The 243,793-nt window shown below is 41.6% G+C and overlaps 2 protein-coding genes across 5 annotated transcripts; one reads left to right on the forward strand and one right to left on the reverse strand.

The window, feature by feature from the left end:
* The first annotated feature begins 104,418 nt into the window (after window positions 1-104,418).
* Window positions 104,419-109,667, forward strand: nrsn1 (neurensin 1). 3 transcript variants are annotated; one of them, XM_052016638.1, is made up of 3 exons: window positions 104,419-104,557; window positions 107,210-107,419; window positions 108,975-109,667. In XM_052016638.1, the coding sequence occupies exons 2-3, from the start codon at window positions 107,231-107,233 to the stop codon at window positions 109,377-109,379; spliced, it is 594 nt and encodes a 197-aa protein (XP_051872598.1). In that variant the 5' UTR covers window positions 104,419-104,557; window positions 107,210-107,230; the 3' UTR covers window positions 109,380-109,667. The 3 variants fall into 3 exon arrangements, with proteins under 3 accessions (XP_051872598.1, XP_051872597.1, XP_051872599.1); XM_052016637.1 differs by having other exon boundaries at window positions 104,472-104,614; XM_052016639.1 differs by having other exon boundaries at window positions 104,472-104,594.
* A 1,043-nt stretch (window positions 109,668-110,710) lies between these two features.
* Window positions 110,711-242,470, reverse strand: LOC127570606 (doublecortin domain-containing protein 2-like). 2 transcript variants are annotated; one of them, XM_052016314.1, is made up of 10 exons: window positions 242,031-242,470; window positions 235,348-235,399; window positions 218,200-218,276; window positions 214,702-214,833; window positions 207,869-208,015; window positions 205,005-205,059; window positions 194,939-195,128; window positions 155,568-155,668; window positions 125,408-126,379; window positions 110,711-114,283 (listed from the first exon to the last, which is right to left on the reverse strand). In XM_052016314.1, exons 1-10 carry the CDS (start codon window positions 242,315-242,317, stop codon window positions 114,164-114,166), a joined length of 2,133 nt encoding a protein of 710 aa, XP_051872274.1. In that variant the 5' UTR covers window positions 242,318-242,470; the 3' UTR covers window positions 110,711-114,163. The 2 variants fall into 2 exon arrangements, with proteins under 2 accessions (XP_051872274.1, XP_051872275.1); XM_052016315.1 differs by lacking the exon at window positions 214,702-214,833.
* Window positions 242,471-243,793: the final 1,323 nt, after the last annotated feature.

Below are 243,793 nucleotides of genomic sequence, written 5' to 3' on the forward strand. Positions count from 1 at the left end.
GTTTCTGATTGTGTTTCTTTTTGCACTAATGTCTTGTTTTGTACAGTATTTTGTATTTCTTCACTGTCATAACAGGTCTACAGCGGATGCAATCTCACTGCCTCTCCACTTGGCTTTGGAGCACCTAGCCAACAGAAAAACACATGTCAGGCTGCTGTTTATCGATTACAGCTCAGTGTTCAACACCATCATCCCCTCAGTACTAATCAACAAGCTTCACAACCTGGGTCTCTGTACCTCCCTCTGCAACTGGATCCTCAACTTCCTTATCGGGATACTACAGTCAATGTGGATCGGTAGTAAAATCTCCTCCTCACTGACAATCAACACAGGTGCACCTCAAGGATGCGTGCTTAGCCCACTGTTCTACTCTCTCTACACTCATAAGTGTGTGGCTAGGCACAGCTCAAATGCCATCTATAAATTTGCCGATGACACCACTGTTGTTGGCAGAATCTCAGATGACGATGAGGAGGCGTACAGGAGTACTATTTATGTATTCTTGTAACTTATAGTAATTTTTATGTCTTTTATGTCTTACACTGTACTGCTGCCACAAAACAACAAATTTCATGACATATGTTAGTGATAATAAACCTGATTCTGACTCTGATCCTGATTCTGTCTTGTATAATTTATGCATAATTGCTATTCTGTGTGTTGTCTTTACTTACGTGCCTGTGATGCCTCTGCAAGCAAGTTTTTCATTGTACCTGCACCTCACCGTACTTGTGCACATGACAACCTTAACTTGACTTGAACTTGGTCTGACAATGTCTACATGGGGGCTTCTGGTCTCACCTGATAGGTGGTCTGTTTGTGTGGGGCCAGTGCACCCCAGAACATGAGTGGATCCTTTATCTACTCACTCTGATCCTTTCAAAAGCAGAGTTCCTCAATCTGACTGACTCAATCCAGTCTACTCCCACGATCCCTCGGATCGACACATAATCTTTAACTATGATTGACAATTCATTTCTTAGGCAGTGCTGGGGATGTTGGCCTGGAATAAAATACTGATGTTGGTTTGCTTGTCCTTCCAATGGATTTGGAGGATTTTGTAAACATAGCACATTGGTATCTCTCCAATGCTTTAGGATGTCTGATGCAGGTAATCCAAGTTTCAGAAATATGAAGGGAGTTAGGGATCACTGCTGCCTGGTAGACCAGGAATTTTGTGGCCAGGTTTTGATCTTCAAACATCCTTTGCCTTAATTGACCAAAAGCTATACTGGAGCACTGAAGTCAAGGCTGAATTTTATCATCAACGTCTCTCTTCCCTGAGCAGTGACTACTGGGAAGTGGTCCGCATTTTTCCAAGCAAGACACAAACACTGGAGGAACTCAGCAGGTCAGACAGCGTCTATGGAAGGAAATGGAGAGTCGACATTTCGGGTCGGGACCTTTCATCTGGACTGAAAGATAGAGGGTATACTGTATAGCCAGTATAAAAAAGTGAAGGGAAGCGGTGGAGCAAGAGCTGGCGGGCGATAGGTTTATCCAGGTGAGGAGGGGTGATAGGCAGATGGAGGAGCGGAGAGTGGGAATGGCATCAGAAGTTGGGAGGCGAAAGGTGAAAGTTGCAAAAGGCTGAGGAAGGTGGAGCATGGAATAAAGGTGAGAGGAGAAGAGGGGAGGGGAACTGTTTGGAAGAGTGTGTGGCTGATGGGCAGGTGGTGAGGGTCGGGGAGGGGAAAGAGACATGGTGATGGGGGCCAGGTGGATCAGGAGGAGAGAGAAAAGAGAAAAGGGGCAGAGAGAGGTCAGTTACCGGAAGTTGGAGAATTCAGTGTTGATGGCACCAGGTTGTAGACTACCCAGGAGGAATATGAGGTGCTGTTCTTCTAATTTGTGTTTGGCCTCAACTTGGCAGTGGAGGAGGCTAAGGACAGACATGTTGGTGTTGGAATGGGAAGAAAATTAAAATGGCTGGCAATCGTGAGATCCAGACAGCGACAGCGGACTCATTTGGCCATATTATGTGGCCACGTGTGTTCACATTTTTCCAAGTCTTGCTCTGAATTGTTATTGTTAGTTTGAAGTGTTGTACAGCAGGGGCAGGTTGGCAGAGGGCCTTTGTTTTTGGATGTTGAAAGTAAGGCCCATCTTCTCAGATGCTTCAGTGAGCAAATTGTCAATGACTAGACCCATAACCAAGATCCAATTGTTCATTTCCCCCATAACCCGAGGATCCCTCCCACATATGTCCAACACTGTCTTGCTCTGTTTCGGCAGAAAATGCTTGCTGTATTTCAGATGCAAATCCTGGCCAATGACCACTGACATGCTGCAGCATTGATGCACATATTTACAGTTTCCTTCTCAATCAATAATGTGACCTTAAATGTTCTATCCTTATCACTCTCCTAAGGTGTGCTATGGATATGGATAACCATTCCAATTTCCACCTCCTCATTGTCTAACTCTATTATGGAAACAGTTTCCCAGTAAAATTGCTCCATAAACTTGCCCCATTCTACACACCTCCTCAAATGTTAGCTCCACTTAATAGTTTTGCCTGAATTCTCATCTGTAAGTCCACACACATCACACCATCCACAATGCCTCAGCTAAAAATGTCCAGAAGTTACACCTCTTTAACAATAATTTCAGCCTGACCGTACATTCTCCAATCATTCTCTCTGATTCCTGATGACACATGCTAAACTCTGGAAAATCTCCTACACAGTTGGATTGAAGCACCCCCCCCCCCCCTCAGGGTTCATGTGATGTCCTTCCACCATACCTCATCCTACCACATTAGTGGCTGATGAATTCACCAAGGTCTCTCATGTCCCTGGTCCCACCAACAGCAGCAATATCACCTTCTTCTGTGTCTTCCCATGTGACCTTGGCAATATTGTTCATCTTAAAGATTATTTTCTCTCAAATCTCCAGAGTTCATAGCCTGCATCACTCCCTGCCATTGCCACTGCTCTGCTTAATATCTCTCTATTTCTCTCACACTGGATCAACATCCTGCTAATCTCTCAAGCAGCAAAACCTCAAACCATAATGTTAATGTAGTGTCTGTGGCTTTCTTTTCATTGCTGCAAGCATTGGTGATTGGACAAGGAGAGACTTATGAATAGAACATCCTTTATTGATGGCAGTACCTCTCAACTAACCAGCATTATCTGATAGAACAATGCATTGAGGTCAAACCACATGACACCAACCAGCTATTAAAGGGTCCCTACTCATATATCTACTACAACATCACCATAAATCACAGGCCATGTGGCCATTTATCCATTTTCCATTCATTCCATCCAGGGTAGGGCTGAGTTCCCAGATTATTATCGAAACATCCGAGGGAGATGGTGGAAGCAGTTAGTTTTGACTCTTCAACTGTAAATTAGGCTGTTTTCTTTTCTGAAAATAATAATTTGGTACTTGATGACATGACATGGAAGACTTTAAAGTACTTGTTCCTATAGCTCGCCCTCAAGCATTGTGGCTGGATGTCTCCTGGACTAAAAGGTAGCGATTGGCTAAATGTGATTGTCAACAATACCTACAGGATGAAAGATGAATTAGATGGTCCTAACCTATTCTTCTCCTTTAGATTGGAGTTCTGACAGCTTAGCCAAGAGCTTCCTGGAAGGCTTAAGGCTTAAGATAAAGGAATCAAGGGATATGGGGATCTTGCAGGAAAGTGGTGCTGAAGTAAAAGATCAGCCATGTTCTTGTTGAAAAGAGAAGGCAAGAGTGCCTTGCGCCTGCTCCTATTTCTTATTTCCTTGTATCACAACATGTGAAGGCATGCAAGGATAAGTCAGTGCAACACTATGCAATATTTAAGTGAGAGAAGGCTTGGGCGGGATAGAGTCATAGAGTTGCACATCATAAAAACAGGGCCTTCGGCCCATCACATCTATGCTGACCATGCCCATCTATACTAATCCCATTTGCCTGCATTAATTCCATATCTCTCTATGCCTTCCACCCCTTCCCTCCACTTTTTTTTGCCCTTTTTTTTCCTTTTCTCAACCCAAGGCATTGATTGTTCATTTCCCCCCATGGATGCTGCCTGGCCCGCTGGGTTCCTCCAGCGCCTTTTGTGTGTTGTTCCGGATTCCAACGTCCGCTGTCTCCTGTGTGCCACCTACTGAATGATCGAGCAGGAGTGTGGCTTAAGCCCCTTAATCATGTTCTGTCATTAGATGGCAGGCACAGTAGTGTAGCGGTTAGCGTAACGCTTTACAGCGCCAGAGAACCGGGTTCAATTCCGGCTACTGTCTGCACGTGGAGTTTGTACGTTCTCCCTGTGTCTGCGTGGGTTTCCTCCGGGTGCTCTGGTTTCCTCTCACTTTCCAAAGACGTACGGGTTAGGAAGTTGTGGGCGTGCTATGTTGGCGCCAGAAGTGTGGCGACACTTGCGGGTTGCCCCCAGAACACTCTACACAAAAGATGTATTTCACTTGTGTGTTTCAATGTACATGTGACTAATAAAGATATCTTATCTTATCTTTTCCAAAGATACTGTAGTTTATTCAGTGATTACAGAATCATATTAGTACAATATTACAGTACTTCATAATTCACACTATTTGCAGTTTCAAATTATAACATGGTCATCACTATCCAGAGTGCACTCAAGCCCAGGTGGTGCCCACCAGTCCCAGAAATCGCCCATTTTACCCGAGGATACCACATGTTCCTTCCCCAGGGACACATGGCCACAGACGTAACACTGGAAGAGGGGCAGGCAGTCGGCTCAGACAGGACCCTCGACTGCCCACTACCTAGACCCACGAATGGACACCTTAGCCAGGCCCAGAAGCAAACCGACCAGGAGATCCCCTGACAGGCCCACACCCCCACCACACCAGGTGACTAAAGATCAGGAACATGGGGATGAAGTGTAGCCAAAGCTTCAGGAGAAGCCCCTTCAGATACTCAAATAGAGACTGCAACCTCTCACACTCCATATATACATGATACACTGTCTCATCTTGGCTGCAGAAATGACAGGTGGCTGGGGAGTCCATAAATCGACTTAAGAATCTATTACACAGTACTGCTCTGTGCAACACTTTCCACCCCAGGTCCCCAATGTAAAGGGGGAGGACTCCTGCATAAAGAGACCTCCACTGGAGACCTCCCTGCCTCTACCTTTTTATACTGTCTGTCTCCCCTCTGTCTTTCAGTCCAGATAAAGAAGCTCTACCCAAAATGTTGACTGCCCATTTCTCTCCAAAGAAGCTCCCTGGCCCACTGAGTTCCTCCAGCATTTTGTGTGTTGCTCACTCTGTGTCTTGCTCATTCAAGTCCCTGTGCAGATGCCTCTTAAATGTTGTTAATGTTCCTGCCTTCAACACCTAATCTGGTAGCTCATTCCAGACACCAAACTACTCTGAAAAATTTACCCCTCAGATCCTCTTTAAACCTCCTCTTTGTTACCTTAAACCTGTGTCCTCTAGTTTTAGACACCCCTGCCATAGGGAAAAAAAACACTTGCTCTCTACCGGATTTACGCCACTGATAATTTTATATGCCTCTGTCATGTCATCTCTCAGTCTCCGTTGCTCCAGGGAAAACAGACACAGCCTATCCAGTCTTTCCTTTATAACTCAAGCTCTCCAATCCAGGCAACATCCTCATGAATCTTTTCTTCACCCTCTCTAGCTTAATCGCATCTTTCCTGTAGTGCAGTGACCAGGACTGCAGACAGCTGAAACATGATGTTCCAACTCTTGTACTCAGTGCCTCGACCAATGAAGGTAAACGTGCTATATGGTTTCCTGGCAACCCTATCTATCTGTGATGCCAGGAACTATGTACTTCTACCCCAAGGTTTCTCTGTTCAACAACACTCCCCGGGGGCCTGACAATTCATTGTGTATGTCCTGCTCTGGTTTAACTTCTTAAAATGCATCACTTTACACTTGTCTGAATTAAATTCTATCTGCCATTCCTTTGCCCACTTTCCCAGTTGATCTCGATCCTGTTGCAACTTCTTTGCTGTCCAGTACCCCACTCAGGAAATCCCCGAACCAATGGGACAATGTCTTGTGCGAGGACTACAGCACACATGCAATTTAAGATACTGTGAGGCTCAGTGGTGTAGATTTAAGTGTGTTCTTTCACTTAAATAAAACCTCCCGAGGAAGTACATTTTGCCCAACTGCTCTAAGATGCTCTCATATACTCTTTGTGAGCCTTCTTCCAGTTTAATTACTTCTTCACACCCTACCCCCAACATTCCCCTTTTCCCTTGGGTTTTTATCATCCAGGCTGGTTGCTTCAGCCACTCCATGTGGCAAACAGTTCCATCTTTTCACTAAACTGAGTACAGTGCGAAAAAGCAAAATTAACAACCTTAAGCTTTGGTTTGCATGTTTGCAAACACATGCCAATACCATGCATGATTGCATCAGTTGTCCTTAATGTCGCCTTAACAGCAAAGACACATTGAATTCTCGGCCCTACAGTTGCTCCCTGATCCCAAAGAGATATCTCAAATACTTTTTTCATGAGGAAATTAAACTCCAGAGTTTAATTAATTTCTTGTCCATGTAGAGCTTACTCTCAGTTCTTCCACTCACTACTCTTTTAATTGTACTTTATTGCTCAATAATCTTATAGTTGCCAGGATTAATCCAGATGGAAAGGTTTCAAGAGTGCTTTTATTGTTAATGGGAAAGTAACTTGCCAATTACACGTACTCTGCAGCCTTCGTGAGACCTTAATCAAATAAAATCCGAACCACACGCAGCATTTTGAGGGCTCTTCGGGAAGGTTGTGTGCAGTTTACTAATTCAGCTATTCACACTTTGATTGCACAGCTTCTGATCATCTGTTCAAGTGCAGCTGCTCCATAGAAACACAAATAAGAACTTTATTATTCACCAGCTGTCCCGTCTCACACTTGTTTTGTGTTGGGCTAGAATTCAGGTCAGGCACAGCTTTTGAGACAGAGAAACAACAACAAAAATGAGAAATGGGGAGGTTTTTGTTTTGCTGTTGAGCAGCAGTCTGATTGGAACTTAATGTAGAAAGCAAATTCCAAACACAGAATACTGACTAGCCAGAACTCACAGTAGGGAACGGGGCACAGAGCCTGATGTTTGAACATTCGCTTGTCAGAAACTTGTAGAACTGGGGCAAAAGACAAAGCCAAGTCAACGTAAGTAATGTGAACAGAAGAAAGTAGAACTGAAATAATGAAGGTCCATTGGTTGAAATAAATTGGAAACTGGAGTCAGACAGAGCAGGTGACTTTGGGGAAATTGGGTTCAATGGAGTGCCCCTCCTATTCCATGACACCCACTGAGAGATCCCTGCTGTAATCACCAAGGCATTCCTTGTGTGTTTCTTTGTGGGATCCGGACTGGCCTTGATCACCAGAGATGAATTTTCCATTGCATTTTCCCAAATTTGCAGCCTATCCCTATTGCCTTGCAATGGTGGTGGTGGAATTGCACAGGAAACTGCGGTCAACCCATTTGGCGAGTGTCTCCTCTTAATAATCTGACACGGAAATTCCAAGGTTTTATTGTTAAAGGTTGCCCGATATATGTCCAAATCATATTGAGTTGGGCTAAGATCTAAGGAATTTCTGTGGTCAAGGAGGAGAAAGAACTGGCCATGTGTATCTGTTCTTTATCCCTCTGTCAGGACCAAAGCTGGAATGCTAAAGGTACGGTGGACATTTCTCTTTAATCTGAGGTCTCCACATAATCTTACTGCTTTAAAAAATGTGTCGCATCAAATGAAAACAATTCAAGCTAGTTCAGACCTCATCATTTCATGCTCATTTTGTTTTTCAGCAAGGGTCGTAATGGAAAACACTGGTCATCCCTGATTCCCCTTAAGACAATATCACCATCACATTTACATCACAGCGTCTGTTCTTCTAATGACTGAAAGTAGCTCACACAGTCTCCCCTAGTGCTCCAGTATGTTTATCCCATAAGTAGCTGATTCATTCACATCAAGATACTATCGGGGGCACAGTGGCACAATAGTTGTTACCTCACAGGGCCACAGAAAATATGGGCAGGAGGAATGGGACTGATTGGATTGGCACATACCCAATGGGCCAAGTGGCTTAGTTTTTCTGATAGTAAGATAAACACCTTTCTGTATTTTAGAGGCTGTGAGTTATGATTGCTGTCTCTTGTTTCTAGACTTGTTTATTCTTTTCAGATGATAGCTTCCAAATGCCTTCATAATATGCGATTCATCTGTGTCAGTCTGTGTTAGAAAGTTATTTCAAGGTTCATATGAGGCCTGAATACATGCTCCTACAGCCATGAGGAAGTGTTGTTCTGTTGGAGATGCTGACAGGGTAATACGGGTCCTCCACAGGTTACAACAGGGTTCCATTCCTATAAACTGTTCGCAAACTGGACAGTTCGCAAGTCAGGAATGTGGCCACGAATCAGGTTCCCACACAGCAGAAGATGCCTGCGGTCCCACAGCAGCCAGAAAATCCATCCTGCTGGTCTCCTGAATGTTTGTTCTTGTTCATATGCACGGGCTGTACATAAGGTGGGTGTTCGTAAGCTGGGGAGGACCTGTAGAAAGACTGGTGGAGGCTGCAAGTGTAGAGTATAACAGAGGCAGGGACCAGTTGGGTGGATCTGTATCTTCTTGCATCATAATTTCCATGTAATGCCCAAGAAAGAATTTCCACAGGCTTGTGATTTAGCCAGAAATCAGTGTGGAGCGGGCTTGCTGAAAACTAGAGGGGTCATCAATTAGGCCAAAGTTTTCAAGCTGTATAATAATCTAAGCACCGAAAGAGCCCTGGGGAGTGTTGTAAAGCAGAGGGACCTAGGAGTACAAGTACATAGTTCCCTGAATGCGACATCACAGGTAGACAGGGCGGTGAAGAAGGCATTTGGCACATTGGTCTTCATCAGTCAAGGCTTGTAGAAGTTGAGACATCTGTTGCAGTTATACAAGATGTTGGTGAGGTCACACCTGGAGTATTGTGTACAGTTTTAGTTATCCTGTATTTTGAAAGATGTCATTAATCTGGAAAGTGTGCAAAGAAAATCTACGAGAACATTGCCAGGGCTCAAGGGCCTGAGTTATAGGGAGAGGTTGGGCAGGCTAGGACCTTATCCCTTGGAGCATAAGAGACAGAGGGGCGACCTTACAGAGGTGTATAAAATCATGAGGGGCATAGATAGGGTGAATGAATTCAATCTTTTTCCCAGGAAAGGGGAAGCAAAAAGTAGAGGGCATAGGTTTAAGGTGAGAGGGAGAAGATTTAAAAGGGACCTGAGAGGCAACTTCTTCACACAGAGGGTGGTGTATATATGGAACAAGCTGCCAGAGGAATTGGTTGAGGCAGGTACAATAACAATGTTTAAAAGACATTTGGACAAGTACATCGATAGACAAGGTTTAGAGAGATATGGGGCAAATACGGGCAAATAGGACTGGCTTCGGTGGGCACCTTGGTTGGCATAGATAATTTGGGCCAAAGGGCATTTCCATGCCATTAATGACTGTGACTCCATGACTCTAGTTTGCAGAACTTTAAATTTACCGTATTCGAGAGGATTTTGAATAATAGGAGAGATTCATATTTTTCAGAACATAAGCACAGTTATGAGGACAAGAGAAATAGTCTGGGAACAAGAGCAATTGAAGTAGTTACCATGAGGACAAGAAGTCATACTGGAGTGATTGAGAAAGATGGGTGTAAATTAGTTTTGACCTGTTTTCAGGCAAGTAACCATCAGAACCAATCGTGGTTTATCAGCAATACAAGAGCCTGGGCAGCACAATGCCATGACCTGTGTTTGTACTTGCCTCCACAAGTCTCCATAAATCCACAAAGGTGCAACATAAAAGGAGATTTCACCATAGCAGGTGGAGCCATCAGAGGGTAACTTACCTCAGCTTGATGCAAAGAAGCAAGTCACTCACAAATACGTGCTAAGAAAACTCCAAGAGACCATTCAAACCATTGTAAAGTGTACTAGAACTAGGCTACCTGCAACTGATAGAAACACAAGAGACTGTAGATGCTGGAATCTGGAGCAGCAGATACTCCTGTGTGTTGCTCCAGATTCCAGCATCTGCAGTCTCTTGTGTCTCCATTTTGCTACTCCACTTTTTGTGTGTTGCCCCCAACTAATCCCCACAAAGCAGGCAGCACCTACTATAATGATTTCAGCCACATCAGCCTTTCTGGCCTTGGACCAAGAAAGGATTAAGGGAAAATTATCCAGTGCTCCTTCCTCTTTCTGATAATCATGGAATTGTTCTTGCCGCTTTCTTGCTGTGGAAGAGACAGTGCTCATTGGTGAGGCAGGCTGCGGTCAAAAAGCCTGATGGTTCTACGTCAGCTCACACAGAATGAAGGACCAATTGTGTGAGTTGTATGGCTGGAAGCAAAGGAAGGATGGATGTGAATGCCAATCTGCTTTTGAGAGGATGAGGGAAAAGAAAAAAATTGGATAAAATGTGGGAAATGAAAATAATGATTCACAAAACCCAAATGAAAAGGAGAAAGAGCAGTAGTATTTTTCATGATATCACTAGCTATTTTACAGCCCTTGAAATAATTTGAAGTGTGCATGTTATTGTTATGCAGGAAACACAGTGACAATGTAAACACATCGCTCCCAGAAACAGAAATGAGATGATGACCAGATCATTTTTTTGTAGTGTCGCTTGAAGCCTAAACATTGGCCCAGGCTCTCTTACTCTTATTCATATAGTGCAATGGAATTGTCTATGTGGTGCTTGGAGGATGGGCAGGGCTCTCTGAATTAAGGGAGCACGGCTTAGTTGTCAGTCTTGATCCAAGGGAAGCACTCTCACCTCCGAGCCAGAGTTGGCCACATTATCTGTACCAGGTAGTTTAACACTGAGATTGCTGCGCCATTTTTTAGATGAGAGATTTAACTGAGGTCTCACCGTCCTCCCTCAAGAGATCCAGCCAGTTCTGGTCAGTTAACCAGCAGTAGTGGTCAGTTGTTAAAAAATGCAGGGTTAACTGTTCTTCATCAGCTATCAATAGGGTAAGTATGCACAGCACCTGCTCTTCCCGTTGGTGTGGTAAAATTGACATCATAATGCCCAGGTATGTGCAGGATAGTGAGGCTTCTATCTGCTTCATCCCCCTTTATCCCAGCCAAATAAAGGGAACAAAAATTGCTCCTCTGTCTGACCCGCTAGTTAAGTACTACTTGCCGGATTTTGGAGTAGGCAAATTAACTGATGTTCTTTCTACAAAACGACAATAAATAGACCTTAAAAATGTAAGACTGGCTGTAAAATGTTTGGGGACATCCTGGGGTGCTATATAAATGTAAGTACTAATAATATATGGGCTGGGATACTCAGCATCTTAAATTTCATGGTTAGGGCAGCACAGTGGTGCAGCTAGAAGAGCCACTGCCTCACAGCATCAGAGACCTGAGTTCAATCCCGACCTCTGTGTGGAGATACCCCCTGTGACCCCATGGGTGTTCTCCGGTGCTCAGGTTTCCTCCCACACCTCAATTACGTGTACGCCTGAGGGTTAACTGGCCACTGTAAATTGTCCCCAGGGTGCTGGTGAGTGGTAGAATCTGGGGGGAGTTGATGGGAATGTGGGGAGAATAAAATGGCGTTAGTGTAAATGGGTGGTCAATGGTCAACATGGACTCGGTGGGCCGAAGGGCCTTTTTCCATGCTTTATGTTACTATGAACTGCATGCGAGGAATTATGTTCTAAAGTAGCAAAAACCTTCTAAATATCTCAGTAATAGAACAACTAATTCCCAACTAAAATGAAAACAGATTAGGCATTGAATAATGCTATCTTGCTCCTTAATTCTGACCAGAAAGCATAGTCACACAACTTTACCTATTGCAAGAGTTTTTAATTATTTCTCTTGCATTCACTCCTGTATTTATTTCCAGTGTTCCTGTTGGAGGCTACAGCCTTTGGCTTTCTTATCGACGATCTTGCAAGAAAGGAACAAGCCATTGGCTCTATTGTGCCCAAGGGTCAGTTTTGACAGAGCTATCTAATTAGGCACTCTCTCCTACTCTTTCCCCATATTATGGGTTTCCAAATGTATATGAAGGATTAGAACCAAAAGAGAAGAGGGCCGTCAGTCCCCAGCAGTGCAGGGATATGAGTTCCGGGAGCAGGTGCATTCAAAGGCTTCCTGCACAAAGCTCATTTACTCCATCATGTTCTGTGAGGACCAAATATTATTTCTTTCATCAGCCTTAAGTGCCGTTGCCAGTTTTGGGTGGGTGGGGATGGGAGGGGGAGCTCTGTAATTACAAAGGCTGGCTCAATCTGTTCACCGCTGCTGCAGCAGCTGGTAGGGTTACCAGCCTCACCCACTGCCCTCTTTTGTTAGCTGCCAGCAACATGAAACAAAAGTGGCATTCCCTTATCAATACATTGCCCCATATATAATCCTCTCAAAGCTGATTGGCGTGAAGTAGCAATTGTTCTGAGCTTCTTATTTTTATGTTACGGAGGGCATCTGCTTGCACTTAGCTGTTACAGTGGTGACAAAGGAAACCCTGCAGGAAATAGACACGTTTTCATCCAACTCAAACATGACACATCCGGTGGTTTGTCCGCACAGTGCAGGAGCATCTGTTTTCACTGCTGCCCAAATATTTGACTGTGTGAGATGAATGTCACTGATTAACCCTCTGTTTAACTGCTGAGGAGATTCTTTGATTTCCCCTGGAGCAGGCATGATGATAAGGTTTTATCAACCAATCAAAATATTTGGCATTTAAACCTGCGGTAATTGCTTCTTTTCCCCCAATAATTCTGCTTATGTTGGATACGATCAGTTGTCATTAAAGACACACCTGCTCTCACATTTGTGCCAAGTTGAGGGTTACTTTCAGACTTCCTGGATTTATAAGTGTAGAGAAATAAACCAAAGTATCTGGTAAACTGTGCTTCATATAAAAAAGAATTTGCATTTATACAATGCTGTTCACAAACTCAGAGTATGCCAAAGGCCTTTTCAGCAATGAAGTGAGCTTGAGGCATAGTCTCCTCTTGTAACGTAGAAAACACAATAGACAATTTGGATACAGTGCGCTTCAACAAATGTGATAATGACCAAACAATTGGGTTTGCTGATATTGATTGAGAAGAAAATATTGACTGGCACAACTCGGGGATAACTTCCCTCCACTTTGATGAACTATTTTTATATCCCTCTGAGTAAGCAGGCAGAACTCTGGCTAACTTCTTGACTGAAAGGATTTCTGACTTGCGTGTACATGCATGTGCAAGTGAATATGTGTCCTTCAGTCCTACACTGGAATTATTTGGTGCTCACATCTACATAATGGGACTGGAACCTCTTGATCTAAATGCAAGAGATCCACTGAGCAAGCCCAAAGTTACAGCTAATCTCTGGCCGTGAATTAGGAGTGCTGTGTTCAGTGATAATCTTGAGATCTAATGTATCAGGAAATTATTGTCAGGGAGATAGGAATATTTAACACATTAAGAACAGATCAATTCCTCCAGGGTGCACTGCAGCAAGTTGCTAAGGCTTCCTCCCAAGCTAGTGACTCCACCATCTAAATGCCAAGGAGAGCAGGAACATACGAACACCACCATCTTCAATATTACTCAGTAGAGGGTAAAATCCTGGAGAATCCTTCCTTATGAAGTCATGGAAGCAAATATGATCTGGAGCAGTTCAAGGAGAAGGCCCACCTGCTCTAGTTGTAAACCTAGAGATGGGCCCGCTCCAGAAATGGCTGCTGTAAATCACGCTGAGGAAATTGATCCAGATACATTAAGCATGCAATAATTTGTCTGTTGGTACAATGTAGGATGCGAAACCTTCAGCTAACATTGGATTCAGAGTTCATTTACATTTAGGATCTGTGAAAAATGGATTTAAAAGCAAAGGTACAGTATATGAGAATAAGTGTAGAAAAAGTGTTAAAATGAAAATGGTATAAGGATTAATTCCACCCTATTATGTTGGGATAAGACCATGAAAACAGACCATTTAATCCAGTCAGATCCCATTGGGGCTTATCCTACAAGTGAAGATTATTTCTGCTTCCATGCATCTATACTATTCTTCGGGTTATAGAGTCTCTGGAACTATACAGCATGGAAGCAGTTTCAATATGATTCAGTAAGATACTTGGATTCCTTTATTTCCCTTTTCTCCAATTATACATCAAACTAATTCTTGTGTTGACATAGTGTCTGGTCGAACCAATGTATTCTCATCATTGAAGAAAAAACGTTTGACACTATCTATTTCCTGGTCTTTATTCAGGGGCTTACTTTCCACAAAGGGAAAAGTGAGCTCCAAAATTAGGCAAAGGGGTCAGGGGTGATAAACCAGCAACAGGTAGAGGTGATTTCCATAGGGTTCAGGAGAGTGTGATTTGCAGGGAGGAGTATCATCAGTAAGGAGGTTGTTTGATTGGCAGAGGGTAAGAGTGCAATCAGAGGAGGAGACAAGTGTGATCAGTGCAGTGGAAGGGAGCATCAGTGACAGGGAAGAGTCCATCAGTGGTGACGAAGGTTGCCATCAGCAGAGAAAATGAGCGAGAACAATGGAAAAGACTGCACTCAGTGAAGAGAGTGTAATCAATGGAGGGGAAGAGCGCATCAGCAGAGGGCAAGAGTGTGATCAGTGGAAGGGAAGAGTGCAAGAAGAGAGGGAAGGATATATTTAGTGGAGGGGGAATGTATTCAGTGGGGAATAGAGAGGAAAATCATAGTCATGAAGTTATACAGCACAGAAACAGGCCCTTCGGCCCAACTCCTCCATGCCAACCAGGGTGCCTTCCTGAGCTGGTCCCATTTGCCTGTATTTGGCCCATATCCCTCTAAACCCTTCCTATCCATGATCCTGTCCAGGGACAATCGAGGGAGCAGAAGGTGTAATCAGGTAAGGGAAATGAAGTTACTTGGAGAAGGATTGATTGTGATTGGGTGAGAGGTGATGCAGTCATTAGAGGGGGGGGGGGGGGGGGTGTCTTTGGAAGGGAGTGTCCAGGCAAGTAGACAGTGAGTGCATTCAACAAAAGTGGAGAATTTAGTTTATGGAGGGGGAGCATGCATTTTTCAGAGGTAATTAATACATTCCACTGTGCAGCTTCACAAAGATCCTGCACCACATGCTCTAGTAGACTCTCTCCCTGGAAGTTTCTCCCTGAGCTATATCCTGTGACCGGCCCACCCAGGGTGGCTCTCTGACACCAGAGATTGGGCATTCAGTCTATCATCACCCAGAGCAGGTAGAGATAAACCTGTATCGAACTTTGATTCAACAACATCATAGTCAAGTCAAGTTTATTGAGTCCACTACTCTCTGCAGTTTCTTATGTTCCTGTGCATTTGAATTGCTGTACCAGACCATGATGCAATCAGTCAAGAATCTTTCAACAGTACATCTGTAGAAGTTTATTGGAGCGTTCGGTGAGAAGCTGAACCTCCTTAACCTCCTAAGAAAGTAAAGACGCTGGTGTGCCTTCCTTGAGATAACATCAAGTACATGTAGGCACAGGTGCAATGTAAAACTTACTTGCAGCAGCATCACAGGCACATAACATCATATAAGCACCATTCACAAGAAAAACATAAATTAAACATAAATTTAAAACAATTTTTACAAGAAAGAAAACAATTAAAACAAAAAAAAACAAGTCCATTTTAGTGCAAAGTGATCAAAGTGGTCATAGTGTTGTTAAACTGTAGTGATTAGGGTTGTGCAGGTTGGTTCAAGAACTGAATGGCTGAAGGGAAGTAGCTGTTCTTGCACCTGGTGGTGTGGGACTTCAGGCTTCTGTACCTTCTGCTTGATGGTAGCTGTCAGAAGATGGCATGGCCTGGATGGTGGGGATCTTTGATGATAGATGTTGCCTCCTTGAGGCAGTGCCTCCTGTAGATACTACCAATGATGAGGAGGGTTGTGCCTGTGATGTATTGGACTGAGTCCACTACTCTCTGCAGCTTCTTATGTTCCTGTGCATTTGAATTGCTGTACCAGACCATGATGCAATCAGTCAGGAATCTTTCCACAGTACATCTGTAGAAGTTTATTGGAGTGTTCGGTGACAAGCTGAACCTCCTTAACCGCCTAAAAAAGTAAAGATGCTGGTGTGCCTTCCTTGTGATAACATCTATGTGCTGGGCCCAGGACAGGTTATCCGATATGTCAACGCCCAGGAATTTAAAGCTGCTGTGGAGTACTGTGCAGAGTTCAGGTCACCATGGTTTCAATAAGATGTAGATGACCATTGACATGGACTCATTGGTCTGAATGGCTGCTTCTGTGCTGCATATCTTATGTAATCCCCCATAACTCTTTATTGCAAGAACATACCAGGTGCATCTCTGCATTACAAGGCCAGGCTGTTAAACCAATACTTTTTCATCATCATGTCCTAAGGTAGCCACAATGGGGAGCAGATCCTGGCTACTCAGTGCACTCAGTATAAATCGCTCTTATTATTGTGATCAGCACACATTAAATAAATAATAAAACTAGGAACATGCAAAGAAAAGATGTATTTATCTGTATGGGCATTTCCCCTTAAGATATTGAATTTGCTGTGAAAAGAAGGATTTTGTATTTATGCAGCAACTTTCACATCCTAAAGTCATCTCAAAACAAGTTAGTGCCAAAAAATGTATCTTTGAACTGTTGTTGTTTTGGACTGGAGGGATGTCTGCAGTGGACTTGGACAGACTTGTTTCCCATATGCAACAGTGAGTAAATATCTGGTTAACTTGTTTTTTATATAATATTACTTGAGGCTTGGTCACCAATGAAAGCTCTCATCTCCTTTGAAAAGTTTCATGCAATCATTTCATTCACTGAGAAAAGCATACAGGGTCTCGGTTTAACATCTCATCCAAAGGATGGAACCCTGACAGTGTAACACTCTATTAATACTGTCAGCCAATGTTATATGCTCAAGTCTCTAGAGTGAATTTGGATGAGTTAAGCTTTGCTCAATAGATTTTCTTTCCGTAAAGCATAGTTCACTACAGTTGTGATGATGTTGCTCTTAGTAAATCCTATATGAATTATCATTGTAATGTAAAAAGAAAGATGACTGATTGCCAGACCTACTCTTGCCACTAGATGTTGCTGGTTTACCTTTTCTAACTCACAATGATATTGAATCTTTTTGAATTGCAGTTTCAGAGGTTAGTGGGTACTAGAACAATTTTATGTTTCTATCCATTGACAGCTCGAAGAGTTATCTGAACGCTGGGTAAGATTAGAGAAGTTTCCGCCTCTCATTTTATTAAGACCTACTTTCCATATTGAAAACACACAAACCAATTTTCTTAGTAAACTTAGGCCTCTGAGATTTCTCAGAGTTCTCTTTGCTCCTTATATTTTCTCTGTGTGCACCAAAGACTGGAAGTGAGTGACTCTCACCCAGAAAAGAAAGCCCAGATAAAGTGGAGCCAGGTAAGAAGTCTGCAGCCTGTGAATTGAATCACATGCAGGAGCTACCTTGGCTTTGACAGGAGTTCCTGTGCAAAGAGTCTGTTGTGAGCCCCAGGTTTTCTGGACAGAGATACCCAATGCTAACGATTTGATCTGGCATTGATGGCACACAGTGAGATCACAGAAAGATACTTTGTGACCAATGAGAGACAACTGCTTAATGTAAGTTCATAATCATAGCAAAATATCTTGCTCCACTGCTTGAAGAACATGACTTCCAACAGCTCATCCAAGCTTGTGCTCAGGCAACAATTTGATCAGACAGTTATTCCATCATTTAAATGAGTGCTTATGACATGTCATTCATAACCAGTCCCTTGTTGGCTATTTAGATAATAGAACACTTTGCTTACTAGTTAAAAAGACTTCATGTGACAAACATAGGGCTCTCTGTGTTGGCTTCAATGAGATGTGAAATGTTTATAAGTATCAGAAAAGGATCAATAAAGTCATATAAATGCAGGATAAGGCTTAAAGAAAACATTGGCACTCTGAACAAAAGCAAAAATGCAGATTCTCACCTGAAAAGAGAAAACTGGGACATGAATCCAGTTGACAATCTTACACTCAAATGCTTTTTTTGAATAATTGTCAGGATTTCCAAAAACAAAAAAAAATGAATAAATGAAACAGATTCATTCTCTGTTGCCACAAAGAACTTGACTTGTCAATATAATATTTCATTTGACCTAATCTGTTACAATCCAAAGGTTCCATGTACTGCAGCCACTGAGTGACAGGAGGTGGTGAGCCTGGAAGGATGTGTGGATCCACAGTAAGCTCCAGCCCTCCCATGTAAACTGAGCAATTCTGTGTTCAGGGATTCGGGCATGCTGCCCTATCCTGAAGGACATATTGTGGCCAGCAGGGTACCGATAATGTGGTCATGCCATCTTCTGGCAGCTACCATCGGGCAGGAGGTACAGATGTCCCACAGAAGTTCTACAGTCTGAAGTCCCACACCACCAGGTTCAAGAACAGCTACTTCCCTTCAACCATTCGGTTCTTGAGCCAACCTGCACAACCCTAATCACTACCTCAGTATAACAACACTTTGACCGCTTTGCACTGCAATGGAGTTTGTTTTATTTTACTCCAATTGTGTTCTTTCTTGTAAAAATTGTGTTTGATTTATGTCTAATTTATGTTTTTTCTTGTAAATGTTGTGTATCTGATGCTATGTGCCCATGATGCTGCTGCAGGTAAGTTTTTCATTACACCTGTGCATACATGTTCTTGTGCATATGACAGTAAACTCAACTTTGACTTTGACTTTGGTTACAGTCCCAGCTGGCCAGCTGCCTTGGGGCCTGGTGAAATTTGATGTGCACAATCAACTGGCTGTCAATCCAGAAATAACACATCTTTAAAATTCTCATCTTTCTATTTGACTTACTCAGTGATCTCATCCATCCTTCCCAGTCTCTGCAACTTCCTCCAATCCTACATCCCTCCAGGATCCCTACTCTCTGCATTCTTTGCCCTTTGCATGAATCCAGTTTCCTTTTCTATTTCTGCTGTGCCTTCAGCTGCTTCCCTTCCTAAACCTCGATGCCTCTGTTTCCCACCTCAAAGACAAATCTACCATTTTGATTAAGCATTTGGTCCCCTCACCTAACATCTTCTTACCCTCTTGTAAAATGCCTTGGAATATTTGCAAATTGTTGTTGGTTGACGAGCAGAAGTAATTCTGAAAGCCACATAAGAAACAGATTCCACTAAAATAAAGATTTGTACAAATGTGGTTTTGAACGCTAATTTCCCATTTTATTAATTATACTGACCCACATAAATTGAGAAAAGTAACGCATCATGGTAATGAACTTGCCAGTTGAATGTATTCAGGACTGTGAATTAAATATTATATTTTATCCACATCTGCAATACTAGATCAAGTAATTATAAAATAGCAAATGTTTTTATTCAATTTAATGTTGTCACCTGACTTTTTTGAGCATGAGATAGAAATTGCTCAGCCCAGTCAATCTGAATACATCCTTATCAACAATAAGGAATCATTCCTATCCAAGCATCCATCCAATTCCTTTGGTAGATGTCCCTGACGTTCCTTTGGATATCATACTTAACTGAAGTGTTAACCCATTTAATGTGATAGGTTATTGTCTGAATTTGTGAATGGACAAGGCCAACATTTCAACTGTTCGTTATGCTCACAATAATTGCTTGAGTTTTGACATTAAATGTTCCATTCTTAGGAGGACATGAAAGGCCAAAACAATGAATTAAGAGTCCTGATGATTAACTATTAATAAATATGTGGCCTCAGGACAATCCAAGATTTTTTTAATGCAGTTTAGAGCTCAAAAGGGGGCAATTAAGAAATGGACTATAATTCATGTAAAGACCCTATAGTCTCAATTTTCAAATAATAGGAATGAAGTTGAGCTGCTCTGGTAACAACTTGCATTTATGTACTACTTCAACATAGTGAAACGTTCCAAGTTATTTTGTAAGATTGTTAATGGAGGCAATGCAACACTTTGTACCCAAAGAAGCATTAGGAAAAAGTGACCAAGTGCACGATTAAAAAAACTAAGTGTTAGGAAGCATCGTAAAGAAGGAGAAAAAGAGATGATCAGCATTTCTGGACCATGAGCCAATGGTGGTTAGCAAGGGTGATGGTGAAATAGTCATTAGGATAAGGAAAGCGGTAATTAGGTTGAGCTGAAGTTTCTGGAAGATGGAAAGCCAGCCTGGAAAACACTGGAATAGTCAGGCAGTGGAGACAGCAAATGTAGGAGCAGATCTGCAGTGTGACAGCACTAATGACTAACCTGGCATGAATATCTAATTGGAATCCAACTAATCTGGATAAACTACAGGCAAACCCATGGGTTACAGGGGGAATCTGACCTATAGCTAACACTTAACTGGGTATTGTAAAATCTGGGAAAATGGCTGCAGTTAGACTTTAATGGACATGAGAGAAATATGTGGACTGTCTCTGGAAATTTGAAGGAAGTGGCTCTCCATAGATTCAGACTGTGTAAGCCACCTCCAATCAGGATCAAAACATGGGAAAGGCAGCAACTGATAGTTGCCACAGCACCTAATTGGTTCCAAAATGGGTGTTTGTGTCAGTTCATCAGCTCTTCTAATTTCAGTTGTAAGTTTGGGACGAGTGCTCCATTTAATACTTGCATGTTGGTTATAAATACCTTGATTTGCTGGCTCATAATTTGCACTCTTAAAGTTAGAAGTTTGTGGGTTCAAATCCTACTCCAGAGGCCTGAGTTTCAAATCTAGGATGTCAATCCAATGCAGTACCGAGGGAGTGCTGCCTGTTACAGATACTGTCTTTTAGATTTAACATTCAACTGAGTCCCTACATGCCTTATTTAATGATCATAACTGATCACTCAGCAGCCTTTGAAGAAGAATATTGGAAAGTCTGCCTGGTGTGTTTCTGGAACCATGCTGCAAGTGATTCGGCTGTGAATTTCCTGTGTTATTATGGTAACTCTCCTTCAACAAAAGACTTCATTGGTGTATTGGGCCACCCTGAGGTTATGTAAGGCACTGTAGAGATACAAGTATTTTTGGTACTTTGTCATCTTCTAGTAACTTCAAACTGTTCAGTGCCATGAGTATTACATTAAGAAGGGGACTTGCTCAGTGCTATAACAGTATTTCTAAACTGAAAGCACGATGTTGATTTTTATATCAGCTCAGCATCATGGAGGATAGTAACACTTTTTCTTCAGATCCTGTATTTGTAACACACAGCTTTACCATGCACTGTTGACAGTTCTTGCCACTTACAGTTTTATTGAAATATTTATTAATTCATTATTCTCATAGTTTAGCAGCTTTTTCAATAAACACATCTCGGTTTGTAGCATCACCATTAGTGACTGTACATTTGGTGTAACCAAAATATTGCAGTTTTGCTAACCGTTGGACAGGATTGAGTCTGATGTAGATGGCAGGTTCCGTCACCTGAGGACTAATTGGGACAGAGGCCTCCAGTAAAAGAGATTCCACAGCTGTGGAGCAGTAGGAGTGGTCATGACGTTATCACAGGATGAGAGCCGGCAGCAGGGCAGACTAAGCATGACCTGATTCATGAAGTGTCCTAATTTATAGCAGGCATTTTAAACAAATCAAGGTTTTCATTTGGAGGTTATTCATCCAAATCAACATGGACAGGCTTCCTTGCACCAATCTGCCTCTCTGGGCCCAAGGCTTAAAGGTGCTTTCATTCATTTTTTTTAGTCTTTGCCAATAAGGATGGAACAATGTCAGATATACATCTAGCTGTCTGTTTCAGTTTGTAATAATCTAAGTGATGTGCTAAAAAAAATTACAGGAGTTAGTGTTAATGCAAAAACAGGAGGCAAAATGTGGAAGATCACCAGATACAAGGGGATGTCCTATTTTAACATGGTCGCCTAAATATTTTTCACTTCAGATTTCTTGCCTCCAAAATACCGGAGTAGGTCAGATGCGCTCCATCCTCAACCACACCCCCACCCCCCCATCCCACTACCTCCACCCCACCTCCAGTTATAATTACTTAGTGAATAATTAAAAGGCCAATGCAGAAGTGGAGTTTGGAAGATTTGGGAACACAGAAATGGAAAAAAAATACAAAATGGAGTCTGAAATGGCAAGGAATGTGCCCTAGTTCAGTGCGGGCTCACTTACGACTTTAGCAGTGGGATCAAAGGATATTACTGTGAGATAGGAAGGTTTGGAGACACAGGATGAAGCAAAGTAGACGCAAATCAGGTTTGCGGAGAGTTGGTGAGCAGACTGGGTGAAGGTTCTAAAAAGCACAAGGGAACTTGGGGCAGGCTTTTGTGAAGCACTAAAAGACAGTAATCTTGCACTTAATTTTTTGGAAAATACTTTGTACTTTATAAGCCAGAAATGATGTCACCACCAATGAGCAATTGCATTGTTAGCAGTTCTCCATTCCTGTGGTCCACCTTGAGTTTAACGTTCGTATCACATTAATACCTCAAAATAATTTGAAGTACCAGTCCTGCAGCTGGTACAAGGTACTCAGCTGTTCCTCACTGCTTTTTTTAATGAGTTTAGTTTCACTCAGCTTTTTTTTGTAAACCCTGAAAAGCTTACTTTGATTTGGCAGTCAACAGTAAAGGAAAAGCAATTGTCATTTAAAGCAGGTCACAAACTTCCTCTGGATATCAGATTGGCATTTTGTTATCATCAGGCATCTGCGCTCCTCATCTACTGACGATCTGTGGCATATGTGAGCAGGCTAAGCAACAGCATGGCTCTTCAATCAATCAGTTAGAAGAATCCTTGTTGATACATGCATTGAGATCAAACAAGGAAATATAAATCAAAAATATTGAATTCATCATAAAATCATATCTAGAAGTTGCAATAAAATGAGAGAAATGAAGTTACAATGAAGGGAAAAGCAAAAGAGAAAAGATAAATTAATGTAATTTTTTTAAAAGCTCCAACAATAAATGAACTTTGAAAGAGTGGATTTCCACATCAGTGAAGTTGTCAGATATACTGTGAAAATTTCACTTACACATGAATCCACCAACTCTAACTGGATGGGCATAATTAGAGTGTAATTATTCACAGGTAACTCATAGACATATCCTTAAATATATTTCAAGGTCACATTTTGCAATGGTGAGTGGCACGTTATGGAAGAATGGGGCAAATTGGACAGCAGTTTTAGGGTTTCTCATTTTTTTCTGCAAATATGTGGACACCAGAATTTTCTACCCTATCTACTCCATAATAATGCCGATAACCTCATCAATATTCTCATTACAGAATCTTGATCTGATTCCTGCCGAAAATTTCAATTACAATCTTGTTTTCAAAGTCTTATAGGAACATAGCACTAGCTCAATTAACCCAATGCTTCGATTTTAATTAATGAAACCATGGCTAGCAATGAAGAGGATGAGAAATGAACTGTTTCTTATTTATGGTTTCCTATATGATAATCAGAATGCTACTTTTTCTAAAGCATCTATATTATCACAAAATGAGGGAATTTTAGGTTGTCTAGGATACTACAAGCACTCAACTGTCACTTCAGGAAAGCATTGTGTTGATTGATGTTGCTATTCATATCCTGATTCTGCATTTAAATATATTACTTATGTCAACGTAGTGAATGAATATACAAGCGCTATCTGTGGCAAAAGATTTCTAAAGATGAGTAGGAGGTATAAACCTTGTAACAGCAACAACAATTTGCATTTATATAAGCTCATTAATGCAATAAAACATTCTAAGGGAATTACAAAATTTAATCCGAAGTCACATAATGAGTTATAAGAAACAGGAGTCAAAATCTTGGTTAAAGAGTTCAGCATTGAGGAACACGTTAAAGGAGGAGATGTAGAGGGGTGTAATCGTTTAGGGAGGGAATTCCAGAGCACGGGTCCCAGGCAGAAGAAGTCACAATCACCAATGATGGAAGTTGAAAGTGTGTGAGCAATCAAATTTGACGGAGATTTCAGAGAGTTGTAAGGCTGCAGGAGCATGCAGACGGAGCAAAGAGTGAAGCCATCCTGGAATTTGTAAACAACAACAAGAATTAGTTATATTAGTTAAATTTAAGCGATATGCAGGTATGATGCATGTTATTGTCCAAAAAGGTTATTCAGTAAATAAGCTGTGTACGACAATAACCCACAATAAGTAAATGAAAGGAGTCATTAGGTAATGCTGTGGGGTATTGACTGAGGAAAAAATGTTTCCCAAGACATTAGGAGAAAACCATTATCTTCAAACAAGAAGGTCGCACCACACTTAACACGACATTTGTGCTAACGTTGCATTTCCTCATTACTGCATTGAAGCATCAGTGTCTATTATATGTTCAAGTCCAGAGTGTGACTTTCACTCACATAATTGGATGTACTACCAACTGAGCCAAGTTGATATTGTATGCATGTAAGTATATCCACATGGATGTGCACCCATTTGCACAGCACTGGAATGCTGTGTCCTGACCCAAAACATTGACCGCCTGCTTTTCTCCACGGATGCTGCCTGGCCTGCTGAGTTCCTCCAGCATCATCGTGTTTTTCATCTAGACTCCAGCATCTGCAGTTCTTTGTTTCTCTAATGTTAACATTCCTGTTTAACTCTTCTAAAATGTGGCAACCAGTTTGTAGGCTCATAATTATTAATATCTTCTTCATTGGTCGATTAGTCAACTGGATTCTGTGCAGTAATAGAATATTCTGGTTAAAAAAAAACAGCAAAGGCATTAATCTAGCAGAAACACACTAAATCGAACTCTTCATGTATTTTTTTTCTTTTCTGCGTTTGTCCCTTTCAATTATTCAGTGACCCTTTCACTTTATGTTGTAGGTCTTTCATAGTTTCTCTTTCAACTTTGTTCTTTTTTCCTTTCCTATTTTCTTGACTGTTTCCCTTTATTTCCATCTCTGAACAATTAGCAATGGTGATCTCTGTCCTGCAAAATGGAGACCAGTGACAATGGTGGAGTAGGTTAGCAGCAGGTGGCTGAGGAAAACATCAAGGAACCGGGATGGTGAGCAGTCAGAGGGTGATCCTCAGGACAGAGATCTGGGAACCATAAGTCAACAAAATATGACCATAATTGGTGAATCAAAACAACAAGTTTTGATTGTCTATGTTCTAAGTCAACCAGCAGTAGAATTCAGAGAGATAAATGAACCAACTCAGAATAAAGTAATTATTGATGGAAAGAGTTCAGGGCTTTCAGACAGAGGTCTGTGATGGGGTTTTGCCAGAGACAGATAAAAAAAGAGGAAGATCAGAAAGCCTTTGATGCTAAAAAAATACAGTTTAATCTTTAAGCACTTTGTCACATGAAGGGCTTTCAAAATTTGCATTCTTCAACAAAAAGCTGCTGAACCTAGGTCAATTAAAAATGTTTGTTAGGCATGGGTATCGAAGAAGACAGAGCCATAGCTAAATGCTGTTGAGATACAGATCGGGCATAGTCTAACCAAACGTCAGAGCAGGGTCAAGGAGGTGACCCTGCTCTGAGGGTCACCTGAAGGGTCACAAGGAGGTGACCCTGAAGGAGGGTCAACAGAGTGACAACACATTCCAGTAAACTTCTGAAAGGTGAGCCTTGAGCAACGTGAGAGAGCAGTTGGGAAGGATGGCACACAGGGAGGTCTTAAGGATTAATGTTATGATGATTTGGCAGGATGCAAAAGGTAGACGGATTTGGGGCAAGAATTCTGCAGAGCACAGGCTAAATAGCTGCAGGCTTAGACATCAGTAGTTTGGAGGTAGCGCAGAATGGAAGTGTATAATGCCACACCATAGGAAGAGATACAGGGAGGTAGGAGATCTCAGGGACGGTTGTGAGCAATGCTTTAGAAAATAAAGACTTGTCACAGAGCAATACAGCACAGATACAGGGCCTTCAGACCAACAAGTGCACAGTGCCCACCCTGTCCCAATTTCCTGCATTTGGCCCATATCCTGCCATGCCGCACTCCTCCATGTACCTATCCAAGTACTTCTTAATTGATACTGTTGTACCTGCCTCAACCACTTCCCCTGGAAGCTCATTCCATATACTCACACTCTCTGTGTGAAAAAATTGCCCCTCAGGTCCCTTTTAAATCTTTCCCCTCTCGCCCTAAACCTATGCCCCCTAGTTTTGGACTCCCCCACCCTGGGGAAAAGACAGTTACCATCCACCTTATCTACGCCCCTCATAATTTTAAACACTTCTATAAGGTTGCTCCTCATTCTCCTACATTCCAAGGAATAAAGACCTAGCCTAGTCAATCTCTCCCTTTAACTCAGGTCTTCAAGTCCTGGCAACATCCTCGTAAAATCTTCTCTGCACTTTTTCCAGTCTAACCACGTCTCTTCTATAATAGGGTGACCAAAACCATACACAGTATTCCAAATGTGGCCTCTCCAACAACTTATACAACTGCAACATAATGTCCCAACTCCTATACTCAGTGCCCTGACTGATGAAGGCCAGCATGCTAAATGCCTTTCTCACCACCCTGTCTATCTCTGACAAAGCTTTCAACGAACAACATACTTTTATTAATAAAGAATTTTCCACATCCCAACACTGGCATTTTACACACATTGAAGTATTTTATTCAAGTGTACTAACTGCTTAATGCATGAAATATGACAGATATTATGCAAACTCACACAAACGGTAAAGTGATAATTGTCTGCTAATGATTTTTTGTGATGCTGATTGAAGGATAAACATTGGCCAGACACCAGCGATAACTCATCTGCTCTTTGTCAAAATAGCGCTATGTGATCTATCATATCCGCCCGAGAGAGCAAGTCAGAAACTCGGTTTAACATCTTGACAAAAAGATAACACCACTATTGCCACCCATCTCTCCCCATTTTACGGCTGTCATCCAAGCAACCACAGGAGTGCAACTCATGTCCTTTCACTTCTTCTCTTCCCACCATCCAGGATCCAGCCTTTCCAGGGGCTCCCCTGCACTTCGTCCATTCACATGCACTGCTTTCAGTGTTCACAGTGTGGTTGTTTCTATACTGGGGAAAGCAAATGCTCATTAGGTGATCGCTTTGTGGTGCACCTGTGTTCAGTTCGTTTAAGCAACCCTGATCTTCCTGTCGCCTGCCACTTTAATTCTCCATTCCACTCCCACTCTAACTTACCTTTCAATGGCTTCCTGCACTGTTATAATGAGGCCCAAAGCAAGCTTCAGGAACATCACCTCATCTTCTGTCTGGCCACATTGCAGCCCTCCAAACTCAATATTAAATTTTCCAGCTCCCTCTCCCCTGCACTCTGGAGGCAATTTACAATAGCCATTAGCCTACAGCCCACACATCTTTGGGAGGTGGGAAGAAACTGGAGCATCCGGGGGAAACCCATGTGACTATAGGCAGACATGCAAACTCCATACAAGCTGCACTGGAATTCAGGATTGTACTCAGGCTGTTGGAACCATGAGACAGCAGCACTACTTGATGCACCATTGTGGCATCCATGTGATCAGCTATTTCTGCTGTAAATCATCCATCTGTGATATTGGTTCAGATGCTTTTCTCTGTCCATTAATACAGCCTGACCATAATCTATATCTGTCCCCTTAATGTTAATGAAAAAGACCCTTAGCAAAACATAACACTGACCAAGAAGCATTATCACCCTTTAACCCATTTGACCTTGTCTCACCCTATCACAGATATTCCCTCTGTCCTATCCACCCCTCCCCCAACCATCTCTGCAACTTAAAATGACCTTTCTTATCTTGTTTCCCCCCCCCAGTTCTGGCAAAGAGTCTCTGACCTGAAACGTTAGCTCTATTTCTCTCTCCACAGATGCTGCCTGACCTGTTGAGTGTTTCCAGCGTTTTCTGTTTTCTTTTGTTTCAGAAGGATACACAGCAACGTACTGGATTAAATGCTGGAGATGTGTCCAAGATTGATGAACAAGGCTTTTGTTAACTCTAACTCCCTTTTTTGGTTTGTAAAGGGTCATAAGAAGCATTTGCAGTAAGCGCCCAACAGCAATGGAATAATTTGCATTTAAAGAGAGCTTTTAATGCAGACTTAATTTACAATTATCAGTGTTCCACTGCATTAATTTTGCTTACCCCTCACTGACACACAGTTGGAATTTATATCAGAGGTGTTGCCAATTCCGCCCTTTAAGACTGCACTTCCCACTGGTGTTTATTTGAATGTGAATAAGGAAAGCCAAAAGCAATAACGAGCAGTAAACTTTTTAGCCTCTTGGTACCACAGTTTCAACTTCTGTTTTACATATTTAAAATAGAAAGACAAAAATGTTCATGTTGTAAATGTGTAAACTTCAATCAACACTCATCACCACACATGGACTACCTTGCCGTCTCTCTGTTGATTTTCTCCCAAGCTTCCCACCTACTCTGTTGCAGTCTGTTACTTTTGTTTGGAAAATATCTCTATGGGCACTGTGTCTCCTGTGTGTCTGTTCCTCATGTGTGAGCCTCAGCAACAATCACTGGAGATTATTTGATTGTGTGGATCATATTCAAGTCCAATCCTTCGCAGAAATCCATACAGCACATAGACAAGGCACAGACAAGTGGCATTGGCCATGTAGCTGTGATGATACTTTAGCCCCTGAGTCAGAAGCCTCATCCATGTCCCACTTTGGCATAGTATTGAGAGAGCCCTGCAATGTTGGAAGTGCTGTCCTTCAGATGTGATGTTAAATCATAGCTATGCCTGTGCTCTCACTTTTAATGTAAAATATCCCATTACATTAACTGAAAGACAAATGTGTTGAGTGAATAGGCCATTATAAAGGAATCCTTTGGGTAAGTAGAAGATAGTTGCTATTTGACAGGATAAAGCAGCTATTTGAGAATAACGTAGCCAAATTAAATTAGAATTCAGGAAATCCATTTAAACTTGTTATTTTTGTTTATGCTTCCCGTAATTTCCCTGATTTGCACCTTCTTCAGTTTCTCTCTGTTAGTGGTGCAGTTTCTAACTACTTCTTTAGCTGTTTCTTTTCCCTCATTGCTTCTACTAACTTAGTTTTAACTTCCTGCTCTGAAGCATTGCCCTGCTCCATAATCAGCCTACACTGTGAAATGTAGTACTTCCAGAGGTGAAAGTAAAATGGTTCAATCTGGTGCAGTACATCAGCAAAAAACCGGCTGACAATATGTATAGATACAACCGTACCACTAAGAAATTTACATGACTGTACCAGTAAAAAAAAGTTTTCATCCCTGAATACTTTGAATAGGTCTGGCCAAGTCTCTGTTCAAGTGAAAATTTATTCCATCACTTTTGTATTTCAACTACTATAATATAAAGGCTAGTATTCCATTAGTTGTCTTCATTACCTCTTACCTCAGGATACTTAATGATTCTCCAAAATTCCGAGTTTTATATCCCTACCCAATAACACTTGCGAGTTCTTTCACCATTCAGACTGCAGCAATGCAAGAAGGTTGCTCACTACCACTTTCCCAGACATGGGCAACAAGCACCCACATTTGGGAAGACTCAGGCTAGTTGCATTGACCATCCTACATCCAATGAATGAATAAAAAGAAGCAGAGACACATACTTATTTAATTTACATATACAGAGTAATACATCTACCTGATTGCATGTCTTATAGCATACTTAGCTGACACTCGCAGTAACATATCCTCTCAATGCACACAGTAATGTATCTACTCCCCGTGTCTGCGTGGGTTTCCTCCGGGTGCTCCAGTTTCCTCCCACATTCCAAAAAAAGACATACAGGTTAGGAAGTTGTGGGCATGCTATGTTGGCACTGGAAGCATGGCGACACTTGCAGGCTGCCCCCAGAAATACGCAAAAGATGCATTTCACTGTGTGTTTTGATGTACATGTGACTAATAAAGGTACCTTATCTTACTTGATACTCTCACAAGGTAACACGAGGTGTAACTCAACCATTTGATGCCAGCAATTATCCAACCTCAGGTAATTTATACGTTCAAGGACAGTGTTGAAAAGCATTCCACCTGTAATATGAAAGAAAGCAAAGCAGCACAGTACAAACAAAAATAAACTGAAAACATCTCAGTTCAGCCACTTCCTTCTTTCTGCTTATCTCAGAGGGAATTTTGTCTTGTGAAAATTATGTCACTGAGAAGTTAATTGAATCTCCCAAATCCATTTAATTTCAGGAATCTTTCACCCTGATCTGCCTGGATGGAGTTTGAACCCAGCTCGCTGGAGTGGAAGGGAAGTCTTCTAACCCACTGCCAATCTTCAGAAATCTTTGATTTTTATTTTAATTCACTTTTTTTTGGGATGTGGGGTTGCTGGCAAAGGCAGCAGTTAATGCCATTGATTGTTTCTGTGAACTCTGTGGCCATCATTGATTTCAGTTTTGTTTATAAAAGTGTAAATACTCCTTAGATTCTTCAACCACTTCACAAGCTCTCCACTGACCAATAATTAGGTTGTGACCTAACTTGTGAAATTCTTTCAGTTTAATTAGGTTTTTTTATTTTATTATATTAGTGAAGCCTCCTCTTCATTCTGTGCTTTAGGTTAGTGTCACCAGGGCAAACCCTTTTGTGGTTGATTTAAATCGGCAGTGAAAATCCTTCTTCTCTGCATACTCTGCCTTTAAATAGCAAAGCAAATGACACTGTAGCGGCTGCTACTGCGATGTGAAAGCAAGACACTAGTTGATGGGCTGCAGAACAAGAACTGACTTATTTTCCCACCTTGCGCGGGCCTCTTAAGAGGAACGGTTCCCGCCCACTGAAAACAGAAAATGACATACGCGCTACATCATCAAACTCTTCCCGAGCGCGGGTTCTCGCCGCCGCTTGGGGAAGACGAAGGCCCAGTGCCACCTTGGGCCTCGCCGCTCCGACGCCGCGCGACCCGACCGCCGAGCCGGTTCACTTGCCCGGACAGTGAGTCGCTACAACACCATCAGATAAGAGAATAGCACAAAAGAAACCCTGGAATTTTCACAAAGCAAAATAATCACTTTCATTTCCTCCTACTTAAGAAGAACCAACGTTTGTGGCTGTATTTCCCGAGAATGTAGGGTCTTCATTCAACAGTGGAGCACACAACTGAAATCATGGGTTTGCCATCCACCTCCCCACAGTTTTCCCAGCACGCACAGGCAGTGTGGCAAGTCTCTTGTCACAGGCATGCACTTCAGAAACCTCCTCCAAGGGACTTTTAGCAACTTCTCAAATATAAATAAACCAGGCACTTCCAAACTGGACAGCTGGTACCCTGGGCTGCCAACCTGGATTGACATCTTCCTCCAGATTTCACAACATTTTCTCTTACTTTCTACTTGCCTGCCCTCACACTTGTCTCATCAGTCACTTAAACTACTCATACAACATTCTCACATCAATAGGACAGCAAGCAGATTGCTCAGGAGCTGACTGAATGATACTTGACAGCCTGTCAAGTAGATTTCCTTCTAATCTCACTTTTTTTTTATTACCAACAAGGAAGTGTTAACAGGGACTGAAATTAAAACATTTTTAATTTTTCTCCAGCACTTCACACAGGAGTGGAAACAGACTGCTTTGGAGATGGAAAGAATTTGAAGTTGGATGCTCAGGTCCCAGACAAATCAGATGCCAAGGCCATCAACAGCCTAGTTCAGTCTGAGACAAGAGTCAGGTAAATGGATGGAGTCATAGGGTGGGGACTGGAGTCTTTTGAACAGAAGACATAGGAGCAGCAGTAAACCTCTGAAACCTATTTCATCATTCAGATCTAATCTGGTCCTGGGCTCAACTCCACTTCCCTGTCAAATCTCCATAACCTCATATTCCCCAACAGTACAAAAATCTATTTTCTCAGTTTTAAGTATACTTAATAACTCAACATCCACAACTGTCAGGGTGGAGAACTCTAAAGATGCACAATGGTCTGAGAGAAGAAATTCCACCCCAATCAGTCTCAAGCAGCCAATCCCTCACCATGAACATGCAAACCCCTGGTAACAGCAATACATTTGGTCCATTCACCTCATACTATATTGTACAAGCAGCAAAACAGACCATGGCAGTGCAGGGCTGATATGGGTGGTGGTGAGTAGTGTTATGTATTATCACATTAATGTTGTTTGCTCAAATTATCTAGAGAAGCAGGCTCATTGGTTACAAACTCTCACTATAAACTAAAGACAGCTCAATGAAGTGTTAAGCTTGAATGCAGGAAAAAATCCTCCCCAAATCATGATTAATAGGCCTTGGTGGGATTCCAGCATGCTCAACAGTTTTCACTGGTTCTATAATTCATTGAAGTATATGTCATAAAAGGAGCTCATTAATGTTGTAATGACAGGTTAAAATGCCTCAGCTAACCATAACATCCAATGGTCCATTGATTTTATAAAGCAGTCTTGACTCTAGTGACAGTGCTGAAAGTAAATGATGTGGAGCTGTTGCCATGAGAAATGCCAAGAACCACCTTAACAGCTGATTTCCCTCATCACTCGTCCTATGCCGGTGTCTGTCGCAGCAAAATAAACACTGGTGCTGAAAGACCAGACAAGAGTAATAACATTGTCAGCAGAATAGACTGTCAGGAAAGGTAAAAGAATCTCCAGCTTTCCCATCATCTTCCATACATATAACTTCTGCCATCTGGAAGGACAAGGGCACAAGGACCACCATCAACTGAAGCTGCATCAAGGTCATACACATTCTGTCTTTGGAGATGTATCACGGTTTCTTTTTATTGCTGGGTAAAAGTCCTGGAACAGCACCCCCCACCCCAATAACTCTGCACCTTCACCGTACAAACCATGGTGATTCAAGAAATAGGCAATAAAGTCAGGTCTTGCAATGAAGTCCATGTCCTGAAAATGATTGGAAAAATGTGGAGATTAACTTCCAGATCCTCAGGAGCATAACACAGGCATTACAGGTTGGAGTGGATTTTCTCCTACAATCAAGCTTAGTAAACCTTTCTTCATTGAACTACTGTTAGTTTATAACAGCGACATAAACTTTGAGCCTGTTTCTCAGTTTCTTACTGATTCTCAACAGTATCATTCAAGCACACATTATGATGTTATACAAACCATCCTATTTTTTCTGGATGTTCAATGGCCTCACTAGTTTAGGACTAGTTAATTTTGGTGGAAAATCCTCAATATAAGTAGAACCTTGGTTTGAGAATTTTGGAATGATTGACTTGCATTTGCACGATCTTAGGACATTTCTTAGAACTTCACATCCCATGAAATAGTTTGAAGTACGATCAGTATAACATACGTAACACATTAGCCAACTTGCACATAGTAAGGTCCAACAATTACTTACATAGTACTGACCAGTTTTATGGTGGCTAATTGTTTGGTAAGTATTGGGGGAACTCCCTGCTTTTCTTTGAAATAATACCTTTAGATCTTTTAGTCTCACATGAGCGAACAAAGGAGGCTTTGGTGCAATATCCCATCAGAAGGTTTGCTCCTCCAACTATCCCTCAAGACTAAACTAGTGTATCCGCTGGGACTTTGCCCTCATGTCTCTGGAGTAAGACTTGAACCCACGATATATTGACCCAGAGGCAGGAGTGTTCTTACTGCACAGTCTCAACTAGAGTGGTTCTGGACTACATACTACAAACATGTTGAATCTGTGGCAAAAAGGACTTACAAGAATGTTACTGGAATCAAAAGAATGCAACAGTTAGGAATTACCTATCAGGCATGGGGTATTTTCTCTGCAAAACAAGGACTAAGAGGACCCTTGATAGAGGTCTTCAAAATTATGAAGGGGCTTCAAGGCAGTGAATGAGGATAAATTGTTTTCTCTTGTGGGCAAATCCAAAACAAGAGAACATGTAAGGTGACTGTCAGTGGATCATATGAAGAAGTTAGAGGCAATTTCTTTAGGCAGGGACTGGTGAGATTATGGCATTTATATTTCTGGAACAGATGCCATTGATTCATTTTGCAGGAGGCTTGATGCACATCTGAGGGAAAAGGAGAGATTGGAAGTGGTAATTAGACCAAGAGAAGATTCATGTGGAATACAGCAGCTGGGGCAAATGACCTGGTTTTGTGCTCCACATCCCATATAAAAAAAACTAACCATGTGGGATAATTCCAGGTACAATCTCACACAGAGATATCCCTGAAGGTTCAGATTTGCAATAAATGCACCATATAAACAAGGCCACAAGCTTAGGACTTGAATCACTATCCCAATAACTGAAAATTACAATTTTTTCACTTGCATCAAATAATCATTGAAGATGCGTTTGCATTCACTGAATAAATCAGCAGGATAAACGTCATGCTCCCTTTACCAGTGTGATCCTAAAGAAGATTGATTTTGTCTTCTGAAACCATCGCAAGATACTTTTATGTGATTGTCAGCAGCATAAGGTGATTGGCAAATCAGTAAGCAACACACACTTTGAATTTCTAGAGCAATTTTTTTGAATTCATATTTAATCAGCCGAGACCTCAAGAGAAGTAGTGATGTTTTTTGCTAAAACCAGTAACACTTGCCATACAAGAATAGTGTCACTTAGCTGGTGGATAAGAGGCCTGTAACCATGGTTACAGCTATAAAAAGGTCACCTTCAGGAAATTCTTTGTGAAGAATAATATAGAGGATAATGAGACTTCCTGTAGGGATTGATAAAGTGCAGGCCTCATTAGAGAACATTGTAATTATCTATGTGTTTTATAAAGTCTGTTTACTATAATTTATTGTAATATGTGCTTGCAACAGCACTGAGTGATCTTTGGTTTGGAGGCAGAAAGCCAGTTGGTAAAAAAAACGGACTTTATGAGTTTAATTATCTGGAAAATCTAGGAAGCAGACTGCTTCCTCAATTATTCTATGAAAGAGAGATTTGCTCTTGCCTTGTCTGGTAACCGCGGGTTAAGTGCAGTTCTGAGGTCCCTGAATTCCTAATTAGTCACAAGACACGAGACTTAAGGTTCTTTATTTCAGAGTGTTATCAGGAGAGGTTTCTCATGTACCTTACTAGGTACATGTAGAAGCAGAATTTCCAGACAGAAGGACACAGTGCACATTTATCTCAATAAATTAGTCATGATTTCTTTCTCTTTTTTTTCACCTCAGGCTTTTCTTTCCAGAATGTGAAAGGAACGTATGCTGGAAATATAAATGAATAAGGCTTCCCTTCTCTTAGCACCTCCATACCACCACCCCCATTCCATCAAGCTCCTCACCCCTACCCCCAATCGTACATTCCCTCCCATTCTACCCACCTGTGCATCTGCTTTTGCTGGTGATTTTTTTTTTACTTCTGCTCTTTTACAACATTATGAATTATTATTGTTTTAAACAATGCTTCATATTGTAAAATGAGTGGTTAAGAGTCACAGCTGCAAACAAGTGCCTCTGAGAAAGAGACAATTTACTGCAGATGCTGAGTTGACTGATAGAAAGTCTTGTTTTTAAATAGACTCAGTTGACCAGCAGTATTTTTGTGTCTTCAGATTGGCCCAAGGCACCATGCAGCCAATGATAGATTTTTTGAAATGCAATCACTTTTAATACAGGCAATGTGACTGTGACAGGTCGGAGCAGCCAGCACAGTGGCACACCTAGTTGAGCCGCTGCCTCACAGCTCCAGCATAACAAGTTCAATCCTGACCTTGGGCTCTGTCTGTGTGGAGTTTGCACATTATTTCTGAGACCACGTGAGTTTCCTCCTGGTGCTCAGGTTTTGTCCCACATCTCAAGTTAGCCGTTGTATATTGTCCCCGATGTGTAGGCAAGCGGTGGAATCTGGGGAGAGTTAAATGGAATATGGGAAGAATAAATATGGGATTAATGCAGGATTAGTGTAAATGAGTAGTTAGCGGACTGGGCTGAAGGGCCAGTTTCTGAGCCCTATGACTTTATGACTCTAACATGTGTGGAGCAATTTCCCACAAACAGTATTTCTGATTTTAGCCAAATAATCTGGATATAGGAATGATCTTTGAAATATTGGCCAGGACATCTGATCTTCTTCTCTTCTCCACCCACCTAAAGGGACATATGGTAGCTTGAATTAACTGCATCAGAATATCAGCTAGGATTTTATACTTCAGTCTCTGATTGGGAAACAAACTCACAACTTTGTGATTCAGAACGAGATTGCTGCCATCAATCCCAAATCAAGCCGGGCTGCTCATTCACTATTCTCTTGTCTTTGACTATCCCTCATTGTGAAATTATTTTGATACACTGTTGTAGTTCACTATCACAATGTGTTTATATAACCCATTTTCTATACTGCTGTTCCCACTCATTTTAACATGCCACATCAAGTACTTATTTTCTGTCTGTCACTACCTCACCATTCAAGGTCATTAAATGAACTAGGCTACTGGTTTAAGGAAGGGAACCCAGCGCATTTACTTGGACTCCATATTCACCATTCTAACTAAATTGTTGTGCCATAATTAGTGAGGAAGAAGAGAGAACATGAGGGCAGGAGGCACTGGCACAGACATAGACAAGCTTAGGTGTTGTATATAGAAAATATTTTAGGAATGAATGATTATCTGAACCAGACAAGCACTCCACATGAAGAGAAGTCAAGTCATACTTACCTTAAGCCCATCCTGTGTGAAGTCGATTGGCCTATGATACAAAGATGTTTGACTATTAGTTAGAAACATAGAAAAACTACAGCACAATTCAGGCCCTTTGGCCCACAAAGCTGTGCTGAACATGTCCCGACCCTAGAAATTACTAGGCTTACCCATAACCCTCCATTTTATTCAGCTCCATGTACCTATCTAACAGTCTCTTGAAAGACCCTATCGTATCAGCCTCCACCACCATTTCCGGCAGCCCATTCCATGCACTCACCACTCTCTGAGTAAAAAACTTACCCCTGACATCTCCTCTATACCTACTACCCAGCATCTTAAACCTATGTCCTCTTGTGGCCACCATTTCAGCCCTGGGGAAAAACCTCTGACTATCTACCCGATCAATACCTCTTATCATCTTATACACCTCTATCAGGTCCCCCCTCATCCTCCGTCTCTCCAAGGAGAAAAGGCCGAGTTCCTTCAGCCTGCTTTCATAAGGCATGCTCCGCATTCCAGGCAGCATCCTTGTAAATCTCCTCTGCACCCTCTCTATGGCTTCCACATCTTTCCTGTAGTGAGGTGACCAGAACTGAGCACAATACTCCAAGTGGGGTCTGACCAGGGTCCTATATAGCTGCAACAATACCCCTCTGCTCCTAAATTCAATTCTCCAATTGATGAAGGACAATACACCATATGCCTTCTTAACCACGGAGTCAACCTGTGCAGCCGCTTTGAGCGTCCTATGGACTCGGACCCCAAGATCCCTCTGATCTTCCACACTGCCAAGAGTCCTACCATTAATACTATATTCCGCCAACATATTTGACCTACCAAAATGAACCACTTCACACTTATCTGGGTTGAACTGCATCTGCCACTTCTCAGCCCAACTTTGCATCCTATCTATGTCCCTATAACTTTCCACAATTTTCAACAACGTATATAGAGAAGGATTAGCAGGAATCTGAGGAAACTATGTTGGGTGGTGTTGGACCCTACAACCCTTTCAAAAAGAAGCTTGCATCGATTTCTGATATTTTGAAGGATTTTCAGTAAAAAAGATAACAAAAATATGCTTGTGCATGTTTTAAAAGGTAGAAAGATTTCAGAAAATGTAAAGTATGTTTGATTCTTTATTCTTTGAGATGGATAGATGGAATTTTTTCTGACACTACTTTATATAAAAATGTTATCCTTTCCACTGGCAGTTATTCTTAGCTCACCATGTAACAACTTATTACATTTTGAGTTTCTAAATTCTATCAGTTTCTAAGGAAATTATGAGTTGACGTATTAACTCCTTGGGCTCTTAACCATAGCCGCAATCGATTCTCTTTTAAACTACCATGGCATTCCAAGCCACATAAGTACTTACAATGCTGCAAGAAATCCAACAGCTTTAAGAATTTAAGAACTTATCCACAGACATCAGCAGACACAAAATGCTCTAAGCCTTCTGTGAGATAAATCAATCTCGACAAGGTAAGAATGTGTAGCATGTCATCATTATGAAGCTGATTATGTTTCACCTGCTGTTAAAACAAAGTCAAAAGATCTCGGTGCCATGTAACTTTTATCTAATTGTCACTGGGTTGCTGCAAGCTACCCATCTCCATCAGTCAGCAATGTTATAGTTCCACTGAATACCAATGCCTTCTCTTCTATAGTTGTCAACCATCAGACATACAGAGAACTCCTTCCATTCCACTCCTTCTCCTAAATATTTATATTCTCTTCTCCTGTAAAAAAATAAAGTAAGTGGGTGCAAAAGCATATCACTGATGGCGTGCATGTGGTAAAGGTGGCAAATTCATGTAAGATGTGGTTGAAAGGAATGGGGTGACGGAGTGGGCTTGGGAAGGCAGCATGGAAGTGTGGAATAATCGGCACAGCTCAATATACACAAATGTGCAGACGTACTCTCCTGACTTGGTCATTAAATATTTCCTACACTGAATCTAAACAAATTCCATAACACCCCTGCTGCTAACTTCCTCCACTACCTCCAACTTGGTTGTCAGTCTCCGCAGACACTCCTTCCTTCTGTTTATAGGAAGGATTATCTCTCTCCCATTGCTCACATCCCCCAGCAAAACACTGAGGGAGATATCAATGCAAAGATGCACAGCACATGCTCATCCCGACTCCATTCCTGCACCTTTTTTACTGCCTTTCTCCTGAAACACATATGTGCCAGGCATGATTACCCAGCTTGTGCTGGTTTTGCATACAGAGTACATTTAGATTCCAGTGTCAGGCTGAAATTAGAATGTGTAGCGGTTGCTACCGCGGAATAAAACAAGACTCACTCGGAGGATTGCCAAACAGAACTGGTTTATTTTCCCGCTTTGCGCGGGCCCTTTAAGGGAGAAAACTCCCGCCCAAAAAACCGGCAATGACGTAAGTCCTACGTCATCAGGACTTTCCCGCTCGCGGGTTCTCCCCGTCGCTCGGAAAGACGAGGCCCGCCGCCACCTTGGGCCTCGTCGCTCTGACACCGCACGACCTGACTGCCGAGCCAGTTCGCCCGACTAGACGGTGAGTCGCCACACAACCCCCCCCAGAACCGGCGAGACAGTCCCCAAGGTCCGTGGGCTGTGCCAGCTGCCGCTTACGGGGGCGGCCTCTGCGTCGCGGTGTGGCAACCTCGACAGGCTGTTGCAGATCCAAATGGGCCGGTTTGAGGCGGTCCGCCGTGAAAACCTGTTCCCTGCCTCCAATGTCCAAAATAAAAGTGGATCCGTTATTCCGTATGACTTGGAACGGTCCCTCATATGGTCGTTGCAATGGCGCCCGAGGTGTGCCCCTGCGAACGAAAACAAACTTACAGTCCCATAGTTCCTTGGGCTGGCAGGATGGGGCTTGACCGTGCCGTGAGGTGGGAATCGGGGCCAAGGCGCCAAGCTTCTCGCGCAGTCTTTGTAGGACTGCTGGGGGTTGTTCCCCTTGGTCCCGAAGGGCAGGTATGAAATCCCCGGGGACAACTAGTGGCGCCCCGTATACAAGCTCAGCTGACGAAGTGCGGAGGTCTTCTTTGGGGGCAGTGCGTATGCCGAGCAGGACCCAAGGCAGCTCGTCAACCCAGTTAGGACCCTTCAGGCGGGCCATCAAGGCCGATTTTAGATGGCGGTGAAAACGTTCCACCAACCCGTTTGATTGAGGATGGTAGGCCATGGTGGTGTGCAGCTGCGTCCCTAGCAGGTTCGCTAATGCAGCCCAGAGACTGGAAGTGAATTGGGTGCCTCTGTCTGAAGTGATGTGAGCCGGAACACCAAAACGTGAGACCCAAGTTGTGAGCAGCGCTCGGGCGCAGGAATCAGTTGTGATGTCAGTCAGGGGGGTTGCCTCAGGCCACCTCGTGAACCGGTCCACGATGGTAAGGAGGTACCGGGCTCCTCTTGAAACCGACAGAGGGCCCACGAGGTCGACATGTATGTGGTCCAACCTCCTACGGGTAGGCTCGAACTGCTGTGGTGGGACCTTGGTGTGTCGCTGGACTTTTGACGTCTGGCAGTGCGGACAAGTCCTGGCCCACTCACTGACCTGTTTGCACAGGCCATGCCAGACAAACTTGCTGGCGACCAGTCGGACAGTAGATCTGATGGACGGGTGCGCCAACCCATGTACCGAGTCAAAAACGCGTCTCCGCCAGGCTGCAGGGACTATAGGGCGGGGCTGACCAGTCGCAACGTCGCAAAGTAGGGTCCGCTGACCTGGACCAACCAAGAAATCTCGGAGCTGTAGACCCGAGACTGCAGTTCTGTAGCTGGGCAGTGCGTCGTCGGCTTGCTGTGCGTCAGCCAGGGCCGTGTAGTCGACACCCAAGGATAGGTTGTGGATGGTTGGTCTGGAAAGTGCATCAGCAACAACATTATCCTTTCCGGAGACATGTTGGATGTCAGTTGTAAACTCAGAAATGTAGGATAATTGTCTCTGCTGACGAGCTGACCAGGGATCGGAGACTTTGGAGAAGGCAAAGGACAGAGGCTTATGATCGGTGAAAGCGGTGAAAGGCCTGCCTTCTAGAAAGTATCGGAAATGCCGGACCGCCAGATACAGCGCTAGAAGTTCCCGATCAAAAGCGCTGTACTTCAGTTCGGGCGGTCTAAGGTGTTTGCTGAAAAAGGCCAAGGGTTGCCAGCGGCCTTCGAGTAGCTGTTCCAGTACCCCACCCACCGCGGTGTTGGACGCGTCTACCATGAGGGCAGTCGGGACGTCAGTCCTGGGGTGTACCAGCATCGTGGCGTCTGCCAGGGCGTCTTTGGCCTTAATGAAAGCAGCCGCAGCCTCGTCAGTCCAGGTGATGTCCTTGCCCTTACCAGCCAGCAGTGAGAACAGAGGGCGCATGATACGGGCTGCTGCAGGGATGAAACGATGGTAAAAGTTGACCATCCCAAGGAATTCCTGTAGGCCTTTGACTGTGTCGGGGCGGGCAAAATGGCGGATAGCATCCACCTTGGCGGGTAGGGGTGTTGCCCCGTCGCTGGTGATTTTGTGGCCGAGGAAATCGATAGAGTCAAGTCCGAATTGGCACTTGGACGGGTTCATCGTGAGGCCGAAATTGCGGAGGCGGGAATACAGCTGGCGGAGGTGGGAAAGGTGTTCCTGGCGGTTACGGCTGGCGATCAGTATGTCGTCCAAGTAAATGAACACGAAGTCCAGGTCTCGGCCTACTGCGTCCATCAGCCGCTGGAAGGTCTGCGCGGCGTTCTTAAGGCCGAACGGCATCCGAAGGAATTCGAACAGGCCGAATGGGGTGATAATCACAGTTTTGGGGACGTCATCCGGATGGACCGGGATTTGGTAGTATCCCCTAACGAGGTCCACTTTGGAAAAGATGCGGGCCCCGTGTAAGTTCGCTGCGAAGTCCTGGATGTGAGGATGGGATAGCGGTCCGGGGTGGTGGCGTCATTCAGCCTGCCGTAGTCGCCGCAGGGCCTCCACCCTCCGGTGGCTTTGGGGACCATGTGCAGGGGGGAGGCCCAGGGGCTGTTTGACCTGTGAACAATCCCCAGCTCCTCCATGTGACGGAACTCTTCCTTTGCCAGGCGGAGCTTGTCTGGAGGTAATCGTCGTGCTCGGGCATGAAGGGGTGGCCCTGTGGTAATGATGTGGTGTCGTACCCCGTGTGTGGGCCTAGAATTTGTAAACGAAGGTGCCAAAATCAATGGGAATTCGGCTAGGAGCTTGGCGAAATCGTCGCCAGAAGGGGAAATGGAGTCCAGGCGCGGGGCTGGTGGGCTGATTTCTCCCAGGGGATAGGTCCGGAGAGTGCTAGAGTGGACTAACCGCTTCCTTCGCAGGTCGACTAACAGGTTGTGGGCCCGAAGGAAATCGGCTCCTAGGAGTGGTCGGGCGACGGTGGCAAGGGTAAAGGTCCAGGTAAAACGGCTGCCGCCAAAGTGTAATTGAAGCGTACGGGTGCCGAAAGACCGTATCGTTGTACCGTTGGCGGCATTGAGTAGAGGACCTGGTGGCCTGTCACGAGTGTCGCGGCCTGTCAGGGGCAAAATACTGACCTCCGCTCCAGTATCAACGAGGAAACGCCGTCCAGATTTCTTGTCCTGAACAAAGAGGAGGCTCTGTCGGCGGCCAGCCGCCGTAGCCATCAGCGGCGGCTGGCCCTGGCGTTTCCCTGAAACTTGCAGGGTGGGTGGCATCGACGGGCCTCCGCACCCCACCTCTGATGGTAGGAGCACAGCTGGTCACCCATGTCGTCGTCTGCGTTCCTGGGGCGTGGCTGCTCGGTTGCTGGGGCCGGGTGAGGCGGGCGTTGGGCTCGCGGCCTGGTGACTTGGCCGATGGACGAACCGCTCTCGCGTTTGGCCTTCCACAGGACATCTGCCCGGGCGGCCACCTCACGGGGGTTGCTGAAGTCGGCGTCAGCTAACAACAAGTGGATGTCATCGGGGAGCTGTTCGAGGAAGGCCTGTTCGAACATCAGGCATGGCTTGTGTCCCTCGGCCAATGCCAGCATTTCATTCATTAGGGCGGATGGGGATCTGTCCCCCAGGCCATCCAGATGAAGCAGGCGGGCGGCACACTTACGACGGGAGAGGCCGAAGGTCTGGATCAAAAGGTCTTTGAAAGCCAGGTACTTATCTTCCTCCGGAGGCGACTGGATGAAGTCTCCAACCTGGGCGGCTGTCTCCTGGTCCAGAGAGCTAACCACATGGTAGTACTTCGTGGAGTCGGAGGTGATCTGCCGAAGGTGGAATTGCGCTTCGGCCTGGTCAAACCAGACGCTGGGCCGAAGTGTCCAAAAGGTGGGCAGCTTGAGGGCCACTGCGCTGGCTGCTGCGCTGTCGTCCATTTCGCGGGTCCAAAAGCCGTTTGGACCGTCGGGGTCACCAATGTAGCGGTTGCTACCGCGGAATAAAACAAGACTCACTCGGAGGATTGCCAAACAGAACTGGTTTATTTTCCCGCCTTGCGCGGGCCCTTTAAGGGAGAAAACTCCCACCCAAAAAACCGGCAATGACGTAAGTCCTACGTCATCAGGACTTTCCCGCGCACGGGTTCTCCCCGTCGCTCGGAAAGACGAGGCCCGCCGCCATCTTGGGCCTCGTCGCTCCGACACCGCGCGACCCGACTGCCGAGCCGGTTCGCCCGACTAGACGGTGAGTCGCCACAAATGATCTAAATTGTGAAACAACAGGTGTACTTCCATCAGTAGCGAGTCTAACCTTTCCTTGACATTTAGTGCCATTACCATAATTAAATCATGAGGATATGAGAAATAGAAGGAGGTCATACAGGCCCCAAATACAACCAGTCCTCTAAATCCATTGGGAGGGTAGGTGAGCCCATGTCAGATCCTTATTCAGGCCAACATCCTTTGCATGGATGGGAAAAGGAATGTTTGAAAGGGCAGGTGGATGGGTTTCTTCAGAGTTAATGTGCTCCTTCCACTATTTTTGAACAGCCCCTGTGCCCTCCCAGTCAAGAGACTCAGGGTTTTCAGTACCTTCCTGGATGTTCCTTTTCCATTTTAAGTGGATTCTAATTATGCTCAATTGGCTCTGATGTGTGGGTCCCATAGTCAGTACGCCAGACCTCTGAAACACCAGGTCCTTTATTCTGAGCTCCATTAATAGCAAGAGATTTCCAAGACAGAGGAAACGCTTCACGAATATTCCCAAATTATTCCTGAAAATATATAACATCCTCCTCAACTCATGAAAATCTCTGGCCCATTACCACTTGAAATGGAGAAGGAACATCCAGAAAGGTACTGAACACTTTGAGTCTCTTGAATGGGAGGGCACAGATGTCACGCAAAAATGGTGGAAGGAGCATACCATCTCCAAAACAACCCACCCACCTGCCCTCTCAAACATTCCTTGCCCCATCTATGACAATTTCTGTGGATACCACAAAAGACTTTTCAATCACCTCAGAACCCAAGGAACTGGAGCAGAAGCCAATTATCCTTGACCCCACAGGTCTGCTTAAAAAGATGATTGCCCATACTTTAGTCACTTTCGTCACTTCCCCTGGATTTCTTCCATTTTATTTGGAATTGCTTTGAATTTTTCAATATTTTGTAAAGCACCACATCTATATAGATTATTGGTGTTGTTCATTATGCCATGCTTTAGGTGAAGTGTGGGTGCTGAAGATGTTCATTGCATCAAGAAAAACAAGATATAGACCAAATTGTTTGACTGTCAATGAATTCAAGGAAGAGGTAAGATGTTAGTTTCAAGAGCATCCATTTTAATGACTGAAAATAAGTTGCAGACATCAAGTGCATTATACAGCTGAACTGGAGTTACACATAAATGCAATTAATACAAAATTAGGACATGGAGTAAACATTGCAACTTTAAAAGTAGATAAATATGGGTTCTTTGAATATTGATAGCACCTCACACAATGGAATAAAACGTCTTCCATAGTAATGAATTGCTCCTGATTTTCTGGAGCTGGTTTTGCAGATTACAGATTGAGAGGAATACTTGAATCAATTTATTCTATTATCAGGCCAAGCTAAAGCCACCAGTTCAATGATGAAATAGCTAGAGGTATGCACTTCCTATAGTTTTGTGTTCTGTGGACAGGTGCACTGCTTGTTTCCAGTATTCCATGGAAAGATGACACTCAAATAATGTGGGTTCTTTCTAATCCTTTCTATTTAGTAGCAGAGCTAATGTTTGTCTTTTGAAAGCTAGATGCCACCAACCAACTGAAATTTTCAGCTCCACTCTCATCTGCTCAGGAGTAATGACCCCATTTCCTGCCTCTTGCTTCATTATTTAGTACTGATCACTCTAATTTCAATCTGAGGCTGGAATCTAAATGTACTCTGCATACAAAACCAGCAACACCACGCTGATACTCTGATCAATATGCATAAAACCACACAAAAACCAACAATGAATGACAACTATCTTTGAAATTAAGATCCAAATTGTACCTTGGCAAGAATGCAAACTGAGACCAGGTATAGAACATTTGCTACTCATGGTCAAGGTTCTCTGGTTACCTGCCAGTCTCATCCAGACTACTTGGCATTTTGTCAACCGGAAACAGCAAAAACTTTTTCATTTACTCTGAAGTGATATTACTGTTGATTTTGGTTGGAATCAGGAACCCCAAGTACCTGACTAATTTTGGCAATGTTATTAGTGGATGCTGCACAGAATCAGCCTAGATCCTGTTTCTGATTTATTTATACAATATCTGACCCACAAGGAAGTTCCAAATAAGATATAGTCCTGCTCCCACCATTAGGTGGTGGCTAAATCATAACTACAGAGGAACTGAGTACCAGTACCCTTTGCCAACCAATTCTATAGGATAGGATATCTTTATTAGTCACATGTACATTGAAACACAGTGAAATGCATCTTTTGCGTAGAGCGTTCTGGGGGCAGCCTGCAAGTGTCGCCACAATTCCGGTGCCAACATAGCATGCCCACAACTTCCAAACCCGTACATATTTGGAATGTGGGAGGAAACCAGAGCACCCAGAGGAAACCCATGCAGACACGGGGAGAACATACACACTCCTTACAGACAGTAGCCGGAATTCAACCTGGGCATCATACTCTCAGAAGAAGTCAACCTATTGGAGATCATACAAGGGACAAGATGGTAACAGGGATGGGGAACCTTATTTTGGTGGAGAGTCTAGAGAAGCTGGGAATGTTCTCCTTACATCAGAGGAGGTTATCAAGAGATTTGATAGAAGTTTCCAGACTCATAATGGGTTTTGATAGCATAAGCAAGGAAAAGCTAAAATAAAAACAGAAAATGCAGGAGGGACTCAGCAGATCAGTCAGTTGACCTGAACCGTTAGCCCTGATTCCTGTCTGACCTGCTAGGTACCTTCATTATTTTCTGTTTTCATTGAATTATGAATCTGTTTCCAATTAATTCTATCCACTAGGTAATAGCAGTCACTCATAGGTCAACTTTTTAGTCTGTTTGGAGGAGAAGAACACATGAATATGGATTTAACATTGTCAAAGACTGTACCCAACTTGCATAGTGCTTTTCACGTATTGGAGTCAGTAGGAAGCTACAGACAGATACTTGGCCGTGGGTGAAATAAATCTGCCACAAAGAAGCCACGACTGGAGGTAGCTCAAGTGGTCAGAAGCAGGAGCACTATACTGCACCCTTGGATTCCCTGCAGGAAGTGCTTTAATAACCTAACCAGATCAGGAAAGGTGATTACACCAGAACATTCACCCAATTTGCTTCACTCTTCACTCTGTCTTGACAAACACAATCACTTGCATCAGTCTTGAAACCTAATTTTAAGCAGAGTCTTCCCTATTTTTCTAAGCACTTCCTCATGTCCCTTTCTATGCACCCACCAGTACACAGTTTATGCCCTCCCTGAATGCATAGACTCCAGTCATCAAGTGAAGACCTTACAATCATTGGAGAAAAGAGTGCAAAATACAAAGGACAGAATTGGACTTTTGCATACCACACAACTAACTAAAACAGAGGACAAAGCACAGGAGATCAGTGGCATCTTGACATCCCTGGCCATTGAAGATGGAGATGGGGACCAAGTTACCTGATGGCTTGATTAAATATAATTCAAGTGCAGTAAGGTGGAGCAAGAAACAAACTGCTAGAAGAACTCAGCAGATCAAGCTGCATCTATGGATTTTTATGCTCCAGATTCCAGCACCTTGTGTCTCTTCTGTCTCTACTCAGTAATGTGGACATGATTTCAGCAGTGGGTAAAATTTATTGTCTCCATAATGATGTGCAATTTCTACCATGCCAGGACAAATTAATTAACTACCCTCTCTCAAGATCTCTCCCAAGTCAATGAACATAACAGATGATATCACTTCAAAAGTAGTTACTGGTGGCTGTAGAAAGTGTGGAGAGTCCATGTCAGAGAAAAAAAAACCCAGAAGTACTGCTTAGATTCACTCTAGGTGTGGAGGTGGTGTCAATTAAGAGGATAATCAGCAAGGAGCATCAGCAAACATGCAATGGGCAGGCAAACTTTCTGGGTACCTTCTGAGTCTGCTTCCAGCACAAGTAAACTGATGCTGCTTGCTATGTCTTCCTGCCTGGATAGAATGGCCAGCTGTACAGAATATCAAACATTCCAATCATGTGAGTACATGAAGTTATCATTCATGACCTGAATAGTCTGGATACCAGGATATCTTGTGCCTTGAACTGGATGACGAACAATTTAATCCTAACCCCTTACAGTGACCCAATGCTCAGGACCAACTTGTTCTGCAGCAAACTGTTGGAGGGAAGAGCAGCTGACCCAAGACGGTTAAAGCATGGCACAAGAGAATATGGAAATTACTCCTCAACACCCCATCCCACTAGGTAGCCAATGTACGATCTCGTTTCTCATGTCCTCATGACTGAGTCTGTTGTACACAGACTCTCTTTGGTGGAGCACTCTTGCGTCCCAAAACCTAGAGGCCGTCAATCAAGAGGATTCCTGGAGTCAGAGTGGGGAATGAAACATCCTATCTCTACCCCTGCTGAAGCCACATAAGTTACATCACATAGGACCAGTGGGAAAAGGAAGAGTGAGTCTCTGCAGTTCACCAAGGGTTTGCCTTAGATATAAGAGAAAATATCAGGCTGTGACATTTCTACTCTTTCATAAGATCCCACTTTCTTTGCCTTGTCCCACATTCCTGTCTTGTCCTCATTCTTAGTTCCCGGATCATAAGTTTGATGATGAATGGAAAAGCATTAATCAAAGGAAAACCAAAGAAAAACGTGCAATGGGCAGTTCCCTGTTTAAAGGACTGTCTCATATAACTGTCACTGGCAGGGTGTATTACAGGAAGACTGGATCCCACAACTGACATGGATTCATTGGTTGTAATGAGCACAGACTTGTTTTAATAAGGTCGCCCCTGTCATGTGAGTAGCTGATGCTGCATTGGCATCATTAACAGCGCTTCTCATTTGCTCCTCATTGCCCACCTCAGATTTGCCGGCATATTTACTCTATTCATCCTTACATGATAAATCCAGCCCTTTTCACTTCCTTTTCATCTTCTAGGGTTTCTCAATATGTCCAGCTAAACTGAGTTCAAATATGGAAAAATATTACACTGGAGATGCTTAGTCTCCTTAAGAAAATGTTACCACCAGCCCATCTCCTGAGAGTGTACAGGTTACCTGCAATTGCTCCAGCCCTCCACCCCAACTCACCAACCTCCCACACCCCCATACCAACACTGGCAAGCCCCAACCCATCCTCCTTCAATATCCAAAAAGCCCTCGTGTCCCAGGTCATGTCCAAAGACCAAGACTCTGTCAATGTTCCACATTTAGTGCATTAACCGAACACACAACCATGATTTCTTAATTGCAGCTATAACCATAAGGTAAGACTTTGGAGAATATGAGCTTAATCGAGCAGAGAAGCTTAAGCAGAAATTTAATAATAGTGTTCAAAACTACAAAGGACTTTGATAGCAAATAGGTAGAAACTGCTTTCATTGCCAAAGGGGGCAGTAAGTAATGGACACAGAATTAAGATAATTGTAAAAGTTTCAGAGGGGAGATGAGGAAAACACTTTTTTTGCACAGTGAACATACTGCCTGAAGGAGTGGTGGCAGCAGATTCAATTGTAATGCTCAGTAGGCAATTTGATACATTCTTCAAAAGGAAAGGTTTGTAGAAAGAACAGGGGAATGGTGGTTAATTAGATTTCAGAAGTATGCTTCTCTGCTGGTAACCGCTCATGTGCAGAAATGTTGACTGTAATAAAATCTTTAATTTACAAATGTCAGGCTAATAAGATATCACATTTAATGACCACTTCCTCAAATGAAAGGTTACTTCTTATAATATTGATGTAAAAAGGCAAGTCTGCAAGCTTTAAATCCAGCTCTTCATTCACACATCTATCAAGCAGCCCGAACAGTTAAAACTTAAGAGTGCAGGAGGAGACTAATGAACTGGCTATCCAAACAATGATCTAATCAGAATCCCATCATGTGGAATGTTCAGACCAAATGATGGAGATGAGTTTATAATGTACAAGCAATTTGTGAATAGCCTATCTAAATGTAACCACTGAGACTAGGCTCACCAGTAACTCCACCTTTCATGGCTTTTAAGATTATTCTGCATCGCCTTCCCTGTGTATTAGAGACAAAATATAAATTATATCCAGGTAATTATAGGCCAGTGGACTTCACGTCAGTGGTAGGGAAGCTGTTGGAGAGGATACTGAGGGATAGGATTTAGGCACATTTGGAAAGGCATGCCCTGCTTAGGGACAGTCAACATGGCTTTGTGTGGGGTAGGTCATGCCTTACAAACTTGATTGAATTTTTTGAGGAGGTGACAAAGGTGCTTGATGAGGTAAGGCAGTGGACGTTGTCTACATAGACTTTAGTAAGACATTTCATTAGGTCCTTCATGGTAGGTTGATTCAGAATATAAATATGTGTGGCATCCAGGGTAAATTGCAAGTTTGGATTCGGAACTGGCTTGCCCATAGAAGTAGGGGTGGAAGGCTGTTATTCTGGCTGGAGGTCTGTGACCAGTGGTGTTCTAAAGGATCGGTGCTGGGACCACTGCTGTTTGTGGTATACAGTATATCAATGATTTGGATGAAAATGTAGATTTGTGGAAAAGCAAGTTTGTGGATGACACCAAGATTGGTGAAGTTGTGGACAGTGTAAAGGACTATCAAAGAATACAGTATGATAGAGATCAGTTACAGATATGGCCAGAGAAGTGGCAGATGGAGTTTAATCTGGGCAAGTGTAAGGTGTTGCACTTTGGGAGGTCAAATGAAAGGAGAAAGTATACAGCTAATGGTAGGCCCCTTAATAGCACTGAAGTACAGAGGGATCTTGGGATCCAAGCCCATAGTTCACTGAAAGGGGCTATGCAAGTGGATAAGGTGGTAAAGAAGGCTTATGACATGCTTGCCTTCATTGGTAGGGGTGTTGAGCATAGAGTAAGGAAGTCATGCTGCAGCTATATAAAACTTTAGTCAGACCACACTTGGAGTATTGTGTGTAGTTTTGGTCACCCCATTATAGGAAGGATGTGGAGACTGTGAAGAGGGTGCAGAAGAGATTTACCAGGAGGCTACCTGGATTAGAGGGTATGAACTATAAGAAGAGGTTGGGCAAACTTGGATTGTTCTCCCTTGAGTGTCAGAGGCTGAGGGGAGATCTGATAAAGGTTTTTAAAATTATGAGAGGCATTGACAGGGTAGACAGTCAGAATATTTTCCCCAGGGTAGAAATGTCAAACACCAGAGGACATGCTATTAAGATTAGGGGGGGGGAGGTTTAAAGGCGACGTGAAGGGCAAGGATTTTTATGCAGAGGGTGGTGGGTGCCTGGAATGGGTTACCAGGGGTAGTCATGGAAGCAAGCAGTTTGGTGGAGGTTAAGAGGCTTTCAGATAGAAACATGAGTATGAAGGGAATGGAGGGATATGGATGATACACAGGAGGAGAACATTTAGTAGAAATTGGCATCAAGATTGGCACAACATCATGGACCGAACGGCCTGTCCAGTGCTGCACTGTTCAATGTTCTATGTTCTGTGTAAACTAGGATTGTTTTCTCTGGAGCAGCGGAGGCTGGGGGGAGACCTGATTGAAGTTTTTAAGATTATGAGAGGCACAGAGAGAGTAAACAGCCAGTATCATTTTCCAAGGGTTGAAATGTCTAATACCAGAGGGCATGCATTTAAGGTGAGAGGATGTAAGTTCGAAGGAGATGTGTGGGGCAGGTTTTTTTTACACAGAGAGTGGTGTGTGCCTGGAATGTGCTCCCAGGGGTGGTAGTGGAGGCAAATATGATAGAGGTGTTTAAGAAGCTCTTAGATAGGCACAGGAATGTGCACGGAATGGAGGGATATGGACTTGTGTAGGCAGAAGGAACTAGTGTAGTTAGGTGTTTAATTACTAGTTTAATTAGTTTGGCACATCATCATGGGCTGAAGGATCTGTTCCTGTGGTGTACTATTCTATGTTCTATGTGACATTACACATTGGCTTTTACACCAGGCAAGGTGTAGAAAGCAGAGACATAGGAAACCAGTCACATATAGCAGGTTTCATTCAACATCGTGCAAATGAAAATGCCTATTTTTTCCAAAATAAAATGCAATAAAACTTTTTCATGAACCTCCAGGATTATGACTAGTTATTTCCAGGCTTAAGTCAACCTCTTACCCTGATATAATTTAAGGAATAGGATTAGGAGGACGCCATAAATTACTCAAGCCTGCTCTGCCATTCAATAATGGATCTAATCTTTGGCCTGAACTCCATTTCCCTACCCAATCCCCAGAACTTTTTATTCCCCTTTTGTACAAGAAAGCTATCCATCTCACCATTAAGTATACTTGTACAGACCAAATCCAACTGGATTTGACCTAGCACCTGGTCTTGCCCTCTGAGGTCCCTCAACTACCTGCACTTGCCTGGGCCAATGCAGGGGCTGAACGATCTGACTCCTCACCTACAGTTGGGCAATAAGGCACAATAAGACTTCTACAGCCAAAGACAGGTGACCAATCAGTGAGGATCCGCCCCAGGTGCTCTGAAACCGTCAAGAGAAGGCAAGACTTGAGGCAGAGTCTTGCCTCACGTGTAAGCTAAGCGAGATTTGTTTACAGTTTTTAAATGTTTCTCCTAGATGTTACTGTAAATAATTTTTTAAATAGCTAAAAAAAGAATTTTAAATAAAAAATAATAAAATTGATTAAAACACAAGAAGAAATAACAAAACATTAAGAAAGAGTAAAATAAGTAAAGAAAAAATTCATTTAATGTACCTCCTTGATGCCAGGTCAGAAATGAATGGGAACTCTGACGTTGTTCACGCCATGTCCAGCTGGCACAGGATCATAGAGGTTGATTCCTCCTGAAGCTCAGCAACAGAGTAACAGACGTACCAACATCTGTCACTCAGCATGTCCCAGACTTACAGTAGGTTCGGAAGGTTCTTAGCTACAAATGGCTAAATGCCAGTATTTCCTTCCAGATCTGCCGGCCACAGCAGGTGTGATCTGGCCCGATGATCCAGCATCCACAACCACTGGAGTAGAAAATTCAAAGATTCACAGCCTTTTGAGGGAAGAAATTAGTGGTTGATGCTTAATCCAGGGTGAAAGTAACTTAGGTTTCTTAGTGGTATGGTGACTTTGCTAAAAATGCCATTTGAACCAACTTATCCTTATTGTCTCAGCACTTTCTTGGCAGTATGCCATGCCAGAGCATTACAAGCTAACGTTCACCTCTGCCTTTATCCTGAGACTCTGCCCCTTAGTTCTGGACTTCAGCCCCAGGAGAAACATCCTCTTAGTATCAAGTCCATAAAGAATCCGCTCTTGAGATCAACTTCCTATTTACAAACAGGTAGAGAATTGACAATGGAACAATCAGGCGCTGGGATACAAACACCAAGTGGGCTGTCTGCTCAGTGAAAGTTGTTCGGCAAACCATCCCTTGCAAAATCCCCTTTTCTGTGACATTGTGGAGTACAGTTGAAGTTTTGAACTACACAAACCCACAGCAAGGTTACTATGGGACAGTGGTATAGGGAACAAAGTGGTGGAAGAAAGGTGAAAACTCGTAATTCTGCAGAAGATGGTAAATTCCAGGTTGAAAATAGTGGGCAGAATTTCATCCTGCTGCGCTTTCGTGATTGTGTTGCTTAGTTCAACACCATGTGGAAGAAAAGCATCAAAATGAAAATGGGACTTTTGGCCTAAGCCTATCTATTCCCCTAAGTGAAAGTGAAAACATATTTTTTGTGATGTAAGGTCAGCTCAGACTGCAGGGACCAAATACATTTGCATTAGTTTATACAGATGGGTTAGGGCTGTTTTTGCCTACGCATACACTGAGTGTTTACTTCAGAGACAGCTACATATGTCAACATAGAGAGAGCTCTCTGCACTCTTGTTATGGTGAAGCAGAATGATCAGTTTTTAAACTCTGAAATTTGCATATGCCATTTATTCCAGTTTTACGAGGCTATAGTTTTTCCTTCTTCTCTGCCCAGGGTATAAATTGATAGCCATGCTTCTCAATCATAATATGGCCACAATGACTAGTAAACCAGCTGAAACCTATTCTGTGTTGGATCTGAATCCACCACCAGATTTGTGCGGCCAACTTTTTCAAGTTTCCAGGATAAGTGTTTAACCAGGTATATTCCTGACTCTACAGTTACCAATTAAAGCAAAGATTCAAATAATTTTGTTTAAAAGAGTCAACATCTCCACTTCCTTCCAAGGATGTAATGATCAGCAACTCCTACAATATCTCCCTCCTCCAAATGGACTTATCTAGCATGAGGGCTGACACTGCCACTACCTGTTTGTGCAGGTGCATTTGACAACAGTTTGTGTAGGGCTGAGAAGTTGTCACCATCCTCAGGCCTTCAACCTGTGCCCAAAGGAGGGTGATAAAGAAGTTCATTTAGCCAATTAATTGTCAAGTGACAGATTTACTTTGGCACTTATTAAAGTGGGAGATCTCAGTTGTCCTACATTTGCCATTCTCATGCACTCCCAGTTCATGACAATTATCACACTAACCCAACTATGTGTCTTAATGCAAAGCCCCCTGCTACAACATGCACATTTTCTCACTTGCTGCGCTGGGCATTAAGAAATGTGCAGATAATAAAAATACAGTGAGGAGGAAAGCTTCCAACTCCAGGAAGGTGTATACGGTCTGATCAGTTGAGCAATAAAGCAGCAGATGGAATTTAGTCCAGAGAAAGAGTGAGGTTACGCATTTTAGGACATGCAACTACAGAAGGGATTATACAACAAATAGGAGACTATCAAACAGTGTGGAGGGCCTTGCGGTGATGAATTCCATTCATAGCTCCTCAACAAATGAAACATTCCATGCCTACATGCAGAAAGATCTAGACAATATTCTAACGCGGGCTGATACTTGGCAGATAACATTCATACCACAGAAGTGCCAGGCTATGACCATTTCCAACAAAGGTAGCCTCACCACCTGGAATGACTTTCAATGGCATTAACATTGTCGAGTGCCCAAAACATCCATCAGGCAGACCTTACCTTCCCTCCATTAGACACACATGACCTGTTATCCATTGGGAAGTCTCGCCATTCCCACCATCACCACTATTTTTATTCCATCCGTCAGGCAGATATGCCATTCCATTGATAAGTCAGACATTCTAGTGTTGACTTTCATACAAACCACCTCAGCAAATGAAGCATACAGTATGTCCTCAGATACTTAAAGGTAGATGGACAGATCAATAAAGTGATTAATTAAACATTTGTGATGTTTTCCTTCATTACTTGAGGTAAAGAACATAAGAGCAGGGAAGTTATCCTAGAACTATAAACACTTCTGGTCACCACAACACAGCAAAGATGTGATTGTACAGGAGAAGGTGCAAAAGAGATTCATCGGGATGTTGCCAGGACTGGAAGATGTTCACTTTGAGAAGGCTTGGAGAACAGCGATTATTTTCTTTGGAAAGGGTAGATTTAATAGATGTGTGTAAAATTATGAGAGGCCCAGACAGTGCAAATAAGAAGGGCTCATTAGAGATTTCCCTTAGCAGCTTTAAGGCAAAAAATTAAAGTAGAGGAGGAAAAACTTTTACACCCAGTAAGTGATAGAACTCATTATGTGAAGGGATGGTGGAGGCAGAAACTCTCATCACATCTAAAAAGCATTTGGATGAGCATTTGAACAGCTGCAACCTGCAGGTATGGACCTGGTGGTGTAAAGTGGAATTAACTCCCTATCAGACCAGCACAGGCACAATGGGCTGGACGGCTTTCTCCTGTACCGGAAACTTTTCCACAAGTCTATGATTTGTGGAATGCCTCAGTGAGGGATTGTGATTTTTTTCTCCAATCTATAACCAGTCCGATGCCATGAATCCCTGACAACACCATGCTGGGTGGAGACACAGAGACTGCAGGTGCTGGAATCTGGAGCAACAAATAACCAGCGGGTCGAGCAGCATCTGTGGGGGGACAGGAATTGTCAACATTTTAGGTCAAAACCCTGCATCAGGACTGAGAGTGGAGAGGGGAGATAGACAGTATAAAATAGAGAAGGGGAGTCATGAGACAGGGACCAGAGGTGACTGGTGGACCGAGGGAGCTGAGTGAAGGATGATGGGCAGATGAAGTCAGATAAGGAAGGGGGAGGGGTGGAAATGGGAGACAGAGGCAGATGGATGGATGATAGATGGAGGCAGACAACATAAAGAGGAAGATGGAGCCAGGAGAGGGGAGGGTGAAGGTGAAGACATTTGCTGGAGGGTGATAACAAGGAACACAAAGCGTGAATCTGATAAGGAAGGTGAGAATGAGACCAATTAGGGGAGAGGTGACCATGCTGGGTAGGTTGGATTCAAGAGAAGGAAGGGCTGTGTGCTCATCTACTGCAAACCCTGCTTCTTGATTCTAAATGTTTCCCTCCTCATCACAAGAACAGTTTATCAGTGGTGACAAGGTACTGCTAAAGCAAGCCAACTATTCACCACTGCCTGATGGGGCAGGCACGGTAGTGTAGCGGTTAGTGTAACACTATTACAGCGCCAGCGACTCAGGTTCAATTCCGGCCACCGTCTGTAAGGGGTTTATGTGTTCTCCCCATGACTGCGTGGGTTTCCTCTGGGTGCTCTGGTTTCCTCCCACATTCCAAAGACGTACAGGTTAGGAAGCTGTGGGTATGCTATGTTGGCGCCGGAAGCGTGGCAACATTTGCGGACTGCCCCCAGAGCATTCTACACAAAAGATACATTTCACTGTGTGTTTCAATGTACATATGACTAATATAGATATCTTATCTTATCACTGCGTAGTGACTAGAGGGCACATGGCTTTTTCATTTTTTAGCTATTCTCTCAAGATATTTTGTTAGGTTGGGTATTATCATTCAAGCACATTAGAGATTGAAATAAGTCTTGTTTGAGTCTGTCTAATTATCCAGCTGACTAATTTTAAGTTTGTCTAAGATGAACAATAGTTTAACATTGCTGCTGTAAGTCAGAAGTGCAAAGTAGCTTTCTGTTGCAGCACACTGAGCTTCCTCCTCTTGAAATACATATTTAGCACAATTCACAGGGAATGTTTCTTCCTGTTAATGCACAGATGGAGCTTAAACTCTGAGGACAGATGCTACAAAATTCCAAGGTATGTTGCTTAACATTTTTAACAACCTTTTCAAAGGCTTGTTAGTCCATTATCCAATGCACATATTCCAACAGAGCTCCCTTCTTTCAATTAGTTTGCACTACCTTTTGCAATACTCTCCATCTTTCTACTTTCTCAACCATAGGGATGTATTAACGTCCACAGGTCCTCTGTGCATCACCATCCATCTTAAAACAATGGGAATTTCAGGTAAGCGGCAGTCTCACTACAATGCAAACATTGAGACGGGCGCATTATTTTACGCATAGAGTAGGAGCCACAAACTATCAAAACTGTCAGCGAGAGTTGCCAGGAGCCAAATTCCTGGTTGGTTGAAGGCCCATTCAACAGAATAATGGCTGATCCTCTATCTCAGTACTTTTTTCCTGCTTTGTCCCCGTACCTCTTGACACCTTCTATGTCTTTTTAAAAAAAGCATTCAGCAACTTGGCCTCTACAACCCTCTGCAGTAATGAACTCTGAGCAAAGAAATTCCTTGTCATCTCATTCCTAACACTCTTTCCCTGTAACCTGAGACCTTCATTCTAGACAGCCCCCAGTCAAGAGAAATGTCCAACAAACAAAATTAAAATTAATTTCCAAGGCGCAGGCAACAAGGGAAGCACTTATTGGAGCAACGGAACTGGATTTGGGAAGGTGTGTACTGTTTAAATTCTTATCGAGACTAATACTGTTTAAATGCTCTAATCGAGGCACAATTTCCACACATTAATTGCTGGTAATGGAAAATATGAAGAATACAGTTGTGAAGAATGACTTATTACACAACCAAATTGCCTAGAGATTGATCGGTGCCTTTTTGGTTAGATTAGCGTGGTGGATGATGATAGGCCAACAAAAGATTTGTCCGTGGACTCAGCACTGGGAAATTCAATGATGCACAAGGCCAAAGGGATCATGAACAAACTTTGCACACTCAAAGCAGCTGTGTAAAGGCCTGTTCTAGTGATCAGTTGGTAGGGGTCTGGATATGGGGTGAGGATCAGGGATTGCAAAGGAAATCAGGGTTGATCAATCAGGGTTGAGTTCAGCTACCAGGCATTAGCAGTGAGGTGCTGTGATGTGTATAGAGACATAAGAAAAATAAACAGTAGACATAGTTGGCATCAACTAACTGGCCTGATTGGAGAAGGGGTAATAAAGCAGTGGGAGAGGTTGAGGTATGGAGAGTGAGAGAGGGATAGAGAGTGTAAGACAAAGTGTGTATGCCAGTAAAAGAAAGAGAGAGAAAACATTAATTTGTTAACCCTGTTGTCAGACCTTGCCTTCGAAGAGGGGGATATGATGCTGAGTTTCAAGGTGTTACAAAAACTGCTGATGTATAGCAAGGTATAAATGTGCCTGCATGTTGTGCCCAAGGGCCTCTGGTAGCACTTCAATGAATATAGTCAAGCTGTGCTGCAACTAAGTGCAGCTTCACTGATACACTTCATGCAAACCAGCTGCAAGCACAAAAATCAATTAGCTTAAATCCCCAGGCCTTTATTTGAAGAACTTTTTGTTCCAGGAAGGATTTTATCTTGCAATTTTATAAATTCATATTCTTGATTTCCCTCATGCCGTCTTTCTGTTATACCAGGGCTGGGCAATTGGCTCCCCTACCTCTACAACCCAGTGTTTGGACATGGACAACAATGGACTTAAGGTGGACCATTGTCTTTAGTGAGGCTCTTGTCAACTGCTCATCATTTGCCAGTTGAGAATAGAAGATCATTATGTTGGTATTCTCAGGCAGAATTCAATCAATTATGAAACAAATCACTGTGCCACTATGACACACCTTTCTCATAACTGCAATATTGTTCCCCTTTAATTCTCTCCTGAGTCATTAACTCTGGAAATTTGCCAAAGTGAATTGTAAGGTCACCAGATAGCTTATGATAAATCTCCTTAAATACCCATGACCTCATCAGCTCTACCATCTTCTTGTTAGATCCTTTAAGACGCAGCCTTGTTGAAAATTCCCGGACACTGTTCCAGATTGAAAACCCCTGACATCTATGCTCTGCTTCCCTTCACCAGCCTGTGTTCCTGTGTTCCTTAGCCTAACACACTAACATAACATTGGTTTTACCCCCTGTATCATAAGCTGATTTCATAAGGATTGACCAAGTGTTGTGAAACAAGTTTGATTTGGTCAAATGATTTATTTACAAAGGCAAACGCAGGGAAAAGGTAACAGGGTGACACACACACACACACACACGCGCGCACCAGTGATAGCGAGTGTGGGAAAATCGCAACAAGGGTAAAATATACACACACACACGCGCGCGCGCACGCGCACGCGCACGCACAACGAACTGGGTACAAACAATCAAGGAAAAGCAATACGCTACTCTCCACACCTTGACTCAGAGCAGGCACAGCTCCACGCCATCGGGATTACTAACTTAAAATGCTTCTAACCCTGTCGAAGTGCACAACTTACCAGCGGTCTCTCCAGCGTCGTTTCACGATCCCTCCCGGCAAACAAAGAGACCCGACCCAGCACATGGGGCATTCTTTATAGTGCTAGAGGGCTGGGAGGTGGTCCAGCCCAGGTAGTTCAAAAGGGCCAATGGCCCAGTGCCAGCAAGGACTAATCGATCACCGGAGGCCAATGGCCCAAGGCCAGGTACAAAGGTGCTTAAAGGAGCCAATGGTCAGGTGTGCACTGATGGGGGGGGGGGGGGGGGGGGGGGGGGAGGGTGGAACCAGGCCTTGATTGACAGTGGTGTGTCTTTTGACCAGGTACTGGGCAGTGCTGTCACGTGACAGCCCCGGCCCTCCACAATACACCAAGGCATTGTGAGAAATTCCTCTGCACAGAACTATCCTGGCAGGAATAAAAATAAATGGGTACAATCTACTTGCCATTACAGAGACATAGTTGCAAAGTGACCGAGATAGGGAAAAACTTCCTAGAAGTAATAGAGAATAAGTTTAGAGTGAATGCGAAGCTGAAAGAAATTAGCATTAGTACAACAATAGTACTGGAAAACTTAAAGGGATTAAAAGTTGATAAATCCCCAGGATGTGAAATTCTACTTCCTAAGGCTTTGAACAAGGTGGCAATGGAAAGAACAGATGCACTAGTTGACATTTTGCATAAAGCCATGCATTATAGAACAGTTTCCATAGATTGGAACAAATGTGAACCCATAATTTAAGATAAGGAGAGAGAAAATGGAGATCCATAGACCAGCTAGTTAGCCTGAAATCAGTAATAGAGCAAGTGCTTGGATCTACTATTAAGGAAGACACTACAGGGCACTTAGAAAATAATAATATGATTAGCTCGAGACAATGGCAATTTATAAGATGGAAATTTTCTTGACAAATCTGTGTGTTTTCAGAGGCTGTAACTGGCAAAGTAGATAATGGCAAAGCAGTAGATTTGTTGCACTGGAACTTCAATAAGGAGTTGTGCAAGAGGTTATTAAACAAAATTAGAGCACATGGGATTGGGGTCAGAAATTAATGCAGAATGACAGTGGATAGAGAACAACAGGTAGGAATAAGTGTGCCGTTTTCAGGTTGTGAAGCGAAAAATTGGAGTATCGTGGGTACTAGTACAGGGGCCCCAGCTGTTTAATTGGTAATTGGTTTATTATTATCACATGTATCGAGATACAATGAAAAGCTTTTGTTTGCATGCCATCCAGACAGAGCATTCCATACATAAGTACATTGAGGTAGAACATAAGGAAAAGAATAACAGAATACAGAATATAGTTTCACAGTTACAGAGAAAGTGCAGTGCAAGTTGACAAATAAGGTGAAAGCGCCATGACGAGGTAGATTGAGAGATCAAAGGTTCATTTTTACCATATAAGAGGTCTGTTCAAGACTCTTAGAAGAGAGGAGTAGAAGCTGTTCTCCAGCCTATATCAATGATCTGGATGACAGGATATATTTCAGTTTGCTGACAGTACAAAGTTAGTGGCAAAATGTGTTGTGCAGATGATGCTGAGAGGCTTCAGGAGGGTATAGACAGGCTAAGTGAATGGTCAAGGATATGGCAGACTGAACATAATGTAGAAAAATGGTGTCATCTACTTTGTAGTAAAAGTAGAAAAACAGTTTATTTTTTAAATGATGAGAGACTGAAAAGTACTTGGAACTGGGTGTCCTTACAAAGGAATCACTCTAAAGTTAACAGGTGATTGGAAAGATAAACAATATGTTAGTCTTTATTGCATGACAATATGAGTACAAAAATAAAGACATCTTATAGCAGTTATATAGGGCCCTGGTGTGATGTCACCTGGAATACTGTATACAGATCTGGTCTCTCTGCCCAGACAATATACAGTAGGTATGTCTGTGATGAAGGGAATGCAGTGAAATTTCTCCAGATTCCAAAAGCTCTAGAGTTCAGAAGATTAACAGGTGATCTCATTGAAAGAAACAAAATTCTTACAGGGCTTGACAGGACTGGTGCAAGGATGATGATTCTTTTCTCTGTATGCCAAATACCAGGAGTCACAGGTTCAAAATTAGGGAAATTTCATCACCAAGAACATAGTGAGTGTTTGGAAATCTCTACCCAAGAGGGTTAAGGATGCTCAGTCACTGAGTATAATCAAGATTGAGGTTGATAGATGTTTGGATATTCAGAAAATCAAGGCATATAGGGTTAATGCTGAAAAGTAGCACTGAGGGTAAAGATTAGTCACTATCTTATTGAATGGTGAACCAGGAATGAGAGCATGAATGGCCTATTTCTGCTTCTGTTTCTTATATTCTGATGCCCTTCCTCAAAAGAAGTTCCACGTGACCTGAGAGAGTAGACAGGAGGAATTTGGTTTATCATTGGATCAGCATGGACAAGTTGGGCTGAAGGACCTGTTTCCATGCTATATGACTCTCTGACTCTATTTCTTCAGAAATTCAACTTTTTAGACAATGCAGCATTTCCTCAGTACTACAAGGAAGAGTCACCTAGATTTTGTGCTTGGAACTAGAACCCACAACTTCTGGCATAACAATTTTTGAAGGGAATGAGATCATTATTTTGAAAAGTAGATGAGTTCCTAAATATTCATCACAAATATATTTCATTGCATTGCAAAAATATATAGATTAGATTTAATGGTGTATAATAATTGTGAGACAGTTCTCAATGGGGGTAACATCTGCTTTCCCAAGGAAAAGTATGGAAACTAAAATCATCACAGTTACATTTTATTAGTTTAGGTTTCTTTTCCTATTCATCCCTGGGAGAGAAAGTACCGGTGCCTTTTAATTCTTAGCAGTTCCATCTAAACTATTTAAATCCAATTTATGTAAAAAAAATGCAATGTCTCAAATGAAGATGTTAATAAGTGACATTTTGCTTGTGTGGAAACTGCTGCAAATACCACTTGATTACACTGCTCTTGAATTATTCAGTGTTTTTAATAACCCTCGCAGCTTATCATTCCTATAGCCTGCCATTTCCATCCTTTTTTAATTAACTATCAATGCCATATTGATATGTCTGACAGCTTCATCATGATTATTATGCTAATATTTTAGCAAATTTTATTATTTGAATTATGAGAGCTACAAATGTTGGTTGATGATGAGGTGACAATGGTCCAGAAGAAATCAACCCAAGCTCCTATTGTTTGCAGTTGAGTCGAGTAATGCATTGCTCAGATTGCCAGTTCATTTCTACAGTTATTGCATTCTGTCATACAAAACACACGCTGTTAATGATTTCAGAGCCACTGTCTGTTAACAAGGCATTGCATTTTGCTAATGATCAAACTCACCAAGAAGGGCTTTATTGACACTGTCAGAACTACTTGCTGTCTCAGCGGTAATACCAAACAGCTGTACAGAATGCATAATCTTTGATGTGCATCTGTTTCTGCATATTAAGCAGAACACACCAAATAAATGAAGGGATATAGGAGGCTGTAGTAGCAACCTTTCTGCTATTTGCATCTTGTTTATTTGTTTGGATATTCGTCAACGAGGGAGGGAGAGAGGAGTGCTAATAGTGTAATCGTGATTCAATACACAGGCATACATTTTGCACTGTGTCAGGGTTTCCCTTGGTCACAGATAAAAGCTGCCAGTCTGATAAAGAATGTCCAGTTCGTCACTCTTCGTAGAGTTGGCTTTAGGCAGTCTTGCTGCCTACTCTGCAAGGAGACCCTCAGTACACAGGCCAACTTGATACACACATTAAATGCAGTATTGAATGCAGCATTCATCTCAGATTTACTCAACAAGGTGGCCATCCATTGAAAGAGCAGACCCAATGGATAAAGTAAATTTGGCAGCTGGGATGTCAACTCTACAGGGGCAGGTTACATCACAGTCACCCCACCCACCCTGCTCAAACAGTCATGTTTACCCAGTTTCAAATACATTTAGAGCTAATAAATGAAAGATTTCCAAGAAAATGAAAAAGAAATGCAGTTACTTTTTTTTCTCCTTTGTCGCTCACAGTAGAGCCCAGAAATTAATTTTCAATTCATGGAGACTAGATTGGCAACACTGGTTCCAATGCTGGAAACCTTGGGAATGCCAAGTGAGAGAGACACCTCAGATTGGTGGGTTATAGAGTCGTAGTCATACAGCATGGAAACAGGCCATTCGGCACACCACGTCCACGAAGACCAGTGGGGACCCTTCTGTATTAATCCCATCTTCTAACACTTGGCCCATAGCCCTCTATGACCAGGCAACTCAAGTGTTCATGTAGACACTCCTGGCAGACAGAAGCTCAATTGGTTTCATTCTCCCTGCAACAAGTGTCCACTACTCAGTCTGGCCAAGTTGCATTTATACCAACAATGCAAGCTTATAATTGGGCACATGCCCAGATACACAGGTCCTGCATTTAAATAAATTGTGCGTGTACAGTACAAACTGAGTAGAACACATAGTCAAGGAACTGGTACAATTAGAGAAGAATCTCCTTATGTAAATTGGATATCACCAATACACACACATCTTTTACATCTACCCACTGTGTGCTTAACAGTTAGTATGGGTGACTGTTAATAATCCACTTAATTTCCCCTTGTCACTTGCTTTCATTATCACCTTCACCTCTCCTTGGTATGTTTTGCCCTAGAGCATGTATCTTAACACATTCTTTTGGCAACTATGAATCTGTCAGGCAAGTAGGCCAATTATGACTGACAACTCTTCAAAATAATCTTGCAAGTATCCTTATCTAGATTTCATTTGTGTTTATGAGACTGCTTTTGACTGCAATGATAGTTTACAGTGAGTTCATTTTTCAAAGAATCAATGATATGATCATTTACAATCTTGCAAAACATCAAATTAAATGTGGTAAACAGGTGAAATACTGGCTTGATAAAACAATATTAAAGAATGAACTTGCATTTACATAGACCTGCTCCCTTCATTGGAGCATCCCAGAGCCCATCACAGTCAATGAGGTTCTTTTGAAATGCAGTCACAGTTGCAGTTTAGGTAAGTGAGGCAATCAACTTGCATCCAGCAAAAGTTAACAATAACAGAGTGGGTATGTAATTGGACTAGTAGTCCAAAGGCACAGACTAATCATGCAGAGATATAAATTCAAATCCCACCACAGTAGTTGGAGAATTTGTCTTTTTATTATTAAATAAACCAGACTGCAAGGTTAGTGTCAACATAATGACCATGAAACTTCCAGAATGAGATAAAAATTATTTTATTCACAAATGTCTTTTAGACTGATACAGCAGAGAAACAGGCCCTTTGATCCACCATGCCAATGCCAACCATCCGGTACCCATACCAATCCAATCTACCAGCTCTTGGTCCATAGCCTACTATGCTTTGGCAATTCAAATGATTGTCCAGATGCTTCTTAAATGTTGTGAGTGTCCCTGACACCACCACCTTCTCAGGCAGTGCGTTCCAGAGTTCAAGCACACTATGGGTGAAAAAATTCTTCCTAAGATCCCCTCTAAACTTCTTACTCCTCACATTAAACTTACCGACCACCGCCCCCCCTCCACCCCCCAGTGTAAGGCGCTTCTGCCACACAATGGGTTTCTTACTATCTGCCCTATCTATGCCTCTCATAATTGCGTATACCTCCAGGAGGTCTCCCTTCAGCTCCCTCTACTCCAAGAACAAACACGGGCTATCCAGTCCCTTCTAATTACTGAAACATTGCATCCCAGGCAACATCTTGGTGAATCTTCTACGCACACTCTCCAGACTGGGAGTTGCCTTTCTAGTTCACTCCTACAGAGGCCATTCAGCCCATCATGTCTATGCTGGTGTGGACATCCAAGTCATTGGACTCATCATTAAACTTAAGTAGATTATATGATAAATTCATTCAGTCTCTATGCAGGTCTTAGAGCTCTTGATAAATGGCAATGAGCTCCATGGAGTGATGTTCTATCCTGCAAGTGTACTTTGATTGCACTGAATTAATATGGCTGCTCCTGAATTTAAAAATCTTACTCTTTCCTTCAAAATTAGGATGTTTGTTCATTTCTCTTTGCAAACAATACATGGTGCAGGATAAGGTGGGCTTTAACATTTCCCTGCTGATTATTTGTGGCTCGTGGACTCACTGGCAACTAATTTCCTGGCTGAACCATTAGTGCGGGCTTGTAACATTAAACAGTAAATTTTGGATGGCACCTGCTGTTTAGGTACAGACCAGGTATTATAAAATGCATTTAATGTGACAGTGTTGCAGCAAAGATCCTCCATAGAATCTTGGGACTTAGCTGGTGACCTACCTCAAATGAATTCCACTGTATGAATGATTGACTGAACTCCCTCCAACAGATTTACTCTCTTTCAAAAGCTGAAAGCGAAAGTTAGTGACTTCAGCTTTCAGATGGATAACGTGCCAACTCCAACATTTTCAAGTTGAGGAAATCAACATATTTTAACATGTAGTAATTAGGATTTGCAGAAAAGTCTAATTTGAAGAGATGAGAGCTCACGTTGAAACATCATTTTCAAAAGGAAATTTGATAGACACTCAAGGGAGGAAAAAATGCAAGCATAGACCTGATGGGCCAAATACACTTCGTCTCTGCTGTATTAAGTCTTGCCATTAAGTTCAGAGAAAATTAAATACAATTTTGGGCAATCAGTGCTGTCTGACTTTCTAGTGAGAATGTGGGTAGTGTGGAGTGGGTGATCCAACACAAAGGGATGGATGTGATCACCTTTTCCCATTCCAAAAAATACTGATCTTCCAACCTTTACATCAATTTCACAGCTCTTAAGTGATTAAGCAGTGTAATAGAATGGCATTATTAATTTCCTGCTTGAATATTTGCTCATTGAAATGTGTACAATACAAATAAGCACTGTGTAACAGAATGGGGTGAGTCAGTTCTTTCGTTTACAGTTTAATGCGTCTAATGGTGTTTTCTCCTTGTTTTAAAGGGGAAATATTCCAACACCTTCAATAATCTCATGATGTTATCATGAGCCAGATGAGAATAACCCCAGGTTGCTGTGGAAGGTGAGAGAGGAGATTGAGGAACATCTGACGATGATCTTTGTGTCGTCCATGGAGACGGGAGAGGTTCCGGAAGATTGGAGGGTTGCGGATGTTGTTCCCTTATTCAAGAAGGGGAGTAAGGATAGCCCAGGAAATTATAGACTGGTGAGTCTTACCTCAGTGGTTGGTAAGCTGATGGAGAAGATCCTGAGGGGCAGGATTTATGAACATTTGGAGAGGTATAATATGATTAAGAATAGTCAGCATGGCTTTGTTAAGGGCAGGTCCTGCCTTACGAGCCTGACTGAATTTTTTGAGGATGTGACTAAGCACATCGATGAAGGGAGAGCAGTAGATGTAGTGTATATGGATTTCAGCAAAGCGTTTGATAAGGTACCCCATGCAAGGCTTATGGAGAAGGTGAGGAGACATGGGATCCAAGGGAACATTGTGGTGTGGATCCAGAACTGGCTAGCCCACGGAAGGCAAAGAGTGGTTGTTGAGGGGTCGTATTCTGAGTGGAGGTCAGTGACCAGTGGTGTACCTCAGGGATCTGTACTGGGACCCTTACTATTTGTGATTTTTATAAATGGCCTGGATGAGGAAGTGGAGGGGTGGGTTAGTAAGTTTGCCGATGACACGAAGGTTGGGGGTGTTGTGGATAGTTTGGAGGGCTGTCAGAGGTTACAGAGGGATGTAGATAGGATGGAGAGTTGGGCTGAGAAGTGGCAGATGCAGTTCAACCCAGATAAGTGTGAAGTGGTTCATTTTGGTAGGTCAAATATGTTGGCGGAATATAGTCTTAATGATAGAACTCTTGGCAGTGTGGAGGATCAGAGGGATCTTGGGGTCCGAGTCCATAGGACGCTCAAAGTGGCACCGCAGGTTGACTCTGTGGTTAAGAAGGCATATGGTGTATTGTCCTTCATCAATCGGGGAATTGAATTTAGGAGCCGTGAGGTATTGTTGCAGCTATATAGGTCCCTTGTCAGACCCCACTTGGAGTATTGTGCTCAGTTCTGGTCGCCTCACTACAGGAAAGATGTGGAAGCCATAGAGAGGGTGCAGAGGAGATTTACAAGGATGCTGCCTGGGATGCGGAGCATGCCTTATGAAAGCAGGTTGAGGGAACTCGGCCTTTTCTCCTTGGAGAGATGGAGGATGAGGGGGGACCTGATAGAGGTGTATAAGATGATAAGAGGTATTGATAGGGTAGATAGTCAGAGGCTTTTCCCCAGGGCTGAAATGGTGGCCACAAGAGGACATAGGTTTAAGATGCTGGGGAGTAGGTATAGAGGAGATGTCAGGGGTAAGTTTTTTACTCAGAGAGTGGTGAGTGCATGGAATGGGCTGCCGGAAATGGTGGTGGAGGCTGATACGATAGGGTCTTTCAAGAGACTGTTAGATCGGTATGTGGAGCTGAGTAAAATAGAGGGCTATGGGTAAGCCTAGTAATTTCTAGGGTAGGGACATGTTCAGCACAGATTTGTGGGCCAAAGGGCCTGAATTGTGCTGTAATTGTTCTATGTTCTATGTTCCAATGTATTTTTACTGATCAATGAAGGAATTTTGAAGTATAATCATAATTGTGAAATGGGGCAGCCAAATAGTGCCACAGAATGCCCCACAAGCAGCAATGCAATGTAGGACCAGATCACTTTGATTAGTAACATGAAATCCTTCATGTCCTCCTGAGCGAGAGGATGGAGCTTTGAGCTAGGGCCTGTTTAATTTTCTATAGAGCAACTATTTAGTTTGTATTCAGTCATCTAGTGATTAGCCTTCCAAAATCACAAATAAGGCCTGGGTTTTATGAAATAAAAACAGAAAATGCCAGAAGAACTCAGCCAGTCAAAAAGCATCTGTGGAAAGAAAAACCAACCAATGTTTCATATCAGGTCAGAACTCGGGTAAGAGTGGTGGGGAGAGCTGGGGGGAGGAGTGCAGTGTTAGACAAAAGACTATAAGGAGGTAGGTTAAGACAGGTCAGGTAATAAGGAGCATGAGCACCGATCATTAGCAAAGCATATTAAAGAAACAGGGTGAGAAAGGGACATAAACATGATGATGGGAAACAATGAGAGAGCAGTTTACCAGAAGTTGGAAATTTTATTGTTTGTTGCAGAAGGTTTCAAAGTGCCCAGGGGGAAGATGAGACGTTCTGGATGAGATTGGGCCTCACTGTGGCAGTGGAGGAGGTGGCAGACAGGTCAGAATGGGAGTGGGATTGAGAATTAAAGCGACATGCAACAGGAAGCTCAGGATCACCCCTTCAGTTCGAGTGTAAGTGGTCTGCAAAGCAATTACCCAATCTGTGTTTGGTTTCTGCAGTTAAAGGAGGCCACAATGCGGACACTGACTGTGACAGACGAGATTGGAAGAAGTGCGAGTGAATCGCTGCTTCACCCGGAATGATGGTTTGGATCCCTGGATGGTGGGAAGGGAAGAGGTGAATGGACGGGTGTTACATCTCCTCCGGTTGCATGGCAAGATGGACGACAACTGGTGGGTGGGGATGGAAGAGCAGACCAGGGAGTCATGAAGTGAGCGGGTCCCTGCGAACTACAGGGGAGGAGAGGGGAAGATGTGACTGCTGGTGGGATCATATTGGAGCTGGCGCAAATTGCAAAGGATGCAGATTGGGTGATCACTTTGTGGAGCACCAGCGCTCAGTCTGAGAAGGGTGAGCCTAAGCTTCATGTTGCATGCCATTTTAATCCTCAATCCCACTCCTACTCTGACTCATCCACTGCCAAAGTGAGGCACAATGTAAACTAGAGGAGCAACATCTGATCTTCTCTATGGACACTGCAACCTTCTGGATAAACAGTGAACTTTCCAACTTTAGATAAACTGCTCTCTCATCATTTTCCATTATGTCCTTTTCTCATTTCATTTCTATAAAATAGCTCCATAACAGTGAGCACTCATGCTCCTTATCACCTTGATCTGTCTTAACCAATCTCCATATGACCTTTTGTCACACACTTCACTCCTCCCCCAGCTCTGCATTGAAAACTGTAACCCCTCCATTCTTCACTCAGTTCTGAGGAAGGGTTGCGACAAACAGTTTGCTGGAGGAACTCAGCGGGTCAAGCATCATCTGGTGGGGGGGGGGGGAATGAATTGTCGACATTTCAGGTCGAAACCCTGCATCAGAATCTTCAATTCATTTCCTCCCACAGATGCTGCTCGACCGGCTGAGTTCCTCCAGCAGGTTGTTTGTTGCTCCAGATTCCAGCATCTGCAGTCTCTTGTGTCTCTGAGGTAGGGTTGCTGGTCCAGAACATTGACTGGTTTCTCTTTCCACAGATGCTGCTTAACTGGCTGAGCTCTCAAAGCATTTTCTATTTTTGCTTCAGATTCCAGCATTTGCAGTTCTGTTTTCCTTTTGGGTTTTTTGGGTTGATTGAAAAATAGTAACCACGGGCATGTGTACTGAAAAATATTAGTTGCAGAGGAGTTAGTGCAAGGCAAAGCAAGTAAGTTCTTCTAACTAGTGACAAGGTTGTGTCTCCACACCTTCACACAATTATACCATGATTTGATTGCAATGTTTTATATGGAGTGAAGTTGAATAACAAAATGGTGAAGTCTCAAATGTGGGAGATAGAGGATGGAAAAGTAGTTCAGATTTAACAAGTTAATACAGAAAATGCTGAATGTTTGGAACAGGAGAGATGAGGAGTTAATTGCATGAGCAAATTCAAGAAAAACTTCAGTAAGTATTTGGGGGAATTAATTGGCAGAGACTTTGAGAGATATAGTTTATCATAATATATCTCTCAGTGACCAGAAATTATTCCACATGACAACAGATAGTAAAAACTTCTACTCAGAAAGAACTTGCATTTCTAATGGCTCCTTCAACAGCTTTCACATCCCAAAGCACATCACAGGTACTTTTGAAGTGTGATTGTAATGCAAGCATTTGCACTCAGTAACTCCTACCAACTGCTGTGGGACAGATAACCAGGCAACTCAAGATGAAATGTTTACTGTTTAATATAATAATTAGTTTATGCATTCTCCTTTCGATGAGAGCATTTTTTGTGCTCTCATTTGCCTGGTCTTCCCACTGTTAGGGCACCAATGCATAAGCTGTAATTCTCTTTCCATTAACTAACAGGTAAGCAGGAATTATTTACATCTTCAATTATATTTATTTCATTTTAATTTATAATGATCATGCTTAGTTCTCTTCCTCTGACTTTCCACATCCACCCAACTGGTACCTTTATAATTTTAATATCTCACTCCTTTTATCCCTCATAATTCAGTGACCGCACAAGAATACAAGAAAATCAGAGCAGGAGCCCGAGGCCTCGATTCCTCTTCTGTGTTAGTTCCCCATAGCCCTCAATTCCCTGATCTTTCAAAAATTTATCTGCATCTTCTTTAAATATCTCAAATGATCTAGCCTCCCCAAACTTCTGAGGCAGAGAGTTCTCGAGGTTCATCACTCTTTGCGAGAAGAAATTCCCGCACTCAGTTTTACATGACCACCCTCTTACCTTGTACCTATGTCTCCTCATTCAAGGCTCTCCCACTAATGGAAACATCTCAACATCTACCCTATCATACTGCCTTAGGACCTTATTTGTTTCAATAAGACCATCCCTATTCTCTAAACTCCAAAGACTGCAGATCCAACTTCTTTAACCCCTCTTGATAGGATAATCCTCTCATCATACGAATTAGCCTGGTGAATCTCTTTTGGACTGTTTCTGTTGCCACTATTTCCTTTCTTAAATAAGGGGACTAAAACTGCACAGTATTCCATGTGTGGCTTCACCAACATGCAATTGTAACAAAAGATTCCTATTTCTAAACTCTCAATGACTGCCAATATGCCATTTTCTTTCTTAACTACTTGCTGCACCTGCCTGCTAACACTTTGTGATTCATGCACAAGAACACGTGGATTCCTCTGTGCATCACTCATTTGTAATTTTCTCTCCATTCAGATAATAGGGCCCCTTTTGATTCCTCTTCCTGATGTGCATGACCTCACTTTTTCCCACATTAAGCTCGATTTGCCAATTTCTCACTCACTCACTCAACCTCCCTATATCCCACTACAGAATCATGATATCCTCATCACAACATCCACCTAGCGGTGTTAGCGACAAACCTGAATACCATACATTCTGCCCCATCCTTCAGTATTTAATATTAATAGCAAATAATTGAGGTCCAACAACTGATCCCTAGGGCACTCCACTAGTTATATCCTTCCAGCCTACGAAAGATTCATTTATTCCATCAATCTTCGGTGCAATAACCAGTATTCAATCCGTGCAAACTCACTTACCCCAATACCGTGAGCTCTTACCTTCTGCTCCAGCCTCTAATGTGGCATCTAGTCAAATGCCTTTTGGACATCCAAATACACCACATCTTCAGATTGCCTTGTATTAATTCTGTTTGTTACATCCTCGAAGAGCTTTAGCAAGTTTGTTATGATTTGCCTTTCATTAAACCACATTGACTTGGTTTGGTTATATTAAGCTTTTCAAAATGATTAGTTATTTCTTCTTTGGTTATTGACTCTAGCATCTTGCTAACAATAGAAATTAAACTAACTGGCCTATAGTTTCCCACTTTTTGTCTCCATCCCTTCCTGAAAAAGGGAATCACATTTTCTGTCTTCCAATTTACTGGTACCCCTGCAGAACTCAGTGAGTTTTGAAAAACTTCAACCCTACTATTTCTGCAGCTATTTCTTTTAAAAGCTTTGGGGGCAGGCCATCGGGAACTGATGAATTGGCTTCCCTTTTTCACAGTTACTGTTTCCGGTACCTTGTCCCTCATGATTGGGATTGCTACAAGTTTGTGTAGCAATCCCAATCATGGATTGGTCCACTCCTTCCTTCATTTACACAGGGTCTCTGCGTGCTCCAGATGTATGGCCGCAAAGTTTTCAATACCTTCTTTGTCCACTTGGAGTGGCCATTGGCCAAACATACGCCAGAGCTCATCGGGATATTGCACTTCTTCAAGGAGGCTTTGAGCACATCTTTGAATCCTTTTCTCTGTCTTCCTTGTAATATCTTCCCACAAATAGAGGCCCTGTTTCAGCCATCTGGTATCGGTCTGCCCAATGTAGTTAACTAAGAGTAACTTGAGCTTCAGTGCTAGGCATGTTGGCCTGGAGGAGGACATTGACATTGGTTTACTTGTTCTTCCAATGAAATTGGAGGATTTTGCAGAGACGGCATTGGTGATATCTTTCTAATGCCTTGAGGTGCCTGATATAGGTAGTCTAAGTCTCAGAAGCATATAGGGGGCAATCCTGTACCATGACTGAAGTCTTGATCTTCCAAAGCCCATTTCCTCAATTGACCAAAGGCTTTGCTGGCACATTGAAGGTAGTGGTGGTGAATTTCTTCATTGATGTCTGCTTATGGCAAAAGGTGCTCTTGAGATATGGGAAGGGGTCCACATTTTCCTTTATTGCTGCAGGGAAGTGCAGTGCAGCAAGGACAGGTTGGTAGAGGACCTTGGTCATGCAGATATGAATGCAAGGCCTATGCTCTTGTCTGCTTTAGTAAAGAGTCGATGCTGGCTTGGAGCTTGGCCTCCAAGCATGCACAAATGCAGGTGCTGTATGCATACTGAGATTTAGGTGATATCATTGTGGTCTTTCACCTGGATAATGATATAATCTAACATATGCCAGTGTCTGGACTGGGGTGTCACCATGATGCCCTGTGCTTGTCTTTCTGATAAAACAGGATGCTCATTATGTTAAGCCCCTGTTCCAAAAATTGGAACTCACTTCTCTACCCCTCCCTTATCGATCATTCCTTACCAGCAGTGGGATTCAAAGGCTTGGTCACAGTATGGTTTAGTATTTGCTCTAAGAACTGTACTATAAATATAACTGTCTTCAAACAGCTGTTCCATTTGACGAAAAAAAAGACAAAAGGGTAGGGAAATTTAGCTGTCAAAATTTGCAGCACAGAACACTTAAACATTTCAGCATTATTATGCAGTGTAATTTAAACCTAAAGCAATTACTGCATTAAATGATATTAAGTCAGATCGGCAGAGAGAGAATGATTTTTGGATTGATGCTATTTAGCATTACAAAAAAGGATAAACAAAGCCAGAGACACACTTACTTATATGGGAAACATAAAACATATTTTCAGAAGATCCGACCTAAGAAATGCTCTTGTCCTGCAAATATAATCAGTCAATATTCAATTTAAAGAACCTAACTTTCTGCCTGACTTACTTCATAATTGACTTTCCTGATCATGTTTCTTTTCAGTATTTCCATATTTTTGCTTGGTAACTGCATTGGTGACTGTTACTATGGAAACAGAGGAGATGTTGCTTACTGCGTGTGTGTGGCTCGGTGTGAGACTTGCTCAGTCCAACGGATGTAATTGTTTCCAAGCCCAATCTAAGAGGGCCAGCACAACAAAAAGTAGATGCCAGTGTTCTAACAATTACAGGAAGAGCCTGGTGAGAGACACAGTTAGTTCTGCAGTGCAGGTCTTCACTACAATGACCAGGATGTTGTCTGGACCCAGAGCCTTTGTTCTATCTGGTGTGCTAAGCTATTTCTTGAAATCACATGCAGTGAATGGATTGAGCGAAGACTGGTCACAATTCAATCGCCCTCTTGCGTTCCCTTTTGTGCCTCCACTGCTCACTTCACAGTCTCTTGAACTTTGAATTTAAAATGAATGTTCTTTGTAATAGTGTGCAATTCAGTAAAGGTTTGTTGTTTAGCCTTGAATGCCAAGTATAAATAACCTCAGAAATCCCGACATTCCATTTATGCATGGAAACCACAGAAAAGAACCAATACATGTATTGATTTATTATACACACTTCACAGTTTCCATAACAAAGTGTGCAATCTGTCAACCCTGGTGACAGATAGGCATAAAGTATCCCAGATATATGGGCCACTTCACTGCTTCAAAATCCTTTGCCCTCTGCAGAGATAGGTGGCAACAGATGTCACAGGTACCTGGTTCCCCACTTGGTAACGTGGGATAACATGACTGGTCACAAGAGCCCCTGGGTCCCAGATGCATCTCTTGGATTGGGCCCTAGGCTATTACACATGGGCAGAACTCTTCTTGCAGGTACATATTGTTATATTCAATGTAATAACCAATGATTGTCTCCATCATTGTATCATCATTAGCTTCATCATATCTGACATTAGGCAAATAGGAGGACCACATCATTTCCTATGAACCTCTCAATGGAAGGTAGCCTACTTTGTTCCAGCCATCCATCAGGAAATAGGTCCTCAGTCAAACTCAAGGAAAGTGGTTCATCTTTGTCAAAGCAAAACAGAACATTTCTCTGTTGGGCTTTCTTGGTGTCCACAAACCAGGAAGTCAAGCTCTGAAGAACTTCACAGTTTTTGGGAGGGTAAGGGGGAGCCATCTGACCACCTGACCGCAGAATGAGACCAGTGCAGTGTGCACTTCACTGGTGGAAAGGACTGCTGAACTCTGAGAGTGCAGAAGTCTCAGTCAGACCTTGCCAAACATCCAGTCCATTTACTCCAACCTACGTAGGAAGAAGAATTTGTGAGTTGCTTTCATCACTTTGACTTGGTCAGTGCAATCCAGCAAAAGGTAATTTGTCACATATCTAATTTATATGTTTTTCTGGTTTTCCTTCTGTAGTGCTGCCCTTACAGCCAGAGTACATATCAGCCACTTTCTCCCAGTGCTAGGGAAAGTAAATGCTGTTATTTTCATTGATAACCATGTGGCTTGGTCACAGCACCGTTAACACTGAAGAACCGCAAGCTGCAGTCCTTGCTCCTGTCCATGATGTAATGCTGTTGAATTATCTGGTACCAGATATGCATTGTACCAAACACCCAAGACAGAACATTAACAATATACTGCAAAGAAGCAGTGTGAACATGCTGAAGAATGACAGCAGCCACATCTGCTGCATGCTCAGTGTATGCAGGTAAAAAAAACATGGCAATTTTTGTATGGGCTTTTTCTTAACATTGTTGGCAGAAAATTGGTTCTGTAATGCTTCTGTACTTCCAGCTAAAGAGTTGGAGTGGGGGATGAGTGATGGGGGAGGGGGAAGTTCTACTCAGTGGGCTAAGAGGATATAATTATCTCAGCTTTTGCTTGTGTAATATCCCAGTCCAGCCTTTCAAGCAGAGAGGGGAGTGCAGATATTACTGGTATAATCAATCTTTCTGCTGGACTTGTCATCACCACCTTATGCTGCAGTTAATGTGGAAGCAACTGCAAATGATGATAGTAACGTCCTCTGAATGACATTCCTCCCATGGCTCTGGCTGATGCCTCCATCTGCTGATGGGATCATCCCAACTTCTCCACTCGGGTCATCAGCTAATAGCCTGCATCATATGCTGATCTGTTCTTTCCTGGATCAGGTTCCTGGAAAAGAACTTTTACAGGTATGCCAGGTCCCTACTAATCAGTTCTAAGAAGACATTCAAAAGTGACTGAAGATTAATCATGGTAATCTTTTTCAAAAAGCAACTTTGATTTATTTTGTATAAGGAAACACAAGGACAACTAAATATATTTAAATTAATTTAATTCAATCAAAAATGTTAATGTAGGTTGCACCTGCCCTTTTCCCCGGCAGCTGTTCATTCATATGATTGGGCTTGCTGGATGTGCATCATATAACCTAGTGCAAGATCCTGCAGAAACTTGTGTTCCCCCACTGGGCTCTATGAGAATCACAATAGGGAAACCACCATTTCCCAGCTGTGTGGAAATTTGGGACTTCATACACTGAGACGGAGTCCCAAACATTTGCACAGTCGCAGAGATAAACTACTGGCATTTCAGTGGGAGATTCAGGGCCAATATTTTCAGTTAGTACTACGTAGCTTCAGCTGATAGGAATGCCTGTTAGGGTAGTGCTGTTGTTATCAAACGGAACCAAGAGCCTAAGATCTGGGATAGTAATCCATAGGACAACCACAGCACTGAGACTTAGTCTCGAACTGCCAAGCCATTGGGCCGGATCACATTGGACCAGCTCTGTCATGGCATCCTGCTTCCCCTGTACTTACACTTGCCTTTTACAACTCTGGGGCTCCCAATGCATCATCAGTATTACTGCAGGGCCAAGTTCACAAGGTAGATCAGGCTCCGAGCAGTGACTGGGCTACAGGTAACAGAAAATGAGAACACATATGCAGACTGCTATCATGTCCAGCCAAATGTGCCAAGTGAATGATCCACCTTGGTTTCCTCCATCGTGGGCGCAAGTCTTCATTCAATTTGATTGACTCCATGTGATATCAAAAGAAACTGTGACCACTTGGTAAATCAAGGCTATGGGACCAGACAACATCCTAATTGTAATACTGAGGAATTAGCAGGCCCTGTAGCTAAGCTATTCCAATACATTCATTGCATTGGCACATATCCAGTCATGTGGAAAATTGCCCACATGTGTTCTTTTCATAAAAGCAGCATAAATCCAAGCTGGCTAATTACCATCAAATCTGTTTATCTTTGATCATCCACAAAATGATGGGAAGGTACTTACTCATGAATAACCTACTCACATATGCTCAGTTTGGGTCAGCAGCTCTGCTTCCACCACTCTCTCAAGCAGTGCATTCTAGATGATCACCCCTCTCTTGGTTAAAATATCCCCCTCAGATCCCCTCTAAATCTTTTATCCCTTATCTTAAATGTATGTCCTCTAGTTTTATTCACCCCTGATAAGGGGAAATTTTTCTTGCAAACCGATCTATTCCCCCTCATAAATTTATATACCTCAGTCATGTCCCCCCTTAACCTCCTCTGCTCCAGGGAAAGCAGACACAGCCTCTCCAGTCTCTCCTCATAACTAAAACACTCCATCCCAGGCAACATCCTAGTGAATCTCCTCTGCACTGTCTCCAGTGCACTCACACCTTTCCTGTAGTGTGGTGACCAGAACTGCATGCAGTACTCCAGCTGTGGTCTGAACAAGGGTTTATAAAGTTGGAGCATAATCTCTATGCTCTTGTATTCAGTGCTATGACTAATGAAAGCCAGTATCCCTTGTGCCTTCTTAACCTCATTATTTACCTGCACCGCCACTTTCAAGGATCTTTGGGCTTTCACACCAAGGTCCCTCTGTTCCTCAGTACTCCCTAGCACCTTACCATTCATGATGTATATCCTTGCCTCATCAGTACTCCCTAAATGCATCACCTCACATTTATCAGGGTTAAACTCCATCTGCCATTTCTCTGCCCATTTCATCATCACATTGATATCACCCTGTAGCTTAAGACCACCCTCCACACTGTCAACAACTCCACCAACCCTCGTGTTATCTGTGAGCATCATGCCTCCCAAATCTAAGCATTAACCATCTACCATCGACAGTCAATGGTATTACCACTACCTCTGCTCTCATCCTCCCCTCTCCTGGGCAGAACAAGGATAGTGTTCCCCTGGTCTTCACCTTCCACCCCACTAACATTCACATTCAATAAACCATCCTTTACAATTTCCACCACCTCCAACAACATTCCATCATCAAACACACCTTCCCCTCTTCTTCTCTTTCAGTATTTCAGAAAGACCATTCCCTTTGCCAATCTCTGGTCCATTCTTCCAACTCCGATGCAACCAGTCAGAATGCTCTCCACTGTACATCTGTAGAAATTCACAAGAGTCTTTGGTGACTTACTAAATCTCCTCAAACTCCCAAGGAAGTAGAGCCGATGGCATGCCTTCTCCGTGACTGCATCAATGTGTTGGGCCCAAGATAGATCCTCTGAGATGTTGGCGCCCAGGAACTTGAAGCTGCACACCCTTTCCACCACTGACCCCTCAATGAATACTGGTATGTATTCTCCTGACTTTCCTTTCTTGAATTCTGCATTCAGTTCCTTGGTCTTGCTGACATTGAGTGCGAGGTTGTTGTTGCTACACCACTCAATTGGCCGATCTATCTCACTCTTGTACGCCTCCTCGTCACCATCTGAGATTCTGCCAACATCAGTGGTGTCATCAGCAAATTTATAAATGGCGTTTTATCTGTGCCTAGCCACACAGTCATGAGCATAGAGAGAGTAGAGAAGTGGGCTAAGCACACATGCCTGTGTTGATTGTCAGCGAGGAGATGTTACTACCAATCCACACTTACTGTGATCTCCCAATAAGGAAGTCAAAGATCTGGTTGCAGAGGGAGGTACAGAAGCCCAGATTTTGAAGCTTGGTTATTAGTACTGAGGGAATGATGGTGTTGAACGCTGAGAAGTAATCAATAAACAGTAGTCTGACGTCTGTCTTGCGGTTGTCTACGTGCTCCAAAGTGGAATGGAGAGCCAGTGAGATTGCGTCCACTGTAGACCTGTTGTGGTGGTAGGCAAATTGCAGCGGGTCCAGGTCCTTGCTCAGGCAGGAGTTAATACTAGCCATGACCAACCTCGCAAAACACTTCATCACAGTAGATGTGAGTGCTATCGGGCGATAGTCATTGAGGCAGCTCACCCTGCTCTTCTTGGGCACCAGTACGATTGATGCCCTTTTGAAGCAGGTGGGAACCTCTAACTGAAGCAGTGAGAGGTTGATGCCCTTGAACACTCCAGCCAGTTGGTTGGCACAGATTTTCAGTACCAGGTACACTGTTAGGGCCTAACGCCTTGCGAGTGTTCAACTCCTTGACGGATGTTTTGACATTGGCCTCCGAGACAGAGATCACAGGGTCACCAGATGCTGTGGTATGGAGGTGTAATGTGCAGGATCGAAAGGGGCTGCAGAGGGTTGTAGACACAGCCAGATCCATCACGGACACAACCCTCCCCACCATCAAGGACATCTTCAAGAGGCGGTGCCTCAAGAAAGCAGCATCCATCATTAAGGACCCTCACCACCCGGGACATGCCCTCTTCATGTTACTACCATCGGGGAGGAGGTACAGGTGCCTGAAGACTCACACTCAACATTTCAGGAACAGCTTCTTCCCCTCCGCCATCAGATTTCTGAATGGTCCATGAACCCATGAACACTACCTTGTTATTCCTCTTTTGCACTATTTATTTATTTTAGTAACTTAATGTAATTTTATGTCTTTATGGCTTGCACTGTACTGCTGCCACAAAACAACAAATTTCACGACATATGTCAGTAATAATAAATCTGATTCTGATTCTGATTCTGATTCTGATTCTTACAGCTTTTCCCCATGTGGGAGATGAAAATGTATCCGTTCACCTCTTCCCTCCCACCATCCAGGATCCAAACAGTGCTTCCAAGTGAAGCAGTGATTCACTTGCATTTCTTCCAATCCGATGTACTGTATTTGAATTTCAACAATGTGGTCTCCTCTACATTTGAGAAATTAAATGCAGATTGGGTGATCACTTTGCACAGTGCCTGCATTCAGTCCACAAGAGTGACCTTGAGCTCCCAGTGAAGTGACCCTGAGCTTCTTGTTGCTTGCCTCTTTAATTCTCTCTCCTGCTTCCGGTCTGACAATGCATCCATTATACTGTTACTCTGCGGTATCATATAGCTCACAAAATGAGCCTTCTGATGACTAACCAATGTTAATCCTTCAGCATAATGGAAATTAATTTTTCAACCTGTGCTGAGAAAGATTGTGTCTATAAGAACCAAATGAATTCCACCCAACTGTGAATGATATGAGATCTGTCACAGCACTTTAGTGAGACTCCTTTGGCATCTGCCTTCATAGTCCTAAATTTATTCCAGCTTCAAAAGGAAATGTCATTCAGGAATTAGCAGTGAATACCCATTTGCTGATTGCTCCTTAGAAGGTATTTGAAGCAAATGATATTTTGAAACTTGATCACTGTGTGGGCAGGAAATTATTCATCGCCAGCCCAAATTCCAGAGAAATTCTGCCTAATGTACCTAATGGACACAATGTTAAGCACTCAACAAATTCTAATCAATTCTTTTCCACAGAGAGAGAGCCTGGTACATTATGTGTATTTTACAATGGCCTACTTTCACAGTGACAGTATTACCCAATCACATAGCAAGCACTGTGACATATAAGCATAACATTCTTCCTAAAATAGCATGATTTCAGAACATTCTCTTCAACACCTTCCCTTTTTCATGCATTGCCTTATTATTTCAAGCAGATTATTGCACAGTATTATCCAGTATGTTATAAAGCTGGGGTCAGCAAGGATTTAAATATACACCTTTCCCAGTTACCACCAAAGGTCCCCATCATTGTTAATTTACACTAAGTGTCCAGAAGTACTCACCATGACATCAGTCACTGTCACCAGTGCAAACCGAGCTCATTGCAAATTGGTTTTCTTTTCCAATAATGTCAATAGACATGGTGTAAAATATGCCATTAATTCACTATTAGCTCAGTTTATGGTTTAGATGTGAAACAGTTTCATGTTCATATATATTAGAAAAATGAGCAGGTTATTGACTGGCATCAGTCAAATTAAAAGTGTCTTGTTGGTGCCCTTAAAGTGCCAGGTTTACTGTTAATCTTCCTGTGAATCACTTTGAGTTAGTCTGCTCTCTGTATGGGAGGAGGTATGTGACGATGAACAGTGCAGTACCATAAAGTGACTTCACAGCTAGTTTCACGAAGTGACCAATTTTCATTGCTTACATCAGGCATGGCGTAAAACCAATTCACGATCAGCCCTTTTTGGACACTTATATTGACCAATTTACCCTTTATCTATTCAAATTCATTCTGCTGCACTTCCTAACCCAAAGGAAAACTAAGATAAGATATCTTTATTAGTCACATGTACATCAAAACACACAGTGAAATACATCTTTTTGTATAGAGTGTTCTGGGGGCAGCCCGCAAGTGTCGCCACGCTTCCGGCGCCAACATAGCATGCCCACAACTTCCTAACCCGTACGTCTTTGGAATGTGGGAGGAAACCGGAGCACCCGGAGGAAACCCACGCAGACATGGGGAGAACGCACAATCTCCTTACAGTGTGTCATATAGATTACTCATGGTAGACCATCATGAGCTGCATCTTCTGCTGACTAATGAGAGGACCAAACTAGTCAGATGCCTACCTCAGAGCCCAATGTTTCTTCGAAATAGCTCCTGGGTGCAATTTTCCACTGGAGTGATGGCTTCCAGCTGACCAATAAGGCCCAGTATGGTACGGGACCACTGCAAGTGTTTAGTGGCAGCCCAGCTCCCAGACTTCTTTGGCAGCCTAAGATACCCTCTCCCCAGGGTCACTGGCTATTAAAGCAGTTGATGAGATTGATAGTTTGTGAATGTCTGTGACATTCATTAATATTCAGAAACAAATTAAGAATTAAAAGTACCATTTAAAAAAAACTAAAATTAGTAAAATTATTTTTCAAAATTGAACCGCTAAGCATATTAGATCACAATTAAAAATAAGTGCATTTAAAACAACTAAATTAAATTCTATGTAAAGGGAATCCAACAGTGAATGTTAGTGCTCAGCCCAAGTGGTCAGATGCGAAGGAGGTAGGACTTGCACTTATGAATCCAGAAACTAAGTTGTGAAAATCTGGCAGAAGATGAAAGTTTTCTGTATAAATGCATAGGTAGCCAAATGTAATTAGTATACATGCCAGGATTTTCCTTTCCTTTGCTTCCCAGTCCCTGTTTTCTCAGCCAACTCACACAGGCAGAAAATCACAACCTGGTGAGTGCAGGAGAAACAAATTCCGGCCACAAAGATAGAGAAACCAGGCGTCTTAAAAGAAACCAAAAAGCAAAAATAATTGCAACTGCTGGAAGTCTGAAATAAAAATTAATACTGGAAATACTCAGTAGGCCAGGCAGCATCTGTGGAGAGAGAAACAGAGTTAATGTTTCAGGTTAATGACACCCTTCATCAGAAGCTATTGTGCATATTGTGCGTAGCGGAGCTAATGAATTCTGATAGGTTGTTTTAACACAAGGTTCATGAAAACCAGGCTCAATCTGTCATCAGACATAGTTCTGTACAAACATGCTCAAGATGCAGAATGGTCTGCTCCTTTTCATATGCTCCCAGCAGGAGATATTTTCTATTCATTTTTATGATCTCTGTTTGTTTGGGTACATACTTCATCCATTTGTTAATTGGCCCTCCTGCAATTAATCCCATGTTCTTGACATTCATTTGTATTTAATAAGGTCAATGAATGGAATTCAGTACTAATTAATTCACCTTTTTAAGTAGCACCAGTTCTAAAACATGACAAGCAGAGACACGATTCTACATGTCCGCAACTAGGACTGCAGAGCTACACTACTATATTTAAAAAAAATAAATATTGAGGCTCAAAGCCTATCCTTAGGCTTAGAACCAGATTGTTCCAATTAACATCTCTAAATTATGCTAAAATATGATATACAAACAGCTGCAAAGTTCTCTTCAGGTCAAATAATTAAATATGCCCTAAATGAGTGTCAAATGGTAACATGCTGTGGAAGTCCTAGCAGAAATAGCCTTCGGATAGTGAGTCACTGGGGCCTTTCTCTGTCATTTCTCATCCAGTCTGTTCCTGCAATATGTTGCAGAGTTAGACAATTATGCCTTGTTTGCAGCATTGCAATTGTCTAACCAAGTAACAGATAAGCTTTGCATTAACTTTCATTTAGCAAACATATCACATTGAAAATTAATTTCCTATTAAGGGAATGTTTTTCCATAAAGATCCCAAGACAAAACCAGTTGCAGTTGAATGATTAAAATGCCCAGACCCTACTCTGAAACAAGTAATTGCAATCATCTCTCTCTAGTCACCCAACACCCTTCATTATGTGGTCCTATACATTTGTTGGCAATAACTTTCTCCTTTTTATTTCATATGACTGTGCTAAGTCATGGCAGAAAAGGTGAAATTTAAAGTTAGATCCTAGGGTTTGATAGCCAGTTCATGATACTGGGGCATGCTAAGTACATTGCTTCATTCTCTCAAAGGATACATATTCTGAACAGTCAATTTGCAATCCGCCACACTGACTTAGTTAAATCCAACTCAACCCAGCCGAAGGATCCCAATGTAGATGGAGCATTGGTCTGTTGCCTGTCACTCAGAAAAATGGCACAAAGCTAGCCTTTTGAATTTCTCCATCTCCTGCAAACAGAGATGGGGAGGGAGAGGGAGAGGGAGAGGGAGAGGGGGAGGGGGAGGGGGAGGGGGAGGGGGAGGGGGAGGGGGAGAGGGAGAGGGATCTGATTATCGTCCAATTGATATCTCATATTCAATAACATCATCATTATTTTGGAAGAGAAATAAAATCCTCTTAAATTTGTCAGTGAGACATCTACTTTTAATGGCATGGAAGTGTTAGCAATAAGAATTAATAAATACATTGTCAATGCCTTTATGTCATCAATGAGAAGCCTGAGAATTCAATTAGTTTCCTTAAGATACTGAGCCCGTTAAACCTTGGATCTTTACTTTTAATGAGTATCACAGTTTAGGAAAGGGAATTAATCCATGACAGATTATATCCTGAGGAGTTTAATTGGTATCTAACAACCCAATATATACTCAATCACATCTTTCTGTAATATTCACCAATGGAAATATTGGAACATTGCATTTGGCAACCTATTACCCCTCTCAATTAATGTAAGAGGAAACATGATTTAGATCAGCTAAAGAGTAGAGAGACCATTGAGTACTCTGACTCCAACTTAATGAAGCACTTACCTTACTCTGGCATACAGCTGCCTTCCAGAAGTTATTTCAAATACAGGACAGATGCAGTTATCAATAGCATCTTCTGAAAGTATTAGACCAGCGGACCTGTAAAGTGAAATTTGCCTTCTATTGTTCAACAACAGGCTGAGTATTACAAACATATGATTTTGTTGTCAGTTTCTTTCTCCATTGATTTTGGATACTTTGGGATCCTTACTTTGTAATCCTGGTGAATTTTGTCTTTAGTCATTCTGTAAAAAATATTTAACTTAATCAAATGAGCATTAATTTATTGCTGCCAATGGGGATTAGACAGTCACAAGCAAGACCATTAACCAATGCCAGAGAGAGGTCAACTGCTTCATCGGAGGAGAAGGAACCATGGACACTGCCCAGATCTCTTCATTCAGCTGGAACCAAAAATCAAGGCAAGTCCATGGAATTGTTGACACCCTCACAGGGTTCTTGCCAAAATGCAGCACCTGCCTTTACAAAGGGTGCTCAGGCACATGACTGGATGAAAAACAATGCTTGAGGAGAGTAGAGATTAAAGAACAAACTGAGTCAAGCCTTACCCTACCACATACAGAGTGCAGCATTTGTATTATTATCTTGTTAACCTGTTTTTTAATAAGGTTGTGTAAACGCTGTCCTTTTGCCACCTCGTTCCACCGTCTCTCTTCCCATCGTTAAGAACCAAGGCCAAATGTTCTCTCCTAAACCTACTTACCCTCCTCTTTACATCCCTCATAGCCGCAGTGCAGAACAATTCACCTAGGGACTACATTCTTCCTTCCCCATCAGCCTAAATGACATCCCAATAACTCATCTAGTTAACCTTGCCATCGCCAAACACTTCACTGACATCAAGTGAAGAGGGGCATGGCTGGTGGATCTACCTTCTCACCCTCAAGCCCCTTCCTCATCAAAGACCCCACAAAGCAAGTGGATACACATAAATGGATTCTGGACAGTCATCCAACACTGTTGAATGACCTTGGTGTAGATGGGAATATTGTGATAACCCATCGAACAAATATGTGTTGCTCAGATGATGCCTCATTTCATTGACATCTACCCATTGTATAAGTGGGAGGACAGGCTGACAGAACTGAACCCTGTATCCACTGCCAAATTGGCATGTCCTGGCTGAGTCCAATGCATACCCTAATAATAATAATTAAGATCTTATTTAAAACATGCCTTATTCTGCTTTTGTAGTGTTTGTTTGGCTCAATGTAAATTTGTTTCATTTCACCACTATGAAAAACCTTAGGATGTTTCCTGCATATTATAGGCACTATGTATATACAATATATCTTGTTGATACAGACAGGTGCCTATCTAAGTAGACTACTTCAAGTTTCAGCTGCCACGATAGATTCACGGACTGAGCTGTAGTGTCTGCTATTAGAGCTGAATAGAACAAGCTGTGCTTTGTTTTTTTAATCAAAGGTCACATCAATCTTTGTTGTGTACCCTGTAGTTCTCATATCATCCACTAAGAATTTAAACCAGATTTGTCAAGAGATCTTCTACTGTGCTTGACAGCTATTTAACAACTGAGTGACTTTGTTGTATAATGCATTCATGCTCTGATCTCCTCATCACTATCAGGATAATTACTTTCTTCACAGTGCAAAGCAAACACCAATAATTAAGCTGAAAGTGGTCATTGTGTCGTTCTTAAGGAGAAGCTGTAGTAACATAATAGTAAGCCTGCACAATTAGGTAACTGGGTTGCCAGAATGTTACTGAGTCTCACAGGCTAGGGGGGGGTTACAGTTTCAATACCTGGTCTGTGTGAGTCCACTGTGGAAGTCAGTCCATGTTGTAATAAAGTAGACAACTGCAGGACCAAGGAGCGTACAATTAGTGTTTTATTATTTAACGTTAGCGGGAGTGAGGGATACAGAGAAAGAGTAAACAGTGTACCCCGAGCTCTGTACTGATCCCCACTCAAAGATTTACATGTTTGTGTCCCTCCTCTTATACTTAATCTAAAGATACCTACATGCAGAGTTGTACATCTTGGGCAGTTGCTTACAGCAAACTTTAGGAAAACAAGATATGCCTTAAGCACTTCTTTGTTTCACCCAAGCACCTGCACATCTTGCAGTCATAAATATAGTCACACCATGGTTGAAGCAATAACAGCTGCACACCATTAACCCTTACATTTCCAGTTACCTTTTACTGATCTCTTTTATGATAGTGAGCAGGCTGTGACAATTGCCTTCAATTTCCCAGTCTAGTGAGGAGAAAAATCAGTCATGCACCTGAACACTAGTCAGATATACAAGTGAAGTGGTGTGCATGTGCAGACAGGGAGAATATTTCTGCTAGAATGAACAGCATCTTAATAATTCTTAAATAATTATTCTTAAATAATTATTGCTCTCTGCTATAGGTAGTTAATAGAGATAGTAAAAACATAGGTTAACTGCTCCCAGATAATGGGCAATAATATATAATCTCTATTTATTCACTTTTTTGGATCTAGGCTTTGCTGGAAAGGCCAGAATTTATTGTCCATCCCTAAATGCCCTTGCCCCTCAGCGAATATCCCCACTGAAGCAGTTGAGTATGGATGAGCCTAGGATACAGCCCGAAGGAACTGCAATGACAACCACAACTATCTTCCTTTGTGGTCTACCAACCATGGAGTATTTTCCCTTTGCAGTTCCATTGATTTCCATTTACAAGGGCTCCTTGAAGCCATGCACATCAACTGCTGCCTGAATGTCAAGGGCAGTCACTCTCACTTCATTTGTGGAATTCAATTCTTTAGTCCAAGTTTGGATGAAGGCTCTGATGAGGTCTGGAATAGAGTGGTCTGAGCAGAACCTAAAGTGGGCATTGGTGAGCAGGGTATTGATGAGTGAGTGCCACTCAATAGTACTGTCCATCACACCTTATCAGTTAGCTGATGATTGACTGGTAATTAGCTTGACTGGTTTTGTCCTGCCTTTTTGTGAACAGGACATACCTAGGCAATTTTCCACATTGTTGGGGAGATGCCAGTGTTGTAACTGCATTGCAACAGTTTGGCTGAGGTGCAGTCAGTCCCAGATTACAGATTTTCAGTACTATACCAGGGATGTAATCAGGTTTCACACCTTTTGATGTATCGAGTCCTCTCAGTCAGACCTTGATATCAGATGAAGTGAATCAAATTGGCTGGAGACTGGCTTCTGTGATGGTGGGGATTTCAGGAGGAAGCCAAGAGGCTGAACATGGTTCCAAATGTTTCAGCCTTGTCTCTAGCATGCGGATGGGTGCTGCACCCTGCCATCATTGAGGATGACGGTATCCTCGGAGCCTCCTCCTCCTCCTCTTAGTTATTTCATAGCCAGCCACTGTTTGTGACTAAATGTGACAGGAGTGCAGAGCTTTGATCTGATCCTTTGGTTGTGAGAATGCATATTGCTTTCTGTTTTTGCTGTTTAGCATGCAAGTAGTCCTGTACTGCAGCCACACTGAGTTGGCACCTTTATTTTTTTTAATCTATCAATCAGTCTTTCCTATGCTGCTTTCCAATCCTTGACTGCAGCTTATTGTAATTTTCAGAATGAAGAGAAGTCCAATATTTCATATACTAAGACATATTGCAATGGAGACATAGCTGTAATAAATCTACCGCAGTATTTGATATAAATAAAGATTTAAATTGTCTGAGGCAAAAGGATAAATTAAACTTTTGTAATGGCTTCACAAAGCCATAAAGATATAACACAGTGGATTATTTGTAAGGTAGCTTCCAAGCTATTTTCATGTTGAGGAATGAAATGTCTGTGGCGCTGTTCCTTTGTTGAAAGCAAGTACAAGACTATTCCCGTCCAATCTGATCGTGGTGGGAGGAGACGGGCTGATGTAGAGAAAGCAGAAAGTTCATGTTTAAAGACTCACCACTTCCCTTTCAAAAAAAAAGACCATGACATACAAGTAACTTGTCAATTTACACGTTTCATGAAAACACCTGTAAGTTTACTCAAGTAACTGGTTTCAGGTCTTTTTTATTTCCTACAGATTTTGGCATTGAATCAGCTTTTGATTCTGGGTTTGAACTTGAAGAAGGTTCTTTGCTCACTTCTGAAGTATGCACTGAATGTAACTCAGACACAACTTCATGACTCACTATCCAAACTTGCTTCAACTCCAGCAGAGTTCATTCAGTCTACAAGAACACTTTGGATGCTGTCACCAGTTGTACCTAAATGTCTCTTGGTTCCACAAACTTCTACCATGGTTCCTACCTGTGAACTGTATGAGCTCAACCTTATAGTTGGGCTAAGGACCCAAATGGGTTCATTTCGTTTGATGCTATTTTTTTTCTGATTAATGTCAGAGTGATGTATTTGATTTGTGTACCCGCTAGAAACCATATTTGGTTGAACAAGTTTCAGGCTCCTTCTCAATCCCTTCATCAGGATCGTGTCGATGTGTAACCTATGGTAGTGTGTTCTATGCCTCAGGAAGAAACTGGAGAAGTGATGATTCATGGTGAGTTTTGAATATTTCCAAGACGTGTTTCCTGAGAGCTTTAACTACTCTGAAAGCCTCCCACCTTTTTGAAGCTGGACAATATGAAAGAACAAGAGTATGGTTAACACCAGTCAGTTCTATAAAGTTTGCTGAATGGTTTGCCAGAACTCCTTCACTTCACTGTGCAGTCATACTTCTATGGAAGGTTTGCATTCTTTAGGCACTTGATTCCACTAGACAGGGTATCACTGAAATGGGACCTAACATCATCAGGAGTGGCCATGACCTGTTATTAGGGTAAAGCTGTTAATAGCCTAGTAAAAACTGGTGGAATTTCTTGTTTCCAAACATTATTTGCTTCCTTCTCAATTTATGCAAATTGTACATAGTTTTCTTTTAAGAATACCCAGAGCAATGAGTTTCTCTTGTCCATCATCATTCAAGTGGCTTTTCAATGCATCTGCAATATAATGCATCATGTGCCAAGTTCAACTCATGCATCATAACAAACAAGAAGAGCTCTCTTACTAATTTTTTTCTTGCATTCACCATATGCACTTACTTGCTCCCTACACCACATCCATTTCACACCCTCGTTCAACAAATGGTACAGTCATCTGAGCATAGGCACAAGATCAGGAAGGATTGGCCAATATCACAATACAAGTAAATGTAGCTGCCTCAAAGCTCCTGTGACCCGGATTCATTTCCAACTCTGGTTGCTGTCAGCATGCACTTTCTCCCTGCGATCAGGTGGGGTTCCCTTGGATGCTCTGGTTTCCTTCTACATCCCAAAGGCATACTGGTTGTTAGGCTAATTGGCTCATATAGGTGGCTGTTGGGAGGATCAGAGGAGTTGTTAATGGGCATGTGTGAGAGAATATGTTACAGGGAAATAAGTGGGGGGATGGAATTGCTCCGAAAGCAGGCATTGACTCAATCGGCCAAATGACTACCTCCTATGTTGTTATGAAACAAGAAAATAAACTCTCCTGTATATTCAGGATCACAAGATGAAATCACACAATATTACAGAAAGAACAGAGGGTCCATGGTTAGAGACACTACAAATGTACTCTGATTATGATTTAGGTGGCTCAGCTGGTAGATCTGCCGCCTCACAGCTCCAGGGACCTAAGTTCAATACTGACCTCATGTGCTGCCTATGTGGTGTTTGTGTGTTCTACTTGTCACCGTATGTGTTTCATCTGGGTGCTCTGGTTTCCTTCCACGTTCCAAAGACATGAGGGTTGATAAGTTAATAGGCAACTGTAAATTGCCCCGAATGTGTAGGTGAGTGGCAGAAGCTGGAGGCAGTTATTGGGACTATGGGAAGAATTAACTGGAGTCAGTGTAGGATTGATGTACAAGGGCACTTGATCATCAGTGTGGACCCAATAGTTTGTTTCCACGTTGGATGACTCTATGAGAAGCTACTCATAGTTACGGTATACTTGCATCTATATTTGATTAATTCAGTCAGGTGACTGGCTGTGGTTCTGGACGTCGCACTTTAATAGAAAAAGCAATTAGAATCATATTACATTTTATATTACTCCGCCTGGTTATGCGATCATCATGACTAAATTAAATAGAGAGTTGCATAAAAAACAAATAACAGTGTGATTTTGTGGACTCATTTTACATTAAAGGAGCAACCTACCACATCTCTTTCAAATATATCAGGTTATATCAAATTTGTGGTGGATTATAAAATAAAAATCATATTGCTGGCAATAAAATCACAACTGCAGCTCTAGAAAGCTGCAATGCAAAATTTCTAAAAGTGTTCATCTGTTAGCAATAAGTTCTGTTTGAGTTGTGCTGTCTGTCTAAGGCATATTGTTTAACATTTATTCTGGCTACATCATAATTCCAAATTAAATGATTCCCAAAAGTATTTTTCAATGCAGGCCTTCCTACTCTAAACAGATTTTTTCCCCCTGTTTTCTCTTATGTTATAAATGGGTAGTTTTGAGCTGCAATTCTAACCTATCACACTTAGGGGAAACTAGTGACCAAGCCTTACAGCTGTACAGCACAAAACAAGCCCTTTGGGCTCACTTGTCCATGACAGCCAAGTTGCCTAACTGAGCTAGTCCCATTTGCCTGCATTTGGCCCATATCCCTCTAAACCTTTCCTATCCATGTACCTGTCCCAATGTCTTTTAAATGCCATAATTGTACCTGCCTCTACAACTTCCTCTGGCAGCTCATTCCATATACACAGCACACTCCATATGAACTAGTTGCCCCTCAGGTCCCTTTTAAATCTTTCCCCTCATTTTAAAACTATGGCCACTAGTTTTGGACTCCCCTACCCTGGGCATAAGCCTATGGCTATTCACTTTATCTATGCCTCTCTATAAGGTCATCCCTCAGCCCCTTACACTGCAGGGAAAAAAAGTCTTAGCCTCTCCAGCCTCTCCTTATAACTCAAATGCTCCAGTTCTGGTAACATCCTTGTAAATCTTTTTAGCACCCTTTCTATTGTCCAATTCTCGCTGCAAAGACAATGGAAAGTAAAATCAGAGAGAGTCCAAATCAGGTATTCAATTTCCATTGAGTAGGTTAAATTAAATTTACACCATAATCTCATAATGTCACTCAGTCACTATTTACATTTTTGTTGCTCCTGGTCTCACTACAGATCTGAACCCCCACTAAGGAATGATAATTTAAGATAATTGGCAAAAGAACTAAAGATGAGATGAAGAGATTTTCTTTACCAAGTTGTTATGATCTGGAATGCATTGCCTAAAAAGGCAATAACTTTCAAAAGAAAATTGAATAAATACTTGAAGAGGAAAAAAAGAGTGCAGGAGAGTGGGACTAATTGTTTATATCTTTCAAAGAGTTGTCACAGACGTGAAGAGCAGAATGACCTCGTCAGAGCAGTATCATTTTATGACACTGTAAATGTTTTATAGAGGCTTTGCATAATCTCAGAAAATTAAATACATTTAATGAAATATTTTTGAAATTTAACCCCTGCTGTAATGTAGAAAACAGGATTGCAATAGCCTTGATATTCTGTCACTTTATCAATAAAATGAGTTTACTCCCCAATAACCTGAGATTTGGGATTTTGCTATTTCATGTTCAAGAGGTTCATTAAAGGGCCTTGAAATTCCAAAGGAATTCCTGTCTCCTGTTGAACTTCAACAAGTGTTTCTGTTTGAGGGCAACATCCTATCAGGAGTTAGCTTTAAATATATAATGACAGCCACTCCCCAGGCCCAACACAGCCCAGTACAGCTGTACTTGAGTTTCTTCGGACTGGGGAGTCAGGCAGAAACCCTAACCTAAACCTGCAGGGACAGATTAAGGAAAGACAGACCTCAGTCACAGAAGTGAAAAAAAATGCTGGAAATGTATCAACAATTCAGAGGGAAACATAGGCTAGTCATCCTGAGAGCTGTTGTGGTCAAAAGAAAGGTTTTTCAGGGAATCCCCAAAACAAGGACAAATAAATACCAGGGAAAGATCAAGACTATAAAAACATTAAAAATTATTTTATAATACTTTGCAAGTAGTAATAACCTATAGTGCACTCTGTGTATATGCAGTCCAGAGGAGCCCACTCCTCATTACAAATATTCCCACCCAAAGTACTAGCACATCTTCCTCTTTCAGATGCTGATGGACATGCTGAGAGGTGCCAACACTTTCAGCATTCATTTCTGATTTCCGGTATTCGGTTTCAGCCTCAGGGGCTGAAGTTAATAAACCTATCAGCCTTTGCATTCTGGATTTGTGACATGATCAGAATTCCACAGTGAATCATTGCCGCGTAACTTCCTTCTGGCTGATGTATTATCTGTTTCTAAGGCAACCAGCAAATGTGATCCTTATATGACAACCAATAAGAAAGTAACATATCAATATTCTGAAAGGCTTTTCTCTGTGGTTTATTGATTGAGAAACATGACTGGCCTTGTTTCCAAGGAAACTACAGTAATTACTCAAAAGTCAGCTAATTAATACATTTATGCTTTTCTATAATCCAATGGCATCAGTAATATTTTAAGCTGGCAGCATTTAACTATACCTGTTTGCAAGAAGCAACCTGAGACATATAAAATTTGCATTGGTAATACTTTAGGTTAGGACTTTGTTTAATACTGTTTTGGAAACAAAAGATTATTTAGTAATATATTTTGATTTTAAAATCTATTATTCCTATAACAATACAAACTCCACTGATTAATATGCCTGACATGGGTGAAACCCCTCCCCCACCCCTCATCATTGACATCAATGACTGGGCTTTGCATCAATTTTCTGTTCATATAACCATATTCGCAACCAGCAAAGCTACAAAAGCACAACTTCCAGTCCTGATTATTGCATATTCAGTGACTAATCAGATTTGAATCAAAACAGATCAGTGCTAGGTAATTTAACAATGAAACTAGAATTCTCCATGAGATAATAAATGACTCCACTGCACAAAGCAGCTAAGCCACTGCCTGCAGAAATGGTTCAGCACTGGGCATTTGCCAAGTATCCCTTCAGCTGGAAAGATAATTTGAAAATAACCAGTAACCAGAAAAATAGCACTACTGCACATCCAAGAGCCAAAAAAATACAACTGGAAGCTCTCAGCCTAGGCACAACATGCCTCACCCCACTCTACCTTATCTGCCTCACCCCACCTCTACCTTATCTGCCCCTACACCCCTTCCAAGGAACTACCTGTGGCTGCTATCAGCGCCCCAGACTGGCATCGTGTCAAAGTGCCAAAACCAGTGAGCCATTCAAGTTGGATTGAGATGAGGTCAGTACCTGACTGCAAATTCTTCATTGCCGCAATTGTGGAACAATTCTCACAGAGAAAAAACTACCCACAAAGAATTTTGTCCCATTGCCTTAATCTGCTGGAATAAAGAAGAAATTTATTTCATGACCTGCCCCCTACCAACACTAACTCTCCTAATCCACTATCAAAATCCACTGTTCTTTACTTTTGATTTGAGGCTGGAAATCCTAACTTGGGTGGAATCTCCTTGGAACATCTGCCCTTGCAGAAATCCTGTTGAGACTTTGCCATCTATTGATGCTGCTCACTGTTCTGTGGTTGAAAGCTTACACTTTGTAGCACATTTCTATCATCTCACAGTGCTCCAAAGCAGTTTGTAATCAATGATGTATGTAGGAAATACTGCAGCCAATTCCCACAAAATAAGCTCCCACAAGCAATAGTACGATATGTTATAGCAATGTTGCCCGAGGACAACTCATCCATGCCAACCAAGCTCTCCATCAAAACTAATCCTATTTGCCCATATCCCTCTGAACCTTTCCTGTCCATGCACTTATCCAAGTGTCTTTTAAATGGCATTAGGTTCACATTCTATCTGATGGATGGCACTTCTAACTATGTAGCGCTACCTCAGTACTATGCACGTTTCAGTCAAGATTTTTGTGATTCATTCTCCAGAACGGGACTTGAAACCACAACCTTTTGAAGTTAAGAGTTTAGTGTGCTATAACTCATCATGTCTGAAACTATAAGAAACAGTAATGGATGTATACAGTACAGAGGACTTGGAGCTTTGACTTTCCTCCTGTGGTACACTGATCAGTAGACCCCACACAAAATTCCCCTATGTCCAAGGCTGACATAGTCATTAATCTAATTGAAAGAAATGGGCTCACAGCTGCAGTGAGACAGCACACAGAGGAATTTTGCATGTGTGTGTTAATCCGCACACTGCCAGTGGAAATTAAACTATAAAATGGATTCATTGTCATTGGAATTACTTGACTCTGCAGTGATCTTGTTCCAATAATTTGCATTAGCCCAGTAGTTATCAGTTGTATGGATAGACTATTCTAATTGGAGAAAAACAGCAGAAGTTGAACCTGGTGCAGGAGTGAAAGCCTAACATTAACATTTAATATTAAATCAACTAATTTACACAAAATGATCAATATGAATATTTAAAATTATGCCCTTGAATGCATGCAGTTGTATTTTCAGTGTTGAAAATTCATCTCTCCTTTTCTCCACACCAAGTTCTTAGAATGGCAGTAAGTTTCAAAAGGTTAAACATACTGCTGCACATGCATTGGGTTACACCTCAGAAAACATGGAAGGTTGAAATCACTCAACCATTCTTTCAGATCCTTGTGAGAATCGAGAGGAATGGCTTGTGAAAGAGCCATGACTGGCGATAATACAGTCCAGGGAGACACAAGAGATTCTGCAGATGCTGGAATCTGGAGCAACACACACAAAAAGTGCTGGAGGAACTCAGAAGGTGCTGATGAAGGGTCTCAACCTGAAACTTCGACTGCTTATTTCCCTCCATAGATGCTGCCTGACCTGTTGAGTTCCTCCAGCACTTTTTGTGAATGATACAGTCCACACCTTTCCTAAAAAATATTTGCACTCTAGAGACAAGTTAAGTTCCAAGGTCTAATTACATGTGATTAATACATTTGTCATGCTGACAATTAGAATAACTTTCAGAGCCGCGAAGATAAACATGTAACTCGTATGCCTCTTCTATAAAGCATCAATTTTTGATCATTTAATGCATTGCTACCTTAGCACCATGTGCTGACTCAAAATTGATTCAAACGAGATTTATTAAGCTCTGCAGTTTGTCACCTGATGGTTTTGGCCTGAATTTATTAGAAAGGAGGTTTCACTGCTACATTGCTCAGGGATATTTCATCTGTAATATTCCCTTGCTTTAATGTTTCATTTTACTTCTTTTTTCTGGTAGCTCCCCTCCTCCCACCATCCATCAAAACGTCCACATTTTCCATTCAGCTATTTTGGATGCATGTCCTTCTAAAGTCATGTGATTGAAATTTTATCTATTGTCTAAACCCAATTCTAAAGAAATAGAATTTATTATTTCTGACTAGCTGTCCTACATCACTGCAGCTCTCTGTTCTGCAAGGAGATGTATTTTCCACACGCTGTACTCTATTGCTCTTGTCCATTGATTCCTAACTAGTTAAATCCTGACATTCCCCACCTACACCAAGATATTCATCAGTTATATTACACACTGCAGAGTGCAGGTATGCCAACACTTGATACGTATAAAAGTCCAACTAGCCTTTTTAAATGGTGGAGCCTCTGCCTGGCAAAAACTCCTTATCTGGGGAGTTTTCACTTCTCTGGTCCATAAGACTGGAGGCAAAAATGCCCAGTGAGATAAGAATTACAATCCTTCAAGGGGGCAGAAATGGGACCTAATAAGTCTGAGGGGAAGGTGGTTTGGGCTGGTGGCGAGGCGGGGCATTAGACAGGATATTGATTTTTTTTGCCATAGGGAGGCAGAATGTCCTCTGTTCTACCACATAGGAAAACATACATTGCTTGAAATGTGCACAGGAAAATTCATTTTGAATATCCATCACTGATTTAGTATGTATGCACCAAGGCCTAATTGAAGTAGATATTATTGTGCAAAATGTTTGTCAAGTTGTATAGCCTAAATAGAGGTACAGTTATTGACTTATTACTTGCAACAAGACTTCAGTATGAACTCCTGAAGAAATGGTCATGGCTAAGGAAAGGCAGGGGATCTGAGGGATCATGAAAGGCAAAGGCACCTCATGTATTTTGGGTACTGTTGCTCAAGGGTACATTTGTATTCTATCCATTTCTCAGAATCAACTAAATCTTTGAAATACTATGGTTATTCACTCATGGATTTATTAATTATTGGTTATGCACACACTTAGGACAACACTTGCAACCACAGATAAAGCAATGGTGATTGGGACTCTGGTGATTTACAATTCTGATCTCAGTGTTCAAGTTGATCAAACCCTTTGAATCCCAGTTCTCAACACATTTTGTACATACTCCTTATTTCTTTTAATACAATCAACAGTTTGCTCTTTGCATGAGCAAAGAGGAAACTTACAAATGATGAATTAAGAACAACTGAAACTTCATCAGTAATTCAATCACTCTTTTCAATGAACTCATGAGTTACCTCCTAACTTATCTCATATTCCTTCCCTGTTACATGGAACTGCTGTTCCACTTAGAAGAACTCTTAACCACAGGGTATTTTTGATTCTGTACCTTGCAGCAATGTTGGGATTTTCTCAATGTACAGATAGCTGTAAACTTTACTCCATGTTTTTGCTTGCTACATAATCTGGTTTCAATTAAACTATTAAAACTCAGTAACAATTAATAATTAAGGCTTGGTATCCTTAGTCAATTGCTGACTCCCCAGAGCCTTTCCAACATCCAGAAGACACGGCAGTTGTGCTGCAGTACCTTCTACTTGCTATTCTGAGTGCATCCTCAAGAACATTTAAAAACTCCAACACCACCAAAGCAGCCCAGTTGGCTGGCATCTCACCTGCAACTCTAACTGTTCACTCTCTCCACCACCAGTGCACCACGGTTGCGGTGTGTACCACCTACAACATACAGTGCAGCAACACACCAAGGATTCTTTGAATCTATTCCCCGAGCTATAATCTCCACAACCTAGAAGGAAGACACAGCAGGATCATGGAAACCATAAGGTTTTCTTTGGGTAACATATCATCTTGATTTGGAAGTATATTGTCATTTCTTCATCTTCACCATATAAAAACTCCTCTTACAGTATCTGACCCCACAAAGTCACCAGGGATAAAACAAAGCAGCTCACCGCCACCTTCTCAAGTGCCACTAAGGGAAGATATTAAATGCTGGCCTTGCCAATGGGACTCACATCCTGTGTGTATTAAAGCAAAGCGTTTGAGTGTCAACTTGTACTGTTGAGCACCGAATGGTAGAGATTGGGGATAGATGTGTAATGAAGTGAGCAGTGGATGAGGTTAATGGTGCAGTTCAAATGAGGTGGCATTTGAAAATGAACTCATTGTCCTTGACAAATCATTCTGGGTAATTAAACTTCTTTGAGAAGAGCATCCACATTTCCATTTCTTCCACCAAGACTTCCAGTCCAATATCTATGAATTTTTGGCTAATGATCAAAGTACAGTTTTCAATTTACTCCCGCCAATATTTGCAACTACACTGCACTTGCCCTTTAAGAGATGTAAGCTTCCTTTAAAAGGCATTGGTCACATGCAACCACGGGAAACCACTGATGCGTGCGGCTAATGAACAACACAGACCTTTTGTCCATTCACGAGCTAGGCCAACAGTTACATCACAACTGTTATTACCCCTGAACAGTGCAGCCACAATGCTAAGGATCTGGAGTCATACACAGACAGGCTGGGTAAGGAAGGCAGATTTCCTTCCTTGAAGGACGTTGTCATGAAACTTTATAAAAATCCAATAGTCGTATGATCACAATTAATGATAATGCCCTTTTAAAATCCCAGATTTTATTTAATTGCTTGAATTTAATTTCCCCAGCTGGCATGATGAAATTCAAAATCATCTGTTCAGACCTCTAAATGTTAACCCAGTAACTTAACCATCATACTGCTCTACCCTGGAGCCAGCTGGAAGTAGCAACCATGTACAGCAGCAGGCAAAACAATTACATCATGCTCCCTGCAGCACTTTGAGTGGGTGCAGGTTTATGGTGTACTACATTCCTCCCATCCATGGGATAGCCAATTTCCCCCCTTAATGGCAACTACACCTCCCTCACCCACTGCCAGATTCACTGTGTGCAGTCAAGAAAGATCCTTGCCAGACAGTAGTGCAGAAATATTACTGAGGCAATCAACCTTGTAGGAATCATAAACACTGCAGCCACTGTTGATATCAAGGAATCGTTTCATTTCTGTAAAGATGCTTGATTGATTTAGAATAGGCAGCATAATAGTCAGGACCTTGAGCTCACTTAGTTATTATAGAACAAAAGGAGATCGTTCAGCCCATCAGATCCATATTGGCTCCCACCAACAGAGTACTATCAATCCGTTCCCCTGCCCTTTCCCCACTGGTCCTGCTACTTGTCAGAATGGAGCCAAAACACCCGTCTAATGAAACCTTAAGTGAAAAATGGCCACAGTAGAAAAGCTTCCAAAGGGGTGCAGACAACACTGTACCTACTGGTGGCTGGAAGTGTTGTAGATGTCTGAATACCAGGTGCAACTGAGAGCATAATGCCATTTAACCAAATGCCTAAAGCAAAACATACTGGGGTTATTGAGGAAAATCGTAGATTGAGATCTAACGCCAATGCTCTCAGGAAACACGTGGTGAATTCCTTCTTGATATGCAAAGCTCCCCTCCCCCAATCTCAAGGGGGACCACCTGCTATAGCAGGGAGCTCCAATTAAGCTGCTGGGTCACAGTGATGGCCTGCAACTTCTGTTAAACAAAGGAAATATCAGGAGTCAAAACACAGAGAAGAGTGAAAGATGCAAAGAGCTGACACTTCTGCAGCTCTGTTCACAACCTCAAGGATCCCAAAAGACTGTACAGACAATGAGATACTTTTTAAATGTAGTTACATATGTGACACAAGAAATTGTATTTAGGGCAATAGGGCTGACTTAATGATAACCAGGAAGCCCAGTTACAGACATATTGCCTTAATTTTCAGAACATTCTCTTATTTATTTCAGTGCTCTCTTTCTAGTGCTGTCAATTCTTTACCAAAACCTCCTGTTGATGGTTGGTGTAGACTCAGTGGGCTGAAGTACCAGGTTCTGTGCTGTATGTCTCTATGATTCTAATTTTCAACCATCATAACTTCTGCAATGGGCTTCAAATGGGATGAGTTATATTGGGGAAACAAGGTCAAGAAACATGTTCAAAACACAAATATACCACAGACAAAACCAATTGATCCTCAAAGAGCAGAGATGTGACTCAACAACTTTGAATGAAATGAAACTTTCAGTGAAATCCATCTGCTGTAGCGTGTACCCAGCTTTACCAGATTAAAAACTATTTTGTGCACACCTCCCATGTTCACAAGTTTAAAGATGACAATAATGTCTGTATACCTAGTTAAAGCGGCCAAGCAAAAGACAAAGTTGTTTATATAATAGATCATAAACCATTGGTTTACTCTCAGTTGTTCATCCTGCATTGAACCGTAACACCAAAAGCAAACCAACGAGATACAACATTTAACATGAGTGCCTAAAATGTTGGTTTGCTGAGAATATACATTCAGCACTAACAGGCAGGCAGTGATCTGAAAGTTGATAGCCATTTATGTCTCCCACCATCTGCATAATTTTCCATTCAAGCTTAATGACCTCAGATATTACATCTGCACAAAATGTGCAAGGTTAATTAAGCATATCTCCTCTGTAAAAATGAAGATTTTGAACCTACAATGTGAAAACTTGCATTTATATAGCACCTCTAACACAATGGAACACTTTATCATACAAGCAAATTCAAAGACAGATATTAAGACAAAATTGGAGATATTAGGGAAGGCTTAGAGGTGCCTCTTCAAAGAGGCAAAGAAAAAGTAGAGGTACCTTTGATCCCAGGGAGAACGTTCCACAGCTTAAAGTCTAGACGGCAGTATACATACCGCCAATGGAGGGCCAGAGGAAGGGATGTGACAGAGTTGAGGGAGTGCAGAGTTCTCAGTAGGCTGAAGGGATGCAGAAGATTACACAGGAGAAATGAGACCTTGCAGAGGCCTGAATACTTGGATGATAACCGTGATAAAGATGGATCAGGACCTAGTGAAGGACAGTAAAAAGAGGGTGGAAAAGCTAGTTCTAATCATTTGGGGGCGGCTTTAGAAGCCTGAGGGATTTTACAGCTTGTTTTTCTCCTGTTGCTTTTATTTTAGAGACAGGGGTTAGTAAACTGTATTTTTTAATCCAAACACATTCAAATTCCAAATTTTGGTGACTATCAGTAATCGGTGTTATGCTGCTTCAGCCAGTGTTGCAGAGCTTCTTTTACCTGTCAGGGCACTGAACAGCTTTCTGAATCCTCACAGCTCTTTGTAAACGTTCTCCAAGCAAGTTAAAGCCATCCATGACACCACTTACATTAGTGCTTTGGCACTGAGTTTAAATAGGATGAAGAAGCAAATGGATCTACAAGGTACAGATCCATAAATCATTCAAAATAGTGACACAGGTTAATAAGATCATAAAAACTGCAAACAAACCACTTAACTCGTATCTAAAGGAATACCATTGGAAAGCAGAAAAATTAAGTGAAAAATATGAAATCTTAGTTATACAACCATTAAATTACAGAAAGCTGCTCATGTCTCAGATTATAAAAAGAATATAGTAGCTTGGAGAAGGTGTAAAAAAGATTTATTTCGATGATCCCAGATCTGAGGAGTTATAAATAGCAGGAACGATTGAAACATACGGAAAGACAGAAAACAGGAACATGGTCATTCTCTCCCCACACCCCTTGATGTCTTTTGTGCCAGAAGTTTATTTATCATCCTCTTCAAAATACTCAGCATCCTGGCCTATAGCTGTCCATGAGAGCAAATTCCACAGGTCCACCACCCTCTTGAATTAAGTCTTTTTTTCCTTCATCTCGGTCCTCAATCTTTTGCTCTGTAACCTGAGACTTTATCCCTTCATTCTAAATCTCCTAATGTGGAAGCATGCCCTCTGCAACCAATCTGTCAGAATTATGTAAGTTTCAATTAGATACGTTCTCATTCTCCTAAACTCCAGTGAATACAGACCTTGTTAATTTAAGCTGACTGCATTCGGCAATCCTGCTGTCCCTGGGTATCAGTCTGGTGAACATTCATTGCATTCCCTCTTTAGCCAATAGATCAAAACAACATAAAATATTCCAAGTGTGGTCCTACCAAGGCCCTGAATGGGCAAAATTCATTTTAATTGATTTCAATGCAAGACTATTCATTTTGGTATGAGAAAAAGAAAAGTTCTGAGACCATTGAGAGTTGGTCAGAGTGTTCTCATACGAGAATGTTAGTATGCAGGTATAGCAAGCGATTGCAAAGAAATGAAGTATTGGCCTTTACTGCAAGCAAGATGAAGGACAAGAGTAAAGAAGTCTTGCTGCTACTATGCAGAACTTTAGTGAGACCACGCCTTGAATGTTGTGAACTGGTTTGGATATACTTGCTTTGGAGGGAATGCAGAGAAGGTTAACTGAATTCCTGGGAGGGGGAAGTTGTTTTGAAACAAAAGATTAAACAGAATGGGCCTATTTTCTATGGCGCCAAGAACGAGAGATGATCTCACTGAAACATGTAAGATCTTGAGAGAACTTGGATGCTTTGAAGATGTCTCTTCCAATGGAAGAGTCCAGAACTAAGGGATATGAGGTCAGTCAATTAAGCATGAGATGAGGGGTAATTTCTTCTCTCAGTGGGTTGTGAATCTTCAGAATCCTCTATCTTACAGAAGTATTAATGCTGAGTCCATGTCTATTCATGACTAAGATAATAGATTTTTGGACTACAGGGGAATCAAGGATTATGGGGACTGACTGGAACAGTGGAGCTGAGATAGTATCAGATTGGCTAGGGTATTATTGAACGGCAGAGCAGGCTTATGAGGTAGTATGACCTATTCCTGCTTCAGTCTTCTATATTTTGTTCTTATTTTATGGAACATCAACCTTCAGAAATTGGAGAGAGATTTCATACGGTTTTAACCTCTTGCTGATTTTGCTTCACAAATGTTCACCTTTCCCAAAGGAGTGAATGAATTAGGCAAAGACCATACGTGGCATTGGATGAAACAGATGACAACTAACATACATTAGTGTAGAAAAATAAGATAAACAAGATTAATAAATCTGCTTTCCACATGTAATCTAGTGACCTTCATTGTAGTTTAGTCGTGTTTTTAAGTTCTTTATTGTAGATGAATGTAGTGAACCTTATCCATTTTTCTCACTGTTGTTAATGAATACAAACTCAATGAGTGTTCATATTCCCTGTTTCAGTGTCCATTATCCACTTATCCGCTTAAAAATTTTTATCCTCTCTTAGCTTTCATTGGGTTTCCATCTTCACAAAGCTCATCAGTAGATGTGTGTATTCTTTCATTTAATTCACTGTCATTAACATAAAAAAACAAATCACACCATTTCTATGACTCACAATGGAACCTGTACTTCAAACTACAATAACAAATTGAAATTATTGCTTAATTCTCATTTATGAAATTTCAACATGGTAACCAGTCACCATTGAAGACATAGCTGACATGAAATCACGATAAGTATTAAGTACATCTTCCTGTGTATTTTTCTAAAGCAATTAAAACAATTACGTTGACCTCTCAGTTCCTGCTCTGATACACTAAAATATCTCAGCAAGCCTTTTTTTTTTGGATTTTGTAATCAAAGCAGCTAATTTACATTTTGCAAGGTCTGACAAACAATTAAGGACCAGATAAGCTGTTTTAATGACATAGGGACAACAGGCTTTAAAATATGTAGAAAGCTGGTTTAAATTGGACATAGTGGTGGGTGGAGGAGGGAGAAGGATTAGTACAATCTATGATGAAGAAACTCATATACTACAAACCAATAATAAAATCAGTAACCACAATAGAAGTCTGATTGAGGAAGGGTTTTCAGAAAAAAGGATAAAAATCATGCTGGTACAGTATGTTCTAGATTAATTTCTTATGGTTAAAATGCATTGTGAAACAGAGGAGACATATCACTGTCCAGCATCTGCTGAACTCAACCTGGGTATTGTTCAATACTAACATTAGATTCTCGGGAAGTCACTGATAATACTATATGCTAGCATTAATGCTCTTTATGATGCACTAATTTATCAGAGGTGTTAATTCAATTATTTTAAACAGCTTGATACATCTGATAAAATGGCTAAGGAATTAGTAGAAATATTAAGGAACCCCACAATGATATTGCAGGTCTAACTTCCAGGCTAAGATAACTAAGAAATAACCCTTGAAAACAAACATGAATTATTTTAAATGAAACTTCAGGAAATCTAGTATGCGTTAGGATTGCTTTCTCATGTTAAGTCTCAAGGCTCTGAATACTAGTATCACTGTAAAATATTATTTATACAATACCTTTATCATAGCAAAATATCCCAAGCTGCTTCAGAGGAGCATAAAAAGGCAAATATTGATGCACAAGGAGATGTTACAAGGCTCCATTTGTCACAAAGGTATGGTAGTGTAGCGGTTAGCACTAAGCTTTACAGCGCCAGTGACCTGGGTTCAATTCCCGCCGCTGTCTGTAAGGAGTTTGTACGTTTTCCCCGTGTCTGCATGGTTTTCCTCCGGGTGCTCTGGTTTCCTCCCACATTCCAAAGACCTATGTGTTAGGAAGTTGTGGGCATGCTATGTTGGTGCCGGAAGCATGGCGACACTTGCGGGCTGCCCCAGAACACTCTATGCAAAAGATGCACTTCACTGTGTGTTTCGATGTACATGTGACTAATAAAGATATCTGATCTGATATGATCTGATCTGATCTTTAAGAAGTTTCCTAAAGGAGATGAAGTTTGAGAGGCTCAGACACTCTGTGAATTCTTGAGATTTGGGCCGGGGCAGCTGAAAGTGCAACTACCAGTGATGAAGCAGGAATATGGATGAGTTAGAGGAGCACAAACATTTTGGTGCATTTGTAAATTAGTAAATTGGTTTATTATTGTCACATGTAGCAAGGTACAGTAAGAAAGTTTGTTTTGCATGCCACCCATACAGATCATTTCATCACATCAGTGCACTGAGGTAGTGCAAGGGAAAAGCAATAACAGAATGCAAAACATAGTGTTATAGTTATAGAGAAACTGCAGTGCAGGCAGACAATAAGTTGCAAGGCCATAATGAGGTAGATTGTGAGGTCAAGACTCCATCTTATTGTGCTAGGGGACCATTCAATAGTCTTATAATGATGGGATAGAAGCTGTCCTTGAGCCTGGTGGTACGTGTTTTCAGGCTTTTGTATCTTCTGCTCGATAGAAAAGGGGAGAAGGGAGAACGTCTTGGGTGGGTGGGGTCTTTGATGTAAGGCAGGTTACAGAAAATAATGAGGCCTTGAAGGGATGAAAATGGAGAGAATCTCAACACTGGTGAACCAGGAGCCATTGTCAATCAGCATCGGGGTGATGGGTAATTGAGACTTGGTGCAAGCTGTGTAGAAACAACAAATTATTTGGTGATCTTATTTATTGAAATGAAAAGCTCTCCAGGCAACATAATAAAGTCTAAAGATAAAGGCAAGGGCGAAGGTTTCAATAGAGGATAATCTGAGACAAGGTTAGAGTCCGCTAAAGTTGGTAGAGTGGCAATTTATAGTGGAGACAAAAGAGAAACATATAGTGGAACCTGGAGAAACAACCAATCTGCTGGAAGAACTCAGTGGATCCAGCAGCGTCTGTGGGAGTAAAGGAATTGTCGACGTTTGGGGTCGAAGCCCTGCAGCAGGACTTAGAGTGGCCCATGTAGGATGATGAGGTTGGAAGCAATCCAATTCATCTTCAAATGGTGGCCAGAGAGACGGGTGGAGAACAGGTTAATTACAGAGGTTTTAATCTTTACAGTCAGTGGGAAAATTCTGTTTATCCAGTACTGGGCGTGGGTCGGCTAGACAATTATCCATTGTCGAAATAAATCTGCCCAGAAACATTCACCTCCTGACCCCCCCAATCTAAAGGAGAATGCAAAGCTTTTCTTCCACAGAAACTCCAACTAACTTAAACAATCCTTCTTTGGTCTGCAAAGTTTTATTTGCCAAACAGCTAGCCACTGTTTGCCGAGGCTGGGCTAGTGCGAGGCTGCGCACCTCCCCGCTCGCCGCCCACCGCCCACCGATTCCCAACTCAGTCCCCGGGCAGAGCGGCGCAGGCGCGCAGTGGCTCGGCATACCGGCGCTGGGACACTCGCAGCCATGGCACGGCACTGACAGCCAGGCAGCAGCAGCCGCCAGCGCAGGAGGAAGACCAACGGCTCCGGAGGCACCCCCCTCGCCACGGAAACCTCCAGGCAAGGCGCAGTTAAGAGGGGAGGGGAGGAGGTGCAGGTAAAAATGCAACGTTAAAGGTAGGCTACGGTGTCTGGCCGGGACAGGGGACAGGCTGCTCCCTCTCCCCGGGACAGCAGCCTGGGGTTGGGGGTCAAATGTACCCCCAGCACCCCGCCCACAGTCAGCCCCAGCCCGGGCAATTTGTAGTTGTTGCTTTTACAAGTCCCCCATCTTCAAAAATATATAAATATATTTTTAAAAAACATAATGTTTCTGTTTTGGTGACATAGGTTATTTGAGCCGTAAACTGTGCATCTTATTACTTTTTTAAAAAATAGTCTGCAGATCCTTTTGCCCCCAAGCAACTGGAAACAGGCTGAAAGTTAAGAGGTCTTGTTGTTAGTGCCCAGTCGATAGACTGCTGTGGCTGGATTGAGTTTGAGTGCCATGCTTGCAGGTAGGTCGCTGGCTGAGTTTCCAGCTTGGGCCGTGGTGCTGGAGGTACCGACGGAGATTTCAGCACCATGGCGAGCACCTTGGGGGTGGGACCTGGGAGACAAGGCATGTGGCCAGAGCAGGATGCTATGCCGTCTCTGCACTTTCACAGACGGAGGGCAGAAGTAGCTGTGATGGAAAGGTATATTCATTTTCAGGAGCTAATCATGTCCTGCTGTTCACTAGTGGGCTTCAGCAACCAATCACTTAAACACAGGCTGGCGTGGACGCTTAGAGATTAATTCGAAGTTTGAATTCGTTGATTAAATAAGGCGCTTTGAAGGGCTTATCTCAGCTTGTCAAATATTTATACTTAACTTACAATGTAAAAATTAATCAAGATTAAAAGTTAGTCAAGATCCAAGTGAACCCATAGGTAACTTGACCTTTAGTGTAGGATATCTTAGATGTGGTCATGGTGGAGATATATTGGTAAAATTTCTATAGGCATGCTACTGTAATGAGAGTAAGAACAGTATATACTGTGGCTTGTTTAAGTATCCATCTCCTGTGTAAGACTGGCCATATCTCACAACTTTCTAAGCAATTAGCTATGATGAACGAAGGTGATAGGGGTGAGAGGGATACAAGACTGTTCAAGGTCACAGGGGTCAAGGGTGAAAGTCTAACCATCTGTAGAATAAGTGGTGCATTTTGAAAGGGAAGCCAAGGATTTTGAATTCGATGTGTTGAGGTGAAAAGGAAAGAATGCTGATTGGCTAAGACACAGGTGATAGGATGCAATGGGGCTGTTGGTGTGTTACATTTCATGAAGAGTGGAACTAAAGAGAATAGCAAGGAAAATTGGGTGATTAAGCTTGCACATGATAAGTAAGGATCTGTCCCTGTAAAACATGAGAACGAATTACTATAGAGGTGGGAAAAGGTGATCCTGATGGTGCAGTCTGATGCTCAACTCAGATTCAAAAAGGACAACCTGAAAGGTTCAGCCTGAAAGGAGAGTCAAGGAGTAGGTTGGAAAGAGGTTAGTTTGCAGAGTTTTCAAGAAAAAGTCAAACAGACTCCAATCTAGTTCACATTAGATAATAATGGTTGCAGAGGGGTGGAGCTGCTATCATTGGCATGAGTGGATGTTGATTCTACACATACATATTTTGTCACTGATCTAGAGGCATCCAGCAATATCGCACCAGATATTAATTTAACCTATTAATTTAAAATGAATTGAAATGTTAAGGATAATGAACACCTTGTCTTGAAGGTGCTGAGTGCTAGGATGAAGGTGGTCCTCAAAGCTGATAATGGGAATTCAATGTGTGTTGCATGAACTCACTGCTCACAATTTGCTGTAGCAGTTTGGAAACCTGTACCATTAATGTAAAAGAGAACCTCTTTGTGAGCACCATTTGTTCTTATTTATACTTGGTAAGTGAACAGGTCAGATCCCAAATGTCCAAATTAGTTGCAGCTTACCATCTGGCCGTACATTGACTTCTGTAGATTTATCATTTGGCTCATGCACAATCACAATCACTTGCCATTCATGCCAAGATTTCATACACAACAAATTGTTCCAACCAGAGGGAATTAAATGTCACATTAAATATACTGTATGTGAAATATGTCTTTTGTTTAAAAAAGTCATTATAATCAAGCAACAGTTAGGGAACTTAGGTTTCATAACATCATCTGGTATTGTACAAAATTAAAACTGTATTGCATATTCTGAATTAGTTCATGATTATTTTTCATTTAATACTGTGTATTGTTCTTCCTCTTTATTGCCATGAAGTAATAACAGGAAAACCTCTGTAAATAATCTTATGATATATGACCTGTTTCCCCAAGAAGCGACAGATTGTCTGGCTTATTGTTGCTAAGTTAAGTAACATGGTCATTTCCTGCAGATACAAATTGAACAGTTGAGAGTTGGAGTTAAAATAATTAATTATTCACAAATCAATATTATTATTGATGGTAAATTACAGTGAATCAAAGTACTCAATGCAGAATGAAAATACTTTATTCGAAGAATGTTTATGGCTATCATGCATATTTGAGGAAGAACTGACTAACACATGCTTTTTCATAAACAAGAGCAGTGAATTGCTTTTATGTTTTGATATAATTGTGGAACCTTACCATCTAACCATATTGGATGGACTACTGAAAGTAACTTATTTGTTGACCAAACATAACGTTTTCACGATTTTCAGTTTGGAATGCAGCTGTGAAAGATGAGTCTATGTGCTGAGATATGCCAGCTGCAGAACTCTAACTACAGCGCAGATGCATTACACCAACGTTATGGAGTTCGATCATATCTGCACCAGTTCTATGAAGACTGCACAGCATCCATCTGGGAGCATGAGGACAATTTTCAGATTAAGAGGTCCCCAAGTAGATGGAGCTCCATCTTCTGGAAGGTATGCATGATATTGTTCTTAATAACATCACTCAATTTTTAAATTCATTGGTCAGGAACTGGTGGAAGACAATAGTGAGATCATGATGTCTGCATAAGAAAAGCACTTGATTAAATGCATAAAGAAGCAGAAATTTGTGAAGAGATATGCCCATGAGTTCTACTTCTCCTCAAATTACAAATTTCCTGGGTTACTTTTGGCAAAATAAATGTAATCAGCCTTCTATGAGTCTTCTTGCTCCATAGCATGAAGTTGTTGTGCTCATCATGAGATGAATTAGTCTTAACTGCAGTCATGTAGGGCATATAATTGGTAATAAGGACCTTGTTAGTGATATGATTTCTAGTGCCACTCAATGGTTGAGGCCCAGAAAGGCAACAATAAAACTGTGGTGTTTCACTCCCACAGATAGTAAATTGAGGTTTTTCTTCTGCATTCATTTTCTCTCTCTTCCTCCTAATCTAACTCATTCTTTTGTCCACTTCTCTCCCATTTCCTTCTCAATTGCTTGTTGCACCATATTCTTTAAAGTTAATTGGTTAAGGAAATAAACCACTGGACTTGATGGCCCAGGGTCTGAGAACCTGCTTTGACTTCACCGTGTCATTATCAATTCAGTTGTCTGTGATGCAATATCATCAGAATGAAGAGCTTATGCAAAAAAAAATCCAATTCATAGTGCTCATCATAAGAGGTGCTGCTTCAAGAATTTCTGGGCCAATAGGGATATTTATGTATTTTATATTTTTAACAGATGTGCATTTCCTATCAATATGTGCAGCCAGTTGTCATGCTTTTGTAAAACCTGATGTAATTATATTTCTTAACAGTGGTTGTACTTCATTTCACATTTCCAAGCTTTTCAGTCTGCACTGCAGTGAGAATCATCTCCTCCAACCCACCTTATTTCTCTGCTTTGCAAATGGCAACTTTATGCTATCTAACAATCACTAATGGTATAAAATCACAAAATGGAATAAAACTGACAAGTCTATGATGTTAATGTGGAGATTTATAACTGCATAAATGAAATCATCCCTGTCAGATAATGACCTAAAGCTCAGGTATCTAGATATGTTTTACTACTCATGAAAATGGCAGTGTAAGTTGGAACTTTTGTAGTATCTTCAGGCCATAAATCTTCTGATCATTGCACCACAATTCACATTAGACTTTGTGCAATTATGTTAAAACACAAGGATTTCAAATGTGTTGCTTTCTTGAGCTGGGAAGATAATTTATTTCTAAAGTTGCCAATGGATTAAAGCATCACAGCATTTACATTTGAACATTACCCAATAAAGATGTAAATTATCGCAATCTCATGAATATAGAAGAGACCTTGTACCGAAAAATAGGTCAGTATGCCTTTTTAAGTCAAATTCAAAATGTTAATTGGCATGCACTTCATTGAGCATGCTGTAATTTTGAGCTGGTGATTGTAGAATTGGCAGTATTTTTGGATTTTATAACTGCAAAATGGCTTGATGTATTGAGGTTTTAAAATCATGAATTATAAATCCATGCTGTAAATTGCTTTATTATGATTTCATAGGTTGGACTAACGGCTGGGATAACCATGCTTCTCATAGGATTAGTAGTAATTGCAACTGGCTATTTGGTGTCACCTAAAATTGAAGCATTTGGAGAGGAAGAGGAGGATTTTCTGGTGGTGGATGGGCATGCTGTCCAGTTCAACATGGCACTGGATATTTGTAAGCTGGCAGGTGCTATCCTCTTTTGCATTGGAGGCATGATAATGGCTGTCTGCCTCTTGATGTCTGCCTTTGCCACAAGTTACTCCAAAGAGGAAAAATATCTTCAGCAGAAGTTTAAAGAACGCATAGCAGAAGCCAAGACTTCAACCAAACCCATCACTAAAGCACTTGCTCCAGGTGAACGTAAAATCCCCATCACCTTATCCAAAGTACACAACGTGCAGCCTACATCAGAGACCTAAAGTGTAAATATCAGACATTGCATAAATTGTAAATTAGCTATATCAGAATAGGTCTTTTTAAATGTTTTACCATATTTTTATAGCAGTTTAGAGACAGCTCATGTATCCAATTACTAAATTTCAGATTCATGTCTTTATTCAGTAAGTTAATCATGTGAGATCTCTAATGTGAGATTCAGACTTGTTTCAATCTTATGACACAATTTCTTGGAAGCTGTAATTTGCAGATGATTTTGTTTCCAAAGTGCAATTGCTTTTATGTGTATTTCAAATGAATTAAAGTATTTGAATGATAACTGAACCAAAGTTTTATTTTTTACCTTTTTTGTCTTCTATTTCTCACATGGTTTTTATTTCCTCAGAACACCTCAATATATTGCACTTGTTTCCAGAGTTAACTGGAAATGCAGTATTAAATCAGTGACATGTAAATACAGTTCCTTTATTTCCCTGTAGGATAACATGGGTGAGTAGCACAAGCACTAACTTGTTGCTAAGCTGTTGGTCTCACTTTAACACAACAAGAGCAGCTGGGTAAGAACTGATACAACTGAGAAACTACTCATAAGTTGTGACTAACCTATATTGTTAAAATGGAATAAAGAGAGCTGCACTCCCCAATGACTGTACTATGCTTTGCTTGCACAAATACTTGGCGCTGATACTGTCTCTAAAGTGAAAATAATGCCCCACTTGCTGAAATCCCTCACTTTGATGCGTATGAATTTGAAAAGAAAAATTATTACAAAGTGCGACACAACATAAACCTCATGCTTAAACAACAACATTAAAACATGTGAAGATTATTAATTCTTATATACTAAATAAGAATTACCAGTTTTTTGGTTTATATATTGTATCATATCAGGGAAGAAATATAAAGCTTATGTGGTATGTGTGTGTCTATTGCCATTGAACAGAATAGTTTAATTTCTACAGAGCTACCCAAAAATAGGGGAGTTACTTTTCATACATTTTGTTTCTTCTGTGAAATTCTTTCTTAAATTCCAAATCATGAGTGTTATTTAATGTGTGTACAGTGAACACAATTGCAAGGAAAAGCAGTAAAACAGCCCGATACTATATTTTATCTGCAGTGTTGAGCCTCTTATATTTTAAACCCATCATGGCCATTAGGCTTTTACCTAGAGCAGTGTGAAGCCACCTTGCTCTCTCTAAGCAATCCTGTATAGCATGTTGCTCTTTCATGGTCTTCCTCCAGCAAATAATTGACCTTCACCAGACAAATCAAAAATGGTACTGAGTCACTTTATTTTCAGTGCAGAAATGAAATATAAAAAATAGAGCACATTATGGTTCACCTTGCCAAAGAAATATTGATTGCATTTATGTGTCAATATGAAAGTATGCATTTTATACTGATACTAACTTCTAGGAAACACCAGTATCAATAAAGGATGCTTTATTTACACAGTCTGAAAGGTAATAATGAACACGCCATTTATATATATATACATTAACATCCACGATATGTGCAAAAGCTTAGGAACAGTTTTCCCTCACATTAAGCAAACTATCGTGAGTTCTGCAGTTTTAACAGTGACTGCAGTTAAAACATTAACTAGCTACAAAGAAAACACTACAAGATATGGCATCAATGATAGTGTGTTAATTACTCGGGCCAATGATCCATTACACCTACTGACAGAAACATGAGAAAACAGCAGGAATCTAAAGGATAATAAGTTAGGTTGTAATCTGTCAAGCAACATTTTACATTTTTATCAATTGGGAACCTCACCCTCTGTCATGATGGGTAATACACCATGGTGATTGGAGAACTGAAATAAATACAATAGTGGTTTAAGATGCAAATTCCATCATTGGCTGGCAATGACTGCACATGCAATGCTTGATAAAGTGTAAGTGTGGAGTGTCTCAAATACATTCTAAAGTTCCTTTGGGTGTGTTTGGCTGTGTACACAACACTTAAGAATGTAATCCCTCTGTGATCTGGATCTGAACCCAGACTAATTGAGGACGTGATCCATTGCGGTCTTAATCCAGCTTCCAGTACATACACTACAAAATTCCCATAATGTGAAACTACGAGGGCAGTGCCATTTAAAAATCACGATTATACCTGGGTAAGGGAATAGTTCCAATCTTGGGATTAATTAGGTATTTTATTGGGTTGACATTGTCACACAAAGTGAAATGAGGAATAAATTCACAATGTTATTTTATATTGAGATATTTTGAAAACAGAACTTGTCCTCAAGATTTTAATTTTAGGGGGAGTGGGGTGGAAGAGGGTAGTGGATGCAGACCTTCCCAGCATTTAGATGGTTATTCTACTGGTGTTTGAGAACTGTGGTCTTAAAATTAATTGAAAGCAATGCTTACCAGAATGTAAAATTGGCAGCCAATTCCAAATTACCCAAGGCAGACTTCACCCTTTTGGACTTCTGCAATATTTTGCTTTCACTTCAGATCTGCTCATACAGTTTTCCTGAACTATCTTTTCTCTTTATTATCCCAATTTACCTGACTATTTCCTTGGGTCACTCACTTTCATAGATTTTTTGCAGGTTCCATCATTGACTTTTTCCTTTGGCTCAGTGATTTTGCTTAGATATCTTAAAATCTGCTGCCTTTCTCTTCATCAGTTTTTTTTTTAAATAGTGCATCCTAGTTCACAAAACATGCAGTGTAAAATAAATTCTCCCCATCTCCCACATACTTAACTAGGTATTAATGGACACAAGTTCATTGACTTTGAATGAAAACCCACAATTGGCACAGAGCCTCAGAAAGTGATGACTCTGACACTTACTATGCCTAATTGTCGTTCCCCGGCGCTGCCTCCTAAAACTAACTTCACTGCACAGTGAACTAAAGAGCAGCTGAGTGATTCTGCCCTGTTATAACTTTCTATATATTTCAGCCTCCCTGTCCCTCCACTTCTATCAATTCTAATTACGCCAAATTGCTTAAGTGGCTAGAATGGTTCTGGGATCTAAGCAAATTGTCATACGGAAGGAAGAAAGAAGGCTGCAAGGATCTAAGAATCATTTTATATCGTGGTTTGCTGTGAGACTACTAATTACTTCAACATATTTAGCAATGGCATCAAAAGTACCTGTCACCGTCTGCCTATCTTTAAGTGCCATAGAATACAGCATGGAATGTAAGGTACAGCAGTCATATGGGTAATCCAGTTAATTTTAAAAATGCATGTATTCAGTGCTGGTAACTATAAAGCTTCTGGAATGTCATAATAAAACACCTGCAGCTTCACTTAGGTCCTTTGGAGATGGAAATCTGCCACTCTTGCCTGGTCTGGCTTGTATTTTACTGCTGTGTCTCACCACAATGCCCCCTGAACTAACCAAGCAAGCCACTCAGCTGTATCAATATGCTGTAGCAGTCACAAGCGGTAGCTCAGAAAGGTGACTCCTCACCTTCTCATGAGAAATTGAATACAAGCACTAAGAGACGTAAATGCCTGCAATGGCCACAACCCATAAGTGAATGTAAAAACATGACTTAATCATATTCACCTTATCCAGTTGGAAGTTTATCTGAGCAAATAATTTATTCCATTAATCATTTACTTTTATGCCCTAGATATTAAGACCGATTTTTAGAAACCCATGCTGGGCATTGGAATATTTTAACATTGTGATTTCCTTTCTATCAGCCTTGCAGGTGGAACCCCACAGAATGCAAGTTCACCCATGCTGAGGATTATATGTAGCAACATCATCAGCACTTGCATTGAAATGCCAACTCTACAATCAGTATGAAATTGTTAAAAATCATTAGCTAATTATTCCATTGGCATTGTCAGCTCACGATCTCACAAGCACACTCATAAGTGGTGAAGCTTCATTTTTTAAACAGGGCAATCAAAATGGTTGATCTATAACTTTTGCCACAGTGTTTGGTACTTTTCATCTCATCTGCATGTGTGTGGCATGTGGCCATGGCATATCACCTGTAGCTGATTGAACTAAACAACCTAACTAACATCACACTGGGCAGCAGGCTTTAAATGTGGATTCTATAAGTCATAATAAATTAGAAAATGTACGACAAAACAAAAATTCATACTTGTTGACTTATTTTGTATATATAAGTCAAATAGAAATCACTTACCAATCCTGGTGATATCTGTACATATATTGTTGCTCTAGCTGTTCAGGAAGCTAAGTACAAACCTCCCAGAGATTTAGCTTGGTTGGAATGTATGAGCTGGAATATTCGTTCACTTTAATTTGCTCCTCCTGCTTAGTAATAGACTTTATGTTAAATCTTGCACGAGCCTCTAAAATATACTTGAAAATAGGCTATTCTTCCTGCTAACTTTTGTTATTACTATTTCATTTTTAATAGGAACTGCCAATATAAACCAATCGTGTGGTAACTAGTCCTCCAACCAGGAGAGGCACAGCAGTGCCCCCATTGGCAAGGAGGGTACAACTACAGTATGAGCAATCGGAATAGGTAGTTTTCAAAGGAAACATGGACATTAGAGTTTATAATGGAACCATAAACATAAGGCCAAATATAGTTCTCTACAATTAATACAAAATTATATTTGTGTCCCCTGGTCATAAAATTCCCTGCCCTTTAAAATGTTTTGTACATAATTATAAACTTGCCAAACACAGAACAGCAGCAACACATTGAAACAATTTTGTCCATATCAATTCACAGTTCCAGCCAGGGGAGACATCATAATAATGACATAAAAGGTAGAAACAAAATGAAACGTAAGGTATTGTGTTATGTTTGCCAACTTGTAATGGGCTGTAGGTTCACAGAGCCAAGACAGCATGTCCTGTGGCTGACTGAATGATTTCTTTTCCATCTGTTTCCAGGGGATTGGGCATGCTTTCTGCAGGACTTGCTAATATTTCTTCTAGAATATTATCATCCTGTGTAAAGCAAAAACAAAATGGAGAATGTAAATATCAGTACTAATAGCCATACTTTTATTTGCAGTGGCAGTTCCATATGAAATGCAATAAGGATGGGACAATAATGTTTAGTTTTGAAAAAGAGCATCATAAGGCAAGCATAATGCTAAAATACATATTACCACACAAATAATAGCCTCCTTCAAAGTTGTATAAAAGGTCTGTGTATAACTGGAGATACTCCAAGCAGTTTAAATAGGGTGTGTTTCAACACACACTCACATTTACTCAGAACTTTCAAAACTGTAGTTGGATCAGTTTAGTAACAACAAAAATCGTGTACCGCTGTGGAAATGTCGGGTATGTGTTTAGGCAGAAGACAAAAGGAAATTCCTAAGTTTACACAAATAATTGAATAAACAACACTGTGGGGACTGGTGGTGCCACAGTGGCAATATTAACAAGTTAATAAACCAGCAGCCTGGACTATCAATACGGATGTAAAAGGTCAAATCCCACCATGGAATTTAAATTCAGGTTAGTAATCTAGAATTTAAAGAGAAAGAGAATTAAAGAGAAAGGTATTGGTAATGATGACCACAAAACTGCAAAGTTTTCATAAAAGCCCATTCGGATTACAGCAGAGGAAATATGGCATACTGATCCCACCTGGCCTATATGTGACTCTAGATTTACAAAAATGCTGTCTTTGCATTCTGAAATGGCCCAGCAAACCACTCGGTTGCATTAAAATGCCACTTAAAGAAAGCAATAAGATGGGATGGACCACCCACATTGAACTAGGCACCAAACTTAGACACTGCTAAGTTACTTAATAACCTTGGAAAGTCCTCACAAACTTATGAGGTCTGTTGTCTGAAGTCAGAGAGCCGTTCCACAGAGTGGTATCATAGCCATATTGTTGTACTCTCATAATCGTACCTTGGAGACAAGTGCCAGACTCCCCCAACACAACCCCAAAGTATCTTCTGTCCCATCACAGGACAGATGCACTAGAATGGTAGCACCGTGGTATACAGGCTGGAAGGAGTAGCCCTGGGAATCCTCAACATTGACTTCGGACCCCATGAAGTCTCATGGCATTAAGCCAAATGTGGACAAGGAGATCTCCTCCTGATTGTCACCTTTAGTCCTCCTTCATCTGATGAATCAGTGCTCCTCCATGTTGCACCACACTTAGAAGAAGCACTGAAAGTAGCAAGGACACAGAAGGTACTTGGCAGGGACTTCAAAGTCCATTGCCCAGAATGGCTTGGTAGCATTGTGCTGGCTGAGTCCTGAAGGACACAGCTGCCAGCCTGGGTCTGTGGTAAGTAATGAACAATCACGAGGGGTAAACCAACTTGACCTTATCTTCATCAATTTACCTGTAACATCTGCCTATAAAAGCACCGCTGGAAATGACCTCCACACAGTCCACATGAAAACAGTCCCATCTGCACACTGAGAACACTGCTAGGTTGTCCTGCACCATGATCTTGATAATGGGGTAGACTTGGAACAGATCTGACAGCTCAAAGCTGGACATCTACAAGGTGCAGCAGCAACACTATCTGTATCCTTATGGCCAGCGAAGTCCCTCATGTTGTTACAAACAGACTAGAGGATCAACCCTCTTTCAATGAGGAGTGCAGAAGGGCATGCCAGGAGCAGCATCAGGCTTAGCTAAGCATGAGATGCCAATCTGGGATTGTTGCCATATGGGACAATATGTATGAAAAACATCATACAAAGCTAAATGATTCCACAACCAACAGCTCAGACTAAAGCTTTGCAGTCCTGTCACATGTAGGCATGAATGATGGGGGATAATTAAAGAGTTAAAGTGAAGGGAGACTCCCAAGAACATCACCATGCTCAATAGACCAGTATGAGAGTGCAAAAGATAAGGTCGCATCACTCAATAGATGTTCAACCAGAACTACGGAGTGGGTGATCCACTTTGACTTCCTTTTGAGATCCCTGCAAACAGGAACCATTCTTCAACCAATTCCATTCACTTAATGTAGTATCAACAAATGGTGAAATCACTTTATGAAGCAAAAGCTATGGGTAATGAAAATATCCATCCCGTAGTACTGCAGACATGTGCTCCAAAACTAACTGTGACTAAGCCAAACTGTTCTCGTACATTTATAGTACTGGCATCCATGCAACAACATGAAAAATTTTCCCAGGTGTGTCCTATCACATAAAGCAGGACAAATCCAATATGGCTAATTGCCCCCCCAAACAACCCACAGTCAATCATCAACAAAGTGATATAGGGTGTTCGCGACAGTGCTGTGAAGTGGTGCTTACTCATTTATAACTTGCTTACTATTGTCCAGTCTAGATTTCATCATGACCACTTGACTCCAGTGTGGCATCAAAGACACCTGCTAAAACTGAGGTCAATGAGTGTCAAGAGTAAAACAATCCGATATTTAGAATCTTATCTCACACAGGGAACATGGTTGTGGTGTTGGACATCACTCATTCCAGCCCCAGGACATCATTGCTCAATTTCCTTAGGGCAGTTTCCAAGGCACAACTATCCTGAGCTGCTTTATTAATGACCTTCCTTCCATCATAGATGGGAAAATTCACTGATAACTGATGTCATTCTCACTTCTTCAGTAAATGAAGCAGTCCATGGCTGCATGCCTTAGATTCCTGACACCCCTTTGAGCCTCTGCTAAAATTAGGATCTAATTTTGAATGAATGCATTAATATCTGTGTGTTCATTTTCCACAACATTATTTGGTCTCCACCAAATATTCTGTCTCAACAAAATCAAAAAGAAGTGAAAATAAAGCAAATATTGAAATGAAAAAGAGCCACAATTTCTCTAATCATAAGATATAACATACCATTGTCCATTGCACCATCAAACCTATTTCACCAACAATTATATACAATTCAACCTGAAATCCACAGAGTTTGCAGAGAGAGGCAACCAACTACTCACAGGTAAACCTCTGAGAAGGTAAATCTATTAAATTTAATCACACTTGACTACAGGATATGAATCCAATATTTCAAACCACATCATTCAATTGTGAGCAGCTATCTTCCATGGATGACTCATCAATGAGGCTTAACAGTACATTATGCCCCACAGAAAGTGCGTTTACTTGTTCTTTGTCATCCTCAATTTTGTTCTCATGTAAATGTTTAACCATCTTATTAAAAAGAGGTGATCAATGTGGATTAACAGCATTGGATTAAAAAATATACAATTTTAGATTTTCATTACTCTTGAGAGGTTTATTTCTTCTAACCTTTAGTTTTACTTGAGGTTTTGTTTTAACTAACGCCTCCAATCATAAATCATTGCATATTTATATAGAACTCAACCTTTCTCTTCCTTTTTATCTGGCCAGTGCTTTAAAAGAGTTTACCTGCCTTTTTCAGAGCCAGTATAATGTTGATGAATAATCACTCTCTTTTACCTAATATTGTCACTATTTACCTAACTCTCAAATTCTATTTACTTCCCCAACTCACTGATTCTCTCTTGCTCTAGCTTCCTTTTTCTCCCTTTGCATGGATCACACACACCTTCTCATTGTACATCTCCATATCTTTTTCTCTAACAGATCTATTCTTTCTTTTCCTCCCTTTCCATAAAGGCAGTTCCCTTCCCAATAAATCCACATGCCCTCACTGTGACTGCTTACAGCAACAACTGTTGAGCTCTGCCCCGAAGAGCTGTTTTTTTCTCTCTAGTTGCTAAGCATTCTCCTTACCCATACATGGGAGTATGCAACTAATTGAACCACTAGATCAACGTAATCCTTTATAAGGGAGGGAAATTGCATTATAACAATTGCTGTTCAATTATATTGTTGAGGTTGGCAGCTATTTCACCCCTTCCTTTATTACCTATTGGGATTTTCCGCCAGATATAAAGGGTTACACTCTATGCCTTTCTCCTCCCCAGACTGTTCTTCTTTACTCTTTGTTATTTCATAAAAAAGTGATGCCAAAGAACCAGTGACACCATATTTTACTCCCATCCCAGCTCCCTTTCAGCTAATTACTGTATCATACATCTGATGTAACTTACAACTGTGATAGCACCATGGAGAGAAACAATGGCTAATGGGAGGGATAACTCTTGGCAACTCGTACACTAGCTATGATTTTAATCTCATCCACCAGCCAGGAATAGGATAGGAGTTACTGAGATGTCCTCAAACTGTTTTACAAGTTGCGAACTAGAAGGCACAATTTAAAATGAAAATCAAAAATAAGCTGCAGATACTAGAAATCTGATATAAAATCAGAAAGTGCTGGAAACACTTAGCAGGTGGAGCAGCATCTGTGGAAAGAGAAACAGTTAACATTTAAGGTCTGAGATTTTTCATCAGAACTCAGTTATAAGGTCATCACTAAAGAAGAAAGGGATGGGTTAGGCTGTTTATTTTATACCAAGGGTCATTAGCAGGTCCAACCAAAAAGTGGCTAAAGAAGAATTGCCATAGCTTTCAGTAGATAAATAGGGAAATAGTTGGACCCATCCAGTCAATGAACAGCAAGCTCATCATTGGCTGGATGCAGAAACCAGTCAAAGGAGCAATAGCTGAAGTTAGTACTCTACTTGCATTGCAAACAATAGATAAATATTTAAAACATTAACATAATTGGGCAGGATCTGGCAGAGGCTCTGGGAGTTGATTGGCTCCTTCTCTGTTGTAAAATTCAATGAAGGCTATATTAGATAGCCCTGCAAAGTGGACCCAGATACTCATGGGATAGCATTTGTTTTGTGTAAAAGCCCTGAAGTCAGGAAAATGTCCTACAGCACCTCTCAGACCAGCTCCCCATTGAAGCCTGGATCTTGAATTGATTGCAGAATGTAAAATTTCTTGCAGAAATGAGAAAACAGCCACAAATAATAAAAACAGCAACTAAGCAAACTGTAAATAACAGATGATCCATTTAAACAGCTTTGGTGGAGTGGGCTCTCCAAGCTCAATATGTTTGACCATGCAAGATTAACAGAGATCAATGGCTAGAGCACTGAGCTTCAGAATGGGAGTACTGGAATTAAATCAGCATTACCAACTGGTTGATATTATTACCTGTCTCCTCTGCCAGTTTCCAGGAGATGTTCATTGTGTGCACAAAGCACCCCTTGCCAAAATTACAGCCAATCTAAGTTGTCCCACAACTTGCACCAAAGGTGCTACTTTGACATCCTAAGGCCATTTGTACTGCCCTCAAAAATGGGTGCTAATGATTCCAACATTTCTTTCCAAGAATCTATTTGAAATAATTTTCTGATCACGGTGTTCATTTCAAAATGCAATACTTCTTGAAACCTTGGAAAATGAATGAAACAAGTCTCGACTCAGAGCAGAGGAGACACCAGAGATTGCAGTTAGTGGAATCTGGAGCAACAAACTGGCCATCTTTACACTGGCCATCTCACCTCTCCATTATCAGGTCCTGATGCAGGTTTCAACCCAAAACATCGACAATTCCTTTCCTCCCATAGATGTTGTTCGACCCACTGAGTTCCTTCAGCAGACTGTTTGTTGCTCTTGGCTCAGAGCATTTAAACTATTCACTTCACATCCAATTTGTTCATCCAACGACATACAAAAGAAATTTACCCCATATCCGTTTTCTTTTGGCCTTCACTCTATGGCATTCATATGGTGCCTTTCACATCCCCCCAAAATATGGCCTCAGGTGCACTAAAGCCAAGTCACTGATGTAAGATAGGAAATGCATAGCCATTTACACACAGCTTCCACAAACAGTGACATGATCATGACCTGTTTTAATGATGTTGATTATGGGATAAGAATTGGTCCCTGTTCTTCTTCAAATCTGCCCTCACAGGTGGGTCTTTTACATCAACCTAAGAAGGCAGATAGGGCTTTGGTTTATTCAGCCAAAAAACAATACCTCTGACAGTGCAGTAATCCTTTAATAATGCACTAGAAAGGCCACCTTAACTAGTCTACACCAAAGATTGCACCATACAGAAGTCCAGCATAAGAAAGATCATGGAGCAGGACATTTCTGTGCGTTTTCCAATGCCTGAAACAATGGTTAATTCCCATGCGACACTCTGAACAATTCGCCATTCTGCTAGGTCCATCCATGGTAACAGATACGGCCCAGAATCCATTTATATTGCTGAATCATTCAAGGACTTTTTGTTTTGATAGAGCACCCAAAGTTACCCCACCAATTTAAGTTTGTTATCTTATTAGTTCTGTTAGTTTGATTTTGAAACAATTTTGAATAAACCACCCCATCTTGTATTTGTCACGACTGCTGCTTTAATTATTAACAGATCTTGATAGGCTTGGAAATGACATGAAGTTTAATATAACTGAATATACATTTACATTATAATGGGACTTATTTTAGATAAACTGGTACTGTAATTATTCTAATGCTACCAGTAACCAAGTCTATCAAGATCTGTTCATCATTATACAGATTGATTGCATTGGCCACTTTTACAATTCTACAAGAAGTTCTGTCCTCCATTTTGAAATCTACATTATTTTTATTCCAGTCAAAGGAGTTCCAAAAGAATTAATGCAGCTTAGGCAAACATCAAGCAGAAATTGAGGCAGAAGAAAGCCAACTTTAAACAAAGCAAAACTACTCCAAAGCAACAAACAACTAAAACAACACAGAAACAAGTAACACATGGGGCATGATACCTAATCTCAGGGAAAAGAAAGGCACTTGAAACTGGAACAGAGAAATCAATGAAATAGCTCACTTGATTGATTGGATTTTGTATTTAAATACACAAAATCTCCCAGTTCTTTTACAGTTCAGCAACCTCTTTCACTTAAAAAAAATGAGGTGGTTAACGTAATTAAGGCAAGGAAAACACTAACCAATTAAAAATTAATTGAACTGATTATTTTTGTTGATGCTCTTTCATTTCCATGTCCATTTTCTGTGTGTTACCAAACACAGAATAGTCCTTGGTAATTTCAGACAGATCAGTAATTGCAGACTTTGACTTATTAAACTGTATCGGGTTACAGCAGAGAACAGCAGGGAAGGTGGGGGTTGGGAAAGAGTCGGGAAACATGGGGGAAAGCTGTGAATTAAATATTGATTCAACTATCAAATTTGTTGGTCTCAACTGGTTTACAACAAGGTGGAATCTTTATCGCTACAGATCATTCTGTAAGGTATTTGTTGAATTTTGCTATTCCTAATTTTAACATTTAAATGTAAGTGTTAAATGCTCTCATTTTTGTTTTAGCCCTTTTACCACAATTATTCTGATTAAAAACTACTTAAAGCTTTCTGTCTTATCACCATGGTTGAAAGTTTACATTTCATCCTGATACTTATAATGCTATCCATCAGAAAGATCTTTAGAGAAGTGTCAACTATAACCAAGGATGCACAATCCATAATGTATAACTCTCAGGCGAATTAATGCATTAATTGTGAATCGCTAAAGGCCATCTTGTGGTGTCCTGTCAATTTAGATATGTGCACTTTACTTTTGGGATATTTTCTTTTGGGCTGTCAAGATGTTCACACAAGATCTTGTGCTGACCTAACCTGAGTACCTATCTGAATCTTTTCCTGCCTATATTCTGAATGACAATCACAGGTATAAAGGGTATTACTGCACTTTAACAATATCATTATAAGGCATACTTTACTCCCAACTTATTCAAAATTAACATGTCTTCCAAATGCATAAGTGAGATTTAATTGTATTAAGCTTCTAAGACTATACCTGAACACAATGAAGCAAGAGGGAGTTACTGTAATGATTATAATGGAAGTATTTAGGCTTGAGTCAGTAAAGTGCAATACAAAGTTAAAACTAATTGCAGAATAATGAGTCCAATGCCATCACTGGGTCTGCAGAGATAGCAACCAGAATAGGTCATTCAGCCCTGTAAGCATTTAATTAGATTGCAAGAGATCTGCACGGTAGCGTAGTGGTTAGCGTGACGCTATTACAGCGCCAGCGATCGGGGTTCGATTCCTGTCGCTGTCTGTAAGGGGTTTGTACGTTCTCCCGTGTCTGCGTGGGTTTCCTCCGGGTGCTCCGGTTTCCTCCCACATTCCAAAGACGTACGGGTAGGTTAATTTGGGTCTAAAATGGGCGGCGTGGACTCATTGGGCCGGAAGGGCCTGTTACCACGCTGTAAGTAAAATTTTTAAAAATTTTTTTTAGAAAATTTTTTAAAAATTTAAATTTAAAATTCAATTCTATTTGTCCATTAAGCAAGTTCTTCCCCTACCCAATAGGTTTCCTGTTAATGCAATGGATTTATTCAAGATGAAAACAGAGTGACCACAAGACAAAGGAGCAGAAGTAGACCATTCGGCCCACTGAGTCCGCTCTGCCACTCACCATGAGCTAAATGATTCTCCCGTCTAGCTCCAATTCCCGGCCTTTCCCCTATATCCCTTGATACCCTGACTAATTAGATAGCTATCAATCTCTGCCTTAAACACCCCCAATGATCAGGCCTCCACAGCTGTACATGGCAACGAATTCCATAAATCCACGACCCTCTGGCTATAGAAATTTCTCCACATCTCTGTTCTAAATGGGTACACTCTAATTCTAAGACTGTGTCCTCTTGTCCTGGACTCACCCACCCTGGGAAACAACTTAGCCACATCTACTCTGTCCAGTCCTTTCAACATTCGAAATGTTTCTATGAGGTCCCCTCTCATTCTTCTGTACTCCAATGAGTACAGTCCAACAACCGACAAACGCTCCTTGTATGTCAGCCCTTTCATTCCAGGAATCATCTTCGTAAATCTTCTCTGAACCCTCTCCAACATCAGTACATCCTTTCTAAGAGGCCCAAGACTGCACACAGTACTCCAAATGAGGTCTCATCAGTGCCCCATAGAGCCTCATCAACACATCCTTATTTTTATACGCTACTCCTCTTGAAATGAATGCCACAACATAGCATTCGCTTTCTTTACCGCCGACCCAACCTGGAGGTTAACCTTTAGGGTATCCTGCATGAGGACCCCTAAGTCCCTTTGCACTTCCAAATTTTGAATTTTCTCCCCATCTAGATAATAATCTGCTCACTTATTTCTTCTTCCAAAGTGTACAACCGCACATTTTTCAATATTGTATTTCATCTGCCATCTTTTGCCCTTTCTCCTAAACTGTCCAAGTCACTCTGCAACATTTCTGTTTCTTCAACACTTCCTGCTCCTCCACCTATCTTGATGTCATTTGCAAACTTAGCCACAAAACCATTTATTCCATAAACTAAATCATCGATATATAGTGTAAAAAGAAGCAGTCCCAACACTGACCCCTGCAGAACACCACTAGTAAACTGCAGCCAACCAGAACAGGATCCCTTTATTCCCACCCTTTGCTTTCTGCCTATCAGCCAATGCTCTACCCATTCTAATACCTTTCCTGTAATTCCATGGGCACTCATCTTATTAAGCAGCCCCTTCTGCAGCACCTTATCGAAGGTCTTCTGAAAATCCAAATTCATAACATCCAATGTTTCTCCCTTGTCCATCCTAGTTGAGATTACCTCAAAAAATTCCAATAGGTTGTCAGGCAGGATCTTCCCTTAAGGAAACCATACTGACTTGGACTTTTCTTGTCATGCACCTCAAGGTATTCCATAACCTCATCCTTGAGGATCGACTCCAATAACTTTCCAACCACCAATGTCAGACTAATAGGCCTGTATTTCCCTTTCGCTCCCTCCCTCCTTTCTTAAACAGAGTGCCAAACCAGAGTGCCCTCAAGTAAACATACTGCTAAGTAAAGCAATTCCTTGTTTCTAATAGTTGTTTACCAACTTTTGATGATTCCTAGATTCTCCCACCAGACATCAGGCTATTACTTTTAAGAGCTGCGATGTACAAGGAGGATGTTTTGCCCAGAGTGCCTGCCCAAGCTAATTGATAGAGATGAAAAATTAATCCCCATATTCCTGAAAACATCTGGGGTACAGCTGATCTCTCATTGTAAGAGCATTTGTGTGACGAGCTTGCCCAGCAACCAGGAATACAGGGACAGCCCTTTCCATGCACAGTGGCTGAAAGAGGGTGCAGTGAAATCCTGAGAGTCCTGCTTTCTGGCATTGACCATTAGATTCTTCAGTATAGACTGCACACCGATTACTTATCCAAAGACTGAAAATTCTTGCAATGACAGAGCACTTAGTATTTTGAGATGATATGGGTGGAGTCAATCACAGCCAGCACCACTGAGAATCCCACTTGCTGACAATCCCCCAACGTACAAGCTGCCTAGTGCCCTCTGCCCTAGAAGAAGAGATGAATTCATCCCTCCTTGAGAGCCTTTGTCACTCAGGTTAATAGAGTTACATTGCTGACATACCTAGCATCAGCTTGAAAAGACCCCAGAGCAAAGAATTTGAGGGTCACTGTCACCTCCACAGCCATTAACTAAACAGGCCTTAACCAACTGTGCAAATAAAATGCTCACCCCCATTAAGAGTACACCCTGAGGACCTCAGAGAATTTTACCTCATCTTACAGGGCAATCACTTCAATTCTCTCCAAACAGTTCTCGATCACCAACAAACCAAAAAGTCATTGGGAATTCCTTTAAGTAGCAAAATTAGGTTCTGGTTCTTCCTGCAATTAAGTGTTAAATCCTTCCCATATAATCTACACATGGCATTAGCTGAAACATTGGGGCCCAATTTGGCAGTGCGGACATCAAATCAGTATTGCATAAAACCTAATATCACCCACTCTCTCTGCATACCACTTTATCTGCATAAGTGACACATGCATTATCCCATTATCTAATTTGCCAGAAGGCACAAATCAAGTGATAAATGTTTGTGTGAATCCCACAGCCAGGAGAAGGCAAATTGGTACTCATAATGTGGATTAAGACAGTGCTTGGAGACCAATCTTACGGCCTATGCATTTGTAAAGTAAGTTTCTAATGAAATGCGAGTATTCAAATCACATCTATTGACCAAGAGTATAAAACCAATTCATGTTTGCACACACTTCAAGTTCTGAAAGTAAAGCAATTTCTATATCTTTAAAACACTATTGTCAAATGTCATCTCTGTGCTTCTCAGATGTTTTACATGAAGTGGAAACTCCTGTGAGAACACGAAACAGAAATATTAAAAGTCCATTACCTTGTTGAGTTCTAATGCAGATACTATTTCACTCTCTCTCTCTTTTAGTGGAGCCTCTTGTTCTGCAGAACTCTCTTCCAATTCCTGATCCAAATCTTTTTCCTGGAATTCATCTTCACAATTCTCCTCTGCCTGATCTGCACCTTCCTCTTCTGCGAGGTCAGCAATTTCTTCTTCCACCTGAGGTTCAGCTTCACTTTCATCAATTATCTTTTCTTCATTAGGAAGGTCTTCTGGAGGAAAATAATCATTTTTAGGACCCTCTTCTGTTTGATCAACATCTTCCTCCTCTCGCTCTACAAGATCAGTAACTTCTTCTTCCACTTGAAGCTCAGCTTCACTTTCCTCTACGGCCTGCTCCTCATTTGGAAGAAATTTATCTTGAGGTTTCTCTTCTGACTGATTAGCAATTTCCTCCTCTTGTTCTGCAAGGTCAACAACTTCTTCTTCCACCTGAAGCTCGGCTTCACTTTCATCAATTATTTTCTCTTCTTCACGGGAAAGGTCCTGTGGAGGAAAATATTTATCTTTAGGACCCTCTTCCAGCTGATCAGCATCTTCCTCCTCTTGCCCTGCAAGGTCATCAATTTCTTCTTCCACCTGAGGTTCAGCTTCACTTTCCTCTATGGTCTCCTCTTTCTGAGGAAGATCATCCGGATGAAAATATTTATCTTTAGAATTCTCTTCTGGTTGAATAGCATCTTCCACCTCTTGTTCTACAATGTTGGCAATTTCTTCTTCCACTTGAGGGATGGATTCACTTGCAATGCCATTCTTTTCTTCTTCAGGTGGATTCACAATCAAATTAGGATATTCTTCTATTTGGCTAGGCATAGGGGTCTCTTCTTTGTAAAACACATCATTACAAATTTCTTCTTCCACATTCTGGAACTCACCATCTCCCTCATCATAACTGCCTTCTTTAAATTGCTCTTGTAAGTTCTCCTCCTCTTCTACAATCTCTGCAGGCCTCTGAGGAAAGGAAAAGACCATGAAAACAATGAACAATCATCATTTCAGCCTCACTGATAGCGAGAGGGTCAGATTAACTTCTATTCAACAAATAAATACATCTTATTACAAAGGGGCCAATAGATACAAAATATGACTGTAAAAAGGTAGAAGCATATGGATAAATGTATGTAGTGTTCTGCTATTGGCCATTTTAATGGAGGTACCTGGCCGATGAGCAGTTAGTTAAAATCTCTGTTAGCAGTCGAGCAGTGGAATAGAATACAAATTTGGGAGGTTTTCATCCCTTGATATCATCAACAGCAGCACTGGTTCTTGATTGGGACAGAGATTGCACCACAAGGTAAATAAATTAGCAGACAATGTATATCATGTTAAATCTGAGGATCTAAACATCTGAGGGAACTAGTGAGACATTTCCCAGAATCTTCTTCCTCTTCATTCTCCCTGGACTTTCTTTCTGTTTTATTTATCAAGCGATTACATTGCATTCAGAATAAGAGGTAGGGGTTGGGGGTAATTGGATGTCCAATATAGGAATCACTAAAATAAGTAGTTAAAAAGGCCGATGGAAATTTTATTTCTATCCCAAAGTGACTGAAGAACAAAGGAACAGAACTTAAGTTATGGTTACACACCATCTGGAGGATTGCATTCATCTCTTTATACTGTATCTCTGGAAGGAAGGATGCATTAGCCCTTAGAGCAATACAGCACAAATTCACCAAGATGAAATTAAAGTTAAAAGAGTTCAAACAAAGCACAGGTGGTTTAAATAAGCTTGCATTTGCTTTAATGTAGTAGATAAGGAGGTGATCTAAATGAGATAATTTGATAAATAGTGAGAAGCAATGGATCTGGTGCAGAGTTCAAAATGAGGGGACATGATCTTAAAAACAGCTTAAGGAATATCTTAGGAAGCAACAAATGTGGAACAGCAGTGGAAATCTACCCCAGAAACTGTTGGGAGATCTATTGAAGATTATAAACTTGAGATTGATAAGTTTTTGTTAGGGTATTAAGGATTATGAAACCATGTGAGTGAGTAGACTTATGATGCACTGCAGTTGTGACCTCACCAAATGGCAAACCAAAGGGCTGAATGTTCATTTTCAACTTTGCTCCTGTGATGACCCAGCCATAAAGAATATGAGGGCAGACATGATAGCGAGGTCTTTCATTATGCGACATCTTCATAAGTTTGTATAGAACAATAAATTCTAGACTTAAGTGCCTGGCAATGTTATTTATTAGTAATAGAAATGAATCTCAGAAATATTCAAAGTACACATACACTTGAGACAGTGAGGAAAATCCCACTATTCATCTGAGAAAACTAGAACATTGATAAGGATGGCCCATGTACCAACCAGATGTAAAATCTCCACTGAAATTAGGGTCTGGGAAATACTATTAGGTGTGGATTTTACTCAAAAGGTTTGATAAGATTGTATCCATAATACAGATCATACCGACAGTTGTAGATCACATCTCATTCAAACGTAAATTTCCACAGCACACGTAAAGGTATGTAGAGGTTTCATTTGGTGCCATTTGGAAAGTTAAAAAAACCTCTCCAAGACCAGAAACAACTAGTGCTGGAATACCTACAACCTCAGGATTGGGATTATAAATCAGGTTTATATAAAGGACAAAGGCAGCCTCCACAAGGGCCGAAACCATGGGCTGTACTGTCAGAATGTCTGCAGCTCTAAATTAATTTTACATATCAAGCTTTAAAACAAAAAGGACAATATTAGGTTTTGGTCTACAACCTGTGTGGCAATTAAGCAATCCTTTTTATAAGAGCACAAAAAAAATAGGAGCAGGAATAAGCCATTTGATCCCATGAGCCTGCCCTGCAATTCAAAATGACTGAACTTGTCCAAATGACAGCATCTCCAACAGTTTAGCATTCTGCATAGTACTGCACTGGGCTCTAAGTCTGGAATTCTGTGCACCAATCTCCAGGGAAGGACTTTGAATCCATAAACTTCTGACTCTGAACCAAGAAAGCTACCATCGGAAATGACTCCCACAATTTCCACATTAAGTTAGATTATCCTATTGCGTGAAGTGGCACTATTGTGTCCCGAGGGTGCCTGAGGGCACGTACCACCAGACTTAAGGACAGCTTCTACCCCACTGTGATAAGGCTATTGAATTTATACAATGAGATGGATTATGACCTCACGATCTACCTTGTTGTGACCTTGCACCTTACTGCACTGCACTTTCTCTGTAGCTGTGACACTTTGTACTGTTACTGTTTTTACCTGTACTACATCAATGCACTTTGTACTAACTCAATGTAACTGCACTGTGTAATGAATTGACCTGTACGATTGGTTTGTAAGACAAGCTTTTCACTGTACCTTGGTACAAGTGACAATAATAAACCAATACCAATACCCACAAAGGCAGGCACAAATTACATTTTTAACTTCAAAGCTAACCAGGCTAACTCTTTAAATATTTTGAATGAATGTTGAATCTCTTGAAAATCTGAATTTTGGAGGAGGGGAAGGACAGCATTAGTAAAAGTGGATAGCCTGAAATAACATTTTTTAACTATGTTTTGAACAAGTAGTTACACCCATAATATTGTGATATCTGCATAAATAGGAATAGGAATGCCCTTGCTTAATCAAACCACTTTCAATGGCTTTGTGGGTTGCAACTCAGTGTCCAGATCACAGCACCCCACATAGTTGAGTAATGAAAGATAATGTGACTTCACAACAGAAAACCAGAGGCAGACAAAGCGGGAGCTGGAGATGGAAGTCACAAATTGCCCTCTTGTTCTCATGAGAAGGAACAGAAAGTTCTTGCAATTCAACCAAACTCGTGAAATTCATTTAGCCAGAGTGTGAAATAAAAAAAATCTACTCAAAGCTGCTGTATTAATTATCAAAGAAAATAAGTTCTGTAAAGCAAGGAATCAATGAGAATCAAAGTTTTTTTTGCAGACTTTGAGTAGACAAGAAAAAGAATGTAAATTAAAGGTTTTTAAGGAAAAAGTAGTTTGACTGTGATTTTTCTTTGTATTGAGTCATCAGAATTGGAGATTACAGTTAAACAATGGCACACTGTCCCAACCAACACACACGTAGGATACATCAAAGTAGAGGTCTTCTCAGTATAAAATTAAAATATGATCTAAATCTGGCCTAGCTGAGTACTAAAATTTTAATCTCTTATCTGGCCCAACCCAACCCACAGGCATTCTGTCACACCCAGACACTGATACCGAGTCAGACTTCTCGACAATGCCAAAGAAGGGTGCTCCAAGTCTGGGCGAAGCCCATCACACATACCCCATGGGTGGATGTCACTGCTTGTGGCAAATGTGAAGCAAGCTCCCTGGGAAGTGATTCCTGATCCCGGTCAACATTCTGTTTCCAATCTCTACAGGCCTCTGACCTAAATATCATCCCCCATTCCTGGGTCAAGTCCTTCGTCCACTCTAACAATGGAGCTACCTGCTAACACTAAGTCACAACCCAACTCAATCTGCCTGACCTTACCACATTTTGGCAATAATATGGAGCCAACCCAATCTGTCCCTAACACAGTCAGGTCCATTAGCTAAGGTCTACATCAGACTATATTCCAAGACTGAGCTAATGCAGTTCATAACTAAAATTAGATAAGTAATATCCTGAGTATGGTTAGAAAAATATAGACAGGAGATTTTTAGAATATAAGAAAATATCCAGGAATTTCTTCTATGCAGGCTAGAGGACCATTAGATGAACTATCTCCTAACACCTCATTAGTTTTGTCTCCATACTGTTGGATAGTAAGACTCTAATTGTGAATGCTATGAAACTAATAGATCCAGACAGCAAAGTAATCATCAAGAAGAATCAATTTTCCCAGGTAATACATGTCTTGACTCATCCAGAGGGAGGAATTCATCATCCAACAATGTGTCTATTAATTGATTTGGGAACCCCAATATATTTGTCTTGGTCTACATATAGCAACAGATACAATCAAATCCATTAAGTGGTGATGTGTACTCTTGAAATTACAGTGAATGTGAAGATGTTCCCTGGCCAACTTTATTGGGCCATATCAAACACACCAGAGTCTTAGCAACAACCTGTATTTGTTTCACCTCCTAGAAAGAATAAACTGATTTACAATGACAATGTAAGTCTTCCCAAATTCCATGTAGTATTGTCAGGGCTTGTACTCATCTTTTTTTTAACCCATCATGGGGCCCTTGCACTGAGATCATTACAAGAATCAAATTAAATGTCCATCAGTCAAGAGTACAGGTATCTGGCAGAGAACTCAGAGAGAACTCTGGCCCAGACAGAAGGGGATGAGAAGTGATTGCTGTGTCATCCACAGGTCTCCAAAGATAATAATGAGATGACATGTCAGCTCAGCAAGATATAATCAAACATATCTGCATCTAACCAGGCAGAAAGGGAAATAAGTTGAGACAGATTCGAAAAAAAATGAAGGGACAGAAATGAATTGAATAGAAAAAAAGGAAAGGAGTAAGAGAATATAAGAAAAAAAAGAGGGAATGAAAGGATAGAAATTAAAAGAGGAAATAGAAAGGAGGGAAGGTGACCAATGAGTTCACAGCTGGTAGCCATTGTGCAACTTAGGGCCAGTGGCAACTGCAACAGCTGCAGAGGTAAGAGAGTGGGCTCCTTGCTTCATTGACGGTGACACGAAGGATTTGCTGAAAGAGATGTAAGGCTCAGCACACCAGACGATCCAGAAAGTACCAACAGTCAAAATGAGGAGATGGTGGAGGCAACCAGAGAGTTTCAGCAAGGCCCTTATACCACACTTTTGGTCAAGTGACAACTCGCATTTACCGACAAGTGCACTGCAATACTGATACATTAATGGTGACACAAGAGACTGCAGGTGCTGGAAGCTGGAGCAGCAAAGCTGTAGGAACTCAGCGGGCCAGGCAGCACCTGTGGAGGGAAATGGGCATCAATGTTTGGGGTCAAGAGCCTTCATCTGTACATTAACCCCTAACAACAATAACTCACTTCCTACACAAACTCCCTGCTTATTCAGCCAGGACAAGCATATCATACACACACAATACACTGCACTCTTATAGGCAATATTGTATGTAACAGCAGCCTGGAGGAGACCCGGCAATGGCCACAGACTTATTCGTCTGGAGGAGAGGGTGCTCAGAGTTATGGGTTAGACTGCCACGGGGTTCTGCTATCGTGTTCCAGTTGCTCCTCATCCCACAATTGGTTCTGCAGTTGGTTCAAACATGCCCTGCTTACCTGCCCTCCCCATTTCCTCACCACGCTCTCTGTCCCATTGACTAACTAAATCTTAGCCTTGGTTGGACTTGGCCAGAGGCTTTCGACCCCTCCTCCATCAGCCTCTGCAAGGAAGCCATTGCCTTTGGCCCCTCCACATCTGCTCTAGGTCATGCTGAAGCACCAGTGGGAAGACTAATTAAGGCACTCATGTATTAAGTTACAAAGAGGTGGCTTCATCTCTACAAAGTTCATAACACTCACACATTTCTGGTGCTCCAAAGCTCCATGTACCCAATTCTAAGAAGCTCAGCTCCAACATACTCCCCGGCCAACCTGCCAGTAATTGATGACCACTTTAAGTAATGCAGGTGCAGAACTTTCCCCTTCTGTTCAGGCCTGCTTTCCTGTGTGTGCTAATTGCACTGATGCGAATCAATTTCACAGGGAAGGCATCAATTGTGTTTTACAGGAGGACCGACGTCACAGCAGCAGGCTCTGCGTTCTTCACAAGTGCATCAGAAAGTCACAGTGCACACAGTTCACACTGTGAGGACCTGACTGCACTTAGTGATCAATGTTATACCGCAGTTCAATCACATCATGCATAAAAACACCACACCAATGAATTTCAAAGCCTCTACATTTAGTTATGGTTGACTACTCTACAAGAAGACAAAATTTGTCTCCAATAATTTAGTAGACTATGGGTAAAACGACAGGTCAGTGAAGTGTATTCAACAAAGAATTTAACATGATAAACAATCAACTTATACCTTTCAATGAAAGTGCTAATAGTCAAACTAAATAGCTGAGGATGTCAAATCCTAAAATTAGTCCAGGTCCTGCTAACTGGTAGATATACAAGGAGCAACATAAAAAAAAATGACAAAACCAAATCACAGCGATGAAAACAAAACATGAAGGAAAACACGATGATGCTGGAGGAACTCAGCACGCCAGGCAGCATCTGTGGAGAAAAGCAGGCAATCAACGTTTCGGGTCAGGACCTTTCTTCAGGACTGAAGATAGGAAAAGGGGAAGCCCAATATATAGGAGGGAACAGCAGAGCAGTGATAGGTGGACAAAAGAGGAGAGGTGGGGTGGGCGCAGGGTGGTGGTAGGTAGATGCAGGTAAGAGATAGTGATAGGCAGGTGTGAGGGGAGGAGGGGAGAGCAGATCCACGGGGGGATGGGTAAAAGGTAAGAATAGAGAGGAAAAAAGGCTAGGAAAGGGAAGAAGAGAAGCAGCATGTTGGCGGGGGTTGGGGGGTGGATTGTGGGGAAGGGGCGTGGGGATTACTAAAAGTGGGAGTAGGACAAAACATGTGGAAAAATACTTCCATAACTACTTAGGTAAAATAGAGTTGGCACGAACAATGCATGCTCCTTGAACACTGTTGGCAATAATACTATTAATGAAAATAAGCAAATTTTGAATTTCTGGCATAATTACTTTATTGTATTATTATTGGTTTATTATTGGCATGTAGCGGTTGCTACCACGGAATAAAACAAGACTCTAATTGGAGGATTGCCAAACAGAACTGGTTTATTTTCCCGCCTTGTGCGGGCCCTTTAAGGGAGAATGTTACCGCCCAAAACAACCGGCAATGACGTAAGTCCTACGTCATCAGGACTTTCCCGCGCGCAGGTTCTCCCCGTCGCTCGAAAAGACGAGGCCCGCCGCCATCTTGGGCCTCGTCGCTCTGACGCCGCGCGACCCGACTGCCGAGCCGGTTTGCCCAACTAGACGGTGAGTCGCCACACAACCCCCCCCAGAACCGGCGAGACAGTCCCCAAGGTCCGTGGGCTGTGCCAGCTGCCGCTTAGGGGGGCAGCCTCTGCGTCGCGGCATGGCAACCTCGACAGGCTGTTGCAGATCCAAATGGGCCGGTTTGAGGCGGTCCGCCGTGAAAACCTGTTCCCTGCCTCCAATGTCCAAAATAAAAGTGGATCCGTTATTCCGTATGACTCGGAACGGTCCCTCATATGGTTGTTGCAATGGCGCCCGAGGTGTGCCCCTGCGAACGAAAACAAACTTACAGTCCCGTAGTTCCTTGGGCTGGCAGGATGGGGCTTGACCGTGCCATGAGGTGGGAATCGGGGCCAAGGCGCCAAGCTTCTCGCGCAGTCTTTGTAGGACTGCTGGGGGTTGTTCCCCTTGGTCCCGAAGGGCAGGTATGAAATCCCCGGGGACAACTAGTGGTGCCCCGTATACAAGCTCAGCTGACGAAGTGCAGAGGTCTTCTTTGGGGGCAGTGCGTATGCCGAGCAGGACCCAAGGCAGCTCGTCAACCCAGTTAGGACCCTTCAGGCGGGCCGTCAAGGCTGATTTCAGATGGCGGTGAAAACGTTCCACCAACCCGTTTGATTGAGGATGGTAGGCCGTGGTGGTGTGCAGCTGCATCCCTAGCAGGTTCGCTAATGCAGCCCAGAGACTGGAAGTGAATTGGGTGCCTCTGTCTGAAGTGATGTGGGCCGGAACGCCAAAACGTGAGACCCAAGTTGTGAGCAGCGCTCGGGCGCAGGAATCAGTTGTGATGTCAGTCAGGGGAGTTGCCTCAGGCCACCTCGTGAACCGGTCCACGATGGTAAGGAGGTACCGGGCTCCTCTTGAAACCGGCAGAGGGCCCACAAGGTCGACGTGTATGTGGTCCAACCTCCTACGGGTAGGCTCGAACTGCTGTGGTGGGACCTTGGTGTGTCACTGGATTTTTGACGTCTGGCAGTGCGGACGAGTCCTGGCCCACTCACTGACCTGTTTGCGCAGGCCATGCCAGACAAACTTGCTGGCGACCAGTCGGACAGTAGATCTGATGGACGGGTGCGCCAACCCATGTACCGAGTCAAAAACGCGTCTCCGCCAGGCTGCAGGGACTATAAGGTGGGGCTGACCAGTCGCAACGTCGCAAAGTAGGGTCCGCTGACCTGGACCAACCAAGAAATCTCGGAGCTGCAGACCCGAGACTGCGGTTCTGTAGCTGGGCAGTTCGTCGTCGGCTTGCTGTGCGTCAGCTAGGGCCGTGTTGTCGACACCCAAGGATAGGTTGTGGATGGTTGGTCTGGAAAGTGCATCAGCAACGACATTATCCTTTCCGGAGACATGTCGGATGTCAGTTGTGAACTCGGAAATGTAGGATAAGTGTCTCTGCTGACGAGCTGACCAGGGATCGGAGACTTTGGAGAAGGCAAAGGACAGAGGCTTATGATCGGTGAAAGCGGTGAAAGGCCTGCCTTCTAGAAAGTATCGGAAATGCCGGACCGCCAGATACAGCGCTAGAAGTTCCCGATCAAAAGCGCTGTACTTCAGTTCGGGCGGTCTAAGGTGCTTGCTGAAAAATGCCAAGGGTTGCCAGCGGCCTTCGAGTAGCTGTTCCAGTACCCCACCCACCGCGGTGTTGGACGCGTCTACCGTGAGGGCAGTCGGGACGTCAGTCCTGGGGTGTACCAGCATCGTGGCGTCTGCCAGGGCGTCTTTGGCCTTAACGAAAGCAGCCGCAGCCTCGTCAGTCCAGGTGATGTCCTTGCCCTTACCAGCCAGCAGCGAGAACAGAGGGCGCATGATACGGGCTGCTGCAGGGATGAAACAATGGTAAAAGTTGACCATCCCAAGGAATTCCTGTAGGCCTTTGACTGTGTCGGGGCGGGCAAAATGGCGGATAGCATCCACCTTGGCGGGTAGGGGTGTTGCCCCGTCGCTGGTGATTTTGTGGCCGAGAAAATCGATAGAGTCAAGTCCGAATTGGCACTTGGACGGGTTGATCGTGAGGCCGAAATCGCGGAGGCGGGAATACAGCTGGCGGAGGTGGGAAAGGTGTTCCTGGCGGTTATGGCTGGCGATCAGTATGTCGTCCAAGTAAATGAACACGAAGTCCAGGTCTCGGCCTACCACATCCATCAGCCGCTGGAAGGTCTGCGCGGCGTTCTTAAGGCCGAACGGCATCTGAAGGAATTCGAACAGGCCGAATGGGGTGATAATCGCAGTTTTGGGGATATCATCCGGATGGACCGGGATTTGGTGGTATCCCCGAATGAGGTCCACTTTGGAAAAGATGCGGGCCCCGTGTAAGTTCGCTGCGAAGTCCTGGATGTGAGGGATGGGATAGCGGTCCGGGGTGGTGGCGTCATTCAGCCTGCGGTAGTCGCCGCAGGGCCTCCACCCTCCGGTGGCTTTGGGGACCATGTGCAGGGGGGAGGCCCAGGGGCTGTCTGACCTGCAAACAATCCCCAGCTCCTCCATGTGACGGAACTCTTCCTTTGCCAGGCGGAGCTTGTCTGGAGGTAATCGTCGTGCTCGGGCATGAAGGGGTGGCCCTGTGGTAATGATGTGGTGTCGTACCCCGTGTGTGGGCCTAGAATTTGTAAATGAAGGTGCCAAAATCGATGGGAATTCAGCTAGGAGCTTGGCGAAATCGTCACCAGAAAGGGAAATGGAGTCCAGGCGCGGGGCTGGTGGGCTGATTTCTCCCAGGGGATAGGTCCGGAGAGTGCTAGAGTGGACTAACCACCTCCTTCGCAGGTCGACTAACAGGTTGTGGGCCCGAAGGAAATCGGCTCCTAGGAGTGGTCGGGCGACGGTGGCAAGGGTAAAGGTCCAGGTAAAATGGCTGCCGCCAAAGTGTAATTGAAGCGTACGGGTGCCGAAAGACCGTATCGTTGTACCGTTGGCGGCATTGAGTAGAGGACCTGGTGGCCTGTCACGAGTGTCGCGGCCTGTCGGGGGCAAAATACTGACCTCCGCTCCAGTATCAACGAGGAAACGCCGTCCAGATTTCTTGTCCTGAACGAAGAGGAGGCTCTGTCGGCGGCCAGCCGCCGTAGCCATCAGCGGCGGCTGGCCCTGGCGTTTCCCTGAAACTTGCAGGGTGGGCGGCATCGACGGGCCTCCGCACCCCACCTCTGATGGTAGAAGCACAGCCGGTCACCCGTGTCGTCGTCTGCGTTCCTGGGGCGTGGCTGCTCGGTTGCTGGGGCCGGGCGAGGCGGGCGTTGGGCTCGCGGCCTGGTGATTTGACTGACGGACGAACCGCTCTCGCGTTTGGCCCTCCACAGGACATCTGCCCAGGCAGCCACCCCACGGGGGTTGCTGAAGTCGGCGTCAGCTAACAACAAGTGGATGTCATCGGGGAGCTGTTCGAGGAAGGCCTGTTCGAACATCAGGCATGGCTTGTGTCCCTCGGCCAATGCCAGCATCTCATTCATTAGGGCGGATGGGGATCTGTCCCCCAGGCCATCCAGATGAAGCAGGCGGGCAGTGCGCTCACGACGGGAGAGGCCGAAGGTCCAGATCAAAAGGTCTTTGAAAGCCGGGTACTTATCTTCCTCCGGAGGCGACTGGATGAAGTCTCCAACCTGGGCGGCTGTCTCCTGGTCCAGAGAGCTAACCACATGGTAGTACTTCGTGGAGTCGGAGGTGATCTGCCGAAGGTGGAATTGCGCTTCGGCCTGGTCAAACCAGACGCTGGGCCGAAGTGTCCAAAAGGTGGGCAGCTTGAGGGCCACTGCGTTGGCTGCTGCGCTGTCGTCCATTTTACGGGTCCAAAAGCCATTTGGACCGTCGGGGTCACCAATGTAGCGGTTGCTACCGTGGAATAAAACAAGACTCTACTCAGAGGATTGCCAAACAGAACTGGTTTATTTTCCCGCCTTGCGCGGGCCCTTTAAGGGAGAATGTTCCCGCCCAAAACAACCGGCAATGACGTAAGTCCTACGTCATCAGGACTTTCCCGCGCGCGGGTTCTCCCCGTCGCTCGGAAAGACGAGGCCCGCCGCCATCTTGGGCCTCGTCGCTCCGACGCCACGCGACCCGACTGCCGAGCCGGTTCGCCCGACTAGACGGTGAGTCGCCACAGGCAATTACTTTCTGTCGATACTAACAACAGAGAACAAGGATAACCTGTTGAACATTCCAAAGAAATTAATTCTGAATTAATGCCGGGGTCTCATGGAAATTAATGTGAGCAAAACAATACAAATAAACAAAAAAATTGTTTTAAATTATGATAAATTTCCATATCCAGGTTGTTACTATTTCCAGCTTGTAAAGGAACCAGGTAAAAATCTTGCAGAGCCCTAACGAAAATCTTCCAAATTTGTCTTGATTTGGGAAGTGGACTATTAGATCAGATCCCCACCAATCTACCCTTGTAGATACAGACGTCCATAACAATAGTGACATAAGTGACCGGCACATTGGGAGACATCATGTTGTGGGACACTATTGTCATGCTAAATGGGATAGATTAGAAGCAGATCTCAGAGCTCAAGACTGGGTACTAATGAGGTGCTGAGCAACACCAGTGTTGCATTCCACTGTTATCTATAGTCTACAAGCGCTTTCCATATTTCCTAGTGACATATAAGGAAACCATTTCAGCCCTTCATGTCTTTGCCGGCTAACAGAGCAAACTCATTCCCCACCCATTTTTCCTATGGCCTATCCTCCCACCATATCCACCAGCTCACCCCATATTCTACAACTAACCCCCACCAGCAGTAATTTACAATGGCTAATTAAGTTCCAACTTGTAAGTCTTTGCGATATTGGAAAAAAGCAGAGCACCTGGGGAAAACCATGTGGTCACAGGGAGAACTTTAGGAAAGACACATCGATCATGAAGACCGTGCAGTGTAGATTTACCTCATAGTGATACCATAAGACAAAGGAGCAGAAGTCGGCCATTACGCCCATCAAGTCGATATTTGGGATCCAAGAGTTTTTTTATTACAACTAGAGATTATGCTTGCATTTCCTGAAAGTTAGAAGCTTAAAGCGTGAATTGATCAAGGTTTTCACACTATTTAGGAGAAGTTACAGGGAAAAGATTGTTTGCTAGGATGTCTTGCACTGGGGTCTTTGACCAAAATATAGAGCCAGGCAGTTCAGGTAAAGAAACACTTCTGCAAGCAAAAGCAGGTAAATGTCCACTGCAAGAGACAATCACTGTTGGTCAATAATTAATTTTAAATCAGAGATTAATAGATTTGCAGAAATATGGATTGAATTTGTGTATATTGAGTTAGGTCACAGATCAGCCATGACCTTATTGAATGTTGGAGGAGATTCAAAGAGTTAAATTGTCTATTCTTCTCCCTAAGTTACTGTATTTCTAATCCTAAATCCAATTTCAAAGATAAATGATGCTAGTTCAGCATGCCTGTAATTTAGACTTTGATTCATATTTTTAATTTTTTACTTATTAAGACATGCATGGAATGAAAACCAATATAAATGAAGCCCAAAAAGGAGGAAATGTAAATTAGTTCATCTGCAACATTGCCTGCAGCAAACTTCCAGTCTAATATTATAATATTGAGGAAAAAATATAAAATATTGTATGTTATGTATAGAGACTAAAGATGGTAAAACTGAAAAGGGTAATTGTAGAAAATCAAATTTGTTTAAATTCTTTCTTGAAAAAAATATAATGCTATTGAGATCTTTGATATCAGGAGGCTGTCAAACATATCACAAGAAACAGATTTTTAATCAAAATTATACACAATTCTTTGTTATTTAATTTGAACTTTCTTCACCTTCCCTGATCTAAAGCATTATTCAACCCTTTTAGGAGCTGTTCTCCATAATAACAATACCTTAAGGATGATACCAGAGCTTTTTGGAAGAAAATGTAGCTGAATCCTACAAATGTTAGATTATTCTCTTAGTAGGTTTCTGTTTACTGAGGTCTGTTTGGAACCCAGCCTTGCCTGTCATTTTAAATATACCTGCAAGAGTCATTGGAACCCTATGTGAATCTTTTTTAAATTTTAAATTTTATTTACAGCATGGTAACAGGCCCTTCCGGCCCAACAAGTCCGCGCCGCCCATTTTAAACCCCCAAATTAACCTACCCATACGTCTTTAGAATGTGGGAGGAAACCGGAGCACCTGGAGGAAACCCATGCAGACATGGGAGAACGTACAAACTCCTTACAGACAGCGACAGGAATCGAACCCCGATCGCTGGCGCTGTAATAGCGTCGCGCTAACCGCTACGTTACCATGCCACCCCTAACTTGCTACTGCTGACACTCCTGCTAACATTTTGCAGATGGCACCCACCATGAAACAGGCAAGCATGAAGCAAAATACACAATGCAGTGCAGCATAAGAATGCACATTTTTATAGCCAACTTTGGTATTGGCTTTCACAAAGTTAAATACAAATGTACTCCATTCAATTAAAACAGCCTACCCTTCCACAGAAACCTACAAATTTCAAATATATCTAAGGTTGTAGCATTTGCTTTCCTTACCATTCTAGACATAATTTTCTTCCAGTCCAAGATATGCTTCTACCTGTTTATGTCTTTCTCTTCTCCTGCAATCATGCATTCACTTGATCAGAATTTGTTCCTTCCATTCTATTTGATTCCTTACATGTTAATGAGCCCCTCTCTCAATCACCTTCTTTTAAAGCTGGAGGGTACAATTCCTTGTAAATATTCCTCACATCTCTTGCCTTTGCCAGTAATCAGCCTCCTGGTGCCTCTCCGTATCACTTCAAGAACTTGTTGATTCTTGTTGCCTTGATGACCAGAATAAATAAACTGGACAAAGTGCAATCTAATCGAAGCCCTTCATAGGTATAGGAAAATGGCCTCCAACATGTACTTTGCTGATTTGGCAATACTGTTCAGTATTCTTTTAGCCTTGTTAATTCCAGCTTTTTAAGTGATTGGATGTGAGCACGTTGATCCAATTTAAACTCTCCGCCTCTTCTGTCACTAGATCAATACTATTCATTACTCATTAATAAATAAGTTTTCATTATTTTTCTTTCAATATCTTTCCTTTACCCAACCTTCCTCACAGACCCCCAACACCCAACCACCCTCCTTGCACATCACCCAACCTTTCCCACAGACACCCACTGCTGAACTGCCCCAGCTACTGACTATTTTTGCCATACCTCCAGGCAACCATTAACCCAACCTTCCCCCTCAGATACCAATCACCTAATCCCCACAAATCACCCAACTCAACCCCCACCCACAGCTGCCAATCGGAAGCCACCAACTTACCACTTACCAGCATCCCACCTTTGCCTTAACATTCCCACACTTGATTTATGATTCTCCCTACAAACCATTCACCCATCTCTGCACAACCCATCAACAACCATCTCTCCTGCAACTCTCTGGACTCAGAACTGAATGCAATGGTTTTCCTTTGTGCACTGACACAGTGTATAAAGGAAAGGCCTTCCCATGTGGAAGGATGATGCAGTGGCACCTGACACCCTATTCCCATAACCAAAACAGCCACCAGTGTGCCTTGCAGCAGTTAACAAGCTATTACAAGGTACCAATGAACTCCCAGGCAAAAGTCCTTTCTTGACATTATTTCCTCAGGGTCTAAAGCACCCAGAGATAAGGACTGCAAGATTTATATGGAGTTGTCACTTATGTGTAATTCTATTTATGTACAATTTACATTGGTGTAATCCCTGGAAGTGCAGGAAAACAATGGAGGAATTTCAGGTGCAGGAAAATGCGTGTACTATTTGGAAGCAGGACTGAGAGATAACTACCCTCAAATCTATGACTTCCTTCCATATCTCTTTGGCTCAACTGAAAAGGGCAAAGTTTGGTTTAAGTGGATTTTATTTCATTGAATGGAGACTGACTTAAAGTTTACTTATATCAGTCACTGAATGACTTTAACACGTAAAGGACAGAGATGCTGTTGATAACACAAAGAGATTGGCAATAGTAATGTGTTTTTACATGAAGGAATGTGTTCAGGCTGAGAAGAAACCATGATCACTTGTGGCCATAAAACACAGCATCCCTAAACTGCAGTGGAAGCATTCCAAAATGCTCCACCTTGCACATAAGCACACTATTAATATTCTCCCAGCAACCTCAATAGCTCTAGATGTTGAGGGCCAATACTCTTGCCAGATGTTTTGCATTTGAACCCCAGTGTTACATTTTGCTCAAATTCACTTGCTTCAGTTCCACAAATGTAATCATTTTGCAGTCAAGTCACTGAACATAATCTGATATATTCAAATAAACACTGTGACTGATGAGTAATGAGCCAGTGAGGACAACTGTACACATATGCTGCCTGAAAGCTACATACATTGTTGAGGAATCAAACTGGGTCTTAGCATACAATAACAAAGGAATCTCTTGAACTACAGAGAAAGACATGCATTTTCATAGCATATTTTATAATCTCAGGGCATTAGAGAATTTCACAGTCACTGGAGTGCTTTAAACTGTAGTCACAGTTCCAAAGGAGAAAAACAAACTTATTCACCATTAAGTGGATGGTGCATATATGGAACGAATTGCCAGAGGAAGTGGTTGAGGCAGGTACAATAACAATATTTAAAAGACACATGGACAGGTACATTGATAGGAAAGGTTTAGAGAGATATGGGCCAAATGCAAGCAAATGGAACTAGCTTAGATGGGTATCTTCGTTGGCATGGACAAGTTGGGCCGAAGGGCCTGTTTCCACCTTTACTACTCTATGACTCTATTAATAATTCTATTACTTGATCATCCAACTTCTGTTTCAGACCTAAAGTTAACTGATGTCATTAACTTGTTCCCTTTCAATTATCAGTACCCTCTTTCTATTTCAAAATGAGCTTCTTCATATATCACCTCTGCCCCACATCCAACTGCCCTGTATATGTTGTCTCATAACTTCATGCCTGCCTTTCTCAAAATTTAAGTTTGACTCTCTCCAGTCGAACTTCCACTCTAGTTACAGATGACATCTTGGTAGCTGAGATTTTTCCTCCCTTTTCCAGTTCTTAAGAATTATCTCCACCTAGATGCCCCCAGTGACTGACTTTTTCCTGCGAGTCAGTAGGTTATGAGTTCAAATCCCAGCCCAGAGAATATAGGATAGCAGTTGGTGATTAAAACCTGGGGGCACAATCTTTAAGATAAAAATGCTAATCTCAGCCTCTCTCAGTTTGAGGTAAAAGTTCTCATAGAATTATTTGAAAAGGACCAGGAGAGTTCATCCTGTTTCTTCAGATTTCTTCAAAATTTGGCATCTTGGCCAATACTTATGCTCATTATCACATCTTCTTTGCAATTGGTTCATATATGGATGACTTCTTTGCGAGTGTGCTTTCAGTAACATATATTCACTGGATCCTATATTCCAATAGGTTTGTGTTTTGCAATTGCTTGCATTTTTGTTTGGACTGCTTTGGTATTTGTCAGAACTGACATTTTTATTATGTTGCAAAATTGATTAATTAAGAACACGGGGGCAGGAGTAGGCCACCTGGCCCCTCAAGCCTGCTCTGCTGTTCAATATGATCATGGCTGATCAATGCTGGCCTCAACTCTTCTGTGCCAGTTCCCCATTACGCTCAATTCCTCAATCTGTCAAATATTTATCTCTCACCACCTTAAATGCATCTAATGATCTGGCCTCCACCACCCTAAGGGGCAGAGAATTCCAGAGATTCACTGTCCTCTGAGGGAAGAAATTTCTATGCACTTCAGTTTTAAATGACCAGCCCCTTATTTTGTACCAGATAATTCCTCCCTGTTGGTATTGGTATTGATGTGTCCCTCACTCTTTGAGGGAATGTTTAAAAAAGGAAAGTTATTCAAGGAGAGGTAAATTCAGGTGAATCATCTTTGCACAAACAGCAATTTCTCTGAAGGCAAATCTTCTGAATGTGATGGATAAAGGTGGAGAAAAAGAGGAGACTTTCAAAGTAAAATCAACATTTCTTTTTTACATTCTTCATCTTTATGAGTAATTAAAAATCAGCCAAATGAAACAAAGAGGTTAATAAGCATGAAAGGCATGATTCAATATTTAAAATAATGAAACAGTGATTTTTCAGTAGATCGAGTAAACATGATAATGAGGTAATGAGCCACACACAGAAAAACTGGATTTTTAGCTTTGCTTTTAAACTCTGGTGGGGTGCATCTTGATTCTTTGTGTAATGTTAATGTGGTGCATATGATTGTAAATGTTACCTTAAGGACCATACTATAACTGTTGACATTATTTACCAACCACTGCTATTCATTAAGAGTTGACAACCTTCAACAAAGGACATTTTGTTGCTGATTCCATCCTTATTACTTGTTCTGGCAAGCATAGTTCTGAAATAGAATTGCATATATCTTCAAACTTGTGATTGTTAAATCCATGGATTTCATTGTTCAAATTGACTAAATGACCTTGGAGCTTAGACGTGAAGAAAGAAAAAACTGCAAGTGCCAAAATATGAGGACATAATTAGTCCATTTATTCCCCTGACAGATGTTTGACAAGGTGGCCAAACCACCCTGGCCCCATCTGTCTTCTGAGAGAACAGTAAGGAGAGTGAAGGTTAGATAACCTAAAGGTTATATTCATCATCTTCCATGAAGACTTGCCACAGGGAACATTTTTCCCCCAGAGGCTGTATCTATAGATATCGATTCCAGCAGAAATGGATAACTGTGGTGGAATGTGGTTACAAAGTAAATATAAATGAACAAAGAAAGAAAATACCAGTTGCAAATATTCCATCTAAAGCCTGTTACCGGGTGCACAATTAGAATGTAATTATCTCCAGATAAGACCATAAGATATAGGAGCAGAATTAGGCCATTTGACCCATCAAGTCTGCTCTGCCATTCAATCATGGCTGATTTATTTTTCCCTCCCAACCCCATTCTCCTGCCTTCTCCCCGTAATCTTTGACACCCTTACTAATCAAGAGCCTATCAACCTCAGCTTTAAATATACCCGATGACTTGGCCTCCACAGCCGGTTATGGCAATGAATTCCACAGATTCACCACGCTCTGGCTAAAGAAATTCCTCCTCATTTCTGTTCTGAAGGGACATCCTTTTATTCTAAGGCTGTGCCCTCTGGTCCTAGACTCTCCCACTACTGGAAATATCCTCTCCACGTCCACTCTATCCAGGCCTTTCAATATTCAGTAGGTTTCAATGAGATCACCCCTCATCCTTCTAAACTCCAGCGAAAACAGGCTCAGAGCCATCAAACACTCCTCACATGTTAACCCTTTCATCCCTGGGATCATTCTCGTAAACATCCTCTGGACCATCTCCAAAGCCAGCACATCCTTCCATAGATATGGGGCCCAAAACTGCTCACAATACTCCAAATGTGGTCTGACTAACATCTTATAAAGCCTCAGTATTACATCCTTGGTTTTATATTCTAGTCCTCTCAATGTGAATGCTAACATTGCATTTGCCTTCCTTACTACCAACTCAACCTGCAAGTTAACCTTTAGGGAATCCTGCACTGGGACATCCAAGTCCCTTTGCACCTCTGATTTCTGAATTCTCTCCTCATTTAGAAAATAGTCTGTGCCTTTATTCCTTCTACCAAAGTGTATGACCACACACTTCCCTACACTGCATTCCATCTGCCACTTCTTTGCCTATTCTCCCAACCTGTCCAAGCTTCCTCAACACTGCTTGCCCTTCCACCTATCTTTGTGTCATCCACAAACTTGGCCACAAAGCCATCAATTCCATCATCTAGATCATAAAACATGAAAAGTAGCAGACCCAATACCGACCCCTGGGGAACACCACTAGTCACCAGCAGCCAACCAGAAAAGGCCCCCTTTATACCCACTCTTTGCCCTCTGCCAGTTAGCCAATCTTCTATCCATGCTAGTACCTTTCCTGTAATTGCATGGGCTCCTGTCTTGTTTAGCAGCTTCACGTGCAGCACCTTGTCAAAGGCCTTCTGAAAATCCAAGGAAACAACATCCACTGACTCTCCTTTGTCTATCCTGGTGGTTACTTCCTCAAAGAATTCCAAAAGATTTGTCAGGCAATATCTCACCTTAAGGAAACCATGCCATCTTCAGTCTATTTTATCATGTGCTTCCAAGTACCCCAAAACCTCATCCTTAATAATGGACCTTAAAATCTTACCAACCACTGAAGTCAGACTAACTGACCTATAATTTCCTGTCTTTTTAGCTCCCTCCCTTCTTAAAGAGTGGAGGGACATTAGCGATTTTCCAGTCCTCTGGTACCATTCCTGACTCTAGTGATTCTTGAAAGATCACTACTAATGCCTCCACAATCTCTTTGGCTACCTCTTTCAGAACCCTGGGGTACAGTCCGTCCAGTCCAGGTGACTTATCCATCTTCAAACCTTTCAGCTTCCCAAGCACCTTCTCCTTAGTAATAGCGACTACATTCACTTCTGCCCTTCGACTCTCTCGAATTTCTAGCATGTTGCTGGTGTCTTCCACAGTGAAGACTGACACAAAATGCTTAATCAGTCTGTCCATCATTTCTTTGTTCCCCATTACTACTTCTCCAGCATCATTTTCCAGCGATCCAATGCCCACTGTTGCCTCTCTTTTACTCTTTATATATCTGAAAAATTTTTTGGTATCCTCTTTTATATTATTAGCTAGCTTACTATCATACTTCATCTTCTTTCATTGCTTTTTCAGTTGCTTTCTGTGAGTTTTTTTAAAAGCTTCCCAATCCTCTGGCTTCCTGCTAGTTCTTGCAATATTGTATGCACTTTTGCTTTTATGCTGTCCTTGACTTCCCTTGTCAGCCACGGTTACCTCATCCTCCCTTTAGAATGCTACTTCTAAGATAGTGACAGTATAGTATCCAACACAGGTATTATAAAGAAATTGTGTTAACAAAAGGTGCTGCCCACTTTCCAAAGTTGTGACTATACAGAGAGAGAGAGCAAATGGAAGCAATCTGTTCAATTTTTGACATTATTGCTGAAGAGATTTACATTGGTCATTCAAAGTCCAGCATAAAGAACTTTCCAACAGAGAGAGCTGAAAAACAATCAGGAGCTATAACCCTCTCTGACTATTCCCACTTGGAAAGGCCATTAAAATTAACGCCAGCACTTCCTCTACACAGGTACTAGGGATCAGCTGCCAGAGTTAAACAGATGAGAACCTCACTGCAGGTTTTAAATGCTATTTGATACATAATAAATCTTTATTCACCTCCACTAACAAGTTTCTTTGAAAAAAAACAATGCAGACAGTTGTGAAATGCATTGTAATGTTTCAGGTCCATGCCTGCCCCTCCAATATTGTTTCTACCTTCTCCATTACACCAGAACACTCCTAACCAATGTCGCAAACATTTTTTTGGGCCATTACCACAATGTCAAATCCCACCTTGCCCTCTTCAACTGCTCACAGCTTTCAATGTGGTTAAATGCACTTTCTTCCTCCATTGCCTTGCCTCAAATCTCTAGTTGCCTATAATTGGCCTAATTTGTATTTACTCAAATGTTATCAAAGCATCTGTATTAAGAGTTTCTCCTCCCTCTCATACATCATCACCTCTTGCACCATCCCACCACCAAACCATTCCATCCCCACTGCCCACCCCAAACTCACCCTCATATTTTATCTTTATGTCTTGGTGTCACCACAAGGAAATGCATGGTCAGTTTCCCTTTGTTTGCTGACAATCACCCTACTTTGCCACTCCACTACCCCTTTCAAAACTCACCTCCTCTTTGTTGTTGAGATTCCTGGTAACGCCCAGTGTTGCGTTAATTTTCTCCAGCAAAACTTAGGAACAGCATAGCCACTGCCACAGATTTCATGCTTCTCAAGTCCCACCACCATTTTCACTGTCTCCGGTTGGACCAGACTTGTCCAAACCCTGGTGTCCTGAGTTCTCAGTTCCACAGACTGGCTATTTTCACTTCCATAACTCTGCCCACTTATGCCCAATTTTATCCCATCTGTTGATGAAACATTCATTTGTGCCTTTTCTATCTCCACCTTCAATTACTCCAATACTAGGTCTTGTATTCTACCATCCCTGAACATCAGTTCATTCAAAACCCTTCTATCTATATCCCATCCCAAACCAAATTCAGCGCATAAGCCTATACTAGCCCAATCTCTCAAAATCTTAAAATATTACACTTTTCAGCAACTTAAATCTGTTTCCTCAACCTCACCATCTCTAACATCCTATAGCCTAATAAACCTCTGCATTCATCTGTCCACTTTCATTCCACCATTGACAGTCTGACTTTAAATTTAGAACTATGTTGTTTGAATATTGTTTTTGTGAAATGCTTTTGAATGTGTTGCTACTGCATACATAAATTCAATATAGAACATAGAATATTACAGCACAGTACAGGCACTTCGGCCCACAATGTTATGCCAACATTTTATCCTGCTCTAATATCTATCTAACCCTTCCCTCCCAAATGTTAACCCTTTCCTCCCATTTCTCTATCATTCATGTGGCTATCTAAGAGTCTCTTAAATGTCCCTAATGTACCTGCCCCCACAACCTCTGCCGGCAGTGTGTTCCACACACCCACCACTCTCTGTGTAAAAAACTTACCTCTGACATCCCTCTTATACCTTCTTCCAATCACCTTAAAATTATGCCCCCTCGTGTTAGCCATTTTCACCCTTATAAATTGTTATAATATAAATTGTTAAAGATAGTTTTCATAAATAAATGCAATTTAATCACCATTTTCATTTGTCCTTAAATTCCGTAGTTAACATATGCACAATTAAATATTGCTTAAATATCACTTTTGATGATGTTACCATATATCAATAATTTCCTAAACCCAGGTACAGTATTTTTTAAAAATACGTCTGAATTAATTAAAATCCACTAAATTTAACAGTGAGAATCCCATTGTATTTCATGCACCGGTATCCAAGTTTGATGCTTTAATAAAACTTACTGCTATACCTGAATTGTAAAGTACCTGGCATGATAATAAAACACAGTGAAGGAGTATATATTTTCCCTCCCTCCCGAAGCAGGTGGTCCATGTTTGGGTATTGCTGCCCTTCAGCAGTTTATTTTCATGATTCTATTTAAACTAGTGGCTTTGGGTCATTACAAACTTCTTTTGCATAACTCAGAATTCCACTAAAGCCATGACATACAACTCCCCAAGGGTCCCTAATGTTTGTTGTATAGATCCAGCCCTAGATGGATGGCCAAAATAACAAACAAAGCAATACAACTTAATCTCAAGTTCTGAGAGATCAATTGAAGGTGGGATCAATCAGAGCAATGTCAAGAATTCTCAAGGTCCAGGAGAGGGAATTCCAAGGAGATTCAAAGGACAGATTTAGACAGAGGGGATATAAAACAAAAAGAGAGATTTATATTTAGGAGCAGTGAAGAATATTGAAAGAGGGGCTACATCAAGAAATGTAGCATGTTGAGAGATGGACGATATAGAGAGTAGGACATAATACAGAAAAATATGAGAGTAAAACAAAAAAAGAGAACCAAAATGAAAATTCACGAAGTTTGTGAAAGAGACAATAGTTGAGGAAGAAAATACAAGAATCCAAATGATGAAATGAAGAATGAAATGAAGATGATGAAGGACAAGCTAAAAGAGTTGTTTATGTGTTCATCACCTTCCACAATTGGATGTGTGAGGACTGTTGGTTGTGGAGTCACATGCCTTTGCATACTGCGTGCTGCTTCCAGTCTTTAGCATACATGCTGATGGTCCAATCAACTCTCAATAGCCAAAATTTGAGCTCTTCGATCTATCCTGTCCATCACAGTGGTAGTGCCATGCAACTGGATAGACAGTGCCAATAAGGGATATCTCCTACTAATATTGACATGGACAGATGCATCTACAACAAGTAAATGGACCAAGATGAGGCTTAGGAATGCCTTTTCCTCACACTTTCTTCATGATGGTTCTCTCACCACTTGTCTTGGACCTAGTCTGGCACTCCATTATCCTGGTCCACTAGCACTAGGCTAGCTCAATCAATGGTGGTGCCCCTCTTAATGATGATCATTGAAGCCCTTTACTCAGCATACATTTTGTGCCTTTCCTACCTTCAATGTTTCTTTCAAGTACGGTTCAACCTTGAAAGGGTACTGATTCTACAACTGAAGAAAGGTAATAATTGGTTAGAGGTTTTCTTGACTACATCAGACCTTAAGTCTTCATGGTATCCAGAGCCAAAGTGGATGACTCCCAAGGTCACTCCCTCCTGACCTTAGAACGATGAACAGTCACCTCTGGTAGGAAAGAACATACCCAGTGAAGAAAATGGAGGGGTTTAGGATGTTGCCTGGCAGACATGATTCTGTGAGCATGTTTTAGTCAATGTTGCTTGACCAGTTTGTGGGACAGCTCCCCCAACTTTGGCAGAGGTACCCAATGTTTATGAGGAGGACAGTGCAAGGTTGATTGCACAGGATATGTCTTTGTATGCCAGAATCCACAGTTTTCATTGATGTTAAGTGTTCCATCTAGTTTTCTTCTTATGCATTAAAGAATTAGTTCGACACAACCAGGTTGTTTGCTAGGCCGTTTCAAATGGTAGTTAAAAGTCAACCACATTGCTATGGGTCATAAGCAATGTATCTGCCAAATAGGGGAATATTGATAGATATCATTTCCTAAAAGATTTTAGTGAACCAGATGAGTTTTACACTCATTGGTAATTTTGTGGCCACTGTTTCTGATATTTTTTACCTCATATTATTCAATTAACTGAATTTATTTAACAAAATTCCTCAGCTGCTGTGGCAGGTTTGGATTCATGTCTCCAGATCACTACTCTGCTAACAAAAACACTTTATTACTATTCCCAGAAACAGCGAAATTCTTAAGTCAGGTGTGTTTGGTTGGATGACTGATAACAATTTTCAGATTTTCGATTCTCATCCAATCTGTCCACCTCTGGGATTAACATTATTAATCCTTGGCAGCCAGCTTTCCCAGGCCTCCACAGCCTACTGGTCCAAGCATAAAGACAACCTCGGGGAAAGTTATGTGTACTTTCCAGCACTACATCCAAGTTACCTCTGTCAATGGACCATCATTTCTGCTGCTCCACAGACTTAAAACAGGATTAGCGACTGCATTCCCCACCACCACCCCAATCATTATCACCATCCAACAAGAAGCCAATGTGGTCAATAGATTGCCTTCCAGACAAGCATCCTATGGGGAAGAAAAGGCTACATTGTAAAGCTATAACTCCATAGCCCCCAGACCTCTGAATTTCCCACATTGAACTCCTCCATTAAAAGCAGCTCCTGTTGAAATCAAAGCCAAAGACACTTACAACTAATTTATCACATTTAATCTGTTTATGGATAGCTACTGCTATGTGCATAAGGTGATTTATTATAGTTTTGTTTGTAATTACTCATATTTATATTGGATTCTAAAATGCTTTTATTGAATGAGTAATTAATATCCAACCATTTTCTTTTTCAAAAAATGTTCACACTAAGAGATTAAGGAATGGATTTGCATAACTGGCTACTGACCATCGGGACTGCCAGCAATCTAACTTACTCCTGTAAATCTAACCCTAATTACTTTTCAGCAGCGAGTATTTGCTATTGATTTTGGCCTTCCTTCACGTAACCTGACCACTGTCCCACTGAGAGTCCAGTGCATCTCTGAAATACAAATTCTGGTAAGCCCATTGCCATCTTTCCCTCTCTCTCTACACCCTGTGAGCAAAATTCAGTTTAGCAGTAATAATAGACAAAAAGTCCATTACTGTTCCTCCTCACAGATTTACTCATTCCATTATTGACCTTAAACACAAAGCTTACATAATTTTTTTTTATTATTTCTTTATTTGTCATTGTACTGTTGCAACAACAACACAACGAGATTACGATGGCACTCCCTTGCCTAATAAAAACCAAAACAGTAAATTGATAAAAGCAATTATAACTATAAAGTAAAACAAACATACTTACACAAATATAAAGTATAAAAAAAATGAAAAGGCAGTGTGCAAATGAACCATGATAATAATAATAATGATAATCAGCAGCATATCAACATCAATATATTAAATAACACCATGATGAGTCCAGCCGGTAAAGGGGGGATGACATAGTATGTGTATGTGTGTATGTATGGGAGGTGTCAGTCCATGTTCAACAATTTAACAGCTTTGGGAAAAAAGCTGTGTTTCAGTCTTGTAGTGTGTGCCACGGTTGTGCTAAGATAAAATTTTGCAAACAGAAATAACGACACTTGTTTGCTTTACTTCCGCAATCACTTCTCCCCTTTCACAAATTATGTGACTAAAAAGTGGTATTTGTATCCCATTATTATGTTCTAGATTTTATAAAATAAGGGAACTTAGGGAACAGAATAATGATTAATTTTGCATGAATCCCACATTGTTGAGGAAGCTGCAGTGATTAAGCCAGCTAAAGTAATTATATCAATTACACTCATTGTTTTCATTGTACAGACATATATAATGCTACCATTAATTACTAAATGAGTTAGTTAAGAAAATAAATAAAACTTATCTGAACTATCTGGCAAAAATGTTTGTTGGTCTTCTCAAAGTGAAGCAGCATATGGACACCTGTGAAACAAATATACATCTTGCTTCACAGTTCAGTATGTGTAAGAAGAATAGACTGATTTATGGCACATTCATTTCTGGAAATGGGCCAAAATTCAAACCAAGGCTTCACCTTCAATAACCAGCATGAAAAATCATACACAGAGTGATCTTGCACTCAGCTCAAGCCCAATCTGAATGCAGGAATAAATGATGCAATGATAAAAATTGAAGTACTGGGCATTTATTTGGAACTACTCATAGCTTGTAGTTTTTCCCCAAAAAAAATCATCCTTGTGCTAAAAATGGTTTGGCAGAGCATTAAGACTTAATTATGTTTATTTTTGTCCTTAGGACAAAGCTGAGATCATCATTCTGTGGGGGTGAGTTTAAATGTTTTAATGGAATCAAATTTCACTGTAAAATGCTGACACAGTCTTTTTATATATGTGAAATAGAACTGGAAGAGTATTCCTACAGCATCAGTATCTGCTATTTAAGTCTCATGTTGGGAGCTAATGGATTAATAGGAACCAGGATTTTGCTCTTGTTGCTCAAGTTGTTTCATTATCTCATCTCAAAGGTCAGTTGTAGCATTAGTACTTAGCCTGTGTACAGAACAGCTGAAACCAGTTATATGGGATCAGACAGCACAAGATAATCTAATGCAATGACATCTCCAAGACCATCAATCCTATCTTGACAGGGGATTGCAGAGTGTGTCACTTCAATGAGTGACCCAGCCACTCTTGGAATTTGATTCCACCCAGCATTCCTCATGCTATAAACAAATCTTTGGTACGCTCCATTAAATCCACAGTAGTTCATATCATCGTTAACAAAACCAGTTGATCAAAAATGCAACTTTAAATTTTGTGCAACTGGAAATGCAGAAATAAAGCTTTGCTGTATCCTTTGAAGCTCTCGAGGCAGCTATATCTCGTGTCAGTAAGGATATAATTAATGTTTTTAAGACGGTTGGTTTTCCTTTGTTTCTTTTTACATCCAACTGGGATTGTGAAGGCAGTTTTCCAATGTGAACTCGTGCCCACTGGGAACCAGAATTATACTGCCAGAACTTATTTCACTTAGTATGTTTAACAGCCATTGGAGAGCAAGAGATTTTAAGTCCATCTGTCTTGGCTTGATTTAAAGCCAGATCCCGGAGGTAGGTGAATAGTACTCTAACAGCGTGTTACCCACTGCCCCGGAGACTTGTTTTTGTTTAATGTCAACTTGATATAACTGTTCACTTTGAGATGCCTATTTCCAGCTATGTAAGTGAAAAATAAAAACACGAGCCAAGTTGCTCTCAAACCACTTTTCTAGAAAATGCTTCAACTTAGCAGTACTTTTACTGATGTGAGCAGAACCAGTAAAATGACTGCAAGGACATTGGTTGATACTACAACAGTTATTCAGCATGCAGTGCCAATATTTACATCAACCAGTTTATATTTGGCTTTGCAAGAGTTAGAAGATGAAGTCTATGATACTGAAGAGAAAGCACTTGCCAAAACCAGTCATGAAACAAAATCATTAATTATTTATCTTCCAGCTGTTCCCAAAACTATGAATAACATCTTTACCATGCAACCAACCTGGTTTTGCTTTTTCCATCTTTCATGTGGTGTCTTTTCTCCACTTCAGTAGTTTAAGCTTAAAAAGCAAAACTGGTGCTTTATTGGTGAAAAAATATTAACATTTTATGCAAAGAAAACTGGGTTAAAATTCATCTTCGATCAGCTGCCAGTTATATGTAGCACCTAATATTCTGTACAATTGATGGCAAAGGAATTGAATATTGGCATTCCATATCACAGGCAGATGATACTATGAATATAGCAGATGGCCTCCCACGGGAGATAGTAGGTGCTGAAAGTATCAGCAAATTCAAGACTGCATTGGGTAAGTAGCCAGTACAAAATTTGATAAACCAGTTCTATGAGGCATTACGCTTTTGATATTTCCTAAAGAGTGCATCTGGCCAGGTAAGATGACAATGTACTTTGCCTCCCCTGTGTTCCTGTGTATCAATGAAGAAAACAAGGGATTTTACATTTAAAAAGTTTGTGTAGATATAATAAACATGAACTATATTTCTGCTGCTACATTTGAATGACTTTTATAGAGAGAGAATACTATCACTTTTGCTTCTTTCCCCCTTGGGTTAAACCTATGTCGAATAAGTAAGGCTCTATTTTTCAACTGGGAATGCTACAACCCAATTATTGCTTAAAAGGCAGTAAAAGTCACAGAGCCCCAATAATATGAACAAAGCAGCTGAAACCAAATGAAATACAAGTAATAAGATTTCTTATTCCTTAGTATTCAACCACAGAGCTGCACCATATTACTCAATGGTTTAGGTGTTTACCCCTCCTGACTGTCCAACTATTTAAAACATCTGTTCATCTGGCCAAGCAACTCCAATGTTTTAATGCTGGCAGAAGTGAAATAAAGAAGCTTGTTAAACAAAGTATTTTATATATGTACAATGTTTTATTGCTGTGTTTCCATAAATAACCACTTCCTAAGTACTACTTGGAAAAGAAGCAATTGTTTCCGGATAAGGTATACCTTCAACAAAACTTCACAGAACTCTGAGTTCACAACAGCATTGCTAAGAGCAGTTTGATTAATCTTAAATTACAGATCAAGAATATTAATGGAAGCTCAATGAAAATTAGGAAATTAATTCAGCTTAAGAACCCTGCTTCACAATGCTTTCATTTCCTCTGCATGCAAAAGCAGCAGCACAATTCCTTGGAGGCTATCAGTCATCTTGTACCTAAAGATCTTCCATTAGCTCTAGAATGTAAAAGTGGATGCACAGTTTTTTCTTCTGTGGAGGAGTAACGCCCCCAAATGTGAAGCAGAGATCCTGCTTTCTTGAAGGTAAGATTCTCACAAGCTTTTACTAAGTGGTAAGAACATGAAAATGTGGAGTAGCTTTAATTTTCCCTCAATACTGTTCTGAAGCAAAATAAGGAAGATCAATGGAGAGTAGTTATAAGCAGTTATGAGCTTCAAAATAAAGAAAGCACATTTGTGATGGTCACACTGCCCAGCACTAATAGTGAATGAAATCACACACTCAAATTGAAGATATTATTTTGAATTGTGAGGCAGTGGTTAACCTGGTTTGAGGATGGTCACTGCACTCTCATTTCATTCAGAAGATTGTGAGTTTAAGCTCTATTCAAAGGATTTGAGTTCAATAACTAATTTGATGGTCCAGGTGAGTGTTTTATCTTTGTAGGTGCTATGTTTCAAATGAGATGTTAAACCAGGAGTTCTTTTGCCCTCTCGGTAGATACGAAAAGGAACTTTCCTCTGGTATGATGATCAATAATTATCCCACACCTACAGTGCTTGAAAGAGAATCTCCTATTGTGAATGGGACCTCACCCTGTACAAGTAGGCCACAAGGTTTCCGACATTACAACTGACACTGGACTTCAAAATATACCTAACTGAATATGTGCCTGGAGACATCCTAAGGTTGTGAAAGGTGTGAATAAATGTAAGATTTTATTTTTTATTTCAGTAGTATATCACATAATTAATCTTTTTAAATTATCTCTATGTGCTAACCTGGTCAATAGGCAGTTCCACTTGTGTTTGGTTATCTTCTTGAACTTCCATTGCACCCATGGTCTCTCTCCTTTCTTCATAAGCTTTAAACACGCAGCTTTCTGGAGAAAAGGGTGATAATGTTATTAAAATAGTGTTGAAGAGGAGACAATGATACAACAGTGGCTACCAGTGGTGTAGAGCAAGAACTGCATCTCATCTCCAGCAACCTCAATAAATCCCAGCAAATACTTCACATCAATTAGCCATCACCAGTTTGTTGATATTTGAAACCATTTACAGTAAAGAGAATGATTTAAGGTACTTTAATTGTGGACAAAACCATAAATTTGTAGCTGTCTGACTTAGGCATTTGCTTTGCAGACACTCTTGACTATTGCCCTGTATTACCAGGAGACTTTATATGGTGGTGCTGTGATGAGGAGGAGGGGGTAGCACTTAACTGGAAAGTATACATTCAGGCTTGTCCAGCAATCACAACATCAACCAGCAATCACCATTTGGAATAACTCCCGGACTCAAATAATGAAAATCATAGACTGTTTATGATTGTTTAACAAGCTGGTCCAACAAATGAAACAGTGATCTCTTAAAATGAGTGAAACAAAATGGTGGGACTGAGAATTACTGCTCATTGACCAAGCTAAGTGAGTTTCTGGTCCATTCACCTCCAAGCACCGAGAATTTTTCTTGAGAAATTTTGACACAATTCAATCTTTAAGCAAATAACTACAAATTAAGTGCAGGATGTCTCAATTTTTATATGCACTGTTGGCTCTTCAACCTGTTGCCCCAGAAGCCTGGAAAATGTACAGCATTAAACCTCATCATCAAAAGCTTTTGTTTGGTTAGGAAGAAAGGAACTCCCTTTAATGCTACTGCTGGCAGAAAGGCTGGTCACTGATACATCAAGGACACGTCCACTGTGAGCTCACTCAGCCACAGATGTTGCTGCATTGGGAATGGAAACCTCCCAGACAGAATGAATGGCGGTCGATAAAGTAACTTTTTAAGTAGGAATGGGTAGGTGTGTCGTTTAGAATTTGGAAAATGCGGCAACTAAAACAGAGAAAAATCCTGAACTTTATGCAAGTTGTGCGATTCTCCTTCCTGATCATCTATGCAACTGATATTAAGGCAGAACGGGCCCCTGACATTCGCAGTGACATCCAACTGTGTGCAACTTGCACCACTTCCCGCTCTTTTGTCCACACAAGAATGGCCTGCAAATCTCTAACATACAAGCAAACATCCATTATGCCTCTGAAGCCTGTGTTGGCGTTACTGAAAGGGGCCCTGGCTGAGCAGATCCCAGACCATAAACTACAGCACTGGTAATCAGTCGTATGTGGATGCCCTATAGGTAATGTACTTACTTGTACTTCTTCCTCAGGATCCCACTCTCAAAGTGACCCCCTTTACTCTGACCCATCAACTTCCAATCTGCACAAAAACGCCCTTGACCACCTATTTGCAAAGCAACCACCTTCCGCACCCACACTGACTCTCCATGATTCCTCATCCACTCCCCCATCAATTTCCCAGTTTGAATCACCTTCCGATCTCCTGTAACCTGTTGACCTGAATTTTCTTTCAATCCCTGGCTTGGTCCTAGAACTTACTTGCCAGTCTGACCTCTCTTAATTTTTACCCACTATTTCCACAACTTTTCCTACCACCAGTCCCCAGTCTCACTCATTCCCCAAAATCCTTGACCTCCACTCCCCAACACCTGGGCCACACTCTCCCATCCATGTCTGGCCCACATCCATGTCTTGGACTGACCCAATTTCCTTTGTGCATTCCACAATGGGCATGCATACAAAGGGAAGGCCTTTCTATTGTGTACCATTTCTTCACCCTCATACTCTGCTGCATTCTGCAACCGTGAGTCACCATGCACCCACAAACTAATCAAGTGCCATTCCTTTCTGAAGCATTAGTTTTAATGCACACAGTTCTTGCTGTGAATCAAAGCACAATTCTAACTGAACTACAATAAAGGTGCAAAGATCTCATAACTGCACCAAATTAAGCTCCCTTTCAATTTAACTGAAAATATACCATTGTAGCGGTTGCTACTGCGGAATAAAACAAGACTCTACTCGGAGGATTGCCAAACAGAACTGGTTTATTTTCCCGCCTTGTGCGGGCCCTTTAAGGGAGAATGTTCCCGCCCAAAACAACCAGTAATGACGTAAGTCCTACGTCATCAGGACTTGCCCGCGCGCGGGTTCTCCCCGTCGCTCGGAAAGACGAGGCCCGCCGCCATCTTGGGCCTCGTCGCTCCGACGCCGCGCGACCCGACTGCCGAGCCGGTTCGCCCAACTAGACGGTGAGTCACCACACAACCCCCCCCAGAACCGGCGATACAGTCCCCAAGGTCCGTGGGCTGTGCCAGCTGCCGCTTAGGGGGGCGGCCTCTGCATCGCAGCGTGGCAACCTCGACAGGCTGTTGCAGATCCAAATGGGCCGGTTTGAGGCGGTCCGCCGTGAAAACCTGTTCCCTGTCTCCAATGTCCAAAATAAAAGTGGATCCGTTATTCCGTATGACTTGGAACGGTCCCTCATATGGTTGTTGCAATGGCGCCCAAGGTGTGCCCCTGCGAACGAAAACAAACTTACAGTCCCATAGTTCCTTGGGCTGGCAGGATGGGGCTTGACCGTGCCGTGAGGTGGGAGTCGGGGCCAAGTCGCCAAGCTTCTCGCGCAGTCTTTGTAGGACTGCTGGGGGTTGTTCCCCTTGATCCCGAAGGGCAGGTATGAAATCCCCGGGGACAACTAGTGGCGCCCCGTATACAAGCTCAGCTGACGAAGTGCGGAGGTCTTCTTTGGGGGCAGTGCGTATGCCGAGCAGGACCCAAGGCAGCTCGTCAACCCAGTTAGGACCCTTCAGGCGGGCCATCAAGGCCGATTTCAGATGGCGGTGAAAACGTTCCACCAACCCGTTTGATTGAGGATGGTAGGCCATGGTGGTGTGCAGCTGCGTCCCTAGCAGGTTCGCTAATGCAGCCCAGAGACCGGAAGTGAATTGGGTGCCTCTGTCTGAAGTGATGTGGGCCGGAATGCCAAAATGTGAGACCCAAGTTGTGAGCAGCGCCCGGGCGCAGGAATCAGTGGTGATGTCAGTCAGGGAGCTGTTCGAGGAAGGCCTGTTCGAAAATCAGGCATGGCTTGTGTCCCTCGGCCAATGCCAGCATCTCATTCATTAGGGCGGATGGGGATCTGTCCCCCAGGCCATCCAGATGAAGCAGGCGTGCAGCGCGCTCACGACGGGAGAGGCCAAAGGTCCGAATCAAAAGGTCTTTGAAAGCTGGGTACTTATCTTCCTCCGGATGCGACTGGATGAAGTCTCCAACCTGGGCGGCTGTCTCCTGGTCCAGAGAGCTAACCACATGGTAGTACTTCGTGGAGTCGGAGGTGATCTGCCGAAGGTGGAATTGCGCTTCGGCCTGGTCAAACCAGACGCTGGGCCGAAGTGTCCAAAAGGTGGGCAGCTTGAGGGCCACTGCGTTGGCTGCTGCGCTGTCGTTCATTTCGCGGGTCCAAAAGCCGTTTGGACCGTCGGGGTCACCAATGTAGCGGTTGCTACCGCGGAATAAAACAAGACTCTACTCGGAGGATTGCCAAACAGAATTGGTTTATTTTCCCGCCTTGTGCGGGCCCTTTAAGGGAGAATGTTCCCACCCAAAACAACCGGTAATGACGTAAGTCCTACGTCATCAGGACTTTCCCGCGTGCGGGTTCTCCCCGTCGCTCGGAAAGACGAGGCCCGCCGCCATCTTGAGCCTCGTCGCTCCGACGCCGCACGACCCGACTGCCGAGCCAGTTCGCCCGACTAAATGGTGAGTCGCCACACCATGGCCATTTTCCCAAAATGAGGTGGTGTTGGAGACCGGTGGTCAGGTAAGTGTCTGATTGGAGGAAATGAAGGTCAGTGGAGGGGGATGTTGCTAGAGGAGATTGGGGCCTTATCAACAGCCATGGAGGAAGGAACAAAAGCTGGCATAGACAGGGTAGCCAGTCAGAATCTTTTTCCCAGGGTGGAAATGTCAAGTATTAGAGGACATGCATTTATGGTGAGAGGAGAAAAGTTTAAAGGAGATATGCAAGGCAAGTTTTTTTTTAAACATAGAGTGGTAGGTGCCTAGAACGGGTTGCCCGGGGGGCAGTGGTGGAAGCGGGTATAATAGTGGCATTTAAGAGGCTGTTAGGCACATGAATATGCGGGGAATGGAGGGATGTGGATCAAGTGTAGGCGGAAGAGATTTAGATTAATTTGGCATCATGTTTGGCACAGACATCATGGGCTGAAGGGCCTATACCTTTGCTGTACTCTTCAATGGTCTATGTCTTATGTTCTAAAAGCCTCAGAGAAAATGGAGAGTCAAGCATTTCACAGTGGGATGGGGGGAAAGAGAGAAACAAAAAAATCAGTGTTGAAATAGGTTAGAAATGTTAGGTTTAGAAGTGTAGCCGAGTTGCCATTGTGGGACTGCTCTAAAAGTATGGTTTTCCCAGGAGTGGTCAATGTTTGCTACTCTGGAGTCAACCTGCTCTAGTTTCCCAGGAGTATTGCCTGAGGAACAGCGGCTGCATCGGAACTTCAATCCCAACACATCCAGAAACCCGGCTGAATAGATGCAGTCTCGCCAAATAACCTAGAAGCAGCCTTACTCACATTCCACTTAGTCCAAAGTTTATTTTCAGTCACTGAGAGCTGAAATAAACAACACTGCATGTTTCCGACTCTGGGTTCCTTTATTAAATTTGCTCTGATGTAAAATGATCCTGTCCTACCATACCAGATATGCAAAACGCACATAGATTTTCCTAAATAAATCCTAGCTTTCATGCATTGATTTCACCACAGTCAACTTTACACATCGGTATTAAATCCAGCAAACATCTCTACAAACTATGAACAAAATTATTGATTTTCACACCTAAGAGGTTAAGTGCTAATGTTTTTCTGAAGTCTGGTACTGATCTGATGAAAGTTAGCATCTTCAAGAGCAGCATGCAAATAGCCAATGCATTTTCTTTTTTATGAGTCATTGAGACTATATTTACTAAACTAAATTTACTAAACTTTGTTATTAGAGCCACAGAGAAGTGCATGCACCACCTGGCCAAGGGATCTTAAATCAATCAGAAGCACAATGTTAGCTCCAGGACTGCAGGAGTAATATGTACAACTTTCAGAAGAACCTCATGGTGTAGTTCAGACTAATGCTGAATTACTAAGCAGATTGCTGAAGATGGGGAAATTTCAAGGACAAAGTGAAACAGCTTCCATTTGGCAGTGGATGAACTGCACAAATGTGAACAGTTACTGAGCCAGAAAGAAAATATTTGTAAATAGATAGAAACTAACATTTGGGTTGAAGCTGACATCTTTGTTATCTGTATATGTCAAGTACTCACTGAATAAACTCACTAAATGATCAAGGGGAAGTGTGTAAACAGTACTAAAATACAGCAGAGCTTAAATATTCCTAAGGCACTAAGAGCAGATGGAATGCATCCAATGGCACTTAAAATCAGGGGAGATTATCAAGGGTGCTGCAGAGATTTTTCAGTTTGTATCGCAGAAGGTGATTCTGTAGAAACAGCGATGGCTCAGTCTTGCCCCAGAGGCTTGTGGATTCAAGTTCCATGCCAGAGAGTTGAGCAGAAAGATCGAGTTGACTTCACAGATACCAAGGAAATGCAAATAGTGCACCGTGTTTGTGTGCTCAAAGTCACTAGAGTCAGCCACGAGTCCCTTCTGACAACACAGCACTATTGCTCTCACGCTCTTCACATTTTGCCAGGACTCATACACACCTACACTTATTCATCCATGGCAACCATCACAGCACCCATCCATCACCTCCCCCCCCCCCACTCACAAACACACCACATAAGCATACTCTTCCATTTCTTTTCCAAGGAGAATCGCTGCCCACCATGAGCTTTGATGTCCTGCATCTGGTCATCATTGGAGGATTAGAAACTGTTCCAGGTGGTGCCTTGCACATATCCAGCCCTTAGACATTTCTTCTCCCACTCGTCCCAAAATAATCCTGCTTTTAATCACTCATGTGTCCCACCTTACCTCCCCTCCTCTTCTCACTGTGATTTCGCCTTTGTGCCTTAATCTTTGAGTCATAAGAAATCCCACCAGTAGAGGCCCTCCACATCCTCCCACCCCTTCCATCTGAGGAAGCTGACTCCAACATGACAGAGGAAGCAGGCACATGTATTTGGAAATGTAGAGGGGGAAGCAGAACCATTGAAGAGGGACTAACTTCATGTGAGTGAGGTACCTGGTAATATTCGACTGCAGCCCAGATGACATAAGGGCAGGTCAAATGCAAACTCCCCAGAGATCAATGTCACGCATCACTTATTCTTCAGAGGATTCGGATGAAGGTTTATGGGATGCCTATAAAATGGTGCTGCTGTAGCTGGAGATGCAGGACTCATTGTCTGACCTTTAGAAAGCCTACAAGAGGTGTCAAGGAGCACAAGGGAAGATTGTTCCAACTTTTCACTGGGCTCTGTGTGGAGCCTATAGTCCTTACTTACCAGTAGGCACATGGTGTACAGTTCTGTCTTGGAGGGAGCAGACACAGCATGGGGCAGGGTGTGATGGTAAAGGTCTTATCTGCTACTGCAGGGCAGGTGGAGGCAATCCACCTCCTCTGAGCTACAGATCAGATACAGCAGCAGACAAGTACTGGCCTCAGACAGCTGGCTGCTCACCTCGAGCTGATGGCCATTGGCCAAAGCAGGCAACAGTCAGCCCTGAGCAGAGGAGACCTGACCTCTAGCAGACTGTTACCAACCCCAAGCATATGCCTGCTGGCCAGGAGAATAGACTCATATTATTATACAGCAGGGAAACAGGCCCTTTGGCCCAACTCCATACCGACCAAGTTACCAAGCTGAGCAAGTCCCATATGCCTGTGTTTGGCCCATATCCCTCTAAACCATTCCTAAGCATGGACCTACCTAAAAGTCTTTTAAATGTTGTAATTGTTCTTGCCTCTACCACTTCCTCTGGCAGCTCATTCCACAAACCCACCACCCTCTGTGTGAAACAGTTGCCCCTTAGATCCCCTTTAAATCCTTCCCCTCTCACCTTAGATCTATGTTTCTAGTTTTAAACACTGCTACACTGGGAAAAAGACTATGACTTATCTATGCCCCTCATGATTTTGTACATCTCTACAAGGTCACCTCTCAGTGACATTCCAAGGTGCATCACAGTCAATAAAGTACTTCTAAACTGCAGTCACTAATGCAGGAAGAGAGGCAGAAAGCAAAGTCCCACAAACAGCAGTGGGATACATCACCAGATAGTCTGTTTTAGTGTTGTTGTCTTACAGATAAATATAGATCAGGACCACAAGGAGGATTGCTCTGCCCTTTCTCAAAGGATGCCCTGAGACCTTTTACATCCAACAGCTGGAGCCTTGGCTTAATGTCTCATCTGAAAGGTGACACCTTTGGCAGTGAAGCACTCTGTGGTTATTACACTGGAGTGCCAGGGCAGATTACATGACTCAGGAGTGCAAGCACACAGCTACTTACAGTAGAGTAAGTGCAGCACCTGGTAATGAAGTGTCCGGTTCCACACACTGTGGATACAATTTGCAAATTGAATTATAACATCATTGTCATGCAAGTTAGAAAAGCGATCAAGTAGGAAAAGCACAGCCTGACATGGAGTAAGGTGTCGCAGAGTCCTAAGAATTAATTGATACATTAATGGAATTTGAATGAAACAAGAACTTGACCACATTGCTTTCTTTTCTCCCTCTCCTCTGTTCTCATTTATCTCCTTCAGCTGTAATTAACAACCTTTCACTTCTTTCTCAGCTAGCTCCGCTCAGGTCATTCAATCTCTCTTGGTCTCCACCCTATCACGGACATTCCCTTTGTTCTCTCCACCCTTCCTTTACAACTTAAAATGTGTTAAGTTTCTAACTTTTCCAAGTTCTGATGAATGGTCATTGAACTGAAAAACTATTGGTTTATTATCATCATGTGTACCAGTATACAGTGAAAAACTTTGTTTGCATGCCAGCCACGCAGATCTTGCCATAAATAAGTACACTGAGGCAGTAAAAAGAAAACAGAATGCAGAATATGGTGTTGCAGTTACAGAGAAAGTGCAGTGCATTAAAAAAGTGCAAGGGCCATGACAAGGTAAATTGGGAGATCAAGGATTCATCTTTAGCATAATTCTGTTTCATTCTCCACAGAAGCTGCCTGACCTGTTGAGAATCTCCATAATTTTCTCTTTTTATTTTACATGTGAAATATTCTATACAAGTTTATGCTTATGATTATAAAAATAAAAATAAATGTACTTGAGAGCCACAGTGACGTTAGTGACAATACAGCTGGAGCTGTGCTACCAAACAGGAACAATTCCACAGAATCACACTAAAGTCTCATACTAATTTAACTATCTACAGACTGGTGGATTTTTTGGTTTGTTAAACCACTGATAACATCCTCATTGGGATATGCAAAATCAAGTCCACTTAGCCACACAAGTTGATTCAAAGAACAAAATGTTGTGTTCAGGCCCAGTTCATGGTAGGAGGGCATGAGGCAGAGGGGGAATGGAAAAGTGATCCAGGCTTTTACAGGCATAAACGAACCGAAGAGTGCAAGCGCAAAAGAAAATGGAGGCTTTCCACAGGCTCAGAAGAAAAGAAGTGAGCCACAGTACAAAGTAGAGAAAGTTGTAAGGTAAAATTGTGTAAAACTGCAATTATTTCATTGCCTGTGGTGTGAAAGATTTTACACGCTGTAAACTAAGTGCTGTCTGTCTTTCCTATTATTGGTATACCCAAGATAATGCATTAATATTCACAGATCAATGAGGTGCAGGAGACTTAATTAAAATTTCATTTCAGGAGCCACATTTGGCACAACTCTTTATTGACTATCAGGTAACTGCAGAGAAGTAATGAGTGGTCAGTAATGATTCTAACCTCCATCAGCAGCCCCTATTCCACCACCCTCAAAAATGTGAATGTGGTCTGATTATTCAAGGGTTTTCCAAATACTTCACCATAGCTTTATTTACTCAGCTTCAACATTACAGTGAAACTGGTCCTACAGTTGTACTGAGGCAGAAGTTTTATTCTCCTCTCTGCTCCTTGATTCAGTGGGGTGGGATTGGTTAAACTCTGTTTGAAAAAGGCAGCATTTAACATGGCATCTTGCTGGTGAACTCGCGGAGTTCAAAGATGGAGCATAAACTTGCTGAGATTCCCTGACAGTGATGTTTGGGAGATACAAGTGACTGCAGGTGCTGGAATCTGGAGCAACACACAGTCTGATGGAGGAACTCAGCAGGTTGAGCAGCATCTGTGGGGTGGAAAGGAACTGTCGACATTTCAGGTCGAAACCCTGCATCAGGGTTGTTTGGGAATCTGCTCATGCCTCCTGGCCCTGCCTAGACCTGAAGCTGGATGAGCATGCCTATTCATTTCAATGGCCATCTTACAGCTGTTAGGTAATCCAGCCGAGCACATCTGATAAATCTCACTGACAACAAAACTGGTGATCTGCAGGCAAAAAGGTCAACATGGTCATGGTGGGCTGAAGGGCCTGTTTCTTTACAGTAAGAGGCTCTATATACTCCTTCAATGAATCAGTGAAATTTTCTTGCTCTAGTAGATTGGTGATCTTTCATTGCTGCAAACAAAACAATATAATGGCTGATATGTCAGTCGAGACTGTGGTATTATTGGATCCACTGGATACCTGGCAGGAACCCAAGGTTAGCAATGAATAAGGACTTTTATCTTCTGATGAACTTGGCCAACATTAATATCTTGGTTATTTTGGAATACAATAATCACAGACATAAATGTTCTGTAATTACCCTTCCGTTGTTTTCTCTAATTTGTCATCGTCTTTCTCTCTTTACCGGCTACTCACCAAATATATTGTAGGCTTCCAATTATGCTGCTCTACAACTGGGCCAGAGATTGTTCTTTCTGCAGAACCTTGCCCAGAAACAACTAGCCTCTGCCAGATGCTGATGCTGTTATCAATTTTAGGTAGATTACGTGAGCCTACACCTTGCCATTTATAAACATGAAATCCTTTATTCTGGCTGTTTGCATTAAATGCCACATACAAAATTATTTACATTATGACTTGAAAAGATGCCTGTTTTCAAAAGTCCATGAGCTTTGTCAAGTGCTTTCTGCATCAGTTGATTTTCAACATATTTTCTAAGAAGAATACTACTTATATATAAATAGTAAATGAGGGTCTTCTGCATTTTAAGAGTGGAACTTCGAAGTCACGAAGTGAAAATTTTATTCAATAAGCAAAATGTTCCTTTTAAGACCAACTTCAATTGCAAAATCTTAATCATTATAACATCATGTTCATTTTCAAAGTGGAACAAAATTGAACTCTGGTGGAGAAGAAAAATCATCTAATAACGCTCTGTTGTTAATATTTGATGAAAGCCGATCACATATATTAGCTGGCATGACAAGTGCTATGGATATCTCAACAGTAACAATAAACACCCAACACGTGACGTAACACACTTTTCTAGCAAAAAGAACTACAGTTAAATTAAAACATTTTTTATGTCCTTTAGTCTACTAAATTTCAGAGGACTAGAAAAAGGAAATAAATTACAGAAAACACTTTCTGCTGATTTATTCTTCCCAACTTTTACATTGATGGTGAAGGGAGTAGGGTGCATGGAGATTTGGACCTTCATCACTTGATACAGGCCTCAGGGGACAGAGCATTGAGTAGGCAGAGACCAGAAAGTTGGGGGGGGGGGGGGGAAATCGGAAGGTTAAGGGGGTTGAATCTGAGAGCACTTTTGCTGTGTTAGAGGTGCTTTGGAATTACATGCTATTGTTGATGTCATCATATAGGGGACATTCTTAACAAAAACCAGCAATTTTTGCCTATTACAAAAGAAAATAGAATTTAATAAATGAAGGGTTATTGACCTGAAACATTTGACCTGGTTTCTATCCTCTTAGATACTGGGTGACCTGCTGAGTTCTTCTAGCATTTTCTGTTTTTGTTCTGGATTTCCAGCATCTGCAGCTTTTTGCTCCCTTTATTGCCCGTCCCCTGTTACCTTGAAGGTGCATGACAATCTGGTGAAGCTGCTCCTACAAGGCACTACTTCCACAACTTTAAACCAGCAAGGAAGAAGGGTGGTGTGTTAACATGCAGGAGGTTTGAAGGAAGGTTGACCGTCATAGAACCAGGTGGTGAGGGGTGGGGAAATCAGAGGGGCAAGGACAGTGAGAGAGTTGGTATGTGAACGATGCCCCTGCTATATCACACCATCCAACACAGATGCATAATATTGTTCCTTCTTCAAGACAATAGAATCAGCATCTTAACTGCACTCGGGGAGTATTTCACCACATCAACACTAAAGGGTAATGGGGGTTGGGCAAGAAATGCTGGTTTTGTAAGTGATAAAGGAAATCAGCGCTACACAATCAGATCTCTAAACCACAGAATTGTACTCATCACATGGCTAATCTCCTTATGAACTAATAAAGAAAAGATTTGTGCGAATGGTTCCTGGGATATGGGCTTTGCTTACTAGAAAATCTGGGACAGCTTTCTTTAGCGATGAGAAGGTTGAGGGGAAATTTGATAGTATATAAAATGATAAGGGATCTGGACAATGTGGATAGTGAGAAGTTGTTCCCTTTCGTGGAAGAGTCAAGGATTAGAGCTCACAGGTATAACATAAAAGGGGACGAGAATTAATAGTGAGACAAGGAAAAATGCTTCAATGCAGCAACTGGAATGCACCGCCTGCAGAAGAGGCAGGTTCCATTCTGGCCTTCTGGGAGAATTGGATAAACATATAGTGAGGAGAAATTTACAAGACGACAGAGAAGCAACTGGAGAGTGAAACTAATGAGTAGCTCTGGTAGAGAGCAGAGAGCAGCAATGGGCAGACCTTGCCTTGTGGAGCCTCACGTGAGTAAATGCAGATGCTGAGAAAGAGCGTTTAATACTTGAATTACGTGCAACTTCTTGCAGCAACACAATGATGCTGGAGGAACTCAGCAAACCAGGCAGCATCCGTGGAGAAAAACAGGCGGTCAACATTTTGGGTCAGGACCCTTCTTCAGGACTGAAGGTAGGAAAAGCGGAAGCCCAATATATAGGAGGGAAAAGCAGAGCTGTGATAGTTGGACAAAAGTGGAGAGGTGGGGTGGGCACAGGGTGGTGATAGGTAGATGCAGGTAAGAGATAGAGATAGGCTGGTGCGGGGGAGGAGGGGAGAGCAGATCCACCAGGGGATGGCTCAAAGGTAAGGAGAGGAAAAAGGGGGATAGAAGAAAGAGATAGGCTAGGAAAGGGAAGAAAAGAAGAGGCATGGTTGGGGGTGGGCTGTGGGGATTACTTACAGTGGGAGAACTCAATGTTCATGCCGTTAGGCTGCAAGGTTTCAAGACAGAAAATGAGAAGCCGTTACTCCAGTTTGCACTTGGAATTCTCCTGGCAGTGGAGGAGGCTGAGGACTGACATATCTGTGATGGAGAGGGAGGAGGAGTTGAAGTGACTGGCAATGGGAAGATGCAGATCGTGGTTACAGACTGAGCACAGGTGTTCTGCGAAACGGTCACCTAGTCTGCGTTTGGTCTCGCCAATGCAGAGGAGGCCACACTGGGAGCACCGAATGCAGTAGATGATATTAAGGGAGGTGCAGGTGAATTTCTGTCTCACCTGAAAGGACTTTTTGGGTCCCTGGATGGAGGTGGTGGGGGTGGTGTTGCACCTATGGCGGGTGCAGTGGAAAGTTTCCGGGGTGGGAGCGAGATGGGTGGGAGGGTCCCGTTGGAGATGGCGGAAGTGGCAGAGAATAATGTGTTGGATACATAGGCTGGTAGGATGAAATGTGAGGACAAGGCGGACCCTATCCCTGTGGGTCTGGGAGGGGTAGGGGTGAGAGCAGAGGTGCGGGAAATAGCAGAGATACAGGTGCAAGCTCTCTCAACCACAGTAGGGGGGAAGCCACGGTTAGTAAAGAAGTTGGACATCTCGGATGTCCTGGAGTGGAAAGCCTCACCATGGGAGCAGATACGGCGGAGGCAGAGAAATTGAGAAAAATGGATCACATCCTTGAAAGAGGCTCTTAATACAAAGAGTGATTATTTATCTCTTTGTAACTTAAAGTAATTTTTATGTCTTTATGTCTTGCACTGTACTGCTGCCGCAAAACAACAAATTTCAAGACATATGTCAGTGAAAATAGAACCGATCCTGATTCTGAAAGTAAGTCAACAAAATCTGAAACACCTTACCTCAGAATCCTTGATGTGGATCCCAGGATAGTTTACTGACATTTTTAAGAAATATAATTAAACCTTATAATGGTAATTCTTTGGCAAGAAGGGAAGGAGAGGAATGAATGTAATGAACCATATTTATGAAGCACCTTTACAGTCTACCAAAGCACATTGCAGCCAATAAACTACTTTTGAAATGCAGCCGTGGTTGGAAAGTAGGAAAGGTCATACAGCACGGAAACACGCCCCTTGCCCCACCAAATCCAGACCAACCACCAATCATTCATTTACACTGATCCTACACTAATCTCATTTTTTCTTTCCATGTTCCCCTCAACACCCCACTGGGCTCTACCACATCTGCACACTAGGAGTAATTTACAGAGGCCAATTAACCCACCAATTTGCACGTCTTTGGGATGTGGGAGGAAACCAGAGCACCTGAAGAAAACCCATGCAGTCACAGGGATAACATGCAAACTCCACACAGACAGCTCTGGAGATCAGGACTGAACCTGGGTTACTGGAGATGTAAGGCAGTAGCTATACTAGCTGTATAACTGTGCTGTCCAAAGTAGCAAATGATTTGCACAAAGGAAGATTCCGTATACAGCAATATGATTACAGACATGTAATCTGCCTTTTTAATTATGTTGGTTGAGGGATGAACATTTACCAGAACTCTTCGACACCTTCTCAATTGCGCCATCGGGTATTTTCTTCCAACTCAGCAAACAATCTGGGCCTCAGTTTAGCATCTCATCCAAAAGGAAAAACATTCACCAACTCTGATTTTTCATATTAGAAACTTGAAGTATGGTATGCATCGTTGTCTGTTCTTACAGAGTATCATTTGTGAATAGTTAACCACATAAAACACAGTACACTGATTAGCAGGACTGTTCTTACAATGACAGTTTATCAAAAACTGAATGTATCACACATTAATTTAGCCAAGATCAAAAAAAATTAAGTATCTTACTTACTCAAACAAACTACAATGATTTATTAGTAATAAAACAAACAAAAATGATAAGGTAGGAAAGCTTTCAAGTGTTTTCCCCTTTCTCAAATTTCTTTACAGATAAAGCCCCAACCTCCTCAGTTCTCAACCACAGTAGATCAACCAAGTAACAGATTCCCAAAAGTTGCACCAGTGTTACTCCACACATAGTGGGCTGGTAGGCCACTATATCCACAATGCATCAGTGTCAACACATATAGCAATTATGTACTTAAACATGATATTTTTTCCTTGGTCTAAAATGCTGAGCAGAAAAGAAAGTGTGTTCAATTTCAACTGAAATATTCTCTTGTTTATAGACCAATAAAAATTCTCCATTTACAACTCTCTCATCAGGAAATGGATGGATGGATGGATTGCGACGTGTGGAAAGGCATGGTGGCATTACAATTATTGTTGCTGCCTCACCCAAGTTCAATCCTGGTTTTGGATGTGGTCTATGCGGAGTTACATGTTCTCCACAGGGCTGAGTGAGTTTCTGTATTCCTGTTTCCTCTCACATTCCAAAGAGGCACTGGTGGGTTAATTGGTTTCTAGAAATTCTCTCTTAGTTTCAATAAGTGGCAAAATAACCAAAGTGGATGATGGTGAGTATGTGAGAGAGAATAAGTTGCAGGGCTGCAGGAAAAATAAGGAGGTGGTAAGGGGGTAATGGGATTGATGGGATGGCTCTGCTGGGAGCCTATATAGAGTCAACAGGCTCAATGACCTCATACTCTGCCAATGTAAGTAAGTTGGTGACTTTGACTGAAATATGTGAGATCTTGTGAGGTCTTGACAGGGTGGATGTGGAGAAAATGTTTCCACTTGTGGGATTATCTCAAACTAGGGGGTTAATATTTAAAAATAAGAGGTCATCCATTTAAGACAGATGAGGTGAATTTTTTTCTCAAATGGTAACGAATCTGAAACTCCCTTCTTCAAGGAACAGCGGGCTTCAAACAGGAAACTAGGCCCCTATGGACGGAAGTGGGCCTTCGTGAGCACTTTTTACAGGGATAGGCCTTACCTGCATTGTTGCAGTGCAGAAGGCAGCAATGGGTCCTTCTTCAGTGCAATGATGAACCAAATTTCTCTGCCTTTTATAGTTGATGCCTTCTATTAGTTTTGCCAGGGGTACACAACCATTTGCCAGGGGTACAAATGGTCACTAAGTAGGGCTGCACAGGTGGCACTGTTAAAGTGCCTCCTCGTGGGGAGAGGCAATTGTTCGACAGTACAACATCATTAAAAAGTCCTTGGCTATACAACCTCATTGCAATCAATTTGCTCTTACTCTACTGCATTCATCATCCATTACCATAGAGTCACAGAATCACAGAGTCCTACAGCATGGAAACAAGCCCTTCTGTCCACTGAGTCTGTGCTGACCATCAAGCTCCCACTTACACTGATCCTACACTAATCCTAGTGTGTTCTCCCCACCCTAGATTCTACCACTCACCTATACACTGGGGCAATTTACAGTGTCCAATTGACCTACGAACCCACGTGACATTGGGATGTGGGAGGAAACCGGAGCACTCAAAAGGAAACTCACGTGGTCACAACTTTACTAGTATGAAAATTTACAAAACTCAGCTAAAATTTCCCATAAGGTCTTTCAGAACATAGGACTTAGAACAATACAGCGCAGGAACAGGCCCTTCAGCCCATCAGTCTGTGCCAACCAATTTTCCAATCTAACTAACCCCATCCACCTGCTCATGGTCCATACCTCTCTATTTGCTGCCTGTTCATGTGTCTGTCTAAATGGCTCTTAAGTGTTGTTATTGTATCTACTTCTACCACCTCCCCTTGGCAGTGCATTCCAGGCACCTACCACTCTGTGTAAAAAGCTTGCCCCGCACATCTCCTTTAAACTTCCCCCTCTAACCTTAAACCTGATAAAATTTTAATCCTGGCACTGACACAAGGGAAAGTAGGAGGAGGACAAGAGAAAATTGCAATTTTGGGAATGAGGATTGGGAGTACAAGTTTGGTTCGGTATGCTAGGATAAGAAAGGAAAGAGGTAAAGGTAACATATTACTTTCACCACCACCCCCGTCCCCTCCCAATTTCTCATTTGAGTGGTTCCTTTAAGCATGTTCTTTGAGCATGCATTAGGTTATCTGCTCTAATAACCCATGTGGCTCAGTATTAATCTTCAGTTTAAGACTCATGTGAAGCTTGTTTTTTTTTGCTGCATTACAGGTTCCACAGAAAGGAAGCAAGTTTTTTTGTTGAAATTGATAATTCCCATTAAAAAATACACTTTAAAAGATTAAAGGTGATTAAAAGTTGAAACTCTGTAATTGGTAATTGTTTAAGAAGAACTATGGTTGTATATTTTTAAATAAAATCCTGTTTCACTGAAAAATCGTTGCAAAACAAGATTAAGAAATAGGCATGAATCTGAATACACTGATTAGCAAACCAGATACAGAAATGGGCAGAAAAAATATCATTAAACCATATTAGAGAAAAGCCAGTAATGCTATTACTCATTGAACAGAAACCATAAAAACAATTCTACAGTAGGGTCAGAACAACAGTAATTCAATTGCTCACAGGAAATAAAGCAGCACGATGATCTCAGAGAATTAATTCACATGAGTGCTACCTAGTGATTTATCAATTTTTTTAGGAAACCAGAAACATAATTAAATAGTTAAGTGGCATGCATAACTCCACAGCATGCTACTCACAGGCAAACAAAAAATTGTTGTACAGAGGACTTTAAATTCAAGTTTCATTAATATTTGCACTTGATATTCACCTCCAACATTTTACACCTTCTTCTAGTTTATTTACAAGGTGACTAACATGTCCCTTTATGAGGGCAATTACTATGTTTGAGCCCAGATTTTCTGATCATTTAACATAAATAAGTTAACAATTGTGCTATATGGTCAGCAATTCAAAATTTAAGTCTTCAGATCTCTGTTCTTTTCTCCAGTTTTGGAAACTAGATGTGATTGTTCTGAAAAAAAGCCAGCTGGAAATATTAACCTGTCTGCCTTTTATTTTCTGGTTGACATGTTGTGCACATTGAATACATCTGAATATATTTTGTTCTTGTTCCAATTTCTTTCATTCTATAGCTTTTTTTTAATTTGTTTTACCTGCTAACATTAATGGAGTTTCAAGTAGTGCACTCAGTAAAAGGTTCACAGGGTCATTCACACACACTGCAATATTACTGCAACTACAAGACTTCACAAGAGTTTGGGAGAAGAACATAGAACAGTACAGCACAGAACAGGCCCTACAGCCCACAATGTTGTGTCAACATAGCTAATCCCTTCTACCTACAGAATGCCCATATCCCTCCATTTTCCTCTCATTCATGTGCCCATCCAAGCCCCTCCTAAAAGCCCCCAGTGAATTTGCCTCCACCACCCTATCAGGCAACACATTCCAGGCATCCGCCGCTCTCTGAGTAAAAAACATACCCCTGATGTTTGTTCTGATCCTACCCCTCTCACCTTAAATGAATGCCCTCTGGTATTGGATCGCACAATAATGGGAAAAAGATATTGCTTGTCCACCCTGTCTATGTGCATAGATATGAGGACAGTTGCAGAACCATCGAGGAATCAGGAATTGCCCATAAGCACAGCACAAAGAAAGTTATTCCACATTTTCACAAAGTCTAGATAACCCATTTCTAGGTTATATGCCAATAAATACTTCATAAATGCCTCTGTAAAATTGTGGGCCAGCTGATCAAGTTGTCAACAAGAAAGGCAGATAAGCTCGCTCTGAAGAGAATTCACGACAATAAAAGTGAGTGGCTGGGCAGAGGAAATTCTCTGTTTAAAATAAATGCTTTGCAGCCTTTGTTACAATAATGGAAAATGGAATATCACACACTTGCATTCACACATTTAATGCTAATAAAGAGCACTGTGATTTCAACATCACTGCTCACCAATCATTAAAAATCAGGTTTTACAAGACCAAGAATGCAAATGTATTAGACTAGCTGTCCATAGTTTTAAACAAATGCTCCAGGCAATTACCTCCATGTTGACAATTCCTTCAAATGATCCTTCCTACACTCCAAAACTGTGAGACTTGAACCAGTTAAATGATGAACTCCTAATGGTAAGTGCCTTCCCTGTGTTATTCTGTCATTCCAAATCAGTCAGATAGTGTTAAGAGCTCTCTGGCTGATTGCACATTTCTGAGCATCCTCTTGAGCGGGCTGTCAACTGAAAGGCACTCCTGTTGGGTCAGCAGTATTGTGACAACTTATAAAAAAATTACCATTATTTAACTCCATACACACTAAGCACCAAAATCCTCCAAGCAACCCAAATGTCACTTACTACATTACTGCCCACCTCAGAATCTACACCAAGCATGAAATATGTCCAATCCAGATATAATTTTCAGTTGCAATAAGAATAATTCTAAATTCTTACATATAAAATATTGGTGCTCAACCAAACATGCTGCAAAAAAGTAGTTAGTAGTTCAATCAACAAACATATAATGAATATTACAACAATTCAGTGTTATTTAAATTGACAGAGTTTTCTTAGGCTATGCTTTTAAAAGATTGAGACACAAGGATCAGGTGGGGTTTAGGTCAGGTGAAGCATAATTCTAAAATAAGATATTATGAATTTTTGACATTTTTTTCTTAAAATAGCTAAAACTATTGTGTACTTAAATTTTCACAAGTTAAGACTGGCAAGTTTGTCAAACAAAAGAAACTGTCAAAATGGCTCAGTCATAAGACTGGAAATAAGTACATCTGCTGTTTGAGCATTCTGCACAGTTACTAAGCGCACGATTGGAACAAGATCAACCAAAGAGGCAAGGGGAGCATGGTCAGAAAGACTTCCACTGCATTGTGGTGTTCAAGTCGTGGTTAGACTTACACAAAATCTAAAAATGGACATGGGGTGATTGTTAAGACCCACAGTTCATGATTCAGATTTTCAGAAGTAACTTCATAATAGTTTTTCACCCTTCCACTCATTACCTTGGTCTTCCAATTCTGTTACGTTAAAAGCCAATATTTCGAGAAGTCACTTTTTGAAACAATAGGAAGGAATGGAACATCTGCTGGGGGAAAATCCTCTCAGTCACATGTTTCATAATTGCTTCCTCTGAACTGCCAAGTGATTGAAACACAAGGCATCCAAGGGGCACAGCATGAAGGAGGCTGTCCCAATATATTAGACCTCTGTCAGCAGTGTATTACAGATGTTTATTACTATCAAAAGTTCAACAGTGCACTGTAACACTGGAACTGACAGTCTATTAGTATTTCCAATTAAAATGTTTCATTTGTTTATTTTTTTTCCTTTACACTGAGCAGACAAAGCAAAACATGATCAGTCTTTGAAAATACTCGAGCAAATATATTGTGCAATATCAACAATAAAATGAGGGAAATACAGATCGGGTAGCATCTGTGGATAAAGAAACAGTTAACATTTTATTTGTCTCTCCCTCCGCAGATCTGCCCAACCTCTTCAGTACTTCCACATTTTCAGCTTTTTTATCTCAGATTTCCAGCGTCTGGAGATTTTTTGATTTTTGATTATGGTAATTCAGCATCCTCCCTGTTGACAGAATGATCTCCATCAACAATGCATGCTGGGACCATCCCACTCAGAAATGAGGAGAGAACTAGCACAAGTGTCACCACTTGAACTATTAAGCAGAGCTTGATGATGTCAAGTATCTAATAATGAAGCTCAAGTTTGGACAAAGGGACATGCTACAATTAATAAAGTACTCCTTGTGCCTGAAATCATAGAACCATAGAATGGTGACAGCACAGAAGGAGGCCATTCAGCCCAACATGTTCACACCAGCTCACTACCTGAGCAAAGCTCTAGGTCCAGCCACTTCTCTTTCTCCAATAGCCTTGCTTATTTTTCTTCACCTTATATTTATCCATTTCTGTCTTGAAGGCCACAATGGAATCAGCTTCCACCACATCCGCAGGCATAGGATTCCAGATTCCAAGCTATGCTGCATGATTTTTTTTCCCCTTAATTTTCCCCCTTTATTTTGTACCTGCGACCTCTAACTTTTGACCGCTTCACCAACGGGAACAGCCTCCCACTATCCACCCTGTTCAGCACTATCTTATATGCTTCTATCAAATCTCCCCACGGCCTTTTCCAAAGGAAAGATCCAGCCTCTAATCTATCCTTGTAACTGTAGTCCCTCATGCCATGAGCCATTCTCATAAATCTATACTGAACCGTTTCTAAAGGCTTCACATCCTTTCTATAATCTGACACGCAGAATTGGACACAAAACCCTAGTTGAAGCCAGACCAGTGTTTCATAAAGGTTCAGCATGAATTCCCTGCTCTAACATGCTATGCCTCTTTTGATAAGGCCCAGAAATGTGTACGCTTCATTAACCACTTTCTTAGCCTGCCCTGCAACTTTCAATGATTTGTGCACCTATGCCCCCAAGTCCCTCTGCACGTACATTCCTTTCGGCACAGTTTCCTTTACTCTATATTACCTCTCCTCATTCTTCCCACCAAAATGCATCACCTTGCATTTCCCCACATTAAACTTCATCAGTTCAAGTTGTTGTTATAATGCACCTAAAAAGTGGTTCATTATCAATTCTATGTCCTCATGGTATGAGAAGAAAGTCATTATCAGCAAAAGGCAGATTTTAAGTTATCCATCTATACCTTCTTCAGTTTAAATTCTAAATATTTTTGATTCCCATTGTATGTACTGCGAGATATTGTGAGCATTTAAAAAGCACAACCAACAAGCTAATAAAATGAATTTTTAAAAAATACTATGTTTTGTTTTCTGTTCCACAAGAAGCTTTCCCCATTCCTTCAAAATCTCCACCTGAACTGACTTGCATTACAAGCTCTTAAACCAGGGCTTCATCAGTATCATTGAGTTCCAGGTTTATGTTAATTGGTGTGGACATAAAAAAAGCCCTCCATTTGTGTAACATGTAAGTACAGCTGTGTCCATAAAACTGCATTGTGGCAGAGGTCAAATTATATAGGACAGTGCATAATTATGACACATTCAAGCAGCAATTGTGGAGGCATCAGACACTGTGAAAAGTGCAATTTATTACCACTGACAGAAATTAATTGCATTTCATTAAGGTTTTTTGGGGGGAGTAGTGTGGTGTTACTGATAAGAAAACAGAATGGCAATGCCTTTGAGGCTTTCAGGAGGAGAATACGCTACCAACAAAAAGACCAGGCAGCAGAAAGTAATTTCTCAAGGCAAGCATTCATTATTAAATTCCTAAATTGCCACCATGACACAGCAGGGGAGCAAATCAGAACCTGCCTCCCTTAGGTCTCAACATTGACTGGTCTCTGCAGTCATTGACTAATTAGGAGCTCTATACTTTTACCTTTCCTGCCAGGCCTCACTCTGGGTTAAGGCAGCCCTGGGCTGTGACAGTTGGATCCTCTGGGATTTGGGTTATATACTGAATAGGGCAGTCTCTGTCTAGTCAATACCGAGCTATGACAAATGGGTTCTGTCACTGCTCTTGCACAGGTCGTGCATTCAAGAAAAGGACAGACACCAAGTTATTTTACTGATGGATGAAGCATCCTGACCCCTTTCTGCTTTTGCTTAATAAGTTACCAATAATGAAACCAACTGCTGAAATTTAATTTATAATTGTTCTACGTTTACAGGACAAGAAAGTTAATTTAACAAAGTTAATTATTGAAATTTAAATGCTGAGTAACATACAATAGAAAACCTTATTAAAAAAAGTGTCTACAAAGAAAGCTATTTCAATATTATTACAGCATTGCACAAACATAGCTAGTAGGAATAATTATAAATAAAGCACTGTGAAAAATCCATCAATGCCAATTTCCATGGCATCTGTAATACAGTATAAATCTCTTAAGACCATTATCTCAGCAACACAGAGAGGCAACTCTTCAGTGGTTTCATCAAGTTACCCTTTAAAGCACATACAAGATTAGGTTTCCAATCTAACCATATGGAGCATGTGTGATGCCCTATTTTTTGTGTGTGAAAGAAATTATACACTTGGTTAAAAATTTACTCAGAGTACACAACTGAAACCCTCACATGAATAATAACACACCCTGATCAGGACTGCAGATGCTCAGCCTAAACCTGCAATAAAATTTTCCTGCTTTATTTCTCATGAGGGTCAATAAAATGACAGGCAGACTTTTCTCCCCCCCCAACCACCACCACCCCCCCCAACCCGGCTTCCTCGTAGTTTACTCTGTCTCCCCCAGCCCCCACCATTCACTGCATATGGAAGCCTGAAAAATACTCATGACTATAGCCTACCTCTGTAGTTAATAATCCTCACTCTTATCAGCTTGAGTCCAATTTAAATATATTTGCCTGGGTTTCTCTGCAGCGATTGAAGTCATTATCTCCTTCTTTACTCAGCAAACATAGCTTTACTCTGCTTCTGGCTGGCACTATGTAATTCAGACTCATGTAGAACCAGATCCATCCTGTTACAGCTCAGCTTCAAACAATACAAATGTGTTCAACAAAGAGTAAGAACATAAGTCCTTTAAAATCTACTCTACCTTAGGTATACTCTGCACTAATTACAACAAAGGTAGATAGCCTGTTGATACATGTGATGCACCATATTTCAATGGGTCCACAGAAAACTTAATTTAAGAACATAAGAATTAGGAGCAGAAGACCATCTGGCCCTTTGTGCCTGATCCACAATTCATCAAGATCATGGCTGGTCTTCTACCTCAGCAGCATTTTCCTGCACTATCCACATAATCCTGTAATATCCAGAAATCTATCGATCTCTGTTTTGAATGAACTCAGTGAGTGAGCCTCCACAGCTCTCTGGGTTAGAGAATTCCAAAGATTCAGCAGCCCCTCAGTGAAGATATTTCTCTGTATTTCAGTCCTAAATGGCCTACCCCTTACTCTGAGACTCTGATCCTTGGTTTGAGACTCCTCACTTCGCCAGAGGAAACATCCTCCCTGCCTTCAGCCTGCCGAACCCTGGAAGAATTTTGAGTTCACCTCTCACTCTACTCTAGAGAATACAGGCCTAGTCTACTCAAGACCTCCTCGTACAGCAAACCCGACATCCCAGAAACAAGTGAAGTTTTGTTGCATTCCCTCTATGGCTGGTTTGCTAGTCAGAAGACCAAAACTCTACACATTATCCCAAGCACAGTCTCACCAAGGCCCCATGTAACTGCAATATGACATCTTTGCTCCTGTAATCAAATCCTTTCATAATAAAGGCCAAAATACACATATGTCTTCCGAATTGCTTGCTGCACCCACATGTTATCTTTCAATGATAAGAATACCCAGGTCCCTCAGAACATCAAATCTCTCACCATTTAAAAAAAATACTCTGCTTCTATATCTTGTGCACCCAAGTGGATCACCACACATTTTTCCATCTGCCATGTTCCCGCTCACCCACTTAGGTTGTCTATATCTTCTCAAAGCCTCTTTACATCCTCCTCTCTGCTTACATTCCCAGCTGATTTTAGTATCATGAGCAAACTTGGAAATATGACATTTAGTCCCTCAGCCAAATTGTTGACATCGAAAGTGAATAGCTGGGACTCAAGTACCAACCCCTAAATACCTCATTTTTCACATTCTGCCAATCTGAGTAAGATTGTTTTCTATCCGTTAACCTGTTCTCAACCCATGCCGGTTCATTACCCCGCTTTCATATGTTAGAACCACAGAACACTACAGCACAGAAAACAGGCCATTCAGCCCTTCTAGTCTGTGCTGAAATTTTATTCCACTAGTCCCATTGACCTGCACCAAGTCCATAACCCTCCAGACCTCTCCCATCCATGTATCTATCCAATTTATTCTTAAAACTTAAGAGTGAGCCCGCATTTACCACGTCAAAAGGCAGCTCGTTCCACACTCCCACCACTCTCTGAGTGAAGAAGTTCCCCCTAATGTTGCCCCTGAACCTTTCCCCTTTCACCCTAAATCCATGTCCTCTCGTACTTATCTCTCTTAATCTAGGTGGAAAGAGCCTACTCACATTTACTTTGTCTATACCCCTTATAATTTTGTAAACCTCTATCAAATCTCCCTTCATTCTTCTACGCTCCAAGGAATAAAGTCCTAACCTGTTCAATCTTTCCCTGTAACTCAACTCCTGAAGACCCAGCAACATTCTAGTAAATCTTCTCTGCACTCTTTCAATCTTACTGATATCCTTCCTATAGTTAGGTGACCAGAACTGCACACAATACTCCAAATTTGGCCTCATCAGTGTCTTATACAACTTCACCATAACATCCCAATTCCTATACTCAATACTTCAATTTATGAATGCCAGGATGCCAAAAGCTTTCTTCACAAGGTGTTCTGAGCTTGTTGACCAACCCCCTGTGTGGGACTGTTTATTTTCATGTTCCATGTTCAACCTTGAGATGAGTTTCTGAGCACATTTCTGTGCCATCATAAGACCACTTTCTCTAGCTTTGAAACATCAGCTACTTCTGCCTCTAACTCAGCTCATCTACTGCTGAAACTCATCCATACTGTTATCTCTCAGTTTGATTATTCTATGGACATGTGGCTAGCCTTCCCACTCTCTCTTCTATAAACTCAAGAATACCCAAATCTGTGCTGCAAGCTCAGACTAAGTACTGTTCAGGTACTACCCACTTGCTTGTTGACCTATAATGACAATTGGTTATACAATGTCACATGTTTAAAATAGAGTTACACAGTATGGATACAGGCCCTTTGGTCCACCAAGTCCGGACCAAATCTCAGGCATCTATTTACATTAATTCCATTGTATTTTTCCCACATTATCATCAACTCCCCCATGATTCTATCACTCATCTACACAGCAGGGACAATTTACAATGAACAATTGGAGGGTATGGAGAGGAGGTTTATCAGGATGCTGCCTGGAGTAGAGGGTATATGCTACAAGGAGAATTTGGACAAACTAGGGTTGCTTCCTCTGGAGCGGCAGAGGCTGAGAGGAGACCTGATAGAAATTTATAAAATTATGAGAGGCATAGATAAACAGCTGGTATCTTTTTCCCAGGGTCAAAATGTCTAATGTCTAATACTAGAGGAAAGCATTTAAGGTGAGAGGGGAAAGTTCAAAGGAAACGTGCAGTGCAAGTTTTTTTTATATACAGAGAGTGGCAGATGCCTGGAATGCGCTGCCAGGGGTGGTGGTGGTGGCAGACACCTATAGAGGCATTTAAGATAGGCACATGAATATGCAGAGAATGGAAGGATATGGACCATATGTAGGCAGAATTAGGTGTCATTAGCTTAATTAGCTTGGCACAACATCGTGGGCCCAAAGGGCCTGTTCTTGTGCTGTACAGTTCTACGTTCTAATTACTCTACCAACCCACGCGTCCTTTGGATGTGGGAGAAAACTGGAACAAGTGGCAGAAACCCACACGATCACAGGAAGGGCATGCAATCTCCACCCAGTTAGAACCCATCTTCAGCACTGAACCCAGGTTGCTGGAACTGTGAAGCAGCAGGCCTACTAGCTGTGCCACTGTGCAGATAGTGGTGCTGCCACCTCACAGCTACAAGAATTAACATTCCTATTATCAATTCTTTCTTTGACCTTGCACTCCTCTTCTCTGATATATCCTTTAAAACACTCCAAGGCACCTTCACTCTTTCAGTTCCATCTCTCGAGCACCACCAAATTTAGTTGCTCCACTGATGGCCATTCCTTTGATTGCCACAGCTCAGAATTACGGAATTCCCTCCCACACCTTTCTGTCTTGACATCTCTCCTTCTTCCTTCATGATGCTCCTTAAAACCTACCATTTTAACCAAGTTTTCGATAACCTTTTATCTCCCTGTGGGTTCAGTGTCGGTTTTTGTTTGATCAAATCTTATGAAAGGCCATGGGACATTTTACTACATTAAGCGTGCAATATAAATACAGATTATAGCTGTTGCTGATATCCGAGAACTGAGTATAGCATGATGATTCAAGCAATGTGCATTAGATTTCACGTGAGATCACCATTCAGATCAATCAGTCCATTTGCAATTCCCCAGTAGAGCATATGCAGACACTAGTTTTGGAGAATCAATACTTAAATGGATTCAACGACCCATAGTGCATACTTATCAACCTAGAGGCAATGTCCAGCAATTCTGACGTAAACATCAATTCTAATTTTAGTGTGTGCATGCTATCTTTTTTATCATGTTTAAAGGAAGTTGTATGAAGCACCATCTAAGTTATGTTAAAAAACCTAGTAAAAGAAATCCAACCTCAGTGGAGTTATGGTACTTTATATTATTTTCCCTCCTGGTGACCGCAATTTTCTACATTGATCAGAAACTGGCTAACATAAATTCCGATGTTCATCAGTGAATTTCTGTTGTTTGGTGCTAATTGGGCAGTATCCAGGGAACAAGATGAAAATGAAAAACTGTGATGCCGGAAATCTGAAATTAAAACAGAAAATGCTGGAAACACTCAGCCTATCAGGCAGTATCGATGGAAAGAGAAACAAACATTTCAACTGAACTGGCAAAGAGAGAAGACAAAATAGTTTTAAGTTGCAGAGTGGCTGGGGGAGAAATGGATAGGACAATAGGAAGATCTCTCTCTGACAGGCTGATGTGGTATGGTGAGATGATGTTGATGAAGCCATTTGGTTGATAGATTAATGAGGGCAGTTAGAGAGAGAGAAAACACAAACAAAAGGACATGTGAAAGCTGTGAAATGCAGATCAGAGGTGTAGGAAGTGCCCAGCAAATCAGGCAGTGTCAGTGGAGAGAAAAAAAACTGAGTAAATATTACCAATGGATAACCTACAGCAAAACTGGCCAATTCTTAAAGTGAGTTACCTGAAACTGCTGAATTCACCATTAAGTCCCGAAGGCTGCAAATGCCCAGATGGAAAGTATTGTTCCTCAAGCTTATGTACAGCCTCACTGAAACACTGCAGGGATAGTGTGGGTAACCACAAACTGATATTTCAAGGTGCGGGTTGGTTTTTCATTGTCTTCACATTGACCAATTTTTCCTTCAACTTCACTTGCTCCAGGTCAAAGATATAGTTATGGGAACTTGCTTGGAACCAACTTATGCCTGCCTTTTTGTGGGATGCAGGGTACGGTCCTCATTTGATTCTTATTAGGCCCCTCCTTCAACCCTTTTTCTGGTACATTGATGATTCTATTGACGCTGCTTCCTGCATTCATATAAAACTTGAAAATTTCATTATTTTTGCTGCTAATTTCCTGCTTACTCTCACCTTCACATCGTCCATCTCTTATTCTTCCCTTACTTTTCTGCATCTCTCTGCCTTTGTTTCAAGGTTAGCAAGAAACATCCATAATAAACTCACAGATTCCCTCAGCTATCTCAACTATACTTCCTCCTACCCTGCCTCCTGTAATAACTCCATTCCATTCTCCCAGTTCCTCTGTCTCTGCTCCATTGACGAGTCTTTCCACACCGGTGTCTCTGAGATGTTTCCTTTTTAACTGTGGCTTCCCTCTACTATTGTTAATAGGGCCTCTGACCTTGTCTCCTCCATTTGCCACAACTCTGGTCTCACCCACGTATCCTCCAGGATAAAGCTCCCCTGGTCGTCACCTTCCTTCTCACCAACCTCACATTCAATGGATCATCCTTCACAATTTCTGCTACATTCAATGAGATTCCACAACCAGATACATAGTTCACTCCGCTACCCTTTCAGCATTCCTTTGCAAAACCCCATTTTGTTTTTTTTTCCATTTTCTCATCTCCAGTAACCACTGCTCCTCTCACGACAAGCTCCCATGCAACCACAGGAGGTTCACCTGCTATTTTACTTCATCTCTTCCCACCATCCAGAGACCCAATGAGTCCTTTCAGGTAAATAATGATACACTTGCAACTCTTGCAATCGAGTGCATTACATTTGGTGCTCATGATGTGGTCTCCTCTACAATGGAGATATCAAATGCAGATTGGGTGACTGCTTTGTTCAATCTGCAGGACAACCCTGAGTTTCCTGTTGTCTGCCATTTTAGTTAGCTATCCCACTGCCATTCTATCCTATCTGCATTGTTCAAACAGAGCCCAACATAAACTTGAGGAATACCACCTCCAACTTCTCTCGAACTACCTTCATTAATCTATCAGCCAGATGGCTTCAACAACAACTTATCGCCACAGCAGTCCCACCCCCACCCTATCAGGGATATTCCTCTTATCCTAGCCATTCCTTCCTCAACTTAAAATCAACATGTTTTCTCTCTTTTCCAGTTCAGCTGAAAGGGCCTTGACCTGAAGTTTTAACTTGCTTTTTCTCTTTCCATAGATACTGCCTGGCCTGCTGTGTGTTCCAGCATTTTCTGTCTTTTATAGGGAAAGGAATGTATAGACACAGTGGGGCATACAGCACAAAGCTGGATATATGGCCTCCTAATCAGCATGCAGGATCAGAAAGACTTCTGTTCTACATTATGCCCTGTGAGGTCATTCACTTATAGTCCTTGAATGTAGTATTGTGAGAATTCCCATCATCAAGACACATTGCTTAAATCAACCAAGTCAAAAGTTATGACCACAACAGAGAAACAGGAACAGAGAAAAAGCTTTGCAATAGCACATTGTGCAGCCACCGTAACACTGCCTGCAGATTGATACACACATTATATTCGGTGCTTCACCTTTCTAGTCGAGTAGCAGTTCACTTAATTATATTCTTGCAGCTCTGTCTTGTGCTAAACACAGATCTCCACTACAAGGACACACAATCCACACAGATCCTCATACCTCTGACCGTGACCAGTGTTTTGCATGAATGCCTCTCAAAGCATGAATTCTTGTGAAAATGGGGGTGGGAAGGGTGGAGGAATTAAAAATCTGTTACATCAAGCAGCCTTGCAAAAATCAAAAGAAATGATGGTGCATTTCAGCAACTTAAAACCTCACCCTACCCTCCATTAATCACTAAAATAAGTCACTTTTGACAGCTATAACCTTATTTTCACATACCTTGGAAGTTCAGCATGCCCACAGAGCATCATTTACTTCAGTTAAATCTATAACAGTATCATGCAAATCTAGGCATTACAAATCCCCTGCCATCTACACGAATTATGTTCTCAATTCCATATATATATTTACAAAAGTGAGACCTCTATTTTGCACTCAAATTTAATGAATCCATTTAATGAACTTCTTTCAGCAGTTGATATGCTGGTAGGTTAACTACTATTGTAAATTGCCCCAAGTTTATACAAGTAGCTAAACAATAAAGGGGAAAGGCGGAGGGCACGTGAGAGAGAATGAACTGCAGTTCTGCAAGAGAACAAGAAAATGGGTAATTAGATGGATAGGACTGCTCTGCTGGGAGCCAGCATGGATTTGATGGGCCAAATGGCTTTCTGTATTGTAGTAAATATTTATTTATGTTATACAAAGTAGCTGTAAGCAGAGATGGGCAGAGAAAACATTTATGGACTGGATACAAGACTGCTGCAAACAATATTTTCCTGAATGAATTAAAAAAAGTAACTACACAACCACACTAATCCTTTTAAAAAATACAATTAAAAAAGTAAGGATGAGAGGCCTCCAATATTGGTTATTTAAAGCAAGTTAAGCGATCATAATAGCACCTTAATTTATGCAGCCTGTTTTTGCTCTGAACTTTACCTTTCACTATGTTCTCATGTCCTTCAGTCATTGGTCAATCTGTAACAATGCACAGGGTTCAACATCCCCAGTCCACTTAGCATTCCACATACTTTACAGACAAAAGACCATGGTATTGCCAACCTTCCTTCTTAAATCACTCTTATAACACAAAGGGTCAGTCTTTTGTTGCATTCTTCCAGGGTTTGATTATGAGCTGAATGCAATATTCAAGGTGCAATCTGACCAGAGCAAGCTGACTTTAGACTCATACTGGCTCTTCCTGAAAACGGCAGCAATCATCACACAAATTCCCCATCCTTTGCTTTGCAATAAGAAGCCTTCAACTGTGATTATATTACATTTTATCTTTCATAATTCTAACCAGTTCCAAATGTGATGTAATCTTTCTTCAATTACTTTACTGTTTTATTAGGCTGCATTGTCCACCCTAATTAAGTAACATTTGTAAATTTGTACATTTTTAAATCCAAAATTGAAAGTTAAGAAAAGCAACTTCAGATGCTGTAAAACAGAATTGCCCAGCAGGTTATTCTGTGGAGTGTGTAACAGAGTAAACGTTTCAGGTTATAGATTCTTCATCACAATTCTTGATTGAGGGACTTTGATCTGAAATATTAATTCTGTTTCTCTCCCCACAGATTAGAATCAGGTTTATTATCACTGACATATGTTGTGAAATTTGTTGTTTTGCAACAGCAGTACAGTGCAAGACATAAAAATTACTATAACTTACAAAAAGAAATAAATAGTGCAAAAGAAGAATAACAAGGTAGTGTTCATGGATCATTGAGAAATCTGATGGCGGAGAGCAAGAAGCTGTTCCTGAAACGTTAAGTGTGGGTCTTCAGGCTCCTGCACCTACTCCCCGATTGTAGTAACGTGAAGAGGGCATGTATCAGGTGGTGAGGGTCCTTAATGAAGGATGCTGCCTTCTTGAGGCACCACCTCTTGAAGACATCCTCGATGGCGGGGGAGGTTGTGCCCATGATGGAACTGGCTGAATCTACAACCCTCTGCAACCTCTTTCGATCCTGCACATTGGAGCCTCCGTACCAGGCGGTGATGTAACCAGTCAGAATGCTCTCCATCATACATCTGTAGAAATTTGCAACTCTTTGGTAACATACCAAATCTCCTCAAACTCCTAATGAAGTAGAGCCGCTGGCATGCCTTCTTTGTGATTGCATCAATGTGTTGGGCCCAAGATAGATCCTCTGGGAAGTTGACACCCAGGGAACTTGAAGCTGCTCACCCTTTCCACCACTGACCCCTCAATGAAGACTGGTGTCTGTTCTCCCGACTTTCCCTTCCTGAAGTCCACCATCAGTTCCTTGGTCTTGCTGACACTGAGTGCGAGGTTGTTGTTGTGACACCACTCAACCAACCGATCTATCTCACTCCTCTGCATCTCCTTATCGCCATGAGATTCTGCCAACAACAGTGGTGTCATTGACGAATTTATAGATGGTGTTTGAGCTGTGCATAACCACACAATCATGAGTGTAGAGTGTAAAGCAGTGGGCTAAACACGCATCCTGGAGGTGCGCCTGTGTTGATTGTCAGCAAGGAGGAGACATGACTACTGATTCACACTGACTGTGGTCTCCCTGTAAGGAAGTCAGAGATCCAGTTGCAGAGGGAGATAGAGGCCCAGGTTTTGAAGCTTGTTTGATTAGTACTGAGGGGATGATGGTGTTGAATGCCAAGCTGTAATTGATGAACAGCAGCCTGACATATGTTTTGCTGTTGTCTAGGTGCTCCAAAGCTCAGTTGAGAGCCAGTGAGATTGCGTCCACTCTAGACCTGTTGTGAAGGTAGGCAAATTGCAGCGGGTCCAAGTCCTTGCTCAGGCAGGAGTTAATTCTAGCCATGACCAACCTCTCAAAGCACTTCATCACAGTGGATGTGAGTGTTATTGAGTGATAGTCATTGAGGCAGTTCACGCTGCTCTTCTTGGGCACCGGTATGACTGATGCCCTTTTGAAGCAGGTGGGAACCTCCGACTGCAGCAGTGAGAGGTTGGAAGTGTCCTTGAATACTTCAGCCAGTCGGTTGGAACAGATTTTCAGTACCCTGCCAGGTACACTGTCGGGGCCTGACGCCTTGCAAGAGTTCACACTCTTGAAGGATGTTCTGACATCAGCCTCTGAGACAGAGATCACAGGGTCGCCAGATGCTGTGGGGATTCACACAGGTATAGTGTTATTCTCCCTTTCAAAGCATGCTTAAAAGGCATTAAGCTCATCAGGGAGTGAAGCATCACTTCCATTTATGCTGTTAGGTTTTGCCTTATAGAAAGTAATGGCATGCAAACCCTGCCACAGCTGTCGTGCATCTGATTATGTCTCGAACTTCACATGGAATTGCCTTTTCGCTCTCATGATAGCCTTCCATAGGTCATACCGGACTTCTTGTAGGGTTCTGGATCGCCGGTCTTGAACGCCACAGATCCAGCCCTCAGCAGACTGTGAATTTCCTGGTTCATCCAGGGCTTCTGGTTTGGGAAAACAAAGTATGTTCTCAACAGCACACACTCATCCATGGAGGTCTTGATGAAGTCAGTGACAGCCATGGCATATTCATTCAGATCCGAAGATGAATCCCTGAATATGGTCCAGCCCACCAATTCAAAGCAATCCTGTAAACATTCCTCCACCTCCCTGGAGATGTGGCAGGACTTGCTAAGTAATTCTAGTTTTTAGTTAGAACCTAGATTATTTAAATAATTACATGGAGGAGGGGCAAAAATCAGTGAATTGTGAACATTCCACTAGGCAAACTATCAATTTTGCTCCACTATACCAATTCTGCTTTTTTTTAAACCAGTTATTGGTGAAAGTCTAAATATGTGTGCTTTCATCAATAGTATGCTGGCTTCGAAATTCAAGAAAGAAACACTCTGAGTCAGAGATACAACACAGAAACCGGCCCACTGAGTTCATGCCAACCATCAAGCACCCATATTTACATTAATTCTACTCTAACCCATTTATTCTTCCACATTCCCATCAACACCATCCCCCACCCACCCTACAGATCCAACCACTTTTCTAACACAAAGAGCAATTAAGTGTCCAATTAACCTACAAAGCTGCAAGTTTTTGGGGTGTGGGAGGAAACCGAAACACCCATAGGAAACCCATGCAGTCACAGGGAGAACGTACACAATCCACATAGACAGCACCGGAGGTCAAGATTGAACCTGGGTCACTGGACCTTTAAGGCAGCAGCTCTACCACTCAGCAAAGGAATTTGGTGCTCAGACAATAGGAGACCCAATTTGCACCATCTTCCTTCTCAAGGGCTGGCTTTCATTAAAAGTTCAGCATTAGCCATTGCTATTTGCAGCAAAGAACTAAAGAAGTGTTGTTCAATGAAGAGGAATACCAGTGCAACAAAAAAATAAATAAACTAAGAGTGAAAACATTGAAAACGGCTTTCAATCTAATACAGTTGCATTAGGGATGGAAGATGCATGTAGGTAGTTATTGTAAATGAATAAACCACAGATAGATGAAAATTTTCAGTCATGTTGTCACCCTGTGCTGTTCACTATGCTCACAAACTAAATGACAGCAACAGTTACCATGGATATTATCACATGCATCTTGGAGACAAGTGTGCAAGTCAGCATGGGCCAATAATAAATGGCGTCTCTTAGACAAATAGTTCCCGTGACCTTGACAATGATAGACAAAGTTATGCCTAATTAAAGTTATGCAAATTTATGAAATCTATCCTCACATATCGACAGAGCAACTGAACCACACAGATGCATCCTAGAATCTCAAGTACTGGATGAGGAAATTTAAATTCTTCTTAAAGTATGAATACTGTATTAGTGCAAGATGTGGAACAATGTTAAATGAGGATAATGAGAACTGAGCAGATGGACTGTGAAACCAGTGTTTGTTGGAGCTTTAAATGTCTTCAGCGATGGGCCAATGCTCAGTTATGTTTAAAAGACTCCCTTTGAACATATGGATAAATGAGTGTAGGATACCAAATGTAATTAAGAGAAAACTGACCTTTGTGGGACACCATCAATGCTCATCGTACATTTTAAAAACAGATTCTGTTTTACTTTCCAACCAGAATTCTTGCAGATTGGTGAACAAGGACTATCTAATTCCCATAACGTATTTGAATTTCCAGACAATTCATAAAATTAATGTAATAAAGATTCCACTTCTCAGGGTTTTAAAGCAAACAAAAACTAGTGAAATTAGCAGGAAGTTAATCCAGCTGGATTCAAAATAGACTTGGCACTAGAAAGCAGAGGTGATGATACAATCAGATCTAAAAAACATTTGCCTGCTTATGGACGAGGTGTACTAATGTAGATAAAAGTGACTACTTATGGATGTGAATAGGGTTAACAGCATGACTCATTATGGAGGTGACTGCAGACCTGCAATGGTTTTGAGTTCAAGTCTATTGGTGGGTTGGAGGATGGCATTTCTGCTGATGTTAAATTAACTGATGATATTGCTTACCAACTAGTTTACAATTTTGACACAAGGCAATCTTCCCTCAAAGTGTAAAGGAGTGTGAATTGCATTCAGACAGTACAAACTGGGGAAATAATTTCCTTTGTTCGCTGTTTTTACCAAGTAGTATAAAGCTGGAAGAAGCTGTTTACATTCATGCTCTCTTCCTTGTTCTTTTTCAAAAATAAGGTGCAAGCAGATGAATATGCTTGAAAAAATGCAAGACGGGGGAAGAAGAATGATGGGTCCAACTGCACAGACTTTTGGAGAGTAAATGTAGGCTTTATCGGTCTTCTGCTCCATGAAAGCACTTTGCCCCCTTCTCTCCTCAGCACAGCTTCATACCTTTGCAAAGGATTTGATCTGTGGCCTTACTAGTAAGTTTAGATCTTGAGAAAAATACAATACATTTTTAAAACTTCATAATATTGTAAATATTTGTATTTACATGTATAAAATATATTCACATAGACTGAATTAACCGTGACCACAAATACCTTGATTGATGACTCATTTCTTTTGTGAGCAGCAAAATACTACATTGAGTACTCTGCATCCATCTATCCATAAATATCACGGAAGTCTTACCACCATCACTGAGCATTGGCCCAATATGTTTAATTCCTATTGCCTTCCTTGAAGAAAGTGCAAGTCCTTTTGGCAGGCACAATATGTGAATGGGTTTCCTGTGGCAAGATCCCAGCAAATTCCAATAGTCACCACAAAGAGGTGTCCAGGAGCTCCCACAACTACAGTCAGTAGTAGTAATTATCTGACAGGTTCTGCTCCACACACCCTCCTCCTTCCCACATCCTGCCGAGGCAAACTAGCATCCAACTAAACACACAAGGAGTAGGGCACTCAATGAATGAAGATACCATGCTCCTCTGTCAATTAAGAGCAGAGTTCTTTCACCTTTTCCTAGTACTTTTACTTTAGGTCTTTTCTTCCCATCCCTCCCCAACACCAAGATTGTTTACAATATAATTGTAACCTGACACAACAATCTACCCAACCTTACAGGAGCAGAACTTACATAATTATTGTGGTTTATTCACACAGCAGAGAGAATCAAACATGAAAGCTGCTCCAGAGTCAGCTGTGCAACGTCACAATGGCATCCCACTGACACCCGATCTCACCTCCCCAGCTGCTTTCACTTCACCACATGAGTGCAAACAACCTCAACCATTAATGGGAAGGTTGCTTTCGGGGGACAGCGATACAATGCACCCACCACCTGCCCTGGCCATCTCTGCAACTGAACTGAGAGATCAGAAGGGAGTGATCCAGTGAGTTTGTAAATAGAGTTAAACAGGGGTTTAACTCTTTTTACAGTGGGTTTGTAAATAGAGTGAAACAGAGAGAAAAAAGATTAAGTATTGGTATCAGTATTAGTTTATTATTGCCAATGAACTGAGATACACCGAAAAGCTTTTGTTTGCGTGCCATCCAGGCAGATCATTCCATAAATAAGTACATTGTTTGAGTAAAAAGGAAAACAGAATGCAGAACATAGTGTTACAGTTACAGAGAAAATGCAGTGCAGGTAGACAAATAAAGTGCAAGGGCCATGACAAGGTAGATTGGGAGATCAAGAGTTCATCTTTTAGCGTATGAGGAAAGAAAGCTGAATGTTTAAGTCAATCCAGACATTTTAACCTCTGGTCAATCATTATCAGTCTGACATTTTCAACAACCTGCAGAGGTACAATTCCTGTTGTCTCCAGTACATACAACAGTTTCTCACTGCCATCTGCAGTCAACATTCTGAATTACATCTTTAAGGAGGCCATAATAAGAATTTTATACTGCAGAAGACCATTCTGCCCATGATGACTCAGCATTCAAACACTTTTCCCTGCTCTTTCTCCACATGTTCGCAATTGTTTTCTCATATATACCTACCTCTTCTTTTTATGAAGTCCACTCCTATGGTGTTTCTGGTAGGACATTGTGGCTTGGAGAGTTTTTTGTGCCTGGAAACATCCACTAAAATGGCACTGCAAGGAGGATGAGCCCCACTGTCCTGGTCCAATTAACACATAGCAATTAACACGTTACATCCGGTAATTAGGAAACGCTGATTGTGGTGCTTTACCATCAGTACACACTAAGTGTGAGTAATTTCAGGATTCTTGGTCACATGCTGACACTAAGTGATATCATGTCTGCACCTAGTAAAGGGAAGGTGACCACTAAATTCAACCACTCCAGGAAGTCTTTGGACAGCCAGTGGCCATTGACGCTGGCACTGGCAGAAAAGGAATGGAAACAAACATGCCACTTCACTCGTGGTGACCTCAGGACCTGGATGGAAGAGGTACTATATGAGAGAGACTCTGTACTCTTAGGGAGACCACGAAAGGACCAAAGGCTGTAGAGAACTGGCTTTGAAAATAGGTGTCCAAGATTCTACAATGATCTGATGATCCCCTTGCCTCAAGAGGTTTAATTACATCAGTTACACACAAAACGCTGGAGGAACTCAGTGGGTCAGGCAGCATCTATGGAGGGAAATGGCCAGTCAGCGTTTCAGTTCAAGACCCTATGCTGCCTGACCCGCTGAGTTCCTCCAGCATTTTGTGTGTTGCTCTAGATTCCAGCATCTGCAGTCTCTTGTGTCTCCTTTTAATTACCTCAGTTGCCTGGTTCAAAGTTAGTGGAAATAGCAAAAACAAAAGCACGGGTAGGCACGTAGCAACATTCCAACACTCGCATACATTGCACAGCTTGACACACACTCTCCCTCACCAACACATCTTTCCCTCCTGCAGGGAAAGATTTCATAACAGCACAGGACTCAGCAGTGGACTGATGGCAAACCCTCCAGTACCCATAGGGTCAGGCACTTGGGGGAAAGAGTGCTGGTGATGATGGGCTTGGCTGCCATGGTGGCCAGCAGTGGATCAAAGATCACTGAGGATAACACTATTCCTACATTTGACCCTTCTCCTCAATTCCCAGTGCCCTCATCCCTCAATCTCTTCTGCCATAACACATGGGTGGCTCAAACCTGCCCATCTTAACCTCCATCCTACTTGCACCGTAGCCATAACTTTGTGCCTTTCCCCCAATAACCAGACCAGGACTCCTGTCATTGCCTTTGGCAGATTCTGACTCTTGGTGGACATTGGAGAACAGAGCAGAGGCGGGATTTGCACGCGGTGAACGCCGAGACAGATAAACTGCAGCCAGCTCCAGGGGATAGAGTGGTTCATGTGCAATATGAAGATCCAGATAAGTTAAGCAGCATCCTACAAAGACTGTTGAGTAGGGACGCAGAGATGTTTGGGGTATAATCCGGCCAGCTGTATGAGTGTGAGGAAACTCAGCTTCACCCTCACAAAGAATTTTGTGGGGAGTCTGGAGCCCACTGTCTCCAGTGCGGGAATGTGACCAGCTCCTCGTCATCACCATAGAACCATAGAACAACACAGCACAATACAGGCCCTCGGCCCACCATGTTGTGCCGACCTTCAAACCACAGCTAAGACTATCTAACCCCTTCCTCCCACACACCCCTTTATCTTAAATTCATGGATCCAACCACCAAGCAGCATCTTTCGACAGGGTCACAGCTTCCGCTGCAGCACAAGCAGGAACCACCCACTGTAAGCTCTGACTTGTGCAAGAGCAGGCTGATACTGCCTTGGCTCTGGTGCCAGAATGAGAGGGCCATCATGGCGCACTGACTGCTTGGCCAGCTGATGGCCTGGTCTGGGGGAATGGGGAGAACAAATTGGCCAAATTGGCCAGCTTCCTCCAAGGTGACAGCACTCATACTCCCAGCACTTCTGTGCCCTCACACTTGCCTGTCACCCTGACTGCTTCCAGGCAGTGCAGTCTGAAGCAAGGACTAATAGTAGGTGGTTCTAAGCATCAGGAATAGGACCTACCCAGGTAGGTCATCTTTAAATTATGCTTAAGAGTTCTGTGACTGCACAAGTGGTAAATATCATCCGAATTGTACAAAAGTGGCATCATAATTGCAAGCTCTTGGATGCCATTGTGCATGTGCAGAGGAAAACAGAGGAATATGGACATTCTGTAGGTAGGAGGGAATAGATATGTTAGCGCAACATTGTGGGCTAAAGGGCCTGTTCTGTGTTGTACTGTTCTATGTCCTATGATCTATGTCTGGGCACCTCAAGTGTAAGCACTGAGGAAGTAGAACCAATTGGGGGTCATTCATCAAAGATCCAAAGTATCATAACACCCAGGTCACATGGTGGAATTTATTGGCTGTGATTTTTAAGAAGGGAATTCCAGAGGCTGGGTTCAAGATGAAGCAAGGCCCCTCTGCCAATAGTGGGAGCGGAGAGTCCAGAGAAAGCAAGATAAGAAAGTCATCTCCCCTTCTGAACTCTAGAACTTGTGGAATATCTTTAACCACTATTCATTGCACATGCCTGGTCACAGAGCGAATAACACCAACAACCATAAAATGAGAACCGCTTGAAGAGAAAATGCAAACAATATTCAAAAAATGAGAACGCATGATCAAGAAGAACACAAAGTGATTGTCAGATGCAACCTATTAACTTCCCCCAAATGCACAAATAAATTTCAATAATTGCAACTTGTTTTTTTTGTTCTAATTGTGTTCTTTCTTGTATAATTTATGTTTTTCTTGTGAATGTTGTGTCTCTAATGCAATGTGCCTATGATGCTGCTGCAAGTAAGTTTTTTATTGCACCTGTGCATGCACGTGCTTGTGCATATGACAATAAACTCGACTTCGACTGCATTAGCTTCTGACAGTTTCTAATTTATTGATTGTTTGGTGATACCAAATGTGAATATTTGAGTCATGATAGTACAGGTCAAATTCTTTACAGCCCCTGAGAGAGGAGGCATACTTCAAACACTGCAAGCATCTTATCAGAGAAAGCAACTCACCATTTTCAGGACTGAGCTTTGGGCTTCCACTGCCATTCTTGTCAGGCTTCACTTTGATGGGTTTTGCATGGAACACCGATTCTTCCTTGGCTAAAACTTGTTCCTTCTTTCCTTTCCTCTTTGGGGATTCTGACAGGGTCAGTGGATATACTTCACTTTCGGTCCCTGTGGAACGGATTTGCCGATCTCCCTGTTAATTCAATAAATCCAGGTGATTAGTTGCACTAATTGTTGCAAAGGAATTTCTATTCATTTTGACATCAATTATTAAAGCTCTTTATACCTGGCTAGAATGACTGTACAAGGTGCTGTCTCTCTCCAAACAAAATACTGAAGCTGCATGTTTCTTTTTTGGAACAGCGGTATTTTTCATAGTGGGAATACATCCCCCAGCACCTTGACCCCTGCACCGCACCCACCAACCTAGACATGACAAGCCCTTTCCATTTCAAGTACATTTAATCCAAAATGCCAAAGGCCAGCATTTTAAAATCATTTGAACTCACTAAACCATCACTTAGTTTGGCTTGTCAGTTTCCACAATAGTTTGGGGATAAAACATATGGGTATTAAAAACAAATAACTTGTTCGGGAACATACCTGCCTTCACAGTTCACAGCTCATTAAAAAAAACCTAGTGGATCCAATTTCGATATTTTCTGGACCAATAACCTAGAGGTCCAGTAAAGGCTCACTTTTTAAATAGCATTAAGGTAAATTCTGCAGTGTGCTTGTGATAAACTATTGGTCTCAATAACTAGCAGCTCAGAAAGCCTTGGCTGAAACTTCATCTGCCCTAATAGATTAAATTTAAGAAAAGTAATCCCCTTTCATTTTGCTTGGTTTTATTCCTTTCCTCCTATTTAACATTGTTGGTAAATAAACTTGCAAACTATTATTTTATTATGCAATAGTAAAAGTAAATATCAAAAACTTTAACTCTCAAAAATTCCTTTTATACTTAACTTATATTTAAGTGAGGAAATATGCCACTTTACATAATAGCTTTTTGTCCATCCATAACTTGAAATCAGGCCTTTCTAAAATAATGGGAGTGATACAGCCAGAATGTTAATACCTAATAACTTTAACAAACCTGGAAGACAGAGAGAAATACAGAGTGAGGTGAAGTAAGGTATGTTGGTTAATAAGTAAATAAAGTATGTTGGTTAAAATTTTCCCAAAGCATTACTTGTGATTGCACAAGCAAACTGAATGCTCCCAGGGACCCATACCAGCATCTTCATTTGCCAGCTTTACTAACTAACTCCAATCATTCTCACTCAGTGATCTTAAAGGGCAAAAAAATTCGCACCACCATAAACTATGCTCGGTGAACCCGATCTCTGCTTTGAAGACGACTTGACACCTTTCTCCTTCACTGGGTTTTTAACCACCTGTCTTAATGTACATCTTTCAATGTGACTGGATGTCACATTTTGTCTGATAACACTCGTGAAGCACATTGGGACGTTTTCTTACATTCAAGCTACTAAATAAATGCAAGCCGTTATTCTTGCTGATAAAAACGATATGTCCTATTCAGCAAGTGCCTTCTTACATACTTTGTTAATCAACAGGTTTCATAGAAGACAGTTGTTGTCCCTTTCATAAACCTGTAAACAAAATGTGATGTGGATCGTGCAAAACTTATACTGAACTGTTACTGTTACATTGGCACTTTAAAACTGCTGGTCAGAATCCTAGCTTGTGCAATTTCATCTTGTGTGTGTAATAACTAGAGAAATAGGAGTGTGAGTAGTCTTTAGATATTGGAAATAAAATGTTAGTTATTGGGAATGGCAGAATTCATGGACTCACAGTAAATTTTCCAGATAACTGTTATCCAGGGAGCAATGCCAATTTCATACCTGGCTGTCAAGCCATGCAAATCATCACTGAGGACATGCTCCACACAAAACAATTATTTATCACCTATTGCATAGGAGTAGATCACTATGGGCCTTGACTTTAATCACCCCAATATCATACCTGCGTGTAGCCATCCAACTGTTTGATGCTGTAACTTTAAAGATCTCCCTAAGATGTGACGGGTCTTCTTCCTCGCAGACCCCATACCCATGCCTATGCTGCTCTAGACTCCATTGCTCCAGTGGCCTTCTGGTTGCCTCTGCCAACTAAACATCCTATGAACCTTGGCTCATCAAAAGAATCCATAAAAAGCTGACCTACACATACTTCCATAAAAGCCGTAGATTTATTATTTGCATGCTTTATCTATCTCAATTAATACCCCTGGTATGGGTACTGTTGGCAAGATCAGTAGTTATTCCCACCCCGACTTGACAAAATCATTTGATACAATAATAGAATTTGTTGCACTGCTCCAAAGTACAGTCTTTAGTCAGCCACATTGGCCTAAGATAGAAGTCGCCAACAGACCAGACCGGACAAGGGCAGCAGGCCTAAAAGACATAAACGCACCAGTCACATTTTTACAAAAAAATAATAGCTTCAGGGTCACTCTTAGAAGTGTCAGCATTTTATTTCCAGATTACCTGTGTTTTTTTATGTATTCAAATTCATATTCCATCATGATCGAATATGAATTCTCAATCTTGGAATACCAGTTGGTCCGATGCTGCTCTGAGCATAAGGGTCCTGTGTTTGAATAGGGCATGCTCACACCTTTAGGGGATGACTGGTTTACAATTCTTGATTCTCAAGTAGTTAAGGGTCTTGTACTTCATACAGCCATATGAAGCCAAATTGCCATGAATGGCATGTGTATCCAGACTCTGTTTCCAAAAGCCTTGCACACAAAACACCTCAAAAATAAAAACTAACCTAACTGCTTCATTAAACAAGTTTTGCCCGATTCTTGTGCCCTGAACTGAACAAAAAGAAAGCAGGCTCTATCTTCATTCTAACCACCTTGAGTATAGAAAGAAATTTCTGTATTTTTCACATTCCCATCGTCATATAAAAAAGAATTAGATTAGAGAGGCACTAAGTGGAATCCTTGCTGAGCCAGAACTCCATACAGACTAGTGCTGGTAAGGCTCGCTTTGGATCATCGTAGGCAAATCTGAACTGCTGAAAGTTTATGCAGAATGGTTTATGAAGCCAGTAGCATTACTTTATGAATTATTAAATTGATTTGAAATAATTCTCCAGTTAAAAAACTCACTGACCCAAAGAATTAAAAAGGGATTTTACAAAGAACCTGCAAGATAGAGGAAGCCATGATTTAATTCTTCAACCACTGAGCTACAGAACTGAAAATTCACACTCAACAGAAGTACATCCTCCTGTATGCTCCTAACAATGAAGCCTTACATTTGGAATGAAAGATGAAACACTTGCTTAAATTAACTGAAAACAAACACATAAATTATATTTGGTGAGTTGCAAACTCACGCTCCTAATGGATCTTTTTACTGATATGCAGTTCAGTTTTTTCCAGCATACCTCACAAAATATTTGGATTGGATTTTTGAACTCTGGGAGTAATCAATTGCATAGCAAATTCTCTCAATTTTTGTGACTGTATCACTAACTTTTTATCATCACAGGAGTCACCTAATTGCAGTTGAACAGGAGACTGACCACCTCTTCTCCACCCATAACTCCTCGGTTCTATTAATAGAAGTCAGCCCCTTGCCACTTGAATAAATGGAACACAGGAATAAAGGGATCTGGGCAAACAGACATAAGCAGTGAAAATATATAAACCTGCCGATGCTGGAAATCTGAAGTAAAAATGTATAATACTGGAGATACTCAGCAGGTCAAGCAACATCTATGGAGAAAGGAATAGAGTTTGCAGGGCGCTCATCCATATGTTGTCAGATCATAGGCTTTCTGATGGCAGGTACACTTCATAAGTCTGGAAAGGTTAGTTGGAACTTTGAGGAGTGGGTGGGGTTTGCCATTGGTGGTGGACGTGGAGTGGGGGGGCAGGGGAGGTAAGTAACTTAATTAAAGGGACCTAGCTGAGGCGAGATACCAGAATACGTGAGATTAGCTAACGTTGTTACTTTGCCTAAGAAGGGAAGCAGAGATAAGCCAGGTAACTATAGGCCAGTGAGCCTTATGTCAATGGTAGGGAAGTTACTGGAGAAAATTCTGAATGATAGGCCTGAGGTACATTTGGAAAGGCAAAGGCTTATCAGATATAGTCAGCATGGCTTTGTGTGAGGGAAATGCTATCTCACTAATCTGAGATTTTTCACGAGGTAACTAAGAGGATTGATGAAGGCAGGGCAGAAGACATTTTCTCTATGGACTTTAGTAAGGCAGTTGACAAGGTCATGCATAGCAGTCTGGTCCAGAAGCTTAAAGCATATGGGATTCAAGGTGAGCTGGCTTGGAGTTGGAGTTGCAATTGCAATGAACAGAATGCTTGCTGGCTCTCAGAGCACACCCATCAGTTCCATTTTCCTACTTCCTTCCTGATGACCTACTTTCTCACATGCCCATCAACTCCCCCCTCCTCCTGTATTTCCTGCCACTCAGCTACTCAATGGGCAATTTACACTAGTCAATTAACCTATCAGCATGTCTTTGCGATGTGCAAGGAAACTGAACATCCAAAGGAAACCCATACAGTTGCAAGGAAAATATGCAGCTCAACACAAACAGCAATCAATGTCAGGATCTAACCCCAGTTTCTGTAGCACTAGCTACTGCACCACTGTGCCATCCCTGTGCCTAATGAATCTCCTCTTAAGTCACATAGCAATCAGTTAAATGCAAACATGAAAGAGCATCATACTTTACAGTTCAAAAGGTAAAGATGACTAACTGTAAGAAAATGTTCACTCCAGGAAAAGTGCATTTTCAATAATGTGGCTCAGGAATAAACAGCACCACCTTACTGAATTTTTATTACATAAAGGAAGGGAGTTGAGATGGCCCTTTTTTGCCACATTAACAATTTTGATCTCATTACTGATTTTATCAGTACCAGTTACCCTACCAAACAGTGCATTATTTCAACACAGCTTTGATTACTATTCATTCTTAGGAACAGGTTCACCTTCCAAGTCTGTCTCTTACAGCCTGTAGTACAATAAGATAGCAGCTATGGTTATTGGTTCAAGTCCCTACACAGTGTATTGTTTGGTTGAGGAGTTACATGGATACTCTGTCACCTTTATAAAGTGCATAGAGAAAATTCATGTCCCCATTTAAAAGAGGTTCTCTCTAGTGTTCTGGTCAATATTTATCCCTGAAATATCATCTCCAAAATAGGTCATGAACTGCACACCGACGATGGGACATACTTGTGCAGGAATTGTCTACCATTTTGCCAGTGTTGCAATAGTGTCTACATTACAAAAATACTTCAAGGCTTCCCAAGGCTGTGAAAATTGCTATTTGAATGCAAGTTCTTTCTTTATTTCACTGCAAGTATATCCACAAATTGTTTTCCCAACCTCAATCCGCTTATCTTCTAACTGCAGATCCCACTTCTTTATTCATTCACTTTGTCAGAAACTATCCTTAGAAACTATATCCTTGCAGGCAACTGGAAAACATTACCTAAGCACTGATTACTCATGATAAAACATTATGGGGGTTAAGGATCGTATTATCATGTCTGACATAAATAAAATGAAGCCCTGGCTAGGAATGGTGATGAATGACAATGAGGGGTGAGAGTGATTAATGAGGGAAGCCCAACAATATACAACTAGAAAATTTGCTCATTAATCAAGACAGCCTCAGAATTTGTGCAATTGCCCTGATTAACCCATTCCATGCAGGACCAACTTGCCAATGTTTGTAGAATCCAAACGCTTACATGCCTTTGACATTGCTCCTGTGATTATATTGCAAAGGACCCCACCTCTCCACTTTTAAGTCTGCCCTTCACCACCAGCTCCTGCATCAAATATGTCTCATGCATCAACTTATCCACAACATGCACCAACTTATCCACAACATGCACCACGTCGTCCTCCAAGCTGACTGGAGCCAGTCCCATCAGCAAGGGACAGATGAGAATCAGTGGAAAGTTTGTTGGAGCTTGGGGGGATTGTAGAAGGAGGAGAGCAGAACGTCAAGTGTGTATTGGTTTGTTGTTGCAGGTGGAAGGAGAGAGGTGGAGAAAGATGACTGCTGATGTGAGCCAAGTAATACAAAGGAGTGGACAGAGGAGGTAAGGCAGGACTGACAGTAAGGAAGGAGAAATGGTTGCCAATATTAACAAAGCAAGAACGTAGAAGGGGAAAAGACTGGCAACGTAAACAGGATGGGGGAACAATGGACATAACAGAATACTGGTGACACAAAATGGCAACAAAACTGGGACAAGGTTGGATAATGTGCCCAAGTCTCAGTGTGAAAACAATAGAGACAGTTCATTGAGATTAAAAACACCGGACAGTCCCAATACATGTCGACAATAGCCCATGTTTTCACAGATGCTATTGAGGGGAATTCTTTGTAATTTTTGGCACAGTTTTCTGCTGCAAAAATGGGTGGACATTGGTCACAACAGTCACTTCTTTCATTCCGTGCTATGCCACACTTTGTGTTCCGTATAAAACCACCCAAATCATTCATTCCCTTCTCAAGTGGCAAAATGTGGCCCACACTTTGTACCGTCATTGTGTGTGGCACTCCAGTTATGTACCTAGTCTATTCCAGCAGCATCTCCCAAATCCACAACCACTACCACCTAGAAGAACAACGGCACCATGTGCAAGGAAACACCATCACTTGAAGGTTCCCCTCCAGATCACATATCATCCTGATTCAGAAATATATTTCCAGACCTTCATCATCCCTGTGTCTATATTATGGAACTCCTTTTCCAACAGCCATGTTGGAGTACCTTCACCAGAAGAACTGACACCTTCTCAAAAGCAATTAGTGATGGACAATAAATGCTGGCTTTTGAACAAATAAAGTATTCAGAGTAGTTGTCAGATTTTATGAAGCAGTTGGTCAGTCTTTGCTCATTTAGTATGCACAAAGCACTCAAGTGGTGGGGGCCAGTGGGGTTGGGGGGAGGGGGGTGTAGGATGTTGTGACTAAAACTGGGCAGATAATAAAAGACCAATGTCAAAAAATAAGTGGATTTTCCAGTCTGCGTTGGAACCTGGGCACAAAAGTTTTTCTGAACCTGGAAACTTGCAGAAATAATGGAAGGAGAAAGACCTACATTTTGATCCAAACTGTTCCACAAAGGCCTGCTGCCTTATGCATTTCACATCATTCAATGGCAGGCTTCCCAGAAAGGGCAAAAAACAAAGCTGTTAAAAACACAGGTCAAAACAACTTCATTAGGTAACTGAAGCCTTTGGTCTGCTGGGCCTGTTTTCTGGAACACCTTCCTTCCTGAAACCCTTCCATCTCCTTCTCCTCGTTTAAAAAGCATCCTGGTAAACAATTAATTTTCCTCTCATTTCATTCCTCACCCTCCTTCTACAATCCCATTTTTTTTATTATTTTCCTCTCTGATAGCCATTGTAGGCTAAACGCACTACATGAATTGCTTCTCTGATCCTCACTCAGCAAGATTCTGAAAGGGAATGTTGTACAAGATGTATATTCATGAGACTTATTAAATTTGTGTCAAAATCTAAATTGGTTTTCACAAAAACAGAGTTCTCACTTAAAAAACATATTGAAATTAATAATGTTTATTATCTAAAAATCATAGTCAGGTGGAAGAAAGAATGTGTTGCCTGTAATTTTATATCACAAGCATGGTGATCATTTGATCTCTGTTACTTAACTGGTTGTGTTTGTTGACCCAGAACCACACAGCACGTACAAACTACCTGTCACCATTCCCTCCCTGAGTCTTTGAAGCTGAACAGTTTTATAGTTCTGGGTTCTTTTAATGTTAAATAAATGTTGGCTATAGTCTAAGTCTATAAGATGCAATTATTAAACAAGTTCAAAATGTGACATCATGTTTGCTCTAAAGCTTGACTGCCCCGTGCCTTGTAGAAATAGAAGCAGGAGTAGGCCATTTGGCCCCTCAGGCCTCTTTCACCATTCATTAAGTTTATGGCTTTCACCTCAGTGCTGCTTTTCTGGACTAACCCTATGTTCCCCTAACCCTAACATCCAAGAACCTATTGATCTTTCTTTTGAATGTAATCAGCAGCAGAGCCTCTAAATAGATTAAATATGTTTTAAGCAACATTGGAATTTTTTTGAATGTCAAAAATATTCTCAATGTTTTGACAGTTGTCAACGTTTCTCTTGGCAATTTTCTTCCCAGGATGCAGGGCCTCCCTGCCAACATTTGTGCTACTGTTCCGAGATCCGCACAGAATCAGTGCAATCTTTTATTGCCGATCAGTAGCAGCTGGGCAGCGAGGACAATGCAGAGTAGAAATATTTCCTTGCATGTATGACAAAGAACAGACACTAGAGGACAACAGAGTTGTACAGTTGAAGACACAAGAGACTGCAGATGCTGGAATCTGGAGCAAAAAACAAGCTGGTGGAAGAACTCAGCGGGTCAGGCAGTTGCTAGAGACAAAACACCTGCTCATTACCAATACTGAAAAAAAGGTTTATATGCTTAGAAATATCACAGCAATTAATGCTGCCATCAGGCAGGGTTTAATACTTCTTTTCTATCTGGATTGAGTGAGGTCCAGTGCCGAAACAGGATGAATTATGGAGCTTGAAAGCAGCCAAAGCACAAAAGTCACTCTGCTGTTTAGGTTTATTGAAGACTTTGTCAATGATTGTGAGATAGAATTCAGAGACTCACAGCAGACTAGCATAGACTGTAACTCCACACCTCTTCTGCCTCTTCAGCATCTTTTACCCCATGTTGAAGAATAACCAGTCTGTCTTCAGTTAGAAATTCGGTTCCAGGAACTTTTCTCCTCACACACATTTTAAATCCTAGAGCCATATCCTTATAAGTCACTGCTAAACTAAGGTAACTGCAACTGTGCACTATATTTCAGTCATGGTCTCAACAAACACTTGTTCAAGATTAAAATAATCTTTCTACTTGTAACTAAGTGAACCCAAGATAAATACCACCATTTGATTAATCTGATTATATTTATATACAACTCAAAGGAGAACAAAGTAGTAAAACCTAGATTGTCCTCCTCAGAGCCAAGACGGTCAAGGGTAACTTGACTGAGATGCTCTGAAGTATATGAAGGGTTTTCATAGAATGATGAAGGGGATAAAAAGGGTAGACTGCCAAGGACATGCCAAAAGAACTAAAGGAGATACAAGAGTTCTCTTCCCTGCAAAATGAGAATTTACGATCAGGAACTCCCTGCCTGAAAGGGTGGTATCTGTCAATGCAAATGCAACTTTCAAAAGAGAATTGCATACATGCAGTGAAATTGTGCAGAAACAGGCAAGTCCAGCTAGCCAGCATTAATGACCCTGTGCTCATGCCTCCTACCACCCTCTTCAGCTATACCTATCAATTAAACCACACTGTTCAGATCAATAGTCCTCCACATTCTAATCAAACCACTCCCTAGGTAAATAAGTTTCTCCAGAATATCTGAGATGGACCATCTTGATTTCCATCAGAAATAGAAACATCCTGACGACCACCCTATCAAATCCTCCACAATTTTTACTAACTCACCCTTCAGCCTTCTCTTCCAGAAAAATGGCACAAAACTTCTCAAATTTTCCTGATGAATATATCTACTCAGCTTTAATATTGTCCTTGTAAATTGGTTTTGCCCTTTCACTATTCCTTCCACATCCATTTTATTACTGCAGAACAGGTTGCTGACAGCACTCTCACCATCATCTTACCAATCTTCCATACAAATTCAACATAGCTACTTTCTTTTCAGCTAGCAAATTGGTTACGTGTGGAAGTTGGTGGGCTGGAGGCAGCTTTGCAATGCATTGTCGTTTATATCTCCTTAATCTTCAACCTGTTCCCAATCCCACAAACTCACAGAAATTAAAAGCCACACCCAGTGGGTTTGAAGATTATAGCTTCGGAGCTATTCCTAAATATTTCTCAATTCAATAGCAATGTTCAATCACCATTTTCTTTTAATAAAACTATGACAAAAAGAAACGTATAACTCCACCGGCACAGTAATTGTGATACAACACAAGGAACAAAATGACTCACATTTTCTTTATTCTTCTTAGAGCCTGGAATTGGAGGAAGTGATGCAGCCTTTGATCTAAGATGGAAAAACAAAAACAAAACTCTTAACTCTTTGTGCTATTTTAGTATGGAAATCACGGTCAAACAAGGCCATTCAGCTCACTGTGTTTACATTACCCCTGCTTTAAGGAGCTGGAGCCTCTTGTATGCCATCCCCTGACCTTGCCTTATATTTTAACAATATTCCTTTTCAAACACTTTTCTGGCTCCAGCTGAACAAAACAAATAATCCTGTCTCAATAGTTTCTTGAGATGAAGTACTCCATGTTCTCATAAGGTATAAAATTAAATAATAAGGTTCAACTACTCTTCAGTGACAGTCTCACACAGGGCATGATCACTTTAAATGATAAAGAATCAATGGAGGAAGTGAAAAAAATCAATTTTCCAAGATGATACCAAAACTGGGTGCAAATATCAGGAATGGCTGAACAGGAGTTCTTTTCTCTGGGAAAGAAAAAGTTTAAAATATATCTCAATGGTGATTTTTTAAATTATGGATTTATTTAATAGGGTAGATACGGAGCCTTGACTCTGCTTCTGGAGGAATCCCAAGTTGCTATTAAATACAAGTTAACAACTAAGAAGTTCAATAAGGAACTTCTATTTTATGAAATCAGGAAGATGAGAATGGGAAACTGTCCCACGCATTTGGATAAGAACATGGATAGGAGGGGTTTAGGGGCCAAATGCAGGAAAATGGGACTAGCCTGATGGACACCGTGGTTGGCATGGACAATACAGCCTGTTTCCGTGCTGTATTGCTCTACAACTCTATGACATGGAACGGTTGGGATAAGTAACAAAGATGCATTTGAGGGAAAGCATAATAAATATGTGAGAAAGGAAAGAATGCAAAGCTATGATGCCCTTTGACCCGAATTAAGCTAGGAGAAGGAAAGTGAAGCATGTAGACCAACATGGATCTGTTGGGCAAACTGGTCTATTTTATACTCCAAGTTCTATGTTGCTCTATTTGAAAATGTATACAATAAGATTGCATGTGAATCTATCTTAAATGTAACAATGCTTATAAATATATGCCAGTTTGAAGCATGGATTGTAAGTAGCCATGGTAAGGAAGCTGTAGCATTCCGTAAGGGTTTGTACGGGGCCAGCTGTGAACTTGCAACAAGCTGACATTAACTCCACTCACTGAAGCTTTGTAACTAATTATCTTGCCAGGTTTCATAAAGTGGAACTTTTGCATTGAATATATGAACATAAGTAAGCCACTCTGCCTCTTGAGTCTGCTCTGGCATTCAATGAGATCGTGGCTGATTTATTGTAACTTCAACTCTGCATTCCCACCTATCCCGGTAACCTTCCTGACTAAGAATCTATGTACCTCTGCCTTAAAAATATTCAAAGACTCTGCTCCCACTAGCATCAGAGGAGAGTTTGATGGATATTGTATGGGAGGCTAATCCTGGTCACAGCCTCCTGTCAGACACCTTCTGGAGACATCAACTTGGAGGAGAACCAAAGATGACTCTTCTGTTATACTTTACATACCAGCATCTCCATAGATCCAACTATTAAACAGGAGATCACAGGCTCCACTTTCAGTTACTTGGACTCCACTGTATTTCTTCCAGTTACTTCTTTTCCCAACTCAGTGCATGGAAAGGTTGATAAAGGACTGAGAAGTCCCTATGTCCTTGGAAAAGTTGAAGTAAAGATTTCCCCAGGGTATATGCAGTTGTATTTAAGTGGCTGTATCGTTTAACTTCAACAAGCTGCATTGTTTAACTACAAGGTGCTATCTTTTAATGACTGACAGTGCCTAGGATTACTACTCTAACCCCTCATCCTCTTCCCCTAGCTTTCTGGCAATTCTAAGTACCAAGGGTTAATCCAAAGCAGGTGCCATGAAGTCCAGCCTTGCACAATTTGAATCCAAACAATCCACCTATTTAAACTGACCACCATGCTGTGGTATATTTCAGTGACTGCAACACTGCTACATGACACACAGCAGATTACTATCAACTTCCAAGACCTAAATTTGTGTTGTTCCATCTCATTCTCAGTTATGGACAATAAATCTTCCTCTGGCCAAGAAGCCATGGTAGGGGAATTCCCCTCCACAGAATACCCTTTTGCAGTACTTTGCCTCTATGTCATACTTCTGGTTGGAATTCAGTCCCAAATATTTCAGTCAATTCCTTTCAGATTTTTAGATTGAGCTGACAAACATATTTTTAGAACTAACACAGTTAACATAGAACATAGAACAGTACAGCACAGGAACAGGCCCTTCGGCCCACAATGTCTGTGCCAAACACGATGCCAAATTAAACTAAATCTCTTCTACCTTCACATGATCCGTATCCCTCCATTTCCTGCATATTCATGTGTCTATCTAAAAGCCTCTTAAATGCCACTATCGTATCTGTTTCCACCACTACCCCTGGCAGCCCATTCCAGGCACCTACCACTCCCTGTGTTAAAAACCTTGCCCGACACATCTCCTTTAACCTTACCCCCTCTCACCTTAAATATTTGTCTTCTTGTATTTGAACTTTCTACCCTAGGGAAAAGATTCTGACTGTCTACCCTATCTATGCCTCTTTTTATAAACTTCTATCATGTCTCCCCTCAGCCTCCGATGCTCCAGAGAAAACGATGCAAGTTTGTCCACCCTCCCCTTATAGCTCATACCCTCAAATCCAGGCAGCATCCTGGTAAACCTCTTCTGTACCCTTTCCAAAGCCTCAACCAGATTAAATTGGACTAATGACTGTGGATGTAAATTATAGAAATTCAACTATAAATTTGATTGCCTTAATATAGTATTTAAGCAGGGTTAGCCTCAGCCTTACCTACTGGTTCTTCTTGGACATGATTTACTGAAAATAAGTTCATTGTAGGGCAATTTCTTAAATTTATCTCTTCCCACAGCAACATAGTATCCTCCATTTTCAAGTTCCGAGCCATCGTTGATGGACCTTCCATCCAATGTGTGAAGCCTAGAAGAAATTTAAGTGCAAGCAAAAAATTATCATATTGAAATAAAATTCAGGAGGATCAGAATATAAACCATGTGCAACTTCTTCAAAGTTTGCCTTGAGGTACAACGAAATTAATAATAGTGGCAATTTTGTTATTAAAAGCATTGGGATTAAGGGTTCAACCAAGCCTGTGCAATAATAGCTTCAGCATTCAGCTGCTGCTCATTCAGTTCACATGCTGTGGTGGCAATGAAATTTAGAAACTTATAAATCTGGAAGTTTGTGGTCAGGAATTGATTAAAATACACTTGCATGAAACAAATCAATTGGCTATTCAAAAAGGTAACAATTTTATGCAACACCTGGTGGATCTTTCCACGAAGATCTTTAATGTTTTCTTTGCATAATATTACAATTAAGGTTAGGGTATTTACTGAGTATATGTTTATCATTAGTTAGGAAATCAACTTCTATGTGATTTTGTAACCGAAGCTTGAGTATCCCAGTAAATCTTTTCTTTTTCAATCTTTTTATTAAATTTCAAAATAATACACATAGCAATAGTAATTACACACATGGTATGAAGAGATCGGGATTACAATAATAACAGTTGACATATACAAACACAGGGAGTAAAATATATAATCTGAACCTCCCAATCTCTTACTAAATGAACATGATACAAAAGAATTTGAAAAGAAATTTGATTATATGAAAAGAGAACTCAAAAATTAAAAAATAATAATAAACAAAAGCAAACCAAAGACTTCAAAACAAAAAGCTGGACTGTTATTTCTTCGGTTGAAAAACATTATTATGTCGTTAGCTCTGCTCCTCTATATTCAAGTAGAAGGTTACTGAAAGGGATTCGAAAAAGGTCTGCTTACACCATATGGAAATACTGAATAAATGGACTCCAAATTTCCTCAAATTTAAGCGAAGGATCAACAGTACCACTCCTATTTTTTCTAAGTTTAAACATGTTATAGTTTGAGAAAACCATTGAAATGTGGTAGGAGGTATAGGATCCTTCCATTTAAATAGAAAGGATATCTTGGCCATTAATGTAACAAATGCAATCATACGACAAGCTGAAGCGGTGTATCGCAGTAAATCAACAGATCACTTTGCACCGATGGCCTTTTTTCAGACTTTCTTCTAGCTTTTATTGTCATGCCTCTGAGTGAAAATATTAGAGTCATAAAGTCATAATGAGATACAGCATGGAAACAGGCCTTTTGACCCACTAAATCCATGCCGTGAATCACTACCCATTTACACCAATCTTACATTAAACTCAATTTTTTTTTATTCTCCCCACATTCACATCAACATTCCCCAGATTCTTCCATTCACCTGCACACTTGCGGAAATTTACAATGGCCAATTAACCCACCAATCTGCACATCTTTGGGATGGGGAGGGGTTGGAAACTGAGCACCTGAAGGAAACAGGGAAGACGTACAAGTTTCACATAGACAGCACCCAAGGACAGGATTGAACCCAGGTCTTCGACGTTGCAAGGCAGTGTCTCTACCAGCCATGCCACTGTGTCACCCATTAAACAAGGACTTTATATTGCTTTGGGACTTCAGTGTATGTGGCAACATTCTTCTGATCTAATCTCTTCTGTTTCTAAATTTCCTTCTTTTTCTCAAAATGAAGCTTGGCTTTTTCTTTTTGCTTCCCTTCCACAGTGGCTGTGCTTGCCTGGCATTTCCAACCAACTTCATGAACAAGGTGACCAAGAGGAACAAACTTTCAAGTTGGCTTCATATGTGAGTTTGTGCTTGCATCACAAAGAATACAACACAAAAATCCAAATGTGTGCAAGCTTGCATTTTTGGCTCTTAATTTTAGTGTTAAAATATAAAGATTATTGAGGTGAACCTTAGCCACTGTCCTTGGGTCAATGTTTTTCTAATATTCTACTGATGAATCATTCTACATTTGTTGACCTAAAATTTCTCATTCAATTTAGAAAAACTGATGTTCCACAAAAGGGAAGAACAAATGACTCTGAAGTACAATTTTGCTTAAGAAAAAAAAACTTTTACAGTAAAGTGCAGGGCACCATTGAATGCACATAATGTGTTTTGGGTGTGCCTTGTGTCCCTGAACTGAGAGAGGTTCGATCCCCTTAATTTGCAGCTGGTTTATGACCAGAACCAAATGTGGATCAATGGCCAGTATCCCGGCAGTAGTCACAATGCAGTTAATCTGTGGAGACCCTCTGTGGTCCGCGTATGCAGGCTTGTGAGGTATGGTATGATGTCTTTTTCTTTTCAAGAGTGGCTGTGACTCCCTGGTATTTCTAGCCAACTTCATGAGCAGGACAACCGAGAAGGGCAAGCTTGTGAGTTGGCTTTAGATGTGAGTGTGTACGTATTGCAAGTGTGCAGGGATGCTGTGAAGCATATTAACACAATGTCCATATCAATCCATATTGATTTTCTCATCACTTCTCTGTACTGAACTGCATTTGCCTGCTGCTGCCCATTTCATCACACTACCTGTATCACCCTGAAGCCTACAATTTGTAGATGGTGATAAGTTGCAGCCTTCAGGATGATACACACAGTGTGGTAAAGCAACGGAAGCATGGTTCTGCCAAACTTTATATCACCTACAAACAAACCTTATAATGCCATGCTCTATAATAGAAATCTCAGGTCATTTATTTAAAATTTAAAAAAAAACACCCAGCCTAAAACTGACCCTCAAGAAACCCACAACAACCTTCCCTACTACAAATAGCAGAAAATTCTAGAACTGCTCAGCAGGTCAGACAGCGCTGTGAATAAAGAACATTTCAGGTGTTCAGATTTTCACCATTCCCACATTAAAGAAGAAACATAGTTTGCCTTTAACAAATCCATGCTACCAGTCAGTGTCAGACAGTCAGGATTCATGACCTATACATGCCACACCTTCCCACTTAACATACAGTTTGCCTCTTCCAATTATTGGCCAGTTTCAGCCCCAGTGGAATTGAAGAGTGGCCATGCGAAACTGATCATTCACAATGGGTCCCCATCAAATAGTTAGAAACATGTTCATGGCCATTTAGTTTCCCACCGGGCATGGACCCTGTAGCAGGGTCCTCAGAGGAGTCGGAGGGCCATGAGATAGGTAAAAGAGAGTCTCCTTCATATGTCACCTTAAGCCTTATCCTCTGGCACCCGCTGAGTATGATGTTCATCTACTTCCTCTTCCTGGTGGAGGTTGTCAGACTAGAAATGAGCTGTCCTTTTGGTTAGGTTGTGTAGGATACAGCAGATGACCTCAAAGCATGAAACTTGCTTTGGTCAAGTCTGGAGGTGCTAACAAAGATGCATTCTGAGGAGACCCATGGAATCTCCACCAGTCTCCTGGCTCTCTTTTTTTTTAAATTTACAACATGGTAACAGGCCCTTCCGGCCCAATGAGTCCACGTCGCCCATTTTTAAACCCATACTAACCTACCTGTACATCTTTCACTGCAGTAACACACAGATGCAGTGACTGGAACATGGAACTGAGTCAAGGCCAAGGAGGAAAGGACAGCCTTTATCTTCCAACATCCAGTGCTGCCTCCAAAATATTGTAGGCTTCAGAGATTTCCTAAAAATAAATGAGTCTTGCAAGCTTCCTGGACACCTGGCAGTATCTATGAGAAATCCTCCGTATTGGTCAACAACAAGAACATGTTTAGGGATGGTTGCCCTAGAAATTCTTGGTGAGCTCCTGGATTCTAAAGGGGAGTCTGAAGTGGTAGGGAGTGAGGAGCAGGCAGCAGGTGAGGAGGTAGGGCATGTGTATGAGAGGCCTTCCTGCTCTCTCAGAGTTTTAGCTGCCTCTGATTTCCAAACTGCAGCTCCAACCCATGTTGCACAACCAATAGGGCAATCACATCAGCCCCATGTCAAAGAACTTTTAAGTATAAAGTGACAATGGACCTAGGACATGTTGCACAAGTCATAGCATGTGTGTTCCATGTACACAAAATGTGGATTGCCTGGTCCAATTTCCAGAGTAGCACACTTCAAGCTGTTACTGTGTTCCAAAGAGATAAACAGCAACTTTCCAAAACCTGGTGCTGTAAAAGCCAACACCACACCAAAGACCTTCAAGACAACCCACATGAATCAGGTAATAATGAAATAACTGGTGTGTTTCTATTCATTACTTCAATGAGCTAATCATGTGACATAGCTCTGCAGTGAACAATTCTTATATCATTAAATGGCCAGGTTAGAGACAAAACTCTTTCTTCTTAGCCAAGGGTTGACAGGTTAATTCTTATCTCAACCTCAGCACATTAAATAAGCCTTTAAGGAACTAGTTGCAACAAGTATTGTCACTTTATCTTACAACCTCTATCTTGGTGGTGACTATTTCACTGCACTCCTTAAAGGATGAGGTTATCATCAAAATCTGATCTCCATAACTATATAGTACAAACGTTTAGAGACTTGCCTTTACCCTGCCAAGATTTCACGTCATTTAAGTAGGTTAACTGAACAAGCAGTATCTTACAGTATATTAGTTAGACATGGGACCTCTATTGAAATAACCTCACATCTGAGACTTCAGATCCCCAAGACTGTGAGGAAGACAGTTGTTTATTGTAGGACCCATCAATGAGAGCAGTACAACACACCGGCTATGAACAAAACACCATCAGTACAAGAGTACCAGCAATTACCCTACACTGCCACTAGCATTCTCAGTAAGTTGCTCACCTGTAAATGTTATCCATTCCAAAAGAGATTAATTCATTATCTATTTCTGAATAGCTAGATTAATTTAAAAGTTGCCACCAGAATTTGAGAGCCAAGCAGTGCAGCACAAAAATTTTTTCTTGAGACTTCACTCAAGTTAAAATGAAATTGGATTGCTGCACTCTTAAAAACAAGCAGGATGTAAAAACAACTATCAACGACTACACTGGAGAATCATTTGAGGCTTCCTTTTAATAGGTTGTGAAAGCTTGAAGCCGTTTAATAAATCTGTTCATTTATCTCCTCTCTCCAATAATGTAGACAAAATCACTGCTTAATGATTAACTACAATGGCTACAGTATTCATCACTATTCCATCTTCACAACAGTATTATGTTAGTGCGCAGCAACCAAGCAAGCTTCACATACATTTCTGTCTCCAAAACAAATGACCAAGAAACACTTTTACTTTCCACTTAATGGGACAATTTCCCCTGTCTCTATGATCAACTCTACTACTTTTAATACTTTTCCAGAAGCCCAAGCATCAGGGCCAAATGTTCAGACCTGACAGCTGATACCTATTTACTTCTCTGCAAACAAGAATTTTCATTTCCTTGTGATAATTCACTGAAGCAGCATTGGTCTCAGTAAATTAAGTTACAGGAACAATTGGCATCAACAGATATTCAAGTGCTTCAGGAACCAACTTCTTCCCACTATCATTTCATCCATGATTGCTGAGTGTAGTGTCTAGTGAACAACAGCAGTATCAGAGTTATTGAGTTGGCAACTTTATCTGTTATTTTGATAATTATGACCATTGATGTTGGTATTGGTTTTTTATTGTTACATGTACAGAGATACAGTGAAAAGCCTTGGTTTGCAGGCCATCCAGACAGATCATTCCACACATAATTACATTGAGGTATTAAAAATAAAGGAACGCAGAATATAATGCAACACACAAAGGCACTGGAAGAACTCAGTGGGTCAGGCAGTCTGTATGGAGGGAAATGGCCAGTCTGTTTCACTCCACAGATGCTGCCTGACCCGTTGAGTTCCTCCAGCACCTTTGTGTGTTGTTCCATATTTCCAGCATCTGAGGTCTATCTGCATATTCTCTGCAGAATATAGTGTTGCAATTACAGAGAAAGTGCAGTGCAGATAGACAACTAGAGTGCAAAGGTCACAATGAGATAGATTGGGAGATCAAGAGTTCAAGAATCCATCTTTTAGCACATGAGAGGCCCATTCAAGAGTCTGATAACAGTGGGATAGAAGCTATCCTTGAGCCTGGTGGCATGTACTCTGAAGTTTTTGAATCTTCCGCCCCATGGGAGAGGGGAGAAGAGAGAATGACCGGGGTGGGAGGGATCCATGATTATGTTGGTTGCTTTCCCCAGGCAGCGGGAAGTTTAGACGGAGTCAGTGGGGGGAGGCTGGTTGGCATCTTTTAACTTGATTAGGCTGTGTGTTTGTTTATTACATCAGCAAGGCTCTCTAAACATCACAATATTGATCCGATTAAAAGAGGTTCAATATGAGTATTTTACCAAAACTAGGGACTGAGTAGAATTCTCTGGCAGCACCTACAAGTCCTTTCTTAGCTGTTGGATGAACACAACCAGCTACTAAGGTGAAGGCTCTTTGGAGCCAAGAGCTGCACCAATGGAATCCTGTGAGATTCTTTAAGTCCAACCAATAGGAAAACACACTTTTTACAGGTTCTGGACTGTGTAAGCCTAGTCTGTGGAAGGCATGGTCACCAATGGTGGGGTGAAAAAGTTAGAGATTGTACAAAAAAAAACAAACATTTTGCACTACAGGTTAGTCACATAGAAATTCTTTTGCTCAGCTCATGTTTTTTTTAAGTGTTAAGTCTAAATCTTTGGCCATGCAATATGGTACAGTGTAGTATCACTGCTTGAACAAGGGCATTCCATTTCCCAACATGCCTCAAATTCAGTGCATTCAATGGCTGTCTTCTTTAGAACTTACTTTCTTACAGCTCCGGTTCTAAGGTTCACTTTCTCTGTGATACTGGCAAGGACCTGTTCCCATTGGCCCAGTATTCTCTTTGGAATTAGCAGCCGGATTGCTGGATTTAAGAGGTCTCCATTTGCAATCACACTGTGAATAAACGTGGAATATGCAACATAAGAAAATATGAAAAGGAAGCGGGAGTAAGTCATTCAGATCCTCATGCCTCTTTGTCACTCTATAAGACCATGGTGAAATTTTACTTCTGAGCAACACATTCCAGCGCTATTGATATTGGTTTATTATTGTCCAAGTACCAAAATACAGTGAAAAGCTTATGTTTTGCATGCCATCCAGACAGATCATGCCATACATAACTACACTGAGGTAGTAAAAAGAAAACAGAATCACTAACCCCTTTTTCCCTTGATTCTATTAATATCCAAAAATCTATCGATTTCTGTCCTGAATGTACTCAGCTCCCTTGGGTAGAGAAACTCAAAAGTTAACTAGTCAATGAGTGAAGAAATCTCTTCTTCTCTCTGTCCTGCATGGCCAACACCCTATTTTGTGTTCCCTTTTTCAATCACACCTACCACAAGGAACATAATCCCTGCATATACCCTATCCAACAACACAAGAATCTATGTGATTCAATGAGATCAGCTCTCATTCTTCTAAATTCAAAAGAGTATAGGCCAGGTCTGCTTAATTTCCTCTCATATTAAATATCCACCATCCCAAGAGTAAATCTGGTGAATCTTTGCTATAATCCCTCTGTTGTATATATCCTTCCAGGCACAATATTACAACTGTGGTCCACCAGGGCCCTATATGATTGCTGTAAGAGGTCTTTACTCACTTATTTAAATAAAAGGCTAACACACCATTGCCTCCTTAATTGCTTGCTGTTAATCTTCAATCATTCCTGTACAAGGATACCCAGACCCCAATACACGCCAACACCTTTCGGTCTCCTGCCATTTAAAAATACTCCATTTTTCTATTTTTTCTACCTAAGTGGATGACTTCTGCAATGTCCTTGCCCATTCACTTAGCCTGTCTATACCCCTGCCTGCTCTCTCAGACCACATTTCAATCCAGCTTTGTATCCTCGGCAAACTTACGTATATTGCACTTGATCTCCTCATTCGAATCCCTGATACAGATTGTGAACAGCTGGGGCCCCAATATTTAACCCTGCAGTACTCTGATCATCATAGCCTTCCGACTCGAAAACCTTACTCATTGTTTTCTGTCTGTTAACCAATCCCCTATCCACTCCAGTATATTGCCCTAACACTGCAATTTAATTTTATTCAATAACCTTTTGAGTGGTAACTTCTTAAAGTCCAAATATACAAACATAAACTGGTTTTCCCTTACCTATTCTGCTAGTTACAACCAAAAAACTTCAAATGAACAGAAACCTATCAGGATATTTAAGTAGAAGGGGATACTACCTTTATGCTAAGTGATGAGGCAGATATTCTGGTCATGCCCCAATGGGAGCATCTTTCTAACAGCATGATCCCGGACGCAATTTCCAAACAGCTGGCCAGCCCCCAGCAGATCAGTGACTTTCCTAAGTGGTTGGCCCGGCCCCTGAATTTCACTGAGGTTTCACCGTAGCTGAATAAGAAGGCAGGAAAGAGGTTGGAGGAGGCTGGATAACAGTTGGGCTGGCGGTCAGGAGAGTGTGAAAAAGTACAGCATTTTGCTTGCACTTCTAGGAGTTGGATTAAAAGCTTCCCAGTCCATCTAGTGCTGGGATCATGACTGAAATAACATGAAGCTTCTTGTGCCAATGTGCATCCAGAGGCCCAAAGATGCACAAAGTCAGTCATTAACCAACCTTTACTCACATGAGCCCCCACAATGCTGGATGAGCTTCCCACCATTCAGCCGGCTACACTGCACCAACTCACATAAGTGTTGCCTGGATCGCTGGTGGCGCCGTTTGTCTGCCGACACAAGAGCCAGGAGGTACCCCTGGTCCACTGAGCTCTGCGAGGAACCCACTGTCATAGCAGGGGCTCCTCTGGCTGGCCAGGTTGGCATCCATTGCCTGTTTGACAGTCTTTCGATAGGGAAAGGTGCAGGCAGGTATGGGACCAATTGCTAGATATGCTCCAATACATGGCAAGCTTTCGCCCTCACTCAGCCATCCCACAACTGGCAGTTTTCTTTTCTCGAAAGATGCCTACTATCCACTCATGAAAACAAATATTCTCTTCTACAAACCAAAAGACCAAGAAAGTGAAACCTTGCTGTTTACAAGCAGAAGGAAAATCATTTCATAAACACTGCCTTGATCTTGAATTGTCCAGTGTAGTATGTAAAACAACATCACATAATTCCATGCTGCATGGGAGCAATAGTGTTGTTCATTTGACAAACTCTTAATTGAGACATACATAATCAATGAGTTAGAAAACAAGTCTTATTGAGAAGAGGCAGTGACCTGGTAAGTGAATTGGAGCCCAGTTGCACATAGACACTAGATACTGTGTAACCTGAATTAATATCTGATAGGTTCCTATGATGCACATTTTCATTAAATTAATGGGTAGTCCAAGTAGAAGTTTTTAATTAACTTGGAATTGTAAAAAAGAGAATGAGTAGTTTTGTTCAACACCAGAGTCTTTTTGATGCTCTATGCTATCCCAACTGCTGCAATGTCATTATAAAAATCACAGAAATATGCCATGATAAAAAGTTTCCGTACTTCAGAGAAGTCTGATGGGAGGAGGCATGTTGTTTCTTATCTGGTTCGACGTTGCACATTTTATTACGATGAATGGAGCTATTCAGGAAGCAAGGAATTTTTCTTTGGCCCAAGCAGCTAAAAAATTAAAATGGGTTCTCTTTACACAGCTTGTATTTGTTTTATAATGGGTGGGAGTGATTGGAAACTAAACTTTCCCACCCCAACACCAACCCAGTCACATTTTGCTTTCCTTCTATTTCCTCAAATAATGTACGGTGCATCACTAAGGTTAAATACAAGCTCATGCATTCCCACTTGTTGGATCTCCAATCCAATATGAATATTACATTGTCTAGACTGTAACAGAGCAAAAACTATTTTGCTTTCTGTCATAGATGCATATTCTCCACTAAAGGACAGAATGGGGATGAAGTCACTGTACCACATCAATTGATCACTGGGATAATGTTGTAGCAGGATATTTGGGTAAATTCAGCCTACAGATCAAACTGCCAGTTTAACAGGCAGATGAAATATTTATCTAGGTCCCACATAGGGAAGGACTCAAAAAGGGCCACAATGCAAGAGAGCAAGCGTCATTTAAAACAATATCTGGATACTCAAAGCTGACTACTAGTGGATCTCATTAAACAGATATAAATTTTTTGTCTGGGTGGCAAGTTTAGTGTTGGTGCCAACCCAATATATGATACAAACCACAGCATTATAAAACCTGTTCACACATTTTATTCAGCATTATTCAAACCTAATGTGTATCCCCAAAGCTGACTTAGTTCCACACTCACCAAATAATGCACGGCTCTTGTGTAAGCTTCCGAAATCTTGCAGATGCTATTATCCGACTGTGAGCCACAGGTTTGATCTGAATGAAGAAATTATGGGTAGAATCTATTATAAGAGTGAGTTATGACTTGAAGTCCAAGACACTTTTATTATCAATCCCTCCAACTAAAACAGTACAAGATACCTGTGTTGAAACTTTACTTGTTGAAAAGCAAATGCACATTCAATAGATTTTATGCTAACAATACAGTCTCTTGTCAGGTGAGACCTGCATACTATATTCTAAGAACTTTCCTACTGTAACTCCAACAATCACTGGCAAGTGGGGTGTATGTAGGGGAGTTTGGGGGGTGGGGGGAGGGGGGAGGGGAAGAAAACCATTTTGAAACCAGTACATGATGTGGAACATAAATCACATAAATAACTAAATAGTTGTCTCCCTACTAAGTTTAAAGTATGGTGAGCATGAAGTACATGCTCATTTATACATTGAACTTTCATTACCTGATATACTAAATAATCAATGAACAATAACTATGCATGAGACAGATCTACAAATGCACCTCTGGGGGTAGAATAAGCTTGCAGACTACATTTTGAATGGAAAAGGTTCTAAATTTTATTATATATATCCAATTTAAACATCTTTTCTCTATGTACAGATATGCAGATCTTTCCTAAGAGGTAAGTTGCGAGATGGTCTGATATTTGGCGTCCGATCTAATTTCTGAAGTAGGAAACTAAAGATGAAGAAGCAGTAGCCCTGTGTAACATAGCTGGACTTCAGGTTGTTGTGACACTGGCAACAGCCCTCAGGATAATGAGGAAGGCTCAACATGGAAGGAAGCATTTGAGAAAAGGAAATGAATAGGTTACATATAACATATTTTAGTGATGGACCCAGAGCAAAATGATCTTGCAGTGTGAACATCAATCAGGTGTTTGCCAACATTTTCAGGTGCAATGGGTTTAATACCTACTTCATGAATTGCTATTGTTCACCAGTTATTTAGCCTGTACTGTTCTATCAGGCAGTGGAAATTCAATGTGCAATGAGTATGCACTTCTTGCTCACTATATTGGAGGCTTAGAAGAGGGATATTTACTGGCCATGTTTTTAGGCTATGACTTCCCATTGAGAATAAAAAATAACATCAATTAGATTTGCAATCAAATGATTGACTAACTGGTAGCTAAGAAATATGTCATATAATCTATCTTCATTTACTCCCATCAGAATGAATACATGATAACATCCAAACCACCTTCTAAAAAATTCCAATTTTTTTATCATTTTACAAGCTAAAACCACTTGAATCAAATCTTTTATTTAATGAAGCATGAAGTAGACTTCCATTTGAGGCTCTGAATTTAATTAGCCAATGATGGCTCTGTGATGCACTGTCCCATTGACTAAAATAACCCTTTATCATTAACATCAACAAGAATAATCCTTTTGAAAAAAAATTGCAGCAATCAATGTTTCCAGCCTCAAGTAAGTGCGCCTTGTGTATTTTGAGGAAAACAGGTTTGTGAATAAGTTACAAAAATATATTGGTTTTTAAATCTTTAATTTATGCTACAGTAATCCAATTCTTTTCAAGATAACACTTAAAATTCACCCATTATCTATTTTTCTTACATGAAGTTATGTTTTTATTATATATACCACTTTAAAGCATTTATATCAATTACTGTCAACTTTGACATTATTCCAATTTTGTTTCTCCCATTATTGAAATTGTGCAAATGAGAGCTACAACTTAATATCAGAGGTTCCAAATAACCCCTCACTAGTTCAACCAGCAGTCAGGGAGCCCAACCAACTATCGGGAAGTCTTTGTTTTTAAGTTCTTTCTTCAGTATTTTAGATTCCTCAAGATAACAACTCATTGAGAAGTAGTTGCAAAGCACTCTTCCTCCATTCCCCAATTTGCTTTGTGACTTTGGAGCAATGATCCAGGATCTTGAATTGCATCTTTTTACATCTCAGCCTTTTTCCTTCCTCCCAAGTAAAATTTTCCTTTCTTAGAATGGAGCACAGTGGGTTTCCCAATGTTATCATAATAAAAGTTTAACAGGTCTGCATCAAGCTCCTCATTTAATTAAAGGAACCATCTGAGGCGAGTACATTAAACTTGCACAAATTTCATCCTGGAAATATCTATCCTTGTTCAAATATCAAGCTCCCAAAGACTTTGCACTTTGCAATTAACTGGTATGGAACACTTTTTGCATGAAATATGTCACCTTCATTTTGGAAAACTTCAATTATTTTTCACCCCAGCATGAAATTTACAATTACTGATACATATGTCCAGTTAAAAAGTATGGACTCATCAAATAAATGGGAGAAATTTCCATTTATCAGCAATTTGAGTTTCCCCAGGTTGAACACATGCAATTGAAATAATGCATGGAATGTACATACCAAATGGATATATTTAGATTATGATTATTAATATAATCTGCAGAACAGTTTCTGCCATATTCCAAATACTTGCTTTAATATTTTTGCTGGATGCATTTTGCTACATCAGAACTCTGGACCCTTAAGTTAATTTTACTAGAATATCTTAGAGAGCCTTCAATTTCTGTTGGAGAGTTTCAAGATAACAGGCTGCAGGTGCCAGTATGCAATCATTAAAAGCTACACAATTATATCTTGAGATCGATTGACAGCTTGGCCTACTATTTTAAACCTCATCACAGCAAATTGGAAATTACCGGGAACAATTCTTGAACAAGGCAGTAATTTTAAATCATCCATTTCTGCATCATAAATGAAGCTTAAACGTTAATCACAACAAAGATAACTATTACTGATGTTGGTACTTTACTCAATGAGCTTTTGGCCTACGTTGTGCATTCAGGGCAAACAGCACCCCCACCCCTCCCATCACACACACACACTAACCTGCCAAACAACAGCTCTATGTACCTATCTCTTCAATTCTGGCTCTATCCTCATTCACAAAAGGCCCAGCATCACAGCAAGGCCTCCCAGTTTAAATCCCGGCAGGCTGGAGAGAGAAGCACAAATGGGGAGGGCCAGAACAAGCCTTCCCTAGAAAATGCTGAAAGATCTTTCAACAGCCAGCTAAACCATGTCTCAAGTCAAAGTCTTCAAAAAGTTATGACTGTTCTGAATTCAGAAACATTCAGAATGATTAAAATATTAAGAATGGTTCAATTGTTTTAACAAAAACAATGCATTTAAAAACAATTAAAACATAAATAAAACTACTTTAAAAATATGAACTAACCAAAGCAAACTATGCTGCCTTTCCAGCACTTTCTGATGAATGGAGATGCTAAGCTTTGAGTCTAACCTGGGAAGGGATTTGCTGGTGTATATACCATTGCATGCCCTGGGAAATTGTCACAATTTACCACCCCACCACTGGACTCCATGAGCAATTCAATTTTGCAGCACAGATGAGAAAACATTGGTAAATGGCTTCCACAAAACCTCCATGTTACCACTCATGTGTTCATAGGCAGGAATCCCAAGCCTGGCGGCATTTTCACAAGGAAATGCCAACCATTACACATCCACAAAGTCCAGGACGGTATATATTACTTGTGACAAATTAAACCTTTACAATGTGCTCCCACAATTCATAAGGAATAAGAGAAATATACAACACACAATAAAGGGTATTTGTTAAGTTAAAGGTACAAATGGAAGTCATTTGTTATAATTGAAAGCATCTCAAATGTCAAACAAATTTTCTCCATTAAAAGCGGTGAACCCAGTGTCATAATCTATTAAATGCTGTCTTGAAGCCATATAATAATGCATACATTACATTGTTTTTGGATCAAAAGTCTCAGTAAATATTTAAATGTCATTAAATTCAGATAAATTTATTGAAACTATTCTCCAATAATCAGAGGTTATCAGTTCAATCCCCAAAAAGCCTGTAGTACAAAGGATTAATTCATCATCTCTCTATGAATCATAAAGTCAGATTTTGGTAAATGAGACAAACTCCCTGCACAAATTAAGCTCTCTCTCCCTCACCACCCCACCCCCCCCCCCCCCCCCCCCCCGCCCACCACCTTGCCCAACAGAGTACTGGCTAAATATGTTTTGGTTTGTGAAGGGCATTGTTCCCAATATTTACAGTGCATATCCTGTAAAGTGCCCATAACTCTGATAACCCAATAACATGTTTAAAAGAACCATCCGCCTCACATAAGTGAGCCTTTTATGGTCTGGGTGTTGGTGCACTGAACTTGACTGTCCAGAACCCAATGAGATTCAGACTCCAGGTTATGCTGAATTAACTGGCCTCAGCAACAGAAAGCAGAAGGCACAACAAATGACCCCCTCACCAGGCTAGGAAGGAAACTTTCAAAAAACCCTGGGTTGTTGTATGGAATAGGGTAAAGGCAGGGAAATGGAAGCTGTAAGCTCAGTATACCTTATGGGCAGAGCCCGAGAGGTTGAGCTGAACAGAGGATCGACACCTAAATTAATCACTGCATGGTAAGAGGGCTTCAGCATGGATTTAAATAGGGAAAGGAGGGCGAAGATGTTGATTTCTAAATTTTCCGGACTTATTCTGGGCAAGCAGAAATTCTGACAAGGAGCATTCAGTCTTTGACATTGTGCTGCAAGAGGTAAGAAACCCAGAACTAAAAGGAAAATCTGTGAGGCGGACAGAAAATCAGTTACGTCCTGGAAAGCTGAGCACCACATGAATCAGTGCCTGGGATGACTGTTGCTCATGGCCTGCCTGTAAACCACTTATAGCTTTAGAATAGTAACAAAACTAAGTTTGCAAATGTGTCTAGGTGGGTGAAGTTTCAAATATTAAGGCTGAGTCAAAAACAAAGGAATTTATTTAAATTGGGATGATAAACAGCAAATGGCATTTAATTTTGCATTTATAAAGCAAGGAAGGCAGGAATGGGAAATTATCAAATTATCTATGAACGTGACACAAAATACTGGGGAGTAAGTTCTGGGTATACAGTGGATAGATCCCTGGAATGAACAATACAGTTTGAGACAGCAATAAGGAAAAATGATCAAAGCCAAATTGGCCAAATCCCAGATGATCCCAGAAGGAGAAATTGCCATACGAAGTCTGAGATGAAAGCAACTAGAGTATGGTTTCCAGTTCTTTTCATTACCCTATAGCAAGAGTATTGAAGCAGTATGGGAAAGGGCAATAACATTGTCTAAGCTAAAAGAAGAGGTTGAAACCCCTGACTGTTTCCACATCACTATTGATCCAAGTGGTGTCCCCAAGACACGAAGCGCGAGCCAAATTCATTCCTCAAGCTCCCCTCATCTGGCCCAAATTTCAGTTGTTCCCATTGATTTGTACATGCAGAGAGTACTTTACAGTGCTCTTGCTTAAACCTCCTTGTGCTTATTTAGATTTAACACTTTTTGCCCAAACAGTTGACGAAAACCCAAACTGATAATGCAAGGACATCAGGGATCTTGGTGAGCTATGGGACGAAGAGTTTATCTCCTGAACAAATTGGATTAAAGGATTGAGAAGTAAACAAAGAAAGGAACGAGAAGAATGGTGTATTAGAATGAATGAGTTCAATGACAAAGAGAAAGGGGGGGGGAAGTATTTGAATAAGACAAAGAGAAAAAGATACAGAGAGGAAATAATTGTTAATCTCTCAAAAAAACAATTTATAATGTTCAGGAATAAGACAACACTTTGCTCAGTCTCTAGACAAGAGAGGTTGATTAGCAGCCATTAGAAGTAATCATGTCATTCAAACGGTAATTACAGTGTTAATTAACTTTTCCTGAGTCAAAAGGTAACTAACCTCCAAATCCAGCAATTTCATGAAAATTACACAGAGACGGGGGGCGGGGGGGGGGAGGGGGTGAAATGCCATGTTCATAAAGCCAACAACAAAGCAGCAAAACCAAGCCAGCAATTTGTGGAGAGCCACCATTCACAAAATTTCTATTCCCCTCTCCCCACCATATCCCAAATTTGCAGGCTGATTTGTATGTTAATTATACTGTCAGTGTTTCAAGGAATTCTATCCCTAATTTCCTGACCAGTTTCACCTCCCAGATGTTGAAGAGCAATCCATTCAGTCGTGTTCCCCCATACTTTCCCCAGAGCTCTGCACATTATTTTCGCTATCCAGTTCCCTCTCACGAACCCTAACTGACTCAGTTTCCACCACCCTTTCAGCCGTGGGTTCCAACTCAAATGTTTTTCTCATATTCCCCTTTTTCTTGGAGCAGATGGCTTACCCCTCAGTCTGGGGGCTCCTCTCTCCAGTACAGACTCCTTCATGCACTGCCAAACAAACATACAGGGAGAGGCAAAGGGCTATTAGAAATATATTTCACTATACAGCACTGGGGTCTTCAAGCAGTGCTTCAGATGTCTAATCAGTCTGGGAATGCCCTCCAGTATACTCCAAGAGGGCTTCCTGCTTCTCCATTAACTTCTGCATCCTTCACAATATATAACAGAAGATACAGCCTTTGCCCATGTCCCTGCAGGAGGAAGAGGAGAGGGTGGAGGTGGAGGGAGAAAAGGGAGAATAAGGTGGGGCAAGACAAGACATGATGTCACTGTATGGCTGGTCACCCTCAGGTTCAGGTAAGGATTCCACTCCACTAAAGACTTAAGGAAGGGGACAATATGTGCAGGCAAGCACCTAGCCCTAGACAATGTTCTTACATGGGCCTTTAATGTGGCAAATTACCTTTGTGCACCACAAATGCCAGGTGAATATCAACTCCAGTAAGAATAGACTAAACACTTTCCCTTTGATATTCAATTATTCATTGCTACTATTCAATCCTCCACCATTAACATCTGAAGTATTGTCCTTGACCTGAAACAGGTCATAAGCAGGCACTTCATTAGTCCGTCTGCAAGAGCACATCGGAGTGTGCATATTCTACAGAGAGGGGCAATATCTATCTGGGCAAGTTTTTCCACCCACCTATATGGAAGAATGTAGGGTTGCAAATGGTTGTCCTCTACTTGTCTGGAAGAGAAAATGTACGCATTCGGGACATAGTAGCCCATTTGATTGCCAGCCCCCAACCTTCAACCACTACAAAGATTCACTGCTAGACATCCTCAATGTACTGTGGCTGCAGTGTACATAATCCATAAAATGACTAGCATCAAGTCGCCAAGATTTCCTTGGCAACACCTGAAAAAAAAGACCTCAAGGGCACGTACCACCAGACTTAAGGACAGCTTCTACCCCACTGTGATAAGACTATTGAATGGTTCCTTTATACAATGAGATGGACTATGACCTCACGATCTACTTTGTTGTGACCTTGCACCTTATTGCACTGCACTTTCTCTGTAGCTGTGACACTTTACTCTGTACTGTTACTGTTTTTACCTGTACTACATCAATGCACTTTGTACTAACTCAATGTAACTGCACTGTGTAATGAATTGACCTGTACGATCGATTTGTAAGACAAGCTTTTCACTGTACCTCGGTACAAGTGACAATAATAAACCAATACCAATACCTAGAAAGACCTAGCCAGCCATTGCTTGTGCGTCTTCAATTCACACATCATCCAGACTTGGAAATACATTTGCTTATTCTAGAACAGCCCACTTAACAACACTGTGGAAGTTCCTTTGCGACCAACATTGAACTGGACCAAGAGTGAAGTTCCATACCACTTCTGAAGGGCAATCGGTGATGTTCATTATGTTCCGATCTCCCATGAAAATAAAGAGGAATTAGAATCCCCATGGCAACACAGTTCCCATATTACCTTTCCTCAACTGCTGTTCATCACAAATCATGAAAACAAGAACCAAACAAGTCAACATGCCAATCTATATCTGATGATTAACAAAACAGTACAGTAGTTGACAAATCACCCTTGTGCAAATCCTGAGTACCTTTGACTGTCCAGCAATGCAGGTCTGCCCCAATGGCTGCAGACAAACTGGTGCAGGGCTGCACTCTTGCAGTGGAGGAGGCTGCAAATAGGTGTGAAGGGGAAACTAGAGCCACCCCAAGTTCTGAGAAGCATTGCCAACATTCTGGGCTGTGGGATAGGATTGGTCACAGTGGGATCATGAGTGCTAGCCTCCTGAAGGCTTATTCTCCAATGAGTCACTGTCACTCCTGTGAGGCATCCCTCAGCAATCTAAGTAACCCGGTGACATGACTGTAGCATCCAACGAGCATCTGTGGCAACATTTGGTGTATTCACAGGGTGCAGCTTCAGGCCTGCAATCACTGGCTGAACCCAACTGGGGCTGATCAAAGTAACAAACAATCTGCTGGAAGAACTCAGCAGGTCGAACAGATTCTGTGGGGGGAAAAGAATTGTCAACGTTTTGGGTCGAAATCTTGCATCTCTTGTGTCTCCATTAGGCTGATCAAAGGACAGATTCTCATTACCCACAACCATTTGTCATTGCACACCTTCAGAACACTTTGCATATGCTATGACAGATCAGGTGCAGCAAAACACACCCCAATTTTCAGTAGAAGAGATGGTCCTCCACACTGGAGGTCTGGGAAGACTTGCAGATCAGCAGTGGGAGGATTGGCCAAGGAGATAATTACCTGAATGGATATTGCTGCAGTGATGAGAAAAGTTTAATGAAGTCACAGGCATAGTTAAGGTCAGCTCTAGTTGGGTCCAGTTGGTGTGAGAAAGCACTGAAACTGCACCTTCTGAATGCGCCAAATGGTGCAACTGATGCTGGTTGAGTGCTACATTTATCTCACTGAGGGCCAAGTACAGACATAGTTAAGTCTGTCTACATCAACGGTGCTGAGGTCAAGAGGGTTGAGAGCTTCAAGTTCCTAGGAGTGAACATCACCAATAGCCTGTCCTGGTCCAACCATGTAGATGCCATGGCCAAGAAAGCTCACCAGCGCTTCTACCTCCTCAGGAGGCTAAAGAGATTTGGCCTGTCCCATTTGACACTCACCAATTTTTATCGATGGACCATAGAAAGCATCCTATCTGGATGCATCACGGCTTGGTATGGCAACTGCTCTGCCCAGGACTGCAAGAAACTGCAGAGAGTTGTGGACACAGCCCAGTGCGTCACAGAAACCAGCCTCCCCTCCATGGACTCTGTCTATACCTCTCGCTGCCTTGGTGAAGCAGCCAGCATAATCAAAGACCTCACCCACCCGGGACATTCTCTTTTCTCTCCTCTCCCATCAGGCAGAAGATACAGGAGCCTGAGGGCACATACCACCAGGCTCAAGGGCAGCTTCCATCCCACTGTGATAAGACTATTGAATGGCTTCCTTATACGATGAGATGGACTCTTGACCTCACAATCTACCTTGTTATGACCTTGCACCTTATTGTCTACCTGTACTGCACTTCCCTATAGCTGTGACACTTTACTCTGTATTCTGTTTTTACCTGTACTACCTCAATGCACTCTGTACTAACTCAATGTATCTGCACTGTATAATGAATTGACCTGTATGATTGGTATGCAAGACAAGTTTTTCACTGTACCTCGGTACAAGTGACAATAATAAACCAATACATCTGGTGCATGTTGCATGTCCCACATGCATCACCACCAATCTCACCAGCCTCGTGCTCTTCTCTACAATGCACACCTTCAGCCTAACAAAATCCTTCTCAATCACCATCCCTTCTAACATTCAGATGCCTCACCACACCCTGCTATCTTTTCTTAAAAAACTTGACAGTGTTGATGCAGAGTTGATGCTTTCCCTGGTGAGGGTGTCTAGAACCAAGGATCACACACTCAAAATAATGAGTTGCTCATTTGGGACTGAGAGAAGAAGAAAGTTAAGCACAATTTTTCCTTTTTTCCTCCAAAGTTTCCCATATCATTTATGTGCAATTGAACATATATAATAATTGTCTTGGTGATCAAAGTAAATCCTACTCCACTTGGCAAGTGAAGAGCCGTTTTATTGTGCTATAAATCCCTGTTCTGTTAGACAGTTTTATTACAAGTATTCTGCAGCACTCAATAAACCAGAAAGCAACACAATGCAATTCATAGAAGCTGGACTCCAACAAGACTGTTTAGATTCCCATTTAAAAGCAGCTTGGAGTTCAATAAAGGACTGGTGATTCTGTATTATAAACCACTCTGCTCACCATTATGTAGTCATTGCACAAGACTTTTGCTGTGTATCCTAGGAGCCCTGTTCAACAGAAACTGTGTCTTCTATCAACACTTTGCATGTCTCTAGTGCTAACTTAAGTAGGTGATAATTGGGAGAGGTTACACAAATATTTGCCTCTTGGTTTTATTCCCATCAGTCCTGAACCAAATAAACAGCAGCCCTGAGAACAAAGTGTAAACTAATTGGTTACTAGGGAACTTACAGTCAAACAAAAACTAATCTGTTGGTCCAAGTGAATAGTTATTGAGATAAGACTGGCCAGAGAAATGCAATCAGACTAACAATCTCCCAAAATAGCTCCTTCTTCAATCCAAAACCAAAATGTTGTTGGATCATCTTCAACCACATAATGCTTTCTTTGTCTCTTTCCTTTTTCTTCATTCTATGGTGATGGATAAACCCAAATTGGAGGAGTAAAACATTCAAATATTGATACACCAATTTGGAATTGACAATCCACAGACGCTAATTTAAAGTGTAAGTAATTGACATTAAAAGGAAAATAGATATTACACATACAATGGTAATTATACCAGTCCAGACTTTTTTAAAAAAATGCAGGATTGCAATAGATTAGTTTCCTCAATAGTTCAACTCATTGTCACATTAGGAATGTCACTTCAACAAAATGGATGATTAATAATTCTGGTAATATTCTGTTGCCTAGAGTATAACAATAGAAATACATTCCTTTTCAAACCTCTGCAACAATCTGAATTTTACTGAATTTGACTTCCACTGCAGTAGATGTTTCATTATACATCAGCAAAGAAACATGAATCAAAACCCTGATTAAAAAGAGCAATCAGGTCCATCATTACAACAAGATTTGTTTAATTTGGCATCATGCTCAGCACAGATATTGTGAGTCGAAGGACCTGTTTCTGTGCTGTACTGTTCCATGTTTATGTATTTCCTAAGGCCAGGATTACTTGGCCAGGGCTTGGGCATTGGAGCACAGAATTTGGCGGGGGGTGGGTGGGGGGGTGGGCAATGAAGGATGGGAAAGTTGGGATCAATAGGAAACCGATCATCACCTGCTGGAGTGCAGAAGTGGTGGGGCGGGGGTTGGAGTTGGTGGGCAGGGGGAAATCAGATGAATGCTGGAAGATTGTTGTAAGAGCAGGGGAGTAATGGAGATGGGAGCAAGGTGGGGAGTGTATCAGTGTTTGCAGAGGAAGGGGACTGTTCAGAACCAGCATTAAATGTGAGAAAATCACAAGAGAGAATTCTAAAAGCTGTAGATGCTGTAAATCTGAAATAAAAACAGAAAAAGCTGAAAACACTCAGCAGATCAGGCAGCATTGATGGAAAGAAAAAGAAAGTTAACATTTCAGACTGGAACTGGGAGAAAATCACAGATCAAGGGTATCTCTGGAAATGTGGGTGTTTGTTGGGGAAGCACTTCAAGAATAAGGATGTTGTTCCACACCACTTCTGATGCAGAAATCACATCAGGGCACACGAGTGACACGTGGTGGTTAAGTTTCCCAAGTGACACAGAACAACCTGGAAATACGAAAATGTTAACATGTTTCACTGCAAAGGGAGAGCGGAAAAAGTTTCAATTTAGGATCACATAATGCTGAAAAAAAGCATTTTACAATTGAATTTCTGAGTAGCTGTAACCAAGTACAGCACCTCTGTAGGGTGTTTGGGACCTGAGGGAAAAGGCATAGCAGTTGTGTATTTCCTTAATAAATCAAGTTGAAGAGTCATTAATAAGCACTGAAGAATCGGAGCCAGGAGGTGTTTGAATAAGTAATGTAATGTCAAAGCAGCTTTGGCGAGATAAATAAGAGGCAAAGAAAGATTGAATTAAGAGGGATAAGGGGCAAAAAGTATCTTTCTTTAAATTTAAATTTCATTTGTTCTGAATCTCTAACAATAACTTAAATCTAAAGCATAAGATTCCACACGTGAAACTTAATATTCAGAGAAGCAATAATTAAAACTGCAGTGCCATAAAGTCCGCATGGCAATAGATAAGCCTAACTTATCTATTGAGATGAGATGGACTCTTGACCTCACAACCTACATTGTTGTGACCTTGCACCTTATTGTCTACCTGCACTGCACTTCCTCTGTAGCTGTGACTCTGTATTCTGTTATTGTTTTTACCTGTACTACCTCAATGCACTCTGTACTAACTCAATGTAAGTGCACTGTGTAATGAATTGACCTGTACGATCGGTATGTAAGATACGTTTTTCACTGTACCTCGGTGCAAGTGACAATAATAAACCAATACCTTGGTGAGCTTACTGGGAAGAAATAAGTTCAGCAATTTATCTTAGTCGTGTTAGCAATGCCACCTCCTTCAGTGAGCTGCCCTTGACTGTGCAGCTCCTGGAGCAACAGGGCATCCCAGACACCACCTTCCTGACTTACTCATTTAACTACTCCTTAAAATAATTACTGGAAGTTGCTTTCCAACTTGCACTCTGAAAGCAGTGAGATCTATTTGCCTTGTTATTATTTCTACACCAAATTCAGGCCTATTGAAGTGGTGGGTATCAGAAATTCTATGGGGAATTGTAAGTGACTGAAAGATGGACTCCATAAAGGGGTAAAGACATTTCAGTGTAACTCACTACATTTTAAAAGAGTGAGGAGAGGAAGTAGCCCTTTAATATTGGGTGCTAAATGCAGCAGGTGTAGCTATAGCTTGCAGACAATCTTGTTGTTGGAAAGTTGCAAGTGCCAGGGCATGAAATGAAAGAAATCGTGGACATGGAGCTAGAGGCAATATTGAAGATATACAAAACCTTACATAGGCCACAGTTGTTGGATTTTTGTACAGCTTTTAGGAAGGATACATAACAATGAACAGTGCAGCATCAATTCACTGGGAATGAAGCTTACAATTATGGAAAGAATTCAAAACTTTAGACATTGTTTGCCTTCCTCATCTGTATAGCAATTGTTGGTATACCCCAAAACTCCAGCACCACATCACCCATCAGCACTGAATCATTTTCACATGAGCACCTGGAGAGTCCAACTCCCCTTTTCCATTAGAACAAGCGAGTCCAGGGCTGTTGTTGTGCTTCATCAATGCACATTAGAAATCAAGTCCTGCATGAGAAGAAGCATCCAAATTACCCAGCCTTCTGAAGTGCTTATGAAATTCCAGCTTAATGAACGTTTCTGGTGGCCCATTTGGTCAGGTTCACGATTTCATCATTCACTGTCAGTCTATCTGAACCTCATTTGCTCTGAAGTGCATTGGGAATAACCTGAGGTATAAAAGGCTCAACAGAAATGGAAGCTCTTCCCTTTTGTGGTCTTGGGACTAAAATATTACCTTTCAATTATCCATAAATAGCTTTATTTCTTTATAAAACAAAGACCCAATAGGGTTAAAATGTCTATTATTCCTATCTAAGTGATGTGGGAGTACATAAACTATAATTAACAGCACAGACATCAGATATTATATAAATAAAGCAACAGCCAAATCCCCTCATCAGCACATTGGAATTTAAGGAAAACCCTGAAAATTCAGATACCGTACAATGAAAACCTATTGCAATTTTTCTCATTGTTTGTTTAGTTTCCAGCTATCTAGCTTACTGATTGAATTATTTATGCACAAATAATGCTGGGGTTAGTAGTCTTGCAGTTATTTAAAAATACAATCTTCCTGCAAAATTTTACTTTTCTTTTAGTAAGTTAACACATATGGTTTACCTTTACAGCAAAGCACCAAGTGTCATTTTGAAACACTGTAGAGAAATATTTTAGATATTCTTCCTGAGGCATTATGTTACCTTTAATCCATTCCTTAAATAGCAAAACATATTAGGAAACCAGGCAACAAATCAAGCAGTGGAAATACATGGTATGTAGAACAGAACCATTCCTTTATTACGCAAGTCTTTCCTGTTATATAACATGATTTAGTACTCCAATTTACAAGAAGTTGTTCAGTTAATTCTAATTCATGGATTTCAAATGCACAATTGTATTAATGCAAAGCCTTTAAGCTTAGAATTGTCTCCAGTTACTTAACCAATAGGTGCAAACAAAATGGATAACTGAAAGAGGGCAGATGGGAAGAATTAGCGAAATTGGAACAGAGATAAAAGTGTGCATAATAAACAAAAGATAGAGGACAGAACAGTTAGAAAGGTGAGGGCAAGGTTGAGAAAGTATTTGCAGTTATACTTAAATGTAATGTATCAAAGGAGCGGGAAGTGATCTAAATTAGCAAGAATGGGGATGACTAACGAGCAGCATATAGTAAGGCACTGGATTTATGCAAGAGATTTTTGGGACAAGTTGGCAAAGTTGTCATAAAACCTAGCCCTACCTTCCTTTCTTTGTAGATGCTGCCTGACCACCTAAGTGGTTCCAAAGTTGTAGATATTATTTCTCTGGATAAGTATGTGAATCTCAGACTAATAGAAAAGGAAATCTAGAATCTGTGTCTCCAAAAGACGGTCAGAGTTGGGTCAGTTGAAACTTTCTGGATCCCTAGAAGCCAAAGACAAAGGGTGCTATGGGTTGTGGAAACAAGGTGAGGAGATCGAACTAAGTTGCAAATCCATGATCAATCTTAATAGCAAAACAAGAGGCTAATGAACTGTTGCTGCTCTTATGAGTTTGGGTCCAAATGAGGGATTTTGCCTTGGACTTCAGAAGCTCTACAGCAGACCCAGAAATTTTTAAAGAGAAACAAGTCTAGTCACAGATTGTGTTCAAGTCACAAAATTCCTATATTTTCCATGACAAGAAGTGCAAAGCAATGAAATGCATAGTGGTGCTTTAAAGTCAGAGGAACAGGAATGGCAAATGAACCAGAAAAGATGACTATAAGCAACTTCCTGCAGATACTATAATCATTATCAGCCTAGTTCGAATGAGAAACAATAATAAGGTATATTAAACTCCAAAAGAGAAATATAGACTTGTATTCATGAGGAATGCAAAGGAATACCAATATATTATACATTTCTTAAACTATCAATTCAGTATTTTATATTTTTTTTAGCATCTTCTCCATCAGGCTTCATATTTCTCAGGAATGACAAACTTGGGCAGCATGTGATCCGAATTCAAAACCACAGTAATCTGCTTTGGGGAAATCAAAATATTTCACATATGATTCTGAGAAAGAGTTGATTTTAATCCATGAATCTGGTTGGCAACTGTTCCATGCAACTTTATTTTCTTAATCAAAATCCTTCAAATAGAATCTCTTTGATATACTGAAATTAATGTCATGTTCCTTCCTTTCTTGTGCCCTAATGGCTAATAACATTGCTGAATCATTGATATCACAGGCTCCCATCTAATAGGCTCAACCTAAATAGTCTTGCAGTTTGCTGCAGTTAAACCTTTCAATTACTTTTAATGTCCCCTCATTAACAACATACTCACCAATCCATTTCTCCCATCTCATTTAAATATTTAATAGAATAGTTTATAAAATTTCCATCATTATCAAATGTCAATCATCTTCATAAATTTGACTCCATGATGAAGTGTTACTTCCAATGCATTTGCTAAAGAAACTTGCTTCCCCATTCTCCAAAGGAGCATGATTATTTTAATGTAGGTTAAAGTTAAACACACTAATAGTCTCTGCCCCAAACAACTAAGCACTATTCATGCAGCTTATTATCTGTTATCTCAATAATTCATAAACTACATCAAAAGATATTTTGAACCGAATGTTTTGGTTATCTATTTGCTATCATTAGCATGCATATACAATTACCTTGGAATTGCTGGTTCAAATTCATATGTATTTACACCAATAAATTATAACTGAACAGGTATGATGCATGACAGAAAAATATGAATTAAATTGTTCTAAATATGTTTTGAAAATCCTTCAACTACTGTCTTAGTTTCTTGCAAAGCTGAGGACTTACTTTTTTGAGTATCATTCTGGGCAAAGCAAAAACCTTCTATATTACAATTGTTTGAAAGTATTTGCATGATAATATATTCTGAAACTTTGGGCATCTACCCTTCATCAGATCTTCATCAGTTCAGAAGGAAATATCATTCTGTCTTTTCTCTTGGCACTTCCATTCTTCTTAAGTTGATGCTGTGGTGTTAACACAGCTGGATCTGGCAAGAATCCAGAATAATATTGAATCATCCCAGAAAAGATCTGAGCTCTGTTACATTCTTAGGTGTTTTGGCCTTCATAATGCATCAACCCTGTCTTTGGCTGGCAGAGCCCATCAGCATACAAGTTCAGACCAAATGCACCCCCTCTAGCTCTACAAAACCACACTTGGATCTTCAAGTTTCATATTGTGGTGGCTGGTGGAGATGCTTCAGAACTTCCTCTAAAATACTTAGGCTATCCTCTACTTGGCTGTGGTAGTATGAAGATCAGCTTGGTTTCATCTAGCATCCCACTACTATGTGTTCTTTCTTCTAGCATGCACAGCACTTGTCCGAAACAAACACGTAGATAGGGATTGGTTTCCTTAACACCTGCAAACAGATTTCTGCTCCTTATATGTGGTGCTGCCCTCAGGACTAAAGGTTTGAGGTGTTGACATTTGACTACAGGGTTACATTTGCCACAGGCAAGGAATGGAATTGTTTGGCATTTCCAGCAGTATCACCGCTGAACTCTTGTAAACCAGATCAAATGTTGAGGCCCTTTGTGCCCAACAGCTTTAAACTTAAAATTGTGCCACATTGTTCTGGATTCACCACCAATAGAAATAGTTATTCTCTGTTAACTTATTAAGTCCTTCCATATTTCAAATATCTCAGTTAGATCATCCCTCAATCATCTAGGTTCATGAAAATAAAAGCTAAATATATGAATCTTAATAATTTAGGCTTCATAATTTAGTCCTTTAAGCCCTGGTATGTTTCTGGTGAAAATGGACTGAACCTCGTCCAAGGCCAGTGTAAACTTCCAGAGTAGGTGAGGTGCCCAGAAAAGAATTTTTTTTACATATATCTACATGTCTTTATGTAATAATAAATTAAAAATTGAAATACAACATAGGTAAACAGCAATACATTTTAGTACATACCTGGACATCTTTTGGCAGTGGCTTTGTCTTCTTTATTCCTATCTGGATATAACTGAGAAGAAGAACATTTGTGGTTACTCTCTATTCTGTAAATCAGTGATTAAACACAGTTTCAAAATAAAACAAAGTACAGTGATAACAGAGTGAAAGCAGAGCCACATTTGCCGGGCCTCTGGTTCTACAATGCTAGCCTAGGGAGACACATAAAAAGTCAAAGAGAATCCAAGGACAAATAAAACACAAAGGTGCCTTGAACAACTATGTGGAAAACATTTATCATTCACTTTGGTAGAAATGATTGAAAAGCCGAGGGTTTTTTTTAAAATGGTGAGAAACTGAGAAGTGTTCAGAGGAACCAGGGTGTCCTTGTACGTGAATCACTGATACTTAACATGTGGGTATAGCAAAAATAATGAAGGCAAACAGTATTACAAGAGGACTTGAGGACAAGAGTAAAGATGCTTTAATGCAATTAAAAAGAATTGTACCTGTAATTTTTCACACAGATCTGATCCCCTAACCTAAGGAAAGATATACTTGCAATAGAGGGATTGCAGCAATGATTCACCAGATTTATTTCTGAGGTGGGGTGCTTTGTCCTACCAGGAATATTAAACAGACTGGGCCTATAGTCTCTCAAATTAGAAGAATGGGAGGTAATCTCATTGAAACATACAAAATTCTTGTGGGACTTGACATCATGATGCAAAAATGATGTGACCACAGGCTGGGGTATATAGGACCAGGGATCACAATCTCAAACTAATGGGTCAGCCTTTGGAATTCTCTACCCAAAAGAGCTAAAGATGCTTTATAGCTGAGCATAATCAAGACAAGGATTGATAGATTTTTGGACATTAAGGGAATTGAGAACATGGGGTTAGTCAGGAAAGTGGAGCTGAGTTTAATAATCAGCTATGATCTTAATGAATCAGAAAGCAGGCACACAGAGCTGAATGCCCTATTACTGTTTCTATTTCCTATCTTCCTATTTAGAACTAACAACAGCAATTTTTTAATGTTGTATCTTTGACATAGATTTTAACATTTCATGAGGCTGCAATTAATTTGTATCTGATTTCATCGGGGATGTAATCAAATACAAATTAATTGCAGGCTAAAGCAGGATGATTAGAAGGGGCAATAAGCAAGGTTTGGTCAAAGCTGCCTTTTAAGAACATGGAGGTAGAGACACCTAGAGCATGGGTTCAAGTGGGAGATGAAAGTACAACCACAAATAATAGGGCAAGGGAGTGCAGAATGAGCAACAAGGTGTGCCATGGGAGTTATTGTGTTGGATAAGAACAGGAAAGAGAAATGCTGAGATTTAAACACAAGAATGTGGATATTAAATTGGAGCAAAGGAAGAAGGTGGTGGAGGCGGGTATGTTGGGGTAGTACAGACGTAGTTAAACAAATAATCTTGATATTAAAGGGAGGCTGCTTCTTGTACTTGTGATTGTCACTATAATTAGCAGCTTATTAATGCAATTGTAAGTGACATGGGAGCAGATTTGAAGGAAGTGAGGTTGAAAGGAAAAACGGGTAATTGTCAGAGCTGGTACTGTTCATGGTCTGGGAATTAAGTAGTCCATTAGATGGCAAGGTTCAGGTGTAGATGTGAACAGGGATGCAGGGAAGACATCTCCCTCATTGCTGACGCTCAGAGAGAAAAGATGAATCTTACTTTAGGATGAGATGGATAGGACAATGTGATAGTGGTGAATATTAATTATAAAGGGGTAGCAAGAGGGAATGAAAGTGGCAGAGAGTGAACAGTACGGTGTTGCTACCAGCGAGCTTAGTTTCCTTGCTACAATGTCAATAAGGCCGTGACAGCAAGAGCCATGTTTGTGAGGAGGAGGAGGAGGACATTGAGGGGAAATGTGAAGAGGTTGCAGTTATTGTTACTTCACTCATGAGTCATGGCAGTGCGGGGGGAGGGGGGCAATGATGAGTGGGAGACAAGAAATTAGGTTGGTGAAATTATCCCTTAATAACTGTACTAGGCAGTATAGTTTGGCAAGGAAAGTTTCTCTTGTCCCCTGATACAATGATGCATTTGAGGGCATTACTACCAATTCCTTCATGCTGACTAAAGAAAATAAATAAGACCTGCATTTATATAGCACCTTTCATGTCTTTCCTAGGACATTCTAAGATGCTGTACAGTCAATCAAGAACTCATATAATAGCACTGAGAGAGCAATGTAGAATTTAACACGTCAAGCTCCCACAAACAACAATTAAATAATGACCCATATTATCTGTACTTTTTTTGAGGAATGTTGATTGAGAGCTAAATTTTAACCAGGACCATGGAGATAACAGACTGCTGTTTTATTCAATAGTGCTATGGAATCTTTTACATTCACCAGGGGAAGAAACAGGGCTTTGGTAATGGAGTGTCAGCCTCAAGTTTTGTGCTCAGTGCTCTGAAGTGGGACTTGAACCATAAACCTTCTTATACGGAGGCAAGGATCTCGCGGCCCCAGCTCTCAATTTATGAGCCAAGTCACACACGATAACAACGAAATGCACTTTAATGGCCCCAGAGAAAATCAGTACTTTATCCATATTAGGAAGATGAAAAATGGTTTATTAATTTCAGCAGCAGTTCCATGGAGTTTTATTGTTTATTACTTGATGCAGCATATATGAAATGAAACAGTGCAAGACTGCTGGCCTAACTTGCTTTAATAGGTTCACACCCAAATTGCACTGCTGCTTGCATTGGTACAAAATGAAAACCATACCACATCAAGGATAGTTGGTCTACAAAAGACATGCAACAATCCACAGGTTGTCACAAAGAAAATTTACTTCAGTATTCTACATAAAACCATAAGAAGTAGGAGCAACTGTAGGCTATTCAGCCCCTGGGTTTGATCCGCCTGTCAACAACAGCATGGATGTTTCCACCTCAGCACCAATTTCCTGCCCTATCCCCACATCCCCTGACTCCTCTAATACTCAGAAAACAATCAATATCTCATTTGAATGCAATCAATGATTAGACTCCACAATTCAAGACAACTTTTCCCTCAATGTCAGCAAAACAGAAGAGCTGGTCCTTGATTTCAGGAAGGGGGTGGTGCACATGCTCCTGTCCACATCAACAGTGCTGAGGTCGATAGGGTTGAGAACTTCAAGTTCCCAGGAGTGAACATCACCAATAGCCTGCCCTGGTCCAACCACATAGATGCCACGGCCAAGAGCTCTCCAGTGCCTCTACTTCCTCAGGAGGCTAGAGAAATTTGGCATGTCCCTTTGACACTCACCAACTTTTATCAATGCACCATAGAAAGCATTCTATTTGGATGTATCACGGCTTGGTATGGCTACTGCTCTGCCCAGGACCGCAAGGAATTGTGGACACAGCTCAGCACATCACAGAAACCAGCCTCCCCTCCATGGACTCCGTCTATATTTCTTGCTGCTTCGGTAAAACAGCCAGCATAATCAAAGACCCCACCCACCCCAGACATTCTCTCTTCTCCCCTCTCCCATCAGGCAGAAGATACAAAAGCCTGAAAGCACATACCACCAGGCTCAAGGACAGCTTCTATCCCGCTGTTATAAGACTATTGAACGGTTCTCTAGTACAATAAAATGGACTCTTGACCTCACAATCTACCTCGTTATGACCTTGCATCTTAATGTCTACGTGCACTGCACTTTCTCTGTAGCTGTGATGCTTTACTCTGCATTCTGTAGTGTTTTACCTTGTACTACCTTAATGCACTGTGTAATGAATTGATCTGTTGAACGGTATGCAAGACAAGTTTATCACTATACCTCAGTACAAGTGACAATAATAAACCAATTCCAATTCTCCTGAGTAGAGATTCCCAGAGATTCCCAAACATTCCCTGCCCTCTGACTGAGGAACTTTCTCCTCATTTCACTCCTAAATGGCCTATGCCTTATTTTGAGACTATAACCTCTAGTTCTAGTCTCCTCAGCCCGGGGAAGCATCCTCCCCTAATCTGTCCTTTCAAGCCCTCTAAAAAATGTTGTATGTTGCATGGAGGTCACTTCTCATTCTACTAAACTCTAAAGGACAGATGCCTCACCGACACAAACACTCGTGTAATGAACCTGCCATCCCAGGAACCCATGTGGTGAACCTTCGCTGCACTGCCTCAATAGGTAAGGAGACAAAAATTGTTCACAATACTCCAGGTGTGGTATCACTAAGGACCTATATAACTGGTGTAACATCTTCCTCCTGTTCTCAAATCCACTTGCAGTAAGTGCCAAATGTACCAGTGTCTTCCTAATTGCATGCTACACCTGCACAGCAGCTTTCAATGACCTGTGGACAAGAACACCCAGGTAACTCTGAACATCCACACTTCCCATTCTCTCACCATTTAAGAGATATAAGCATTTCTGTTTTCTCCACTGCAGGCAGTCCAAAGGAGATTCACCAGGCTAACTCCTGGGATGAGAGGGTTGTGCTAGCGAGAGAAGCTTGACAGTTTGGGTTCATTTTCCTTGGAGTTAAGAAGAATGAGGGGTGACCTTATTCAAACATGTAAGATCCTAACAGGGCTCTATGGGGTAGATATTGGGATGTTTTCACTAGCAGCTGGTCATTTAAGGTGTGTGGAAATTTCTGCTCTCAGAGGGTAATGAATCTCTGGAATTCTCTGCCCCAAGGGTGGAGGAGGCCAGGTAATTAGATATATTTAAGGTGGAGACAGATAAATATATGAAAGATTGAGGAATTAAAGGTTATGGGGAATTGACACAGAAGAGAGTTGAGGCCATGATCATATTGAATGGGGGGGAGGGGGAGGGAGGGGAAGAGGGGGGGAAGAGGGGGGGAAGAGGGGGGGAAGAGGGGGGGAAGAGGGGGGGAAGAGGGGGGGAAGAGGGGGGGAAGAGGGGGGAAGAGGGGGGGAAGAGGGGGGGAAGAGGGGGGGAAGAGGGGGGGAAGAGGGGGGAGGGGGGGGGAGGGGGGGGGAGGGGGGGGAGGGGGGGGGAGGGGGGGGGAGGGGGGGGGGAGGGGGAGGGAGGGGGGGAGGGGGGGAGGGGGGGAGAGGGGGGGAGGGGGAGAGAGGGGGGGGAGAGAGGGGGAAGAGGGGGGGGGGAGAGGGGGGGGAGAGGGGGGGGAAGAGGGGGGGGGGGGGAAGAGGGGGGGGGAAGAGGGGGGGGGGAAGAGGGGGGGGAGGGGGGAGAGAGGGGGGGAGGGGGAGAGGGAGGCAGGCTTGAGGGACTAAGTGACCTTCTCTTGCTCCTATTTCCTTGTGTTCTTGTGGATAACCTCACACTTTTCCACATTGTAGTCCATCTGCTATGTTGAACTGACCATTCACCTTCCCACTTAACTTTGTTTCTTCAGCAAACTTGGAAATGTTTCATTGAGTCCCCTCAGGCAGATCATTGACAGGGATTGTGAATAGCTGGGGCCCAAGCACCAATCTGTGCAATATCCACCAGTCACAACCAACATGAGATCTAAAATCCTTACAGGAAGCAAAAAAATGCTCTTTCACTCAAGTTCATATTGTTATATTTTGTAAAGATAAATGATGGCAAAGTTACTGTAGGAATGCAGAATTTTAAAAATAACCTAAACATTGGCATTGCGACATCTACACAGCTTTTGTTCCATTGGCATTTTTGAAAATTATACCAATCTTTTCTTTCCACGGACAGAACTTACTAGAACAATAACATATTTAAATGATGACCTGTATTTCTGTCTTGGCTACTGATTGCGCATTGATGGGGTCTTGAGAACAATTATATTACTTAGAATTTACTATTATGGGTAATAATTATTACTTTTGCAGTTTATTTAATTTAGGAAGTTAATTAGTAAAAATGAAATGGTTAATAAACTTTTAAATCCAAATTATCATTAAATTCCAACTAGAGTATACACACCTGGAAGTAACTTAATTAAAATTAATTTTTCAAACGCTGAACTTTCACTTCTTTGTATTCTTTACATTATTTCGTTCAACTTGTTGATTAATTTATTTTCAGTGCAAACAACTTGCGTTTATCATTGCTGTACCGTTATGCACTCACTTCACTCGGCTTTCTGAATGGTGGAACGCACTTGGAAGCTGACGACTTTATTTAAACCCATCCATTTTACCAGCAAAAAAGTCGAAAACATTTTTTTTGGACAAAGAGATTGACTTTATACTTGACCTCATTCCATGACAATAAATAAGTACTACAGATAATAATTGCTGAACGACATGTTTCAAAGTCAAGGAACATAAATCCCTCTATTGACACATTGGGCATTGAGAATCCCGAGATTGTTCATCCGTGCAGATTTTTCTCTGCTCAACAGAGCAACATGGAACAAAAACAGCAGTCAGAAGAAAGATGTCAGATTTTCAGCAAGTGTAATTCAACAAGTCTTTGCAATAATTAAATATCCCTAAATATTGCGCATTAGTAGTGGATATTATGTCTGTATATAAACCTACACACGCATAGATGTATGCATGCACATAATATAGTGGCTCTTAATAGCTATTAACATAATATTGGACAAATATATAGGGCTCTGAATAAACATTTCGATCTCCAGCATCTACAGTTTTTATTTCTTTTCATTTACTTTGCATAAATCTTACGGCTAAGTATGACAATGCTTATTTCCAGTTTTATGTAAACAAGTGTGCCCTTGTTATGATCGCTCACTCACTCACTCGAGTTTCTTGAACCTCTCCTTGCCCCCGGCCACATACTGCTTGCCACTGTCCAGTTCCTCCAGCTGGTAGACGCGGTGGCCCTGCTGCGGCGTGTAAATGTTGCGGACGGCGCCGAACGGCGGCTCCAGCCCGTTGGTCACCTCCTTCAGGAAGGCTTCAAAGGTCGAGATCTGCCGCTCGTTGATCACGAACTTTCTGCCGGCGAAAAAGGGGTCCCCGTTGCGGTAAACCCGCACGCTCTTCACCGCCGGCTGCGCCAGAAAATTCGGCTTGGTCGTTGCCATAGCCAGAAAAAGAGATATAAGCTTTTCTACTTGACGGCGATCAGAGTAAAATGAATGTTACATTTGGATAGGGGGCTCTCCTAAACGGTGCGGGGACTGGAGTTGCCGCACGGTTACTGTATCGACAGCTGGCGGCGACTTTGAACTGTAACACGCCGCGGTGTCCGGGGAAACGGTGTATGTGCATTCTAGCGTCTCCTAGGTAACGCCGTGCAGCTCGGCCCACGTGGATTTGGAAACTTGGCCGCGCCTCCTTCGGCTCGGCCCCCTTCAGTCCTCTTGCTACAGGGCGTCTTCCCCTCACGTTGGCCCTTCGACTGATTGGAGCCCGGGTTTGGGGAAGGGCGGCAGAGCCGCGTGGAATTTACACACTTGCCCTCGAGTTCCAATGGAAGGCGCTCTGGTTACAGTTGGTCACTGGTTAATGACTAATGGGTTGCAACACAGGTCGATGACATTGTTGTGGTTGGTCCAGGGTGACTTTCTTCTCCTCCAGTTCTGTGGGTTCAAGAATGGCTGTCGAGCCCCAGGTGGACCCCGCTACAGGTGGGGGAGGAACTGCGTCAGGAGGCTGGTGAGTGGATCGTTTGGAAATGGTGCACTGCTTCCCTCATTTACGCTGTTTGCTGCGTACAAATGTGTTTAAGGTTCTCAGTGGCATCCCAAATACTTCACTTCCGGGCTAGGGACTTCCATGAGTCAATAGGGATGTTATCCTTTTCCAAGGAAACTTTTGAAGACAGCCATGAATCCTTTCCTCTGTGCACAATCTAATCTCTTGTGGCAGATCACATGGAACGTACAGCACAGGAACAGGCCTTTAACCCACAAGGTCTGTGCTGAGCGCGATGCCAAATGAAACTAAGTCCCTTCTGCCTTCACATGATCAGTATCCCTCCATTCTCGGCATATTCTATCCAAAAGCCTCTTAAATGCCACGATCGTATCTGTTTCCACCACTCTCCCACTCAGTCTTTACAGGCACCCACCACTCTGTGTAAAAAAAAAACCTGCCCCGCACATCTCATTTAAACACTCCCCCTCTCACCTTAAATGTATGTGCTCTAGCATTTGACAGTTCTACCCTGGGAAAAGGACTCTGACTATTTACCCTATCTATGCCTCTCATAATTTTACAAACTTCTGTCAAGTTTCCCCTCAACCTCTGATGCTCCAGAAAAAACAACCCAAGTTTGTCCAACCTCTCCTTATAGCTCATACCCATTACCAGATCCAGGCAGTGCCTGGTAAACCTGTTATGTACCATTTCCAACACTTCCACCTCCTTCCTGTAATGGGGCGACCAGAATTGCACACAATACTCCAAGTGCAGCCTTACCAAAGTTTTATATAGCTGCAACATGACTTCGTTACTCTCATGGTAGAGGGAGTTGTGGACACAGCCCAGCGCATCACAAAAACCAGCCTCCCCTCCTTGGACTCTGTCTTTACCTCTCGCTGCCTTGGCAAAGCAGC

This window comes from Pristis pectinata, chromosome 5 (genome assembly GCF_009764475.1).
Source record: "Pristis pectinata isolate sPriPec2 chromosome 5, sPriPec2.1.pri, whole genome shotgun sequence".
In the NCBI taxonomy this organism is placed as follows: Eukaryota; Metazoa; Chordata; class Chondrichthyes; order Rhinopristiformes; family Pristidae; genus Pristis; species Pristis pectinata.

Bases quoted from the DNA above. Each gene is read 5' to 3' on its own strand.
- LOC127570606 (XM_052016314.1), bottom strand. From the start codon at position 242,317: ATGGCAACGACCAAGCCGAATTTTCTGGCGCAGCCGGCGGTGAAGAGC. The intron at 214,834-218,199 runs GTGAGTGTGGAA...GTTTATTCACAG, and splicing joins CAAGAGCCGTGCATTATTTG to TGTGATTGCAAATGGAGACC. The intron at 155,669-194,938 runs GTGAGTTGCTTT...CCTTTTCTCCAG, and splicing joins AAAGCTCAGTCCTGAAAATG to AAAGCTGCGTGTTTAAAGCT.
- nrsn1 (XM_052016638.1), top strand. From the start codon at position 107,231: ATGAGTCTATGTGCTGAGATATGCCAGCTGCAGAACTCTAACTACAGC. The intron at 107,420-108,974 runs GTATGCATGATA...ATGATTTCATAG, and splicing joins GGAGCTCCATCTTCTGGAAG to GTTGGACTAACGGCTGGGAT.